The 220,030-nt window shown below is 43.4% G+C and overlaps 4 protein-coding genes across 6 annotated transcripts; 3 read left to right on the forward strand and 1 right to left on the reverse strand.

Annotated features, from left to right (window-relative positions):
• Positions 1 to 2,043: 2,043 nt before the first annotated feature.
• Positions 2,044 to 30,243, forward strand: LOC311521635 (regucalcin-like). 2 transcript variants are annotated; one of them, XM_084630026.1, is made up of 8 exons: positions 2,044 to 2,398; positions 9,465 to 9,515; positions 17,462 to 17,627; positions 19,432 to 19,614; positions 21,330 to 21,545; positions 23,211 to 23,342; positions 26,563 to 26,717; positions 28,033 to 30,243. In XM_084630026.1, the coding sequence occupies exons 1-8, from the start codon at positions 2,327 to 2,329 to the stop codon at positions 28,081 to 28,083; spliced, it is 1,026 nt and encodes a 341-aa protein (XP_084486152.1). In that variant the 5' UTR covers positions 2,044 to 2,326; the 3' UTR covers positions 28,084 to 30,243. The 2 variants fall into 2 exon arrangements, with proteins under 2 accessions (XP_084486152.1, XP_084486153.1); XM_084630027.1 differs by lacking the exon at positions 2,044 to 2,398 and adding an exon at positions 8,647 to 8,839.
• Positions 30,244 to 69,730: 39,487 nt separating this feature from the next.
• Positions 69,731 to 100,457, forward strand: PLCXD1 (phosphatidylinositol specific phospholipase C X domain containing 1). 2 transcript variants are annotated; one of them, XM_084630337.1, is made up of 9 exons: positions 69,731 to 70,941; positions 72,733 to 72,811; positions 74,609 to 74,745; positions 77,866 to 78,008; positions 83,700 to 83,836; positions 86,258 to 86,386; positions 87,385 to 87,540; positions 95,066 to 95,249; positions 99,496 to 100,457. In XM_084630337.1, exons 4-9 carry the CDS (start codon positions 77,897 to 77,899, stop codon positions 99,804 to 99,806), a joined length of 1,029 nt encoding a protein of 342 aa, XP_084486463.1. In that variant the 5' UTR covers positions 69,731 to 70,941; positions 72,733 to 72,811; positions 74,609 to 74,745; positions 77,866 to 77,896; the 3' UTR covers positions 99,807 to 100,457. The 2 variants fall into 2 exon arrangements, with proteins under 2 accessions (XP_084486463.1, XP_084486464.1); XM_084630338.1 differs by lacking the exon at positions 72,733 to 72,811.
• Positions 100,458 to 101,411: 954 nt separating this feature from the next.
• Positions 101,412 to 116,779, reverse strand: GTPBP6 (GTP binding protein 6 (putative)). The gene is made up of 10 exons (XM_084630321.1): positions 116,311 to 116,779; positions 113,154 to 113,291; positions 110,736 to 110,806; positions 109,147 to 109,277; positions 108,279 to 108,349; positions 107,048 to 107,206; positions 106,292 to 106,500; positions 104,660 to 104,808; positions 103,736 to 103,888; positions 101,412 to 103,148 (listed from the first exon to the last, which is right to left on the reverse strand). The coding sequence occupies exons 1-10, from the start codon at positions 116,681 to 116,683 to the stop codon at positions 103,025 to 103,027; spliced, it is 1,578 nt and encodes a 525-aa protein (XP_084486447.1). The 5' UTR covers positions 116,684 to 116,779; the 3' UTR covers positions 101,412 to 103,024.
• LOC311521755 (cohesin subunit SA-2-like) lies at positions 113,636 to 206,490 on the forward strand. Its single transcript, XM_084630308.1, has 33 exons — positions 113,636 to 116,315; positions 118,001 to 118,676; positions 132,190 to 132,274; positions 133,375 to 133,521; positions 135,730 to 135,826; positions 137,123 to 137,199; positions 140,924 to 140,995; positions 143,262 to 143,466; positions 145,468 to 145,619; positions 147,053 to 147,126; positions 147,789 to 147,912; positions 154,768 to 154,866; positions 156,270 to 156,349; positions 171,173 to 171,280; positions 175,867 to 175,978; positions 176,648 to 176,759; positions 178,197 to 178,300; positions 178,804 to 178,896; positions 178,981 to 179,070; positions 181,243 to 181,446; positions 182,925 to 183,001; positions 185,653 to 185,740; positions 187,907 to 187,987; positions 188,842 to 188,934; positions 190,280 to 190,445; positions 193,282 to 193,433; positions 194,140 to 194,241; positions 195,528 to 195,673; positions 195,770 to 195,898; positions 199,256 to 199,446; positions 202,079 to 202,253; positions 203,432 to 203,519; positions 204,622 to 206,490. The coding sequence occupies exons 2-33, from the start codon at positions 118,633 to 118,635 to the stop codon at positions 204,862 to 204,864; spliced, it is 3,810 nt and encodes a 1,269-aa protein (XP_084486434.1). The 5' UTR covers positions 113,636 to 116,315; positions 118,001 to 118,632; the 3' UTR covers positions 204,865 to 206,490.
• Positions 206,491 to 220,030: the final 13,540 nt, after the last annotated feature.

The raw sequence follows: 220,030 nt of genomic DNA on the forward strand, positions 1-220,030 counted from the left end.
TGCATATCTCACAGTTCTAGGGCTAGCTGCACATCTGTCCCGCTTTTGTATCATCTGAAGGGATGCGCTGAGGCAGGGCTCTTGCCCTTACCTGTCTTGGGGTGGAATCTCACAATTCTTCAACTCTTAGCATGGGACCTGAGTATGCTACTCCTTGTGTGTGTATATACACCAGCCACTTAGCAGCCTGCAGACCAGACTGGGTTTGAGCATCTGCACTTCTTTCCTTCAGAAACCTGTGACCGGTGATAAAGTGACGAACAGCCTTCTTAAAACAAAGCATTTTTATTTAGTAGTTTGGAGTAAAGCGTTAGAGGATTTCAAAGCAACAGCATGCATGTATATTTAGTCTCATCTAATGTTACACTTCAGTACAAGCTAAATTGGATGAAGAAAAGGAGTACTTGTGGCACCTTAGAGACTAATAAATTTCTTTGAGCATTTTCTACTGCATGCATCCGATGAAGTGAGCTGTAGCTCACGAAAGCTTATGCTCAAAGAAATTTGTTAGTCTCTAAGATGCCACAAGTCCTCCTTTTTCTTTTTGTGGATACAGACTAACATGGCTCCTACTCTGTAAACTGGATGAGCTTTCCTCTCAAATTACAGCAACAGACCTGAACCAACTCCTAGTGTCTGAGGTAGGATTGCCATCTCTGAGACGCAGAAGAACCAGCCCCAGGCCACTCGCCCCACCAACAAAAAGGGTGCTAGTGTCGACAACCGCTAATTGTGACTAAAATGTTTGAGAACCATTTTACACAAAAAAAGCCCTACAATATGTGTATGTTCGTTACCATTTTTCTTAGCTTAGCCTAAGACAGTGTCGCAGTCTGAATTATGGAGGTGTGCTGTAACGTGTCTCCTCCGAAGTAGGCAAGCGTTCCCTGGGACCAGGAAGGGCCCAGCTGCTTTCAGACACTCCAGCCAGTCCTGTCTCTCTTCCATCCCAGCCTGGTCTCCCCAGGAAGAGCACACCCCACTCACACACACTTGCCCATGCTGAAATAGGCCAGACCTCTAGAAAACCCTGGCATCGTGCACCCTGCTTTTACGTCCAATATAGGTATCCATGATAAATATGCCATGGTATTCTACAAGGACCTGCATAACCCTGGAATAGTATCCTTTCCTGTGAATGTGCATGCTTGAAATGGCTGGCATAGAATGGGTACGTGTGTGCCATTGATCACACCTGCATAGCTCAGGAGCCCCATCCATTCAAACCCCACAATTATTTCAGAAATGTGTCCAATTTTTAGAACCTTGGAAGACAGCACAGCATTAATTGCTTTGCAAACCTCCATGGCCACTGTGCTAATCATGGATTTGCCTACCATGAACTGATTACCAACAGGAGTTGCGAGCTTCCATAGTGCTATGCAACATGTTTCTGGAGTGGATATGAGCCCTTTCCTCAGATGTTCTGCTACTCAAGACCTAAGATAAATTCCTCCCACAGCTCCAGGTGGACCCTGGCTTTCCACACAAGTTCTGGACCCACTGTTTATCATCCCATGTTTCCAGCACAACATGGTTCCACCAGTGTGTGCTCGTGGTCCTTGGTTCAGAAGCAGTGGTCTGCATGGGAAAGATCTGCCACGGAAAAACATCATCAGCTAGGTCCATGCCTCCATCTCCCCATGGTCCCCTTCTGTTTGTTTGTAATCCCCTGCCTCTATCTTCTTTACTTACCACCTTCAAATACAGTGCTGCAGTGGGTGAGGCTACTGCGTATATTGACTAACCTGCAATTGCTTAACCAATGGTTAGCATGCAGTGATGACCTAGGTGTGTAGGCTCTGCCACCCAGTCAGCCCCTCGAGTGTGATATATCCATTCTGTTACATAGAACAGAACAGGCCTTGGCAGTCTTCATTATAAAAAAGTACTCCATTTTTGGCACAGCATACATGTGTTTCTTCAAGAAGTCCTGCTTTAAAGTGTGCAAATGTGAACAGTTATTTCACTCCCTAGTTCAGAGTTCTTTTAACATAAAATTAAAATTTACAGTTTTTCTAATAGCAATTGAATTATTAAAAGAGAAGGAATGTTCATCAAAATTTATTCTTTCCTTTCAGAAATAACAGTTGAGTTTATGATCCCTCATAACAAAGCATTTTGTTTTTGCTGATCCTAGCCAAAAGCAGAAGGAAGGGTGTCAGCATTCACATTATGTGACAGATGATTGGCCAAAGTTGTTCAGGAACTTGAACACTTTTGTGGCAGTAGATTGGTGCTGTGTTGTGAAAGATGCTTTACACAATTTGTTTGTGCAGGAGCTGGTGGTAATAGGCTGCCATTAAGCTATTTTTCTGTCTGATAAATGCTAAGATTCAGGGAGCAACCAGTTGCCGAAGGAGTTGGGTTTGACAGGGAACCCTTCAGCAAAATCTGGGTAATCTTGATAATTGTGTTTAGTTACAGCACAAAATTAAGGTTTTTTGTGTCCCATGCTTAATGTTCTTGGTTTGCTGCTGTTTTTATAACTGCTGTTTTTGCATAATTGCTCATTTTTGATGTGTTGGGAACAGAATAGTGTTTCTTTGCTGCCAGTCTGAACATAGGGCAAGCATTTTGCCCCATTGAAATACCTGACTGGAGGCTGCTAATTGATTATTTTAGTTTTTGGAATTAATTTTTGTATTTTGATTTTCAGATATATTTTTCCTTTTGCATTTTTGTGGTTTTTCATCTTTGCCTTCTGCTTTGTTGTTTTATGCTTTTGCTTGTCTATTTTGTCAAAGTTAATTGTTGGTGATGACATATGCATGTGAAAAGATTACATGCTTGTGTCTTCAATCTTCTTTCCCAAGTTCAAAAATTGAAATTTTCAATAGCAAGTCTTATAACGTGTGTGTGTTACACTTTGACTATTGATAATATTGATGAAGCTCATCCTTTGCCCATAAAATGGACAAGTAATTTCCTAGTGAGACAGGTTTTATATGATCCAAGTTCTTACATAGTACAGGATCTCTACCATTCTTAACAACTGTCCCCACCAAGTCTCCCTCCCTCCTCCCAAAACCCCATAAACAAACCAACCAACAAAAAATCTAGCATATAGCTTGGGTTTAGTTTACATTTTTTTCATCTAGCCTTCTGAATGTGGCCAGCATGTTACCTTATGTATACATAGGAGTCAGCACTCTGGTCCTAAAAGTATATTTGTATAGATCAGGGATCGGCAACCTTTGGCACGTGGCCCACCAGGGTAAGCCCCCTGGCGGGCCAGGCCGGTTTGTTTACCTGTCGCGTCCGCAGGTTTGTCCAGTCGTGGCTCCCACTGGTTGCGGTTCGTCGTTCCAGGCCAATGGGGGCTGCGGGAAGCAGCAGCCAGCACATCCCTCGGCCCACGCCACTTCCCACAGCCACCATTGGCCTGGAGCGGCAAACTGCGGCCAGTGGGAGCCGCGATCGGCCAAACCTGAGGACGCGGCAGGTAAACAAACCGGCCTGTCCCACCAGGGGGCTTACCCTGGTGGGCTGTGTGCCAAAGGTTGCCGATCCCTGGCATAGACTAAGAATGATATATTTGAAATCCTAATGCTCCAGGCTAGTTTAATCCAGGTTTTTGTCTCTTGTCTGTTGAATCCCTGTCACTTTTTTCAATTGAGTATGTTTTTTTTTTTTTAAAAATTGACTGTTAGCTCTTTAGAAGTCTTTATCCCAGCAGAGGGCACTGGAGTCAGTCAGATGAGGCTACTGGTTGGATAACGTGACACTTTTGTGCTTATTTGTTATCTCCATGTTCGCTATGCACACACGACTGGGGTTTATATTTCTTAAAATACAGTTTTAATACTGGATTAGAAGTACAGTAGGAAATGTTTCTATTGCTAACCATGGCTGTCAGCAGTAAGTCCTCCTGAAAGGATGTTGAAAATGGTTTAATTTTTCTGCATTATTTTCAACTCAGAACCTGTATGAAGGCATCTGGACTTACAGATGGAGAGATACAAATTATAGTACCCCAATATACATATCTTTAAGTCTCTCTAAAATAGCTTTTTGGTAACATGCAACAGTGGTTTTCAACCTTTTTCATTTATGAATCCCTAAAAAATTTGGAATGGAGGTGTACACCCCTTTGGAAATCATAGACATAATCCATGGACTATGGTTAAAACCACTGTTCTATGATAACAACCACCATTTGCGGATCCCTTAGATGTAGTCTGAGGACCCCAGGTTGAAAACCATTGATATAGCATATATGGACTAACCTGATGGTGTCAGATGGTATAACCATTTTTATCAGCATTTGTTTGGGATGACTTATGACCCATATGGCCATCCCAAACTCAGGTCAATAAAACCTTGATGTCATGCCACACCCAATTTGGTTGAACAATTAGGACCTGAAGTACAGAATTTGACCAGTACTATAAATCATTGTACCCATTGTAGGCCTGGCTTGACATAAGAAACTAGCCTCATTTCTTAGTGGACATGATTGAGAAGGTGAATGGAAGATTAAGTTGTAAATAGGGGCTTTGCAAGCAGTATGCTGGAGTCAGGATGTCTGTGCTAGTTAAGATAAGCAGCAACACCCAGATGTTAGGGACAATGGACAAGATAAACCTGGAATGTAAAGATCAGGTTCCATATGGACAGAGCATGCTGTACAAGGATTGGTTCCTGCAAAGTAACCAATCCGATCTGAAAGTGTGTAATGTATATAAAGAAAACTGTTTTCTGTGTAACTCTGGATGTGTGGTATGCCCTATATCCACCCCCTACACTTGAATCTGATCAAACCAGCATAGCTTTGCTGTATGCCAAATAAAGGAACCTGAGTGATGAAATCTGGAGTCAAATTGAGTACTTTGAATCGCAGAGAACTGGCTGAAGTGTTCTCCCTGGATAAGCCAAGTGGTAAAGGTCTCAGAGAGAATCCCAACACCCATCTTTGTGGTTTACCCTTATAATTGATGAGAGCTGGTGAAACTGTTCTTGATAGGCATTGTGAATTTAGTCCCTTTTTTGGTTTAGTGAATCATTTTCAAACTAATTTTGATTTTCTCTGGATGTAGTTGTTGTTTATAAGTATTTATTGAACTGTGTGGACAAATAACTTTCAGCCTATGGGGTTGATTGTAGACTGCGGTTGACTTATTTGCACTGTCTGGTTTGTAAGTTAAGTCATGTAATATTGTTTCTCTTCCTTCACTGCAAGTCTGAAATTTTTTAAATAGGAAAATGTCAAATATTAAATAGCACCAATCTGTAAATATTTCTGTCAAATAATCATTAATGATAAGAAAAAAAATGAAACTACAGCCATTCAGAAACATTTTCATGAGTATTTGATGGGTTGTGTGAGTGTGAATATCTGGATTAATCCCACCCTGTGTGAACGTGAACACACTATTAAGACTTTTATGTTTCTTGCTCTTTCTGTTAGCTGCAATCATGACAGCAAATTTCTGTCCAGAGGGGCTTTAAGCTTGCTAGAGTTTCACCCAAATGCGGCAAACTAGGGACTTTAAAAACCTCAGGAGTTCAGGATGTAATAACAACAGTGTGGTTCACGGTTGGGAATAGGGTTGTACTTGACTTTAATTTTGTGATGGGGCACGTGAAAAATTAAAGGCCAAAATTAGCTGTGGAGTAAGCAGGTAAAGCTCCAGTGAAGACAGTAGAACCTACTGACAGTAGGGCTGAATTTGGCCCTGAATCTTGGTATTGCAAGATCAGGTAGACAGCAAGCATGTCAGAACTGGGTTCTGAGACCAGACGGTCATTTCTAAGTACAGGAATTCTGAAAACCCGACAAACTACTAAATCTACAGCCTAATAAACTTTCACAGGAACACTCTTTTTATGGAGCATTTCACAATTAAATTCAAAGCAAGCCCTGTATCTTTGGCATCACACCAATGTACCTAACAATCCCCCCGAAGAAGTGCTCTGTGTAAGCTTGTCTTTCTCCACAGAGAAGTTGGTCCAATAAAAGATATTGCCTCACCCACCTTGTCTCTCTAATATCCTGGAATCAACATAGCTACTACAACACTGCATATAATAATCCCACATTTTGTTAAATGAGAGAAACTTTGTAGGGCCAGCCTTATTTAAACTGAGGCAACTTTGCCTATAGAATCATAGAAGATTAGGGTTGGAAGAGACCTCAGGAGGTCATCTAGTCCAACCCCCTGCTCAAAGCAGGACCAACCCCAACTATTCATCACAGCCAGGGCTTTGTCAAGCTGGGCCTTAAAAACCTCTAAGGATGGAGATTCCACCACCTCCCTAGGTAACCCATTCCAGTGCTTCACCACCCTCTTAGTGAAATAGTTTTTTCTAATAGCCAACCTAGACCTCCCCCACTGCAACTTGAGACCATTGCTCCTTGTTCTGTCATCTGCCACCACTGAGATCAGCTGAGCTCCATCCTCTTTGGAACCCCACTTCAGGTAGTTGAAGGCTGCTATCAAATCCCCCCTCATTCTTCTCTTCTGCAGACTAAATAAGCCCTGTTCCCTCAGTCTCTCCTCATAAGTCATGTGCCCCAGCCCCCTAATCATTTTTGTTGCCCTCCACTGGACACTCTCCAATGTATCCACATCCTTTCTGTAGTGGGGGACCCAAAACTGGACACAATACTCCAGGTGTGGTCTCACCTGAGCTGAAGAGAGGAGAATAATCGCTTCCCTCGATCTGCTGGCAATGCTCCTACTAATGCAGACCACACCTTCATGTTCCTCTATTCTCCCTTTCTGTAACTGTTTCTTCTCCATCTCTTGGTTAGTATCTTTTCAGTTTTCTGTTCCTTCCTTTGTCTCAACACTTCTGTTTAGTAACCTCTTTCCTCCCACCTGCTCCTGCCATCCGTCCTGTCTTACTCTATCACGCATGTAAGGTGGATTAGAAAATTAGCTGAAAAAGTAATTCAATTCTTGAGTGCAAGAGGGAGAGGATGCCAGATGGGGTTAGTGTTGCGCTATGCTTCATCACTGCATATCAGCAACACTTCTCTCTTTCTCTCACCTGTCCTACAAGACTTCTCTGGTTTGTGCTGGAGCTAGGAATGCAGAAATGCCAGCTGAATTGACCATGATGTCACATCAATAATTTTTGGGGAGGTGAGGTGTTAAACATCTCATCAGTGCTGTACTCCAGTTTGGGATTCTGCTATTTCTGATTTCAACAGCACATTGCCAAAAAGTCCTGGATATATAAATCAGTAAATTGAAGGTGGCAGAGAATTTTCTTTTCCAACACAGAAAAGAAAACCATGTACAATCAGGCATGGATAGAACTCGGGAAGTTGAATGGTGTGAGTGATTTAGAAAGTCTCTCTACTGGTTTCATGTGGCTAGTAGGAAAGTAGTCAAAGAAGCTAATAGACTGCAGAACATGAAAGCATCAGCAAGTATATTTCCCCATGCGACAATATGCAACATGCGACAATATGCAAATATTTAGCGTGTAAATGGAAACAAAATAAAATCCCACTTACTCCTTGGCAAACCTACCTCTTTGTGTTGTTCAAAGGCAGACATTCTGGACATGAGTATTTTACTAACATACCTTTTATAGCACAGTAACATTTTGGTGCAGAGTCTGCTGTTGATCCACATTTTGGGTGATACAAGTACCCTTACTTCTCTTGAGTCTCATTCACACCTCTCTTTGCTCTATAGACTGCAGGTCAGTCTAGAGCACTTCATGAGTACTCTTGAAAAGAAACAGAAAACTGTGCCAAATCATTTCTTCATCCCGTTGTACTTCTGCTATCAGATCACTTCTTCTGTGGCAGAACCTGCAGCGGGAGGGTCTAGCAGTGAAGGGAAGTTCAGTGAGTTAATAGTTGTAGTCTTATTAAAGTTATATTGTCTATTAGAAATAACCATGTATCATGGTTTCCATACCAGTGGATCTACTATTGTCATTTGTTTCTCTCAACAGTATCTTTGAGTGTAAATTTAGTAAATACATACACAAACTAAACACACATTTTACCACCCTATATTATCATATGGATACAGGGCAATTGAAATTACATGTATGCTGATTTTTAAAAATAAATAATCCAAAAATACATTCCAAGTGTGATGGGTTTAGCATACCCATTGACTTGACTGTGCACTGTTGCTCTTGGTAGTCAGTGTACAAAGGGTAAAATACTTATTGCTATTTTCAGCTAATGGAGCTACTCATTTTAGCTCAAGTAACGAGGATTTTTGTTTCTGAAACCAGAAGTCCTAGGTTCTATTCCTAATGCTGCCACCTTTTAGATGGTAACTGTTGGCACAGTTCAGGGCAACTGCACCTGTATTCCCCCTCTGTGGTCCGCCAAAGGCACCCACTCCAGGCTCCTGGCTCTTCAGCTGTCACATCTCTCTCCCTTCTTATTGGGGTTTTTCGAGCAGTCACCTCCCCCTGACGTTTCCTACCCTGCTGCCATTCATCCAGTTTAGTGGAATTTTTTCACTTTTGTTTTAATGCATTTGTTTGTTTATGTTGCTATATCCTGAACAGAGACTTACTTTCATTGATTTCAGGTAGGGTTGGGCAAGAATTCAACAACAGGAAAAGCCATATCAGGAGGAGCAGCTGCTCTGCCCTGAAGGTTTTTTCACTCGTGATCTAAATCTATAGTCACATGTGAGTGTATTTATTTCCAACCGACCTGAGAAAATCAAAGAATTCCTTTACCTGAGAAATAGTTTCTTTTGAAATAAGCAATAAAGTAATTACTGCCTTGGGATCCAAAATCTTCCTGATCCAAGTTTCATTCAAGAGGGATTCTTTGAAAGAGAAGGAAGTTACATGAAGATAATCCTTCAGTTGACATTTAGAGAACGTTGCCAAGTGGGATACTATAGAGGTCAGTATTGGAACTTATGCCTGTTTATTAACAGTATAAATTCCAACAATTTGTTGTTGACTCTGAAAGGGGGGAGAATGGCAAATACAAAGGAGGACAGAGTCAAACTGCAAAATGCTGTTTACATCCAAAAAGAGGAGATGCTAGTAGTAATAGATGTAAAGTTGGATACCTAAAGGGAGGAAGTGGGGCAGTTAAGAGGAAAGGAGTGAACTAGAGAGAGAATTTCTAAATATTTGTAATACCATATTGACAAACCCAATGTTGTTCTCTGGTGCATGTAATATGTAAATAAAATGTGTGTGTGTGTGTGTGTTTATAATAGTATATGAATCTCATGCAGAGAAGTAATATGCCTTAGTATATGAATTCAGTGTCTTAACTATCACATTCAGTTTAGGAAAACTAGAAGTAAAAGAACCCAACAACAATTGCATAAGGATTTGGAGGGTAAGATATCGGGAATGAAAAAATGATCTGTATGTGTGTGTAAACTTGGTGTTGGGGGCTGGGAAATACTATCAGGGAACAGGGAACCCACAGGTGGTGTTGCAGAGGGATATAATAATGATCTCTGAATACCATTAGGTTGACAATTTGAATAGAGAATGTTTCTATTTCACAGAACAATAGGACAAGAAGCAAATTAACTGAAGATAAAGACAGAAAAGTTGAGGTAAACTTTTACTCTGTGTGTGTGTTTGTGTGTGTGTGTTTGCCTAATTGTGGGTTCAGTCATGTTTTTATAGATACAGTCCTGTTTTGGTGGGGATGGGGGGTGCGAGGGCGCACTACCCTGGGAGAATTTGAGATTTAATGGGTAAAACATGCATCTCACTGCATGCTGGTTACCTTTGCTGGCTGGTGCATATGAGTGGCAAGCCTGGGCCCTGCACTGAGGTGTCTTGCACCTCAAGGGCACATGACAGAAGCACTTCATGTGCTTTGGGGAGCACAGGAATAGCAATTGTGCCTGGCTGTTGGGCAGCGTGAAGATGAGCTTTTCGCAGCCTCCGTTCCCCATGTTTTAATGTTCACAGAGCATTTACATCTAGCGCGATGTGACTTGTAATTTTTCATTGTGATGCTGTTTTCATAGCTGCCTCATAGCTGAGATGACTGACTGACTATATTGCATCCTGATTGCTCTGTGAGAAAACAGTCCATTCATTTTTGTTGTTATGGTTATTACTTCACTTCTTTGCATTGCTTCATTTCATGAAGCACTATGGTATTAAACTTTATGGCCACGCTAGTCTTGGCAACAGAAAAGTAGTGCTGGTTGGGAAATGTGTTTTTTCTCATGAAAATTTCTTGATGAACATGGATTTTTGGAGGCTTTTATTTAAAATATGGCAATTTTTCAGTTTTTGACCAACAAAAATGAACAATTCTTTTGGTTTTCAATTTTTTGATGAAAACGGAATTTTTTTCCCAAAAACCTTCCATTTAGTCAAAAAGGCATTTTTTTTAATAGCAAAAAACTTCGGTGAACATTTTTCAGTCAGCTTTCTGTAAGAAAGAAAGGCCGGTAGGCTCCATGCTGTGAAACTGAGCCTGGCACAAACACTTGTGAAACACACAAACACAAAAATTCTGCGGAACACGTGTTTGGGCCTGATGACAAAACAGTGTGCCATGGCACACAGGTTGGGAAACAGTGATTTAACTAATGTCATTAGGGAAGGTGGTTGTGTTTGTGAAGAGTTCAGTCACAGAGATCCCCTTGAGACTGTCACCTGATGTGCTGAAATTACCTCTGAGCCCGCTTTCCCTGCCAGCTTGGAACTTCCAGAACCCTGTCTTGTTGAGCCAGACATGCTAGCCTGCTACAACACAGACCCAGGGTCTGGTCCATGTCCCCAAGCTACAGACTTAACTGAAAACAGCTCAGCAAGTTACCTGCCTCCAGCACTCAGACACCCAGTTCCCAATGGGATCCAACCTCCAAAAAAATCTGTTTTACCCTGTATAAAGCTTATACAGGGTAAATTCATAAATTGTTCACTCTCTATATCACTGATAGAGAGAGATGCACAGTTGTTTGCTCCCCCAGGTATTAATCACTTACTGTGGGTTTATTAATAAACAACCGTGATATTATTAAGTATAAAAAGTAGGATTTAAATGGTTTCAAGTAATAACAGACAGAAAAAAGTAAGTCACCAAACAAAATAAAGCGAAAACACGCAAGTCTAATACATTAAGAAACTGATTACAGGTAATATCTCATCCACAGAGATGTTCCAATAAGCTTCTTTCACAAACTAGACTCCTTTCTATTGTGGGCCCAATCCTTTCCCCTGGTACAGTCTTTGTTAGATTCAGCAGACATCTCAGGTGGTAAGCAGGGGTTTTCTCATGACTAGCAGCCCCTTTGTCCTGCTCCACCCCCTTTTATAGCTTTGGCACAAGGCGGGAATCTTTTGACTATGCTTGTCCCCACCCCCGCCTCATCAATGGAAAAGTACAAGGATTAAGATGGATTGCAGTATTGTGTGAACTGGTCACATGTCACTGTAAGACCCCTAGTCTCCATTCTTCCTGGGTTGGCCCACATGTACACAGGAAGGTTTGTAGGTAAATAAACCACTTACAACCATTTGTCCTAGTCAATGGGAGCCTTCAACATTCTAAACCACTATTAATGGCCCACACTTTGCATAATTATAATAGGACCTCAGAGTTATAGTTCATATTTCTAGCTTCAGATACAAGAATGATACATGCATACAAATAGGAGGAATATATTTAGTAGGTTATAACTTTGTTATGATACCTTACAAGAGACCTTTTGCATAAAGCATATTCCAGTTACGTCGTGTTCACACTCATAAGCTTATTTCCACAAAACATATGGAGTGCAACATCACAGTGTTATGCTGACAGAAAAACTCCTGTTGGCATACGCTACATGAGGGGGTCTGCTAGTGTAGCTATGCTGGCTAAGTGTTTATAGAGTAGACATGGCTTTTTAACCACCATTTTTAAGAACCCAGTATTTTAAGCACAAAACTATCCTTCCTTGAGGTCTCACGTGACATTGTACTACAAAATCCCTTTTCCCCTCATTTTATCCCTCCAGTCATTTGTCTCTAAATTTAAAAGTCTGGGCTAGTCATTGGGGAAATTGAATGGTGAAATATCTGGATTTTCCTCCTCTGCTCCCAATGACAACTCAGAAAAATGCTGAGCAAGACTTTTCCACCTGTCAGGTTGTCCTGCTGCTGCTGGCAATATGAAACAGACCATTTTCAGGGCCTTGTTTCATGCCTCATCATTCATGTGACTGCTGACTGCACAGAAAATGTAAATCGCTAACTGCTAAGTATAGATAACATCAACAATTACACATTTTTAATCTCTGAAATTGCTGGGTCAGCATAGGAAAGAAGACAGCAAGTGTGAAAAATCGGGACAGGGGGTAGGGGGTAATAGGAACCTATATTTGAAAAAGACCCAAAAATCAGGACTGTCCCTATAAAATCTGGACATCTGGTCACCCTAGCCACAGCACAGGTAGCAGAGCTGGGGATCAGCTTGTCACTACTAGGAGACAAGGAAGCCCAGGAAGGTTTTGTCAGCTGAAGCAAAAAGTCAGGGTGTTTGTCACAGTGGGGTGGGAGCACTGAGTCTCCACCTTTTATTATGAAGGGAGAAGATCATAGTAGGCCAGTGGGTGCGGGGGGGTTGAAATACCTGCTAGAAGAGTGTAGTGTATAGGAACTGGGAAGTACCCTTTTAGTTTGCAAGACCTTTAGTGGCATTCACTGTCCTCTGTTTCAGAAGTCGCTGGAACCCTGCAGAACAGTTTCCCTGATACTTCCCACCCTATTTTCAGTTGCTTATAACTTTGCCAGACTTCAACCATTCAGGCTGAAATTTTCTATACTGAATGTTTGCTTCAGGCTGAACTTTGTTGGAAAATTTCAGCCAAAACAGTTCAGCCATTTCTTAGGATGAGTTGAGGGAAAAAGAAGTTGTTTTGTCCATATTAAAAATGGTGGTCTTTTTTAAACTAGCTTTAGCTGTTGGAGCAGTGGTGGGTTTTATGTCCAGGATGCTATACCTGTGAGAAAACACCCCAATGTGACCAAGTTTATAAGCTTTGGAAAAATCTTGGTGGGGGTGATGGAAACTGGGACTGGCTGGGCAAGGAGACTGGGAGGGAGTGGATACTGGGAATAGGAGTCACAAGTTAGAGGAGGCTGGGACTGGTTCAGCAGGGAGAATGGAACTGCAGCCCCAGAGGGAGGAAAATCTGGATTGGTCAGGCCAAGAGACTGGGACAAAGAGCCTGGGAAGGTTTGAGAGGGGAGACTGATATTGGATGAGCAGCCCAGGGTGAGAGACTAGGACTGGGAGCTAGTGTGGGAGGAGAGACATGGGATGAGGAGCCAGGAGGGGGGAACTGAAGTGGCTGGGCAAGGAGCCTGGTGACAAAGAGTTGGGAGCATGGATGGCAGGTTTAAGAGGCTACAGGAGGCTAAGCCTCCCCAAACAAGATGGGGTGCACCTCCCTTTGGCCCTGCTCCCGCTTATCCTCTTCCCCGTGGCCCTGTCTGCACGGTGCCTCTTCCCTCCCCTGCTCCACGTCTTCCACTGAGGACCCCCGCCAGCTGCTTGCCCCTCTGAGGAGTGAGTGGTGGCCGGGGGGAGGCCTTGGGAGAGGGAGTGGAGAGGTGCAAGTGGAGTGCGTGAGGGAGCCTCTGGGGTGGAGGCCAAGCAAGAGTGGGGCCTAGGGTGGAGCAGGGGTGAAGCATGGGTGGGGCCTCAGGGTGAGGAGGCTGAGTGGGGTGGGCCTTGGGGCGGAGCAGGGGGCAGGCCATGGTCTGGGAACTGGTGCTCCCCCCGCTCACTTCTGTGGAGCTTCCAGCGCTCACACCCAGCCCTCTCAAAGTCTGGAACACATGACTTATGAGGAGAGGCTGAGGGAACTGGGATTGTTTAGTCTACGGAAGAGAAGAATGAGGGGGGATTTGATAGCTGCTTTCAACTACCTGAGAGGTGGTTCCAAAGAGGATGGTTCTAGACTATTCTCAGTGGTAGAAGATGACAGGACAAGGAGTAATGGTCTCAAGTTGTAGTGGGGGAGGTTTAGGTTGGATATTAGGAAAAACTTTTTCACTAGGAGGGTGGTGAAACACTGGAATGCGTTACCTAGGGAGGTGGTAGAATCTCCTTCCTTAGAAGTTTTTAACGTCAGGCTTGACAAAGCCCTGGCTGGGATGATTTAATTGGGGATTGCTCCTGCTTTGAGCAGAGGGTTGGACTAGATGACCTCCTGGGGTCCCTTCCAACCCTGATATTCTATAATTCTATGATTCTATGAAATGCAGGAGTCACACACTGCCCATGGTTGAGGGTGAGAGAATGAGAGTGTGGGGGAAACTGGGACTTGGACAGCGAGCCCAGAGGGGAGACTAGGACTGGCTGGGAAAGGAGACCGGCAAAGGGATGAGAGAGAAAACTGAGGAGTGGAGTCTGGGACTAGGTAGGCAGGAGAATGAGACTGAGGCAAGGATCCTGGAATGGGGAAGAGACATGAGAGGGACTTGTTGGAGGGGACAGGGCAGAAGGGGTCAAATTTGGGTGGGAATAGACAAAAGAACCTATGCCCCTTAGACAGTACTCCCCTCCAGAGCGTGTAATGGAACCCAAGGTCCCTGAGGGCCCCCATTCCTCTGCTGTCTGCAAATATCTGTGAAAAACACTGGCAAAGTGTCCCATTCCCCTCTACTGCAGGTCAACATAGAGGATGACCACCTACAACTGCTTTCGCTTACCCAGTTAGCTGAAGTGGCAGAGGTCTGGGCAGTGGATCTAAAGGTTCAGACCCGGCTGATGAATGATGTGGGTGTTAGTATTAGAGCTGGTCAATTTTTTTTTTTTTTGATGAAACATTTTTTCATTGGGATTTGCTGATTAGTCACAATTGAAATGTTCTGTGGGACCATGTTGATTTTGATGAAATTACACTGGAAATTGAGCAGGCTTCTGACAGAAGAATCCTGCCTGGTTTCCTGTCCGCTCTCCCACCTGACACGGCAGCCTGCCTGGCAAACTGCTGGAGCACCCCGGCTTTCAAGTTCCCAGCTCCTCATCAGGCGGGCTGATGGGGAGCCAAGATCCTGGAAGCCCTGAGAGCCCTAGCTCCCAGGCTCATGGCTTCTTGGCAGCACAGGCCTCCAGGATCCGCAGCTCCAAGACAGTCTGCCAAGTGGACTCTCTCGGAATTGGGGCTCTTGTGGCTTACAAACTGCCCCAGAGCCCAGGCTCCCAGTAGAGCTGGGAGGAGAACCGTAATTCCATTTTCACAGAGAATGTCGAACTTGTTCTGAATTGGAACAAGACCAAGTTTCAAAATCCTCTGAAAATCATTCTCTGCCCATCTCTAGTCACTGTGATACCACACAATGGAGCTTCATTTTTTTCAGTTTGCTTTTTTAAAAGGCTAGGACATTACACACACAAAATATATTACAAGAACCTTATTCAGGTTGCAAAGTCAAGCATTGTGTGTCACTCTGAAGCCTGGAATGTCTGGTGTGTCAGTGTGAAGCGATAGAAACAGCTACAAGCATAGTTGAGAGTTCTTTTTGTTCAGACTATCACCAGGTTCAGTCATCACTGGATTCCACAGTCTGTTACTCTCCAATTTTAAAGTTTTCAGCCATTTTCAGCTTTACAAACTGTACCAACTTCTGTTGGTGAGAGTCAAGTTTTTGAGCTTTTACAGAGTTTGAAAGCTTGTCTCTCTCACCAACAGAAGTTGGTCCGGTGAAATGTGTTACTTCACCCACCTTGTCTCTCTAAAATCCTGGGACCAACATAGCTACAGCTACAAACCAAAAGCCTAGACCGCTGTGGGATGAGAGGTTACTCAGCCAATCACCATCTTTACGCTGTAGCTAATTTGCATGGAACAATTTAATTGGTTGTATGAGGGAGACTACAAAAATGGCGGATTACGTGGCCCCACTGCCATAGTTCTTCCAAACCACACAACCAGCACACACACTAACCCCAAACACACGCAGTCTCTCACTGCAGCACACACTCCTTATTCACCACCTGCACAAATAAACAGAAATCTCCCAGCACAACTCCCTCTAGACAAATCAACACAATCAGCATACAACATAATGCCAAACACACACAGTCCCTCACCTCAATACACTCCTCTCATTTGCCACCCACACAATCTTCCAGCACAACCAACCACCCCACACAAATCAACACAATCACTCAGACAGCAACACAACCAGTACACACAATAATCGCAAGCACACACAGCACCTCACCTCACTATAAACCCCTCATTTGCTACCCATGGAAATCCACACAACTCTCCCTGTCCAACACAAGTCCCCCACAATGACACAACCAGCATACACAATAACTCCAAACACACACAACCCCTCACTGTAGTGCACACCCCTCATTTGCCACCTGCACAAATCAAAACAAATCTCCCAGCACAACCTTCCTAGACCCAAATCAACACAACCACCCATACAACCAGTACACACAATAACCCCAAATATCACTCAGAAGCCTAAATATCTGTTGTGTCAGTGTGAAGCAAGGGAAACAGCTTTCAGCATGGTTGAGAGCTCTTTTTGTTCAGAATATTAGTCATCGCTGGGTTTCACAGTCTGCTACTGTCCCTCTTTTGAGTTCTTAGCCATTTTTGGCTTTTTTACCACATGATTTTACACATTACACCTGTGTGATAGCACAGGCTTTCAGCTACTGGTGGATAGATGGATACTACTATATATATGAGAGGGATCTTATGTTATTGAAATACTATTTTTACCTATTACCTGTTAAACACTGCTCCCCCAACTCCTACACTACAGTTACAGCCCTGGTATGAATTAATACTTGGCAACACTACAGAAATATTAAACCCATGTCCTAGAATTGCGGGGAAGGAGGGATTACTCCAAAGAAACATCAGAAAATACGTGTAGAAAAATGAATGAAAATGATAAAGTTTGTATGCAGTGTAGCTGTAGCTATGTTGGTCCCAGGATTTTAGAGAGACAAGGTGGGTGAAGTAACATATTTTACTGGACCAACTTCTGTTGGTGAGAGAGACAAGCTTTCAAACTCTGTAAAAGCTCAAAAACTTGTCTCTCTCACCAACAGAAGTTGGTCCAGTAAAATATGTTACTTCCCCACCTAGTCTAACTATAAAGTTTAATGATTTTTCATGTTTGGCTCCCTATTTTTTGTTTATTCCCTATTTTCCCTTTCCTTTCCAGAAGCCTGCTTAGCAAATATGAGGCTTGAAAATATCACTTTAGTTTTTATCAAGTTTTAGCACAAGGTAATTTGTCCAGTTATAAAACTGGGATCTTCACACAGTAAGGATATTCTAGTCCTAGATAGTGAGGTGCTAAGATAAGATAATAATGTGATCCATCTAAGTATTGGAGACTAGATGTATTGGATTCCCCAAATATTCACTAATCCTATGTGGCATCTATGGGACTATATAGTTCTCTAATTCCTGCTCTAAATATGATGTTTCTATAAAAATTCAACACAATAAGCCTTCTTTTGTTAAAATGAATTTTTCATGTGGTTTATCTTTTGCTCTCCTCCTCTCAGGCCATGTCTTCTATTAAGATTGAGTCTGTTGTGAAGGAGAAGAACAGGATGGGAGAGTGCCCAGTATGGGAAGAAAGAGAAAATGCACTTGTATATGTAGATATTAATTCACAGAAAGTTTGCCGCTGGAACTCAGTCACCAATGAAGTGCACAGTGTGTCTGTGGGTAAGACAGTGCCACGCTGAGTCTTAAAACTTGTTTGCTACTTTGTTTCTGTACCTTTTAGGTTGTTTTTTTCCCCCTGTGTTATAGTTGATCTATCTCTGCCGTTAGTTGTTTGTATGCAGTGGAGTAGTAGCCACGTCGGTCCCAGGTTAGTAGTTTGTCAGTTAGCAGTGCAAGCTGCCTAGTATGGGACACAGCTAAGAGCGCCAATCTCAGGTCAGGCTGCCATAAAACAGGGCAAGTACCCCAAACTAGTGGTATAATCTCTCATAAGATTTCACCAAGCCAGTAACAAATGTGTGCTTCCAAAATGCTATACTAGTTGTTATGTAGCCACAGACAGACCCCTTCAGGCCCTCTAGCCCCTCATGCACCACCCAGAGAAACCAGAGTTCTGTGATAAATGATTATTAAAATCAAGAATCACATCTATTAGATTCTTCTCATGCCAAGGAACCAGACACACACCCCAGGTCAAAATATACTTCAGCTCTTATCCCCAAACCAAGCTGATAGCCAATTCTTTAGTAACTAAAAACTAAAAGTTTATTAATATATATAAAAAGGAAGAGCATTATTAAGAGGTTACAGTGAATCATATCCATTGCAGTTAATTTCAGAGTTTGTAGATCAGGATAATAACAATGATGTTAAATCTGCCAGTTTGCAAAAGTCTCTCTGGTTCATCTCAAATATTGGGGTCCTCAGTCCGTTGTTCAAAGCTCTTTGTTAGAAATCATAATCCAGAGATGTGGAGCAGGAAAGTGGCAAGGGCATGATGTCACTCTCCCATTGATAGCTCCCCCTGCCTCCAACCCAGGTGTATGGAAAGTTGCTGTCTCAAACATGGAGTCAGGGATGACATGTTCTACGTGCCCTTGCTGAGTCATGAGGCATCCATTGTCTACATGCTCTCGGAGGCATCCTCAGGAGGGGCCCACTGGAAGAGCTGATTCTTTTTAATGGCTCATCAACCATGGCTGTCTGGTCTTGATGTAAATCGGGCCTGTGGGTGTTACCTAGGAACACAACATGTTCAAGATACAAACACACAGCAAAGATCCATAACTTCATACACAATGATAATACATATAAACAGAATAACATTGTTCAACAAATCACAACCTTTCCAATGATACCTTACAAGGCATACTTTGCATAAGATTTATCACAATTGTGCAGCAGTGAGTGGTGATATCTTAGTGTACATATGGTCATCTTTCTTCCTGTACAGAGCCACAAGTAGTTTATAGCATTTCATGCCATCCTTTTACTTTCCACTGAGACAAGTGAACTGCGCTCCTACAATCATTTAGTATGAGGTGGCCCAAGTCAACAAGACGGAGAATTATAGTTATCAAGGTGGAGGTTCGAAATGCCTGGATCACTGTGTGTAAGTCCAAAGTCAACAAGAAAGGGCACAGTTTTCCCAGCAGTGGTAGATTAAATGGATTTTTTTCTTGGCTCTGGGTGCTTGAGGAGTTTAGAAGTAGTGAGGAGCCTAGGAGAACACTGAGACTACAAGTTATGTTAATGATCAGAATGGAAGGTAATGTTATAGAGGTGGCAAGTTCTTCAAAGTGCCTCACTCCCCCTACTCGCATTATCTCAGTCTTTCCTGGATTCAGCTTCAACCAGTTTTTCTCCATCCCATTACTGATCTCAGCCATGTCCTTAGAGAGCTAAGAAATGGCACTGCACATCTAGTGAGAAGGTGATGTCAAGCAGGATATAGAGCCTATGATATAACATGATCTGACACTCACTGAATTTCTCCCGTTCCCCCCATGTCTCTTGTTTGCAGATGCTCGTGTTGGCTCAGTGGCCCTTCGGAAGTGTGGGGGTTATGTCATTGCCTTGGGAACCAGATTTGCCTTTTTAAACTGGGAAACGGAGTCAGTAACCACTATTGCTGAACTTGAACAGGATAAACCAAACAACAGGTTTAATGATGGGAAAGTGGATCCAAAGGGGAGATTTTTTGCTGGTATGTTTCTGATAGGATTTTCACTCTCAATGAAGTAGGACTATTTCTAATGTGTATTGTACTTTTATTCTCTGGGAACTTGATTCTTCAGCTCAGCTTCACTCAGCAATAGGTGAAGTGTGTGAGAATTGGTACTTCTATTACTGCAGAAGCATAGAAGCAGAAAGTGGTGTATGGATGCCTCTGATTGTGTGACAGGTCAGGAGGAGGGACTCACAGTCTAAAGTGGGGCTGACCTGGATGTAGCAGGGGCAGACAGGCAGCCTGGCCTGTCTGGTAAGTGGCCTATGTTTTTGTTTTCTGGACATGTTTTTTTAATTGTGCTTAGCCAGGCAAAAATACAAGCCCTTTACTAGACATGTAAAGGATTTATATTGGTTGTTGGGGTAAAATCTTGGGTCCTTTTGAAGTCAATGGGAGTTTTGCCATTGACTTCAATGGAGTCAGGATTTCACTCATTGGTTCCTGCACCTCCTCAGATTTACATTATAGATTCAAATTAAAGGCCTGATTCTACAAATACTTGCTACCAAACACAGCAATTACTACTGGGAGCAGATCCACAGAGTTGTGACAGTAATTTCTATGCTTGGCAGTGGTTCCAGAATCAGGTCCAAATGTGTTATGTCAATTATAGTCTGTCAATTTATTATTCAGTATTTACCAACAATAGTTACTCTAATTTCAGACTGGAGTTTACTGTATTAAGGGCTGATGTGGTCTTAACTTTATTCTTATTTCCTAGTCTTGCAGCAGCCTAAAGTTAGAAAAATGAAAGAGAAATATTATTTTTGTATATATGCTGTTCATATCTGTTTGTGATGAATGGACAATCCCAACTTAAAATTTGGCTCAAATATTGTAAAACAAGCTTTTATCAAATTTAAGACCAATAGAAGGATTTCCACAAATTAACAACAAAACTTAAATATTCCCCTGAGGCATTAAAAACTCAATTACTGCAGCAACTTGAAAGTGACTGTAAAAAACAAACAAACAAAAACAACCCACAGCAACAACACCACCAAAACCCTAAGCAAACAGTGAAACTGGCTTCACTTTCATTTTTCAAGTGGAGACATGCAAAAAGTAAACAAGTGAAAAAGCTTAAATGGTGACATGTAAATTAGATTTATAAAAATCTTTCACTTCTGTTATTCTAAGTCTTTATTAATAACCTAGGTAATAATACGTTTACAGTATATGCATTTTAAGTTCAGAGTCCCTTTAGGTAATAAAAGTATTTTGCAACCAGTGAGAAACATGAGTGTGTGCCATTTGCCCTCAAGTTTGCTTTAACTACCTGAGGATTGTGGGTAGAATTTCACCTCTTTGCCATATTATTGTGATCTTCTAAGGACTCTGTCTGAGCTTTAAATCCCATGAGATTAGTGGAAGCTTGTAAATTAGTAAATTGGGATCACTTCCCCAAGAAAGAACTGCTCCTGATCTGATCCTTCTTCCCTGAGTCTGAGAGTACTTCTTCTCTTTCTGTTCCTCATGTGATTTTTTTCCCCCTCCCCTTTCCTCCATCTAGCTGCTTTTTCCTAGGTCTTTACCTCATTCACAGGACCTGATTCTACAATCTCTCCATGCATGGAACATCCACTGAGTTCAGTGTGAGCTCCATATACGTCAAGGAGAACATGAGGAGGTCATTATTATAGTTACCAGGGTGCTGTACTTTCCAATCACTGATCCCATTATCCTTTTAGGTACCATGGCTGAGGAGACAGAACCTGGTGTGCGAGCGAGATGCCAAGGTGCCCTCTACACGCTCTTTTCTGACTATTCTGTAGTGAAGCAGTTAGACCAAGTGAACATTTCTAATGGATTGGATTGGTCACTGGATCACAGAACCTTCTTTCATATTGATAGCCTGGCGTATGCTGTCCATGCCTTTGACTATGATGTGCACACCGGAAAAATCGGTACAGATGCTTTTCTTAAATTAGTTTTTAAATCAATGTAGTTTGATTTCCTGGAGCAAGCGCCGGGTGTGTAATTGTCAGTGAAGTAGATGACAAATTATAAAATTTTCTGTTCACAAATTGTCAATAGACAAAGAAATTCACAATCTATGACACAAAATTATTTGGTGAACATTTCTTGGAGTCTAGCTTGTTCATGAACAGTTCATTGTGAGAATTCAGAATCTGTTTTGCTTGGACAGCTAGGTCAAGTTAAGAGCTGATGTTAAGAGTTGCCCAAAGGAAGCTGTTTACAGTTCACAATCACAACCAACTGTATCGATCCTACAAACTCCATAAACAATGCTACATATTCTTGAGTACCATCTACTGGCACACTTTCTATTAACTCTCATAAAAGATCATACCATATGTTTCTCTTCCCTATTACAGAAGCATATTTTTAAAATCAGGTTTCCGGAGGAATACTCACAAGTATAAATTTACAATTCTCCACAAATATTCTGTAACATTAATGTAAAAGCCATGGCTTGGGCAAATATTCCTTGCTTTCTACAGTCTTTGCATAAAGGAGACTGGAGTGCGAGTACAACTGACACAAATTCATTTAAAAACTTGAACATTCAGTGAAATTTTTTTTGGCCCATCTCATATAGCAGCAATTCAACTGGGACTATTAATGTCATGTCAGTTTTAATTCAAATGACTGAACTGGTTCTCTTTGTACACTAGTCTGTGAAGACTGTATGCATATATAAATGAAGTATTTAGAAGTGCAATACAACTGCCTAGGTAGATTTCCTCTGACTATTTCTATAAATTTCTGGTGAGAAGATTTTTTCATGACACCTATCTTTCCAAAATATGAAAGCACTGTGAGCCTGAATCTCCTTTCATCCTGGTTTTATACTGGCGAATCTCCATTATGGTTGCAAACTAGGGTCCTGATCTTACATTATAATCCAAACAGGTATACTGCTGCACTTGGGAAGAGACCCACTGTCTTCAGTGGGACTCCATGTGGACACAGCAGTCTGCACAGAATACCACACTGGCTTGTAGTTTAGGCATGTAATTATCTGTGTCTAATTTTGACAATCATGTCCTCAGTGTCCAAAGCCCAATTAAATAATGAGTTTATAGATGGTCAACAAGAAGCCAGTCTCTCCTTGTATTAAAGTGGCTTCTTAGTCTTTGTCCGGGAGAGATTATGTACTACCTACATTTAAATTAAGTAGTTCTGTGATTTGCACATGAAAAAACACACACAGGCAGAGATCAGTGGTGAGTACCTAAAGTAAAGTAATTGTGCTTGTGATAGTCATAAACTGGCCTAGGGCTCATATGTTGAGCAATATGGATAGAACAAATTCTTAAACAGCAAAGATCTGTACCCCTCGCTTGGTAAAAGCACAGGCATCTGAATTCAGTATAGCCTCAGACAACAATTCTAGTGGCTGTTTATTTTTATCAGTCTAACTGTGCCCCATCAGCCATCTCTAGGCACATGTACAAATCAAATGTTTGTTGTCTGCCTTCATCACAAAAATGAGCTGATTTGTTTGTAAGAGCATTTAGGAGACTGTGGAAGATGTTAAATGAATTTGTTAAATTAGTATATCGTACCTATTGCACTCAGTGCTGACTTCATAATTCCTTCTACAGCCTGCGGTAAAGTTTTGTACCAATTAGAAAAGGAGGAACAAATGCCTGATGGAATGTGTATTGACGCAGAAGGGAAACTTTGGGTGGCCTGTATTGATGGAGGGAGAGTGATCCGTATAGATCCTGAGACAGGTGAGCCCTCACAAAGGTGAACTGGAATTCTGTATTAAATAACCCAATTTCAGGATGGGAATCACCTGTGTCACATGCATTGCTTGAGGCAGGCTCCCTCTGTTCCATTGGGGTTGGCTTATTTTGTATTAAGTGTTCTGTCTGTGGCCTACTCTGATAACAGATCATTTCACCTGGGGAGTAGGCACAAGAAAATGGCAACAACCATAAACTCATAATGAACTGTCAACATCCATAAATCTAACTCATTATCCTCCTTCAAATCCCTCCTTAAAATTGTCCTTTGCCATGATGCGTACAAAAAAACTTGGCAACCGTTAGACTGCTGATGTGCTGAGTCCATAGCCTATCATGCTGACCAATAGTGTCTCATTGTTTCCTTGTACTCCCTGCTCTGTTTGTCTCCCTGTCTCTGTTCTGGTCACCTCATCTCAAAAAGATATATTCGAATTAGAAGACGTACAGATAAGGGCAAAAAAATGATTAGGGGTATGGAACAGCTTCCATAGGAGGAGACATTAAAAAGACTGGGACTGATCAGCTTGGAAAATAGATGCCCAAGGGGATATATGATAGAGGGCTATAAAATCATGACTGGTGTGGAGAAAGTGAATAAGGAAGTGTTATTTACCCCTTCACATAGAACAAGAACAGGAGTCACCCAATGAAATTAATAGGCATCAGGTTTAAAACAAGCAAAAAGAAGGACTTCTTCACAGAACGCACATCAACCTGTGGAACTCATTGCCAGGAGATGTTGTGAAGGCCAAAAGTATAACTGGGTTCAATAAGAATTAGATAAATTCATGGAGGTTAAGCCCATCAGTGACTATTAATCCAGATGGTCACGGTTGCAACCCCATGCCTAGGGGCCCCCTAAACTTGACTGTCAGAAGATGGGATGACAAGTCCTGTTCTGTTCATTCCCTCTGAAGCATCTGGGATTGGCCACTGTCAGAAGATAGGATAGTGGGCCAGATGGACAATTGATCTGAACCAGTATGGCCATTCTTAAGTTCTTATATTGATGTAAGCTTTTTGGAGGAGGGATCATCTTTTTGTTCAGTGTTTGTACAGCACAGAGTACAACAGGGTCCTGTTCCATGACTGGGGCTTCTAGATGCTATGATAATACAAATAAGGAATAGTAAGAATGAATAATAACAAGTAAAATGTGGAATCATTCAATGGTAGTCCTTCCAGCCCAAGTTCAGTCGTGTCATGGATACAATGCTGTATTTTGAGTTTGCAAACAATGAATGTTGGGTGTGATTGCAGAAGAAGATGGGGAACTGGATAAAGGCCATGATTTAGCAAAGCTCTCATGTATGTGCTTCAAGTTAAGCATGTACTTAAGTGCCTTGTTGAATTAGAACCAAAGCCACTGGAGTTTGTAAAATTTTTCTTTAAATGAGAAATTTTGGAAACGGAACCTTAATTATCTGTGAGTTGCACAAAGGTTTTGTGATGGCTTCCAAAGATCATGAGAAAATACTGAAATCATGGAACAGGTTGAAACGGTAAAAATGAAGCTTGGCTCCATGAAAGACAAGTTTAGAATTGAGAAGCTGAGGTTGGTGGGATATTCAGAAGAGTTTGGAATGCTTGGTGTTGCTGTACCCAAGGGGGTTGAAGAGATCATCTTCATGAACTGAAGTTTGGGATGAGTGCTTCCTGTCTGTCATGCACAATTACTGTTTGTTACTCTGGAACACTCCACCACACCCCTGTCTCCTCACAATCCAAATCTCTCCTAAAAACTCCCAGGAAGGGAATAAAAACAAACCTTAAATAAAAAAGTCGAAGTTACGCTTTTTCCAGGCCTGAACAATCCTGTCTTCCTTCTGCTTATTAGATTGGTAAACTGTTGAAGGTACTAGGGACCACAGCCATCTTGGAAATCACTGGACTTTAGGAATCTAATCTTTGTGGATCTGGGCCATTGTGCATTGTCAAGAGCTGAGAACGTTGCCAGCGCTTAATAAATAATAGTAGTTGCTATCACTGTTAATTGGATATTGAGGCTTTAACTATGAGTTAAACATCTTGGATCAAGCCCTCAGCGGGTGTAAATTGGCAGAGCTCCTTTGACTTCTGGGAGCTATATTGATTTACACCAGCAGAGAATTCTGAGGCCATATGTGTTTGATTCCTTGCCATTATAACTGTGTTTCTCTATGGGCATCTCTACACAGGGATAAAAACCCAACAGCTGGTCCAGGGCAGCTGACTTGCCTTTGTGGAGCTCGGGCTCTGGAGCTGAAAACCTGCTGTTTCGACATTTGGGCTTGGCTTGGAGCCCAGGCTCTGGGATCTTACAAGGGTGGAGGGTCCCATGGCTCAGGTTCCAGTCTACGCAGCAATTTTTAGCTCTGGAGCCCAAGTCAGCTGACCTGGGGCAGCCACAGCCACGCTGAGAGATTTTTATCCATGTAGACATACCCTTGGTCACTTGGTGATGTAATACAGAATTAAGGGAAACAGAAACTTTGGACCAAAGTCAGAAATGATGCAGATGGTTAGATTTCAGTAAACTGGCATAATCTATGTGTCAACAGGGCAGACTGGTGGGATTGTCGCAGGAAAGGCAACCAGCAGGAGACTGTAAGAAGGTGTGAGGAAAAAGCAAACTCACCTTCTTTATTTTCTGTTTGTTGCTTCTCCTGCTGCAAACCCTACCCTTCCAGCCCCTTGGCAAATAAGTTACACTCACTTACTTGCTCGTGCTGTTTTACTGGTGTGTAACATCCACCTCCCATTTATTCCCCCTCTGAATTTGACCCAAAGTGTCCAGTGTTGGGTACTCCATGGTACAGTCCATTATGTTTGCTTTGTAAACTTGCAATTGATTTAAGAGTTTCTTCAGTGCTGAAACACCTTAATGACCTGCTGTTTCAAGACTAGTGCTTCAATCAACACATGGCCTGCCATTTTCTGATCTCACTGCCACACACCCTAGTATTGCCTGCATTTGAAAAAAGAAATGGAGCAGCGTGGAGACAGAGGACAACAGCTTTGCTAAAAGTAAAATTAAGAGATGGTGCTGTTGAATCAATTCAGCACATTTCCCCATAGACTGTCCTTATGGAAACTGCTTCTTTCTGATGGGGAAACACTATATTCATATTGTAAAAGGCTCAGTCTGACAATCACAGTACTGGCTGTCCAGTTGGTTAACAGCAAATTACAGAAAGTTTAAAGTAAATATATTTTTCTCTAGGGAAAAGAATCCAAACTGTGAAGCTGCCTGCTTCAAGGATCACCTCCTGCTGCTTTGGTGGAAAAGATTATTCAGAAATGTACGTGACTTCCGCCTATGATGGGCTAGACAAGGCATCTTTAGCAAAGGAACCTCGAGCAGGGGAGATTTTCAAGGTGATTGAATTTTGTTTCTTTCAGTTAAAAGATTTAAACATTCTAGATTGGTTAGTGCTGGTTCAAATCTAGCACCTCTGCCCCCAGATTTAAACGCAGCTGTGATCCTCATGGTTCTGGACTTTTATGTCCTTTATAGTTGTTTGTTCAACTTTTTGGCCCTTATTTCTTTTTATATGTTGTATTGGTTTTGCAAACATCACTCTTTTTTTCTATTGTACTGTCATAAATTATGTTAGTTCTCTCATTTTGAATAATGCCAGGGTAGCTACATTTTTACAAGACAACTAAAACTTTTTTATTAAAACCCAATGACAGCAGGGCAAAAACATATTAAGAAATATTTCTTTAGTCCCTTACAAGTGGGTGACATGTTTCAGCTAATTAATTACATTTCTAGCTATAGCTAGTGAATTCAAAACTACTCTCTCTTTGTTGGTCATTTTGTTTCACCTTCAGGTGTATTGAAAAAATATTTGCTGGGAGAATAGAACACAATTCACAGATTGCAGTAAGAGTCAACACTTAGATCTTGCCAGTGCTTGCAGTGGCATGTAGATTACTTGTAGCTACGTGTCATGGTGAAAGGTAGGCTGCATCCAAATTCACTGAGGTGTGTAGCTACACGTGAAAGGCAGCAGGGAAAGCCTTCTTCTGCTAGGGACAGCCTAAGGGAAAATGGCACCCTGGGCAAACTTGTATTTTGGTGCCCCGGCCCCCACTACCTCCCAATCCATTCATCCATTGCCCTTGTCCTCCACTGCCTCCCCGGGCTCCCCATCCATCCCCTTTAGCCCCTGCTGCCTCCCTGCCCTACCACAACCTTCCTGTATGATTTGGAGCAAGTCACTTAGCCTCTCTGTGCCTCAGTTCTCCAACTGTAAAACTGAGAGAGTACTTTCCTATCCCACAGGGGTGTTGTGAGAATAAATACAATAAAAAGCACTCAGACCCTATGGTAATGGAGGCCATATAAACCCTAAGACAGATAGTTTGTAGAACAGGAGAATTACTGAGTTGTGTTCTATGATCTGGAATCAACCTTAGGGTTTTGTCTTGCTGCCAATCACTGTGATATCTGTCCACCTTTTGTATAAAATCTATTGGCAATTGTAAACTCCCCACTGAACTTACTGGAGTCACTTGGCTCTTCTCCTTTTTCAGATTATAGTGAGCTCTACTTGGGGGTAGAGTTTTTTTAGGGATGTGGGAAGGTTAATAAATTATAATGTGAGTGTTCTGACTGCATGAGATATGAATGCTTCCAAAGCAATCAATTAGAAATTGACTTTTTTTTCTTTTTCTTTTTAAACAGATAACGGGCTTGGGTGTGAAAGGAATCCCACAATATTCATATGTTGCTTAAATATTAACACTTTATAGCACACAAAATAAATGCATAGCCCATGTAGGAGCTGTTTTGAACAGGAACTGTTCATTGAATTGTAAAACTATCTATCTGAAGATTTTTCTATGCACCTTTTGGAACTTAGAACCAAATTTTTCTTCTCCATGTTTGGCTCTACAGCATGCTACCAGAGTGGAATTTTAGCAGACGCAGATAATGAGGTAACACTAGAAGTGAAAACAGATTTTCAGAATGCGTAGGCTTGTAACATTCCTTATGCTCTTGCATAAGCCTTCTTTATTATTTACTCCAGCATTCCTAGTTTTAAAAAAATTCTTATGGCCAGTTCTGCCCTGACCTACTTATGTAGTTCTGAAGACAGAATTTGATTTATGTTTTCATGTTACAATGATGTAACTGTGATGAGATATGCTCTGATTTACGTTAGTTTTTCAAATATGTTGACTTGAACCTGATGGTGGTTCTGCTTTTGGATTTCCCATAAGAGTGTTTTTGGCAGTCCTACTTCTCCATTTTGAGTTATTTATTTTGCCCCACTGAACCTTTTGACCTTTCACTGTCTTTATTTCTGTCTTGTCTTTTTAGTTGAGGCCAAATTGTGTGCAGTTGAAAATAAACTGTGATCATGTTACAAAGTGCATTTTGAAAAAGTTCTTTTGAAACAAAAATTATCCTGGGAACGCTGTATGAGTCAGCATACACACAGAGTCAGCATACACTCAGGCCTTGAGATACAGGCTTACCCTATTATATTGCTGACTGATGCTCTATATAATCTCTCTGGTAGAGAGAGAGAGGGAAGGAGGATGGATGGCCACAGACAGACACACACACACACTTCATTGCTTTTGTTATACCTTCTTTCCCTCCCTTCACTCCTGTGGCAGACATGGCACCTCTTTTCCTCCACTGCTTAGAGTCTGTTCCTTCTCCCTCATATTCCATTTTCTTTCTTTCTCGTGTGCCATATTCTCTTCCTCTCTCCTTCCCTCTCTCCATTCCACTAATGTCGCTCTTTTACAATCCCCATCTCTCTTTAAAAGGATCCTCATCGCATTGTATATCGAGTTCGAAGTTCTTGTCCTTGTCTACAAGGCTCTATATATCTCTGCCCAGGTCTCTCACTGCACTACCCCAGCCTCTTCCCTCTCCTAAAATTGACTGCTTTCTCCCTATTTCTCCCACACAAACATCACAGTGCCTTATTCCATGCCACCACCTATGCCTGGAATGCTCTCCCAGAATCTGACCTCATTAAAATCCCTCCTAAAATCTTGCCCCTGCCACAAGGCATAAGGAAAAAGGAGGAGAGAAGAATAATTGTTTGTAGGAAGTCTGCTTCAAGTACCTGAGTCATGGCATAATCTTATTTATTTAATGCTGTCCAACTGGCTCCTAGCCCACCCTTTGTTCTCACCTCACTTAATTGTAGGTTGTGAGATCCTTGAGACAAGAACCTTGTTTAATTAAATGTCACTGTGAGGAACCTATTATGTAACTGGGCACCATACAAAGAATAATAACATACCCTCAGTCTGTCCCTCAGACTGCTACTCATCATAGAAAGGAAGGTGGGAGACTTGGAAACTCAGCACTAGGAGTTTTGGGAGTGGGGGTGGGAACAGAGATGGGTCTCTTCCATATTGGAAATCCATAGCAATACATTCTGGGTCAGATTTTTTTCTCTTCTTCCCCTGGATGAGAGGGACTTCTGGATTCTTCACTCTATCCCCAGTGGTGACCGTCAAGAGCCAGGGATGATTGAGTGAGCAGTGGACTTCTCTTTCTATGCAGGCAAAGGCTCAGCCCTCAGCCTGCCTGCAGTGAGCAGGGCGTGCGTGCAGCAGCAGCATAAGGAAGCAGCATGCCTCTTCTTTCTAGCATGTGCTTCCATTGCTGGGATTGCGAAGGGACGGAATGGGGAACTAGTGCACTTTCAATCAGACATCTGAAGAAAATCAGTCAGCTCACCAGCCTGGCTGCCTGGTGTCCCGGCATGGGCTTGGGCGAATTATAAACACTTGATTGTGCTATTGTATCACTTTTCCATTCCCAAATGTAAATCAAAATGTCACGTATAATCATTCATTATACAGGGCACAGATATTGAAGTCATGTTTAAAGTCTGATGTAAAAATAAAGCGCTCTGTATAGCTATGAAGTTGACTGACTTCTTTTGTCATGAGTTATTTCAAGGACCAAAGCGCCATGGTACAATATCTATACTCCTTCATGAATACAAAGCCATTACTGGATGACACCATTTCTTGTTCTCAGCAGGCCTTACTTGTTGTGAAAGAATGTTGATTGTTCTTTCCAGGCACTGCAATGGTGTAGCATTAGCCGAGGGCTCCCAGGATTCCATAAATTGTGAATTGCACCCCAGGAGTGTCAGGCTGGCGAAATGCACCCAGGAAAATTCTGGCAGCTGGAATACTGTAACACAAATGATAGCAACCCAGGGGATTCTCTTGGCCCTTCCTGACATCAGATGGCTTTTTAAATGCTCCATCCAAGAGAAGACCCTATCCCTCTCTCCCCCACTTACACAACAGTCAACTCTTCTAGATGCAGGATCTAGTCATACTGCAATGGTATGACTAGATCCTGGAAATACAATGTCATTTAAAAAAAAAAAGACAAATTAAGTAAAGATCAGCTGTGCCTGCGAGTCATAATTTTTCATGGGTACTAATAATTTTGGACCAGATTGTGCCCATCGGACTCTGGCCCACAGTAGGGGGCAATGTAGAGCTATGTGATCTCAGGAGAAGCGCCAGGTGCCATTTGAAGAGGTATCTGGCACACAAGGAAAACTTGCCACTATACCACCCCTTAAGGGCAGCAGCAAGCGCTTGCCTCTATTACTAACTGGTGTGATCGCTGGTACAGGGGATGTTGGGACATAGACCATCATTCTGCCCAAGGATATAGCTGTTTGCACCCTCCCCAGTTTGTGTATCTATGCAAGGACCACTATATTTCAAAATACTTTATATAACTGCAGTTGAGAAATAACATCTTCAGCACCTTCATAATGTTTGGTCAGCAAGGTGATCGGTGTTCTGTCCAGCAATAATTCCAGTGTTAAGTAATCTGCTGGAATACTAATGAAGCTAAAGTGTTAAATGTCTTGTGGGATAGGGCATAGGCCAATAGGCAATAAAGTGCCTTGAAAATTATGCAAGGATTCTTGCTTACCTAATTTGAAAAGGAATGCTAGGGCAGGGCATTCAGAAGCAAATCAGTGTCCAACATCCTCCATTTAAAACAAAAATTGGTGTGATGTTTAGTAAAATGGTCATGATAGGATTGTCTTAGTTACGCAGAGTATTATGGCCTGGAGTCATGCTCCAACCCTCACTTCCTGTTTTGTAACATAGTGTCTCCTCGGCAACTCTGTTGTGATCCAGTTGAATCAAGCAGTGAGGGTGGGATCCACAAAGGTACTTAGGCTCCCCAGTGATCCAGAAAATCCTGCTGAACCTTGTAGGTGCCTAAACTCACTCAGCACCCATGTTCTCAGTGTAAAAGTTCCTTCAGCACCTATGTTTCTGCTCTGGGAATGCATAGTTCCACCTCACTCTAGGGCCAGTGTCCTGTTGCCTTTCTCCTGCCTAAGCCTCAGCGCAATTCATGAATTGGGGAAAGATAGGTGTTTGACCACCTAAGTTGCGTGTGGGACCCGATCTGCCAGGCATACCAGGTCCTATTCAAAATCTGGCCCATTTTGTAAATTTAATCACAGGACCATAGAAGATTTAGGGTTGGAGAAAGAGACCTCAGGAGGTCATCTAGTCCAACCCACTGCTCAAAGCAGGACCAATTCCCAATTAAATCATCCCAGCCAGGGCTTTGTCAAGCCTGGCCTTAAAAACCTCTAAGGATGGAGATTCCACCACCTCCCTAGGTAACCCATTCCAGTGCTTCACCACCCTCCTAGCGAAATAGTTTTTCCTAATATCCAACCTAGACCTCCCCCACTGCAACTTGAGACCATTGCTCCTTGTTCTGAAATCTGCCACCACTGAGAACAGCTGAGCTCCATCCTCTTTGGAACGCCCCTTCAGGTAGTTGAAGGCTGCTATCAAATCCCCCCTCATTCTTCTCTTCTGCAGACTAAATAACCCCAGTTCCCTCAGCCTCTCCTCATAAGTCATGTGCCCCAACCCCCAAATCATTTTCATTGCCCTCCACTGGACTCTCTCCTATTTGTCCACATCCTTTCTATAATGGGGAGGCCCAAAACTGGATGCAACACTCCAGATGTGGCCTCACTAGTGCCAAATAGAGGGGAATAATCACTTCCCTCAATCTGCTGGCAATGCTCCTACTAATGCAGCCCAATATGCCGTTAGTCTTCTTGGCAATGAGGGCACACTGTTGACTCATATCCAGTATCTCATCCACTGTAATCCCCAGGTCCTTTTCTGCAGAACTGCTGCTTAGCCAGTCGATCCCCAGCCTGTAGCAGTGCATGGGATTCTTCCGTCCTAAGTGCAGGATTCTGCACTTGTCCTTGTTGAACCTCATCAGATTTCTTTTGGCCCAATCCTCCAATTTGTCTAGGTGACTCTGGACCCTATCCCTACCCTCCAGCATATCTACCTCTCCCCTGAGCTTAGTGTCATCTGCAAACTTGCTGAGGGTACAATCCATCCCATCATCCAGATCATTAATGAAGATGTTGAACAAAATCAGCCCCAGGACTGACCCCTGGGGCACTCCGCTTGATACTGGCTGCCAACTAGACATTGAGCCGTTGATCACTACTCATTGAGCCTGATGATCTAGCCAGCTTTCTATCCACCTTATTTTCCATTCATCCAATCCGTACTTTTTTAACTTGCTTGCAAGAATACTGTGGGAGACTGTATCAATCCTTGTGGTTAGCGCACTCACCTAGGGTGTGTGAGACCCAGGTTCATTATCCCCTCTCTGCTTGACACACAGAGTTAAGTGCTTTCACCTCTGAGCTATGGGATATTCTGATGTGGGGCTCCCTCAGTCTGTCCTATTGAAGCCCTTCTTCTGTGGATAAACACTTAAATAGTCTTAGGCCAAAAAGAGAGAGTGTGTGTAGGAATGACTGTAGCCTGGTGATTATAGCACCCACCTGGGAAGTAGGATACCAAGGAGATAGCCCCCCTGCTCTAATAACTCTTTCATTAGTTATCCATAGTGGAACAGCTTCAACAGGACAGATTGAGGGAGCCCCACATCAGAATAACCTGTTGAGCAGTGGTTAGAGTACTCCATGGGAGACCCTTGTTCAAATCCTTTACCCCATCCCCCCATGGCAGAGGGGTGGAATTGAACTCAGGTCAGCACTCTGACCGCTAAGCTAAAAGTTATAAGATGGGCACCAGCAATCACTACCACTGGCCATCTTGAGTGAGTGGAGTCACTCATCCTGGAGTGAGACAGGAGCCTAATTCATTCCTATAAGAAACTACTTAGGTGCCTCCAGACTCTAGGAGAGGAGTTCACATCCATGGATAGCAAAGCAAGGATAGCAACCCGGCCATGACCTTGCAGCCTGGATTTAGATGTCTATGTCTGTGAGAGGGGTGAGGCTTAGGACACACCCCTTTTGTCAGCATCTCCCCTTGGCTAGTTTAGGCAGCTCCCTGCCTAATGTGCTGGCTTTTGTGGATCACAGTATCAAACTGCATCATATAGGAGCCATGGGACCTAACTTAGGCCTTGTGGATTGCAGTGTTGTTCCTGTGGTTTTTTTTTTTTTTTTTAGATGCCACAACACTCAACATTGTAACACCTAAGTCGTTTTGTGGATCGGGGCTTAAATTCCCAGCTTTCATCCTGTGAGTAAAGTGTAATTTTTGTTGAACTGAGTGGACTCTTGCAAAATGAAGTGAGTTAAGGCATTGTACATATGTAAGCAGTGTCAGGATGAGCTCCACCCTGACATCTGGTGGTGAGGTGTGGCAAGTTGTGGAAAAGAACTTCAGGGGCCGATCTCATTTGCATAGGCACACCCACCACGCCTAGAATGAGACCATAGCTGCCCAAATGGTCACTTTGGCTGCTGTGGGATCCCCAGTGTCTCTGTTATTGGGGCAGGAAGAATAAATTGTTATTACCCTGATTATGGGAACTGTGCTTGGAACTGTACGTGGCCTTTTGTTATGATGGAGGGATTCACCATCAACTAAGTAGCACTCGCTAGGCAAGGGTCATGGGTTCCAAAACTGTGTGAAGGGAGAGAGGCTGGGGACAAGTATTAATACTTGGTGGCATGGGCCCCCTGGTGAGGACTTTACATGCTAATTGCACTTCCTCCTCTCTCCACTGTGGAATATCAGAGCTAATTTTGATTTCATTAGAAGTCTAGTTATAGGCTGCTGAGCTCACTTTGGGCTGACAGTGCACCAGCACTGGGGCTCCCCTATTATAAGCTGAATTCACCTAAGAGCTGAAATCACTGAGTGTTGTGTTAAGTAGTGGGGGAGCCTGAAGATATATTGTGGAGCAGTTTGCGGGACGGCTGGTGAAGCAGTTCGATGCGGCGCCGTGTGTGGATGGCAGGAGCTGCTTGTGGGCCGTGGAGCTGAGTGAAGGAGTTCGTGGGGCAGCTGGCGGAGCGGAGCGCAGCTGAGCGAAGGAGTTCGTGGGGCGGCTGGCGGAGCGGAGCGCAGCTGAGCGAAGGAGTTCGTGGGGCGGCTGGCGGAGCGGAGCGCAGCTGAGCGAAGGAGTTCGTGGGGCGGCTGGCGGAGCGGAGCGCCGCTATGGAGCTATGGGGCGGTCAGCTTCAGATCACATAAGGTGCCTCTTACCCCTGTCCCATTTCCACCCAGGTTGGGAGGTAAAGCTCCGCAGATAAACTTTCGAAGTCTGGGGCTGCCCTGACCAGGGACAGAGACTTTTGGGGCATTGGACTTTTGGGACTTTGGGTGATTTGGGGTTGCTGGACTCAAGAACCAAAGGGAAAAGGGCATGCCCCCAATTTGCCTGGGGTGGGTTTTTTGCTCATGGGTTGTGTTATGAATCCTGTTGGTGGTGTTTCCCCAACATAATGCCACATTGTTTCTCTCTGTTATTAAAAGACTTTTGCTACACTCAGACTATGTGCTTGCGAGAGGGGAAGTATTGCCTCTTGGAGGCGCCCAGCGGGGGTGGTATATATTGGTCCCAGGTCACTGGGTGGGGGCTCGAGCCGGTTTGCATTGTGTTATTGGAATGGAACCCCTAGATATTGAACCCGGCCCTTGTTGCTGCCAACTCTGACGGGCAGAAGGGTTACACATAGTAATCAATAATCAGTGAAATACAACATTTCCTGAGCAAGAAAAGTAGATAAGGACTAATTTATTTAAGGGTTTCGTATGCACAGGAGAAATGAGTTGATCTGAAATTACCAAATTATCAAAGCAATGTATATTTATATGACTAAATGACAACATGGATGTTTTCCCAGGAAAAGGAACTTTGACCGCTTCTAGCTGTTACCTATATGAACAAGAAAGAATTGGCTGCTAGTTATTCTATGTACACTGCGATCAGCCCTGGTCTTTGAAGAGAAAGGTGTGTATCATTCTGTGATGTATCAGGAAAAGCAGGCAGATATGGATTCTTAGCTAGATATTAAGGTGGAAAGTCTTAGATGCTATTTCCACTAGGCTTTTCAATACTTAAATATGAGGTAATTGTGTCTGTCTAGATGAGGCACACGGTTGGAGATGTGGGGTGTCATTTTCCACTTGCACAATCTTGCTTGATTTGGTTCTTCACCATGGACTCATCTCATGTAGTGGGTGCATAGCTCTCCTGCTCTGAGTTTGGTCCTGGACCTGCAGGAACTGGTGGATACTCTCAGATGTCTAAATCACTCCCTTAATCTACAGAGTTGCCTTTCTTTGAGCTAAGGCAGGGATCGGCAACGTTTGGCCTGCGGCCCATGAGGGTAAGCCTCCTGGCGGGCCAGGCCAGTTTGTTTACCTGCTGCATCCGCAGGTTCGGCCGATCACAGCTCCCACTGGCCGTGGTTCACTGCTCCAGGCCACTGGGAGCTGCAGGAAGCAGCAGTCAGCAGATCCCTCGGTCCACACTGCTTCCCGCAGTCCCCATTGGCCTGGAGCGGCGAACTGTGGCCAGTGGGAACTGAGATTGGCTGAACCTGTGGATGCAGCAGGTAAACTGTAACGATGCTGGTTCTGGCAGGACCCAACTGAGAGTGCCAATTCAGGACAAATTGCTTCAAGCAGGGCAGTTACAGCCCAAGGCTGGGGTTTTTCCACCTCTAAGGCAAACCAAACCAGCCAAACAGAGCAGACTTTGGTCTCACCCCACTGGCTAACCACAGGTCACACAAGCAATTCCCTTAGATACTTCAGATTCCCAGTATCTCCACCAGTGCCACTCGTTATGGGGATGAATGGTTATGAAAACCAATACCCCAGTAAAGGAAAAAAGCTTCTCCCGATCCCAAAGGACCGAGCCCCAGACCCAGGTCAATATACAAATCAGATCTTACTCACAAATCACGCTGTTGTCAATCCTTTAGAATCTAAAATCTAAAGGTTTATTCATAAAAGGAAAAAGAAACATGAGTGCTAGAATTCATTAAATGGAATCAATTACATACAGTAATGGCAAAGTTCTTGGTTCAGGCTTGTAGCAGTGATGGAATAAACTGCAGGTTCAAATCAAGTCTCTGGAGTACATCCACAGCTGGGATGGGTCTTTCAGTCCTTGGTTCAAAGCTTCAGTGTAGCAAAGTTCCTCCAGAGGTATGAAGCAGGACTGAAGACAAGATGGAGATGAGGCATCAGCCTTTTATAGTCTTTTCCAGGTATAAAAACACCTCTTTGTTCTTAATATGGAAAGTTACAGCAAAATGGAGTTTGGAGTCACATGGGCAAGTCCCTGCATACTTTACTGAGTCACAAGGCATATCTGCCGTCTTGCAATGGGTCAATTATGTAGCTGATGGTCCTTAATGGGCCATCAAGCAGGCTAGGCAGAGCTGACACCAACTTGTCTGGGGTGTCACCCAGAAGCATAGCACAAGTTTGAAATACAGACAGTATAGAGCCAATACTTATATCTTTAAATACAAAAATTATAAATGCACCTTATTTGACCCCCTTTATACAAGATTTGGTGCCATTACAGGGACTTGGTTGCAACAATGTTCTATACTGTCCCAGTTCAAGTCAATAACGTCACACGGCGGTCATCATATCCCTTGGTCCGCGCTGCTTCCCGCAGCCCCCATTGGCCTGGAGCGGCAAACCGCAGCTAGTGGGAACTGAGATCGGCTGAACCTGCGGACACAGCAGGTAAACAAACCGGCCCAGCCCGCCAGACTGGATCAGACCTATGGTCCAGCTAGTCCAATAATAATTTTTATTTATATTACCATAGTACCCAAGAGCCCTAGTCAGAAGAAGGTAGTCAGACATTGACTGAATGAAGCATAAGGTGTAATATTGCTTCCAAAATTTGGTAGCATAATTATAACTCTGGATTTCTTTTTGATGTAAAAGAAGTTTTCTTTCTTTCAAAAAAAACTTTTCATTTTAGAGGGGAAAAAAACCAGTTTTATACATCAGATGAACTATAGAAAAGAAAACAATAATACTTACAGGTACATTATTTATAGATTCATAGATTTTTCGGGCCAGAAGGGACCATTAGATTATTTAGTCTTCTCTATTTAGTTTTATCACACAGGCCAGAGACTTTCACCCAGTTACCCTCCTATATTGAGCCCAATTGTTTGTTTGACTAAAGCATATCTTCCAGAAAGGCATCCAGTCTTGATCTGAAGACATCAGAAGATGGAGAATTCACCACTTCCCTGGGTAGTTTGTTCTAATAGTTAATCACCCTGCTAAAAATTTATTCCTTATTTCTGATTTGAATTTGTCTGGCTTTGACAGTTGGAATACTGTATTAAAAAATGATAGCAACACTGAGGGTTCTCTTGACTCTTCCTGACATCAGAAGGCTTTCTGTAAGCTCCATCCAAGAGAAGAATCTATCCTGTTCTTATGTCACTGGCAAACGAGTCATTCTAGCTGTATGACACCAAAACTCAGCATTAAAATCCACCTGGTTAACTTTTTTTATTGATCTTGATTTCTTTTCTTACCGATTAGTAGTTATCACTGCTATTACTGACATTCAAAATATGATTTGCATTATAGTAGCACATAGAAGCTTCACCCAACATCAGGGCCCCAGTGTGCAAGGCACTGTGCAAACACATAATAAGAGACAGTCTCTGCCCTAAAGAGCTAAGTAGGGAAGATAATGGGTGGGAGAAGGGAAGTATCATTATTCTAATTTTACCATAGAGAATGGAGGCGCATAGGGATTAAGCGACTTGCATAAAACCACACCGAAAATGTGTGGGAGACCTGGGAAGTGAATCCAGATCTGCTGAGTCCCATTCCAGTGTCTTAACCACAGGACCATCTTTCCTCTTAAAATGTCACTTTGTTATTTAAACTTTCTTCGACGATGCTACCTTCGGAACTGATACTTCTTCAAGATTTCAGCTAATATCTATCGGGTTTTGGTAGCACATGTGGATGGCATTTAAAGAGTTAGGGAAAAATTTAGAGGGTGACATAAATGAAGATGTAAATTACATGTCAATAAGTGGATATAGGTAGGAGTAACATATATATTAAGGATACACAAAGGGTGATGCTGCAGGAAAGGCAACTTGCAGGACCCTGTGAAAACCCTCCCTCCTCCTTAGATTGCTTTTCCTGCTTCACCACTCACCTTCCTGGCACAATGTGTAATTAGACCAGTTTACCTGTGCTTACACAACAGTGAGCTGGAGTAACTAACACTCCCATTTATGTCCCCACCTCTTAGTAAAGCTGTTTATTATTATTATTATTTATACACCATCACAGGGATATATACTATACAAATACAACTGACCGGTCCCTGCCCACAGGAGTGCACAATCCAAACCATGCTCAAACTTGTTTATTTGGGAAGCAGGTCATCACCAAAGAACCATTACCTTCTACAGCCTGTCACTAGAGGTCTGTCAACAGGATAGGCAGGTAAAAACCTTGATTTACTTTAACAAATCATTTATTCATAATTTCAAGGCTACAAGTGTGTTCTTGTTATTGATTTAAAGGGACACTTTTAGCTTAAATAACATTTCTAAAAAAGTCTTTACCTATATTACTAATAATAACTTAGATTATTAAAAATGATTGGGTGTTTTATATCTACTATGAGTTTTTTGTTCACTTTGACATTTATCTCCAGAAAATAAAAACAGAGAAGTCCCTTTCATTTGCTGGACTAATACACTTACAAAATGCTGCAAAATTTCAGTTGCAAAGACTGAAGGGATTTTTTTTAAAACAATCTTTCCATTACAATTGGAAACAAACCCGATCTTGTTAAATTAGACCTGACAGTCACCTTTATGATCTTAAATGTATGTTTATATTTATTTTCAAAAGATCTTTCAGTTCACCCTTTAAAGAGTATCATCCACAAGGTCAGCAAGAATGGATGGCTGTCACATCTTAAAACAATTTTCACTGCTTATGGCTGTGAGAAGCTGTGTCCAATAGTATGGATGGATAAGAGGAGCTAATATTTTTTGGTTTTTTTTTAAACTGTCTGAGTTTGATGCTTTTGAAAGTAGAAGATGGGTCACGGATGAGGGCTACCTAGAACCACAGTCTAGGCTGCTCTTGTCCTGTTGAAGCCAATGGACTGATTGTGGATAGATGCTGCATAATCAACTGATCCTCTCTGTGCAGCTCTATGAAAGCTATCCTGACCTGTGATCTCTCTGATATTCAAATGCCCGATTTCACTTGAAGAGAGCCTGAAATATATGCCAAATTTTGTGGTGAGCAAATGCTCTGTATCAGTGGTGGGCAACCTGCAGCCCATCAGAGTAATCTGCTGGCAGGTCGTGAGGCAGTGTTTACATTGACCGTCCGCAGGCATGGTCGCCCGCAGCTCCTAGTGGCTGCGGTTCGCCGTTCCTGGCCAATTATGGGAGCTGCGGGTAGCAGTGGCCAGCATGTTCCTGTGGCCCGTGCCACTTCCTGCAGCTACCATTGGCTGGGAATGGTGAACTGGAGCCACTGGGAGCTGCGGGGGGCCGTGCCTGCGGACGGTCAGTATAAACACTGTCTCGCAGCTCATGAGTGGATTACCCTGATGGGCCACAGTTGCCCACCACTGCTCTATATGGACAAGGATGAATAAGATCACCAAATTCCTTCTCCCTTGACACAAAAGCATATATGGTACCATTATTAGCTGCACTGTGGAGCTTTGAATCTGACCAGCAGCGTCTGCAGCAATTTTCATCCTTGTCATTATGCTGCTGTCCACCAAAGGGAGCTGATTTCCAATTTCACACCATCCAAATTTGCACTGGAGAGTCTCCATGTAGGCTGGGATCTGTCCAAAAGTGAATAGTATCATAAAAATGTCACATTAAGGTATTAGTATAGCATCAGAAAAAGGCAGATGAGGAGAAAAATGAAAAGCATTCAACTAATATTATCCACATTAATTTAATTAATCTTAGCTAGCTGGAATAGGAGACCCGCTTTGGCATCTGCTCACATGGAAACTGATCATGTGGGAGTTTTCTGTCTAGTAGCTACCTCCATTTTTTCACATCTGTCAGCCAAATCAGAAATCTAAATGCAAAATATAGCTCTTGGGAGCATTATATGGATGTAGGATACTCCCTAGAGAAATTTGGACCACTAAGTAACTAATGGATTACAATGAGACATGAATTGAACATTTTCATCTGTGACAGCTATAATCTTCATGTGTGTTATTTAAAGGGAAGCTGTATCCATTTCCCTCAGACTAACCTTCTGAATTTTTTTTAAGAAATGCAACAATAAGGAAGAGCTAAATGAGAAATAGATTTAATATTTAACTGGGCTCCATCGTTTCTGGTGAGGATGGTGTGTTAAGGACTAGATTGGAAACTGGTTAAAAATGACAAAACTCTCACTTTATGTGTGAGGCTTTCCTAGTTCTGCTTGCAGGCTAGAAGGCTCTGAGAGAAGCCACCTGGGTTATCTGAGTCAGTCAGCAGACAGGCAGCATGGGATGAGTCAGGTTGAAGCAAGGTGGGTGAATGGTATCGCTCTGATTTAGGGAGCAGCCTGTTTTGCTTTTCTCTGTCTCTCTGTTTTGGGGTTCTTGTGCATTATTCTGAATTCTAAGAAATAAAGTAGTGTTATGTTGCAACCTTCCAGCAATGGAACAGTCTGGGAAATCCCTCCTTCCCCCAACGGAACAGGAAAAACTCAGCAAGGAGGACCTTGTGGAACTTTCCTTCTTCCTGATTCTCTTCTGTGGATTTTCTGTGGGAGGAGTGGTCTGGAATTAATCATTAACAGGTGCCAAAGTATTGAGCCAACTACCCCCTGCATGATAGTATGGGCCTGTCAGGAATGTGGGCCTGCAGCTGGGCCTGGGATCAGCCAGTTAACTGCAGCAGAAACCCCCTAGTTGGCCAGGTTGTCTGAATGGTATTGCCAGGACTGCTGTTAAGCCCAGCAATAACACTTGCCCAGCTCTTTTTAATGCTTATGCCCGCAGCTGTGATCGCTCCTATGCCTGCTTTGTTCCCAGCCCTGTTCTTGCCCTGCTCCTGACCCTGACTCTGACCCTTGGCTTGGACTCCTGGTTCCTGATTCCAAAGCTCCAATCACTAGACCTGGCTGCCACTGTCCGACCATTAGACCTCACCATCCACCTCCCAGTCCATGACAGGGTCTCCGGGCTGCCAGGGATGCTCTCTTTTGGGTTTGTCATAGAACTAAGGGCCTCACCACTCATGGTCATTAAAAGAATCCAGGGATTTTTTTTTTCAAGAGCAACTGTGTTAATCCTGATGTTCCATTTTAAGAGCAACTTTGGTATGATATAATTACATTCTGCCTTTGGGACTGATGAGTAAACTCCAGTATTTGTCAAGTAAAATAAAGATTTCAGGCAATTCAAGTTTATGTGCGTTCGTAAACCATGGCAGACAACTGTACAAGGTTTGGGTGGGTATTTTTCTTTTTGGTAATTTATCTTCTATTTTGCAGTATTTGCTTCTATAATTAGTCCAACAAACAATTTAAGTTTTGTGCATCAGATGGTGAACTAAGTGAAGCTGTCGCAATATGCATAATGTTGTGCTGGAAGATGTTAATGGCTGCCATCAAATGTATCTTTGATCAATCTGCAATCACAGACTTCATTAAAGCTGATAGGTAGGGCCCTACCAATTTCATGGCTGAGAAAAATGCATCACGGGACTGTGAAATAAACTCTTCCCTGTGAAATCTAATCTCCCCCTGCTGCTAGGAGTGCCCCAGCCAGGGGGCTCCTAGCTCTGGCTGGGCTGGAGAGTGACAGGACTTTTCCATCCCCTGCACAGCTGCTGTTGGGGGGAGCTCAGACCCACCTCCACCTCTGGGAACCAATGTTCCTTCTAATATTTTACATCCATGTGCAGAATGAAATTTGTTATGTGCACCAATATGGAGGTGGAGTGTGAAATTGACCATAATGGACCATGAATTTGATAGGGCCCTATTGATAGGTATGCTAGCTACCCTTCATTCAGGGTAAATGGCAGAAGCAATTAAGCTCCAGTAGAGAGTAAGATATCAGAAACAATAGAAGCCACTGCCCAAGGTACTAGATTGCATGCATGGCCAATCAGCAGCTAAGTCATATGGGCTGAGGGGTTTCCCTGGGGACTGATTGCAAATGCTGGTGCTGAGGCTTTGTGTGTCAGAGACGAAAAAGCAGGACAAAGCTAGCAGAAAGCCAGAAAAACAGTTGTGAACATGGCCCTAGGTGGGAGCAGAGATAGAGCTCCTTGGGGCACAGAACTAGGTTAGAGAGGCAAGCTTAGAAATTGTGAGCAAGGAAACTGTCTGCGTTGTTTGTTCCTCCTGTGTTCGGGGAAACAGGACTTTGTGTACATTCTTTGTAAATAAACAGGCTCCAAAGAAATGCCAGCCTAATTATAATCAATTTCTCCTCTTAATGTAAACAACCTGGCAAGGGCCTGAATATTGACCAACCTTGCTCTGCTTCCTCTTTCTGTTTAAATAGGCCACTAGGGTGGAACAGGTAATTTCACCCAGGCTGTTCTGTTTGTGAGATCCAGGCTTGCGCTTAAAGGGGTAGTACACTCCTTCACATACCTCCCCATCTTGAGTGGACCTGTTTGGGCACTCACCGGATGTCCCAATGTCTTCATCCATTCGCCAGAAATCTGAGTTTTGATGGTCCTTACTTGGCTGGTGTTCGATGCTGAACCAAAAGCACCATAATGCTATGCACTACTGGGTGACACAGGCATTTGAGTCCTTCATTGTATGAAGCCACCATAGAGCCCCATGAGCAGTGACCAGGACAAATGGAATAGCAAACAGGTAATACTTTAGCACCCTTACAGCCCTGTGTATTTCAAGGATGTAGTACTGCATCTCTCTGTCCAGGAGCTTTTGAATCCTATAGAGCAGGGATCAGCAGCCTTTGGCATGCAGCCCATCAGGGAAAGCCGCTGGCAGGCCGGGACAGTTTCTTTACTTGCAGCATCCACAGGTTCGGCAGCTCGCAGCTCCCACTGGCTGTGGTTCACCGCTCCAGGCCAATGGGGGCTGTGGGAAGCCGCAGCCAGCACATCCCTCAGCCCACGTCTGTTCCCACAGCCCCCATTGGCCTGGAACAGCAAACTGCGGCCAGTGGAGCTGTGATTGGCCAAACCTGTGGATGCTGCGGGTAAACAAACTGTCCCGGCCCGCCAGTGGCTTTCCCTGACGGGCCGGGTGCCAAAGGTTGCTGATCCCTGCTCTATAGAGAATGGGGCATTCCTGCCCTTGGAACTCCTGAGAAAGGATGGCCGCCACAGTGAGTGTGAAGCATCAGTCTGTACAATAAACTCACACGTGAAATCCGGATTGTGCAAAATAAGCACTCTATGGAGAATTCACTTAATCTCCTGGAAGGCCTGGTGAGACTGGCAGGTGAACTGCCAAGGGACTGACTTCTTGGCAAGGTCTGCGTGACGCCAGTGAAACAAAATCTGGCACAAATCACCTGTAATAACCAGCTAGATTCAAAAAGGACCACACCTGTTTTTTGTTTCTTGGGGTGGGAGTACTGGTCAATGCCTCTACCTTATCAATGCGGGGGCTGTACCCACCCATTCCCCACTAGATACCCTCAATCCTTTGTTTCTTGCTTGCCTACCTGGCACTTTCTAGGGCTCACTGTGAGATTGCCCTCTCATAAGGACTGCTGGTCCATGACCAGATTCCAGTGGTGAGTAAACCAGTCTTGGCTGTAGACCATCACATGACCTTGTTGTACCAATAAAATAAAAACCAGCAGGATCTTATTAAAGGGAAAAAGGCAAAATACCACATTTATTGTGAATACAGAAAGAATCATAGTAAGCAGTTAGTTATAGCTATAACATTCCATTCAATCTCATATTTATTCTCACATTCATTCATACAAACACACACATACACACCCACACACACAGGTTCTGCAAGGTTGTTATCATAGTTACCAGCCTTAGAGTTGCTCATGCCAAGCCACTGGCCAGGTGGCCTGGACATGAGGAGGGAGCAGGGCCTTGTCAGATGCTCATCTGATGCTCCTGGAAGTTGGTTTGCAGAATCAGACCCCAAAGTTCTCACTTTTTAGAGTCTATTTTTATAGGAATTTCTTCCTATGCCAGTCTATGGGAATTGCTTCATCATGCTGTTGCTGAATCAATCAGCAGATAGCACATTCCTGACAGCTCCAAGATGTTATCTTGTTCTTTGGTTCTCCCATTCTTGAGGCTGTTGGGTGGATTCCAGTCTGCCCTCCGGGGGGGTCCTCTGGTTATTTCCACTTGACGCCTTCTTCAGCCGATGGACACTGGATTCTTAGGCTGGCACCTCCCTGATCATTCAGTTATTATCCACACCAAGCATCCATCCACATCCATCCTCTATCTCTATTTTAATCACAATTGTTAATACAACAAAAGGGCGGGGAGTCTCTGGGTGCTGTTTCTGTTGTTAGAGTATTGCTTTGAGTCTCTCTCTCTGTGAATTGCTTTGAGAACAGACTCTGTCTTAGAATGTACTAACGCAATTAGCAGCTTGCAAGTTTCACACATAGAGGGAGAGAAACAGTACCAAAAACCAAGAGACCTCTTAATTAGTAATACCCTGGAATTGAAACTCTGGGGAATCAAACTCATTTGTGATTTTTAATACAGAACTTCTTTAATATGATCCAACATAATCCCCCTTTTGACACTAAGATTTATAATCGTCAGTGTCACTTTCTATGTAGCCTATTCAAGAGAAAGTACTGTGAGGCAATTTGAGTTTGTGATTCCAATTCATGCCACATACATGATCCTAGTGATGTATCTTTACTACAAGGTTCTGGGGCAACAGGCAAGGTTAGGCACGCCCACTTTTGAGGAGTCCATTCGGTACAACCTCTAGTGTCCAATAGCTTCCCTCCCTCCCCAGCCCACTGGCTCAAGGTCCAGGGTAGCCAAAAGGATCCCATGTGTAATATGGGGAGTGGGTTAACCTTCAATACCTTTGCCTCCAGGGACTGTTGGTGTGCAATTTTGACAACAATTTCTCCCATTAACAAGTCTGGTTTACAATAGTGGAAACATATTGCATCCATTCATATTGATAGGTGTCAAACAATGATCTCTTTCTTTTTTAACAAATGCATCAAACCCTTAATATTTCCCAATATGACCCAGAACATTTTGTGTTCCAAAGTAGCTAGTGCAAGTATCTGCATTTCAGTGCATCCCATAGCTATGGCTGTGTAGTTTCCTATTTCTAATATATATATTTTTTTCTTATGGATAAGCCATGTGGTAGTATTAAGCCATTACTAAAGATTCCATTGGCCTTTTAGGTTACCCAGACCAATTTGGACCAAGTCTACATTGGCATGTACTTGTTTTTGTATCAGGCTGTCCTGTAGCTGGGACAGAAAGCTTAATTTATTTTTAAGTTCCTGCAGGTCTTCAGTATTTTTTTTTAAACACACAACAGTGCTAGCAACAACACAAAACACAAGACAAAACATAGAACACAGAACACAATTTCTATTGTGACAGTAGATTCATGGTATTGGGTTGCTTTTCAGCTGGCAGCTTTTCCTGATTTTCTGAAAGACAAAAAAACATGTTTCTACCCCTTTTGGGGTGGCAGATTATTGCTTAAAATATTTCTTTTACAAATACCCTTGCTGATTGCAGGCAAAACAGAGAAATTGCCCCCATATTTTCCTGTTTTTGTTCTATAGGCAGGCCAGGTTTCAAAGGCTTTTATCTTTTAAGGGTTATGGGGAAATTCTCCCACTGTTTAGTCATTAAATCCCTGAGTTTTCCTTCTTATACAGCAGACCAAGTTTATAATGTTTTTCCTGCTGTGTTAAGCTTTAAGTTTTATTTACAGGTAATAACTGAGAAGCATCATTACCATATGACCTTAAAGGATTTTTCCAAAAATCATACACACTATACGTTGTTACAGGGATACTTATTATCATTACATTTATTAAAATTATCTTGTTATCCCATGCCTTTTATTTAGACAATTTGTTTGCTGACCAGGTATGTCCTTTATCTGCAGCTCCTTTGTGCTGCTAGTTCTTTCCTTCCTTTATCATTTAGGTAATTTGCATTTTCACAGAAACTTCCTGCTTTTGGATTTAAAGCCATCAGCAGCTCAGAGACTCTATCTTAAAAGGGACACAATCAACTTTCACCAGAGTTTTGATTACTTTTAACTTCTGCTTCCAAAACACACAGCAATCTGAAAAAGAAAACCCAACCTATTGTGGCTCCCTTTGGAGCCCTAATAGCATTTTAATTAAGTAGCATGGTATGTTTGCATTTCTTTTGCCCCTTCTACAATATACCCTGCACATGTTCTGGGGCAAATGCACATTTCTTCCATAGTTTAACTTCTATAACATTATCCAGATCCATTTTTACATAAGGTGTCACTATTTCTTTTTTTGCTTACAGAGTTTTCATGTACCTTTATCAAAGTGACAGTCTGATTACTCAGAGCCATTTTAAGACTCAGTGTTTCTAACATTGCTTCTTTTTGTTTTGTGCACCTCACCCCTGCTGTTGCTTCAGAGAGGCACTGTCTTTTTTAATTTTTTTTTTTACTACAACTCTCATCTGCTATTTTGTTACAAAAAACAAACAAAAAACAAACAAAAAGAATCCAAAATTATTTTTTTTTATATTCTCCTGATTTTGACTGCCCTGCTGCAGCCACAACTTAAAAACATTTTAAATTTTGTAAAGCATTGAGTTACCTTTTAAGGGTTAAATGCCAAATCCCAAAGCCAAACAACACTAATTACCTGTGTCTAGCAAAAAGGTCTGTCAGTTTTGCAACTTTGAATTAAAGAGTCAAATGGATTTTTAGTGGCATTATTTAAAACAAAAACAAAACTAACTGGTCCTTAGAACTTTACATATTTACACACACACAGATACATACACATTTTCTTTTCCTTCAACATCCCTTCCACACTGCTCTGTTTTTTACATCTTACATTCCCTTTATACATTTGACGCAGTTAAGTTCCAATAGAACCCTCTTATGTTCTTTTAGCAAATTTGACTAAATTGTCCAGTCAAATGATTTTAATCAGATAGTTTATTTTTGCCTGGCTAATTTACAGACATTCCTTTGGAAAAGGGCCCATTTTTCTTTCAGAATGGCTGCAAAGAAACCAAGAATGCTCTAACACTTTTCCTTTTTAACATTTTCGGTTAAAAGTTGTTTGGGTGAAATACAAAGTTTAACTGCTTAATTCCCTCCAGCCTCTGCAGAGTTAACTTTTTCACTCTTTTTGTATTCCTGGAGTGCCTCTTTCACTATTTTCAGCTGGCTTTGGGTATTTGTAGCCAGCACCTTCCAATTGTCTGCTCCCTTTTCCATTTGTGCCTTTTCCTCTTTACATGAAGACAAGCGGAGGGAAGAATCCTTACATGCCTCCCACAACAACCAAATTGCTGCTGCATCTCTTTTGGCAGCACTAGAAGGTTTGTATATGAGGATATACTGAGCCAATCTATCCTCTAGGTCCGAAATAGTGCAGACATCAGCTAGGGCTTGTTTAGTCCAAAGACTGTGCCCAAATTTTTGAAGGATTTGTTTAAAAGGTGTAATTTCTTTAACAAAAGGTGAGGTTGGAGTTCCTTCTGACTCCATTCCTCCCTCTAGTACTGGCTTACCCTGTTTTCTTTTAAACATCTTAACATGGATATTTCAATCTCTTTGTCACTGCTGGTATTACTTAGCAAGTGACACAGCCTAGATTCTGAAATCATAGCTTAATCTATGCGTTTTTCCCTTGCTACCTTCCCGGAGGCCAGCAGGTCCCCTGCTACCTTCCCAGAGGCCAGCAGGTCCAGTTAACCTATTTCTCCCTGCTACCTTCTCGGAGGCCAGCAGGTCCAGTTAACCTGTTCTTCCCTGCTACCTTCCCGGAGGCCAGCAGGTCCAGTTTAATCTGTTTTCCCTGCTACCTTCTCGGAGGCCAGCAGGTCCCCTGCTACCTTCTCGGAGGCCAGCAGGTCTGGTTTAATCTGTTTTCCCTGCTACCTTCTCGGAGGCCAGCAGGTCCCCTGCTACCTTCTCAGAGGCCAGCAGGTCTGGTTTAATCTGTTTTTCCTGCTACCTTCTCGGAGGCCAGCAGGTCCGGTTAACCTGTTTTTCCCTGCTACCTTCCCGGAGGCCAGCAGGTCCAGTTTAATCTGTTTTCCCTGCTACCTTCTCGGAGGCCAGCAGGTCCCCTGCTACCTTCTCGGAGGCCAGCAGGTCTGGTTTAATCTGTTTTCCCTACTACCTTCTCGGAGGCCAGCAGGTCCCCTGCTACCTTCTCAGAGGCCAGCAGGTCTGGTTTAATCTGTTTTTCCTGCTACCTTCTCAGAGGCCAGCAGGTCTGGTTTAATCTGTTTTTCCTGCTACCTTCTCGGAGGCCAGCAGGTCCCCTGCTACCTTCTCGAAGGCCAGCAGGTCTGGTTAACCTAATAGAAATGCCTAGCTCACTAGAGCTGGCGGTGTGCACACCAATATTTACAATAACTGAGGTTTTTTACCAATATTCCCCCTTTCGCAATTCTCCACCAAAATGTTGTACCAATAAAATAAAAACCAGCAGGATCTTATTAAAGGGAAAAAGGCAAAATACCACATTTATTGTGAATACAGAAAGAATCATAGTAAGCAGTTAGTTATAGCTATAACATTCCATTCAATCTCATATTTATTCTCACATTCATTCATACAAACACACACATACACACCCACACACACAGGTTCTGCAAGGTTGTTATCATAGTTACCAGCCTTAGAGTTGCTCATGCCAAGCCACTGGCCAGGTGGCCTGGACATGAGGAGGGAGCAGGGCCTTGTCAGATGCTCATCTGATGCTCCTGGAAGTTGGTTTGCAGAATCAGACCCCAAAGTTCTCACTTTTTAGAGTCTATTTTTATAGGAATTTCTTCCTATGCCAGTCTATGGGAATTGCTTCATCATGCTGTTGCTGAATCAATCAGCAGATAGCACATTCCTGACAGCTCCAAGATGTTATCTTGTTCTTTGGTTCTCCCATTCTTGAGGCTGTTGGGTGGATTCCAGTCTGCCCTCCGGGGGGGTCCTCTGGTTATTTCCACTTGACGCCTTCTTCAGCCGATGGACACTGGATTCTTAGGCTGGCACCTCCCTGATCATTCAGTTATTATCCACACCAAGCATCCATCCACATCCATCCTCTATCTCTATTTTAATCACAATTGTTAATACAACAAAAGGGCGGGGAGTCTCTGGGTGCTGTTTCTGTTGTTAGAGTATTGCTTTGAGTCTCTCTCTCTGTGAATTGCTTTGAGAACAGACTCTGTCTTAGAATGTACTAACGCAATTAGCAGCTTGCAAGTTTCACACAGAGAGGGAGAGAAACAGCACCAAAAACCAAGAGACCTCTTAATTAGTAATACCCTGGAATTGAAACTCTGGGGAATCAAACTCATTTGTGATTTTTAATACAGAACTTCTTTAATATGATCCAACATCCTAGATATGCCGCGTATAGATATGGTGAGAGCATAATACCCAGTCCATCAATCTCCTGAAGGTGGCAGGACTCCATATAACCCAAAGTGCATCATTATGAAATGAAACAAGTCTATCAGGGTAGCAAAAGCTGTTTTTCCTGGGAGTCAGGAGAAGGAGGAATCTGCCATGGTCAGATCTAAAGGCAGTCTGGTAAATCATCCTCCTGGGGCATCGGGTAGGCATCAAAACGACTGATGACATTTACCTGCCTGAAGTCCACACAGAATCAGATGGCCTTCTTAGAATTTGGGAGTAGGACTACTGGACTAAACCAGGGTCTATAGGATTCCTCAATTGCCCCCATCCTTAACGTCTCTTCAAATTCCTGAGCCAGTACCTTCTTCATCCCTTCAGAAATCTGACAGGCTTTCTTCACCAGCTTGGCCCCGGCTCGAAATGGATCAGGTGTGCCACAAGGGAGGTTCACCCTGGTTGTGTGGAGAACACATCCTTGTATGCCCTCAGTAGGGGACCCATTTGACCTTGGAATGCCCTAGTAAGCTGCTCCCCCAGAGGTACATCCCCAGCACGCTTCTAGATCCTCCCTACCATCCTTAGGGTGAATGAAAAGACCCTGCTGTCCCCCTTTCCCCCACGGTTTTAGCAAATTAACATGGTAAATTTGTTTCCTTTTGTCTGGGCAATGCATCTCGTACTCCACAGGTCCAAACCACTGCAGCGCTTCCTATGAGCCCTGACACTTAGCTAGGAGTTTGGTCTCCAAGCTGGGACAGGAACACCTGACCCCCCCGGCTGAAACTCCCTGGGCCTAACTCCTTTATTGTACTGTTGGGTCAGGGACAGGTTACTTCTAGCAAAGCAGATTATGCACTCCAACTGCTCTCTCATCTGGAGGACACATGGCACCATGTCATTAGTGTGTGTAGGCTGGGCTTCCCAGGATTCCTTAAACAGATCAAGAATACCCTGGGGCTGTCCCCTGGAAAGGAGGTCAAAGGAGGAGAAGCAAGTGGAATCCTCTGACACCTCCCACACTGCAAACAGCAGTGTCAGTCAGTCAGGGCACTGTATTCCAAGGTGAGAGTTTGGTCTGGGATTGGGATGCCCCTGTGAGATACCCAAAGTACAATCCATACTAAAGAGTAGCGGTGTCACCCCTCTTCTCTAACCTGGGGTACCCTTTACAGTGCCCTGCTGCTGTAGGCTCCAGTCTGGACTGCTCATAAACAGTCTCCAGCATGTAAGTTACTCCCAGCTGTGTCTGTGTGTATGCTGCAGCTAGCCAGCCACACCGTGGCTCTTACTAGCCTCGGACGATGACCCCAACACACCCCCAGTCCTAGATTTCCCCCTAGAAAATATATGTCCTGTACTTCCCTCTTGTGGACAATACAAGCTGTGATAAAGTTCCTGCTCTACCTTGGTGGGTCTTGCGCTTCCACCGTTCCTAAGTGGGTTCCCCAGTCGGTGGTGTGAATAATCACATCATCCAGGTATGCCGCTGTATAACTGGTATGGGGCCATAGAAGCTTGTCCATAAGACGCTGGAAGGTGGCAGGTGTCCCACGCAGTCCAAAAGGAAGAACAGTATATTGAAACAGACCCTCTGGTGTAGAGAATGCCGTCTTTTCTTTCGCATCTTTGGCAAGGGGAATCTGCCAGTATCCCTTTGTTAAATCAAGGGTGGTCAAAAATCGGGCATTGCCCAGACGGTCAACTAACTCATCGATAAGGGGTATGCATTGAATTTGGATATCTCATTCAACCGGCGAAAGTCATTACAAAACCTAGTGGTGCCATTGGGTTTGGGCGCCAACACAATTGGGCTTGACCACTGACTGTGGGACTCTTCGATGACTCCCAGCTCCAACATCCTTTTTACCTCTGCCTTGATCTCCTCCCTTTTTGCTGCTGGGACACGATAGGGCCTTAAAGTTACCTTTGCCCCAGGGTCTGTGATAATGTGGTGATATGCTTCGGTGGTCTGGCCTGGTTTGGTTGAAAACACGTCCTGGTATCGGTTGATCATCTCAGTTACCTCCTTCTTCTGGTTTGGTGTCAGATCAGTGGATATCCTGATCTGCTCCTGCATATTATTTCCCTAGATCGGAATCTCTTGGGCCACTACACACACCTCTCGTTGGTGCCAAGGCTTTAAGAGGTTAATGTGATAAATTTGTTCTTGTTTCCACAAAAAGAAAAGGAGTACTTGTGGCACCTTAGAGACTAATCAATTTATTTGAGCATAAGCTTTCGTGAGCTACAGCTCACTTCATCGGATGCATACTGTGGAAACTGCAGAAGATCTTATTATATACACACAAAAAGCATGAAAAAATACCTCCTCCCACCCCACTCTCCTGCTGGTAATAGCTTATCTAAAGTGATCACTCTCCTTACAATGTGTATGATAATCAAGGTGGGCCATTTCCAGCACAAATCCAGGTTTTCTCACCCCCACCCCTTTTCCCACACAAACAGAGTGAGTTTGTGTGTGTGTGGGAAAAGGGGGGGGGGGTGAGAAAACCTGGACTTGTGCTGGAAATGGCCCACCTTGATTATCATACACATTGTAAGGAGAGTGATCACTTTAGATAAGCTATTATCAGCAGGAGAGTGGGGTGGGAGGAGGTATTTTTTCATGCTTTTTGTGTGTATATAATAAGATCTTCTACACTTTCCACAGTATGCATCCGATGAAGTGAGCTGTAGCTCATGAAAGCTTATGCTCAAATAAATTGGTTAGTCTCTAAGGTGCCACAAGTACTCCTTTTCTTTTTGCGAATACAGACTAGCACGGCTGTTACTCTGAAACCTGATTCTTGTTTCCGGTGTCCTGGCTGCCACACCTTGTAGGTTACTTCCCCCACGGGTTCAACCACCTCATAGGACCCCTGCCATTGGGCCAAAAGCTTGCTTTCTGCCATGGGTACCAACACCATCATCCAATCCCCTGATTGGAATGTCGGACTTTTGCCTGGGGATTGTAATGGGTTCGCTGGGCCTCCTGCGCCTTTTCCAAATGTTCCCGTACAATAGGGGTGATCTGGGCTATCCGTTCTCGCATCTGCAACACATGGTCAATTATATTTCTCCCCTCATTGGGTTCCTCTTCCCAGATTCTTTTTCAATATCTAGTATGCCACGGGGGTGGCGTCCATGTAATAATTCAAAGGGGGAAAACCAGTTGAGGCCTGAGGTACCTCCCGGATTGCAAACATAAGGTAGGGTAGTCGGGTGTCCCAATCCTTCCCATCTCGACTTACCACTTTCCTTATCATTGTCTTGAGCGTCCGGTTAAACCTTTCTACCAGCCCATCGGTCTGCGGATGATAGACTGAAGTTCTCAGGGTATGTATATGGAGCAGCGTACAGAGGTCCTTCATTAGCTTCGACATAAATGGGGTACCTTGGTCTGTTAATATTTCCCTTGGTAGCCCCACTCGGGCAAAGATCCCCACCAACTCTTTAGCTATCGTTTTAGAGGCCGTGTTCCGCGGGGGACGGCTTCTGGGTAGCGAGTAGCATAATCCTGAACAACAAGTATATATTGGTGGCCCCGGGCTGTCTTATCCAGGGGTCCCACTAGATCCATGGCTATTCGCTCGAAGAGGACCTCTATGATGAGAAGGGGAACTAAAGGTGCCCTCAAGTGGGGACGGAGACTGTGCAGCTGACACTCCGGGCAGGACGCACAGTACCTCCGCACTTCTTCATATACTCCGGGCCAGAAGAATTGTCGCAGGACCCGTGCCAGGGTCTTCTCTACCCACAAATGCCTCCCAAAAAGATGACTATGGGCCAGACTTAATACAGCATTCTGGTGTTTTTGAGGTACTAGGATCTGCTGTACTTTCTGCCCCTGGACTGGTGCAACCCGGTATAAGAGATTCTTCTTCATTATGAAGTAGGGTCCTGGTCCCTGGGTTTTCCCTTCCACGGGGACCCCATCTATTTCGGTCACCTCCTTCCTAATTTTGTCGTACCTTCGGTCTTCAGCCTGGTCCCACCCAAAATTTTCTCTCCCGGGGCTAATCTGCCTGAGATCTAGGGGGCCAGTCTCTGTTGCCTCTACTGGTTCAGAGGCATTAGGGTGTGGGTCAGACTTGGGTGCTTCTCCCTCCTGGGTGGCCTCCTTTTCAGCTGCTTGGGTCTGCCTACCTACGAGAGCGACCCTCTGGCTTTGGGCCAGTATTTGGGTTCCCAAGGCCTTAGCTGCCCTTCTTTCCCTTTTCATCTTTCTAAGCTGTCTGGGAGCGGAGAACAAATCTGGGGATATTTCAGAGAAGGTTGGGGGTTGACAGTCTACTGTGGATGCCTCACTACTCTCAGGGCTTCCCCCTTTCTCCAATTCCCCTACCAGGAGTAAGTCTTCAAACCCTGGGAGTCCCTCCCTATGAGCACTGGGTATGGGAGTTTAGGGACTACACCTGCTGCTACCGTAGTAGTGTTCCCCTGAATCTCGATTTTTACTGGGATGGTTGGGTAATAACCAACTGTCCCATGGACGCATGTTATCCCCATATGCTTAGCCCACAGCAGCTGACTACGCTTCATGAGCTTCCCCGAGACAAGCGTGATAGCACTCCCCGAATCAACCAGTGCTGTGGTGTCTACCCCATTTAGCTTCACTGGTCTAGTGTACATATGTGGGGTTAGTGAGACCCCCACAAGGTTGATTAAGGAGCATGGGTCTGCCCAGTTCCCCAGGTTACACTGCATAGGCTCCTCGGCATTGGGACAGTGTGCAGCTAGGTGTCCCCACTCCGCGCAGGCGTAACATCTGTGTGGAGCCCTAGGCATTCCCCGGTCTCTTGGTTTGGGTAGTCTAACATCGTGATCCTCTTCCCCCTCAGTGCTCTGACTCTTTGTGGCTTCTGGTGGTCTTTCAGCCCCTCTCTTTTTCCACCTGGGTTCTCCTGGTGGCCCAGTCACCCGAGCTCTAGGGCTTGGTGCTGATAGTTTAACCCGGGGTGCTTCTTCCTTAACTGGTCGAGTCAGCTCCCTCACCGTCCTTCGCCTTTCTACCAGCGCGACAACCTCGTTTTAGGTGGAGGGTTCGTTCTGGCTTACCCAGGTGCGAAGGTCTGGCGGTAGTCCTTTCATGTACCGATGACCAGAACTTCTAGTATCGACTCTGGGACTCAGTTCATAACCACTTTCGTGTGAGATAGATGAGGTCATATAATTGGGACCGTGAGGTTTTGTTTTCCTGGTACCTCCACTCATGATATCGCTGGGCCCGCACTGCGATCATTACGCCAGATCTGGCCAGGCTCTCTGCTTTCAGCTGGGGGTAGTCTGCCGCAGCCTCTTCAGGCAAATCATAGGAGGCCTTCTGGGTCTCCCCACACAGGAATGGAGCTAGGATGCCAGACCACTGTTCTGGGGGCCAAGCCCCCCACAGGGCTGTCCTCTCAAAGGCCAGGAGGTATGCCTCTACATCATCCTCCCACGTCATTTTCTGCAGCCAATTGCTGACCCGCATGATCTGCGTCCCAGCATTCATGGCCGCGGTTCAGCTCTGTAAGGGCCTTTACCTGATTTACCAGTTCCCGCAACATAGTCCAAACTTGAGCAGCCTGGTCCATCAGCAGGCGATTAGTCTCCTGTTGCAGCCGCACTGCCTCCTGTTGGGCGGCTGCCTGGACATGAGTAGCCTCCTGCTGGGCAGCCGTGGCTTGTATCAGTGCCTGCACTACCTCCTCCATTGTGGTGAAAAAAATAAAAATAGACGCTCTTCCCCCGTTTTTTTTCCTTCCAAACACCCTTCTTCTTCCACCGCGCTGTGGACACCAGATCCCACTGCCGGCACCAGTTGTGACAAAGTTCCTGTTCTACCTTGCGCTTATTGGCGGATTTGCTCACCTTGGCGCTTCATGGCAGACCTCAGCTTGGCCGTTTTTCTGAACCCACAGTCCAGGTCGACTCCTCCTGTGTCTGACCAGGAGTTGGGAGGATTTGGGGGGAACCCGGGCCCACCCTCTACTCCGGGTTCCAGCCCAGGGCCCTGTGGAATGCAGCTGTCTAGAGTGCCTCCTGGAACAACTGTGCGACAGCTACAACTCCCTGGGCTACTTCCCATGGCCTCCTCCCAACACCTTCTTTATCCTCACCATAGGACCTTCCTCCTGGTGTCTGATAATGCTTGTACACCTCAGTCCTCCAACAGTCCGCGTTCTCACTCTCAGCTCCTAGCGCCTCTTGCTCCTAGCTCCTCACACGCACACCACAAACTGAAGTGAGCTCCTTTTTTTAAAACCCAGGTGCCCTGATTAGCCTGCCTTAATTGATTCTAGCAGCTTCTTGATTGGCTGCAGGTGTTCTAATCAGCCTGTCTTAATTGTTTCCAGAAGGTTCCTGATTGTTCTGGAACCTTCCCTGTTACCGTACCCAGGGAAAAGGGACCTACTGAGCCTGGGGCTAATATATCCGCCTTCTATTACTCTCCTATAGACATCTGGCCCGACCCTGTCACAAAGCTTATACTAGTCTGTGTTTTTATTAATAGAAATGGTATGCACACATCTTGTTACCCCAAATGGAATTGACCAAACACTTCAATTTAAACACACTGGATTATATAAAACAGTAAAACAAGTTTATTAGCTACAAAGAGGGATTTTAAGAGAGTACAAGTAGTGAGGCATAAAACTCAGAAATGGTTACAAGAAAAATAAGGATAAAATGCAACTAGTGCCTAACTTAACAAACTATGTTAAATTCAAAGCAAAGTTTTTCTCACCACATACTCTCAACAGTCTTACTGGCCAAACTTCTTAGGCCAAGACCCCTTCTTCGGGTCAATGGCTGCTTCCTTTGTCCCTTCTCATGCATTGAATTGATGGACAAAGGGAGATAGAGAAGAGAGTGCTTTGGGACGTCTGTCCATTCTTTTTATTGTCCTGTCCCCCCTTTGAGAAGCATTTCCAGCTTGGAGCAAGACAAGAGGCAGTCTATGCGGAAAGGAACTCCATGCTATTTCTTTGCTAAGATGTAGATATTTTGCCCCTTTCCTGCCAAAGAATGGTCCATCAGCCTTGTTTACAACTGTCTGAGGGGTCAGCTTGCTCTTTGTCTCTGAGGAACTGGTTTGGCCACTCCCCAGACTTCTCTTAAAACATATTTTTAGTCATGTTCTCAGCTTATGTTTATAAGGTCACATATAACGCTGCTATGTACATTTTCCCATGATATTAATGGTCAGCAAATTATGAGGTTTTTAAATGACATTTCACAAGGCATACTTTGCACAAAGATTATTGGACTATTGGGTAGCATGTGGACACAGCGGTACATTTTGGCACAGCCCCTTTCAACTCCAGGGTGTCTGGGCTGCTGGGAGGTTCCCTTGCCAAAATCCAACCCCTGAGAAGGCCTTCCCTCAGACTCCATGGTGCTGTCACTGACACAGGCCCAAACAGACCAAGGGTCGTGGTTGAGTCTCCATCATTGACCATTTTAAAATAAAGACTGGCGGTTTTTCTAAGAGATCTGCTCCAGGAATTATTTAGGGAACGTTCTATGGCCTGTGTTATACAGGAGGTCAGACTGCATGGTCCCTTCTGGTCTTTGAATCTACTAAATCTTCCCAGGTCGCGAACCAGGAGGGCCGATTCCAGGTGGGAGCTGCAGATTGCCTATCCTGGCCAGTGATACTGGGGCAAGACTAGAAATATTTTCCAGTGCTCTTGGGAGGAGAATCCATTCCCTCAACCCTGAACCCTCAGAGGGGCAAAAAGGGAGCCCACTTGGAAGATGCCTGGAATCTATTCCCCACTGACCAGTCATATATTTTTGCGATTCCCAGCAAGTTCTGAAACTCATGAAGCCAGTGACTGAGGTCAGTGGTTCTCACATGAGTACAGGCTTCAGGATCTGGCTATAAGTGTGGTGGTATATTTACAGGGAGCTCTGAATTTTTAGGGGCAATTAAGTAGTTGAGCTGAGAAATACATTACTGTCCTACTCTGATTCCAAAGGACTAATTATACATAAAAACTTTATAAGCAAAATAATAAAACATGGGTGTGCCATCATCGTGTCTTCTGTTCATATCCAGGGAACTAGAAAAACTTGTCCTTCAACTTGTCAAGCTTGGCCTTATTGTAGCTCCTCACGTGTGCCAGTATAAAAGCATAGCACGTGTGCTGACGTGTTCATTTAAATCAGTATTATTATTGCCTATGTTTTGAATTGTCAGTTGCTTGTATATTATTTATGTTTAGTTTTGCCAATTAAAACTTTATAATAAATATTGCCAAGGCACTTTGCATTTTGAATAGATGCAGATGTATGAACAAATTATCTTTCCCCAGTATAACTCAAAAGTCAGGAAAAAAGTGATTGGGTTTTCCCAGAATAGAAAATGAAATCATTCTATCATGTGTATATTAATCATCATCTAGGATTCAATTTGTTTATAAACAATACACATTGTTATCAGAATGTGGTGAAATCTGTCTGGTAAGGAAATCTTCCAGCTACTACAGGAAAAGGATGGAATGCTCAGAAACTCCTTTGTATTGTACAGATCAGTCCAATTTAAAGGCAAGTGTCTGGGAAAGTTAATTTGCTGGAGAGAATAAATATGATAGAATCGGGTGGTGTCTGTTGAACCCATACAGATTTGTGTGTGGACTAGCGTGTAAACCCATTGTACAGGAACAGAACAGGGATATGGATATGAAGTTAAGAGAGAGCATGTGAGAAAAAGTGGAGGAGGAAATCTGTAAAATCTTGTGGTTCACTAGATTTAACATGCATATTTCTTATATGCATTGTTTAATTTTAATATATGTGCAAATTCTTAAGTCATTAGAGCTATGCTAAAAAGTTTTATTTAGTGTGCAAAATGCTGACAACGAGTAGTTTTTTGTAAGACCTCTTCCTAATAACACACACAACCAGAATTGGGCACATAGTGTTTGCGTTGAAAGAGCAGTGGTATCATTTTTATGACTGTTGCATACCCAGTAAATCAGCTCAAGATAGTACATGTAGGAGACAGAGCATGAGTCAGTCAGACTTCTGTAAAGGTTGATTTTTGTCCCTTAGCCCATCTCCCAGGCACTTGGGCTGAGTTCAAGCTGGGGTACAAGAGTCTGCTCCTAGCTATGACCCCAGTGATGCTGGAACAGTTTTTATAGTGGGGGTTCTGATGGCAGAAACCATGTATTTGGGTTGTTATTACAACTTCAAGCCAGTACCCCTTGTTCCAGCACCTCTGTATGACCCCCATGGTATATTGAACAACTGCCGCTTCTCTTAGTGGGCTTTTCCCCATAGTACTTGAATAACGGGAGAATTGTTGATGGCTTATTTAACAGATTTTGTTCAGTGCAGGAGACACTATGCCACATGTAGGCATCAGTACGGTCAAAATAAAAGCCAGCCTGAAACTTCAACCAAAACTTGAAATGAACCTGTTTTAGGGCTTAAAAATGCCAACTGTATTTTTTTAATCCCACAGCTGGAAGCAGTAATGCTGGAAATAGCATGAGAGTTCCTGTGTACTTGTTCGATTTTCTGCCCAGCTTTGCATACCCATAAAATTTCAATAAGTATTAGGGATGTGAAAAATCCATTATTTCTGGATTATTCTGGATACCAATTACAGTTCTTTCCTGTCACCCAATGAATACTAATTGGGAAAATCAATGACATCTATGTCAAGAACAGCACAAAGATTGACTGGTTCTAAGTAATAATGATTCCAACATACAATGTAACATATACAGCAGCCTATAAGTGGTTATATATTGTCAACTACTACTGGATGTCAGTGTAGCAAGTGATTGTAGTATTTTATTGGGGTAGTTTTACAACAGCCAGATTGCCAACTCCAAAGGTTCAAAAATCATGAGCCAAACCCCAAAAGTCATGACATTCTTTTAAAAAGATTATAGTGTGTGTTTGGTCTGTCATTTCATTTTTGAACTCCCTCTGTCCATCCCCAGTGTGTGTGTGTGAGACAGTTAGTGTTGCAATCGCTCCTAAAAGTAGTAAAAAGATTATGGCCTTGCTGCCAGAGTTCTTATCTCCACATCTGCCCATCCCCTAACCCCATCAATTCTGCCCCCCACCTCCTATCAATTCTTCCTTGCCCCCCAACTTCCTATTATTCTGCCCCGCCCCTGCCTCACCTTGGCTCCTCCTGGGGTTCTTCAGCCTCTCTCCCAGGCCCAGCAGGACAGCACAGAGGAATCCCCTCTTCACCTTCCAGGCTGAGGGGACAGCTCCAGGGGCTCTTCACCTCCTTCTGCCCCATCCCAGGCCATGTGCTGAAGAGAGGGAAGGGGAGGAGCAGAGGAACTGTCCCCATTGCTCACAGGAGGGGAGAGGGGAAGGTGGGAGCAGAGACACCCTGAGCTGGTGGGCTCTTTAGCTCCCTCTAGGGTTGCCAAGCCTTCAGGATTGTCCTGGGGTCTCCAGAAATTAAAGATGAATCTTTAATGAAAGGTTATGTCATAGGATGAAACCTCCAGGAATATGTCCAACCAGAAATGGCAACCCTAGCTTCCTCCTCCACCGACCCTTCTGTGAGAGAGAATGATGACCCCGCATGTTCACAGACAGAATGGGGTCTGTACTGCAGCAGGGTGCCAGGACGGTAGGAGAAGGCTAAGGAGAAAAGCAGCAAGGAATAGGAGTGCAGACCGTGGCTGCTGATTAGAGGGTCCCCGAGCTGGAACTCAGAGTACAGGGTGGGCCCTGGTTCCACTACCAGACTGGGGATGTGGCACAGGCCAGGCAGAGGACAGTGGACTGCCTGGGGCAATTTGTCCTGGAAAGATTCTGATACCCCAGCAGGGGAAACCATATAGTGACCTGGCCAGAGGGCTAAGTCACAAAGAGGAGACTGCAGTTCCTGGAGTGAGAGGGGGGCTGTAGGGTGAGAGGATGATGGGAAAGACATGGCTGGGGGTGAGGAGGCAAAGCATCTGGCAGAACTAATCCCAGGATGGCCAGAAGAGGGTGCCACTAGCAGCGAGGGGACCCCGTGACACACAGCTACTTCATATCTTGGCCACGAGGGCCTAGAGAAGCTCCCATTTTCCACCAATTGCACTGTAGCATGGAATCAAATATTGCTCACAGCATTGCCATAGTGGCTCGCTGCTTCTGGTGAGCCACAACAAAGAATTAAAGCAGTAAAAACTCTCTCACTATGTTAAGCTCTCCATGTAACAAGCTGTACAGAAGACATTTGCAGTGCACCACAAGTAGGTTGGTCCTACTAGTCCTAGGAACAATGTTGCATATTCCTGAGTGCCATCAATGGCACCTTAACTATTTTCAGAGCTCTCTTTTATGGAGCACTCCTTTGGCAACAGATGTCTCATCTCCCAGTGGATCTCTCTGGGATGACTGGCCCTTTGAGCACTAGCTTCTGGCCAGCCTCCTCCTTGTGATCTTCACAGGAGAACTTGGAGATTACCCTTTCACCAGACCTCTATCTCAGGAGGAGGAGAGGATCTTCTTGTCACAGTTCAAGGTACCCACTCTAGACTTCCAGTTCCCCAGCTGTTTCCTCTCTTGGAGGGAGACCCTCATCTTTCCTCCTTCTGCCAGAGAAATTTCCAGGCTGAACGGTTCCCTGTCTTTACTGTGTTATTCCTAGAAAAAGAGTCTGCCTAGCCACGCCTGCTTCACTTCTCTCCTCGCCTCAGAGACAGTACATAGTGTAATTGCCACAGGTATACATTACCACACAAGCTCTTTCTAAGGAAGCACATTTCATTCTTAAGGTAAAAGCATTACAGAGAAAACATATTAAAAACAATACAAGAACCTACATGCATGCTAATAAGCTTACCAGTGATCACTCCAACTGCAGCATGTGCTTTGGCAGGAACAGTCTTTCAGCTTTCACCCGGGGGTTTTCCTTTGGTTTCTAATTCATCACTTTTCTCAGAACAAAAATCCAGTCTTATGAGCTACACTGCTTCCAACCCTTCCCTAAGGTTTGGGGCCTCTGTGGACCAGAGGTCCCGTCTGTTTGCTGGATCAGGAAGAAAGCCCTGAGCCCACTTAAATTCAAGCTATGTAACTAAAAGTCCTTCCTTTGTCTGTTGTCCCTGAGGGCAGGGTGGGGGTTGGAATCTCAGGAGGAGTAACAACCTGAGTGAATATGCCTAAACACCTCCTGCTGTTTTTAGTTCCTGGAGGCCCCCCTTAAAATTAGATACAATCCCTGGCCCATAAGGATACATACATCATTCATTTACTACAATGGACTCCAAAGATATTGAACTTAATTCAATCGGGTTCATCCAGGATATTGCTGGAAATTGTCATAATTGTCACATTTCTCTCCCAGGCTGGCTGTCTCTGGGGTAAGCTGTCCTTTTAAGAATAAAGCCTGCAGGAACAGGTGCTCTGCTTTGGATGCTTTGATTGCAAAGCTGATGCTGCCATTTTAATGCATGGTGCTGGTTTTCCTTTGCTTCTCCTGAGACAGCCAGTGTGATTACTAGGCACATTCCCACACAGCTCTGAAGCCCTGGACCAGCTTGGAGTGAGTACCACCTCCATACTACAAGTCACATTTCCTTGGCAAAGGCTTTATGGAAACCACTGGACTCAGAGGATCATGTGATGGATTTTTTGTGTTCCAAGCTCCTCATCCAGCTACAGGATTGAAATGGTGAAGTGGCAGGGATGTGGCTCTGGGAGACAATAGTCCCTTATCCCATTTTGTGCTTTGCTCCCTGCACACACTCTAAAGCCACAGGAGTCAGAGGCCACTCAGGGAGCACTTGTATGTGTTCCCTTTATATGCCTCTGAGTTTTTACTCCCTCTCTTGAAGGGCTGATATTGCCCTTTAAAGAATGGGTGCCTCTACTGACCCTTTCTTGGTGTAGGTCCTTCCTGCTATCTTGCTAACTCTCGATCTCACGGGGAACTCCAGTGGAGCTCTTTGAGTTGAACACGCCCCTCTGTGATACTTTTTCAACCTCCTCATGACTTTGAGTGGATCTTGGGGGATACTTTCTTTCCTCTGATTAGCCCTTTATCCTGAGAGATGGAAAGGATGTTCTCTCATGCTGGGTTTCTCTGAGGGATAACCTACTATCCTAGACTCAGCACATCCTGGATTCAGGACAGGACATGGGATGAAAATGGCTTTACTGGTGCTGATGGATGATGATCTGCTGTGAATGGATAGAGGGCAGATATTCATTCTCATCCTCCTGGACCTCTGCAGCATTCAATGTTGTTGAGTATGAGATACTGCTGTCCCACCTGGGAGAGTGGCAGAGGTCCAGGGGACTATGCCAGAATGGTTTAAGTCCTTCCTGGAAGGACACATTCAATGACTAGTGATAGGAAACTGTACCACCCACCCCTAAAGCCCTCATTTGTGGAGTTCCACAAGGATCAATTCTCTCTCCAGTCCTATTTAACTTCTACAAGCAGGCGAACTGGTCAGATGATTTACAGGGAGCAATATTCAGATGATACACAGATTTACCTGACCATCACCACATATGTCCACACCGCTACCACCAACATGACCCAGTGCTTGCATGAGATCAGCTCTTGGATGAAGAACAGCTGGGTGAAAGTGAGCCCAATGAAGACAGAGATACATCTGGTGGGTAGAGGAAAGTACTTTGAAGAGCTTGCAGCTGTTGCTTGAAGATACACCCTCACAATTGGTCAATTCACTCCAGAGTTTAGGAATGTTCCTGGGTTCCTCACTGATGCTAAGCTCTCACATAGTAACATGCAGAAGTAATGCTTTCTACCCTTTCCGTTTGGCTAGGAAACTCCGTCCCAAACAATGACCTTACCTTGATTATTCACACCTTTTGGCTGGACTACGGCAATGCAATATACCTGGGCATGAAGCCACCGGTCTTTAGGAAACTCCAGCTAGTACAGAATGCAGTAGTGCTTCTCCACAGCAACACAGACTACTGCAAGAACTTCAGTCCTGTCCTTCATTCTCTACACTGGCTTCCCTGAGAATATTGAGTCAAGGCAGTTTTTATCTTCAAGACACTCAAAGGCCTGGGTCCAAGGTATTTAAACAATCGCCTAAAGCTCCAGATAGAGACCATGGTCAACAGCACCGCTCCTCAGGCGGAATGGCGCTTTCTACCATAAGAATGAAGCGTGTCTGTGCATGAGGCAGAGCTTTCTCAGAGGCTGTAGAAAGAACTCCCACAGGAAGTAAGGACTATTACAGACCTCCCCACCTTCTCCTCAAGTGTGAGGCACACTTTTTCAACCTTGCCTTCCCTATCGAACCCAGAACCGTGTGTTCATTAAAGAAGAAAACAAACCTACAACCCAAACCCTACCAAACCACAACACTATGCTGCACATACAATTCTTCCCCTGGGATTAGAGAGAGAGAACAGCCCACTTGTGACAGTTGTTAGTCATGTTGCTTAATGCACTACTTGAAGGTGTTTAGATACTAAAGTGAGGAGGGCAGTATAAAAACCAGTATAGGCTAGAACAGAGCTGCTGTGTAAGAAGGGAGAGTCCCACTTCACTCTGACTGCAGAGCTCCTCAGCAAGCTACAAAGCTCTGGAAAACAAAAGGTCAAGTTGATGCTACTCCCTTAGGCCTAGTGATTACTTTATCTTAGGAGTGAGTGACCTGCCCTCCTCCTCCCCCTCTTTGGTTCTCTCCTCTAAGGGCTTGTCTACACTTGAAACACTACAGTGGCACAGCTGCAGCACTTCAGTGTAGACTGTAACAAGAAGGGTTCTCCCGTCAGTGTAGTTAAGCCACCTACCTGGGAGACAGTAGCTAGGTCAACAGAGGACTTATTCTATCAACCTAGTGCTATGTACACTGGGGATTAGGATGGTTTAACAATGTCACTCAGGGGTGTGGATTTTTCATATCCCTGAGCGACGTTGCTGGGTCGACTTAACTTTTGAGTGTAGACCTGGCCCAAGTCCATCAGCTCTAGTACAGTGCCTCAGTGCACAGAATACTTTAATTACCAGAACTAGGCCAAGTCAAATGTTAACTATCAAAGTCAATTTATTTGCTTATATGATGTAGCAACAGTAACTGCCGTCAACGGATATTGACCCCTGCCAATGGATGTTGACCCCTGCCATCTCCAGCTCTCTTTTACCAAGTCTGGCTACTTGAAAGAACATTGTCCCAATAATGACACAGAGAAGTAACCCTATGTCAAGGTTCCTTCCCCACTCTGAACTCTAGGGTACAGATGTGGGGACCTGCATGAAAACCCCCTAAGCTTATTTTTACCAGCTTAGGTTAAAACTTTCCCAAGGTACAAACTATTTTACCTTTTGCCCTTGGACTTTATTGCTGCCACCACCAAGCGTCTAACAAATATATAACAGGGAAAGAGCCCGCTTGGAAACGTCTTTCTCCCCAAAATCCCAAACCCTACACCCCCTTTCCTGGGGAAGGCTTGATAAAAATCCTCACCAATTTGCATAGGTGAACACAGACCCAAACCCTTGGATTTTAAGAACAAATGAAAAAGCAATCCGGTTCTTAAAAGAAGAATTTTAATTGAAGAAAAAAAGTAAAAGAATCACCTCTTTAAAATCAGGATGGTTAATACCTTACAGGGTAATCAGATTCAAAACATAGAAAATCCCTCTAGGCAAAACCTTAAGATACAAAAAGACACAAAAACAGGAATATCCATTCCCTTCAGCGCAACTTATTTTATCAGCCATTTAAAGAAAACAGAATCTAACACATCTCTAGCTAGATTACTTACTAAGTTCTAAGACTCCATTCCTGTTCTGTCCCCGGCAAAAGCCTCACCCAGACACTTTGAAAGTGTCTTGAAAGTGACTTTGAAAGTGTCTTGTCTCCTCATTGGTCATTTTGGTCAGGTGCCAGCGAGGTTATCCTAGCTTCTTAACCCTTTACAGGTGAAAGGATTTTTCCTCTGGCCAGGAGGGATTTTAAAGGTGTTTACCCTTCCCTTTATATTTATGACAGCGTGTTTGCGTAATTGTCTCCCCTGCAGTTGCTGGAGGGCTCTGGTCATCGATCTGTTTTCTAATACTGGAATGGGTAGGGCACCAGCTGTACCGACCGCTCAGAGGCAAGCGTGAAAGGACCTTCAACTGCTGGGCACAATGAGCTCTAGCACCGATGGGTCCCAAAAACCAGTCCAAGAACTACCTCCAAATACCCTCTCCCTTTGGCCCCCAAATACCCTTCCCCTTTGGCCCCTCTCCCTAAGAGCCAGAGGCAGCTGCCGGGGGGTGAGGTGGGGAGTCCTGAAGGTGCTTACCTGGGGCAGCTCCCAGGAAGCATCCGGCAGCTCCCTCTGGCTCCTAGGGGTGGGAGAGCGTAGCTGCGGGGGAGCAGGAGGAGCGACCGCTCCCCCACTGATCACATCAAAAGTGGCACCTTAGGCGCTGACTCCCTGGGTGCTCCAGGGCTGAGAAGCAGACCGTGGCTTCACACTCAGGCCGAGGGTGGTGGAGGTGAGCTGGGGCGGGGGCGGTTCCCCTGCACACACCCCCGGGTTACCTCCGCCTCCCTGGGCCTGAGTGGGAAGCTGCTGCTTGCTTCTCAGCCTGGCCCGGCTTCCTGCGCGAACAGCTGATTTGCGAGTAGCCCGGGGGTGGGGGGGGGCGGAGAAGCAGAGCGGGGCAGCACGTTCAGAAGAGGCAGAGGCAGAGCGGAGGTGAGGTGAGCTGGGGCCGGGGCTGGGGTGGGGAGCTGCCGGTGGGTGCTCTGCATCCACCAAATTTTCCCCTTGGGTGCTCCAGGGCTGGACACCCGTGGAGTCGGCACCTAAGGCGCCACTTTTGGCCTGTTAAATTTAGAAGCCCTTTTAGAACCGGTTGTCCCTCGCGGAACAACCGGTTCTAACAGGGCTTCTAAATTTAACAACCGGTTCTAATGAACCGGTGCAAACCAGCTCCAGCTCACCACTGCTCTCACCCATCTTTCTGCATTTTCTGTTTCTACTTTCCTTTCCCAAAATAAGCAAACAGAAAATAACAAACTGGTAACCTTCACTTTGACTGTTTTCAGCCACCACATTTAAAGTCTCACTTAAAATCTCTACACCACAATATGAAGTGCAAATCTCACTCAGATCAACAAGCTGTGCATTTCACTCTGCTCGCTGTGCCACAGTGATGGGGTGTGATGTTATTAATATGAACTGTGACCATACAGATGATTGTTGCAACCAAGGTCATATAGTGGCACCAAATCTTGTACAAAGGAGATCAGGTAAGGTGCCTATGAAAAGGTTATGATTTGCTGGTTATAATTATGCTGTTTGTATGTGTGTATCATTTTTGTATTTGAAGTTACGAATATTGGCTATGTACTTGTATCTTGGCATGTAGCCATTAATGCCATAAGGTGGTGTGCCTCAGTTTCCCCGTCTACACAGCAGACCAGGTGTCTTATGGTTTCTCTGTTATGACAAGCTTCAAGCCTGTTTACAGGTATTAGCTGAGAAGCAGCATTACCATAGGGCTTCTTAACACAGAATATGCTCTTATTTGCCACTCCTAGCATGTCCAAAGTGTGGGCGAAGAGCTGTTCGGCGGCGGGGGAGGGGAGGAACGTGGCATGCTCGGGGGAAGAGGCGGGGGAGGGAGGAGCTTGGCTGCCAGTGGAGCCTGCCCTGCTGCAGCAGGAGCTGGCAGAACCAAGCTTCTGCCCCCGCAGGAGAGAGCAATGGGCGGGGGGCAGAGAAGAGCAGGCCGGGCCAGGGCCCCTTTAAAGTGTGGGCCTAGCGCCATGGTGTCACTGGTACTGACTCCAGCTAGTTCCCCGCAGCTCCCCAGCCTTGCATCCCAGAACTATACAGAAGCCTGACCAGTGTAAGTTCACCACTCCCTCAGTGTGGGGTGGACACACACTAGCCTTTGTAAACTGAGCTGAGATTTTCCAAGCACTTCAACCGAACCAGAGTGTTTTAGGTAAAATATAAAACAGGTTTATTAACTATAGAAAGAGAGATTTTAAGTGATTATAAGTCGCAAGCACAGAGATCAAAGTTGGTTACTAAAGGAATAAAAATAAATTCACAGTCTATGTTCTACAAATGAAGCAGGATTTGAATCAAGCAGTGTCTCACCCTGACAGACAGAACAAACAGGTTACAGATCTCCAATATATGGGCTGGAACTTGCCTTCCAGGCTTGGCCCACCCTTCCCCAGTTCAAAGTGTTTGTCCTCCAGACATTTCTTCCAGGTGCTGTGTTGGGGGGAAGAGAGGCCAAATAATGATATCACTTCCCCTCTTTTATATTTTCTTCCAGCTTGTTGAAAAGATCTTTTGCTGTGATGTGGGGAACAGGCAGTCCCCACTGGTCAAGCAGTCTCTATTGTATATGTGCTCTCTCTGAGAAGTTTCTGGGATGGCTGTTGTTTTGAGAGTGGATTCCCTTTAATGGACCATCAGCACCTCTGGCTGGTCCTTTGTTGCAGTGAGAAGATTGGCTATGGGCGTCTCCCAACCTCAAAACATATTTAAGTAACACACACATAGCAAAACTTCATCACTTTACATACAATGATACCACATACAATCTAACAGGATATTAATGTTCAACAGATCAAGACTTCTAAAATTATACCTCACAAGGCAAACTTTGTATAAAACATGACATAATTATATGACAGTAGTGAATATGGGGATTCCAGGGTGCTACTCTGAGATACAGTGTGTTACATATACCTAACACAAGCATTGCAAACCCCAGAAATTCACAGTCAAAGACTGTTTGGATGTCTTAACTATTGCATTTCCATATCTTATAGCAGTGGTTCTCAAATTGTGGTTAGGACCCCAAAGTGGGTCACAACCCTTTTTTAATGGGGTTGCCAGGGCTGGCGTTAGACTTGCTGGGGCCCGGGGATGAAGTCAAAAGTCCGAGTCCCACTGCCCAGGACTGTAGCCAAAGCCTGACCGCTTCAGCCTGGGGCACTGGGGCTCAGGTTACAGTCTCCACTTGCCCAGGGATGAAGCCCTCAAGCTTTGGGTTTGCCCCACCCCCGGGGGGCGGGGCTTGGGCTTCAGCTTTGGTCCCCCTTCCTGGGGTTGAGTAGTAATTTTTGTTGTCAGAAGGGAGTCACAATGCAATGAAGTTTGAGCAACCCTGCCTTATAGCATGGAAACAGGACCATCAATCCTCCTAAACATTTCTTTTTAAAAACTACCCATTACACCACATCTATTAAAGAGTTGCTTCTTTGCCACTTTTCGCTTAGCTAGACAGTGTCTGAGACAAGATCATTCAGGACAAAAAAAGGTCTCACACAGCAGCATAATTTATTAAGGGACCCTTTTTAATTACTTTTAACTCAGACAGATTTACCTGTAAAATTTCAGAAAATCCATTCATAATTCAAAGAGTAAGTGGTGCAATGGGGAGGAAAATAAAGTGTTTTCTTCACGCACAATAAAATGGTTGAATCCTTGCTCTAAGTGCAAAACTCAAATCAGCTTTAACTATGGAGCCGTGATGGATGATAACTAACAAAATAGAAACGTTTCACTCAGATATACAGACATAAAGCATCTTTCTGTGTCCATCAACTCACTCTTTGATCCCCTTATAGCTCCTTGTCTTGATTCTGTCAGCTCTGTAACTTCCTGTTATTGAATGCTTCAAAAACTCACCAACTCCTCCTGAGTTCCTTTTTGTCCAATATTTCTACCTCCACTATTAATTGCTTTAACTCAGACATTTTTTGCAACCAAAGCCAGAAATCTTGAAGACATCCCGGACTTCTTTCCTCCCACAGCTTCTTCATCTGTAAATCTGCTTATCATGACCTCTGCAGTACTACCAGAATTCATCCTTACCTTGACCCTTGCTCTGTTGAAATACTTTGTCATTGCTTAATCGCTTGCTGATTAGTTTCCTGTTATTCCTTCTTTTATAGTTGTTTTAAATCCTTAGGGCCCGTTTGTGATCTCACTCATAGCAATTTAAATAGGAGTATCTCCATTGACATCACCAGTGTTACTCCAGAGAGGAGAATTCATGCCCTCTACTTTTAAATTTGAAACTGTCCAGACTGCTGTAGCCAGATTTGCTCTAGCATGCAGGAACCTAGCTGTCCATTTCTAATGCACTTATCCCAGTAGTGTCTGAGAGCCATATAACTCTCTTCTTACTCTTCTCTCTTCCATCAACTTGCCTTCCTATGAAGTCTCTGAATCAAATTTAACTTTGTCATCCTGATTTTTAAAACTCTCCACAGACTCTACTTCATCCTATATCTCTGACTTCATATCCCTGTGCTCACCTATACAGTCACTTTCTCCTTTGCCGTCTGTCTCCTCTTCCCCTAGAGATTTCTCAGTTTCAAATCTTACTTTAAAAAAAGTCCTGTTTGCTTTTGTGCTTGATGTACCCTGCACTACCCTCCCCATTGTTGGGTTCACCTGCTTTCCATCATAGTGTGACAGGGCATTTAAACCCCCCACTAGTGACAAATTAGTTAAAGGGTTACTGTGGGCAAGGCTGGCCCCGCTTCTCCACCCCTGTCAATCATGTCAGGGGTGGAATAAGAGTTTAAAAGCCAGTTGTTCCAAACAGTTGTTGGGCAGTTCTGGGAGAAAGCATACAGCAGCTCCTGAGAGGGGCTCCTGGAAAGCTTCAGAGAAACTGCCCTCGAGAAGCTCACCCACTGATCTCCCCTGTGCCTACAAGCAAAAAACAGACTCCGATATACTGGACAGGCAGCACAGGTTCAGCAAGCCTCAGGTGAGCAGTCGGTACCACTATCCTCTACCCCTTCCGGGAGCAGGGAATCTTGGATTGTACTGAAAGGACTTAGAGAGTGGGAGCCAGGAGCCCCATCCCCTTCAAATGCAGTCAGACTGTTTGCCTCAGTTTTGCATCACAGAGACTCCTGTTTATGCAGATTGAGGGGTGGGGGCCATGGGTTTTGCAGCACTCAGATAGCAGAAGGTACTCGTCAGTAACCCAAGAACTGTGACACACAGTAACTTGTATCCTTACTGCTTTTAAACATTTTTCTAATTTCCACTTTCTGCCACTGATAGCAGGGGTGAAAGTAACATTAAGCACTTACCAATATGGGTCCCAGCTCTGGGACCCCGGAAGGGGCGGGGCCTCAGGCGGAAGAGGCGGGGTGGGGGGCTTCAGCCTCTCCCAGCCAGCCCATTCACGCTGCCTGGCCTGCACTGCCTGGGGTTCCGGCTGCTGCCACAATAGCAGCAGCGGTGGCCGGGAGCCCCGGGGCCTTTTAAATCGCTGGCCCTGGGGCAGCTGCCCCTTTTGCTCCCACCCCCGCCCATCAATGGCAGCCCGCAGGGAGGCAATGACCTTAAAATGCTGCTGCGGCAGTGCTTTAACATCGGCTGTGTACGGGCCGGTACCGGCAGCCACTTCTTACTGGTACGCCGTACCAGCCCGTACTGGCCTACTTTCACCCCTGGCTGCTAGTCTCCTTACCGAGCTTCAGAAAAGTACTATGTCTCCGGAGCATTTTGTAACGCTCTGTATAAAGGAAGCTATATAAAAATAAATTGCATTGTATTATAACAGTGAAGTAGAAGCACTTTTAGAAATGTGCTTCTAAATTACAATAACAGAAGCTCTAAATAACTCCTTAAGATCACCTCCTTGATCTGGGGACTAGACATTAAATGTATTTTTTGAATAGGGGAGCTTAATCGTAGAATCATAATGTATTCACTCCATGGCATGCAGCTGATATCGCAGTGTCTCTAGGAATGATGAGAAACAAATTTGTAACTAGCATGGTGGTTGCTAAACTCGACTGTTGAATCAAACTAGTTGTCAGTACATGTCATTCACCCACTATCTGTATATAGGTTGTCTATTTATATAGTAAGCTCTTAAAGCATGGGACCTTCACTTCCTATGTCTGTACAATAACTGGATAAATGATGATAACCTACATCCTAAATGTAGAAATTGTAGAAGTTGGAGATGGGAAAAGAAATATCAGGTCATCAAGTTCTTCTCCTTGAAATGGAGGATGGAAATGCTGTTAGATGATAAAGGTGATCATAATTAATAAAAAAAATAATATAGATTAGCTCTTGTACAGTCCTTTTCATCCTTACATCTTAAAATGCTGCAAAAAGTTTGTTAAATATTATTACTTTGTGTGCTGCTAGACTTCCTTTCGTCATTCCTTGCATGTACATTAATCATGAGGCAATACAGTGTCTCATTCTTACATGGTTTTTCACAACAAGAGGGAGCAGCCTCACTGAAGTGAAGCCTCAAAAAATTGGGTAGAAACTCATAAATGTTCCTCTCCACGGAAATCTTTAGTAAAAGGTGAAAGATTTATATGATCTGAAGAGAAACCAGAGTATGCATGTTAGGCAGCTCCACTAACCTGAGGAACTTTTGTTCTTCCTCCTCTCATGAAGCTGGGTGTCACTTGATCTGAGAGTGTGCTGCAGATTCTGACCAATCCCATGGCAGTTAGCGTGCTGTGTTTGTTTGCATATGTTTCCTGATGTAGTGTAGGAGATTCAGTTCAGTCTTTCACAGGGGAAGACTAGCTGCTAGGAAAGCGGAAATCTTTTTGAAGAAATGAACAGCTGAAATGAAAACCAATGATTTCATAAGAGTAAGTAAAACTAAAATAATCCCTTCCCCCTTGAGAACAAAAGTATAGTGTAACTAAATCAAAGACCTGGAATTATTTGAATATATACACCTCTACCCTGATATAACACGAATTTGGATATAACATGGTAAAGCTGTGCTCTGTGGGGCAGGGCTGCGTGCTCTGGCAAAGCAGCGCATCAGCGTGTCTGGCTCTGACACGCTGCTCTGAGCGGCAGGTTAAGGGTGCCGGGCCGGGGCCGAGAGGTTGGATAAGGGGCAGAGGGTCTCGGGGGGCGGTCAGGGGACAGGGAGCAGGAGGGTTGGGTAGGGGGTACAGTCCTGGGGGTGATTGGGATGGGGGGGGTCTCTGGAGGGGACGGTCAGGGGACGAAGAGCAGGGGGGCTTAGATAGGGGATTGGGGTCTTGAGAGGGATGGTTATGTTATACCAATAAGATAAAAACCAGCAAGATCTTATTAAAGGGGAAAAGGCAAAATGCCACATTTATTGTGAATACGGAAAGAATCATAGTAAGCAGTTAGTTATAGCTATAACATTCCATTCAATTTCATATTTATTCACACATTCATTCATACAAACACACACACAGGTTCTGCAAGGTTGTTATCATAGTTACCAGCCTTAGAGTTGCTCATGCCAAGCCACTGGCCAGGTGGTCTGGACATGAGGAGGGAGCAGGGCCTTGTCAGATGCACATCTGATGCTCCTGGAAGTTGGTTTGCAGAATCAGACCCCAAAGTTCTCACTTTCTAGAGTCCATTTTTATAGGAATTTCTTCCTATGCCAGTCTATGGGAATTGCTTCATCATGCTGTTGCTGAATCAATCAGCAGATAGCACATTCCTGACAGCTCCGTGCTGCCAGATGTTATCTTGTTCTTTGGTTCTCCCATCCTTGAGGCTCTTGGGTGGATTCCAGTCTGCCCCCCCGGGGGTCCTCTGGTTATTTCCACTTGACGCCTTCTTCAGCCGATGGACACTGGATTCTTAGGCTGGCACCTCCCTGATCATTAAGTTATTATCCACACCAAGCATCCATCCACATACATCCTCTATCTCTATTTTAATCACAATTGTTAACAAAGCGAGATGAATACAACAAAAGGGCGGGGAGTCTCTGGGTGCTGTTTCTGTTGGTACAGAGTATTGCTTTGAGTCTCTCTGTGTGAATAGCTGTTGTTACAAAGAATTGCTTTGAGAACAGACTCTGTCTTAGAATGTACTAACACAATTAGCAGCTTGCAAGTTTCACACAGAGAGGGAGAGAAACAGTACCAAAAACCAAGAGACTTCTTAATTAGTAATACCCTGGAATTTAAACTATGGGGAATCAAACTCTTTTGTGATTTTAATACAGAACTTCTTTAATATGGTCCAACAGTTAGGGGTGGGGGGTCTCTGGAGGGGGCAGTCAGGGGACAAGGAGCGGGGGGGTTGGATGGGTCAGGGGTTCTGAGGGGTCAGTCAGGGGGCAGGAAGTGACTATTAATAAGGGAAATGCTTGAGGCCAAAGCAAGTTCAATATAGGTTTCACCTATAACGCAGTAAGATTTTTTGGCTCCCGAGGACAGCGTTATATCGGGGTAGAGGTGTACTTCTTTTAAAAGCAATCTGGGAGTTGGATTCTGTATTATTTAGACTGTTTCTAGATATGGATGCTTTTGCTTGCGTGTTCCAGAGACAATTTAATCTTAAGTGGCAGTTCACTTAGTTTATGTAAACATATTTTCCCCAATCACTGCTGTATTAGTTTGTTCCTAAGAGGACTGGTGAATTCACTTTCATTGTTTCATCAGGAATTCCACAGGTTGAAGCATGCAATATATACTTCCAACATAAATTTCTCCACACCAGTGAAATGCCACACCCTCTTTTTTGGCCTACTGAATTTAGAAGGCAATGAGCTAAAATTATGATACTCTATTATATTTTGGTAAGTTTACATTATTTATTATGTTTTTGGAAATGTATCACGCATATTACAGATATTTAATACAGATATTAAAATATTAATGAAACTGTCTATTATGTCTATGCAATTGTATACTACCTAGTCACTGGGTTTAATATTTATTATGGTAACATCCACAAAGTGCTTGGTACTGTCCACACCTAGCCTGTCTACTGTCAGACTAGAAATAAGACTTTTTTATCAGTGAGGATAACTAACCATTGGAACAGCTTATCTAGCAGTGTGATGGATTCTCCATTGCTTTCCAGTCTTTAAGCAAGACTGGATCTCTTTCTAAAAGACATGCTCTAGCTCAAACAGAGCATATGGGATCAATGCAGAAATTATTGGGTTAGATTCTATGGTCTGTGTTATATAGGAGGGCAGACTAGATTATAATGTCCCTTCTGGCCTTAAAATCTACAGGAAGACATAATGTTTGCCTCAAAATTCCTACAATGGAGGAGGGCCCTGGTTCTGCCTTGTGTTGCTCATGGACTGACAAGCTCCTGCACCTGTGCAGAGCTCCCCTGACTTCAGTGGGACTCTGTACTGCTAGACCAGGGATCGGCAACCTTTAGCCGACGGCCCACCAGGGTAAGCCCCCTGGCTAGCCGAGCTGGCTTGTTTACCTGCCGCATCTGCAGGTTCAGCCAATCGCAGCTCCCACTAGCCGCAGTTCGCCGCTGTAGGCCAATGGGGGCTGCGGGAAGTGGCAGTCAGCACATCCTTCAGCCCATGCTGCTTCCCGCAGCCCCCATGGGGCTTACCCTGGTGAGCCACGTGCCAAAGGTTGCCGATCCCTGTGTTAGACCCTTATGCAGGAATGCAGAATTGGGGTATAAGAAGACAAGCAACAGAGGAAGGGGGGAAGCGAGAAAACATATACTCAATATTTGTAGTTATTTTTAGGATCAGAATTTCATTCCATTATTTATAGCAGCTGAATCTCAGTTTCCATCACAAGCCTGACTTTCACAGGCTTGAGAGAGAACTGCATCAAGTCCTCGCTGGCAGTAAGGAGAGTCATTGCCACACAAGGGGTAGCTCCTTAGCTGATGTAAATTGTCATAGTTCTGTTAACTTCCATGGAACTCTGACAATTTCCAGCAGCTAAGGAGCTGCCCCTCGGAGTTTTAGCCCTGTGTCAGGGAGGAACACGGAGTGGTGATGTTACAGCATCCTCCTAAAGATCTTAAATGTAAATTGCACAGGCATATTTCGTTAGTTTACCTAGCTAATGAGGTTCATTTGGAGGCTGGCCTCAAGTTCAGAGGCTGTGCTCCAACTCTGTGGCGTGGCTTGTGTGTGGAAAAAACTTAGCTCAAGAAACCCCCTATGAAAAGTGGTGTGGAATCCAAAACAAAGATTTTCAAAAATGGGTGCCTAAAGTTAGGCCCTGTTAGGATATAGATATTCAGGCCTGTCTGCAAAGGCCTGTACTTTAAGAATTTAGGTGTATTCTTATCACTTGGCTAGTTCTAGAGGTATAAAAGAAAGAATCAAAATCACTATCTGCTGGTGTAAGGGGCTTCTCTTACTGTGACAGTCTGAGGCCCTGTTCTTAGTCTAAGGCCTTTGGCTAAGCAGCAGAGGCAGCCATAAGCTAGGAAGCCAACAGTCACATCCTCACATTCCAAACTAGTCACATTGAAATAAGGTGCTATTGGGCTGTTAGGCACTATCAGGACAGGGTTGTATTCCTATCACCTCCAGAGAAAGGGAAAGAAAATGTAAAAGGAAACTTAGTTTGATAGCATCCTGTCTGGCAAGAACTCACTTATCAATAGCTGGGATGTGAAATCCTCACTTCTGTATTGTCTTGTCATTATAGTTCCCACTTTGCTATTGTTTGTCTGTATAATCTCTGTCTGGTTCTGTGATTGTTCCTGTCTGCTGTATAATTAATTTTGCTGAGTGTAAACTAATTAAGGTGGTGGGATATAATTGGTTACATAATCATGTTACAATATGTTAGGATTGGTTAGTTAAATTTCAGGAAAATGATTGGTTAAGGTATAGCTAAGCAGAACTCAAGTTTTACTATATAATCTGTAGTCAATGCAGAAGTGAGTCGGTGGGTGGGTGGGTGGGGGAGATAGGAACAGGGAATGGGGGTAAGAAAATTGGAATCACATTTTGCTAAAGAGGGAAATGGGAACAGGGAATGGAAGTAAGGAAGTTGGAATCATGTTTGGCAAAGGGCAGGAATGGGAACAGGGACACAGGCGTAAGGCTCTGTGGTGTTAGAGCTGGGAAGGAGGATACTAAGGAAGGAAACTGGAATCATGCTTGCTGGAAGTTCACCCCAATAAACATCGAATTGTTTGCACCTTTGGACTTCAGGTATTGTTACTCTCTGTTCATGTGAGAAGGACCAGGGAAGTAAGTGGGTGAAGGAATAAGCCCCCTAACAGGCCCCATAATCATTATATAGGTACCTAAATAAGTGGCCTGATATTCAACAGTGCTGCACACGTAGGAGCTTCCACTGGCTGTATAGAAAGGGAAAGAGAGACTATCCAGTTTCTTGCAAATGTTTAGCATTTAAAAATATTATTTTAAGCTTACATAGCACCTCTGTTCAATATACAGTACACACAGCACCACTGAAATGCAGGTATGCTGGGAAAGAGGGGACCAACCGACTGATGTACAGAACAATAGTGAAGGGGAAAGAAATGTGACTAGGGATAGTGCAGTGGGATCTTTAATTTGCATATCGAGCCTGTGCCCTTGCCTGAAAGGCCACACACAATAAGTTGCATAGTGCCTAGATTATTTACCTCAGAAGGAAAGACTGAGGTGACCCTGCTGGGTTATGAACATGTGGTTCCAAGGAAGATAACGATACCAAACTTAAACTTTAGAGACCATTAAGCCACCTCCTCTAGCTTAGTAGTAAATTGGCTCCTTTTCCAGAGTATAGGGGTCTCAGCCAAAGCTTACTGAAGTTAATGGGAGCCTTTCCACTGACTTCAGTGTGTTTGACATCAGGCCCTAGGACCACAGGTCATCAGGCAGACCAAATGTAAGTTATACAATAGGAGCACAAATCACTCAAACTATTTATAATGTACAAAATACTTCAACTCTTTTCAGAACATCCTGTGAGAACCCACTGTTTCAAATAATGAAAGCGACTTCGGAAAGGTCCATTCATCTGTGTCATGAAAATGGTGATTGGATGTCACATCTGCCAGAAAATCTCTGGGATGTTCCTCTCCATAACTTATCCCTTCCAGGTAAATATTAACCTTCTTCTCTAGATACTGATCTTGTTGTCAAAACATTTAAGCATTAGATGCTTGGAGTACCAACAGTGTGGTCAGCGCTTGTGCAATAGAAGAAAATACCATTTCTTTTCCAAGGAGCTAATAGTCTAAATAGATTGAGTGGGAGTAACTGAAGATGCTATCTGTTGGATCAGATGTAAACCAAGATCCTGATCACTTATGATTATTAATGATTGCATGACTCTTTTTACAAGAGTTACAAGGGTAGTCCTGCTGTGCTAGTGAATTACAGTGGGAGTGATTACTCTCAGGGACAGATTTATTAGTCTGATTACATAAGAACAGTTATACTGGGACAGACGAAATGTTCAACTAGCCCAGTATTGTGTCTTCTGACAGTGGCCAATGGCAGATGCTTCAAAAGGAATGAAAAGAACAGGTAATTATCAAGTGATCCATCCCCGGTTGTCCAGTCCTAACCTCTGGCAGTCAGAGGCGTAGGGACACCCAGAGAATGGGATTGCATCCCTGACAGTCTTGACTAATAGCCATTGATGGACCTATCCTCCATGAATTTATCTAATTCTTTTTTGAACCTAGTTATACTTTTCACAACATCCCCTGGCAATGAGTTCCACAGGTTGACTGTATGTTGTATGAAGAAGTACTTCCTTTAGTTTGTTTTACACCTGCTGCCCATTCATTTAATTGGGTGACCCCTGGTTCTTGTATTATGTGAAGGAGTAAATAACACTTTCTTATTCACTTTCTTCATACCATTCACAATTTTATAGATCTCTATCATATCCCCTCTTAATTGCCTCTTTTCCCAGCTGAATAGTCCCAGTTTTTTAAATCGCTCCTCATATGGAAGCTGTTCCAGACCCCTAATCATTTTTGTTGCCCTTCTCTGTATCTTTTCCAAGTCTAATCTCTTTTTTGAGATGGGGCGACCAGAACTGCACACAGTACTCAAGGTGTGGGTGTATGATGGATTTATACAGTAGCATTATGATATTTTATGTCTTATTAGCTATCCCTTTTCTAATGGTTCCTAACATTCTGTTCGCTTTTTTTACTGCTGCTGCACATTGAGCAGATTTTTCAGAGAACTATCCACAGTGACTCCAAGATCTTTTTTGAGTGGGAACAATTAATTTAGAACCCATCATTTTGTATGTATAGTTGGGATTACGTTTCCCAGAATACATTACTTTGCATTTATCAACACTGAATTTCATCTGCCATTTTATTGCCTAGTCACCCAGTTTTATGAGATCCCTTTGATCTTTGCAGTCTGCTTTCGACTTAACTATCTTGAGTAGTTTGTATCATCTCCAACTTGCCACCTCATCCCTTTTTCCAGATAATTTATTAATTTGTTGAGCAGCACTTGTGTAACTACAGATCCCTGGGGGACACTGCTATTTACCTCTCTCCATTCTGAGAACTCACCATTTATTCCTACCCTTTGTTTTCTGTCTTTTAACCAGTTATTGATCCATGAGAGGACTTTCTCTTTTATCCTATGACTGCTTACTTTACGTAAGAGTCTTTGGTAAGAGACCTTGTCAAAGGCTTTCTGATGATCAATTTACTGGTTTGGTGGATAGGGGGAATGCAGTGGACATAATATATCTGGACTTCAGCAAGACTTTTGACACAGTCCAACATGACATTCTGATAAGTAGGATGGAGAAATGTGGGCTCAGAGAAACTACCATTAAGTGGATACATAATTGATCAATAACTGCAAACAATGAGTAACTATTAATGGAATGACATCAGATTGGAAGGAGGTCTTGAGTGGAGTTCTACAGGATCGGGGATTGCAAACACTTTGGAGGATAGAGCTAAAATTCAGAGGGATCTTGATAAATTGGAGAACTGGGCTATAGACAACAAAATGAAATTTAACAAAGACAAATGTAAGGTGCTACATTTAGGAAAGAAAAACCAAAAGCACAAATACAGAATGGGGGATAACTGGCTTGGCAGCAGCACTGCTGAGAATGATCTGTGTAGTTGTGGTGGATCACAACCTCAACATGAATCAACAGTGCGATGCTGTTGCAAAACATGCAAATGCAATTTTAGGTTGCTTTAACAGAGGCACAGCATGCAAATCATGAGAGGTGTTAGTACCGCTCTATTCAGCACAAGTTAGGCCTCAGCTGGAGTACTGTGTCCAATTTTGGTCACCAATGTATAGAAAGGATGTAGAGACACTGGAAAGGATCCAAAGATGAGTGACGAAGATGATCAAAGGGATGGAATGCAAGCCATATGAGCAAAGGCTGAAGGAACTGGGTATGTTTAGTTTGGAATAGAGGAGATTAATGGGGGACATGATAACAGTCTTCAAATACTTGAAAGGCAGGCAAGGGGTTCAAACTACAGCATAGCAGATTCAGATTAAATGTCAGGAAAAACTTCCTAACTGTAAGAACAGTAGGACAATGGAACAGACTGCCTAGGGAGGTTGTGGAAGCTCCTTCACAGGAGGTTTTCAAAAGGAGGCTGGATAGCCATTTGTCTTGGACACAACAAATCCTGCATCTTGGCAGGGGGTTAGACTAGATGACCGTTGCAGACCCTTCTAACCCTATGGTTCTATGATTTTATGATTCTAAGTCCACATACCCTATATTCACTGGATCATTCTTGTCCACATGTTTATTGACCCCCTCAAAGAATTCTAGTAGATTGGTGAAGCATGATTTCCCTTTACTAAAACCATGTTGACTCTTCCCCAATATATTGTGTTCATCTACGTGTCTGATAATTCTTTTCTTTATTATAGTTTCAACCAATTTGTCTTGTACTGAAGTTAGGCTTACTGGCCTGTAATTGCCAGGATTGCCTCTGTAGACGTTTTAAAAAATTGGTGTCACATTAGCTATCCTCCAGCCATCTGAAGCCGATTTAAGTGATAGGTTATACACCACAGTTAGTAGTTCTGCAATTTCATATTTGAGTTCCTTCAGAACTCTTGGGTGAATACTACCTGGTCCTGGTGACTTATTACTCTTTAATTTATCAGTTTGTTCCAGTAATGATAAGCAGCTATTATATAACACTGTGACAGGTTTCAATCGGTCCACCGAGCCCCTAGGGGGCGATGGAGAGCTATGGTCCCACAGGCAGGCCTTAGTCACACCATCCGCGCCCGCTGACCAAACACACCCACCCCACGGTGCAGTTCTGCCCCTGGGCTACTTCCTACCCGGTCTCTCAAGCGGGCCTCTCCGGTCCCTCCAGCTCGTCCGGGTTTTCCGCTGCTGGCAGCTCCAGCTCCCCCTCTGTGTCGGACTCACGCCGGCCCGGGCTACAGCCGGGCCCCTCCAGGTCCTCAGCGGCTGGCAGTCCTGGTCGCCACAGGCCTTCCTCCCGGTCAGGTTCCTCCTGGCCCAGGGCCTCCCCTGGGTCGGCGGCAGGGTCTGGAGGGAGCAGCCAGCAGCTTGTGTCTGTCTCCCTCTCTCGAGCTCTCTTCACTGGGCAAAGGGCTCCGCCCTTTGTACTTCCTGTCCCACCCCTCCCCTTCTGGGGATTGGCGTAAATTTGGTCTGGCCCTGCCCACTCAGGCTGAGAGGATGGCTCTTTATCCTCTGGTTCAGAGGGAAGCCACCCTGGCTCCCTACAAACACTTTTCAGTAGATTTCAAAGGAGGTCAGTATAATCCCCATTTTACAGATGGGGAAACTGAGGCAGATGAGGTGACTTGCCCAAGCTCACCCAGCTGGCCAGTGGCAGAGCTGGGAATAGAATTCAGCTTTCCTGAGTCCTAGTCCAGTGCTCTATCCATTAGGCCACACTGCTTCCCTTATTAGGATGTATTTTATATGACTATATTGGTTTAGCCCACAGGCGATAGTTTGAAAAAATATGCAGGAAGGCAAAGAATGACTCAAGACAAGCTGCCTCTCAGCAAACACTGGAGGGCTGTTACGGAAGAATGCCAGAGCTATTAGCTTTGAAGATTTTGCCTCCTCTCCAGCTAATCTACAAAACTGGCTTGAGGCAAGACTGGAAAAGGCCTGCGAACACAGGAGCTCAAAAAAATTGTGGCAGGTTTAAAAAGAATGTTCTCTGTCTTTTGAGAAGAGGGACGTTGTTTGGGAGAACCAGACTGAGCTACACGATACCCTGATGGGGGTGTCTGAGCCACACAATACCCTGCCAAGGTTACCCTTAGGGATAGAAAGCCATTAGGTAACATAGCCATGCAGTAGTCTGTTTGTTTTCAAATCCTTTTTCTTTAAATTTTTTGTTCCTACTGTTAAAATAAACAATACGTTGGTTTTAAGAAAGCTGTCTGATCACTGCATGGCACTGGTCACAGATGCTCAAAATTCATCTGAGCAGGTGACATACCCACTCAGACTTTCTGGGAAAGCAACTCTGATATACAGGGTCCTATATCCCAGAGCTCAGTAAGACTGGAAGAATTGTGGAATTCCACCCCAAGAGAGGTAAACGCATAAGGCCAGACTCCTGAGGGGCTACTCTCACAGAGACCATTAAGGGAACACAGGTTCAGTTAGCCTTGTAACCTTGACACATTCTCCCGTATTGCCAATCCCCAGCATTTAAAAATCATAAATCAGGCCCCCAAATCACGAGATTTAAAAAATAATAAATTTGGGATATTTTTATTAGCCTTTTGGTTTTTGAGCTTTAAGGGTCACATTTTTCATGTTTTTCTCCATGACCGTGATGGCTAAAAACATTTTTTTTTTGTAAACAAAAGTTGAAATTCTCAAATAATCACAGAACTCCTGGAGCTGAGCCTCTAAGAAAAACATCAAATATCATGAGACTTATGATGAGAGTTGGCAACACAGTCCTTCTGCATTTCATTTGGATATAGTATGCTTCACTGCTGTCATTAACTGCACTCAGCAACACTGCAGAACAGTTTAAGAGTTGCAACTTTTTACCAGAGAGGTGGTTAGGTGAAGAGATTTCAGTATATTTTGTATTGATGCTGGTTGGCCAGTGATAGAGTGAGAATGTTAAGGGGTGACTTGATTACAGTCTGTAAGTATCTACATGGGGAATAAATATTTAATAATGGGCTCTTCAGTCAAGCAGAAAAAGGTATAACACAATCCACTGGAAATAAGGCATACATTTTTAACTATGAGAGTAATTCACCACTGGAACAATTTACCCAAGGTGGTATTAGATTCTACATCACTGACAATTTTTAAATCAGGATGGGATGTTTTTCTAAAAGATCTGCTGTAGGAATTATTTTAGGGAAATTCTATGGCCTGTGTTAGAAAGGGGATTAGACTAGATAATCATAATGGTCCCTTCTGGCCTTGAAATCTATGAACTTGTACTGGCAAAATATGACTACGTCCACACTAGGAGTTGCACTGATTTAACTATTTTGGTAATAGGGTTGCCTTGACTAGCTACATCAAGACAAAAATGGCAGTGCCTTTTCTCCATTAGGATTTTACATTAAGATAGTGATCTCAAATTAACTATCTTGTGTAAAAACACATCTGTTTTGTAGTGAATACATATGCCTTTTGCCAATACACACTTATGTTTTGGGGGTAGATTGGGAGTTGGAAGGTTAGGTGTGCATATGTAATATTATTTTCTATTGTGTAATACAAAGGAAAATGGTATTTGAGGTATTAACAAACAATTGAAACAAACTTAACCTTTGTTTTTATTCTACAGGGAGCCATGACACTATGACTTACTGTTTAGATAAAAACTCTGATATAAGTGTCAATGAATCAAAGCTGTTGCAGTTGATAGATAAATTTATGCCCTGCATCATACATCCTATTATTATGAAGTGGTCTATAACACAGGTAACCAATTATCTAATGTTCTCAAACTTGAATTAATTGTCTTGTTTGAAGTTTGTTACATAGTGTTGAATGTTTGTACTTTTTTCAATCCAATTAAGGAATACATTGGTGCCTAGATATGTGAATAACATTTTGGGGCAAATTCTAAATACCATAGGTAGAGATGTAAGATAAAAACATTCTGTAAATACCAAATTTCTGTTTATGGGGAAGATATTTTTGGTGGGAGAGCCTGATATTTTAGGGATAGAGGATTCATAAATAAAGATAATAGTTAAAGGGACACTGTTAACTAAACCCCCCCACATACTGCTTTCTAATCTGAATTAGTTAAGAACATAAGAATGACCATACTGTGTCAGAACAATGGCCCATCTAGCCCAGTATCCTGTATTCCAACAGTGGCCAATGCCAGGTGCTTCAGAGGGAGTGAACAGAACAGGCAGTCACCAAGTGATCCATCCCTGTAATCCAATCCTAGCTTCTGGCAATCAGAGCATACGGTTGCATCCCTGACCATCTTGCCTAATAGCCATTGGTAGACCTATCCTCCAGGAACGTATCTAGTTCTTTTTAGAACCACATTATAGTTTGGCCTTCACAACATCCCCTAGCACTGAGGTCCACAGGTTCTGACAGTCTTGACTAATAGCCACTGATGGATATCCTCCATGAATGTATCTAATTCTTTTTTTGAACCCAGTTATACTTTTTACAACATCCCCTGGCAGTGAGTTCCACAGGTTGACTGTATGAAAAAGTACTTCCTTTTGTTTGTTTTAAACCTGCTGCCTATTAATTTCATCAGGTAACTCCTGGTTCTTGTGTTATGTGAAGGAGTAAATAAAACTTCCTTATTTACTTTCTCCACACCAGTAATAATTTTATAGACTTATATCATATCCCCTCATAGTTGTCTCTTTTCCAAGCTGAATAGTCCCAGTCTTTTCAATCTCTCCTCATATGGAAGCTGTTCTACACTCCTAATCATTTATTTGCCCTTCTCAGTACCTTTTCTAATTTTAATATATCTTTTTTGAGATGGGGCAACCAGAATTGCATGCAGTATTCAAGGTGTGGGCGTACAAGGGATTTATATATTGGCATTATATTTTCTGTCTTATTAGCTATCCCTTTTCTAATGGTTCCTAATATTCCGTTAGCTTTTTGACTGAGGCTGCACATTGAGCAGATATTTTCAGAGAACTATCCACAATGACTCCAAGATCTCTTTCTTGAGAGGGAACAGCTAATTTAGGCCCCATCATTTTGTATAATTGGGATAATGTTTTCCAATGTGCATTGCTTTGCATTGATCAACACGGAATTTCAGCTACCATTTTATTGCCCAGTCACCAAGTTTTGTGAGATCTCTTTGTAACTCTTTGCAGTCCGCTCTGGACTTAACTATCTTGAATAATTTTGTACCATCTTCAAAATTTTGCCACCTTCCTGTTTACCTGTTTTTCAAGATCATTTATGAATATGTTGAATAGCATTGGTCCTAGCACAGACCCCTGGGGGACACCACTATTTACATCTCTCTGTTCTGAAAAATGACCCATGTATTCCTACCCTTTGTTTTCTGCCTTTTTACCATTTACTGATCCATGAGAAGACCTTCCCTCTTATCCCATGACTACTTAGTTAGATAGGTACAACTTTTATTATAGGTAAGGCCTCTATCTAGATCAAAATATATGTGTTTTTTTAGAACTTTCACCCCAGAAAGCCACATTCACCAGCTGTCTTAGCAGAGTGATTAGGACAGGGCTATGGGAAAGAGAACATAAGGCCTCCGTTTGTAGGAATTCAGAAACTGATTCAGCCTTCTTAAAGACTTTAATATTATAAATAAATACATAAAATAAAAATCCAGTATCCATGGGATTATTATTTCTGTTGAGGGAACATGATCAGGGAGCTCCCTAAAGAAAATCTCTGTGAAGTCTTTGATCTGAGGAAAATGAATGCAGACATTTTAAGTTGCTGATCCTGCAACCTTTTCTCAAACAAGGAGTCCAGATGACTTCAATAGGAGTATTATTGAACTCAGAACTCAGTATTAACCAGAACTGCTCATGTGTAGGGATTGAAGAATTGGCTCCTAAGCCTTTATTATGTAGACAATTTAAAGTCCTTTTTAAAAGATCTTAAACTAATCTGTGTTTAGTGTCCACTTCATAAGGAAATAAAAACCCTTAATGTCAGATATTTCTGTAACTTCAGAGCAAACAGTCAGCACCACACACAAAACTTTCAGCATCATTTTAAAGGTGAAAGACGTAATAGATTTTGTAATCCTAAAAATATGATAAATAAGATCGGACAATTTTATAAGCTTCTTTAGATTTCCTAAAATAAAGGAACACATGTCCCTTGCAAAAATTTACGATTCTTTTGTTGTTTTTAACCATTCAGGTACTAAATGTGTCAGAACAACTGGATGCCGGGATTCGATATTTGGATTTTAGGATTGCTCACAAGCCTAATGACCCTTCTGTGAATTTGTACTTTGTGCACATGGTATACACAACGGCTGTAGTAGAGGTACTGTTCTTAAATCTGGAACATTCAGAAAGGGGTGCTGCTAATTTTTTTTTAAAGAACCAACAACTACTTCTGAGTAAGAACTGCTTTGGGTGGGGAACACTGACCCTAAGATTTTCTGAACAGGTTATTCTTTCTTCAGTAACATGGGAACTTCAAAATAAGAAATTAAATATACTGCCGGGTTGATTGTTGGAGCTGAAATTCCTGTGAGTTGGAATTATCTTCCACCGTTCTCTGCAAACAAATAATTGCCATTTTCCAGGCTGTGTTTTGTGATAGTCCCAGTATCTCATCTTGAGCCAGCCCATCATTCTGTGATGTGGGCACAAAGTGACCGCTTTGAGAAATAAGTGACGGAAAAATAAGATGGGATTTAAAGTGTAATATAGGTAAAATATTTTTCAAGAAAAATGTAGTTAATGAAAAGATAATGACTCAGTCTTTTGGTCTTAAAATGTCACATGTTGATTGGTGTATTCCTTTATTGGCACGCATAGGGCCTGGCCATGCTGTTAGTTGCATGTGACTTCAACGAGATGTAAGTGTCAGCAACTAATGGGAGGTCTGTCTTGTTATAGCAAGACTATGGGATTTAGGGGACCTGGGTTCTATCCCTGATTTTACCACTGACTCACTCTTTGACCTTGAACTAGTCCAGAAAAATGGGGATTCTACTTTCCACCTTTGAGATCCTCGGATGAAAGACACTGAAGATGCAAAGTCTCTATATACCTTATATACATTGGTGTATAAGGTGGAGAACCCCACAGGTGGCATAAATCAGCATAGCTCCACTGAAGAAAAATCCAAAGGATGGCTTTCCAGCCACTATGAAACTTCCTGCAGAATGTCCCATATTGTCATTCATGATAAAGCTATGCTGATTTGTACCAGCTGAGGGTCTGGCCTATCATAAAACATTAGTTTATGATTTATTTAATTCTCCCTTACCATCAGACAGGCTTTTCTAAGTTGATTTGACTTAACTTTTGTAGGATATTCTGTGGGAAATTTTGAAGTGGTTGCAGGCCCATCCTCAGGAGGTCGTTATCCTTGCCTGCAGGAATTTTGTTGGATTGACCAAGGAACTTCATCATCATCTTATCTCCTGCATAAAAAAGATCTTTCATTCTAAACTGTGTCCAAAAGAGGTAAGTGCAGAAATAATTTCTTTTAGAATGATACAGTAGTTGTTTGATTTGTTCCGAGTCCTTATATACTCTACGTTATCATTATGTCCTTTAAAACTATGGAAACACGCACCTGTCCTATTATAAACAACTTAAGTGGAGGTCAGTTATTAGAGAGTTATCACATAAGTGATGTCATAACGTGGAGTGGCCCTCTAAGGGAACTGACTCAGCTCCACCTGTGCTGTGTCATCCAATCCCAAGTAATGGGTTTGGACTTGGGCTTGTGATTGGGTCAGGTGACCAGGCATCACATGATGGTATCCCAGGAGCAGGGCTTCCTATAAGAATGAGCCTGCTCTGTCAGAGAGAGGAAGACCAGGGGAATACTCTAGAGAAGCCCAGAGTTTGAGTGGTCTTAACAGAGCTTCCCTGCCCAGAAAGGGCAAGCGGAGAGAGGGCTGTGGCTTTCAACCCTGACACAAGGGTAACTGAAGAGAGAGACTGTGGGGAGGCTCCTGACCCATGGCCAGAGAGGACTGAGGAGGGCCTTTCCATATCATCCAGATGGAAAGACCTGGCTGGAGCTAACTGGCGTGAGAGTAGAAGCCTTAAGCAGAAGAGGCTTGAGGATACACTGGGCAGCAGGACCTGGGTTTGGGAGAAAGTACTGTGGAGTCCAGCAAGGCACTGAAGAAACTACAGAGTTGGGGAAAGACTTATTTTGATTTAATTTGACATTTAAATGTGCTGTCTTAATAAACCAGAACCCAAGAAGGGGTGTTTATTTGACTTGCATGAGAGCTGGGGGGACAGTTACTGGAAAGCCCCAGAAGGGGAAACTTTGGCAAGAATTATCTGAAGGTTTAGGGTGTTAGCCTAGGGGCTTGGGAGACCTGGGTTCAATTTTCTGCTGAGCTACAGATTTCTGGTGTGACCTTAGGCAAACCACTTAGGGCCAGAGCCACAAAAGTACTTAGGCACGTAACCCCCAGATTTAGGAGCTTAAGTCCCAGATTTAGGATCCACTGGGATCTACAAAACTCCCACTCAGGTCCAATCTAACCCTGTAGGTGCCTTAACTCAAGTCTCACTCCACACTGACATTTCCTCTGCAAAAATTCCCTTGGCACCTATGTTTCTGCCTGTGGGCATGCGGCTGCAGTGCACATGCCAGGTGTCCAGATGCTTGTCTCCTGCCTAAGCCCCAAGATGATCCACAATCCAGGGCCCCATCTGGTAAGCATGCTCAGACCAGGGGTGCCATTTGAGGGTGGCAGAGAGGAGCGGGACTGGGAGCCTTCCCCCCCTCCCCCCGAGTTTCGTACAGGAGATGTGGGAGTTCCTAGGTGGAACTCTTAACTACAGCACAGCGTCAGTGTGAAATGTAAGTTCTGCAAAGGAGAGGTGCCCCTGAGGCAGGGAGTCAGTATTTTGTTTACAAACAGAGGCAGGGTGATTAAGATAAGAGAGGGCTGGTGATTAAATTAAGGTTTCAGAGTAACAGCCTGTTAGTCTGTATTCGCAAAAAGAAAAGGAGGACTTGTGGCACCTTAGAGACTAACCAATTTATTTGAGCATGAGCTTTCGTGAGCTACAGCTCACTTCACTGGATGCCCACAGTATGAGGCGCAAGAATACCAAGATGAGAGCAGCCCTGACAGTTGAGAATTCAGTGGCAATAGCCCTGTTGAAGCTTGCAACGCCAGACAGCTACTGGTCAGTCGGGAATCAATTTGGAGTGGGCAAATCTACTGTGGGGGCTGCTGTGATGCAAGTAGCCAAAGCAATCAAAGATCTGCTATTATCAAGGGTAGTGACCCTGGTAAAAGTAGGACACATGCAGAAGCCCTGCCCCCTCAATGGCCCCACTCCTGTCCCTCCTCTTCCCCTGAGCCCCCGCCCCCCCGCTCCTCCTCTTCCCCCCAAGACCCTGCTCCCTGGCTACGCCAGAAGCCATAGCCGGGCCATGGTAAGAGCCACTCAGGGAGCCTGGGCTGCTGTGAGGAGCCCCGGACCCTCCAGTTGCGCTGGGCTATGACATCCATCCCAACCTCCAGGGATTGTTTGCTGGAGTCTCAGAGAACTGGCCACCTTGGTTTTGTTCCCATCTATCAGAGTCCTCTTTTTTTGCAGCACGTAGCAGAGAGAGGCTGGTCTGCTGGATAGGGAGCTAGCCCTGAGGGACCTGGGATCTACTCCCCCGCCCCCCATGGACTTCCTGTCTAACCTCAGGCCAGAGCCTTATGGACAGAATTTCAAAACCTTTTAGGGACCCAAAGATGCAGCTTGGCATCTAGTGGGGTTTACAAAGCACCTAACCTTCTAGGCACTTCTGAAAATCTTACTAGGTGACTAAATACCTTTGAAAATCTGGCCTTTGGTCTGTGTGCGCCTCATGGCCCCATCTGTACAATGGGGATAACAGCACTGCTCTACCTCACTGAGGGGCTGTGAGGAGAAATAGTTTAGTACCTTGTGAGACAGATACTACAGTGACAGGACCACATAAGTACCACAGGTAGAGTGGGAACTTCTCTATATCACTGCTAGCCCTTCCCTTGGTTTTGGCCCCTTCTTTTCACCTGCGCCCCTCCCCCCCAAATCTCCCCCTTTTTCTGAATGTAACCTTGGCTAAGAGGGCTTGGCTGTATTTTTTCTGAGTCCCTTATGTTCTCTCTAAAACAACTCCCCCCACCACCACCTGGATTCCTGTTTTACAAGCTAGACTTCCAGATACTTAATTTAATCAAAAAGAAAAGGAGTACTGAGGCACAAGAGTTCTCAGGGCAGGGGAAAGCAAGTCACAAAGTTCCATGAAAGTGCCCTTACGCATGGGAAAATTTCTCAGCCACTAAGAATCGTCCCAGATCTGCAACACTATGCAGTGCCACCAGTCTGTGCTTGTTTCCCGACCCCAGAATCGGTGTTCCACCGCATGAACCTGCCCCATTAGCACCATGATGCCCACATTGCCAGGGCCCATGCTTTGAGAGAAGTTTGTGTCCATGTCCTCATCACTCTCGTCACCGCGCTGAGGTTGCCTACTTGCCCGGTTTCGCTTTGCCAGGTTCTGGTGCTGCATATACTGCTGGATAATGCGTGTGGTGTTTAATGTGCTCCTAATTGCCAAAGTGATCTGAGCGGGCTCCATGCTTGCCGTGATATGGCATCTGCACAGAAAAAAAGCGCAGAACGATTGTCTGCCATTGCTCTGATGGAGGGAGGGGCGACTGACGACATGGCTTACAGGGTTGGCTTACAGGGAATTAAGATCAACAAAGGCGGTGGCTTTGCGAGAAACAGAATGGCCCCCTCAAGGATAGAACTCAAAACCTCAAGGATAGAACTCAAAACTGGGTTTAGCGGGCCATTGATTTCACAGAGGGAGGGAGGAGCAAATGAGTACAAAACAAATCTGGTCTATTTCTTGTTTTGATCCACTTCATCTATCTTTATACATCTTGCTGGCAGCAGACTGTGGAGTACGACCGCTAGCGATCGTCATCTCCTCAGCAGAAGACACTGCAGTATGACTGCTGGCCATCATCTTCTGCTGGCTGCAGATTAAAAGACAGTGCACTGCCGGTAGGACTGAATCGCCATGAAACGAAACTTAAAAGGGAAATGACTTGGCTGAATCACTCCCATGTTTGCCCAGGCACCCTTGACCTCATTGAGGTCAGTTAAAAGAGCACCCTGGACAATGCTGACCACGGCTACCAGTCATACTGCACTGTCTGCTGCCAAAAGGCAATAAACTGTTGGTGTGTAGCAATGCAGTACCGTGTCTGCCAGCACCCAGGAGACATACGGTGACGGTTAGCTGAGCGGGCTCCATGCTTGCCGTGGTATGGCGTCTGCACAGGTAACTCAAGAAAAAAGGCGCAAAACAATTGTCTGCCCTTGCTTTCACGGAGAGAGGGAAGGAAGGGGGGCCTGACGATATGTACCCAGAACCACCCGCGGCAATGTTTTAGCCCCATCAGGCACTGGGATTTCTACCCAGAATTCAAATGGGCGGTGGAGACTGTGGGAACTGTGGGATAGCTACGCACAGTGCAACACCCCGGAAGTCAATGGTTGCCTCGGTACTGTGGACACATTCCACCGACTACATGCACTTAGAGCATTTGTGTGGGGACACACACAATTGACTGTATAAAAACGTTTTCTACAAAACCGACTTCTATAAATTCAACCTAATTTTGTAGTGTAGACATACCCTTAGAAACACTCTACCTTAATTTCCCCAATACTAATTTCTCCCTACTGTTACTCGCACCTTCTTGTCAAGTGTCTGTAATGGGCCACTCTCATTACCACTTCAAAAGTTATTTTTCCTCCCTTGGTATCCTGCTGTTAATTGATTTATCTCATTAGACTGACCTCACACTTGGTAAAGCAACCCCCATCCTTTGATGTATTTATACCTGCTCCTGTATTTTCACTCCATGCATCTGATGAAGTGGGTTCTAACCAACGAAAGCTTATGCCCAAATAAATTTGTTTGTCTCTAAGGTGCCACAAGGACTCCTCATTATTTTTATAAAGAGTGTATCATTCTCTGTTACTTTCTGTAGGTTAGATAAATTTCTGGAGGACTCTTTTTTGGTTTTCTCCTAGTTCAGTTCAATTTTTTGCAACATAGGCTGCATCTATACCAGCAAACTTTATAGCTGTAATTCTCCACCAGTGCTACCACTAGCAGAACTGCATTTTGCTATGGCTAGAAGTTTGCAAATGTGGACAAGGCCATATAGTATATAAATACAGATTTTAAAATATACACTTTTCACTTTTCCTCTCCCCTCCCTTCATGCCTAAAATGGCCCCATGTAAAATCTCTTGTACTGCAGTCCAGTAAAGGCTACCTAAGATGTTTGGTAATTAGGTGAACTTTGTAATTTTACCTGTGAATTATACTGGCACCTGATAGATTGATTCACACCTGGTTCCACTGATGTCATTCAGAACAATTCACTCCCCTAGCGTGCCTAGTCAGAGTGATGATGTTGAATGGACTTTTAAGGTAGTACTGGGAATGTCCGTGGAGGTGGGTTTTTTGTAGTGTACTGTTAGTGCTAGTGCTCTCCTGACAACTCTGTGGCCCCAAAGCTCTCTGATGGAATTGATACATAAAGCGATCACTCTCCTTACAGTGGGTATGATAAACATCCATTTTTTCATGGTCTGTGTGTATATAAACCTCCTCACTGTATTTTCCACTTTATGCATCCGATGAAGTGAGCTGTAGCTCACGAAAGCTTATGCTCAAATAGATTGGTTAGTCTCTAAGGTGCCACAAGTCCTCCTTTTCTTTTAGCAGCAATGCAGGCTTCCTCACACTGCTCCACCAATGTATGTCAGCTATGTTCCAGAGGGACGGTTAGGGGATGAGACAGTAGTCTGGTCTGTCTTTTTGATCCTGGACCTCTCTGCTGCAAGTGCCAACAAGGCACTAATTAGTGCTAGTGTTTTTTGTGATGTGGGCTTCTCCACTAGGGAATGGACTGGGACCACCTACTGACTTCACACAACAGCCAGCAGATGGTAATGACTTTCTCTATTGAACTTAGGCTGGATTCGACCTGCCAACCTAGAGGTGAGAGAGGCTTGCCATCCTACTACCATTCCTTTGAACCCTCCAGCCCTCCCGAAAGGGCTTGATTTAATAATCAGAAATTGTTTAATGATTAAATTCTAAGAGTTAAAATTTTCAGGGTTTTTTTTTTAAACCAGCTACAAGGTACAAGAGCTTTGAGCAGTTAAACAATTAACATTTCAAAGAGGCACATGAACAGTGAGATTTCTCTGGAGCCATGAGGGCTACAGGATAATGATGACCCTGTTTACTATTTGAATTAAGTCTTTGAAGTTACTGTACCTAGTGGTAACCATTCAAGATTACCATTTCAAAGAGGTTTGTTCAGTAGAGTTAAAATAGAACAATTCTGGGGAAAATTAGATAATCCTGAATATTCAAGGTCTCAACTGAATAACTGAAGACCTGAGTGACATTGTTTTATTGTTTCCTCGAAGCACTCTTTGACATAAAGGTCTGGATTAACAGAACCAATATTAGAGGGGCTAATGGAATAGATTACTTGTGTTCAGAATGGTCAGCCAGAGTGGGATGAATTAAACTGCCCTCACCACAAAAGGAATTTTTGATACAAAAGAATAAAGGGACTAAGATCATGGTGAGGCTATCATACTGTGCTGTAGCTGTCAGTGCTAGATTCTTGCTTCTACCACTTATGCTGCTGAACCTGATATGTTGCCAGCCCTTAGTTCTGGTAAAATGGTATAAAACTCCTTTTAGTTCTATTGGAGGGGAAGATTTCAAAAATCTGGACTATGGTGCCAGAATTGGGATGAGTGACCAAGGTAATTATAGCAGGTGTGGCATTTGATCTCCACCTGGCTTTAAAATTACACATTTCTTTAGTCCCCCCATCCCCCCTCCACCCTCCCAAAAAACAAAACCAAAAAACCCTACAACAGATTCTCTCCCCCTTCCCATTTCAGTGACGGAGCAACAGGGGAGGTATTCCCTTTCTTTGTGGAGAGCTGGAGAGAGAAGTATGGAGATGGGAAGGTGTTTTCCTTGCTCTGCCCACCTGCCCTACCACACTGAAGTTGCTTCAGGGAAGAGCAGGAATGGATTAAGTTGCAAACAGTGGCAGATCACGGAGAGAGTAGAAGAATGACACTCTCTAAGCATTCAGGGCTCTTAGCATAGCAGTCTGACGTGCATGTGCAGTAGATCCATGAAACAGACACAGGCTAAATAGCCTTTGGGAATAAGAAATGAGGTAAACATTACTTAAAGAACATGGATGGTTCACATCTAGTCTATCAAGGAATCAGAGAGAGGGGCCAATACATTGAAACTATCTCTAAGTAAATGTGGCTTTCAGGTTTCAAATTACATCCCTTATTGCCTGAAGCATCTCACAAATCATCTTGTTCTTAAGGATAGGTGAACTGGTTCTGATTCATAGGCACTGGAGATTGGGATGATGGGGACTGAGAGAGAAGGGAAGAAGAGAGTCAGTGACGGGGGTTGTCCCTTGACAGGTCCAGGGGGACAGTCTGGTGAAGGGGTGCTTCCTTTAGGGCTCTGGGAGGGAGATGTTTTTGTTGCTTGCCAACCCTTCTCCCCACTCTTGCAGTACTTCTAGCACCCTTGTCTAGAGCTGGTGTGTGTTTGTGGAAGGCATTAGGGGAACTGTAGGTGGTTTCCTGTTAGACAGGAAGAAGGAGAACTTGTAATGTGTGCCCTAACTAGAACTGCCCTAAAGACAGAGACGTCTCAAGTTATTATTACCATCACAGAGCTCTCTCAGCCCGAAGCACCTTCTAATTCACCTGGTGCCTGCCCTTTATGTTGGCAGGTGTAGCAGCATTGTCAGAACTGAGCCTGCATCTGTTTCATTTTAGAGCAAGTTCATGCCTTAGCATTTGAACTTTTAAAGAGTTGCCCAGGAGTTAGTCCTCCAGCTCCTGTTAACTTTAACAGCAGGACTGTCATTCCTTTCAGGTGGTTCCAACGTTACGGAACATGTGGACATGTGGTTACCAGGTTATCATCTCCTATGAGGATGTGACTGAAGTAATGAAGCACCATGAACTATGGCCTGCAATTCCATATTGGTGGGGAAACAAGACTACAACTCAGGATCTTATCCAGTATCTGGAACAAATGAAACAGAATGGGCGCCCAGGTAACTACCACATCTCACTTACAGGAACTAGGAACACACCCAGGAACAAGAAATGAGTAGAAACCCCAAACTACTTATTGCCAACCTATACATTTGGGCCTGATCCACAAAGGTACTTAAGTGCCTAAATTCCAGTTTTAGGCTCCATGGTGACCCACAAAACTCCTGCTGAACCTTGTAGGTGCCTTAATTTCAGCCTCTGGTCATGCGCCCTGCTGCCTCTCTCTCTAGGCATCTGGATGCTTATCTTGCATATGAGGCCCAATCTGGCAGGCATGTTCTGAGGTTGCCTACCAGAGCAGGTCCCACTTAAAATCTTGCTGGTGGTGGGGCTTTATAACTTTTAGCCCAGTGGTCAGAACACTCACCTGGGATGTGGGAGATCCAGCTTTAATTTCCCCATTTCTGCCAGAGAGGGAGAAAGGGGACCCCTGTTCAAATCCTGTGTCTCAGCAGGGAGCTCTAACGACTGGGATATTCTGAAGAAGGGTGCCCTCAATCTCTCCTGTTGAAGCTGTTCCACTGTGGGTAAAGTGAGAGTGACGGGAGCAGAGGGATTACACACGTGGGTACCCTAACCACCAGGTCACAGAGTCATTCTCACTCTTGCATTCGCTCTCTCTGGCCCAATGACTGTTCTAAACAGGGGATTTAGAGGGGGGTTCTGAACAGTCATTGGGCTAGACCAGAGAGAGTGAAAATGACTCTAGCCAGGTGCTTAGGATACTCATCTGGGAGACCCAGGATCAAGCTCCCCTGTTCTAATCACTCTTTTGTTATTCAGGAGCCCCACATCAGAATATCCCATAGCTCAGTGATTAGAGCCCTCTCCTGAGGTTTGGGATCTCCCTGTTCAAATTCTTTCACCCCTCAGGGGGAAGGGGAATTGAATCTGGGACTCCCACATCTCAAGTGAGTACCCTAACCACTAGGTTAGAAGTTAAAAGGTGCCCCCTTCTTCTTTGTGGAGAGAGGCAGATTCCTAACTCAGTCTCATCAGAAGCAACATAGACACCTAACCCCCCTGATTCCATGAGAGGGATTCCCATTCGTGGAAGGCTAGCAGAGATAGACACTGAAATCCAGGCTGCAGGGAGGGACTGATATCTGTCAGAGCGAGGGGGCTTAGGATACACCCCTTTCATCAGCATCTCCTTTAGCTAGCTTAGATGGCTCCCTGCGTAGTGTGCTGGCTTTTTGGATCACATTGTAAGGTGCCTATCTCTCCCCATGCATTGTATTGGGACGCTAGGTGCATAACTCAGGCTTTGTGGATCCCATTGCTATTTTCTAGGTGCCTAAAAGTTAGGTGTTGCTGGGCACAGCATCACAGTGCCTAAATCCCTTTATAGATCTGGGCCTTAATGTCCTACTTGTTACACTGTATGCAGTAGCTGTTACCTTGCTTTAAATGCCCATGATACTGAATGGGTGTGATACTCCATGGCTGGTTAGATCAGTGAAGTTCATCTTCCCTTATAATGATGTCTCCAAAAATGGATCAGCTCTCTGCTTCTTTTACATATCAGCTATTTGCTTAAAGTTGTGACATGAACCTTAATTCTGGGAAGGAAACTAAGGGTATGTCTATACTACCCACCAGATTGGCGGGCAGTGATCGATCCAGCAGGGGTCGATTTATCGCGTCTAGTCTAGATGTGATAAATGGACTCCTAAACACTCTCCTGTCGACTCCTGTACTCCAGCGCCGCGAGAGGTGCAGGCAGAGTCGACGGGGGAGCTGCAGCAGTTGACTCACCACAGTGAAGACACCGTGGTGTGTAGGTCTAAGTATGTCGACTTCAGCTATGTTATTCACATAGCTGAAGTTGCATAACTTAAGATCGATTCCCCCAGCTAGCGTAGACCAGGCCTAAGGCAGGGAAAAAACAGAAACATGGGTGACTTGTATTAAAAGACAGGAGGGGTTTTCACTGACTTTTGAAACCCATTATAAAGTAAACTATCTTTTCTCAGACACAGCTCACATTTAAAACTAGCCCTGAGAAGTTGGTTTCACTTTGTAATTGTCCATGGCTACCCACATGTAAACATGATGGCCATCAGCTAAACACATCCCTGTTTCAGAGTAGCAGCCGTGTTAGTCTGTATCCGCAAAAAGAAAAGGAGGACTTGTGGCACCTTAGAGACTAACACATTTATTTGAGCATAAGCTTTCGTGAGCTACAGCTCACTTCATCGGATGCATCATCCAAAATGCACATCCCTGTGACATTGAAACTCCTCATCACTTTACGCTGCAAACCCACAAGCCTCCACCAGCACCACTGACAGTAAAAAGTGAAACCTGTAAGCACTTGAGCAGTTCTAACATTTTTCAAGAAGCAGGCAGTGATGCACTCGTGTGTGCAAGCCAGTGCATTACCACTAACAAAAAGAAAGAGGCCTTTCATGTTTGTAAGTGTAGCAGTGAGTAAATTAAGTGAATATATATTGAAGCTTAAACACTTTCTTTGATGTTAGTGAGAGTAGCATAAATGAGTGATTAACATACAGTGATGGAAGAATTGTGACAGCTTGACTTTATGCTTTGGCGTGTCACAGGAGTGCTGCAACCTCAACAGAGCTGTGTTTTATCTATCCAATTGATCTCTACACATTAAGATGTATCTAAAGATTGTGGGGGGGGGAGGGTAAAAGGGAGAGAGAGCTATTGTATACCTGCCCCTCTTTCCCCTTCCCTACTGCCTTCCACATTCTTTCTTTTCTCATTTTTTGCATTGCACATAATTAATGGGGTTTAAAAGCCTCAACCCCCCCTTCTGCATCAGTCTGCTTCTCCTCCCTGTTAGTGATGTACTACTTTCATGGAAATTACCTCCAAATGGATACCTTTCCTTTAGAGTTGGGTATTATGCCATATATTATGGGGACACTTAACCATTAAAGAACAGGTTTCAGAGTAACAGCCGTGTTAGTCTGTATTCGCAAAAAGAAAAGGAGTACTTGTGGCACCTTAGAGACTAACCAATTTATTTGAGCATGAGCTTTCGTGAGCTACAGCTCACTTCATCGGATGCATACCGTGGAAACTGCAGCAGACTTTATATATACACAGAGAATATGAAACAATACCTCCTCCCACCCCACTGTCCTGCTGGTAATAGCTTATCTAAAGTGATCATCAGGTTGGGCCATTTCCAGCACAAATCCAGGTTTTCTCACCCTCCACCCCCCCACACAAATTCACTCTCCGGTGGGGGGGATGTGAGAAAACCTGGATTTGTGCAGGAAATGGCCCAACTTGATTATCATGCACATTGTGTAAAGAGTTGTCACTTTGGATGGGCTATCACCAGCAGGAGAGTGAATTTGTGTGTGGGGGTGGAGGGTGAGAAAACCTGGATTTGTGCTGGAAATGGCCCAACCTGATGATCACTTTAGATAAGCTATTACCAGCAGGACAGTGGGGTGGGAGGAGGTATTGTTTCATATTCTCTGTGTATATATAAAGTCTGCTGCAGTTTCCACGGTATGCATCCGATGAAGTGAGCTGTAGCTCACGAAAGCTCATGCTCAAATAAATTGGTTAGCATTAAAGAACAGTTACCACTTGTTATATGCCTCAACTTGTACACCCTCTGTACTGATACAGCTGTAAAAGGAGGCATGTCAGCCCTTCATTTTCTTCCTCGAATAGAGATGCAGGGATAGGGAGTGATGACTGGGGGGAACAATGGGACATATTATGCAACTGATATTTACAGGGGACTCCTCAATGAAGCCATTGCTTGTTAGCCTATAGAAGTTGAGGCAACTCTTATGGGGAAACCTATGACTGGATCTTGCCACAGATATTGTGCAGTACTGTTCATAAAAAGAAATTGCCAAATCAAGGCACAGTATGGCCCTATATTGATATAGGGAACTCCAGTTACTGTTAAGTGACCTAAGTTTCACCTTTATGAAAATTTTCCTTGATTGATGGAGACTAGCAAGCAGGGAACATTTTCTCACAGGATGAGTAAATTAAGTGACAAATTATTGAAGCATGTGAGCCTGAGTTAGGTTAACTGGTTTTAATTGCTCCATATCTGTATAGCGTAGCTTGCAACTCTAAGAGAAGGTGAGCTGTTGAGACAACTCCAGTTACTGGAAAGGTATCTAATTTTCTGGAGGAAGCTCCTCTGCTAATTATTCCAGAGAAAACACTAGATGTAGGGCTGAGTCAATGCTCAGTAATAACAGATACCAATTTAATGTTTCTTTCTTTTGTTCGTTTCAGACAGTTTCTTTGTTGCAGGGATTAACCTTACTGAAGACTTAGAGTACATTCTGGCACATCCATTTGGATCCTTGAAGAAAATGACCCTTTCTAGCTTTTCACACTTGAAACTCTGGATAAAGCAACAGTATCCAGGACCAAAGAGCAACTGTATCAACATCATTGCTGGAGACTTCATAGAAAATGATGATTTTGTGAATGATGTGATAGAACTTAACAAAAAAATCATCCCTCTATTACATTTCCATGGTAATGAGACTGAATTAAGGGATGTTTCATACTTTCAGCTTCATAACCTTGGTATTGAGTAGCTTTTAATCAGCTCTCACCCAGAGGGCCGTTTTCCTGGTTCAGATACAGCGTATGTGTATATAAATTACGTTTCTTCCTCCCAGGGATATTTTGAAGATTCATTAGTTGATGCTTTCTCACCAAAGTCAGATTTTAAAATACACAATGCTTATGGCAAGCAAAACTTCCTATAACTAGGGGAGGGAGAAGAGCAAGAAGGCCTCTCCTTAAGTTCTCTAGAACCCTTGCCATGTAGGTGTAATTTAGCTGGGAAGAGCATAAATATTGCAGTAACAAAACTTTTAGAAAATAAGTTTGTTTACTGTTGATTTTTTCCTTTAAATATATTCTTAATGCAAATAATTTAGTTATTTCAATGAAAAATTTTTAGGTATGGATTTAAATGTTTGTATGTGTGTGTGTGTGTTTGCAACCTGAACATCTTGGTTTGTGCACCAGACAGTGCAACTGACTAGTTTGTTTTCATGGGCCAAGGTGAGTGAAATGTTAAAAGTACACAACATAATTAGCAAACAGAAAATTAGATTTTTAGAATATATTGTTTTGATAATCTAAGGCATTATTACTATGCCTATAAGTAAATTTATCAAAACTGACAAAAAGAAAAGCAATACTTGTAGCACCTTAGAGACTAACAAATTTATTTGAGCATAAGCTTTCGTGAGCTACAGCTCACTTCATCGGATGTAGCTCACAAAAGCTTATGCTCAAATAAATCTGTTAGTCTCTAAGGTGCCACAAGTACTCCTTTTCTTTTTGAGAATACAGACTAACACGGCTGCTACTCCAAACGTGACAGTGTTCTTAAAGAATCTTGGCATTATTTTGGAAAATGTCAAGTTGGTCATCAGGTGGGCATTTTGGCATCTTGGAGGGAAATGGCAATACTGTACCCAAGAGGGTGCTGAATTGATCCTTTAGTGTCTGTCTTACAACCTGGTAAGTTTATTATCACAATGTTCATCAGCAGTCTCTATGCTAATACACTACTGTTTACTACATATTCCTCAGGCCTGATATTGCCCCCATTTTATAGTCATGCCAATTCTGACTTCAAGATAGCACAACTGGGCCCTCTGAGCAGATTTTTGCCCATTTAGCTTGAAATGTCTTCAATGAAGGGGCTGTTATGTAGCCCCCAGTAAAATACAAGCAAGATTTTTAAAAATGTTTTTCACACTTTAATTTAACTATAATACACTATGGACTAAAGTCTACTTTAATTTACACTGATATAAATCTAGAGTATCTTCAGTAGAGTTCCAAGTTGGTAGGACCTGAAGTGACCACCTGGGACATCAAGTCAAGTCCCCTACTACTGTAGGCAACCCTTTCATAAACATATCACACTCCATTTTAAAACTAGTTGTTTCCCCCACTAGCCCAGCAGAAGACTGTTCCAGAACCTCACTCCTTTGAGGGTTAGAAATCTTCCAACTTCCAACCTAAATTATGCTTTAAATTAATATTTATATTTCCCCCCCTCTTACTTAACAAAATAGCAACTAAAGCAGATATTGGGTATCTGGACTTGTACATTGCAAATCATGGGTTTTATGCCATGCACTGATAGTTTATCCAAAAATGAAAACAGAAAAATAGTATTAACAAGGTGCATTTTTATTGATCATGAAAGTGAGGACCAAGTATCATTGGCAAGAGCCAGGAACAGAGGAGGCAGGTGTTGTATAAGCTTCAGTGTGTAGCTCCGTCAGTATACCTCATTCTTTAGATGCAAAACACACGTTTTATGCCAGTGGTGGGTTCTTAAGATGAACAAACATCCACTAGGGACAAGACTGATCTCAAATGTTATCTGACCCCAAATCATATTTGAGTTCCAGAAATAAATGGCAAGGAAATTGCTTCCCTGTGAAACTTCACACTGATTTATGGGTGGTGTATCAACAGAAACCCAAACATTGTTTAGAAACAATTCTGCCAGTCTGTCATGGTATTTTTTATCCATGTCCTTTCCCTGTTTACTGTTAGTATATAGCAGTGATGTATTTTGTTGGATTTATAAAAGTGTATATAAAATGTGTCATTTACATAAAATGCAGTATTACATGTATTTAGATATGTTTTTCTGCACAGTATTGTTATCTTTCCTAGTAAAACTTTTATTCACTTCTATGATACACAGATTTGCCTCACAGTTCTCTCTAGTGTTGCTACATTTTCTGTTTCCTATTCATTCAGTCTTTTTTCCTCTCCTTTTTTGTAAATATTCTATTCTTCTAAGTTTAAATTTGAGATATAATTTCCTTGTCTGCAGTACTGGAATCCTGTGGTTGGCTCATAATAGGCCTACAACATATTGGGCCATCAGTTCTGAAGCAGAAATCCCTATTGATTTTTACAGTCAGAGGAGTTCTAGCAATAGCTCTGGCCCATGCTACGACCTCATTCTTAAGCAGGAAAGATGTAACTTCACCCTTAACATTTTCTAGAATATTTAAAACAATATTCAAGGCTAGGTAGCAGTTCCTTATTTTGTTTGGAGATTTGTGTTGTAGAAAAGTTTGTTTCTTCTATTTCCCTGCTTAAAACTCTACATAGACATGCACTTTTTACCCTCATATAATTAACTAAATCCTTTGCACTAACCTTTTAGTAAGCAAACTGCTTAATGAACACAACAATCTCTCTACCTTCTATTATTTATAAGATGCTTATGCAATTGTGTGGTGGCCAGCAATCTCTCTTTTCCCTCTATAGTTTATAATTTCCAGTCATGAAATAAAAGTAGCCAGGACCAGCACTAAAACAATATTTATTCTTAAACTTGTTACATAAAAACTAGCATACATGATTTAATAAACTTGGCAATGTGCCGAAACTGAATTTGGTTACCACACAGTGGTTCAGAAAATCTCCAGGGCCAGAGTTTAGAGCAGCTGTTGTGTGCAGTTCCAATACACACCGATGAACGTTTCATAGTCTGAAATTAGTGCTTTCCTTGGTATGTGTTTGTCAATGGAAAGAGGCTGGAGGTCTGTAGTATTTCCATGAAGAGGCATTTAGGAAGCACTGACACTATTTTACATAGCTCCAACTTCAGCTCACTGTCAGACTTCCAAAAAACTTATGCAGTAGAGATTGTGTCAATCCTGCCCATATATGAACACAGAGATTATTACTTTCATTTCAAAAAGCCTTACTGCCAGCTGATTAGTTCTTTTTCCAAAGACTATTGCACAGAATAAATAACTTGTTATTGTGGGAAAAGTTTTTTGTATTTGCCCAAAGCAGAATTACTTATGATCACCTTCACATTGGCTGTGCCATCTTCAGGCATAACATCCACTTCCTGAACTGTTGCTTCTTTATACAGCCAACTGAAAAGAAACACTCATCAGCACCTTACAGGCATTCAATAATGCACAAAACAAGGCCTGTATTTTACATCAAGTACAGGATATTTATATACATTTTAAATGCAAGTAATTCCAAACTTTGAAACAAATAAGCCCAACAAAGGGAAAAATCCTTATTTTTGCTCCCACAATAAGCTACTCCTGTTCTGAAAAGAGGTATAATACTTTACAAAATGTCTAAGATTTGTGGTCTTTTATTGGATTCAAGGGCGGCTCTAGCTCCAAGAGGTTTTTTGTTTGAAAAAAATATTTTGTATGCATATATGTAGTAAATTACACAATGTAGAAGAATCACTTCTCATAAGTCCTCCTACAAAAGAACACTTAAAAAAAGCAGCATCTAGACTTCTTTGGGAGACTATATCATTTCATCGGAGATTCGTCAGACAAAACTTCAAAAGTTGTCTCCCCATTCTTATCACAGTTTGAAACCAAAATTAATACAATTTGTCAACTTCTCAGAAAATAAAGTTTCACTATATATATCTATATACACACACACACCCCGCCTTTCAAAAAGTCTGACTGTAGAAGTCGCAATTGTTTACCTTAGTTGAGGTCCAGCTAAGTTGACTTTAATTGTCAGAATATTTTTCCCAGTTGTTTTCAAAACTGTTCTCTCAATCTCCCCTTTCAGTTCTTCTAATCCATATCCAAGAAGAGCAGAAACAGCTATAGCATTTGTTTCAGGGGACTGATACCTGGAAGACAACAACTGTCAGGTAGAGATGTGCTGGCAGAGCAGGTGACTTAACTGAGATGCAGGAATTTAACAGCAGATGAGGGGTTGTACCTCTAAAAAGGCTGGATGTGTTCCAAACAGACTATTTGGCTGTACATTAGATTCTGGTGTCTGACTACACAGACATCTTATCTGCAGATGATAATGAGCTCCGATCTTATTTTACTTCTAAAGACAAGGATCTCCAGATCCTTATATAAGGAAAGGACTGAGGAACCAGTATCCTAGTAGTGTATACAAAAAGTGGCTGGAAGCTCCCTGCAGGACTGGAAAACTAGATTACCAGCAGGAGAGTGGGGTGGGGGGAGAGAAAATCTGGATTTGTGCTGGAAATTACACACAGTGTAAGGAGAGTGATCACTTTAGATAAGCTATTACCAGCAGGAGAGTGGGGTGGGGGGAGAAAACCTTTTGAAGTGATAAACACCCATTTTTTCATGGTCTGTGTGTATAAAAACATCCTCACTGCATTTTCCACTTTTATGCATCTGATGAAGTGAGCTGTAGCTCACGAAAGCTTATGCTCAAATAAATTGGTTAGTCTCTAAGGTGCCACAAGTACTCCTTTTCTTTTTGCGAATACAGACTAACACGGCTGCTACTCTGAAACCTTTGCAAGTATGCGTGCGCAATGATACAAGTAAATACAGTACTTGTAAATGCTACAATACAACTAGGAAACATGAGTTAAAGTGCAACAACAGTTTTAGAACTGTACTTTTCCTCTTACCGTTCTATCAAATCCACTTTGTTATGAACTTCTACAACTGAATCCAGTAAATGGCTTGGAAGATTAAGATTCTTCAGAACAGACAAAACACTTGCTTTCTGGAGGACAGTTTCTGGATGACTAATGTCCCTCACATGAACTATTAAATCCTAGAAAATATAAGTACACAATATGATTACTGGTGATAATGGCTGTTTTAAAATAATATTTGGCATTTCTGTTTCATGAGGGACATTCCTTTGTAGTGAAGAGTACATCGACAGATTAACAAATTAAGCTGTATTTCTGGAACAGATTTCAAATCACAACCAAATGTTTACTCCAAAGTGGAAGGCTAGATGTGTAGCAGGTCTGTAGCTTGGTCCTTAGCTCCATAAAGGGGTGCAACTGCCTCATATGGCCTCAAAACAAACCCTCCCAACCAAGTTAGTTATGATTTTCTTAGGTTTCGGGGAGAAATTGGCTCATCTTTCCAAGCCAAGGTTGAGCAAAGACAAGGACTTGAAAAAGAACAGCAGAAAGAGCAGTAATAGCCCTGAAGAAATCCAACCCCACACACTGCTTGTGTAATTTTGGGGAGGTACAGAAAGAACAACTCAGACACTTCAAAAAGCTTATAAAATGGGCAGTGATTTTTATCCTAGCCAACAGAAAGTGGGATATTAGGTAATACATGCTTTTTTGTAATGCTATAAAACACTCTGGAACTTTATTCTTCCCCATAGCCTTTAGTACACCTGTGTCAGTGATGGAGAACCTCTGGTACGCAGTAAATCTGTTGGCACAAACTGTATACACAGTATTAGGCCTTGGTGCACCCATGACCAGAGATTTGGGCAAGAAGCATATTGCAAGTGACACACTACAGACATGCAAAATATAGCAACCTTTTATTTTTAGCACCTGACTCAAAATGGTTCAGCATCTCGGGCCTACATATTATTCTAAAAATTTCTAAAAACTGACGTCCAAAAGTAACATCTTGCATAAACTGCAATAACTAGGCAGAAAAGGACAAATAAAGACAGTTGGAGTCTTAGCTTTCAAAATGTCATTTTTATGAGTTTTACATGTTAACTTGATTTTTACATGTCTGTGGGTATGTATATGAACTGTATGGCTCTAATGCTGTTTGAAATTCATTTTAATAGAGAAATCTTAGAAAAGTACATTTAAATTAATTTCATGATTATTCATACCTCAGGCTATAATTTCATCACCTACTGGGCTGTTATTTATGGTACTGAAATAAATTTAATTTTAAACAAATTTCTAAAAAAAGTTTCTCCCTACACCTTTCTTTCAAAAAAGGTATTCTCAAAGACACGTAAACATCTATCTAGGTTTTTATACAATTATATTGGAACAGACATGGATACTTTGTATACATTTTATTTGTGAAATCTTGTCACACTTAAAAATACACAAAACATAAAAGTGGAATACTGGCTTAAAACAAGATATTGTGCAATAGTGACGAAAGTATCCACCACCAACCAAATGTTGCAATAAAGCTAGTCAGATGTGCCACTTTAAACAGCAAGCCAGTTAACTCCCACCCCTCTGCAAAGGTGAAGACTGTCCCAAAGACAATAGTCCAGACATTGATATGTTTTAGAATCAATTACTTACTGAGTAAGCCACATCATCTAATGTGGCTGAAAAGGACTCAATGAGATCATGAGGCAATTCAGAGAGAAACCCTATAGTGTCAACATAAATAACTGCCAGGTGTGAGGGCAGATAGCCAGCATGAGCTGTAATATCAAGAGTGGCAAACAGTCGATCTTGAGGCTGCAGTCCTTCATCTCCAGTCAATGCCTTGATCAAAGTGGTTTTCCCTAACAGAAATCAGAGCTGAATAAAACACAATTTAAACAGACTGCTTCAAGTAAAATTAACATACATGTCTCAAATGATTGAGTAATGGGATACAGGAACTTTTACCCCTACATCACCAGTTTAAATCCAGCTCATGATGGTACTGATTGAAAATAATTACTATCAGCTGGCTGTCTACAGAAAGTTATAAAGTTAGAATGGCGTCTTAACCTAGTACCCATTTTGACCAGTGATAAGGATACACATTAAGAGGCATAATCTCCCCTTGTACAGTATGCAGAATGCCTACTGACAATAGGAATTGAGCAATTATCAAGGGCAAACCATGGCTCTAGAAGTGCAGCAGATCTCACTAACAAACAGCAAGCTTTGTTTGCCTTTCTACCAAAATTCTCATTGACATGTATTCATTAGACAATCAGGGAACTAATTAAAATTTTGTAACACAAGCCCGTGCATGCTGAAATGAGATTTTAGCTAGTGCTTCTAATTAAATATTAGAAATGTAAGCTCTTCTGTGTTATAATTTCAGGAGTTTTTTCTTACCACAATTAGTGTAGCCCATTACTGAGATAACTGGAAACTCACGCCTTCTACGCTGAGTTCTGAGTACAGACCTCTTTCTTCTCAGCTTTTCCAGGGCATTCCTAATTTTAAATTCTTTTTCTTTCAAGAGACGATACTGCATTTCCATGAAAGTCTCACCTAAAGAATATAAACTAATAAGTGGCTGAACAACCAATAAGAGAGATGGAAATCAAGCTGTGTTATGAAACTACTTAAAATGGTGATAGAGAACTGACAATATAAATTCAAAGCAGTCTTAAGAATACATTAATTCAATTGCTTAACTAACACAGAACCAAGACAAAGTTACAATTGACTTTTAAAGGTGTCATACCACAGCAACCATATAGCCTGCTCATTGCCCTTTCTGGCAACTAACACATCTTCAGGCATTTTAAAAATAAAACTAATGTGGTCTGTGTATATGTATATGGTCATGTATGTCATCAGGATCGTCCACTGAGCCCACTGGGTGGTGTCAGACTCCTATTTTATAGCTTCTCTCTACCTGAGCTCTGATTGGCTCAATTCTCAAATCGTGAGTATTTATGACTCCACCCACCTGGGCAACTTACTCTCCAGCTCATGGAAAAATACAGTAATTTATGTGTCCAAAATATTTAAGGTTGTTTTGTTAAATAAAAATACATTTTACAGGCTGTTTTGTATGTTTAATTAAATTCCTGTTACCAATCTAATGCAGCTTGACACAAGTCATGAGCAAACAGTTAAATTATCTAGTAAATAAGCGTTATATAATTTCACCATTTTTAAAATACTAAAAATATATAATAAGAATCTGAAAATATTAAGCTATATAATTGCTTAAATAAACTTGTACAGTTATAGTCAGTGTACCCTACTAGATAGCAAACAGATATACCAAATCTAGTGTAAAGGCTCTATTTAGTTGTAAATCAACATGTTTGTATCAGCCAATGAGAACACAGCTTTCTTTAGAAAATAACTGAAGTACAAATGGACAAGCTGACTAAAACCAATAACTGAAGTACAAATGGACAAGCTGACTAAAATCAATAACTTAAATCAAGACTTTCCACTTGTTAATTTATATAATTAAATTGATTTAAATAGCCTTTTCTTAAATCAATCCACCCTGGTCACAACTACCATGACTTCCAAAAAGCAATTAAACCTGGTCGTAGATTATAGAGGATAATCCTACAGTTCACAAATATTTACACTTTACCTGAACCCATGATGTATCTTGATCCACCTCTTTGCTGATCTAACTGAGACATCTCATTTTTCAGATTTGTTCTGGCAATCGAAGAAGAGTAACATTTTTACCAAAGTAAATATAATGACTTTAATTAAAGGATCTTAAAATTACTTCACAAACATGGCTAAGTAGTAATAACCTAATATTACAGCTGGGAAAACTGGGACACAGAGAAGTTAAGCGACTAGCCCAAGGCCATATTAGGAATGGAATCCAAATTTCCTGGCTCCTCAACAGACAACACCGTTATCAAATAATAACTGCACAAAAAATGACTGAGCCAAAATTTCAGGGAGCCAATCATACTGTCAGATGCACATACATAACTCCCACTGACTTCAGTCAGGTATCGGAATGGCAATTATACAAAATATACCAAGTACTTAACTTGCCAGTATTTGATGTGGGATACACACATAAATCAACCAGACTCTAATCTGGTATTCTCAACTCCTCTGCTGAGAGCTAAAATTCTAACCCTATATACTATAAATTTGCCATATATTTTCTAAGAAGTTGCTGCTGCTGTTCCTGGCAGGTTACTGGGATTGGGATGAACTAGCAATTCACAAGAGAAATTTATTTGGTAAGGATATCTTGTGAACATCTTTTTTTTGGGGGGTGGCTAGTCAATGGTGAAAAGCTTAAAGCAATGCTATATTCTGATCTGTTCTGGACAGTTAATGGCATAAAATGCTATAAAGCATATTATACAAAAAAGAACCATTGACTCCTCCACCCCCAAGAATAGTACCACCATTTTAGTCATTGTGAAGAATATGCCTTTATGTTATATTGAAATACTAACATCTGCTATTTGCACAATTGGAAGTACCTGAGAAGTGGGATTTCAGCCAATGCAATCTGAAGTTTTGCCTCCTTAGTCCGAGCATTGCAACGAAAAATATGAAGGACAACTGTATATCTGTCAAAAACCGTCACTCCCCAAGCATCTTCCAGTTCTTTCTTTAAAAACATAAGATAAGATAACCTGAAGGTTTTTTATGATGATGTATATAAGTCAATATGCATGCAGCAGGGTGAAGAAATTAAACTGTAGAGTGACGAGGTGGGTGAGGTATATCTTTTATTGGACCAACTTCTGTTGGTGAGAGAGAGAAGCTTGCGAGCTTACACAGAGCTCCTTTTCTGCTGGAAGCTGGTTCAACCCTGATTCAGTAAGGTGCTTAAGTATGAGTAGTCCCATTGAAGTTCATTGGACTGCTCATTCACTTAAAGTTACACACATTCTTAAGTACCTTGCTGAATCATGGCCACTATCATGTTAAATTATGTCCAAGATATAAGTTTGATAAAACAAGCTTTTACAAAACCTAGTATCAATAGAAAGATTTCCACAAATGAGAGAAGGATGAAAAACTGGTACACTTTTGAGAAAAATGTGTCTTATTTTTGTCAAAAAATGTGGAACTTAAAATCTTTTCACAAACTCTATCCATAATCATCTAAAAACTTTAAATAAAACCAACTAGTAAAGAATAACACAGATGATAATAATTGCAGAGATTGCAACCAAAACAGTGCAGGATGCTGCTTATGCATGAGAACTAGAAAGTGACACTGTCTATTTTCAGTGCTTTTCTAAAATTGCCTATCACTACAATGTCTAAGTGACAAGTACCAGTGGTTTCTATTTCCCTAAATGAAATATAAAAAATAAAAGCAGAGCATAAATAGTGAAGAGCATATTTATTTTTAATTTTTTCCAGTTTTAATCATCTAAGGAATCATTAGTAATGAAGTTAAGGTTTTTTAAAATGTATAAATTATAACCAGTGTCACTTTAAAACATACTTAAAAAGTGTAAAAAAAAAAGTACATGAAAATTAATATATGCGTAGCTTGCATTTTTAACTAATTTCCTGTTAAATATTAATGCCTAGCATTTTAATATAGAGAATGTTTCATCCAAAAATCCTGAAGTGCTTTACCAAGGCTAAGTTTCCCCCCATTTTACAGATGGAGATATTGAGGAACAAAAATGAAGCGACTTGTCCAAGATACCAATGAGCCAGCAGCAGGGCTGGGAGTAGAACCCAGATTAAAAGACCACCAGGATGTCAGTGTGCCGAATTCAGCCATGAAGAGGTATAATGCCCAATAAAGTCAATGGAACTAGCTTTGCTTACATCAGGCATAATTTGGCCAAATTGGCTTAAAAAAATGTCATGTGCAGCTTTTGAGTCAAAAGTTGGCCTTAACTTTTCAGAGCATCAGTACATTCCAAACACAGCCTTTGGATGTAGAAGCGTGGTGGACAACCTATGGCCTGCATGTGGCCCAACAGGGTAATCCACTGGTGGGTCGCCTGCAGCTCTCAGTGGCTGGATTACCCTGATGGGATTGCCCACCACTAATGTAGAACATAAAAAAAATACACTTAAATATTGTTTTTTAAATTACCTTTGTCAGTGGAGAGAGCCTTTCTATATTCAAGAAGACAGCCGTTATGTGTGGTAATCCTTTAATCTTTTCTAAATAAAGAGGATTGCATTGTGTAATTTTGTAATGGTTAATGCCAATCTAGAGCAAAAAGGCTATTTTAATTATGTGTTAAAAAGTGAATGCAGTGTTCATGAAATAATAGACTGACAGCACACGAAAGTACACTCTTTGTTTACAGAACAGGCACAGCAGTACATGCTTTCACATTGTGTGACTATGTGTTCCAAGTGTATTCTAAAAGGACTACCAAAAAGGATGAGAGGATAAAGTTCTGCTTCCAGGCCCATTCAGTCTATGGATTATGGGCTGCTGAGACTGCCAACAAACATGCTAGGATGCTTCTTGCTGACACATGAAGACTACGAAGAGTACTAGGGCCCAGATCCACAAAAGGATTTAGGTGCCTAAGTGTAAAATGTATGTGGATATGAAATCCTCAGAATCACTGTTCAGCTGTCATCTAGGGGCCCAAACTCCCTCGCTGCCTACATTTTTGCTGTGGAAGTCCCCTATGTGCCTAAATTTCTGCCTCTAGGCATGCACATTGCTGCCTTAGGCAGTGCCTGGACACCTTTACACACTTAAGCCCCAGTGCACTCCTCCAACCAGATGAAGATAGGTATTCCCCCTCCTACCTTGTTCATACAAAATGGCTGGGGCAGGCTCTCCCTGATGCTTTAGCCAGTGGACTAAAGGGTACTCACACAGGATATGGGAGACCCTGGTTCAAGTCCTCTCTCTTCCTGAACAGATGTCTCCCACCTAACCACTGGGCTACGGGATAGTCTAACGTTGGTCTCTCTCAATCTCTCCTAATGAGCAAGTCAATTTTGTAGAACTACTTAAATATGCATTGGTCCAGAGAGCATAAGAATGAATCTATAGTCCAGTGGTTAGGGCATTCACGAGAGGTGTGAAACCCATGTTCACAGCCCTTAACTTCATCAGGTGGGGGTGGGAACTGAACTGGGGACTCCCACATCCCAGGTAAGTGCTCTACTCACTGTGCTAAAGGTTATAAGGGAGATCCACTTGCACCAGCAATTTTGTGTGGCGTTAGGCATGTACAGCCACCATTCTTGCAAGGAACAGCTTAGGTGACTGACTCCAAGAGAGGGTTCATGGCTGTGGATCCCAAGCAGAGATACGTGTCTCCATAGGTGCCAATTCCATCGGTGCTCCAGCCCTGGAGCACCCATGGAAAAAAATAGCATGTGCTTAGAACCCATCGTACAGGAGGCGCTGGGAGGGAGGGGGAGGAGTGGGGACAGGATGTTCTCAGGGCCAGGAAGAGGTGGGGGTGGGACCTTGGGGGAAGGAGTAGAGTGGGGGCGGGGTCTGTGGTGGGGGCTTAGAGGAAGGGATGGAGTGGTGGAGTGGTGGCAGGCTTGGGCAGAGGTCAAGCACTCCCCCAGACAGAGAGGAAGTCAGCACTTATGTGTGTCTCCTCCTCCAGCCTAGATTGAGGTGCCTAACTCCCTGAGGGGCAGGGTTTAGGATGCATTCCTCTTGTTGGCATCTGCTATGGGCTAGTTTAAGCAGCTGCCCACCTAGACTTTTGTGGATCCCATGCATGGTGCTTCTCTCTCCCCATGCATTGCACAGAAAGCCGAGGGTTTGTGGATTCTGTTGAGCAGCTGGGCCCCTAAAAGTTAGGCATTCCAATGCCTCAATCCCTTTGTGGATCTGGGCCTAAGAATATGAACTCACTTCACATAGTCTATTGAATAGTCATCAGGTTTTGATCACTACCGACCTGGGTCAAAGGCAGCTGTCACCTTTACTTAAGTCAGTCACTTAATTTTATTCAGAATCACCCTGTATATTGCATACCTTTACCTAAGGTATTTAGAATCATACTATATATCACACATTTAGGGCTTGTCTTCACTGCAGTGTTAGCTCAAGTTAAAACTTGAGTTTTGACCCATACCCAACTTCCATCCACACACAAAAATCTCTAGCTCAACTTAAGTGCTTTATGCTTGAGCTAGCCCGACTGGCAGGTGGTGGGTTGGAAATTGAGTGCTACTGATGCTCAAGCTAGCAATGCTGTGGGGATTCAACAGCTGGAGTTATATCTCACCCAATCATTCTGTAGTGCAAATGTAGACTAGGTCGAGCAGAGTAACTCAAGTGTATTAACTCATGTTAACTGTTGCAGTGAAAACAAGTCCTTACAGCAAGTATTGGTTATTTCCATCTTGCATGTTTTTAATTAACATCTCTGAAGTTTGTTTGTAAACCTGGCCATGAAGTAGACAAAACCTTAACTCTCCCCTGTGTCTGCAATAATCATTAATTAGCTTAAGAAGGATAAAAATCTTTCACTTAGTATGATATACTGTATTAAGAAATCTTTTGTTTTCTTCTTACCTGTCAGAATCTGAAAATTTCCTTTGCCAAAAATAAACTTCTTGTCAGGAGTTTTTGTAGACATAATTATTTTATCTAAAACCGTCCAATTATGAAGGGTGTTTATTAGAGCAATAGCTTCAGCGATCTGTAATTCAGCTTTAGCATTGGAAAAAGAAAAAAGATTATAGTATACAGTCCTAACTCTGCACACATATTTCCAACATTTGCAATAAGAACATAAACAGTGAGGCCTGGTCTACACCTAAAAAAGTTTTGCCGGCATAGTTCTGTTGGTTAGGAATGTGAAAAAATTATAGCCCTCACCAACATAGATAGGACAGCAAAAGCCCTGGGTTAGATGTAGTTACATCAGCAAAAAAGTCATTTTTGTTTGAGGAACTGGTATTAACTATATTGGCAAAAAATCTGCACAAATTAACAAGGAAATTACATAGTTATTTGCATCAACATTGTACTTCAGTCCTAAAAGGGTTACTATCAAAATTTTTGTTTAAGCCTACTTACAGAAAGATGATGGGAAAACTGTGACAGCAAAACAATGTGTTAATAACTCCTTACTGTTTTGTAGAAATATTTAAAGAACTTCTAGAATTGTGCACATTGTGCCTGACATCATCAGTGATGCTGGTTCATAGACAGAATAGCAATAGGCAGCGATACTGACTCCTGCTTTACTAGAAACACAGCAGAGCAGGGCCCCAGTCTTGCATTCTGAGTCACTTGGGTAGTCTCTTGAACTTGTACAGAGCCTCACTGAGTTTAAAGGGACCCCATGCAGGTATAAAGGTTACCCAGGCAAATCAAATTGCAGAACTGGACCTAGGAAAATTGTTGGAGAAAGAAAATTTATCATCCATTCACTCTAAATGGAAAACAGTGTATTTGATATTTTAAATTCTATTTGCTGAAAAAGTTTCTTCCTACTTAAAAAAAAGTCTTCTCTTTTGCCAAGATTTGCCAGATTGGTTAAGTGAGTTTTTCCTTGAGATAGCTGGGAATAAATTTGAAACATTCACCTAGTGAGCAGGTTCTCCACTTGGGGGTCATAAATAGATTTCAATCGGTTCACAACCACCCTCTTTGCCTTTCTGGCTAGACAGGAGGAAAGTGCAAAACTTTTTTTTGTTTATAACATGAGAAAATAGTACAGAAATGGTTGAGAACCACTGACCCAGTTTGTTTCATGTGTTGTAGTACATCTAGTAGTTTTGAAAACAGCACTTCCTAAAACAGTTTTCAACACAGGCTGTGGCCAGCAACACTGACAAACTAGAATGAAATTTAGATAAACTTCCTATGAATGAGATAAATTAAAATTAGGCTGAAGAACAGTCTCCCAAAGAAAGTGGTGGAAGTCTCATAATTTGTGCCTTAAAGTTATACTGGACAAAACAGTTGCCTCATCAAATTGGCTGCACTGGGTGAGGCACAAGTCTACTAAAGTGGCAGTGAAGGGATGATATCTGAAAATCACAAACAGCTGTTACGGACCATATTAGAAAGATTCCCATTAATAAGATTGGTAAAGAAGAGGACAAGGAATCAAATGCAAATGTAAAATACCCTAAACTATGATCTCCAGTGCTTTCCGTTACAGATTTCTGCAGGACAGGAGCATTTGGAGTGGTGTCACCCAAGGCAAAACTCCTTACCATCCCAGAGAGACTGACATGTCTATAACTAGCTGCAGTGGTGGAGAAATGAAACCAGAGACAACTCAGTATTCCTTACTAAGGCCCCCATCCTGGAAACATGCATTTGCTTAACTTTAAGCACATTAACAGTCCCATGAGACTTCACTGAGGGGCTTATCTTCATTGCCTTGTTAGCTTGAGGTATAATTTGAATGTTGCCCCTAACTTGACTCCCATGCACACACAAAAATCTGTAGCATGAGTTAAATGGTGCTTTAGACTTTAACTAACTGGCCTGTCAGAGTGTTTGTCTTGAAGCTCAAGCGATGCCCATGCTTGAGCAGATTGCAGCATAGCCTAGCATGAGTTGGAGTGGTTATCTCGGTCAACTTGAGTGTAGATAACTAGAGCTAACACTGAAGTGAAGACAAGCCCTGAAAAAAGTTGATCATGTCCATAAGTGTTTGTAGAATCAAGACCTAAGTTTGCAACAAAACAGTGTCAATGTGGCATTCATTATTTAAAGGGGGAACATATGCTGATCTAGAACTGTTGGCCAATTAGACTTTGTATCTTGATAATGTGAAAAAAATACATAGCAAACTTCTTAAAGAGATAAAATTGTTCTCTGGTTGTTTGCCAACCATTCCTGCTTGCCTCTTATATTTAGAATGTAAGGCTAGAAGGGACCTTGAGAGGTCATCAAGTCTAGCCCCTTACCTCGAGGCAAGCCTAAGTAAACCTAGATCATTTCTGACAAGTGTTTGTCCAACCTGTTCTTAAAAACCTCCAGTGATGGAGATTCCACAGTCTCACTTGGGATGCCCATGCCAGAGCTTAACTACCCCTATAGTTAGATTTTCCTAATATCTAACCTAAATCTCCCATGCTGCAGATTTAGGCCATTACTGCTTGTCCAACCGCCAGTAGAGACAAAGAACAATTGCTCATTGTTCTCTTTGTAACGACACTTAACATACTTGAAGATTTATTTAATTCATAAAGATCCTGAAGAAGCTTTAAGAGCGAAAAGGGCAACAACTGACAGGATAGGAGGGGGACAGACGCATTTTCGATTACACAGAGGCTAAGTCAGTAAGTCTACCGTGCTACAATCGGACAGGTGTCAGTGTCTGAGTAGTTAGCTTGGGAAAGGCTCCCCTCTGTCTCCCCTGCAAAAAGAGACGTGCTTTGTATTTCAGGATAGCTACCTCGACGTCAAATCCTCACAAAGGCCAGGCACAGGCAGTTTTCACCTGGAGGAAACGACGCAAGGTACATCCCAGGTAGGGGGAGCAAGGTCCCATGTCAGCCAGAGGCTACGTCAAGGTAAAAAAAAAAAAAAAAAAAAAAAACCTGCCTGTGTCTTCCCTCCACTCGGATTTCACCCTGAGGCAGACAAGCCACTGCCCCGCCCGGAACACGCCGCTGCAGGGAAAAGACAGACCCAGAGGATTCGGGGGCCGAGGCTGGTGCCCTGAGCACCGGGGCCCGTGGGAGGAGAGCCCCCCGCACCTCACCTGTGGTGAGTTGGGGCTTTTTCGCTCCCCACTTGACGGCCGGGTGCACCACGAGCAGCCGCTGGGCCCCGGGAGGCGGCCCTGGGGCCAGCAGCTCCTCCAGCTCCTCTTCCTCACCATCCTCCTCCTCCTCCTCCTCCTCCTCACCATCCTCCTCCTCGCTGTGCGCCGCCCCCCGCCCGCGCCCCCCGCTCCGGGGCGGCTTCCCCTGGCCCGGGGGCCCCAGCGCGGCGCGGAGGCAGCGGCAGCCCCCAGTGCGGAGGAGCCGGGCGGGCGGCCGGGGCAGCAGCGGGCAGAGCCTCCCGGCCGCTGCGGCGCGGAGCCCCCGGGCGCACAGGGCGGCGGCCCCGCGCAGCAGGAGCCCGGGCCCCATCGCCCGCCCCGGTACCGCGAGAGGGGGGTGGGGTGGGGGGGTCAGAGCCCGGCGCCGTTAGAGCCTGCGCGAGGAGTACGTGCTCGTGCTCGCGCTCCGCGTCCCAACGAGGCTCCCCAGGAAACCGCCGCCAGACCCGCCCCCTCCCTGCTGCCTTCGGGCGGGGTCCGTTTCCTGCGGGGGCGGGGCTTTGGCTGCCGGAGGACAGGCCCGCGGGAAGAGGAATTTATTAATTGTAGTGAGTGACTGGCTCGGCTGCGTCACGCGGTACGCGGCAGCTCTCTGGTAGGCCGATTGGGGGGGGGGGGCGCACGCGCTCTCGGGGATCAATGGCTCGGGGCCTCTCCACTGGTCGCCGCCGGGATTGAGGCGGGCGCCGCGCGGGCTCGCGCAGTGTCTGGGTAGCGCGCGCGGGTGTCACGGGCTTGTGTCGCAGAGCGTCAGGGGGTGAGTCCTGTCCTTAATGCTCCCCGGGGGTCGTGCCCATGTATTGCCTCGTCCCCCCGGGCTGTGCTGCGCGGCGCCTCCCTCTTGTATGGCAGTCCACTGCGCTACACGGCACTGCACCCCCCAACCCCCCGCATGGGATTTCCCGGCTCTGCATCCCCCTGTGCTGCAGTGTCCTGCACCCCCCTCCCCCTGCATGGGATTTCCCTGCGCTGCATCCCCTCTTGCATTACACCGGTGCTGCAGTGTGCTGCATTGAACCCCTTCTGCTCTGCAAACTCCCGCTGCTTCCCCTCATATTGTACCTTCCTGCGCTACCGTGCACCCCTTCTACACTGCAACCCTTTGCCGTAGCCGTCTTGCATTGCGAACCACCTGTGGTACAGGAAGCACTTTCCCCACTGCAGACTACTACTGCACCCTGTCATGCGTTTTGACCCCGGTTTTGTTATGCTGCATTGCACCCCTTTCACTGCACTGAGGTCCACCTTTACGGTCATTTGTATTCCTTTCTTTGTATTATATCATTGCATCCCCCAAATGACTAATTGCTCATGTTATCTGCAATGCCCTAGGATCGCTTCTCATTCGGGGGGGGAGTGGTACCTCCATATTTCCTGTGTTCTCTGTAATGGTGCAGTGATAAATATGAACCCACAGTATGTCCTCTAGTTACTTTTAAAACCCCACTTGCTCTGTGGGACTGTTCGTAGGCGCTAGATGCTTCTATCTCCACCTTACTCTCACAATCCATTATTCTTTTATTTTGAAGTCACTACCTTTAAAATGGCTTTCTTTTTTGGCTTTCTTTTTTAACTTTATTATAGAAGATTTGCCTTTCTAACCTCTAGCCATTCTTTTTCTTGACAGGTTTCTCTTACGAGAACCAAGGAAGTGGAGTTTAGTTTCTGCTGCTCTTATTTAGGGTTACCATATGTCCTGTTTTCCCCAGACAAAGTCTGTTTTTTGAGCCTGCTTTCCCTGTCCCAGCAGGGTTTTCAAATAACAGCAAATGTTCCGGTTTTTGCAGAGTAGAGAAGCTGCAGTTCAGAAAGAGCCCCCGTTGATCAGCTTCCCAATTGGTCCCAGCCCTGTATCCACTGCTGATTGGGCCATTCCCCTGCATCTGCAGTTGAGTGATCCTTTCCCCTGCAAGTCACAGCTGCTGAATCCTGCCTACCCATGCCCCCTTGCCCCCACTCAGCCCTGGGAGGTGCTGACTGACTACTGTTGCTGTGTCCTGGGCTTGTGCCAGCTGCCCTGCCACTGTGACAGGGAGTGACACTGCCCCCCCACCACACACCTCCCGTGAGTACCGCTGCTGCAGGTACGCCCCCTTCAGCTTCCCTTCCTTCCCATTGCCCCTGCCCCCTGCACTGTCTGCTTTTTGGGAACTTGAAATATGGTAACCCTACTCTTATTCCTATTCCTGGCGAAGTTTCCTGAAAGTGGTGTGGATCATGTTAACTTGCTTTGTACTCTGCTGAAATGATGTAACGGCAATGATAGCCAAGCCCAACACAGTCAGTAACCTCCCCAGCCAAAAGTAAGTCCTGACAATGAGGAGTTTCTAATTTACATTGGTATTTTGGTGAATTGCCCTTGTCTAATGACTCCTGCAGTCAGTGGGTGGATCCATGATGCATGGCTTTGGGGGATTCTCGCTACTGATTATGTGCTGTACTAACTCCTACTTTTGTTGCCTTATTGATTACATCCTCCCTTCCTTAAGCAGATCAAATTAGACTTTTAATTTTTCAAGTTCTTCTGTGACTTTTGGCCCTCATTGACTTAAAGAGGAGTCTTCCTGCCCTGAAAAATTTGCAGAATCTTGACCTAAATGATTTGTTCCCTTTATTGTTCCCTCATAAGGCAGGCTAAGAAAGAATTTGAGAAGCAACTCGCTAAAGATGCGCACACTAACAGTAAGAATTTTTTAAAGTACATCAGAAGCAGGAAGCCTGTTAAACAGGCAGTGGAGCCACTATAAGACCAAGATGTTAAGGGAGTACTCAAGAAAGACAAGGTCATTGCAGAGAAGCTAAATAAATTCTGTGCCACAGTGTTTGCTGCAGAGGAGGTGGGAGAAATACCCACATCAAAGTTTTTGGCTTTTGTAAAGGGAAGTCAAGCATCACCAATCTGTTTGAATTCTTTGAGGGGTTAAAAAATGTGGACCTGGGTGATCTGGTGGATATAGTGTACTTGGATTTCCAGAAGGCCTTTGGCAGGGTCCTTTACCAAAGGCTCTTAAGGAAGCTAAGTAGCCATGGGGTAACAGGAGAGGTCCTTGTACGGATCAATAACTGATTAAAAGATAAGAAACAAAGGATAAGAATAAATGGTTAGTTTTCAGAATGGAGAAGGGGAAATAAGGATCTGCACTGGGACCTGTGCTGTTCAACATATTCCTTTTCCAGGTCATTAATGGAGTGAACAGTGAAATGGCAAAGTCTGTAGATAATACAAAGTTACTCAAGATAGTTAAGTTTGAAGAGCTAGGTTATGTCTACCCTACATAGTTAAGTCAACTTAAGTTACGTCGACAATCATCTACTGCTGTAATTAAACTATTTTTGCACATCCACACAATGCTCCTTGTGATGGTGGAGTGTGTCCACAGTTGGTGCTCTTGAGTTGACAGAGAGAGCAATGCACCATGAGTACCTATCCCACTGTACAACTCGTCACCATTTGCCCCTGGGTGCTCTGGCAAGGGATCACAGTGCCTTATGGGGGCGGGCTTACTGTCCCATGATGCAGTTTTCTCTGTCCCATCATTCCATGGGCTTCTGACTACGTTTTGCGCTGCTTTTCAACCACCAATGTAAACTGCATGCCCGCCATCTGTCTCACACTGCTTTCCAGTCTTGTGATGAGCATTAAGAACACAACACAGCTGATCCTGTGGTATTTCATGAACTGTGAATAAGATAATGACACCGTGGTGTCTGCCCTGCTGTGTGCCATGGAAAGAAACAATTCAAGATTGCTGTTTGCATTCATGGAGCCGCTGCACATGGTGAACCATCGGTACTGGGCTTGGGAACTGGGCTCAGCCAACAAATGGTGGGATTGCATCGTGATGCAGGTATAGGGTGACAAGCAGTGGCTGCAGAACTTTCAGATGCACAAAGCTGCCTTCTTGGAACTGTGTGCGGAGCTTGCCCCTGTCCTTTGGCACATGAATACTAAAATTAGAGCTGCCCACAGGGTGGAGAAGTGAGTGGTGATCGCTGTGTGGAAGCTGGTAACTCCAGTCTGCTACTGATCAGTCGCAAATCAGTTTGGAGTTGGAAAGTCCACTATGGGGGTTGCAGTCATGCAAGTGTGCAGGGTCATTAATTGTCTCCTGTTACGAAGGACTGTGATTCTGGGAATTGTGTGGGAAATAGTGGATGGCTTTGCATCAATGGCATTCTCCAACTGGGGTGGGGTGATAGATGGCACTCATATCCCCATTTTGGCCCCAGACCACCTTGTGAAGGAGTACATTAACAGAAAGGCCTACTTTTCTACGGTATTGCAAGCGCTGGTGGACCACCTAGGTCATTTCACTGACATCAATGTGGGGGATCAGGGAAGGTGCATGTCACATGCATCTTCAGGAATGCTGGCCTATATAGAAAGCCGAAAGCAGGAACTTTCTTTCCAGACCAGAAGATTCCAACTGGGGATGTGGAAATGCCAATTGTGATCCTGGGAGACCCAGCCTACCCCTTGTTCCCATGGCTCATGAAGCCTTACACTGGAAACCTTGACTGCAGCAAGGAGCACTTCAACAACATGCTCAGCAGGTGCAGAATGGCCGTTGAATGTGCCTTTGGCAGATTAAAGGGTTACTGGCGCTGGCTTTTTGGCAGTTTAGACCTCAGTGAGGAAAATATTCCATGGTCATTGCTGCCTGCTATGCTCTGCATAACATTTGTGAAGCTAAAGGGGAAAAGTTTCTGCAGGGGTGGAGCGTTGAGGTAGATCGGCTGGCAGCTGCTTTTGAGCAGCCAAGTACCAGGGCTGTTAGAGGGGTTCAATGCGGGGGCTGTTCAAATCAGGGAGACTTTGCAGGAGCATTTTGAGAAGGAGCCCCACTATTCTGTGTTTTTCTTTAATGCACTGAGCCAGGCATTGCTTTCTTTCACTGTAGTGTGAGCCTTTTAATGATTGCCTTGTGTGCATTAATTATACTCTGCTAATACACTGATTGCCATTGTGTATTAATTTCAGCAGCAACCACCATGTGTTATAGGCAAATAAATATTCATTTTCTTTTTATACGTACATTTTTATTCATCAGCTATACAAATGTTTCTATTTTCTACAAGGGATGTGATCCCGAAGAGCGCTTTTTGAAATGAAGCTCTCACAGCTGGGTATATGTCCAGTTGTCATTGTGAAACATGTCCCAAGGGGTGGAATGCATGGGGTACTGTGATGACCTAGGAACGTGTGAGGAATGTGTGTGTGGAGTTTGGGAAGGGAATGGAAGGAAGTTCTATATGGGCTGTTCTATATGGGCTGCAGGGGGAGGCGAGCACATGTGTTCTGCCTGCACTGCTGGTGGGACCTCAGCATGTCTGTTTGGTCCTCCAGCAGGTCTATCATCCGCTCCTGCCCATTTCCTCTCCTGGCTATCCATTTTCAGTTTTTCAGTCTCTCTCCATGCTCTCTACTCGCTATAAGTAGCTTCAGATGATTGCAACATCTCCCTGAATGTTTTCCTTACTCCTCCTAGTTTGTCTCATCAGAGAGAGCTGCTCAGCCGGTGTGCAGGAGGAGATCCTCAAGGGAACATCTGCAGAAGCTAAAGAAATGATAGACAGAGGCACTGTTGTGAGTGCACTCACAGCCTTGATTCATACAAGCTAGATACATCACTTTCCCTTAGCAAGTACAGAGCACGGCAAGAGCCCTAATGATGAGTTCGGCCTGGGGTGGCGGGAAAGGGGCAAGATGGGAGAAAGGGTGGGGTTCACAGGGGTATCAATACAAGAGCCTAGGGCCACTATTATGAATACTGGCACTGCTTTATACAGTCAGGGTTGATAGCAGCTGAGACCTCACTCTTGTGGGTAACCAAGGATGCAGCTCCTGCATGCATGCAACTGCAGACCGGGTTTGTATGCTGCTTGCTTATGTGCTGCTTTGATGCCTGCACAGGTAATTGATGATTGGTGCAGCAAGTTTCCTACTGTGGGGGAAGAAACAAGGAACCTTCAGTCGAGGATTGCAAAGTACCTCCAGGAAAGTTTCCTAGAGATTTCTATGGAGGATTCCCGGGAGTGCCAGTGTGCATCAACAAACTTTTCCACAGTGCACAGGGGAATGAAAAGCAGATGCAAACAGTGCTTGTGTTGGTTATTTCTATCCCCCTACTACCCTGGGAAAAAAACAAAACAAAGGGCTACCTCATGTCTCCCTGCAGTATCAAAGCACAATGGATGCTTACCGGAGCTTCCCTCTTTCGTGTCATGCACACCAGAGCTGGAGTGCTGAGACTGGCTAGACCCCTCCAAAGTTAAAAAAGAGGTCTTGGCTCACCACCCCAATAGACATCCCATTTGCCTGTCCCATCTCCTCCTCCAACTCCACTTCATCCTTTGGGTTCAATCTGCTGGCTGCTGTCTCCAGCCCCCCTAAGTATGCATGGGGCTCTTGGCGGTGAAGGTGGGGTTGCCACCGAGGATGGTGTGCAGCTCTTTGTAAGGAAACGGCATGTCTATGGCAACGAACCAGACCGACAATTGGCCTCCCTTGCCTTCTGGTACGCCTGCCTCAGCGCCTTGATCTTAGCACGGCACTGGTGAATGTCCCTTTCATGCCCCTTCTCCGTGCCACAAGCAATCTGCCCATAGGTATCAAAGTTCCTACAACTGGAGCAGAGCTGAAACTGCAAAGCCGCCTCTCCTCACAGACTCAGCAGATCCAATAACTCTGGTGTGCTCCAGGAGGGAGAGCCAGCATGGTCATCTGGAAAGATGCTATGTGAGCTGTTTGGACCGAACAAACAAGAAGAGGAATTAAAAACATTCCTGGGCCTTTAAAGAGAGAGGGGCGCATGCATATATACTTGGCTGCAGGGCAGCGGAGTTCAAATTGGTGACCAGAATGGCCATGATAGGCATTGTGGGACACACCCTGAAGGCCAGGTATGATGACATAACACAGTGTTGACACTGACATTGCGTCGCTCTAACTTTGTTGCAAAAAGCTCTATGCCTCACATCCTGGTGATTTTATTATGTTGGCATTGCAGTACAGTTAAATCATCAGGAGGAGCATTGCAGTGTAAACTCCTCCACTGTTTTGTTGACAAAAGCCGACTTTTGTCGACCAAACTGTGTTTTCACAGAGCTGGGTGACTGGGTAACAAAATGGCAGATGAAATCTAATGTTAGTAAGTGCAAAGTAATGCATGTTGGAAAAAGCAATCACAACTATACGTATAAAAGGAGAGGTTCTAAATTAGCTGTTACCATTAATGAAAGAGATTTTGGAGTTATTATGCATAGTTCTCTGAAAACTTCAGCTCCGTGCATAGCAGTGGTCAAAAAGGCTATCAGAATGTTGGGAACTATTAAAAAAAGCACAGAAAAAAGTCAATATCATAATGACACTATATAAAACGATGGTGCATCCACACCTTGAATACTGCGTCCAGTTCAGGTTGCCCCATCTCAAAAATGATATAGTGAAATTGGAGAAGTTTCAGAGAAGGATAACTAAGATGATCAAGAATATGGAACAGCTTCCATATGAGGAGAGACTAAAAAGATTAGGGCTGTTCAGCTTGGAAAAGAGACAATCCAGGGTGGCTATAATCGACCTCTATGAAATCATGAATGGTGTGGAAAAAGTGAACAGAGAAGTGTTGTTTACCCTTTCCCACAATACAAAAACAAAGGGTCACCCAATGAAATTAATAGGCAGGGGGTTTAATACAAAGAAGAGGAAATACTTTTCCACGCAGTGCACAGCTAACCTATGGAATTCTTTGCCATAGAATGTTAAGATGGCCAAAAGTATAACTGGGTTCAAAAAAGAACTAGATAAGTTCATGGAGGATGGATCCATCAATGGCTTCATGCTCAGGGTGGCCAAAAGCTGGGAGGGGAAGACGGGAGGATCTTTCCAAAATTGCCATGTTCTAGATACTCTACCTGAAGCTCTGGCACTGGCCACTGTTGGAGACAGGATATTGGGATACATAGGCACCAACTTCTGCTGGCGCTGGTGGGTGCTTGACCTCTCTCTACCCCCAGTCCCGCCCCCATTCCAACCCTTTCGCCAAAGTCCCTGCCCCAACTCTGCCCCTCCCTGCCCCTGTTCCAACCTCTTCCCCAAATCTCCGCCTCTTCCCCACCTCCTCCCCTGAGCACACTGCGTTCCTGCTCCTTCCCCCTCCCTCCCGGAGCTTGTTACGCCATGAAACAGCTGTTTTGTGGTGGCAAGTGCTGGGAGGAGAAGCGGGGAGGAGGCGGAGGCAGAGGTGAGGTGGGGAGGGGAACTTGGCTGCCAGTGGGTGCAGAGCACCCACCAATTTTTCCCAGTGGGTGCTCCAGCCCTGGAGCACCCATGAAGTCAGTGCCTATGTTGGGATAGATTAACCACTGGTTTGACCCAGTATGGCATTTCTTATGTTCTTTTGTATTATAAGCAACGCTATCACTGTGTAAGAGAAAATGCAGACTAGATTTATAGCAATATTTACAACCATTTCAAACCTTAGTCAAGGAATATATAGGTAATGGATAAATGAAACAAGATTAAAACAGGCAAAATTTAAATTCAGAAGAAAAACTTTTGTGCAGTTCTTACTTACATGTTTTTTGCATCTTCACTAAGCTGAACCTAAATTTTAATCAGTTACTTGCTGATCTCATCACCTCCAAAACAGGTCTTCTCCAGGGTGCTCTCATCTCATTTGGGTTCTACAGGAGTTTGGAGATACACTCATCTCCACCTCTCCTTGTTAAGAATTTGCTTCGAGGTCTTGTTGCCTTCCAGTGCTCTTTCCAGGAAATTCCTGGCTGAAGTAGAAACCTAGGTAGAAATGAATGATAGATGTTGTGGGCACTTTAAAAAGGTATGGCACATGTTATACTTTCATAGTATGTCATACCACAGTCTGCCCACAGTTAAACCTATGCAGCCTCATTGAAATCAACGGGGGTGCACATGTGTATCTGAGAGGAGATAATCCATTTAGAAGTAATGAGCAAAAGACACAAAAACTAACAGCAAAATGTACCTATCTGATTGGGACCAGGACCAGATTGGAGAATCAAAAATTCAGATAATCAGGAGAATGGGCAAAGAGCTTTCAAGCCATTATTTTAAGATGCTTTTAAACCAGCTGGATCCCTCCCAGAAAAAGCATTAAAACATACCCCCCTTTTAATCTGTTTAACAGAATATACAAACCGTTAGTTCTTACAAACAATGTTCTGTTAATTTATTAACAGGAAAACAGACATGAGTTTTTAACAAGTTGTATTGATCATTTTTACACTCTTTAGTCATTAACCCAGAACATTATCGGGACCGTGTACAAAGTCTGTGTAATGTTACACAAGGCACCAACTCCGTTTAGCATGTTTACTTGTAATATGACAAACAGTACAATTTAAAAAAAATGCAAAAATTATCATTACAAAGCATTAAAACATAGCTACCTGCTTTATTTACTGCCTGCAAATGAACAGTTACTGCTAGTGAAGAGTACCAGTTTTTAAAAATGCAGAAATGATAAACTCAAGCCTTAAAACATAGCCACCTTCTTCATTCTGTGATCACAAAGTCACTTCATTAACCACAGTTCAGTGGGGTTGGTACCGGGCTGTTGCGTCAAGTACGGAAGGAAGAGGTTTACTCCTGTTGCAGCATTGCAGTGAGAAATGTTTTCTGTCAATTCTTCCTTGGCAGAATCTTCAGCTTCATAATCACTGTCTGCATGTAGTGTACAGTCTGCATGATTTTGGCATCCTCCAGTAACTGATAGCCAGGGTCATTAGCATCAATCATTTTCGAGCCAATCTGCAACATCATCTTTGTCAACTTCTATGCATCCAGGAAGTCTGTGGAGGAGGTCAACAAATGCATTGGTCTCTTCTTCAGCTGGTAATGTTGCTGTTGCAGCTGCAAGTTCACTGTCCTAAGTGTTAGCGATAACATCAGACACTAGATTTTTCCATGATTTTTGTAAGCTTGACCTGGGGATGTCGTCCCAAGCTTCTGGAACCCCATATATAGCATTCTTGATACTGATTTTTTTCCAGTGCTGCAACATGTTGCCTTCATTCTCAGATGCTTCATCAGACATCAGTGGTCAATTAAGAAGATGCCATTTATAGTGCCATATTAGACTCTTCAGCACGCCTTGCTCCATAGGCTGCACAAGAGATGTTCCGTTTGGAAGGAGAAAAAAACAGAAGATCGGGTCATCTTGGGAGGTAAGCCCTCTGTTGTCAGGGTGAGCGGGTGTGTTGGCCAGCAGTAAGATAGCTTTTGGTGGGATATTTTCTTCATTCAGATGAACCCACATGCTTGGTACACAGGTTTTTAAAAAACAATCACGAAACAAAGCACTGTCCATCCATGCTTTTCCCTGTGATTTGTAGATGACGGGCAAAGCATCTGTGAGTGCATTTTTAAGCAGACAAGGATTCTTTGCTTTATCAATGACAGTTAATGGGAGCATGTATTTGCCACTGGCATTAGCACAGGGGCCAGGATTGCTAAACATTCTTTGCTTTGTTTGTAGCCAGGCACAGATCTTTACATTCTGGTATTAAGTGTTTTTGATGGCAATATCTTTCAATACAAGCCAGTCTCGTCACAGTTATAAACTTGTTCCGGTGACAAGTTGTGCTTGGCTAAGACACCTTGCAATTTTTTTTTATAGTCAGAAATAACTCCCAAATCAGCAGACAGCTTTTCCCCGGTGACTGTTAGTTGTCAGATGTTGTGACGCTTTTTAAACTGACTGATTCATCCCTGACTAGCAGAGAAACCTGCGTCCCTTCCTAAAGCTTGATTAAGCTCTGAGCCTTCTCACATAGTAAAGGATCACTAATAGGTATGCCTTCTTCTCTCACCTTTGTAACCACCAGTAAAGGGCTTCACCTCGATCAGTGTCCTTCGAGTTCTTCATGGTCTTCCAGGATGCAGAGTTCTTTATGCTGTACTTAAGAATTTGCTTGGCATTGTGTTTGATGTTTGATTCTGTGCTTTCGCCAGTGCTATACTCTTGGGCTATTTTTGTCAGCGACTCTCCTTTTTAATTTGATTAATCATCTCTATTTTAGCCTCCAATGACAGTAATACGTGTGTTTGCTTAGTAGTTGCAGTCCTTTTACAAGGCTAAAAAGTAGTGGTGTCATGGAGGTGACGTCACTTTCCCATTTTCCTGTGTGTGTGCTAGATGTTCAGTTAATACGGAGAGCTGGATACTGGGGGCTCGGTTAAACGGGCTTCCGTTGTACATTAGAAGAAGGAAGCCTGCCAAACAATTAGTGGGGCCGCTGGATGATCGAGGTGCTAAAGGAGCACTCAGGGAAGACCAGGCCATTGTGGAGAAGCTAAATGAATTCTTTGCATCGGTCTTTGTTGCAGAGGATGACAGATTCCCACAACTGAGCCATTCATTTTAGGGGACAAATCTGAGGTATCAGATTGAGGTGTTGATAGAGGAAGTTTTGGAACAAATTCCTAAATTAAACAGTAATTAGTCACCAGGACCAGATGGTATTCACCCAAGAGTTCTGAAGGAACTCAGATATGAAATTGCTTATCTGCTAACTGTGGTGGGTAACCTATCATGTAAATCAGTTTCTGTACCAATTGATTGGAGGATAATTAATGTGATGCCATTTTTAAAAAAAGGCTCCAGAGGTGATCCTGACAATTACAGGGGTCATCCAATGAAATTACTAGGCAGCAGGTTTAAAACAAACAAAAGGAAGTACTTCTTCACACAACACACAGTCAACCTGTAGAACTCATTGCTAGGGGTGGTTGTGCAGGCCAAAACTATAATTGTATTAAAAAAAGAATTAGATAAGTTTATGGAGGACAGGTCCATCAATGGCTGTTAGCTGAGATGGTCAGAGATGTGATGCCATGCTCTCAGTGTCCCTAAGTCTCTGACTGCATGATGCTGGGGTTGGGAAATATCGCTCAATAATTACTCTGTTCTGTTCTTTCCCTTGGAAGCATCTGGCGCCAGCCACTTTTTTTTTTTTTTTTGAGGAACGAAGAGACACCCATTTATTGTAACAAGGGGGCAGGACAGCTGCTGGTTGGAAGGCAGGATACTGGGCTAGATGGACCATTGGTCTGACCCATTGTGGCCATTCTTATGTTCTATGTGTCATTCTTCCTTGGTACCTCCAGGTATAATAGTTCTCAAGTTGCTCTATACAGCTGTGGTGAGACAAGATAGAGGGACTTAATTCTGTTTATAAAATATGTTCAAAGAAAGTTAAAGATGTGCACATAAAATTAATGTAGGTAAATTTCATTTACTTCAGTAATGTCTGCTCTGCTAAATGGCTCCATATGGTATAGTTTCCATCACTTTGGCTCACATACTGAGGACAGTTAAGCATATACATAACTCTATCTGTGAGCAGTCTTGCAGAAAAGTTATGTATGTGCTTAAGAGTTTGTAGGATCTTGGCCTTAGCCTTAATTTGTAGTTTGGAAACTCTGTACCAAAATAAACAAAAACATTTGAAGAGAGAGAAACTTTGCAGTCCATCACAGAGAAAAACTATATAAAGATTAAAAAAGATCATTTTTTTTTTAAGGGATGCAAAATAAGAGAGCCAGAACAATTCAAGAAACTAAAAAGTAGGTTATGTGCTGCTCCCAACACAGATAAAGCTAGATAAGCACATCAGTCAGGAAGAACCATAGCTTCATAAAACAGTCCAAATGTTGGTTTAAAAAAACTTAAACTATGGTGGTTATTGATTGATATAGCTTTCTATCTTTATTGTGTGGGTGTACAAATCCCACATTGGACCAGGCAGAAAGAGGCTGTTGTGGCCTACAGATATGTTGCTCTTTGCTGTGCCCTTGAAGACCATAACACTTGCCATAAATGTCAAGTTTTGAGTGGGGCATCCTATGGCTGAAGGGAATAAGTAGGATGGGTTCAAGATATAAAAAGGGGAAAAAAAACAAAAAATCAGCTTTGAGAGATAGTTTAGGGAAGCTCTCTACTAGGCTTGAAAGGAACCGGATATCAGTCTGCCTGGAAGAGAGAGAAAGAGCAGTGAGGGAAAGGGGAAGCTTTTAGGCTACAGACTGCTTATCCACTTGGAGAGCAGCCAGAGTGGCCAGGTCTTTCTGAGGAAAAGGGAGAACCTGCAGACCAGCAGTATCTGAGATTGTGTCCCTTATTAATGTGTGCAAACTGTTTGTTTGAATATCTGGTGAATGGGAGAGACTTTCCAGGCCTCCTTGAAGGATAAAGAAAGGCAGGAAGCAGATTAGAGGAGCTTTGAACATAGGCTATCATCTTTCTGGAACTAACACCAATCTGTACCTGGTGTGGGATGGTGAACACTTACTGATTCTATGGGTTGCTGTTTAAATGAGAGGCTGTTTTCCTACCTCATACTGAGGTGTATTCTTTCTGACTTCTGCTGTGGTCAGTTGGTACTTTCCTAATATGGCTCCTGTGTAAGACTCTCCTTGTGTGTTTTTTGGGTATGTTTTTAAAATTTATCATTTGTATAATGTTTAGAGATCTGTAAGGTGCCTATTGCACATACAAGATCCTTGCCCTAAAGAATTTCTAATCTAAATAGAAACCCTACAGATAATAGAAAGGAGGAGACAAGGAAAAGTATGCAACATGTAATTTACTCTTGTAAAATTATTTTTTAAAAACCAGAGCAATATGCCCAAAGATATGTTACTGACTTTTTCTAGGTTGGTGGGGTTATGTTACAGCATGGTGCTTTCCGTGGCATCACAGTGCAGTGGGAATAGAGGCAACCCAATATTTCAAGTGACCTAAAAAGTTGGAGCTTCAGTATTTTTTGCATGGCGGCTCCTCATGGCCTAGTTAGTGGAAGGCCTATGGCCTTGTGACATAAATGCCATTGGCCAAATTCATCCCTTGTGTAACACTATTGAATTCAGAGATGATTTTCCCATATGAGCCTTATTTGTAGATCACCTCTCAGGCTTCCGTGAGGTGCCTGGGAAAGATCTGCATGATATAAAATTCTAGTTGAACTGAATATGAAACAGTTCTTAGAAGCAGTAATCTGCATGCTCAGACAAGACCTGGGCTGAGTTGTCCTACAATGAGATCTTTACTTTTCCCATAATTTAAGAACTGTATTACTTCTGGATTTGATTATAGCAGCTGTGAAATATGCGGACCATGGAATGGTACAAATATATTGCTGTACATTATATGGGAAGAATTGGGGGGAAATAGTTAAAAATTATATTGAGCATTATAACAAGTATTTTAATTGTGACAATGGGTTGGGCAAGTAGTGAAGTGATTGGCTACGCTCTGTGTTGGTGTTCTAGTAAAACAGCACAAGTAAGAACGTGTTAGCCTAGCTATGTAATGTTACACCCAGTTTCAACACCGAGGGAGAGAGAAATTAATTATGTAGAAGAACAAAACAAAGTACACTATCTTGAATCTTTTTAATTAGTTAGTGGGCTACACAAAAGATTAATGTCTGGGAAGATCCATCTGGGATCAGGAAAAGAGTATGTGATGGAAGACCAATCTAAATATATATTTAGGTTTTTAACATCTCCAGTTTTGAACTAGAATGGTTTAAACAGCATTTGACTGAGCCACTTGCTGTCTGCGGTTCAAAAATAATAAATCAAAGAGAAACATTTGATAATTCTTGCATGTAGCAGTCTGACTTGGCTACTACCTATAATCCATCTCTCTCTACAGTACAACTTTTTCTAAATTAGTAAAATTTTACCTAAGATCTTACTCAGCCTGGATTATTGTTTTAGCACTCAATCCTTCAAACACATATGTACATTTTTAATTTTACTATGGTGAGAAGTCAAATAGAAACCAATGTAAGTACTCACTTAAGCCCGTGCATAAATTTTTGTAAGACACGGGTGTTATGCAGAATGTTACTTTACAAAAAAGTAAATTTAAGTGTTTCAACAAAACCTGCCATTTATTATCACCAATAAAATACACTGGAGCCTTGAGTCTTCAGCTGTCTCTATGCAGTTGCAGGGGTCTGCTCTGCAGACTGCAGAGTTAGTTGAAGAGCAGGGTGCAGATTTGTTCCATGTAGGGGTTCTAAGGAAACTAACAAGTCAGTAAGCTTCACTGTTGTATTTTATTGCACTTAATACAGGAGTAACTGGATGAATGTCTGTGGCCCATGTTATACAAGAAGTTAGACTAGATGATTTAATGGTCCCATCTGGCCTTAAAAATCCATGAATCTTTAAAATTTCAGATACTTTTGATGGGACTGTTGTCACATATCATTGATAGTGACTGTGTCACTGATGTGATAATCTCCATGAATGTTGTTCCCCATTAAGTGGTCACTTTTCTGAGTTTACCTTTTTGTTGTGTAGATAGTTATGAAAAATAATTGGATTCCCTATTCTTTATGATTAAAAGTTAATTTCAAGTTAGGCATGATTGTAGAATGAAAAGTGGTTACTGTACCTATTACCTTTTCTCCCAACTTTCCTTGTCTGCTGGTAGGCAATGAGTTCATTTAAGACAGCTTAGAAATGGCCTTTGCTAAAGCATATTGTTCACTGTGGAAAATGCTGGGAAAAGATGTAAATTCATTGCAGATTAATCAAACGGCTTCAAAACCCAGCATGCAGATTATGCAGAGGTATAATAGGCCATGCGTACACTTCATTTTCCTCCTAAATGTTGACACCTTAATATTTAACTTCCTGTGCTCTGAAAGCCACTTGGCCTGTTGTGGAGACATTGCAAATCTGTTATTTGGGTGCAGATCAGTTTGTTCACAGGAGAAGTCCTATATACCCTTCGATATTTTCTGTTTATTATGCTCCAGAGAAAATGCTATCCATGATGAGACTGTGCCTGGGTCCACTGTACAGAGTGGCAGCTGTCTGAGGAATGGCAACGTGCAAACCCCAGTAAGTTCATGCTTTCATTATACAAATTAGTACCCTTTTACACGGAATAAGATAAAAGTGGGTGGGATATTGCATGGCATTGACAATGGGGATAAAGAGCCTCTCCCCTCTCGTTCCCTGGCTAGTTTGATCCAAAATTCTGTTGGCATCAGGAGTCACAATCAAGTCACTTTGGGATTAGGTTTCAGAGTAACAGCCATGTTAGTCTGTATTCGCAAAAAGAAAAGGAGGACTTGTGGCACCTTAGAGACTAACCAATTTATTTGAGCATAAGCTTTCGTGAGCTACAGCTCACTTCATCGGATGCATACTGTGGAAAGTACAGAAGATCTTTTTATACACACAAACCATGAAAAAATGGGTGTTTACCACTACGAAAGGTTTTCTCTCCCCCCACCCCACTCTCCTGCTGGTAATAGCTTATCTAAAGTGATCACTCTCCTTACTTTAGCTGTAGCTCCTTACTTTACTGTAGCTCACGAAAGCTTATGCTCAAATAAATTGGTTAGTCTCTAAGGTGCCACAAGTACTCCTTTTCTTTTTGGGATTAGGGTTTGCCAACTCTGGTTGGACATATTCCTGGTGGTTTCATCAGATGACATCATCTTTAATTAAAGATGAATCTTTAATTCCTGAAGAGTCCAGGACAATCCTGGAGGCTTGGCAACCCTCTTTGGGATATAAGCTTCCTTAAATACACAGTATGTGCAGCTGATAGTAATGCCAATGCAGTGCTTATCCTGCAAGCAAATAGACTTGTTTGTTTGTTTACCAAATCCCCATTCAGAAATGACTATCATTGTTGCTACACTTGGCAGCTGCTCACCGGTTACACTCTCCTAGTTAAGGATGTTCTTGCAAAAGGAAGCTTCACCTGGGATATCCTCTTCTTTATCCCTTCCCCATACTTGATAGTTCCTTGCCACTGGCAGTCAGACAGCTTTTACAGATATCTTCTATCAAATCCTGGGGAATGTTGTAATGGAAGTAACCGGCACATATTGCTAGAGGACAGAGCGCTCTCCATCCAGGGAGCCTGCATTTGTCTGGCTGGCCATTAGTTGTCTTATGGTTACACATCTTCTCTTGAATGATTTTAGAGAGGAAAAAGGAAGGTCCAAGAACAGTGTGCACACATACGAAGAAATTCTTCCAGGAGCAGAAGGCCAAGCCAGCCGCAGAATGGAGAAGTGGTTAAAGCAGTTACGTTGTTTGAAGTGGTCAGCATGGGCAAGAGGGCAATGCAGGTACTGTACCTTCAGTTCCTGGAATGAATTGACATTCTACCTGCTGGGAGGGGAAATGAGCACATAATGATTTCTGTTAGTTACATCTCAAGAATTTCTGGTTTAATTCTGAAATCTGTTGAGTCTTCGTGTAGTCGTTGTTATACCGTCAACTTGCAAAATAACACTTTGTCTGCAATTTTTTTTGACTCCTATACTTACAAGTAACACGGTTACTGTAACTGTGGAAGAAGTGAGTGAGACAACTTGGGCATGGATTTCCAAACAAAAGGTGCCTAAAGTGAGGCTCCAAAATATTTAAGCACCTAAAAAGGCGTCTGATTTTTCAAAACCTAGTGGTTCCCATGGCTTCAGTGGAAGTTATTAGGAGCTTAGGACTCTTGAAAACCAAGCTACTTAAGTGCCTGAATGTGGCTCTAAGAGACTAACTTTAGGCATCCCTTTTAGGAAATCCTGGCTATTATCTCCCCTGCCCTCCTAGTTTGACAGCATTTTGTAAGTAGTCAGTATACCCTGTTTCCCTGTACAGTCAGTAAGTTTATTCTGTGCTGAAGAAATCCTTATGAAATCAAAGAAGTGCTTCCCCCACCCCCCCCACTTAAAAATATTTTTAATTAATATATATTCTGGACTGTAGGCCCCAGTCTTTCAAGGTGCTTTGTGCGGATGATCCCCTGTTCCCATGAAGAGCCTCATTAACTTCAGTGGGGTTTCTTCAGGCACACAGATTAATCATCCTGCAGAATCAGGGCCTGGGGTTCACCACTCTTTAAATTTAGAGTTAGAGCTGGGCAAATAAATTATATTCCGTTCACTGGCCCTTAGAAAAAATTGGAAAAAATTTTTGGTTTGGGTTTAACTAAATCTGAAAATTGTGAATTTTTTTGGTAAATCATAAAAAATAATCAATTTTGCATTGAAAGACATGTTTGCAGCTTTTTCCTAAAGGTCTAGATTCACAAAATGAGGTGGGAAGGTGGTGGTGCTGCTTTCCTTATAACTTTTAGCCCAATGTTTATGTCACCTACCTACGATGTAGGAGACCAGGGTTCAGTTTCCCCCTCTGTCTGATTTGGAGAATGGATTTGAACCTGGATTTCCCACCTCTCCGGTCAGGGCCCTACCCACAGAGCTGTAGGCTATTCTGGTGTGTAGAAGGGGGTCTCAGTCTCTTCTTTTGAAGCTGTTTCACTGAATGCAGTCGCTGGAATAGGGTTTGGACTTGAATCTTCCACATCCTAAGTGAGAGTCCTAACCACCAGGCTAAAGCATCATTCTCACTCTCCCTAGTCCAGTGACTGTTCATTGTCATTCATACCAGTGAGAGTAATTTAACCATTGGAACAATTTAGCATGGATGTTGGTGGATTCTCCATCACTGGCAATTTTAAAATTAAGATTGGATTTTTTTTTAAGGTAAGCTCTAGTTCAAAAGGAATTATATTGGGGAAGTTCTATGGCCTATGTTACACAGCAGGTCAGACTAGATGGTCACAATGGTCCCTTCTGGCTTGGAATATATGAATAATGAATGAAATTAAATGAAAGTAAAACTTTTTTTCCTCATCTCCTTCAGTTATAGGCATCTTAGGTGCTGCTGTAACAACAGCAGGTGACATACTTTAGATAGAAGTCTTTTTTTTTTTTTTTTTAAAGCTGATGGTTTTCTTTAATACTAGTGTTTTTATAGTATACCCTGTCTCTAATGGTTGATACAATGTATGTAAACTTCTCAAATACATTTTTGTAACCATTTTTTGTATGATATGAGTCTGGTAAAATATTTATGATACTGATTAGTGATAGTGCCCGACTGCCTTTTTTATTTTCTTTTGTTTGTGAAACTCTAAGAAAGCATTTTGATATAAACATTGGGTTTTTTTTGTTTTGAGAGCAGATGTTTTATTTTGTTCTAGCATAGCCTGAGTTTGTTCTAGCCCTGCTTATAGGGGAGTGTGCAGTTCTGGGAATAGTGTTCTAACAGTTTACTTTGCTTCATAAGGAGTTGTGTGCACACATACTGTTGTGGCCATAACCAAATGGTGGACAACTTATTCTGGATATCTGTTTTTTATAACTATTGGTGACAGAATAGTGTAAGACATACTATATTAAGAATTTCACAGGCTGGAGCATATCACACCTTGTTTAGCCTTTGATCACTGTTTTTTTTTTCTTTTTTTTTTTTTTTCCTGTAATCTGTTTTAGTCTGTGGTAGATGACTGGGTTGAAGCTTATATCCAAGATCGAGATGTGGCACTTCTAGATCTGATCAACTTCTTCATTCAGTGCTCAGGCTGTCAAGGTAATTCAGTATCATATAGGCATATCCATTTGCTGGACAGTTTCTTCTGGACAGAAACTACCTTTATAATAAGTCACTTATACAGAAGTGGATTGTTTGTTTTAATGGGCTCTAGACATACCAAGATTAATGATGGAGGATGTCAATGGCCAAATTCTTCAGCCTTTGGGCACACAACTCCCCTTAACTTTACTGAGAGTTCTATGCATATGATGGCTTCAAGATTCAACCTTCTTGTGTAACAAACACTCTGAAACATGCCCACACGTCTTTACAGAATCACTGACTTTTGAGAAGAATATTTTTCATGACTGTTCAAATTTGAAATCCTAATTTTTTGTTGATTTCAGAATGCTAGTTTGCACTGACCTAGTATTTTCATCTGAGGCTCTGAAGGTACTTTACAAGTACTAGCAAATTGAGTCTCACATTTCAATTGTTTGAGGAACAGTGTATCTCTCTTCCTTCTATCTACTTGCTACAGAGTGACTAGAAAAGGAGTACTTGTGGCATCTTAGAGACTAACAAAATTATTTGAGCATAAGCTTTCGTGAGCTACAGCTCACTTCATCCGATGCATTCAGAGTGACTGTGAGTCTAAGTAATAATTAATTATTTCCAAAGCAGGCATAGAGACACCAACTGCTATCTCATCTGAAATCTAGCACCTTCTGCAGTACAGTGTCTCCTTATACCATATGGAGGTGTTAGTTTGGCCGTGATTCTGAGGGAGTGGTGCCATCCATTGAAGCACCAATGTTACTTTCTGCGGCACCCGCTTGTTCCTTAGTGATTTCCCTTTCAAGTACTGAATTGTGTACTCCATGCTTAGTTTCTGGTGATACAGCTACAGAATAAATGATTACTTAGTCTGTTTCCCAAATCCTCTGGATGTACAGATTGGAATCTTGTAGACTTTATCTGCTTTAGCAAACAGAACAAAGCCTGTTCTGTTAAATGGCTTATTAAGCACCTCTATCATAAAATATTGCCAATGCAGGAATTTAAGGTATACAAGTAGATAAACAAATTGGTGTCAGTTTGATACCAAACTCAACACTCCTTCTCTGAAGCTGAATGTTGGTGCACTGTTATCAGCTGCTAATAACCTATTTATTTGTCAACTTGCACTAATGCAAAAACAAGTAGAACAGTTTGGGTTACTTTTTTTGGCACCCATGGATTTAGGTCAAAGCCACTACTATAGTATGGACTTTATTATTTTTGAAATTTTAATATATGGTATGGCAAAATATTTCCATTTAATTCTCAAATATTTCAATTTCATCTATCTAGGAATGGTGACAGCTGAGATGTTCCAAAGTTTGTGCAACAGTGATGTAATACAAAAAATGACGGAGACATTTGATGAGGTAATTGCAACATGAAACTGTGACTTCATATGGCTCATTTGAATAAGCAATTGCTATCAATATGAAAATTGGATAGTACTGTTCGTTGACTAGTATCTCTCTCTCGCTCATTGAAGCCTGCATTCCCTCTTTTTTCCCCTGTAGGAAAGGTTTTATGCACATCTGGAATGAGAAGCAGTCAAGGTGCCTGAAACAGAGAGTATTGCTGTCTTCAATATTTTCATAATACTTTCCTGCATCCTTGCTAAGTCTTGCATCTAGCTCTTTTTCAATAAAATAAATAAATTGGGGGCATAGTATTTTTCCTCTTAAGATGTTCTAATAATGATAAATACAGTCTGTAATGGCTGCAGGTAACATCATGCTTTGGGACCTTATTGATAGGTGCCTTTAAAAATACATAGTGTGGATGGATGGGGAGCTGCTGATGAAACTAGTTGTCCGTTGGAACTTAAACTTTTTTCCCTTCCCATTTTGTTGATCGTATGAATTTCCATTGCTGTCCTTTTGATGTGAGAGCAATAATAATGTGCATTACTAATGTCAGATCACGGTCCAGACAGGATATTTTATTCCGTGAAGTTTATTAGAAAAACTGTGTCTTTAAAGTGCCACCTCCACCCCTCAGTCTTGCCTGGCTAATAAGGCCAGCCTCCACTGTCTTTTGCCAATTATCTCACAATCCTCTGAGTGCCTTTTTCCATGCTTGCCCTCTAAGTTAGTTTGCCACCCTCATCTTATTTGTATCCCTCCTTAAGCCGCTGCTCTGAGATACCAGTAAATTGAAAAGTCTGACTTTATCCGTCTTGGATTTGAGACCTTTTACTGTCCTGGAGTGAATACTGTGCTTTACTTTATAGTGGCCCTGATTGGCTATGCCTACAAGAGGAACACTTTACCAGTAGAGGAATACCAGTGTTTTATACTGTCAGAACACTCCTAGTTTGGTGCAGCTATGCTACCACTTCGCACCAGTATAGTAATCCCCAGCCCCCCACGGGTGAAACAAGCTATACTAGTAAAAGCACAGCTTTGCATTATAGCAACATCTACGACAGAGGCTTCTGCTGGCACAGCTGTATTGGGGATCACGCTGCTTCGTGCCCCTGACCAACATAGCTATGCCATGTGAAGTCTGTAGTGTACCCGCAGGGTTGTCCTTAGGATTTATGGGGCCCCACACAGTATTATTAAACTGGTGCCTCTATGCCTGATGGCAGCCCGGGCTCGCAGCGCGAGGGGGAGGCGGGGGAAATAAGGCATAGCAAGACGCCCGGCCCACCTCATGGTGGCGGAAAGTCACAGTTCCCTGAAAAGACCCCTGTACTCTCTCCCTCACGCAGAATGAATATGCAGAGAAGGTACCTAATTAAAAGCACTAAATTTGGGAATAAAAAACGTCAGTCAGGTTTTATGATATGCCCTGAAGTTTGTCAGACATTTATTTGCAAAAACTTTGTAGTAAGGGCGAGTCAGCTGTTCTGCTGAATACAACATTAAATGTTATGGAATACATGATGCAGCTCTTCTCTGTTTTACATTTTCTTAATCAGTATTTCTAAGCTGATTTTACATGTACTCATAAGTCTTCAGAAAGTAGTCATTCCAGATTACTACATATTTAACTCACTGAAACAAAGACATTATTTTAAATTAATCATGTCACAGAGGTTTAGTGTGTTCATAACAATGTTCATTGCTTTTAGAAAATGGGAACACTAATTTACTTCGTGTAATCTCTGTAACAATAAACATGTTTATGAAATGTCACCAACTTTAAAAAATATGTTTCCAAAGATTTTAGGCATAACAAAAGGGGCTGAAGGGAGAAAGGGATGGACAGAAAGGATAGGAAGACTTTGGAAGCAAGTTTCTCTTACTACAGAAATTAAAATTAAAATGTGTATTTTAGCTACAGGTGGTCTTTTGAAGGATTTATTTAAAAAAAAAATATGTCTGAAGATCCAAGCATTTAAGACAAAAGATGGTTGTGCATCTAAAAATCTATGCAAGGATTTTTTAGAGATGTGATTTTATAAGCTTCACTAACGAGATATTTTTAAAGCAAATTTTAAAGTAAGGTCCTGTAAAGTAACATGTTCTGAGTAAATATTACAGTAATGCACAACTGTTTTTTTTTTAGTAAATTCAGGGCATTGCTACACTGGAAACTTCAAAGTGCTGTTGTGGGAGTGAGGTCCTGGTAATCCACCTCCATGAGGTGGGGCAGCTGAGAGCCTGTCCACACTAGCGCTTTAAAGTGCTCAGACTTGCTGTGCTCAGGGGAGTGATTTTTCACACCCCTGAGCCAGCAAGTTAGAGTGCTATAAAATGTAAGTGTAGACAAGCCCTCAGAAACTGGCAGTGTATACCTGGGGTTTGGCAAATGCCTGTTAAATGCCTTCATTACCATTTGCATGGCTCTGTAACAGTTTCAATGTTGTGCTAATAGGTTTGGCAGGCTGGAAGTCTTTTTCAATTTTAAGTTACTAGATCCCCTCAGAGTAAGAGTCACCAGGCTGCAGCAGCCAGCTGTGGGAACCTGCAGGAAGAGTCAGAACAGGGATAGGAGAGCCAGGAAGGTGGACACTAAGACCCAGTGATGCCCCATATTTTCAGGTGCCCTATGCAGCTGTGTCTTCTGTGTATGCCTAAGGCCTTGTGTACCCTGGCGTAACACATATGTTCATCTTTACTACCTTGAGTAGTCCCGTTGAAATGGAGAAAAGATTTCAACGTGGTAACACTTCTGAGGAGGAGGACAAGATTAAACAGTTTGTCAAATCACTGAAATGATGGGACTATTAATGGTAGTAAAGGTAAGCATGTGAGCAAGTGTTTGCAGGATTAGGGCCAAAATGCTCACTTTCTCTTGCCAGCAAAGTGCTCAGGGGGCTGCCAGCGACTTCAAAATACAATGTGATTGAAAACATTAAAACAAGTTTAAATCGTTTCAGATCCACCATGGATGTGCTTTTCAGCGCAATTTGAAATGCACAATAATTAATGAGGGTTTTGTCTTGTCTAAAGGATGCTGGAATCCAGAGTGTGGTGAATTTTCAAAATATCATTTAGCTGTTTTTTTAAGATGATAATCCCCAAAGAATGCCTAAATTCATGTGAAAATGGGATTGACTGATAAAGCTGTTAGGTTTTTGAAATACGGCTTGCCCTCACTTGCAAATGTGAGCATATTTGCCTACCCTTGAACTGGGATGTTTCCTGGGGGTCAGCTGTTTCACAATAGCAAATAACTGAATGTTGCAGATTGATACATATTTAAATTTCTAAGGGAGAAGCAGATGCTGTCTCTCAGAATAAACAGTAAAGATTATAGTTTGCACACTTCAGTACCTGATGTTTAAATGAAACTTGGCACTGACTACTTGTTAGTACAAGAGTACCAGTTTTTAAATAAAAACTGCATTTGTCTTTTACTGAAGTACACATGGGTTTTAGCTAAAAACAAGCCAAATAAAAGGGGATTGTGTGCATGTGTGTGAGATGTATACAGTCTCAAGTTTAAATGACATAGAATCATAGAATATCAGGGTTGGAAGGGACCTCAGGAGGTCATCTAGTCCAACTCCCTGCTCAAAGCAGGACCAATCCCCAAGATCTTAAAACATGATTCACAATTGGTACTTTTGTATATGTAAAATCTTTCAGAATCACTTCTGCAGTTTCATCAAAAGCTTTTATAATTTTGTCTCTTGCATTCTAGGAAACAGGATTGCAATACAAGAAATTTATGGCCTATCCCTGGATTCTGACTGTTACTTGGCCAGTGGACATGGTAAATAGCTGCATTTCTTGAATATCCTTGAAGTAAAGATTTCAAATGCTGCATATATGTGAAAATTGTACTTGCTTAATGGTGCAGTCCAGCAGTACAGTGGTGAAAATCAAGTGCAGAGTTGTTGTCTGCGTGACTGCAGAATTGCTTTAAATAAACAAATGTTCTTGATGTATGATGGACCCCATTCAGCAAGAACCTGAGCACACAATGGCTTTACAGGAATTGAAAGTGCTCAGCACCTTGCAGGATTGAGCCCTATGTGAGATGCAATAGGCATGGTGTTCAAACAGCTGTCGATCTAGAACAGTATCCAACTGTGCTTTCTTCCATCACCCCGCTAGCCTACTTGGCTTTACTTATGTGTGTGTTCTCCCCATGCACACCCTTAAAAAAATTCTTTTTTTAGATAGTATTTTGGAAGGGCCACTGTCAAGTGAAATTTGGCTCAAAGTTTAGGTTTCATTAAAATGATCTTTTACAAAATTGAAGACTAATAGAAATTTCTGCAACTTTAAAAAGAAAATGGCAATAGAATGTATAAAAACAAAAACTATTTCTCTTTGGTGTTTGATATCAGAAATAGCTTGCAGCATTGTGCTGTTTATGTTGTTGTAATGTGCCCATCGCCATAGTGATGTGTATACAGATAGTAGCAATTCTATCCCAAAGGACCAGGCCCTCCATCACCTATGCCTCTTTCTTCGAATTAGTTTTCTTGTTATGTCTCCAGGAAAGATGCTGTGGTTGTTCAGTAAAGGCTTGCATGCACTGTATGCAGAGAGTCTTACATTGTTTTCTAACCGTGGCATGATTTATGTTTCTCTGCTCTACAATGGTAGAGTTCCATAGTAGATTGCCACGCCCCTGAGAGTTTTACTCTCAATTAGCCATAGTGTCCCTCTTAACTGGAGCTATCTACTGGATTGTGGGAAGAAGTGAGTGTGACACCCTGTAGCCCATGTGATGCTCTGTACCCCACATTCACCACTTTTATATGGTTATGATATATTGTGTACAAAGTATGCCCTAAGAGGTATAATTTGAAAACTTATAATCTGCTGAATATTCTTATCCTGTTGAAATGTGTGTAAAATTATGAGATTTTGCTGTATGATTGTTACTGAAATATGTTGTTCTGGGTAATGCCCAGAAACCATTTTCTCAGAGACAAAGATGCACTGGCACGGCAGCAAGCTGTTAAAAATCCATGACCTACTTAACTGGCCATTCACCAGCTGGGGAGAAGGCATAAACAAGACACTTACATTTCATCCCAGTGATGGTACAGATCTCATATACACAGTCTATACCCCGATGGGGGGGAGGGGCAAATCCTCAAGGAGAAGAGGATAAAAAAATAAGAGGCAGTGACCACCACGTCACCTCTTCCCCTCCATCTCTACTGGTGGTAGCTAGATCACTTGAAAGACAAAAGTAGTATAATTGAACTGTGGGAGTGGTTCTGGCCCCGAGGTTTTTTAGCCATTATAGACTGCTGTATGCTTTTGGTGAGAAAAATTCCTTTTTTTGCTTTTAAACCTATTAGCCTTGGTAAAGTTTAGGAATTTTCTTGTTTGTTTATCTGTTTATTTGTTTTGTAACCAATTCTGACTTCTAGGTCTTATCACTTGTAATCGCTTAAAATCTCTCTTTCTCTAGCTAATACAATTGTTTTATTGTTTTAGCTAAACCAGTGTGTTTTGGTTGAAGTGTTTTGAAATGTCTACTTAGGTCAACAAGGTTGGTGCATAATCATTACCCAGTGTTGGAATGATGAAATATCTGAGAGCTTGTACTGCCCAGAAGGCTACTGAGCAGTACAAGACACACGTTTTGGGGGAGCAAGACTGGGACTGGGCTTTCATGTATTCATTTGGGAGTGATTTTACATGTGAGTGGCTTTGTGTGAGCAGAGCCTGGAGGGGTTGCTGTTCACCAGCAAAGCAGTGTAAAGGGCATCCCAGGCTGGAGAGCTAAATGGACACAGAAGTCCAGCAGTTCAGATTGTACCCTGGGGAATGTCACAGTGAGTTCTAAGACGGTCAGTCTGCAGCCCATTGATGGCTTTAAAGGTTAGCATCAGGACTTTCTAGAACATGAGTACCTCCATGTGGCACTGATGAGAATCTCACTTGACACCAAACTGAAATTGCATATTTCTTCACTGTTTCAGGTGGGAGAAATGTGGGTAGTAAACAAGCAGCACAAATGAAAAGTAAATGAGACTTTCAGTTTTTATAATTATTTTTTCCTTCTAATATAGGACAATGGAGACTATCCACTCATCAAACCGGGACCCTACTGGAAGAAGTTCAAGGCCAATTTCTGTGAGTTCACTGCGGTGCTAATCCAGCAGTGTCAGTACAGCATCCTCTATGATAGTTACCTGATGGACACAGTCATCTCACTGCTTACAGGGCTAGCAGACTCCAGGGTCAGAGCATTCAGGCACACCAGCACTTTAGCAGGTAAATACAGTTCACGTTGCTTTTGCAGTTTTCATCAGAGATTGTAGGTTTTTGGTGACTCGTGTGTTTACAAAACTGATCAAACGTAAAAAGGACTGTAAGCTTTCCAAGGCAGGAATGGTCTTCTTTTGTACATTAACAGTGCCTAGCACGTTATGGATGCTACCGTAGTATTAATAACCTCCTTCTGCATATATATGTTGTTAGAGGGCTTTCCCTTCACCCTCTCCCTTGGTTCTTGTCAGCAGACAGAAAGCAGAAGACCAGAAGTCCGAAGTGTAGGCAAAGTGATGTTTATTGGGGTTAGTTCCAAGCAAGCATGTCCATAGCTCTACATGCCGGCAGAGTCTGTTTTCCAGTGTTCTGTTCCCAGCTCTGACACCGCAGAGTATTTACCCCACGTTCCCCTTCCCAGCTCTGACACTGCAGAACCTTGCCTGTGTCCCAGTCCCTATTCCCACCTCCTCCTCCTTAGCAGGCCAAAACATACCTGCAATGCATGCCCACAGTCCCACCCCTTACAATTTGGTCTTTTAGTGTTATATACCTCACCCCCCAAAACCCTTTTGCCCCTCCCAACTGGTTGCTTAACCTTGCCTTAAAATAGGGGTTTAAACAATCTTAAAGTGTGTTCTCGAGTAACACTTTAACTGCTCTTATCTGTTCCCATTGTACTAACAAACCCATCTGACTAGGCAAAAGCAACATACACAATCTATGTCCTTTGTTTACACATATTAGTATAAAATATAAAAGTATTAAAGGTCAAACCCAAAATTCTATCCAAGGGATAGCTCAGTGGTTTGAGCGTTGGGCTGCTAAACTCAGGGTTGTGAGTTCAATCCTTGATGGGGCCATTTAGGGATCTGGGGCAAAAATTGGGGATTGGTCCTGCTTTGAGCAGGGGGTTGGACTAGATGACCTCCTGAGGTCCCTTCCAACCCTGATATTCTATGAAACAAGCCTATATACTAGCATGTGTGAATGTAATTTGGAAGCATTGGACATGGTAGGTATCCTGCTGGCTTTAAGAAAAGTACAGGTATTTAAAATACGTTCAAGAGTATCTCGGCACCCCAAAATTCTTGTTTGAAGAGGAAGCTTGGAATGTAGATTATCTGTAAAGTAGATCAGTTGCATTTTAATATTTAGCAAAATCTTTTGTAACAGCTGAGATAATTAACTTTGTAACAGCTGAGATAATTAACTTCAGAATTCTGCTATGTAGTGGAAGTTATGCATAACATAGTTTTCTGTCACTAATTTTCCTTCCATCCCCACTGAGTGAATATAATTAATATAAAAGGGAGGATTTTAAAACTTATGAGGCCTGTCCTAAGAAACTTATCATTCAAGAGGTTTTTTTATGATACCCCTACTAAAATGAATACCTTTGTAGCTTGCTTATCTTGCACAGCATGACAATATCTAGGTGAGTTTATACTTTTAAAAAAGCCAACAATTGGTCACAGCACAGCCCCTTCCCTCCCGCCCCCCCCCTTTTTATTTTTTTTTTGCCTTTGCCATCCGTGCCCACTGACAAATGGGAATCTAGCTGTTGGTCTGAATCAACAAAAGTAGACACACTTTATACGGTTTCATAAAGACCATCAGACTCTGGCTCGTGTGGTCCTGAGCTCTTGCACTGATGTTACTACGTTTCTTCACATCTGAGGAAGGCACTTATCCTATAGCTCTAGATTGTTGTCCAAAATTAAGGAGGAAATCTGCAACATGCAACATCACCTGGACCAAAAGAAGTATTTCACCAGGAGTAGAATAAAACACCTCTGACAACCCTTTTGTTTCCAAGCCAAGTAGTAAATTTAAATGAAATATTACCCCAACATCTGTCTTTTTGCTGCTCCTACCTTGGATTGTGATCTTACAATTTAAGCAGGGTTGAGGTTGACCAGTACACTTGTTTTAACATGTTGAATATACTTTGTAATTTGTACCGCTGAGCTAAGGCTTACTTATTTGGTTTCTCTTCTTTTTCAGCGTTGAAGCTTCTGACAGCGCTTGTAAGAGTAAATCTAAATCTTGATGTCAGCAAATGTAACGCTCAAAGGCTGTATCAAGTGGAGAAGAACAGGATTTCTGTCAAGAGGACCAATCACAGACTGGACCAATTAGAGAGAAAAAGGAAAGAGGTGGGTCAGGTTTGTTATTTGGGATGGGTGAAGATGTAGTAATAGAGGTGGCTCTTTTCTGGCTGCTGACTTACACATGTTTTTCTCACACTTTTGAAATACAGGGAGGTGATATTTGCTAAGCATCATCAATGATAGATTGCAAAGCAGTTCTCACTTACCAGGTTCAGTGCTATACTGACAAGCACTCCAGACATGTCGCACACAACTGATCTGCATTTTACTACTTGCTCTAGCCATTATGCAGCAGTAGAGTGCATAGTATTCTTTAAAGTCTCTGTTTTGATGATAGCCTCTCAAAATTGGGGATGTGACTAGCTGGTGAATTGGCATCTCTTCTGTGTGCATCTGGTAATTTTTTCATGTCTATTCATACACATGCATGCACACACAAAACTGGGCTCCCACAAACCATGAGCCAAATTCTTTGGTCTTTGCTCAGATTATACTCTGGAATTAGACCAACGATATTGGAATTTATCACTGTATGAAAAAAGGATTCTTAAAATGCCATGTGACCACAATTTAAACTATGGCTCATTTCTCTCCTACTGTCCGGACTCCATTATTCCTTTCCTGACACCCAGACAGCCTCTTGTGACTCTCCTACTGTCCATGCAGCATCCTGCACCATGGAAAATTATCTTTTAGGTGCTGGCATAGTTTGTTGCTGCACAAATGTGAGAGAGAGTCCCTGCCCCGCTAAGCTCGCAACCAAGTACCTCCGATGTAATCTTTGAACTCCGTCATGGGTACAATTGTTGTATTTGTAAGAAGAGGCAGCTTCTGTGTTGAAAGGTGGCTAGGTAGGGCAGGAGAGACAGACTAGGGCAAGTGTTAGCTTCCTAATCCCAGTCTCTTGGGCAAATCAGAGGGAAGAGGTGTGGGGTGGGAAATTACTTGTCACCTTCATGGTACCTTCATTAAAGAGAAATGATAGATTATGACTAAATGATTTATTGTCTCTGAAGACCTCTACCGAGTTTTCAGGGCTTCGTCAAGGTGCCCATTGGACTACCTCATCCAAAGGTATTCTGGGTTTTTTCCAGCTTCTGACTTCTACCATATGTCCAAGTGAATTACAAAGACAACTTAGACCTACACATGCAAACTAATTGTGTAATGGCATGTATCATTCCTTCTGTGTATTCCTAGAACAAGGTTCTTTTCCTCAACCAATATATTATATGAAGTGTCTTAGTACTTGGATTCATAATTGAAATCCAATGACATTTTATTTTGATGTAGTTGTGCCAAATCAAATCCCTAATGTAGACAGGCTCATATTTTTGTACTGATGAATTGTGCAAACAGTAGGGTTTGCACCCAGTGTAACAACGTGAATGTGGTTACCTTGATATGAATTTCCTGTAATATAAAGGGGATTTGTCATATTCCCTACTTGGAATTTTCAATGTTTTTGGTATTTTCAGTATGAACAGAAACCGCTGGAAATAGAGAATATGATGAATGCTATTTTCAAAGGGACATTCTTACAGAGATATCGGTAAGAATATTTATCATTTATATGCTTTTGAAATAGCACCCACAGGCCTTAATCAAGACTGGACTCCATTGTGCTGCATATTGTACTAACACATAGGAGCCCACTGTCCCTTCCCTGATGAGTTGACAATCTAACTTCCCTCACTGAAAAAAAGAATAGGAAGGAATAAAAATAAGTCTGTACAGCATACATGCATCCCATAAGAAAATCTCATGCAAAGTGTCCCGGTTAAATCAAGATGAATATCCAAGGGACAGTAAAATTTTCTCTGAAAAAGCACATAATACTGAATTATTTGAAAGAACCCATTTAGGCTTAGAAAGTAACCCCTTCATTATGTACACTCATTCTCCACTGCTTTGTTTGCTTCTTCCTTCTGGCTACAGACTAATAAGTTTATGGTTGAAAGACCTTCCAAACCCTCAAAATAATTGCAACTTGTGTAGCTAACAGGGTTTTTTTTCAAACACTAACAGATCCTTTGTAGGGGATTTGTAGATTAAAGACATGTTTAAAAGTTACTGAATGGACACTTAAGATGCTACTTGGGATTGCATGTATATCTGCAACTCTTGATCTCCTGCTCGGAAAAGCAAATAATTAACCTGGTATCTTTTGGGTATTTATAAATGTGTTTATAACACAGTTTTGTAATTTTACAGTGATGTGATTCCTGAGATCCGGGCTATCTGCATTGAAGAAATTGGCAGCTGGATGAAAATGTATCCTGATACGTTCTTAAATGATAGTTACTTGAAATATATTGGATGGATGCTGTATGATAAGGTGAGGATTTTCACCTCCTCCTCCCTTTATCTCCCACAGAAGGAAAGTTAATTCAAGATTTTAAAAAAAATTGTTCTAAAAGTTAAAACAACTTAGAGTTATATATTCTTACATGGTCAAAAAGTCTCCCCTCCTCCAATACTGTGTTTTGTTTTAAAACTCACCTTACACCACTAAGTAATAGAAAGCACTTACTTTTATCCATTCTATGCACAAAGCTGTGTGAAAGTGTGCGGCACTGATCCATGGTGTGTGTATGTATAGCTTTGCTGGGTGTATATGTATGTGACCTTGAGCAATGTTTCACTTTATTGGGTAAGTTGACTTTGAAACCTATCCTTGCTAAGTGGTGACATGGAATACATCCTCTGTATGTACAATTTTAGAGGTAGGGTAAACTTCTGTTTTAAGATTGACAGTTGTTACTTTGTTAAATTATATTATTTCATAGAGAGAGACAATAATACTCTTTATTTCTGAACTGGAAAACAAGTGGAGCTATAAGAACATTTGGAAAATATTATTTAAAATCTCAACTATTTTGTTACAGTTCAGTTTCTTTTAATTACCTCTTATATTCCTAAAATCTTCCAAATAATGTTTTGCTTTCCCCTCACCCCCAAGGCTTTTGTCCTCATCTGTTTAGCAGTTTTCCTGTTTTAGAGCAGAGATGAACTTAGTATGTCTATCTTTTTAGAAGTTAACCTGTAAACATATTTTTCTCAAATTTACCAGTGTGTGCTTAATAGCCTGGCAGAGACAGTATTTGCTGTGAATGGTTAATTACTGAGTATGGTACTTTACTTTTGTAGGGCATCTTTTAAAATAAATAAAATGAGTTTATATAGCTCCTGTATAAATGCCAAAATGTCTGTTCTTTTGCATCAAGATTATATATGATGACACATAGTTCTTTGAATAGAATATTAGTTAACTGCAAAGCCAGCAGAGGGTGCACAAATCACGTTGTTTGTGTTTCATGCTATAACTATATAAGCAGTGGTTAAACTTCTTTAAAAGGAAACTAACTTACCAATAACAGGCCCCTCTCCCACAAAGACTTTTAGGGCACATTTAAATAGCAGGATTCTTTTGGCAGCATGTACTGTACATACTCACGTAACCCCTCTTCCATGGGTATACACAGCAGAGTGAGTAAATGGTGAGACATGGATTAAGTCAGTAGAATAAAGACATGCCTGAAGGGTGTGGGTATGAAGCCGAGTACATTCCCTACACGTTTTCTACTAGCCCAAGCTTTGCCTTCCATTTACACTGCTTTTTTAGCAGAGTAGTATCCTGCTACTGCAGCCTTTCTCCTCCTCAGCAAAAGACTCTGGTAGTGGGGAAAGGTTATGTCAGCTCCCTGCTGCTGAAGCCCTGCTCCACAGAGAGGCTGGGGTCAGTGAGGAAAAGGCTCAACCGTTCCTCATTGCCTCCCCCCGCCAAGGCCTTTCCTCACCAGAGGGAAAGGCTCTGGCAGTGGGGAGCAGCTGAAGCCTTTCCCTGCTGCCTCCCCTCTGCTGGAGCCTTTCTTTGACATGTGTAGCAACACACTGCCGTGAGGACACTTTTCCCTGTGGTGGGTAGCTAGATGTGCGCTACAGGGCACTGAAGGTGGTATGTAGTGTAGATGTAGCCATAGAGTCTAGAGAAGTTTCTCAGATCAATCATAGCAACTTTTTAAGGTATGGCCGGTTGAGAGATCTTTCAAATTACAAACACAGAATTTCCATTTTTCCCTTAGAATATGTGACATTGCTGTCAGTGCAGTACAATATGAAAATTCTAAAAATTTGGTGTCTTTGGCTAGAGCACAGAACCCCATCTGCTGTCTTTTACTGGAGACTGGAAACAGCTGCTTTTTTAAAAAAAGAAAAAATGTTTGTTAACTGGAAGCAATCACTGTAGCAAAAACTAAGTGAGATAAAATGAGAAGGCCTCTGGATTTCATCTCCATCCAGTTGACTGATTACAATACCAATCTTGCATTGCGGTACTGGCTTTAAAAAACATACTGCAAGCTATTCCTTCCCATTTTTGTGGGGGAAGGTGTACCCAGATCATTGTCATTTGGGAATATAGTTCCAGAGACATTTGCCAAATAATTTTAGGGCCCAAATCTGAGTAACCACAAAATTGTTTTCAACTACAGGAAAATGTAGCCCAGATAACCTGTGGCATTCTAAGTATAGACTAAACTCAGTCAGTCACTGGGAAGCTTTAAAAAAAGGTTTAAACACTTATTTGGTCTTCAAAGACTTATTTGCATGTTATGACTTATTTTACCCTTCTGATGCCATTTTGACATGACGTATATTTATAATGCAGACTTAATGCTGGCATAGAAGATATTTCCCACACCCAACTGGATGCCCCAAATCCATTTCTCTTAGTGGTACTGAGTTCAAAATAAAAAAAATGAAAAGTCTGTCTGTGTCCCAGTAAGAATTGTGAAACAATGTCCTGAAGGTGTAATTTTCTGCTGGAACAACTTCAGTAGTTAATTATTTCTAGAAGACAGGAATAAATGTTGCTTTTTAATACTAAATACAAATAATGCAAAATCTGGCAACACCATTCAGTAACAATAACTATACAGTTAACCCCCTTCCTAAAGAACTGTCGTCCCATTTCTCAAACTTGGTCCCCTAATTGTGCATTTTGACGCTCAAAGTGGCATTTTGATGCCTACAGTGAGTGTTTGGCTCCTATGTATTGATCTGAGCAATTAGATGTGGAAGAAAAGAAAGGGGCAGGGAAAAAAATTCCTCTGGGAGGTGAGAGGGATGGAGGCTGAAAAATGGAGATGAGCAGAGGTGGGGTAGGTGAAAGGAGTAGAAAGGATGACTTATTTTCTAAGGAAAATAAAAGGTGTACTACATACACACACGCTTGGGACATCCACATGTGTCAGCCTCGCTTTTGAGTTGTGTAGGGAGTTGTGTGATGCTTTTACTTCTAGAATGTAGCATTTTCATTAGAAAAAAAAATTACAAAAATCTAATCCCTCTTGGAACAAAATGTGCTTACGTTACAGAAGAAAAGATTCAAGAACAAAACCAGTCTTGTGAGCCTTGCAAAACTAATTTGAGATCCTCTACTGTAAGGTGCTAGAGAAGTGCTACGTAGGTAGATCCCCTTGTACTGAGGAGGAAGTTGAAGCACAGGGATGCAATGATTCTCTTGCTGCTTTGCATGGGAAATATGGCAGAAGTGGGAAAAGAGCTCAGATCTCCTCCTGACATCAAGTCCTGGGAGCTAACCACGAGATCATCCTTCTCCTGTCTAATTACAAATTAGTTTGAGAAGTTGTCCATGACAGGACATCTGTGTGGTTTGACATTCCTTCTATGGAAACTTCTATGTCATGACATCCCCCCAGATGTCATGACAGTTCACATGTACATCCTGCAACAGTGTCTCTGTAAAACTGGCATCTTATTCAACAGATCTACTCCCTGGATGTATTCTCAGTCCTAGTCTCTGACTTCTCTGAACAAAAAAAGCGTTCACTATGTTTTAGTTTGGCAGTGCTGTGGGGAGAGTGAGCTGGGTTCTTTTCACAGATCAGCAGTATTTTAAACTAAGTTCCTGTTGCAGAATCAGAGAGACAAGAATGGTGATTCTGGTGAGGGAAAAGAAAAGAAGGCTTTATCTGTAGCAAAAAGCTGCTGAGATCATTTGGGAAAAATTTTAAATAATGGAAAAAGCAGTGCAGGAGGAGTAAACACTCACTCTAAGGAACAGGAAAATGGGGCAGGAAATGTGGCTAAAAACAAAGGAAAGAAATGTAAAAAAGATGACGAAAATAATGGTAGTGGAGGTAAATCATAGAATCATAGAATATCAGGGTTGGAAGGGACCTCAGGAGGTCATCTAGTCCAACCCCCTGCTCAAAGCAGGACCTATCCCCAATTAAATCATCCCAGCCAGGGCTTTGTCAAGCCTGACCTTAAAAACTTCTAAGGAAGGAGATTCTACCACCTCCCTAGGTAGTGCATTCCAGTGTTTCACCACCCTCCTAGTGAAGAAGTTTTTCCTAATATCCAACCTAAACCTCCCCCACTGCAACTTGAGACCATTATTCCTTGTCCTGTCCTCTTCTACCACTGAGAATAGTCTAAAACCATCTTCTCTGGAACCACCTCTCAGGTAGTTGAAAGCAGCTATCAAATCCCCTCTCATTCTTCTCTTCTGCAGACTAAACAATCCCAGTTCCCTCAGCCTCTCCTCATAAGTCATGTGGTCCAGACCCCTAATCATTTTTGTTGCACTTCGCTGGACTCTCTCCAATTTCTCCACATCCTTCTTGTAGTGCGGGACCCAAAACTGGACACAGTACTCCAGATGAGGCCTCACCAATGTCGAATAGAGGGGAACGATCATGTCCCTCGATCTGCTCGCTGTGCCCCTACTTATACATCCCAAAATGCCATTGGCCTTCTTGGCAACAAGGGCACACTGCTGACTCATATCCGGCTTCTCGTCCACTGTCACCCCAGGTCCTTTTCCGCAGAACTGCTGCCTAGCCATTCGGTCCCTAGTCTGTAGCTGTGCATTGGGTTCTTCCGTCCTAAGTGCAGGACCTTGCACTTATCCTTATTGAACCTCATCAGATTTCTTTTGGCCCAATCCTCCAATTTGTCTAGGTCCCTCTGTATCCTATCCCTGCCCTCCAGCGTATCAACCACTCCTCCCAGTTTAGTATCATCCGCAGATTTGCTGAGGGTGCAATCCACACCATCCTCCAGATCATTTATGAAGATATTGAACAAAACCGGCCCCAGGACCGACCCCTCGGGCACTCCAGTTGATACGGGCTGCCAACTAGACACGGAGCCATTGATCACTACCTGTTGAGCCCGACAATCTAGCCGACTTTCTACCCACCTTATAGTGCATTCATCCAGCCCGTACTTCTTTAATGGATTGTTCATTCTTAGTCCCTAGATGTAGTTTCCTTAACACATAAAATACATGTAGGGTTAAACTGAGAGATTTGAGGTGGGAAGGGAGATTAGGAAAGGCAGGTGATACGGTTTTAGGAATTAACTTGTCCTATCTACAGACCTATGTTCTAATATTGTCTGACTGACAAATGCAAATGACAATGATTTTTCTCTGCTCCAGTCAATATCTGACCATCTGACACAACCAGCACAACTTAAATTTAGCACAGATGTAGTCTTTATTCAGGATTACAGCCCAGGAATGGAACAGTGTGGGGTGGGACTGGGATTGAGGTACAGTGGTTTTGCTGAGTGTGTTTATAAATTTGTACAGCTCTTGACTGTGGTATGCCAGGTAGTAGTCAGTGGTAAGTAGCAAGTTTGGGCGCTAATCCTGCAAGAAGCTTCATCAGGTGCAGCAGTCCACCTGTGGAAATAGGGCCTTAAATTTTAAAGAGGTGAGCAAAACTCAAGAAATGTGCCTGATGTATGTGAAGGTAGAGAAGGATAAATTAGACGACTTGAAAATCAGTGCCCATATTCTTTGGTGATCTTTCATTTTCTATTTCTAACTAAAAAGCGTCTTACACAGACTCATTAGTCAACGCCTGCTGCTGCATGGCATCGTTTGCGTTCCGTCTTAAGCAGGAGAATGGGAAGTTTGCAGTAACGGATAGCGTCCTTGTAGGAGATCTGCACTGCTTGGGTTTCTTTTATTTTCCTGCCATGTTAGAGGGAGAAATGAAAAAAAATAAATCTAGTATGAAGGAGATAATAGTGAATACAAGGCTGTAATTTGTTGCAGGGGCTCTGCAGAAACCCTTTGCCATGAGAGTTCAGCAGAGCTCAGTGAGTTCTGCTTTAGAGCCCTAGAATGACTGTCTTTTAATATTCTTAAAGGTTTTGACCTTTTAAAGTTGCAGGATTACACTTGAGGCATTTCAAAGTCTAGGAAAAGGACATTCTTTTTATAGAACCATTTTGAACAGTAGTATTGGCTTACAGAGAAACAAATGAGGTAAATCTTTATAAAACTCATAAATATTTTTGGTATAAACCAACTATATTTGTTAGCCAAACACAGAAGGGAACCTGAGGACTTGTCTACACTGGAAAATTGTATCATGCTAGAACATATTTTAACCAACATGAGCTCAGACATGTCTTAGCACTCAGGGTAGGTAAGGACTGTTGTATTTATCAACATGTCAGCAGGTTGTGGATAACCCTAGGAGGGAATAGAGGGGATTCTAGGATTAGTCACAGTCAGTCGATGTGATGTGTTAAACAGGACAGCTCTTGGCTACTCTGAGTGTTTTTATCTGAAGTAATTTATCAGTGTAGACTTGGCATGAGGGAGTCTAGATGGTGTAACATAAAACCTTCACTGGGTGCCCCAGCGTCAACGCGAACTCCGTCATACTGACTTAAACTAGTTTATTATTGTATAACATACATACATTTTATCTCTGAGTTTGGCCCACTTAGTCTTGGGACTGTAAGAGACTCTAAGTTGGTTTAACTCATATCTGAGGAAAGTGTTGCAAGAAAAACAAATAGCAGAAAGATATAAGTAGACCACCCGCAACTTTCACCTTCTGACACCCTGGGCATGGAATTATATGATCGTGGACTCCTTGCACTCCCATTGGTAATTAGTTATAATTTCTATGGGAGTGTAACATGAGCTTAGAGATCACCTCTCAGTTTGGCCCATTGTATGCTATTAGGCATATGTGACATAACTATAGATCTGTCTGGTAATGGAGATTGAGGCAGTTTTTGCTTTGTCCATCGTAGGCGTTTATAGGGCTCCCACTCCCATAGGATGACCACCAAATCATCAGTAAATAACATCAGTGCCAAAGATTTGTCACTTATCAGATTCTTCTTTGTCTAACAGCAACCTGAAGTGCGGTTGAAGTGTCTGCTGGGACTGCAAGGAATTTATAACAGAAAAGAGCTGGTATCCAAAATGGATCTCTTTACTAGCAGATTCAAGGTAAATGGAAATACCATTTTCTATTTTTAAAATCCGGTTTGGCTAGCTACACAGGATCTGATATTTTGAGCAGAGTTGGCTGTCAGTCCCTTAGACGGGCTAGGATTGTTGGGTGGGGGAGTTTGTGGGATGTTGCTCTTCATTCATGAGAACATTCTGGTTTTGCTTTGGCCAATGAACAAAGTGGGGTTGGCAGGCTCTGCGGACAGCCATGTCCAGCCTCTTGGCGAGGATTCTTTTGGCAAGGAGTATTTGGCATCCCAAAGTCCCCTGTGTTCCTTTATCCCCCTCAAAACTGAGTTTGTATGTTAGATGTTGGATTGGGTGATTCTGCATAGATTGCTATTGGAATGTATGATTCTGTGCTTATCCAGCATGACTCTGTGATCCTTGCAGAAAGATTTCCCATCCCCAGTCTGAACAAGTCAAATGCTAGGCAGTAAATGGATAGCTTTTGAGCATCTGTTGGGTGAGCTGAGCAGAGGCCATTGTGTCCCTAGTACACTGCACTGATCAAGTTGCCACGTACAGGCTAGTTCAGGCAGTCAGCACTCTACTTTTTAATGTTACCTTTGGTTGTGATTTCATCAGCTGTCACTAGCTAGCCTTGTCAGTACTTGGATAAGAAAACCCAAGGTGCTGCAGGAAGTGGTATCATGACTCCATAGGTGGCACTCTTCCTTCGGAGGACTGAACCAGTGCCCCAGCTAGTGCATACTCTTCTGCTAGGCCTGCAGGTACAGTCTTTTGGATGTCATGTAAAACCAAGGACTTGGCTCTTCGTAGTCACTGAAAATCCCATGGCACTTTCTGAAAGAGGAGGCTCATAATTCTCATGTTTTAGCCAAGTTTCAATCTGAGTAAATAAACTCTGCCTATCTAAATTCAATCCATATTTTAAACAGTTTTACAGCAGCCCTCTGTACTTCTGCCCTAATCTGTGGAGTATTGCTGTGCGTTGTTAAACAGCCACGTGATCCAAAATGTACTTACCTTTTTAGCAGGGTTATGGCTTCCAGAATTTTTTCACATTTGAGTAGAGAAATGATTTATGTAACATTGTAGCTTAGAATTTATCCTGATTTAGCATATTGTTACTAATTGTTCTTCATTTACAAACAAGTGGCCAATCATTCTTAATTTGTGAGCTGCAGTCAGTTTCTTGTGGAGACACTCTTGCATCTACACAAATTTCTTATTGGTCAATTAACTCAAATAAAAACGTAACATAATGATGGAACAGCTTGGTGGTAAGCAAATTGTCTTATGTCTCTTAGGAAATAGTCATTGCAATACTAATAAGCCTGTTTGTTACTAGTGGAGATGATCTAACTGTAGCAAAATAAATATTTGTCCAGAACAAAAAATGTTACATCTTTTTATTGTCGTTTTACATCCATTAGGATCGAATTGTGTCCATGGCTCTGGACAAGGACCATGAAGTAGCAGTTCAAGCCATGAAACTCTTGATGCTTATGTCACAGTAAATAATTTTTTTAATGTTCTATATTGTTTTAATGGCAACGAGACCCAGATGTAACTAGTTGAGGAATCATCTTATTACTGATGATGTGCTCAGAAACAATTGCCCCCTGCAGGACATGGGTTAAACAGGATAACTGCAAGCTAAAAGTCAGTTGTGAAGTGCGTGACTAAAGTTAGAATGGTACTTAAGAAATATGGTTATCCATTATAACACATTCTGGAGAATCATGTTTATTTTATAAATTTTAAATTGTGGGACTAGTGAGATTTCTTTGTCCCTTTTTGTTTTGCACTTTTTAAAAATTTGTATAAAGACTCTGCATCCCATTGCAGATACTGGTCAGATTTTAAGATCCTGCAGAAGCCAAAGCCTCTGGTGATTCAAAGTATAAGCTGACTCCTGCATCTGGCCAGGGGGAGATGGCTTCCATCCATCTACAACATTGCACAGTTGACCAGATGCACTGTGGGCTTTGCTTTTCCTCTGAAGCACAAGGTATTGGTCCCTGCTGGAGGAAGGATGTAGAACTTGATGGACCAATAAACTGACCTGGATATGGTAAATCTTACTCTTATTGAACCAGCGACATGGAACCCTGAGTGCTGACTGACTGACTGAATTGTGACTTGCTGAGGTCAGTCTTCAGAATGAGCAGTGCATGCAGAAGTTCGATAGGGATTGTCTGCACTGGGAAACTTACTGAAATAGCTATTCCAAAATAATTATTTTGGTGTAAGGCCCTGTGTGTTATTGTCTTTCTGGAGTAGCTATTTCAGTACATTTCCAAGTGTAAATGTGTCCTTATAAATCTGCTTTTCCTGTTTTTTCTCGTCTGCTCCCCCATTTGTTGTGTTTCTGATCACAGCAGTGTAAGTCTCACTGTAAAAGGAGTGCACTTTTTTCCCCTATAAAGTGAGCAGGGCTTTTTTGTATCTATTTCATTTAAGGTCAAAAGGGATTTTATTTGTTCATACTTAAAACCACTTCTGTATAGGCATATAAGTCCAATGATTAGGCAAATTTATATTAAACTGTACACCAGGCCCACTGTAAGTATTTCCCCCCCACCCCCACTTGTCATTCTTGTGAAAGTAATTGTTTGAATCTGTGAAAGCAACAAAAGATGCAGGATGGTTTCTACCTATCTACAGACACTGGTACCTGCAAGCAGTTTTAGGGTGTGCTGCATTTGGAGCTATGGGTTTGATCTGCAGCTCGTGCAGACATACTTGTGCCAGCTCTGATTGAGCTAGCGTATTAAAAATAGTCGTGTGGCTGTGGTGGCACAGGCAGTGGGGAGCCCGGGGCATGGCTAGCCACTCGAGTACGTACGCTTGGGGTCCAGGCTGGTTTGTACTTGGGGCAGCTAGCCTCTGCTGCCCCTCGCCACTGCCCGTGCTTTCCTGCCTATGCTATTTTTAGCACGCTAACTCAATGAGAGCTAGCATGCGTGTGTCTGTGTGAGCTCGGAATCACACCCCTAGCTTCAGGGATAGACATAGCCACGATTACATGAGGCCAGACAGGTGAAATCTGCACAACTTGGATAGTAACTTTAATTTAGGAACCTTTGTTTGCATTACAGTACCAGAATATCCTTTTGCACTGAAGTGCTGCTTTATAATCACAGGAAGTGATTATTATCTCCCTTGACACTCCGCCCATTTAGGTGGCATTACTCCAGGCTTACACCAGCCTATATATGGGAACAGAATTGGACCCATTGTATATGTTCATTGTTGACATAACTTGCTTTTTTACAGGAAGTATCATTGTTTAAATGACACTAATAGTAGGTAGGTTACCACTGCTAATATAAACACAAGGACCACTTTGTATGACATTTGCTTCTCCATATTGCATAGATATTGCATTGTGCTTTGTTATAGCATCTATGTGCATAACATGTCCCTGTGCTAGGAAGAGTAGTGCACCATTGTTAAAATACAATGACTCTTTAAACCAGTTAAGGTTGCTCTTGTTCTATATCTGAACCAACAAGTGCTATATTGGCACTGCAGCTGTTTAGCTTCTCTGGCTTTATTGTTGGGTTCATGTTCTCATTAAACTCATGAATGCTAACTATAGTCAAAAAGTTTATTGGTTGTCTGTGTTTTTAGGAAAGCCTTGTCTAAAGAAAGTTTAAAATTAGATTTCCAGCACTGCGCAGTTCCTCCTAAGAAGTTTTCCAAACAACACTTGTCCGTTATAAAACATATTTCCTCGTAAATAAAATGAGTGCATGTTTTTGTTGATTAAGCCATGGCAGAGGTCCAGCAACCACATACTTGTTGTCTTTGTTTCTTCTCCATCTGTTGCAGAGCCAACAGCGCTCCTAGTCACTCTGAGCCCTGCTGATTTGGTTTAATTATTGGGAAGATGAAGATGGGAGTTGGGGATTGAAATGAATTATCCACAAAGCCAACCGAGAATCTTATCTCTTTTGCTTATAAAATTAGCACGGGACAGTCTAAACATTTTGGGTGAAGAATTGCGCTAAACTCTCTCTGATAAAGTTGCTTTAAGAGACTATATAAAGATGCCTTTCCAGCAGGGGAGACGTTTCAGAAGTGATTACTGTCATTCCAGGAGCAGAGAAGCACTCGCCTGTGTGTCTACACTGCAAGTGAAGGTGTGATTGTAGCAAAGGTTGGCGTACCACTGTTAGCCTGGGTAACAGTAGCAGTGTAGATGTGGTGGCATGGGCTCAGCAAGGGCTAACAACCTGAGCCATACCTCTGCTGTGGACCCTGGGTACATACTTGGACACTAGCTTCTGCTGAAGCCCATGTCACCACATGTACACTATTCTTGTTATCCACGCTAGCTAGATTTAAGGTGGCATGAGTATGCCTACTCATGCTATAGTCACACCTTCACTTGCAGTATAGACATAGACCCATGGTGTCTACCTAAGATAGCATGGGAAGCATATCTTGGCTCATAGACAGTATCTGGTCTTAAGCACTGCAGCTTTATACATGCAGAAACGCAATAGGTGGGGTTGGGAATTGTGAAATTCCTCAAAATGAGTAATAACAAAAGAGTGACTGTAAATATTAGATTTGTTCAACCGATCTGCTTCCTGTACGTGTTCAGTCACAGTTGCTTGCTTACTTGGCAAAAAAAAATGTTCACCTCCTTTAGTCAGGCAGTTCCAATTTTTCTGTGGGAGCTGGATTCTGCTCTAGTTTCGTCATCAGCAGAATTGTCAACTAAGTTCTAACTGGACATACTTCTGGTGAGGCCTAAAAAGTCTTTTCAGATACTAGTCTGAATTTTCAGTGCTGCCTGTAACCCCTTTCTGCATAACCTTTAAACTACATAAATTTAGTATAGAATTATTGAGTAAGTTAACATCAATCCTCACAATGCCCTTTTTAGAGTGTAATTTTAACTGGTCACACACTAGTCTATGAGATGAGGTTTTTTACTACTTTTTTTCTCTACGCTTATGCAGAACCCTCAAGCTGTACACTTACCTGGCCTGTGTAAATGCACGTTCTTATTATCTTCCTCCCTATTCCTTCAGATGTATATATCCATTTTTGCGTATTGTCTTAATTAAATGGTAAGCTCTCTGAGTGAGGGACTTCCTTTGCTGAGTGATACAGCACTTAGCATGGTGGGAGCTTGATTGGACCTCTAGGTCCTATCATAATATAAATGGTGCTACAAAATGTCATGGAATTGCCAGCATTAACGAGGACAGAGCAGTGATACCAAGTGCCTTACATTAGAAATAAGAAGGAAATAAAATATGAGGAAAAATGTGAGCCACAAAGAATTGGTAGAAGGAAGAAGTGAGAAAACAGCAATTCTGAAAGATATTTGGGAACCCTAGTGGACGGCAAATAGACATGAGGTTGCTATGCAAGATGTCAGTAAAAAGGGCTTTGGGGCACTCTGTTTCGAGGTATAGCGACAAAGGAACAGAATGCCATGCTCCCTCATTATAGTGCTTCAGTGAGAGTGAATTAATGTGCTCACTTCTGGCCTCTTCACTGCCAGAAAGAGTAGAGAAAGTTCAGAAAAGAAGAACAAAAATGACTGTTGAGGAAATGACTGATGAGGAAAGGTTAGAAGGGGTGTACACAAGTCTACAAGTAGCTGGAGAATGTAAATAACAAGGGGGAAAAATTATTTTGGCTCATACAAATCTGGTTATAATTAGAAATGATGAGACTAAGGCTATGTCTACAGTACAGAGTTAAGTCGACTTAAGATACGTTAAAAGAAAAGGAGGACTTGTAGCACCTTAGAGACTAACCAATTTATTTGAGCATAAGCTTTTGTGAGCTACAGCTCACTTCATCAGCTGCATTCCTTTGCCTTCAGTCCTTTTGGTACAATGTCCATCTGTTTGCATTGGAAAGGAAGATGATGTCTGTCTGTATCTGTATGAGTTTTCTCATGAAGTTGATAGATTTCCACTCCATACGGCTAAATGCAGTGCCTTGCATAATGACAGGTTTCAGAGTAGCAGCCGTGTTAGTCTGTATTCGCAAAAAGAAAAGGAGGACTTGTGGCACCTTAGAGACTAACCAGTTTATTTGAGCATAAGCTTTCGTGAGCTACAGACTATCACGGCTGCTACTCTGAAACCTGTCATTAAGTTACTTTGACATCCAACCACAGCTGTAATTAAACTGCAGTTCCATGTCCCCACTATGCTCCTGGTGTTGGCGGAGCGCATCCACAGTAGCTGCTCTTGCATCGACACAGAGAGCAGTGCACTGTGGGTAGCTATTCCACTGTGCAACTGGCCGCAGGCTGATTTGGGAAGGGTTTGCAGTCCCCATGGGGCAGGCACAGCATCTCATGATGCAGGTTTCTCAATCTCAGCATTCCATGGGCATCCTACTAGGTTTCCAGCTGCTTTTCAACTGTCCTGGTAACCTGCGAGCCAGCCATCTGTGTCAGAAAGCATAGAGCCTTTACTGCTCTTTAGTATTGTGCTGTGCATTATGAACACAAAGCTATAAGAGGAGCTCAAGGTGGGGAGGAGAAGGCTATTCACCACCACCCTGACCTCAGCCTCCTCCTTGTAGAGTGGCAGGTCTGCAACTCTGCACCAGAGGCTAATATTTGCCTCCCTTGCCTCCTGCTATGCCTGCTGCAGCTCTTTGATTTTTACATGGCACTGCTGTGTGTGTCTATCACAGCCCTTCACCTCCATGCCCTGAGCAAGTTCCTGCTGCTGGAGCGGAGCTGTGACTGCAAAGCCTCCTCTCCCCACAGACCCAAGAGATCCAACAACTCTGGTGTACTCCAGGCAGGAGTGGGTTTGCTGCATGGAGCCGGCATGTTCAGCTAGGCAGTTGCTATGTGAGCTCTCCACGCCGAGAAAACTGGAAGAGACTGTGTACCTGGCTGCAGGGCAGTGGAGTTCAAAAGAGTGGCCAGGGTAGGCATTGTGGGACACCTCTTAGAGGCCACTTAGGGCAACGTAAGCAATGCAGTGTCACTGCATCACTCTAAGTATGTCGCCCTAAGCTCTGCGCCTCTCATTGAAGTGGTTTTATTATGTCAAAGTAGCAGGCGAGTTAAACTGGTGGGAGGAGCATTGCAGTGTGTACAACTTCATAGTTAGGTCAACATAAGCTGCCTTGTGTCGACAAAACTGTGTAATGTAGACTCACCGCCCCATCAGCTGTTTGGTGGGTGCACTGTGCTCCCCATCAGCTGATGAGTGGGGGCGGTAAACAGCTGTGGCTGGTGGGTGATGAGCACCTGCTGTTTTTTCCCTGAGGGCTCCAGCCCCGGAACATGCATAGAGTCAGCACCCATGACACCATTAACGTAGAGATATGAGAATGCTTTGAGATTTTTTGAAGGAAGAACCAAGCCTGTCCCAAACAATGTAAAAGCGAAAAACCCCTCTCCTCCTTCATGATGGTGATGCAATAAGCTAATCACTCCTTCTGTTATCCCTTATCTCCTGCAACCATCTTCCTGCCATCATGCACCTCTGCTAACCTCTGGCTTCAAAATGCCTGCCAGCCCTAGTCTCTTCCCCTTCTTGAGACCACTTAAAAAGAGAAAAGAGCTTTCTCTCCTCTCCAGTGTGTGCTCTGGAACTAAAACAAACCCATCCTTTTAGTGCTGAAGCCCTTGCCCTTTGGCACCTCTCTAATATTTGACACCTTCCCTTGTCCTGACAGATCATAGATCTTGGATGAAATCCTGGTCCTGTTTGAAGTCAATGGCAAAACTCCCACTGACTTCAGTGCGGCCAGGATTTCACCTCTTGTTTTGTGTATGCAGATGACACTTTACTGTCATGCCTGTATTGACACCAAGAGGGGAAACATGAAGAAAACAAAAACACCCTCCCAATATCCTCAAAAATCAGTTTAATAGAATCTGGGACCACAAACCCTTAAATGCCTTAATCATGCTTATTGGATGGTGATGCCAAGGGGGAGCATTAAGGTTGTTCATATAACTCTGCATTTCCATTCTTGTTTGGATTTCTTAAGTGCGATGTTTTCTCTGAATTTTCTTAGCATGTAATGTTTGGGTGTGGGATAATTACAACATCCTTGTAAGGTGGGTTTTTTTTTGTTTGGTTGGGTTTTTTTACCCTTATGTTACGGATATTTTAATTCTGCTTAGATGTAGTGGTTTTTTTGTCTTGGAATATAAGTAAATTGCACACAACTGAGATGGTACAGGCAGCCCCTGTTCATTCTTCCCTCTCATGTTGAGAAGGCAGTGGGTCTTCTGCTTCCAAGGTCATCTCATGAAATGTAAAACAAAAGAGAAGACGTGAGATTTCCCAGCTAATGTTTGGCATCCAGAACAAATAGTCTCTTTGCTCTCTCCTTGCTGTATGTACCCCGTCTTCCTTCTTCCTTGCCTGTTCACACTGAAGCGAGATATATCATGGCATTGGTATGTGGAAAGCTGTGCTTATTTTTAGGCATCTAAATACTGGCAGGCACTTCTGGCTTAACCTTTATCTGTCACTTGGCATTTGAAGGGCTGTAAATTTGCCCCAGTAGTATTGCACTACATAAAGTGTTCTTTGAATGTGTGATTATTGGCTTATGTGTACAAAAGAAGGCACCCCTTTTATTGAGGAAATACTTCTAAAATTGCCATTGTAGTAGGTATAGCTAGGTATTGCCCTCTGTGTAGGTAAGTAGTCTCTGAAGTGGTCAGGTATCTTTCAAGTGGAAACCTTGACATCTTACAGTAAGCAACTGCTGAGCACTGTGTGAAAGACGAGAGAACAGATGCACATTCAGATCTTCTGTCTGCTTAATTAATGGATTTTTTAAAAAAGAATGTTATGCCCGTCTGGCAGCTCATATCGGGTAGAGGTGGCTCATTTTTTCCTGCTGCACTCCTGTGCCACCAGAGAGCGTTCTGTACAAGGAGCTGAGGTCACACCTTACCTTACACTTCCCTAATGAAGGGAAAACTGAGTACAGGGTAAAATACCTGGGGTGAAATTCTGGTCCCTTTGAAGAAAGTGACAGAACTGGATTTCACCCCATTTTTAGCCTTTCCCTCCCATGGCTAGATATAGTTTGTATGAAATCTTGTAACTTGTCCCCAGAGAGGCTTTTTATAACTATAGACATGTAGCCAAGCACTTCACCTATCAAAGGGGTTTAGAAAAAGAAAGACTTGTTGCAGTGAATGTAATACCTGTCCCTCTCTGTCACCTTGCAATATAGTGAAGAGAGAGAAATAATGTAAAGAATAAGAAATAGCCCCCTATCTCAAACATTGCACGTCTCTGGCCAAAGGTGTCCCAGACTACAACACCTTCACGTAGAACTGCCATTTCAGTTTGATCCCAGCTTTTAAAAAGAGGGTGAGAGAGAGTTGCAAATAGGTAGAGAATTTGCATTGGACAGCTTCCTAGAAAAGAAGTCCTTGTGGCACCTTAGAGACTAACACCTGATCTACGCTACGAGTTTGTCTGATTTAGCAGCGTTAAATCGAATTTTCCCTGCACCCGTCCACACAACAAAGCCATTTTTTTCGACATAAAGGTCTCTTAAAACCAAATTCTGTACTCCTCCCCAAGGAGGGGATTAGCGCTGAAATCGACATCGCCGTTTCGAATTAGGGTTAGTGTGGACTCAATTCTAAGGTACTGGCCTCCGGGAGCTATCCCACAGTGCACCATTGTGACCACTCTGGACAGCACTCTGAACTCGGATGCACTGGCCAGGTGTACAGGAAAAGTCCCGGGAACTTTTGAATCTCATTTCCTGTTTAGCCAGGCGAGCTCATCAGCACAGGTGACCATGCAGAGCTCATCAGCACGGGTGACCATGCAGTCCCAGAATCGAAAAAGAGCTCCAGCATGGACTGAATGGGAGGTACTGGATTTGATCGCTGTATGGGGAGAGGAATCTGTGCTATCAGAACTATGTTCCGAAAGACAAAATGCCAAAACATTTCAAAAAATCTCCGAGGCCATGAGGGACAGAGGCTACAGCAGGGATGCAGTACAGTGCCGTGTGAAACTTAAGGAGCTCAGACAAGCTTACCAGAAAACCAAAGAATCAAACGGATGCTCCGGGACAGAGCCCCAGACATATGCCGCTTCTCAGACATGCTGAGCTGCATGCAATTCTAGGGTGGGCTGCCACCACTACCCCACCCCTGACTGTGGACTCCGATGATGGGGTACTCTCTGCCATACCTGAGGATTTTGTGGACGGGGAAGATGAGGAGGAGGAGGAGGACGAGCTTGAGGAGAGCACACAGCACACCGTTTTCCCTGACAGCCAGGATCTTTTTCTCACCCTGACTGAAATACCCTCCCAACCCACCAAGCTGGAGAAGGGACCTCTGGTGAGTGTACCTTTTAAAATATAATACATGTTATAAAAGCAAGCGTTTTTTAATGATTAAGTAGCTCTGAGGACTTGGAATGCATTTGTGGCCGGTACAGCTACTGGAAAAGTCTGTTAATGTGTCTGGGGATGGAGTGGAAATCCTCCAGGGACATCTCCATGAAGCTCTCCTGGAGGTATTCTAAAAGCCTTTGCAGAAGGTTTCTGGGGAGAGCAACCTTATTCCAACCTCCATGGTAGGACACTTTACCACGCCATGCTAGTAGCAAGTAATCTGGTATCATTGCATGACAAATCCTGGCAGTGTATGGTCCACGGTGTTTGCTGGCATTCAAGCAACATCCGTTCTTCTCTCTGAGTTATCCTCAGGAGAGTGATATCATTCACGGTAACCTGGTTGAAATAGGGGGAATTTAATTAAGGGGACATTCAAAAGTGGCCGTTCCTACTGGGCTGTTTGCCTGTGGCTAAAAAGAAATCCTCCCCGCAGTTAGCCACACGGGGGGTGGGGTGGGGGGGCATTGGTGCTGAGCTATTCGCATTTGGCTAGCAGGGATCTTCCCTGATACCAGCCACAATGTGGGATGAGGGATAAAGCAATCATCCCAGAGAATTGGATGGGGGGTAGAGTTACTTTGGTTTCTGCTGCTGCATGTTAACAGGAAAACCGCAGCACTAAATGGCCAATTCAATGTGCTTTGCTTGGTATGGGAGAGGAGGGCGCTGCTGTTATGAAGGTTGCAGAAGCTGAAAGACTATGGCTTACCATGGCTGCCTGCAAGCCGAATTCTGTTGCCCAGCACTGTGTGTGTGATCTCTAACACCAAAGCTGCAGGCACTCAATATAAGATGCAAAATGCGACCTTGTACCAAAATCACATGTGCTATGTAATGTGAATAGTGTTGTTCACCATGAAAGAGTATAGCCATTGTTCTGTAAAATGTATCTTTTAAAATACTTCACTCCCTTTTTTTCCTCCAGCAGCTGCAAATGTTTCAAGCCTCCCTCCTCCATCCCAAAGGCTATCTCAGATAAGGCAGCGAAAAAAACGCACGCACGATGAAATGTTCTCTGAGCTCATGCAGTCGTCTGGCACTGACAGAGCTCAGCAGAATGTGTGGAGGGACACAATAGCAGAGTACAGGAAAGTGGCTGATGAACGTGAGGAAGGATGGCAGCAGGAAGATCAGAGAAGGCATGATGCAACGCTGGGGCTACTGCGGGATCAAACGGACATGCTCTGGTGTCTGGTGGAGGTTCATGAACGACAGCAGGATCACAGACTGTCACTGCAGCCCCTGTTTAACTGCCCTCCCTCCTCCCCAAGTTCCATAGCCTCCTCACCTAGACGCCCAAGAACGCCGGGGTGGCGGGGAAGGCTCCGGGCACCCAACAACTCCACACCAGTGAACAGCCCAAGCAACAGAAGGCTGTCATTCAACAGGTTTTGAAGTGGCCTTTTCCTTCCCTCCTACCCTCCTCGCACACCCCACCCAGGCTACCTTTTGAGTTATCTCCCTATTTTTATAATCAATTAATAAAGAATACATGTTTTTTAAACGATAGTGACTTTATTTCCTTTGCACGTAAGCTGTGATCGAAGGGGGGAGGGCAGGTGGCTTACAGGGAATTTAGAGGCAACCAAGATGATTAGATGATTTAGTCGGGGATTGGTCCTGCTTTGAGCAGGGGGTTGGACTAGATGACCTCCTGAGGTCCCTTCCAACCCTGATATTCTGTGATTCAAGGGGGCGGCTTTTCATCAAGGAGAAACAAACAGAAGTGTCACACAGTACCCAGGCCAGTCATGAAACTGGTTTTCAAAGCTTCTCTGATGCGCAGTGCCACCCTGGTGTCTGGCTGCACGTATTCAGTGACCAGGCAATTTACCTCAACCTCCCACCCCGCCATAAACGTCTCCCCCTTACTCTCACCGAGATTGTGGAGCACACAGCAAGCAGCAATAACAATGGGAATATTGGTTTCGCTGAGGTCTGAGCAAGTCAGTAAACTGTGCCAGCGACCCTTTAAACGTCCAAATGTGCACTCTAACAACATTCTGCACTTGCTCAGCCTACAGTTGAACAACTCCTTACTACTGTCCAGGGTGCATGTGTATGATTTCATGAGCCAGGGCATTAAGGGGTAGGCTTGGTCCCCAGGGAAAACTATAGGCATTTCAACATCCCCAACAGTTATTTTCTGGTCTGGGAAGTAAATCCCTTCCTGCAGCTGTTTAAACAGACCAGAGTTCCTGAAGACGCGAGCATCATGAACCTTTCTCGGCCATCCCACATTGATGTTGGTGAAACATCCCTTGTAATCCACCAGTGCTTGCAGCACCATTGAAAAGTACCCCTTGCGGTTTATGTACTGGCTGCCCTGGTGGTCCGGTCCCAAGATAGGGCTTTGTGTTCTGACTATAACCCCAACACAGTTAGGGAATCCCATTGCAGCAAAGCCATCTAGTGTGACCTGCACATTTCCCAGAGTCACTATGTTTGATAGCAGCAGCTCAATGACTGCGTTGGCTACTTGCATCACAGCAACCCCCATGGTAGATTTGCCCACTCTAAATTGATTCCTGACTGACCGGTAGCTGTCTGGCGTCGCAAGCTTCAACAGGGCTGTTGCCACTCACTTGTGAACTGTGAGGGCTGATCTCATATTGGTATTCTGGCACTTCAGGGCAGGGGGAAAACAAGTCACAAAGTTCCATGAAAGTGTCCTTACGCATGCGAAAGTTTTGGAGCCACTGGGAATCATCCCAAACCTGCAACACTATGCGGTCCCACCACTCTGTGCTTGTTTCCCGCGCCCAGAATTGGCGTTCCACGGCATGAGCCTGCCCTAGTAACACCATGATCTCCAAATTGCCGGGGACCGCGGTTTTAGAGAAATCTGTGTTCATGTCCTCATCACCACACTGCCATTGCCTCCTCGCCTGGTTTTTCAGGTGCTGGTTCTGCATATACTGCTGAATAATGTGCGAGGTGTTTACAATGGTCATAACTGCTGCGGTGAGGTGAACGGATTCCATGCTTGCTGTGCTATGGCATCTGCTCAGGCAATCCAGGTGAAAGGACGCAAAATGATTTTCTGCTGTTGCTTTCACGGAGGGAGGGAGGTTTGACTGATGACATTTACCCATAACCACCTGCGACAAATTTTTGGCTCCATCAGGGATTGGGAGCTCGGCCCAGAATTCCAATGGTCAGCGGGAACTGTGGGATAGCTATCCACAATGCACCGCTCGGCATGTCGACGCTTGCCACAGTACTGTGGACGCACACCACCGAATTAATGTGCTTAGTATGGACGCATGCACACTACTTTATACAATCTGTTCCCAAAAATCGACTTCTGTAAAATCGGAGTATTTTCATAGTGTAGACATGGCCTAACAGATAGTCTCTAAGGTGCCACAAGTACTCCTTGTTGTTTTTGCTGATACAGACTAACATGGCTACCACTCTGAAACCTAGAAAAGAAGTGTTTATAGAGGACTTATGCTGTATTGATATTACAGTGAATTAAAATTATATTAAACTGTTGGCTTATTTCACTCAGTTCTCCATACTTTTACTGATACAAAGCTGGTTGGGCAACCCTTACTTCTGTAAGTGCTATTTGGTATGGTCAGTTGACACCACTCAACATGATTATGGGATGCAAAAGTAAATAGAAGGTGAATACCACTCAAGTACATCAGCCCTTGTAATTAAAATTTTAATCCAGGCTTCACAGGATACATAGCTGGATGCTCATATACTGTACAGAACTCCACACAGGAGCTGCTTGAATCATATTTGTATGTAGTAATTTTAAATGTTTCAAATCAAAATCACTGAGTAACTTATCCGTAAATATATTTTTTCACTATTTCACCAGTCCTAAAGATGGTTGAATAATAATGTAATAGAGAACTGGAACCATAAACTCACTGAACATTAAATCCCACCAAATGAGGGTAGATCCATCCCAATCATCGTATCCACTCATTATACTCCACATGTGAACATAGCCATTATATGGACAACATACCCCCATATCTCAATGTCTGTACTTTGACCGGTTAAACTTTTACCCCCAATCGGGGAGATTGCAGATTATGTATTCTTTACGCCACCCGTTCCTAAACCGAATTTTGCACCCTTTGATAATCTGTACCTTATTCCCTGATAACCAGAAACTTCTATGCCTAAACTCTGTACCGTTTTCTTTTTTACTTCAACATTATCTTAATAACATTTATTTGCCATCCCCTCTGTGTCACCCTCCCCTCCCCCACACGTGGCATGGCATTTATTTAGTGTATAATTACTATTAGACCAGTTCCAGTCAATATTTACTTGGCATATCATCATCATTTTCACTATAAAGACCTGTTTACTGTGCCAGTGATCATTATAAGCAAGTTTACTGAGTGCAACCTAGCAGGAGAGAGAACTTTCATTAAAAATAGCAGGGAACTTTTCAGCAAAAATAAGCAAATAATGCACAGGGAAATAAACCATAATGATCAACTTATGACTTTTGAGACCTTGTTGGCTCACAGAAGTGAAAAGCCAACAGACAGCATGCCCTCTGTTCAAGTACCCTGGGGCTTCCAACGCACTACTCTCCTACTGTTTTAAACCACAGCCAATGTTTGTAGATTAGTTTAAGAGCTGCTCTGTCTTTTATGTGTTATAATCTCCCACAAACCTTCACCCAGTGTTAGTTCAAGTAGTTGTCAGTGAGATGCCTCTGCTTAATATTTAACTTCTGGGGACTAGGATTTGAGGGTGCTAGAGGCTTTGTATTTTTAAATTTGGGACTTGTCAAAATGCTAAGAGGCAAGACAGTGCTGGTGACAAAAGAGCTGGTAGCCATTATAGAAGAGGAGCAATGTGCGACTAGGATGTCAGTTCTGGCAGCTGCAAAATTGAGAGCCTTGTTTTTAGAAGTTGTAGTAGGCCACATATATAGAGAGCTGTGCATTAAAAGATGTAACCTCTTGGGGCTGATGGCAGTACTATTTAATAAATAAATAAAATAAAAACCCCTACAAGTATAATCTCTACCCCATCATAGTTAGCTCACCTTTCCCCTCCCATACTATCCAAGAAGTAGAAGGGTCTCATTGCTCTTTGTTCTGTTGACAGTGTTATCCAATGGCATGCAAGCAGGAGTAGGAACCTGGAATTTCTAAATTATCATCTCAGCTTTGATCTTGACTCCATCTATAGCCTTGTACAAGTCACTCAACCTTCTCTGCTTCAGTTTTCTTCTCTGTAAAATGGAGATAATACTTTCTGACCTCACAGGGTGTGTGTTGGAGGATTGATTAATATTTACGTGGTGCTCTGAAGGTGTAAAGGGCTATGTAAATGAGAAATGTATACTTATTGCAAAAACTGTGACTTTTAGGTTTTTCAATAAATAGTTCTGGTCTTTGGCATGCCTGTCAGCTTCCTATTGAGCATGCTTCTGCTGTGATTTTTAAAATTGGTTTCTATATAGGCTCATTGGAATTGAATATCGGTTTTAACCTCTTGATTAAATAGCTTTAAACAATTTTATTTAGAAAAATACAGGATATTTGATCTGTATTATAATTTTCTGTGGCAAACAGTCCAAGATTAAAAATACTGTGTTATGACTTTCCTTTTTTGTAACTAATTTTGGGTTTTATTTTTTTTTTGCCTTGAGAACCAAGCAGCCTTAACCATGCTTTTTTATGTGAATGTTTATGCCTGTACAAAGAGCCTAATTCTTCATTCCTTGTATGTTATGTAGACACTTCCATCTCTACAAGGCGAGTACAAAAATGCTACTGCTCTGGTTAGGTAGCATATCAAGATTCAATTTGCAGAGGTGCAACTGACTATATGAACTGCAAGGCAGTAGAGAATCAGGTCCCAAGATTAGGTATAGAATCAGGTCCAAGATTAGGATACATATAATTCTTTCTAGTTAAATATGCATAATAACTTGTATTATATCTTTGCATAGAAACTGTGAGGATGCGTTATCATCTGAAGACTGTGAAACCTTATTCCAGTTTGTTTATACCACGCACAGACCTCTAGCAGTAGCAGCCGGGGAATTCCTTTATAAAAGGTATCTCTGCCTGGCTACTTTTTGCATATTCTCATTGTTTCAGAGTGAAAATGGGTTTGTTTAAGAGGGACATTAAACCTCTATCTTTCAATTGGTGGGTTGTCTCTGGCGGATATCAGATGTCCTTTCTTCTGCTGAATAAGTGGAGGGCTGCTATCTGGGGCTAACTGTTTGTTTCACTTCCCAGCCCCAGTATGTTATACAAGCATGAGAAAGGTACAAGACTATAATAAAGTATAAAACAACTGACTAGTCCACTGGTATTGTATCATGCCAAGGACCATGCCGCCTTCCTTTCTACTTTTTCCCTGTTGCTTTGCTTCCTATGAGCCAGCTGATCACCTGGCATCTGTTGGATTTTTTTGTAGCTGTTTATGATTAATTGCAAAGGTGGCCTCTTCTCCCCTTGAAAGTTGCCTTATACATTGTAAAGTCTTTTGAATAATGAGAGAGCCCACAGATTAAAAAAATTCTCCCAATTTTCAATCAAGTTAATGAAATATACAATCTAACTTCCCAGGAGTAACTTTTGTAAATGGGCCTTTATGACAATGGATGTGGGAAATGAATGGAACTGCCATGCTACAAAGGGAATTAATAAATATTCTGTTTCTACAGCTTGATGAAATTCTGTATTTTGTTTAGCAAAAATTGGTGAAAATACTTTTGGCAAGGCTTTGGAGAGGCAATGTTAAAAAATGACTATGATTATTCATACTTCTTTGTCCCCTTCATCCGTTGCTGTCCATACCCACCCAGCAAAATTATATAAGGCCTAGGATTTGTGGATCCAGGCCCAAAATAAAGAAAAAAGAAAAATCCCTTCTCTGATGTATCCCTCGTCATACCTCCTAGCCCTATACTGCTTTGTTTTGTAGGTTCCCAACTCTCTGGGCTAATGTTGTCATAAATCAGTGATTTATCTCCAGAAAAATGCCACTCTTAGCTATTGGTGGTGCTGTCTTGATAAACTTGGGGCCTGTAGCATCAGCATCTCATTAATATTTCACTGGAATCCAAGCAAATAACTGACTGGGTCAGTGTGAAATGAGCTGCTGATCTTTATACTGTTATCAGTGCACAAGGATCTACATCACATAAACCACCACCACACATGGCACTAGTTGACAACTTTGTTGGCAGGTTTGGCAGAAAAAGAACAGGCTTAAATCTACACTGAGGTTAACCTGCCCTCATGCTACTAGTGGCCTCTCCACTTCAGGTTTGAGGAACATAGGAAGGGAGTGTAGTAAACATTTCAGTGCTGCATCCCATGTTTTACCTGTGTCTGTGGATAGACTTCCTTGACCACATCTTCTTGGCACTAGCCAAGATGGCTGTCCATCAGTCCAGGAGGAGGAATCTCAATGGGAGAGACATCATAGAATACTCAAGGAGCTGACTGAGGAGATATCTGAGCCATTAATGATTATCTTTGAAAAGTCATGGAAAGCTGGGAGAAATTCCAGAGGACTGGAAAAGGGCAAATGTACTGCCAATCTGTAAAAAAGGAAATAAGGACAACCTGGGGAATTACAGACCAGTCAACTTAACTTCAGTACCCAGAAAGATAATGGAGCAAATAATTAAGCAATCAGTTTGCAGATACCTAGAAGATAATAAGGTGATAAGTAACAGTCAGCATGGATTTGTCAAGAACAAATCAAACAAACCTAATAGCTTTCTTTGACAGGGGTTACTTGAAACTGTGAGGGAAGCAGCAGATGGTATATCTTGATATTAGTAAGGCTTTTGATACTGTCTTGCATGACTTCCTGATAAACTCAGGAAATACAACCTAGATAGCTACTATAACGTGGGTCAATGACTGGTTAGAAAACTGTTTCCAGAGAGTAGTTATCAGTGATTCACAGTCAAGCTGGAAGGGCATATACAGTGGGGTCCCATAGGGATCAGTTCTGGGTCCAGTTCTATTCAATATCCTCATCAATGATTTAGATCAGTGGTTCTCAACCAGGAGTACATGTACCCCTTGGGGTATTCAAAGGTCTTCCAGGGGGTACATCAACTCATCTAGATATAAAAAGCACTAGCGAAGTCAGTACAAACTAAAATTTCATACAGACAATGACTTGTTTATACTGACCTATATACTATATACTGAAATGTAAGTACAATATTTATATTTCAACTGATTTATTTTATAATTATATGGTAAAAATAAGAAAGTAAGAAATTTTTCAGTAATAGTGATGTGACACTTTCGTATTTTTATGTCTGATTTTGTAAGCAAGTAATTTTTAAATGAGGTGAAACTTGGGGGGCAGGCAAGACAAATCAGACTCCTGAAAGGGGTACAGCAGTCTGGAAAGGTTGAGAGCCACTGATTTAAATAGTGACATAGAGGGTACATTTATAAAGTTTGTGGACAATACCAAGTTGGGAGGGGTTGCAAGTGCTTTGGAGGATAGGATTAAAATTTAAAATGATCTGGGCAAACTGGAGAAATGGTCTGAAGTAAACAGGATGAAATTCAATAAGGACAAATACAAAGTACTCCACTTAGGAAGGTACAATCGGTTGCATACATACAAAATGGGAAATGACTGCCAAGGATGGAGTACTGCGGAAAGGAATCTGGAGATCATAGTGGATCACAAGCTAAACATGAATCACAGTGTAGCACTGTTGCAAAAAAAGCAAACATCATTCTGGGATGCATTAGCAGGAGTGTTATAAGCAAGACACAGGAACAGCTGGGCAAGGCAACTGAACCCCATGCAGTCCTCCGTGTTTACCCCACTCTCCTGTGGTTACCTCCATCTCCCTCCCCTGGCACCAAGTGTACAGAAAATGGGGAAAGTAGGGAAAGGAGAATTGGGGGGCCAGGTGACATGCAGCAGTAGGGGTTTTTGTCATGGTTGCGCTTCTTGCTACACTCTGTTTTTGTTTTTGTTTTTGTTTTGGAAAAGTTCTTTTGTAACTGGTGATTGGGTGTTGTAATAGCAGCTGGCCTGCCTGGCACTGGGTGATTGTTGTACTGTTTTTAACATGTTTACAAATAAAGCTTTTTATATCATCAAGAAAGTTTATTGTGGTCACTGCATCTCTTCATACAATCAGTTTTTGAAATAATAAAACTAAACACATGATCAGGAACAGTTAGGAAATAGTAAGCAAATGCTATTCCTCTATACAGTTAGGTACAGCAATCCATACTTCAGTCATTTCCTTATGTGAATCCATGCTGTGAATCATCCCCCCATTTCATAAATCATGTTATTCATAAGTACATTGCAGGGCAATCAAGCCCTCACTCCTCCCCAACTGCTGAATACTCTCCCACACCCCAAATCAGTGAGCCCCATCCCCACCCACCTCCCCCCAACCACATTCATAGAGGTACTGATTGCCTCAGAAACCTCTACCACCACTTTACCCATGGTCGACTTTCCAACACCAATCTGGCTGGCAATGGACCTGAGCAGTCTGGGATACCCCGCTTACAGATGGGTATAGCAGCCCACTTCTAGGTCTGCATGGGTGCCCTCAGATGAGTGTCTTTATGCTGGAAGGTCAGGGCAAGCTGCTCACAAAGCTCCAGGAATGTGCCTTTCTTCATATGAAACTTGTGGACCCACTGCTGGTCATCCCAGGTCTGCATGATGATGTGATCCCCCAGTCTGTTCTTGTGGCCTTGCACCAGAAGTGCTGGTCTACACAGGGGGCCTCAGCGGCTATTCTGAGTGTACTGAGCAGCATCAGCCACTGTGAGTCTTCCATGTCTGGATACTCCTCCTCTTCTGCTGTCTTCTGCTCCATCTTAAGCTCTGTGAGGTTCCTTTGATGGGTTAAAAAATGCCACCGAAATGTCCACCAGCGCCTCGGGGAAGCTGTGCCTGTTTTCTGACACAGGAGTGAAAGCGCAAGCAAAAGAACCCATTGAAAAAGGGTCTCCTGCGTGTTGCTTTGCTGGCTGTGCTAGGGAATCTGTGATATGATTGGTTTGACTTGGGTCTGCATGCTGCAGTGTGGATGCCAGAGCCCCGGGTTTGAGCAAGGGCTAGAAAATTTGTAACGTAGGGTTAAGAACCAGTGTGGATGCTCAAGCCCTGAGTTTTCTAACACAGGTCAGTTGACTCGAGTCCCACTAACCCTGGCCTTACATTACAGTGTAGACATACCCTAAGAGCCTGGTTTGGTTTTCGAAGACTAGATGTACCATATTATGAAGTGTTGCTGGGCAGTAAGATTTTTATAGGAAGGATATTTCTCTTTTATGATTTTCTCTAAATTACAGTGGTCACCTTTACAGGATAAATAAATGCCTAACACTTGGTGTACTCATTGCCACGGAATCTATATATGTTGCCCAGACAACTGGCAAGGCCCCAGTATCAGCTGCTGCAGGTAGTCCCTGCTTTCACAGAGCGAACTTGTAGCTAAAAATAATCTAGTGTCTCCCCTTCCAGCTGACAGTAGAATTTGATGTTTGCTGAATGGATGAATAGATTTTAAAAGAAAGAAGTAAAGCTGTTTGAAATCCTGACAGAATCTGTGCTGCTTTGCTGAGTAATCTAAAGGTGCACAGCAGAATTGGACTGACTTCTTTTTTCCATTGGCAGGCTGCTTAGTTATCAGGGAACTGAAGAGGAAGTCCCACCTAAAAGAAGAGGGAAGTTTCGGGCTAATACCTGCTACATGAGAAAATTAATAACTTTTTTCTTGGAGAGTGAGGTAAGGAAAATGTAGATTGTGATAGACAGATGAGGGAGGAGCCCTTCCAAACCAGGGCAGCTGGCTGAGAATTGGTACTGAGGTGCTGCTGGAAGTTGGAGGGAGAAGTGGGGTGAGTGGGGAGGAGACTTCCTTTTGAAAGGTCTTTTTGGTTGCATGCTCAGAACTGTTGATCTTGGAACTCGATACTTTCTCAACTCTAGGATGAGCTTCAGTAAAGTAAAACTGTACATGTGCGTTCGGTTGTACTACGCCTCTTATTCTACAGTTGTATCAATGCAGAGAGGTAGTGTGGGACTGGCTTTCTGAAAAAACTAGGACTGCTCAGCCAGGGATAGCAACTAAAATGTAACTCATTTCAAGCTCCTGAATGGGAGTGGGCATTTTAGGTGTTACCAACAGCAGTCAAATAGTGATATTCAGGACAGCTTTGGGGAGACTAGTCTTTTTAGGAAATCTTTTTTCTGTCCTTTAAGTAACTCTTTTTCTCTTATGCTGTTCCCCATGTATCAAACTGAAGAATTATTATTTAGTTTGGATCTAGTAAAAAAATACACACATTGAAAAAAATACGATTTTACAATGAGAGAAAGGGGGGGAATATGTAATAAGCTGTATTCACATTTCAGTAAACATTTGATCCTCTAGGCTTATGTTTTTAATCTCTAGCTACATAAACACGTCACGTACCTTGTAGACAGCCTGTGGGATTGGACAGGCAGTTTGCTGAAGGACTGGGAGTGTATGACCACTCTCTTATTGGAAGCTGCTGAAGAAGAAGGTAGGTGAGCTAAAACCTTAGTGTTGCCCAAATTGATCTTGTTTTATTTACTAGAAGAAACTTCCTTCACCTTGAACTATAGCGGGGTCACTTCAAGAGCCTCTTGGCTGCATAGAGCCACAAAACAGTTTTGACTCTGTGTCCTGCCATGGCTCGGTGCCCTCAAATATTGATGCAGTATTCCTACGAAAACCTTGTGAAACACTATCCAACACTTATGCCCTGAATATTTATGCCTCTCAGTGACTCCTCCCTCCTATCTTCTTTCTCCCTCCTTCCTTGCTGCCTGCTGGGGGGCAGAGCGTGAAGAATGTTTCTTCTCTCTCTCGGCTACTTAGAGGCTGAAGAAGGGATTCCAAGGGTCGCAGTGTGTTTGTTCCGTACTATTTCCGCCTCAGTAGTCAGGTGTGAACCTTGTGAAGGTTCAGGCAGCTTTGGGAGCACTGTGGTGAATGGCTCTCTACTTGTTGGAAGAGAGAATCTCCAGTCTGATCCCTGGATTGCAGAAGAGGCACATATAGGGCCCTGTGAAGCTATATGTGGTTCTAGAGTCACATTGAGCTAAAAGTTCATGAGAAGATGAGTCTCAGGTCTGGTGGAAGAGAATGAAATTTCATTGGAGTTAGGTCTGAATTTGGCCTGTTCTTTTCTGGGGAAAGTCATTTCTGCGACACTGAACCTGTTGCTTTATTTGGCAAATGCAGTGGGATCCACTTATAATAAACATAGTAAAATGTATTTTATTCTAAAGTAAATTAAAAATTCCAAATAGTTTCTGTGAATCACAATGTATGTATTGTAGCTGTGGTTGTAGTGAATCACACAGAATAACTTCACTATAAGGTGAGAAGAAAAAAGACTTCGCTACATGAAGGTTCCTTTGTATTCAGAAATCTTAATTTACCTTTTACATTTCAAGGGGCATATTTGTTTTCATGGCTGAGTTAAGGAACCTAAATGCACCTATCTCATTGAAACAGAGTAGTGTGGAGCTGATGTTCACCACTGTAAAGGAAGAGGCTGAGTTGAATTTAATGCCATTTTCAGAAATCAGATATTTTAGAGGGTTTAGTTTTATGTAGAAAACGCCTTGAACACTGTTTATTGTGGCAGAATAAACTAGATCAGTTCTTTGCTGTGGGATCAAAGCATATAGGTCTAGATTTTTAAAGATATTTTTAGGTACCTAACTCCCAAAGGTGCCATAGAAGAAATAGAGCCATCCAACTTTTTTGCTTTTTTCACTGTGTGTAACAGAGAATAATTAAGTTCACAGTCAGGTTGGACTTAGCAAATTTTCAGCAGTTTTTTAGCAGTATCTCTCTCTCTCCCCCTCTCAAAGTTGTTTTGAGAAATGAGTAGACTTTCCTCATTAGCCATTCCTGCATCTTCACTTTTCTTTTGTGAGACACTGAAGAAACGATGATTTTCTTACAGCACTGAGTGATGCCCAGGAAAGTGCCCTCATTGAAATAATCTTAGCGACCGTTCGAGAAGCTGCTGAAGGTCACCCTCCTGTGGGCAGAGGAGCAGCCAAGAAGGTCAGTGGGTTTTATTCTAATATATTTATTATGTTGCAATCAAATTTGTCCTCCCTACGTGCTCTGCCAAAAGCCCTTTCCTAGCCACAGGTACATCAGCAGAAAGAGAGCAGCATTGTTTTTACAAGACAAGCGCAATGCCTTCTGACCATCAGACAAAACATCTTATCGGTGGATATTGAATGAGATGAGCTTTAGAGGAAGCTCAGCACCGTGGAAGCATGTTAGTGACACACACTGACCATTTTATCTATCAGTAGATGTCGTTATAAAGCACCCTGCATCCAAACAGCACTCTAGTTGTTCAACACTCGCTCAAGAATTTTATTAAAAAAAAGGGGGGGGGGGAGAAATCCCATGGGGGGGAAAAATCTTTGCCTCAGCCAGGTGGTTTATGTTAGTTAAAGGTATATTAATACGCAAAGTTAACCTTGGGATAGGTGTAAAATTCCAATCAACTCCAAGAGTATTTTATAATTGAAGCAGAATGCTTTTGTCTGTAGATCCTGTCAGCGAAAGAGAAGAAAATACAATTGGAAGATTGTACCAAAATTACTGAGCACTTTATTGTGGTGCTTCCTCAGCTCTTGGCAAAGGTAACTAGCAGCTGTTCCATGAGCGCATGTTAAATATTTCATTAAAATTCCTGCAGCACACTCATATCCTGTTTTCCTCTGCAGTATTCAGCAGATGCTGAAAAAGTGGCGAACCTCCTGCAAATTCCCCAGTATTATGATTTAGATGTTTACAGTACTGGACGTCTGGAGAAGGTGAATAGGAATTGGGGCAGTTGGGTGTGCGTGAAATATAACAAATTTATGAGACAATTTACAGGGAGTAGTGAGACCTTGTTACAGCCAGGAGACTGTTGGGACATGAAGAAATACTTACACCCTGTTGAAACCCTTCATATTTGAACTGAGGCCACCAGGGAAATGCTTTAACATTTGTCTGTATGGATTTAGCAAGGTTGGCCTAAGGCCCTGGTAGATAATGATTTATGGCTTCGTGCAGGAGGCCCAGCTTTGGGAATGAACTAATTCTTCTTGCTTCTTGACCTCTTGTTGGGTGGAAAGGAGGGGGAGTTACAGCATGTATCCAAGTTGGCATCTCCCAGCAGCTTACTGCAGAACGAGGTTGCATTCTCATTGGAGACTGTCTCCCTTATCAGCTGCTGAGGGAGGGTAGTAACTGTAAAGAGAAGAATGGGGATAGTATATCTGTATGTGGAAGAGGGGAATTCAGGAATGGAAGGATGAAATCCTTGAAATAGCAAAGCCCATACGTAAGTGGAGTGGATTGCTCAAATTAACCCCCTGTAAATATCCATAACAAGGCAAGGGAAAAATCACATCCATGTACTTCCACCACAAAAAATTAGCTGAGGGGGGGGCCATAAAGCAGTAGCAGTATGGCAGAAATGTTTGTATAACAAACAATACTGTCAGTGACCCACTCATGGGAATAAGCCTACCACAGAATGATGGGAGCTCTGAAACATGCTTCATCTTTGTTACTGCAGCAGGCAGCCTTGTGTCCAGAGGGCCCTTTCTTTGTCCTTTTCCCCCTCAGTCTCTTCTACTATTATTATTTAGAGTCATGTGTATTGCTAGACTTGGGGCTGAAATAAATAATGAAGGTTTTAAGAAGATGTTAAGCTATACAAGTATACGTACAAAATGATGGGGTCTAAACTAGCCGTTACCACTCAAGAAAGAGATCTTGGAGTCATTGTGGATAGTTCTTTGAAAACATCTGCTCAGTGTGGAGCCAAAGTCAACAAAGCTAATGGAATGTTAGGGGAATGAAAGGGATAGAAAATAAGACAGAAAATACCATAATTACACTATATAGATCCAGGACACACTCATATCTTTAATACTGTATGCAGTTCTGGTCACCCCATCTCAAAAGAGACGTATTAGAATTGGAAAAAGTATAGAGAAAAGCAACAAAAATGATTAGGGGTATAGAACAGCTTCCATATGAGGAGAGATAAACAAGACTGGGACTGTCTAGCTTAGAAAAGATATGACGTGGGGGAGGTGGGATATAATAATGGTCTATGAAATCTTGACTGGTGTGGAGAAAATGAATATGGAGTGTTGTTTACACCTTCACATAACACAAGCATCGGGAGTTACTTTCATGAAACTACTAGGCCGCAGGTTTAAAACAAACATAAGGATTGCTTCTTCGTACAATACAGTCACCCCGTGGAACTTGTGGCCAGGGGATGTTGTGAAGGCCAAATGTATAATTAGGTTAAAAAAAAAAAGCCTTAGATAAGGTCAGGAAGGAATAGTCAATTGTTCGCTGTTAGCCAAGATGGTCGGGGACGCAACCCCATGCTCTGGGTGTCCCTAAACCTCTGATGGCCAGAAGCTGGACTGGATGACGGGATGGATTGCTGAATAATTGCTCTGTTCTTTTCATTCCCTCTGAAGCATCTGGCACTGGCCCCTGTTGGAAGACAGGACATTGGGCTAGATGGACCATTGGTCTGACTAAGGGCTTGTTGGACCCTTGCATTTTACAGTGCTCTAACTTGCTGGCTCAGGGGTGTGAAAAATCACCCCCTGAGCGCAGCAAATCTGAGTGCTTTAAAGCGCTAGTGTAGACAGGCTCCTAGCACTTGGAGTTAATCCCCTCGTGGAGGTGGATTACCAGAAGAGCTGGGAGACCTCTCTCCCAGCACTCTCGTGCCACCACACTCACACTTCAAAGCGCTGCCGTGGGAGTGCAGCCATGCCCTCAGTATAACCATTCTTATGTGACAGGTCTGTTATGAGAACTACAGCAACAAACAAAATCTTGTCCTGTAATGCCTGCCTGTCCTCCCCAAACGGGCATTTATTTTGTTTTCAGTTGTGTAAAGTAAAAAGGAATAAACATAAATAGGCATAACTTTGACTTGACTGTATCATCATGATAACTTGCAGCACTTGGATGCTTTGCTGAGAGTGGTGAAAGATATTGTAGCTGAACACTCTGACATGGATGTCCTCGAGGCTTGCTCCAGGACGTATTATGTCTTCTGCAATGAAGAACTGGCCATCCACAGGAGGGCGGATCTTGCCAGAACTCAGCTGATAGACGAGTTGGTGGACAAACTTAATGAGCTGCTGGCTGACTCTTGGCACGAGGTGCGTGTGACTGGAAGTAGAAATACATGAAACATTTCAGGATCAAAATGAAATAAATACAAGGGAGAGATGTTAAGACTGGCAATATACTGGTTTTTCTTTGCTTGGGGAGAGCAAAGCTTACAGAGGTAGTCTGAATACTCTGAAAGGGCTGTCTGTTTACATTTTAAAGGAGTGAAAATTGTATTCAGGCAGGAAGAAGGGGAAGAGAAGGGATGGTGTAGTTTATGGCACTAGGGAATGGGATTTCTGGGCATGCACTATCATGTGGATTCTTATGGCCAGAGCACCAATGGATATTCTAGCACTGAGCTGCAGAGGGTTAATGTTGCTATTTGAAAATGCCCGTCTAAGCACAAATGATCTGTTAGATATAGAGTATTTTAGAGGATGTATAATTCTACATTTGTACATATTGGCAGTAATCAAAAAGCTCTTTATAACTTTGCTGCTGTTTGAAGAGTTTTTTTTTAAAGATAATTCTGTAGGTACTATTAGGTCACATTAAAGTAGCTTTTGTGACTTGAAAGTCGCTTTTGCTTTTTGGAAGGAGGACTGCTGAATCTCTCTCCAAGTTTTTCAGTAGTTCTCAAAAGCAGAAACAGCCGGTGGAGATATGAATAGCTTGCTGGCTGATTTCAACAACAGGAGCCTGTAGCTGATGAACTGTGCCATCGCTAACAGGTGTCATGCCATAGTATGGGAGTTCAGACAAGTGGATTTTTATTGGGTGCTGGGATACTGTAAATGTGTCAGGCCAAAAAAATCACATTGGATTTATTTTGGTAGTTTAAATAGACATCTATTCCAATGCGTGAGTATTTTTTTAATTAGAAATAAGCTTATAAGAGGTCAACTGGGATTCTTGAACACTTGTGTAGTGTGGACCACAGCTAAATAAAGAGGTTGTCTCATGGAACCCTTCTCTTGTAATTCTTGATTGGAAGGAGTACCTCCTTTACCATTTGCCATTCTCTTGTATCCTTGTGGAAACTACAGCAATTGCTTATATGGGAAAGTAATATTAGGAAAGTATTTAATGTATTTTTAGCTGTCTTTGTGACTTGGCAGCTGAAAACAAGGAGAGCCAGCACCATGTGAGCAGCTAGCTCTCTGCAGACCACTAGCAGGTGCTTGATGGGTCAACAGTGACCACACACCACAATGTGAGAACGTCTGCAGTAGACTGCTTTGTAGTTTTAATTACCAAGACACTAGTGGCAGCTGTGGGGTGTTCAGTTATGAGGATGTTATAATGCGAGAGTAGCAGCATGGCATTTCCCAGACATATAACTTTGTCCCAGCCCGTGTACATTATTCTTTATCTTAGAGAGGGGTCTAGGGAACATAGTCGAAGGGCAAATGATTCCTGAAACTGAGACGAAGTCTAATTCAAGCCCGTGGTTAGTAGAGGAGCTAGCAGCTGGCCCACAACACCTCTGTTCATTCTGTTCTCTTTCCTAACTCATGTGATTTAGGGAGAAGGTCTTTGCACAGATGAAGAAGGAATTTGCCGAATATATACCACTTTGAGAAGAATAACAGCTTTTCATAAGTGAGATGTTTGTTTACATGATTACTGCCTTCCTCTCCTATACTGTTAGCACACTGTAACCTCACCGAGCTGCTATAAAAGCAGGAATTGCTGTTGGTTGGCTGGCTAATCAAGCTTACATAAAAGAATCAAAATAGTCACGAAGTGTGATGTTTGTGCATAGAATGGTCAGGTGGAATTCCTTTTATCACAAGTACTTTTTCCTGTCAGTTTCTAGACTCTCCTAAATGTTGGCAGGCTCTCTGAGCAGAGAATTCTTTTTGAATTTACTAGCAAGGCTTGAGTGGCAGTGATTAAGTCAATCAGAGGTCTGGAAGTGGGCTGCTTATGGGATTGGGATGTCACTGTCTGCCTGTAGGCCCTTTCCTTTGGGCTTTTTCTGTATCCTCCCTCTTAGCTGGATACCATTTGAGCCACCTTAGTGTCGAGACTGGCATTCAGCGTGGAGGGTAAGAGCACTATGTTTGATAGCAGGCACAATATGTTAACTCTAATTTGTCTGGTCTCCAACTCTAAAAGAGCAAGTCTCTGAAGCCCTGCTCTCATGTAGTGCAGAGGGTGCTCTTGCTTGCTCACTAGTGGCCCAGTTCTGCAACCCTTACTCACCTTGAGTAGGGTCTTACCAATGACTTTATTGAGACTCCTCACCAAGTGAGTGTGGCAGAATTGGGCCATGGGTTAGGAGTAGCTTTCCCTTCATCTTGCATTGCTGAGATTCCCTGTTGCTCCAAATACTGTTTCAGGCATGAAGCCTGAGCTCTCTTTTGGGAAGTACAGTAGAACCTCAGATTTACGAACACCTTGGGAATGGAGGTTGTTCATAACTCTGAAATGTTCGTAACTCTGAACAAAACGTTATGGTGGTTCTTTCACAAGTTTACAACTGAACATTGATTTAATACAGCTTTGAAACTTTACTATGCAGAAGAAGAATGCTGCTTTCCCTTTATTTTTTTAGTAGTTTATGTTTAACACAGAACTGTACTGTATTTGCGTTTTGGTTTTTGTCTCTGCTGCTGCCCGATTGTGTACTTCCAGTTCAAAATGAGGTGTGTGGTTGACTGGTCAGTTCGTAACTCTGAGCTTCTACTGGATGAGTGTTTGGAGAGAGCATTCCTGGTTTGTGTAGGAAAAGTGTAGAAATTCAGTTTCCTTCTGCATATTCCCATTCCTTTGGCTCACACAAGTTGCATTTTTTGTAGCAGGAACAAGACTCAGTGATAACTACTGAAACAATAGGCTAAAGGCTATAATTAATATTAGGCCATACTAAACTGTATTTCCCTTTTCCTATCTATACTGGAAGATTTCAGGCATCTCTTCCTGGCAGGTTTCATTGTAGAGGAAACAAATCATGACCAGCTTTAACATTTGTCGTCAAACTGTAGGAAGATCCTTGTGCTTTACCTTCCAACATAGAGTCGGTATAGATGGAGGTAGTTTATTTCCAATTAATCCTGTGGATCATAGAGCACAAACGGATCCAGCACATGCAAAACTGGTTTAAATTTTGTGTGCAGTGTCTGTCAATTAGTTTTCACTGAAAGTCCTTGTTATCCATTAGGTGCTGGCAAAAAGAGGATACATTTTACTTTTTATACTTGTGGTGAGATTTTTCTTACTTCCCTTAATAAATTTAGGTATCACTGTGAAGGTAATCAGCTCTCTTCACCAAATAAAAGCATAATCTCTTTGGTAGCGGTGATTATTTAGGAACAGGTTGCATGTAGGGAGAAATGGGATTGTTAAAAACAGTAGCTTTTATCTCAGGGGCGGGCAAACTTTTTGGCCCAAGGGCCACATCGGGTTTCCGAAATTGCATGGAGGACCAATTCCTGCCCAGACAGCCAGGCGAGGCCTGGCCCCTACCCAACCCCCCCTGCTTCTCGCCCCCTGACAGCCCCCCTGGGACCCCTGCCCCGTCCACCCTTCCCTGTCCCCTGACCGCCCCCAGACCCTCTGCCCCTGACTTCCCCCTGCCGCCCCATCCAACCCCTCCTCTCATTCCTGACTGCCCCCTGGGACTCCTGCCCCATCCAACCACTCCTTCTCTGTGACCACCCCCGGAATCCCTGCCCCTGACTGCCCCCTGCCACCCCATCCAACCCCCCCTCCTTCCTGACTGCCCCCATTCAACCCCCCTGTTCCCTGCCCTCTAACTGTCCCAACCCCTATCCACAGCCCCGCCCCCCGACCACGACCCCAAACTCCCCTACCCCCTATCCAACCCCTGCTCCGCTCCCTGCCCCCTTACCAGGCTGCCTGAAGCACCAGTGGCTGGCAGTGCTACAGCTGCGCCGCCCAGAGCACCAGGACAGGCAGCTGTGCCGCCCAGCTGGAGCCAGCCACGCCACCGCGCAGCACAGAGCACCGGGTCGGGCTGTGGCTCTGCAGCTGTGCTGCTCGGCAAGAACTCGCAGCCCCGCTGCCCAGAGCATTGCACCGGAGGCGCGGCGAGCTGAAGCTGTGCGGGAGGGAGAACAGCAGTGAAGGGGCCGGGGGCTAGCCTCCTGGGCCAGGAGCTCAGGGGCCGGGCAGGACGGTTCTGCAAGCCAGATATGGTCCGCGGGCCATAGTTTGCCCACCTCTGTTTTATCTCTTCTCTTTATGATTATTTTAGTGTGGTATTTCATTTCCTTTTTGACTGGCAGTGCTCACAATCTCACCAAATGGAATCTCTATGGGAAGACTTCAAAGCTGCTGGTTTTTGAGATGGAGTATGGGAGTTTACCTGTTCAGGTAAATTGATGGTACTGAGCACTAATAAAGCATTTAGCCTATCAAAGTACTTTACAAACATTAACTGAACTTCACACTAGAGCCCTGCATGGGACTATTTTTTAATCCTGTTCCTGTCCCACCCCACAATACCCACTTTTGCCGACTCCCACATTTTTATCCTGCTCCCTCCATCAAAAGCCTTAGATCCCACAAATCCTGCAAGAGAGAGAGACTCCTCCATGCTACTAAAATAAACCCCCAACAGCAACACAAAAGAAAATGGTCGGTTAATATATTGTGTATATATAAACAGAATTCAGACACAATTTTTACCACTAAAAGTATAAAACAAATCTTGCTTAAACCATGTAAAAACAATACTTTAACTCCTGTTATAATAGACACCAAATCTCTTTCTATCCCTCGCTTAAATTTAAGTATTGAAACCTTTCCTTAAAAAAAAAAAAAGAAAGAAAAGCTTGCTTTACATTGCTGAAATTCCATATATAACAAACTGACAAGAGATTTAGTGCTTTCCCACAAATTACTGCAGTCTGTTTTTTTCCCCACCCAATCCTGCCCACAACAAAATACATTTTACCCGCTCCTGCTTTTATGGCAGCAGGTCCTGTGGGACCCACGGGATCCCAGTCCCGCTTCAGGGCTCTACCTTACACAGTATCCTGTGAGGGAGATGGATGTTATTACTCCCATTCCACAGCTTGGGAAACTGAGACACAGAGAGCCATCTTCATCTCTGGTATAACCCTGTTGAAGACCGTGGAATTAGGACATGGATTAATTTAATGCAAAGATTGTCCAATGCTGTGCTGGGGGTGTTATTGTCCGAGTCTGGATTAGTTGTTTGCTTAGAATCAGAGACAGCTTCTCTTTCTCAATTGTGCAATGTCGCTCTAAACAAAGTACAGATAATTCAGGGATTTGCTTGTCACTCGCAGATTAAATTTCGTCAGAATTGAAAATATTTCAGACCCATTACTTGCAAAATGAACTATAGTGAAGCCAATTTGCTTATTAACTATTGTTAAGGTTGCGAGTTTGTCAGGGAGGTCATGGATTCCGTGACTTTCCAGGATCTCTGTGACTTCTGCAGCGGCTGGTGCGGCTGGCCCAGGGGCCGCCTGAGCAGCTGGGGCAGCCCCTTGGCCAGCCACACCGGCCGCTGCTGGGGCAGTCTTGGCCTACCGTGCCCTCCACCCCAGCAGCAGCAGGAGTTTGGGTGTGAGAGGGGGCTCAGGGCTGGGGATTGGGGCATGGGAGAGGGTGAGGGCTCTGGGCGGTGCTTACCTCGGGGGGCTCCCCAGAAGCAGCAACGTCCCTCCTTGGCGGAAGCATGGCCAGGGGGCTCTGCGTGCTGCCGCTGCCTGCAGGCACCGCCCCTGAAGCTACCATTGGCTGCAGTTCCCAGTCAATGGGAGCTGCGGAGCCAGTGCTCAGGGCGGAGGCAGCGTGCAGAGCTGCCTGGCCATGTCTCCGCCTAGGAGCAGAGGGAGGGGGATGTTTCTGCTTCCGGGGAGGCGCGGAGCCAAGGAGGGAGTCTGCCAGCCCTGCCAACCTGTCCCCCGTCCCAGCACCAGTGGGGGTCCTGAGCTGCGCCCCCCAGTACCCGCGGGGGTCTTGGGCTACCCCCCCCAGCACTCGTGGGGGATCCTGGGCCACCCCCTGGGCTCCCACCCTCCCCCCAAGATTTAGTCAGGGTATATAATACAAGTCATGGACAGGTCACAGACCATGAATTTTTGTCTACTGCCCGTGACCTCTCCATTACTTTTACTAAAAATACCCGTGACTAAAATGTAGCCTTAACTATTGTCTAAACTACAAACCTCAAGTTTTCTGTTCAGCTTTAACGCTAATTCTGATAGTCTCCACTGGCCATGATTACCTAGTGCAAGTTTAGCAAAGCACTTAAGCATGTGCTTAGTCTGCATTGAAGTCCATGAGCCTTAATGCTTTACTGAATCAGGAACTTAATCCAGAGACAAAGGTTCTGAGGAAGTCATGCTTAGTTGCATGTAAACCTACTGAATCTGCTTTTGGGATCTAAATGTCTCATGCTGCAGAAATACTTGTACAAGCAGCATACAGAATATGAGATGTTGATTCTTTGCTTTCACTACAAAGCCTTTCACATTATTAAAAGATATGTACTTTTATTTGCAGATGATCCTACCAGCTCTACAGTGCACATACTTTGCTCTCTTATGGCAGCTAGCTTCAGCTGTGGAGAGGTCATCTTCCAAGGTTGGCCAGTGCAAATAATTCTGAAACCAAGTGGTGCACTTGAAAGGTTCACATTCACTTGCTGTCCTTTGATGGCTGGAAGAGACACGCTTTCCCAAAATGATGCTGTGAACATTTTGTTGGAGAAACCAAATTAGGATTAGGCATTTCTCTCTCCTGTGTTTTAATATTGGAAAAGTGGAGACATTTTAAAATCTCTGTAAGGGCATAATTAAATTAAACAAGTGCTTATCTGTGTTCAGTGCAAAGTTTTGTGCTTCTGAATCCTGGCATATGGTGGAAACAAGGATTGTTTCCTGAACAAAAAACAGTGAAAATACAATATTCAAAGAAAACCCTTGGAATTCAGTCTTTACATACCGCATATTTGTTTCTGTTTAGTGCACTATGGTATGCATGAAGAATGCCCAGGGAAAGTGTTAGGCAATCTCACCATCAGTTTTCTGTTACAATTATTATTTGTGAATTGATACTACGCAGCATCAAAAACATACTAAGCACTTCAATGGGGTATTTTAGTTTTAAATTACAAAAATGAGAACTCGCCTACGTTTTGATCCATGAGCAAATAAAAACAACGGTGTAGTTTCTCTAGAGATTTCTGGCTGCACTGAGTATTGCTGCTTTCTTCCATCTGTTCTCTTCCTCTTTTGTATCCCTGTATACAGAAGATACTGACATGGAACTGGCATCTTTTGTTTTTTGATGTTTCAGAAGTGATAGAAGGGTGCTGACCATTTAGGGACTGATTCAATAGATATACATGGTTTGGTGCTCCACTCCTGTCCTTGGCTACCTAGGTGTCAATGCCCATCATTTCTCTAATCTTTGTTTTTTCTTCCATAATTTTTTAGGAGACTCTTTTGGCATTGAACAGAGAGTTGAGATTTTTCTGCCAGATTTGTGCATGCTACCTCAGCCATAAAGATAAAGATTTAAGTGAAAAGGTCAGTGGCTCCGTAGGGGCTAGTTTGTTTAATGGTGTGTTTTGCTCACTCCTCCTTTAGCTCCTTTTCCTCATTTATTTTGCTTTTTAAAAGTCTTATTTTAAAATAAGTGGAGTCCTTGTTAACCAGAGCACTGAACTACCACAGCATCCTGCACACGCACAGGAATACATCTGCATGGAGCCAGGTGCAGGATGGGGGCTAAGTCTGAGTTGCATTGTTAATTAAAACTGAACTGAAAATGTAAATAGGAAGATTTTTTTCCTCCTCAACAATAACTTGTCCTAAATGCTGCCACTAGTAAAATCCTTGGGCTGCATGTAGCCAGATCTTCATTAACAAAATATATTGTAAGGATTTTCAAAATAGTCTTAAATTTTACATGTAAAATAATGATAAGACTACTAAAATGCACAATGTAATATAACTTTCCTCCTCCCCCTACAACTTTCCCAGCGTCTGGGCTACAATGTAGGTCTCTGGCACTGAGGAGGAAAGAAACAGATGAAGTCTAGAGGTTTGAGCACAGGACTGGATGCTATGAACTCCGGAGTTCTAATTGCAGTTCTGCCATTGACTCCCTCAGTCTTTCCATCTCTAAAGCAGAGATAACAAAATTTACCTTGAAGCGGTGTTGTTGGGATGGATTAATATTTGTCAGGTGATTTGAAGACTAAATGTATTAACATAATTATATAAACTGGAGTCACAGCGTGGTGTGTGCTGTGGTGTCACCCTGGATTGGGAGTTGGCAATCCGTGACTCAAGGAAACTTAAATGGGTGGTGGCAGAGAAGACAAAAGGTTGCTCTTTACGTTGCTGATGTGCTGTGAATGCTCCTTCTAACTTGGGTAGTTGCCAGGGCACTTTCAGCACATATTACTGAAGTAAATTGAATTTTCATATTTGCATTTGCACTTCTCCTTTTAACAATCACTGTTGGTGTGAGTGTATTTACTGCTCTCGTTTGTTTATAAATGCCTGAAAAAATGGGTTTAATGGCTGAGAACGTAACTACAGAAATGGAAAATCAGGGACAAAGTGCTCAGTAGTTCAGCTTCCCAGACTTCTAAGAAGAGTGACATTGGCATATGACAGAATGCAGCTTCTTTATACAAGGTAGAAAATCTTTAGGAGATCAGGGTGGGGATTAAACATGCAGCTCTTACAAGGGCATCTCCAGAAGGGCTAAGCTATGGTACTCCATCCCTGTGGGACCAGGCTCAAAGACAGAGCTTTGGTCTTGTAGGAGTAATAGTTGATAATGGAGATGAAAAAATATCATTGTCCTGGTGGCTTTCCCCCAAATTCCTAAATCCTTGTTTGGCATGTGTGTATGTTACAGGCCTTCATGATACTCTGTGATTTACTGATGATTTTGAGTCACCAATCTTCAGGTGACGATGAAGCTGTAGGAGTCCTTCAGTATCTTCCCAGCACATCCCTTCAGTCAAAGATGCTCTTGTTTATCCAGGATCATGTTTTCACGGAGGAGAAAGAAGAAATCAAAGGTCAGCCACTATCCTCAGCAAGGAAGTAAACTAACATTTTCTGATGTCATTCATCTGCAGCATTTGACATTGCCAGGCTGAGGGGCTGCTAATTTTTTTGATTTCTTTACAAATAGAGCTGTAGCATATGAATACAAACAAAATGGATCACTCAGTGTACACAGATTTATGTCTGCTGTGGCTTTTCCAGAGGAAGTATTGCTAATTGATTTTTATATGGAAGGGGCTGAGGTACATAGTACAATGATGGGTAGCACTATCAAACCTTGAGGTAGATTTCAATGGGTTAGAATTATTCTGTTAACCATGCTCCTGGAGGGATTTTAGTTGAGGAACTGTGGATCAGTTGATGTATAACAGTTCCAAGCCATTAAACTAAGGGATAATATATATTATTCGAGTGAGTTTGATTTTGCAGAACGTATTATGGTATTTGCTGTTCTTCTGTCATTTTCAAACAGATTTAGAATAGTAATGCAATAATTAGGTTTTGTTGTGAATGATTTTGAAAAGATGCTGCTAATTCTTTGTGGTACCAAGGATGCGGCTATACGACCTTGATAAATTGGAGAATTGGTCTGAAATCAACAAGAGGAAATTCACTTAGGAAGGAAAAATCAAATGCACAACTACAAAATGGGTTATAACTGGCTAGGTTGTAGTACTGCTGAAAGGATCTGGTGGTTATAGTGGATCAGGAATTGGGGCCTGCAACAGAGCCAGTCTCTGGGCACCCTAATGAATGCAGCGGGCCTGTCGTAGGCTGCCTTATTGGCTACACCACTTGATCAGTTGGACGGGTCAGCAGACCAGCTCTTAATCAACAGTTCAGTGGCTGCTTCGACCATTTGCCCACAGCTGCAATAGCTCCTGCTTCCATCTTGATTTCAGTCCTGCTCCTGCCTTGTTCCCAGCCTTATTTCAGCCCTGCTTTTGTCTGGAACCCTTGGACCTAGCTTTGCCTCCCTCCAGGTAACCCGGTTCTAACCCCTCTGATCCGATTACATCTGACCTCTGACCCTAGGCACCGACAACTGTTCTAACCATTAGGCAAGACTCCTGGTCGGACCACTAGGCATGCGCATCCACGCCCTGGTAACTGATGATAGTGGATCACAAAAAGAATAAGAGTTGTGAAAAAGGCTAATATCATTCCAAGGTGTATTAACAGTCATGTTGTATGTAGGACATAGGAGGTAAGCATCCCACTCTACTTGGCACTGGTGAGGCCTCAGCTGCGTCCAGCTTTGGGCACCACACTTTAAGAAATGTGGACAAACTGGAGAAAGTCCAGAGGAGAGCAACAAAAATGATGAAAGGTTTAGACAGCCTGACCTCTGAGGAAAAGTTGAAAATACAGGGTATGTTTAGTCTTGAGAAAAGAAGACTGAGGGGGAACCTGATAACCGTCTTCAGATATGTTAAGGGCTGTTAAAAAGAGGACTGTGATCAATTGTTCTCCATGAAGGTAGGATAAGAAGTAATTGGCTTAATCTGCAGCAAGGTAGATTTAGGTTAGATAATAGGAAAATCTTCCTAACTATAAGGGTAGTTAAGGTCTGGAATTGGCTTCTAAGGGAGGTCGTGGAACCCCCTCATTGGAGTTTTTTAGGAACAAGTTGGACAAACACCTCTCAGGGATGGTCTAGGTTTACTTGTCTGCCTTAGTGCAGAGGGCTGGACTAGCTGACCTTTTGAGGTCCCTTCCAGCCCTACATTTCTATGATACTTACCCAGCAACTTGCTCTGAGGAATTGAACATGAGAAGAAACATATTTTCAATTCCTCAGTCCTCCCAACAAAGGGTCCCAACTTCCCCCTCCAAACTCACTGTCTTACTCTCTCCCCTACAATAAACTCAGCAAACTCCTGCATCCAGGAGTGATTCCTTGTCTTTTCTCTCCCATGAGCCTATCTGCCTGTGTTATCTGTCAGCTGCCCCTTGTCAGTTCTGACCCTGACAGTCATTTACTCCTGGTCAGCCTACCTGCCTCTCATTGGTTCCTAGGCCAGAGGCTGGGTTTGAAAGCCAGAAACAGGTCATGTGGGATTCCTAGGCCAGAGATCAGGGAAGCTTTCTGGCAGCGAGGAGGCAGAATTCACTCCAGGCAGGAGTCTAACTCTCCCAGGCTTTCCTTCCGCAGGTAACTCTCTCCAAGCACCTCCAGCAACAGGGCTGGCAAAAGCCGTAAAAGCAATTGGTTCCCAAATGTATTATTATTTGTACTGAAGTAATCCTGGGGCCCACAGTTGTGGACCAGGACCCCATTGTGCTAGGCACTATACATACACAGAACAAAATGACCTGTCCCAGAGAGTTTACATGCTAAGTAAATGTCAGATGTCAGTGTTGATAACTACTTGGAAACTTGCAACTGAATTCTTCTCTCACAGGCTGTGTGTACTGGTTTGTTTCTGTGGAGTTACTCATGAATTGAGTGCTGGGTGCTGGCATTGATTTCTTTTAAAGAAAAGATGTTGATATGGTTCGCTGGTCTTTTTCTGTCAGATGTGTTTGGTTTTTGTTCTGTGTTCCGTGTTTTGGTCCTGTCCTACAGCTATAGCCAGGATCTTACAAGGAGATTCTGACTGGTAGAAATGTGAAATCCCTACAAAGATTAGAATAGAAAGGATATACAAATAAGTAGCTTGCACTGTCATCAGCTGTGAGCTTTGTAATGGAAATAAACCTATATCCTTTGGTAAGGATAGTGTCTGTTATTTAGAGAGTTGACTGAACAGCTGAGTTTGTGTAATTTGGGTTGAAGTTGGCCTTAAAAATAAAATACATTAAGTAAAATGTTAGAACAAAGCCTTAGCATGTTTATTTCCCTAGACTTGACAGAAGAGGAGGAGAGGGAAAAGGAGGGCTACAAATTGAATGATTTACACAGGAGGCGGAGTCTTCTTGCAGTCTATTGCAAGCTAATTGTGTTTACCGTGGTGGAGATGTCTGCGGCTGCTGAGATCTATAAGCACTATATGAAGGTAACACTTAGCTTTGAAAATGCATTTACGCCATGAAAGTGACTCTAGTACTTGTGGAAGGTGCTGGATTAGCGACCTTGGAGGCCAGAGTCATCTGTTTATGCACAAAATGGTTGCAGAAATGAACAGTAGCAGTGCAGGCTTCTCCCCACTGCTCTGCTAATGTACCTTAGAGTAGAATGAATGATTACTAAGAGACAGGGTAATTTAGTTCCCCGTTCATTAACTCTTTGGCTTCTGTAGAAGACTGCCAGAGAGGTGCCATTTGTGGTGGTGGCACTTGGTCACTAGGATCACTCTAAACTTGAGTGAAATGAGTGGTTTCAATAGCCATCTGCTGGCGATGACACTTGGTATCCACGTGGCCAGGGCTGGGTGTGAATCAGTAGTCTAGGTGTGAAAATCTCCATATTCTGTTTCCAACTCATTGATTCAGTCCTCCTGTCAGAATAATACTTAACTATTTTTCATCCATAGATCTCACAGTACTTTACAAGGGAGCATAAATAAAATTATCCTTGTGAAAACATGTAAAAAAAGTTCCTTTTAGCAAGATATCTAGGACCTGGAATATTTTATGAATTGTTCAGTTTTTCTTAGCAGTCTCTGTTTTTCCTGTGTTTCATGAGTGTACCCCAGGTATTGTGTATTCATAAAGCTGTAGTAAGGTAGTGATGTTTCTGTTATGTATTTTTTGCACTAATAGACCTACAATGATTTTGGAGATATAATTAAGGAAACCCTGAGCAGGACGAGGCACAACAACAAAATCCTGAGTGCCAAGACGTTGATTCTCTGCCTGCAGCAGGTAAGAGTAATGCAGAAGGAAAGGGACTCTGATGAAAGCCATCCCCACACTATAATTTTCTAGGTACCTTGTCATAGTTATTCAAACTAATTTAAATAGATAGTGAAAAAGTCACTTTCTTGAATTCATGTAAGTGCTTTTCTTTGTCAAAGCACCTTATGAGCCCTTTGGCCTAAGAGTAAAAACCTAATTTTTTTTGCCAAATACCTGATCTTTTAGGATTGTTATTATTCATGGAACGTCTTGTGTTGCAAGATACAGACTCAGGGCCTCTGGGTACATAGTGGTGAGCAGCCTCAACTCCCACTGAAATTGGGGGTGGTTGGCATTTCTCCAGAGGTGTTCAGTGCCTTCTGGGATCAGGCCCCCATCGTTTCCATGCTTGACTAGAGAATTTAAATTAGATTTTTATTGAAAAAATTGGACACACCTGATGATGGCCCCTGCTCCTCTAGTTACACCAACTCTGCCATAGCAGTATTGAGCCTAATAATCTGTTTTAGAAACTGCTCTAGCCTGGTTTCCTCATGGACATCTGTTCTCCCAGCATCCATGTCATACTCCTAAGTTGCAGAACAGACTCCTCCTAGATTGACTGATATATGAGCTCTGCTGACTTCACACACTTCGCCAGGAGCTTAGATCCATGACCCAACCCCTGAAATACGAGATAAAGTGAGGGTGAGCCGCATTTGGCCACATATATTCTGCCCACATAGTCAGAAAGTCTGTTACATATCACATAGACAACTGGCCCAGGTTGGTCTTTCATTGACCTTCAAAATTTTCAGGTCGCAGGGAACAAACTACCTACATGTTCTATTAGAAAAAAACTTGGCAATAAGGTCTGTGTCTCTCGGTTGGCTCAGTCATGCCCTCAACTACGTGGGCAAGCGTTGCTGCTTCTCTTTCAAAACTAGCCGTTGTGTAACCATGCTCTGATTTTCTCTAACCCTCAGGGTGAGATTAAGCCCTCTGACTAGATCCACTGATCTCAGTGGGAGTTGAAGGCACTTATCATTTTGCAGGATTAGAGGCCTATGCAAGTAAGGCATCCTACCTGCTAAACAGAGTGGCACCCTTTGCAGATATTTTCCCAGGCAGTGCTCAAACCTCTCAGGTTTGTTCCAAGTGAGTGTGATTCTTCAGCAAATGAATTTGTTTTGCGCTTGTTCGTTTCCTTTGCAATGCTTCGCTCTACATGAGGTAAGTATTGTATGGCTGGTGTGTTCTCCTTGTGCTTTTGTTGCCTGGAAGTTTACATGTTGGTGTTTGTGGTTTTGCAGTTGTTTCAGAAACATACAGAAACCCATGGTAGTACCCACAGCATGGATTCGTCTTTCACAAACATTAAAGAACTTGCTCGTCGCTTTTCACTGACATTTGGCTGGGATCAGGTGAAATCCAGAGAATCAGTAGCCATGATACACAAGTATGTGCCACATAACCATATATTGTCCATGGCATTGTTTGTGTTTATTTTCTCTGTTAAGTTACCTTGTCCCTCTTATTTTTTCCCCTCTAATAGAGAAGGGATTGAATTTGCCTTTCAAGGAGCTGCTGGAGTGGAAGGGAAATGCCTGCCTCCAAATTTAAGCTTTCTGTTAATCATCAGTGAATTCTCCAATAAGCTACTAAAGCCTGACAAAAAATTAGTGTAAGTTACCTTTATTGCTTACTGCCAGACAAGTGATCTTAGGTGATGCATGTCATATGCAGCACTTACACACTCGTGCATAGATCGTTTTTGTACAGTGTGTCTTTGTATAATGGATGGCTTGATATTGTTGAAAGAATTATTCAAGTACTTCTCTGTCTGGCCAACTTTGGAAATCTGTTTGGTTTCCCATCAGAAGTGTGGATGATTGGACACTTTTTCAGTTTTGATTTCTTCTCCATTTCAGTCTGTGCTAGCAGTTTTTTGGGGTTGTGCATCTACATACCCAATCAGTTTTTAGCCATAATTACAACCAAATAAAAAAAAAAGGTGTTTTTAAAAAAAAAAGGCCATGGGGGAAAATGGTGTTAACATGATATATGAGGGAGGGAGGTATATTGGCTGGCAGGAGCAAATAGAACCCTTTTTTTAAGGGTGGTCTCAAGTGTTAACCGGTTTAAGTTCTGTCCTGGAGCAAAGCAGAAGAGGTGGAGATAGAGCTTATACAGTGACAACGGAATGGAAGGAGCCAAAACCACAATCCATATGACTGGGGCAGACTAGCTTCTCTGAGGATTCTGTTACAAAATATGTCGCATGAAGCTCTTCACTGCAGGAACTATGTCTTTGTAGACCCTGACAGAATGGGATTCTGGTTCTGATTGGCACCTCTGGGTGCTATTGTAATGTAAATATTAAAAAATAATAATATAACACTGGGCCATTTATTCTTATGGCTCTGGATATTTTGTATCCTAGTACAGAGGAACATGATAGTGTCTGTTAGGCTTGGTATACGCTATCAACTTATGTTTGTATAACTACATCGTTCAGGGGTGTGGAAAATCCAATCAGAACACCCCTGAGCAACATAGTTGTACTGATCTAACTCCGGTGTGAACAGCGCTGTGTTGACAAGAGGGCATCCTTCTTTTTGGGGAGGTGGAGTACCTATACGGATGGGAGAAACTCTCCCGTCAACATAGGTAGCCTCTTCACTAAATGCTACAGCAGCGCTGCTGCAGCGTTTTAAGTGTAGACAAACCCATAGACCCTGCTTCCTCAGTGTTTGCTCTTCTCTGTCTCTGGTACTGCAGGAGCTCCTTCCTCCTTTCTGTCCCTTGGTTCCTTCCATTCCATTCCTTCTCTTTTCTTCCTTAGTCAGTGTCAATAGGTAAAGTTTCATGACAGAGAAGAAACCAGGCAGCAAGTAGGAAAAAAAGCATGCTGCCTGCATCCTGCCATGCCCCGTGTAACTTGCTCACTACTGGATTGTTAAGCTTACTGGTTATAGCATTAGCATGGGTTCAATTGGAACTGATCTTTCATGGAGAGCTTCAAATGACTTGTATGCCAAGGATTAAGAGTGGTAAAATGTTTAACCTCATGCTACTCTTAATCCGTGACAAACCAAATGTATTCAGGATTCAGTTATACACAGACTGCATATTGAGAAATGAATAAGATATAAAAATGCAACGTGCAGGGGGAAAATGTGCAGTGTGCAGATTCCCTTTTTTGTATTGTGACCTCTGATTGTTTGATTTTGATCAGTCTATAATTATAGTAATTACCCTTTCTAATTTTGCATTTTTGCCAGCCAGGATCTCTTGTGTGTACCACTAGATTGTACCTTCCACAAACGTTTGTTTAACTCCATCATCACAATGTGGACTTGGTTTAAGCAATCGTTCTCTTCCATATGGTGATCTTTTCCCCCCAGGTGGATTTCTGTTAATTCACCCTTGCAAAACTCTATTTACCAATTTGTCTTAGGAGAGTAACTTTTTTTTTTAAATGATAAAGGAAAATATTTCATCAGCAGGATGGGCAGGATGGTAAATTTTCATGATGATTTTCCGAGGCTGTGTCTAATTTTTTTTCCAGTGGGTATATTCCAAGAAAGCAGGAATATCCCTACTGGTTTGCTCATCTTTTGACCACTCTTGTGAGGAACCAAGCAAGAAACACACCTAGAGTTTATCTTCAGCTGTCTTTGACTTGCCCACCTATGTTGGAAATAAATGAAAAACAATAAAGTTCTCAAGGAGGGGGAAATTGCAATTTTATCTACAACTCTACATTCAAGCTATGTTTGTAAAGTAACAGTTTCTTTTCTGGGAGGCTCAAAATGCCTTGCAAGGTCTGGAGATTATATTTCCTTTTAGAAATATTTAGGTTTAGTTGCACCATAAATTACAGGATGGAATGTTTTAAGTCAACATGAACTTTTGAAAATAAACATCTGGTTATTTTCATTTTTATTATTAATCAGGCACAGGACTGGTGAACAGACCTGCATAACGTTTGTGAATGCACCTATAACACATGATAAAGAGAATAAGGACGTTTGTTAGAAAGGAGTATAGCCAACATGTTCTAAGTATATGGAGTTTAGTGGTAAAATATTTTACTTGTCAGTTTGTGTTTGCCACAAAGTATACATAGAAACAATTTATTAAATAAAAAAACAGTGCTAAGGGCTTCAAAATAGGAGTGTTTCCACTGACATCAGTGGGAGTTGGATTAGACCCTAAAATTTTAGTTACAGTACACTCTTGTTTGAAACTAACATATTGCATAATCAGTGTGTTGAGTCTCCATGATGCATGACTCTAATCATCTGAGTCATCCTCCCAGGACTGTCTTTTTCTTGTTTTGATGAAAGCTCTGATATTTTCCAGGCTGCCTTCCGAATCAGAGTAGTAATAACAATATAAAATTATAATTAAAATAATTATTGATATAATTAATTATATTAAAATGTATAAAATGTTCACGGTGTGCATGTTCTAACGTGGGATCTGGTTTAACAGTGCTGGCTGGATTGGAAGTGATGAGCTGTAGCTGGAAAGCATTGAGCCCGCCAGCCCCCACCCCTGCTTTCTAATTCCGGAGTTCGTTTTGTCTTGCTGTTAAATCAAAGGGAATGCCTCTCAGTTGGGTTTCCCTCTGCTCTGCAGTTGAGGAGGCAGGACTAGACCTTTCAGTTGCTGGGGAGGGGTTATCTTACAAGAAAACAACCCAGTAAATTGCTTCCTGGCAGCAGCAACAAACAGTTACTTTCCCTGTGCTAGAGTGTAGGAAATTGTACTAAAAGATGGATGTGGCTCTGTAATTATTGGGACTCAAGAGTTGTTTGTAATGTTCTGAGCAATCTTTCAGCTTCGGAAGCACTCACACTGATTTGTTTTCTCGGAAGGGGGAGCCAGGCCCTCCCTCTTTCTGTTGCTTGATGGATCTGGTTCTGCCTCCCCAATTGCAGAGGAGAGGGAAAAAACCCGAATGTAGGAAGGGTTAGCCTAGATAGCTACAGAAGAAATTTTGATTTTTCTTATACTTCTCATTTTTCCCCAGGTATGGTTACCTGCAGAGGTATATAACAGAGCCAGCATCTTGCAGAGGAGATGAATGGCACCCCTTGGTTTGGTACAGGAACTCTTTGCTGGCAAATGAAGATGAGGAGAATTCTGTTATCAGCAGTTTAAGAGAATTGTCACCCACAAGCAGATCTAAGACATCTTCTTTTAAAAGAAAATTGTCTAATGGTATGAAAGTTCCACCATCTTGTTAAATCTGATTGGTTGTGTCCTCAGTAAAAATGGATAACATATCACATTAAAATACTGCAGTGTGTGGGCTGTTGTAGACTTGCCATTCTAAACCCTATATTTTTCCCTTCAGATTTGTTGTTTTCATCATTCACTAGAGAGAGGCTTGGTCCAGTGGTCTGAGTATGGGAGCCAGAAACTCTCGAGTTCTGTTTTAGTCCCTGCTGTCATTCATGCCTTCGGTAGCCTTGAGCCAGTCACTTAACATCCCTGCCTCAGTTTCTCCATGTCTAAGTGAGGATAATATTACTTGACTCCACACAGTGGTATTGTGAGGATTAGATAAATTTTATGAAGCCCTATGATAATGAAAACAGTTATTTATAGAAGTGCTAAATATAGATTCTTACTGTTGCTATTTTTGGGATGTATTCTGTTAGAAGAACAAAGGGAATCCTCTCCAGAAGATCTTTTAATTCCTCCCTTTCTGGCTTACAGCCATCCTCAGGGCTATGCTTTGCACATCATCCTTCATCTGAGGAGTTGATGGGACTCCCTTCAGAGTCCAGTATCTATGGCAGGGGTGGGCAAACTTTTTGGCCCAAGGGCCACATCTGGGTAGGGAAATTGCATGCAGAGCCATGAATGCAGGGTTGGGACGGGGTTGGGGTGTGGCAGGGGGCTCAGGGCAGGGGGTTGAAGTGCGGTAGGGATTTGGGATGTGGCAGGGGGCTCCGGGAAGGGGCTTGGGGTGTAGGAAGGGTGTGGGGTGTGACAGGGGGTCGGGGTGTGGGCTCTGGCCAGGTGCTGCTTATCTGGAGTGGCTCTGGGTGGCAACAGCATGGAGTGGAGCCAGGGCAGGTTGCCTGCCTGCCCTGGCCCCACGCTGCTCCAGGAAGCGGCCGGCACCAGGTCCCTGTGGCCCCGGGGAGGGAGGCGTGGGGGAGGAGGGGAAAGAGACAGAGGGCTCCACGCGCTGCCCTCCCCTGTGGGTACCTTCCCCAAAGCCCCAAAGCATTGGCTGTGGTTCCCTGTTCACAGCCAATGGGAGCTGCGGGGAGAGGTGTCTGCAGGCAAGGGCAGCGCACGGAGCTCTCTGCCCCACTCCCCACCCCAGAGGCCGCAGGGACGTGGTGATGGCTGCTTCCGGGAGCGGCACGGGGCCCGCAGTGCCACTGGGGTGGCAATCCCGTAGGCCGGATCCAAGGCCCTGATTGGCCAGATCTGGCCCGCGGGCTGTAGTTTGCCCACCCCTGATCTCTGGGGACATGGCGGGGTTGCAGCAGCATGTCACAAAGGTGGTCTGCCTTTCCAGAGAGGCTATGTGCACAGTTATTATGTTAGATCATATTAAAGAAGTTCTGTATTAAAATCACAAATGAGTTTGATTTCCCATAGTTTAAATTCCAGGGTATTACTAATTAAGAGGTCTCTTGGTTTTTGGTACTGTTTCTCTCCCTCTATGTGTGAAACTTGCAAGCTGCTAATTGTGTTAGTACATTCTAAGACAGAGTCTGTTCTCAAAGCAATTCTTTGTAACAACAACTACTCACACAGAGAGAGACTCAAAGCAATACTCTGTAACAATAGAAACAGCACCCAGAGACTCCCCACCCTTTTGTTGTATTCATCTAGCTTTGTTAACAATTGTGATTAAAATAGAGATAGAGGATGTATGTGGATGGATGCTTGGTGTGGATAATAACTGAATGATCAGGGAGGTGCCAGCCTAAGAATCCAGTGTCCATCGGCTGAAGAAGGCGTCAAGTGGAAATAACCAGAGGACCCCCGGAGGGCAGACTGGAATCCACCCAACAGCCTCAAGAATGGGAGAACCAAAGAACAAGATAACATCTGGCAGCACGGAGCCATCAGGAATGTACTATCTGCTGATTGATTCAGCAACAGCATGATGAAGCAATTCCCATAGACTGGCATAGGAAGAAACTCCTATAAAAATGGACTCTGAAAGTGAGAACTTTGGGGTCTGATTCTGCAAACCAACTTCCAGGAGCATCAGATGTGCATCTGACAAGGCCCTGCTCCCTCTTCATGTCCAGGCCACCTGGCCAGTGGCTTGGCATGAGCACCTCTAAGGCTGGTAACTATGATAACAACCTTGCAGAACCTGTGTGTGTGTGTATGAATGAATGTGTGAATAAATATGAGATTGAATGGAATGTTATAGCTATATCTAACTACTTACTATGATTCTTTCTATATTCACAATAAATGTAGTATTTTGCCTTTTCCCCTTTAATAAGATCCTGCTGGTTTTTATTTTATTGGTATAACATGTGCAGCACTGACAGTGCCCTCTGGTCTGGAGAGGAAGAGTCAGGGCCCAGAAACCTAAGCTGGAGGTCTCACATACGCTGTGCAAAATCAGCCACTGCCCAAGCCGTCATTTTGGGGTTTTTTGTATAGATTTTAGCTGGGTCATTCAACACAGTGGAATTTTAAAATGAATGCTTTGCTCAGAGTGTCTCTATGAATTTAGCTTCCACAATGACTGCACCCATTGTAACAAACGCTGCTTTTTCCTCTCTCTTGGGCTGTTTGAAGTATTCCTCTCTCAATGTCTCAGAGAGCGAGAATGAAGAATAGTGCTATTGATTGTCTGTTACAGGGTCCCTGCCTGAAACCAGCCACACTGAGACAACAAACAAGACTCCAGACTTCCTGTGCACTCCAGAACTCACTGCTGCAGCAGGGAAAAGCAGAAAGAGGTTGAAGTCTCAAGATACAAGTCTCCAAGAATGTCTGCCATTCTTTTGTCCAGTGGGACTGAGCAGAAGACGTCGGTGAGGGAAAAATGGTTCACAAGCCCCTAAAAGAGCTGGGATTTTTCAAATACGCAGACTGCAAAACTGTGTGCAATTAGTGCAGTGTCTTACAGTTCACACCTTGGGGCACTCCTTGTGTTCTCAGTGCTGCTATGGAGCAGTTGCCTGGGGCCATACCCTCCTCCTGATTCTATCTTCCAACTTCTGTGTTCTCCTCTTGGACGTACAGGGAGTGAACAACCCTCTCCCCTAGCTGCCCAGACTCCCGTTGCTCCCTAGTCCTATAGGCAGCTGGGGAAGGAGGAGAAGGCTTCCTGCCTGACTTCTGTAGTTCCCAGTCCCATTGAAAAAGTTGCAGAGGGAAGAATGGGGCTTTCCAGCCCCGTCACCTCAGATTTGAATCACTCCCTAGCCCTTTGTGGAGCGCGAAAGGGGCTTCCCAGGTACCAGTTACTACCCAGCCCTGGGTTTGGGAATGAAGAAGGGTGTTTCTCCACCCCACCTGTCCCCAGCTCCTCTTTACTCCTAAGAGAGAAATTGGAAAAGGAGACATCGTCTTGGCCTCAGCAGCTGTGCTGCTGTGTTTCTGGTGAATTCCTTCCTGCAGGGCCTGAGGCCAACTGTGTGGGAGCTCCACACAGAACATGACATAATGGAGGAAGTGCCCAACACTATCCACAGAACAGGGCCTCTGGCTAGACTCCATGTGCCATCCAGTGCACCAAGAAAACACACAGACAAACAAAGCAATATTTTCTCTGTAATATCTCAGGTACAGAAATCTGAGATGTCACTTGTCAAGGTTAAAAGGGAAAACACAAACTCCAGCCAGAAATGCAGTTTTCAGGGTGACAGCGCCCACTCTCCTTAAATGGATTTACTGGACAGACTCATAGGTGGGTGGTGGGTTTTTTTTGGTTTTTGTTTTTTTTTACACTTTTTGGTTGTTTGGTGCCAAGTTGCACGAATCAAAATTCGTTTTATCAGAATATAATGAAGCTCTTCCCCACTTTGGGCCAAAGACTTTGGGCTTCTTTATGCAAGAATCCTAAAAGCAACTCGTATCATGTGCATGCAGTCTTTAAAATCTGCCCTCCCTTTTAGCGCCGCAAGCAAAACACATTCTAAATAGAACCTCCGTCAAAGGGAAGTGTGTTTCCAGGCCAGGAACTAAACTGCTCGGCTTTTCGTTCCAGCGAAGATGTGATCAAGGCAGAAGACTTCTCAGCAGATGGTGGAGCAGAAGATGTAGGCGAAGATGTGGATGTTGTTGGCGCAGACCAGGTAATGGTAGTTTAGTTTTGGCTTATCCAGATTTGTACAGTTGTACTTGGGCTGCTGTGTGGAGGGGGAGAAAAGTGATAGTACATAACCCAAGAAGCCAGTTTGTCAAGCTCATGTCTTTGCTCCACCCGTGTACCCTACTCCCCTTTATAGCTGCTAGAAGCGGGAGGAAGAAAGACTTTTCATTTTCCCCCCACGCGTAGCTTGACATGGGTTCTTTCTCTTGCTTGTCTATGGAGCCTCTCCTAGTAGCATCTAGGCCCTGTTACATACATTAACAGCTGTCAAAGATCTTTCAAGAGAAGGTACCCATTCCCCTCCTACATACTTGGAAGGCACTTGTTTATGAGCAGATGGCTCTTCCTGGTCTACAGCAGGGACACATTTTACCCTTTAGGGCAGCAGAGTAATGTCCAGCCAAGTCCCCTAAATATAAACATTGCCTTTCAGAAAATCCCATTTAATCCTATTTCTTTATCAAGCTGAATTGAGGCTATCAAGTTTCCCATGCTGCAGCTGCTAACTTCACTAACCCCTTGAAGCAGGTGAGCAAACTACCTTCCTTGCCTTTCTTTAAGGCGGTGGTCCCCAAACGTCTGAGGGTTGTGCCCCCCTTTACCCCTGTCTGCGCCTCTCCCCCCACCCCACCCCCCCCGCCCACCAGGGCTGAGAGTTAGGCCGCAGCTCTGTGTGAGGGGATGTGGAAGGGGTAAGGAGGCCGGGAGCCAGGACTATGGCTGGAGGCAGGGCCGGAGCAGAGCTGGGGGTGGGGCAGGACTGGGTGTCGCTCCCTCCCCTCCTCCTGTGGGGGCTGGCCCGGGCCTGCCGGGCCCCCCGAACATTCCTCTGCACCTCCATAGGGAGGTGTGGCCCACAGTTTGGCGACTTCTGCTTTAAGGGTTAGTGAGGACAGCAGGTGTAGAAGGTGTGCATTTCCTTTAGGTTGTTCTCATTATAACCCTCTTCGCCTCCTTTTAGACGTTTTATTGGACAGCATTTTTGAAGGTGGTGCAAGCAGAATTGATTTGTAAATGGCTTTTTTCCCTTGTGGGTCTTTCCAGCCTTCCCAAATATGTTCATTATGGGACTTTCTGACTTTCAGGTATGTGATGGGTTGTATCAATCCTGCACACGGCCAAGCGGTGCTGACCAGTCACTGGAGACCTCACCTCCTTGCCTCTGTTATACAGGCTCCAGGTGGAGGGGACAGATAAAAGGAGGCAGCGCAGGTCAGTTGGGGCTGGCGGAAGAGGAGGAAGAATGTGTGCTGCAGGCTGCTGCAGAGGAACTGTTGACTCACCCGGCTGTTGGGACCATGGACCCGCCCTATGCTGCGGACGACTAGCCGGCCACAGAGACTGACAGGGACGCCGAGCCGCTGCCAGCTGAGGACATGCCTGAGGGGGACTTTATGGTAGGAAGTGACCCAGGGAATGTGTTAGGAGCCATGGCTTGAATCCTTAATAGGGAGTTTACCGGCTTCATAGGGCCCTGGGTTGGAACTCGGTGGAGTAGAGTGGGCCTGGGTTCCCTTACCCCTGCACTTGCCACTAAGAGTGGCTACAAAGGACTACTGATTTGGACTGATTGTTCACCCTGCCCTGCCCAGAGGGTCAGAGCCTCCGACTGTCCTTAACAGTTGAGTCCTGTTACGCGGGCCAGACCATCGTCAGTCGCTGCCCAGGAAGATGTGGGAAGTCATCTGGGAAGAGCTCAAGTCGATGCTGGCTGTTGGAGGCCATGACAGAATCTTGCAATGAGTGGAGGAGCCCCATTGTTCTCGTTCCAAAACCTGATGGATCCATGAGGTTCTGCATAGACTTCCAGAAAGTCAGTACAATCTCACAATTCAACACCTACTCTCTGCCCTGGGTGGATGAACTGCTCGAGTGACTAGGGAATGCCAAGTTTATATCTATACTGGATCTAACAAAGGGGTATTGGCAAATTTCCCTGACCCCGACCTCCCAGGAGAAGACAGCCTTTGCCACGCCATTCGGCCTTTTCCCATTTACAACCATGTCATACACGGGGCTGTGTCGACCTTCTAATGGCTTATGGATTAGCTGTTGCAGCCACATGATCAATACACAGCAGCTTATATTGACAACATAGTAGGTATACAGTGCCAACTGGGAAGATAATCTAAGACACCTCACCACAGTACTGCAAGCACTTGGGGTAGCTGGGCTAACTGAAAAACCATCTAAATGCCACTAGGACAGAAGGAGGTGATATACCTGGGATACACAGTGAGGCATGGGTGGTTGCACCCACTCGTGGATAAGGTCCAGGCCATGAGAGACTGCCCAACCCCCTCGACCAAAAGGCAGGTGAGGCAGTTTCTTGAACTGGCCAGTTTCTATAGACGCTTTGTGCCCCAGTTTGACACCCTAACAGCGCCCCTTAGGGATCTGACAAAGAACTCCCAGCTAAGAGGGCATAATGGTCCAGGGACTGTGAACACGCTTTCCAGACTCTGAAGGACTGATTGAGTCAAGAACCAGCCCTATTCCACCCAGACTTTTCGAACTGGTTTATACTCCAGACCGACACCTTAGAGGTGGGCCTCGGAACGGTGCTATCCCAGGAGCAGGATGGGGAAGAACACCCACTATTCTACCAAAGAAGGAAATTATTTCCCTGTGAAACGAGATATTCAACAATAGAAGAAGAGGCACTGGCAGTGAAATGGGCTGTTGAAGTCTTACATTATCTGCTGGGGAACCCATTCCAACGCATGACAGATCATGCATCCTTTCGATGGACCCACTCCTTGAAGGACACTAATGCCAGGATTAGAATTAGAAATGGTACCTCTGTCTCCAGCCCTACAAGTTCGAGGGACTTTACCGCCTGGGGAGAGCCCATGCAAATGCTGATCTCTTTTCCCAAGTGGGCAGAGAGGAAGATGAGGGAGGACAGCCATCAGGTCCTGACTTGAGGGGGAGGATGTATGACAGGGTGTAGCAGGGTGTATGGGGGGGGGAAATCAGGGTGTATTGAGGGGGGGAGGGATAGCTCAGTGGTTTGAGCTTTGGCCTGCTAAACCCAGGGTTGTGAGTTCAATCCTTGAGGGGGCCATTTAGGGATCCGGGGCAAAAATTGGGGATTGTTCCTGCTTTGAGCAGGGGGTTGGACTAGATGACCTCCTGAGGTCCTTTCCAACCCTGATATTCTATGATTCTGTGATACTGTGAACCCCGCACTGGGCCAACAGGTGCTGACCAATCACTGTGGGACCAGGAGACCACCCTTCCTCGCTCCTGTTGTGCATGGTCCAGGTGGAGTGGACAGGTTTAAGGAGGCAGCCCAGCTCAGTTGGGCTGGAGGAGGAGGAGGAGGAGAAAGGATGTTTGCTGCAGGCTCCTGCAGAGGAACTGTTGACTCACCCGGCTATTGGGACCGTGGACCCAGACTATGCTGCGGACGACCAGCCGACCACAGAGATGCCAAGCTGCTGCCAGCTGAGGAAATGCCTGAGAGGGGCTTTATGGTAGGAAGTGACCCAGGGAATGTGTTAGGAGCCAAGGCTTGAAGTCTTAATAGGGAGTTTACTGGCTTCAGAGGGTGCTGGTCAGAACCTGGTAGAGTAGGAAGGGCCCAGGTTCCCCTATCCCCACCCCCCGCAGTTGCCACTAGGCATTGCTACCGGGGATTCCTGATTTAGACTGTTCACTCTGCCCTGCCCACAGGGTCAGAGTCCCAACTGTTATTGTTTGCCCTGGCCGGGAGCCCCAGGGGCTACAGACTGAGTGTTTGCTTTGCCCATCCCAGGGACTACGGACTGTTTGTTTTCTCTGCCCCACCAGAGGTCCTGAGCCCCTGGGTCGTGATTGTTGACTCAAAAGGAATCCCAACAACTGTGTGATGGGGTATATCAACCCTGCACTGGGTAAACGAGGATGGCCCTGGTTGACCCACCAAGCCCCCATGACAAGGTACTTCTACTCTGGAGTTCAACAGATTATTTGCTTTGGTATTTGAGTGGTTTTTTATCTTCTTCACAGTTTTTGATGTTTCTTCTCCAGTGAGAATAGTGGCAGGAATGTCCCTGAATCTGTGCTATTGGGATCATAAGTTTTATGTATAGATAGTGGGTGTGGCCCCCCAAAATCCTGCAACTTTGTTTCATTTTCATTCAGTCATTTGACAGATGCTGCATCTGCCCTCATAGTTCACACACTAGCCTCAAGCCTTTCACATTAGAGCAGTGCCTCCCTTCTTCTGTAGAAGATCAAGTATGGTGCTCTCCTGAGTCAGTCAGGGCAGAGTGGTGAAGTGAAATATCACTCCAAGTGAGCTCAGACCTTTGGTTCTGACAGCAGGCTTGCGTCCTATACAATGTTTTCTTAGAACGTTTTTGTTTACCTGGAGTTGAGGAGGAGCAGATGGGAGAAATGAGATTAAAAACACGTTGCCATTTTCTGTGCAAGCTGGACATCTGGTTAGCTGAAAAACTTGTTTTTCATCTTTGAGTGATGGTCCCTACATGTATTCCAAATGGGGGGGGTGCGCATGTGTGCGAGGTGTCTGAGCTGGAAGGTTTTCTTAGCAGTGAGGGTATGACAGGTTGTGTAGGTCGACAGCTCTCCACCTCCCGCTTATCACTGCATGGCCTGAGTCGGAACCTGTATAGAAGGGGAGCGGGGGCTACCAGTGCTGGAACTGTGGCCATGACCCCTGTGCCTCCTCTTCCCCCTGAAGCCATCCCCTGGCCAGGCTGGAAGCCGGAGCCTGCTGTGATGGTGGGACCATATTCTCAACCCTCCTCCTCCCCCCTAAGCTGGTCTGAGCCGCTTGCCCAAGCCCCTCCCCCCCCCCACTTAGTGGAGCTGGCCTGAGCCACTCACCCAAGCCACACCCCCTCCCCACACAGAGCCAGTCCGAGCCCTCCTTTGCTGCAGAGGGCTGACCCGCTCACCCCCCGAGCCCCTTTTAGGAAAAACTGGGCATTTGTCCCATTTGCTTTTGCCAACTAATGATCACCGCACCTCCATGGTCACCAGATAGAGACTCATCATCTTCTGGGTTGGAGATTGGATCATGCTCCTCTCTTCCAAGGAGTCGCTCCCACCACTCTTCCAGACACTCCTACCCTGCCATGGACCTAGGCAGAGGGGTGCTATTGGATGCTTGGCCTAAAGGTCACTGGGGACCTATGCTGGACATCATGGGGGACATCTTTCAATGGTGGGGGACTCCGCTTATAGACCAATTTGCCACCTGCAACATCAGTTCTGCTTCCTGTAAGGTCACAGTGTGGGGTCCCTTAACGATGTGTTCCCGTTTCCATGGTCAAGACAGCTGTACTACACATCTCCTCCTCGCCCTCTGATTCCCAAATTTCTGATGAAGATCAGTGGAGACCAAGTGCAGGTCATTCTCATAGCCCTGGCATGGCCCAGGCCGCATTGGTTCACCACCCTCTTAGGCATGTCCTTAGAGGCATAGCTATGGCTTCCACAGCATCTGGACGTGATCTCTTGGGACCATGGTCAGCTGCTGCACCCAAATCTCAGCTTTCTTCATCTGATGGCCTGGAAGCTCCATGGCTGAATCCTGCTCGAAGCAGGTCTGCAAGGTCCTACTGGGAAGTAAGAAGCCCTCCGCCAGGGCCACCCACCTTCAAAAATGGAAGCGATTCTCCATCTGGTTTCTCAAAGATTTGGAGGTCCCTTGTCCATGCCCCCTGGGACCTGAACCTTGTCCTGTCAAAGCTTACAGTACTGCTTTGAACTGCTAGCAACGTGCTCATTTTTACACCTTTCCTGGAAAGTGGCCTTCCTGTTGGCTATCACTTCGGCCAGAAGAGTTTCAGAGATCTGGGCCCTCACATCGGAGTCCCCATAGATGTTCTTTTTTCAAGGACAGAGTCTAGTTGTGACCACACCCATCATTTCTTCCAATAGTCATCTCACAATTCCATTGCAGTCAAGCAATCTTTCTGCCGGTTTTCTACCCTAAGCCACATGCAAAGAGAGAGGAACAGTGCCTCCACTTATTGGATGTTTGGCCAGCCCTGACTTTCTTCATACAAACCATTCTGCAGATCTACTCAGCTGTTCATCGCCATAGCAGAAAGAATTAAAAGGTTTCCTCATCTCTGCACAGAATCTCATTGTGGATTATTTCTTGTTTAAGGACATGTTATGAATTTGTGAACATCTTGCCCCCAGCTAATCTAATGGCTCATTCCACAAGGTCTCAAACTTCCCCCATTACTTTCCTACCACAAGTCCTGATTCACGATATCTGCAAGGCAGCACTCTGGTCGTCAGTTCACACATTCACAGTGTACTGTGCCATCATACAGCAGACTAAAGACAATGCCAGCTTTGGCCATGTAGTCTTGCAGTCAGCCTGTCCTTGAACTCAGAACCCACCTCCCATACAACTGCTTGTGTATATTGGAATGGACATGTGTGTGCACTCGAAGAAAAAATGGTTACTAACCTTTCCGTAACTGTTGTTCTTCGAGATAGTTGCACATGTTCATTCCAAAACCAATGCTCCGTCCCCTCCTTTTGGAGGCGGTCGACAAGAAGAAACTGAAGGGGGGGAGGGTTTGGCAGGGCCCTTTATATTAGCACTAGGAATATGTGGCACCATAGTGCACTAGAGCTGACCCAACGGATACCACTTGGGGAAAAAATTCCGGCAGTTATGTTCAGGTTGTGCACACACCTACATTGGAATGGACATGTGCAACACATAATGAAGAACAACAGTTACAGAAAGATTAGTAATAGTTTTTTTCCCCACTTGAAGCCACGTGCAAACAGGGAAGAACAGTGTCTTCACTTATGGACATTAGACAAGCCCTAGCGTCTACATAGAAAGCACCAGACCATTCTGTAAATTGACCCAACTGTTCATAGCAGTAGCTGACAGGATGAAGGGTCTCCCTATCTCTGCTCAGAGAATTTTGTCCTGGATCACATCATGCATTCGCACATGTTATGATCAGATGGGTGTTCCGCCACCAGTTAACCTAAATGCTCATTCCAAGAGGTTGCAAACATCATCAGTGGCATTCCTAGCACAGATCCCTATTCAGGACACTTGCAAAGCAGCAACTTGGTCTTTAGTGCACACATTCTCGTCTCACTACGCCATCACTCAACACAGTCCAGGGCCGATGCCAAATTTGGTCAAGCTGTTTTGCAGTCAACGTGTTCATGAGTTCCAGCCCCACCACCTATGTAACTTCTTGGGAGTCACCTACAGTGGAATGCACATGTGCAATCACTCTAAGAAGAAACAGTTACTAACCATCTGTAACTGTTGTTGTTTGAGATGTGTTGCACATCTCCATTCCATGACCTGCCCTCCTACTCCTTATATCAGAGTTGGCCAGAAAGAAGGAAATAAGGGTAGTGGGGTGAGCTGGGTGCTTTATACTGGCGCTGTGAGTGCATGGCAGGAGAGTGCATTTGAGCTGCCCCCATGGGTGCCGCTAAGGGAAAAATTTCCAGCGACTGTGCTCGGGGCCTGCGTACATCTACAGTGGAATAGACAAGTGCAACACATCTTGAAGGATAACAGTTACAGAAGGTTAGTGACCATTTTTTTAAACTGTCAAGACCCATAAACCTTCTCCAGTGCTTCCCATGGCGCTCCACGTTGTCTTTGGGGGCCATCTTGCCCTATTTGCCCACAATTTGGGCAAGATCACCATGGACTGTTGGATACTGAAGATCATGCCAATGGATATGCCATAGAATTTTTCTCTCTTTCCCACATCAGCCCTCCTCCTGGGCAGCCCCAGGGGACCCTTCCCAGCAATGCATTCTCCAGCAAGAAGCAGACGTCCTTCTCGTGAAGGGAGCCATAGAGCAAATACCACCTCCCTATCTGGGAAGAAGCTTCTGTTCTCCATACTTCCTCATCCCAAAGGGCAGACACACTGCCCCATTCTCGACCTTCGACTACTGAACATCTTTATCAGGAAATCCAAATTCTACATGGTGATGCTGGCATTGATTATCCCCTCTTCTCCTCAGGGGGCCTTGTTCATGGCTCGACATGAAGGATGCCTACTTCCATATCGACACTCATCTGGTCCACTGGAAATTTCTCTGTTTCTGTGTAGGACACCACCACTACGAATTCCGGGTCATTCCTTTCTGCATAGCGGCGGCTCGCCGGGTCTTCGCAAAGGTTCTCACTGTTGTCGTGGCACAGATACACTGCCTCTGCTACTTGTGTACCCCTATCAGGGTGACTGGCTCCTTGTTGTGCTATTGCAACAAGAACTCATCACTGCCATCCTAGCCCTTGGCGCTCTCCTGATGTTTTTAGGTATTTGCATCAACAAGGAGAAGTCAATGCTCATATCTACGCAGATGATTAACTTTATTCGGGTGCAGCTTGACTCCATCCTGGCATGAGCGTTCCTTCTGGCAGACCACTTTGCAATGCTGACAGCCATAATTACAGACCTACGCCACAATCCATGTATCATAGTTCATCGTTGTCTCTCCCTCCTTTGGATCTATGGCAGCCTGTACCTCCGTGACACCATGTGCACATCTGCACTTTTGTGTTGCTTCCAAATGTGGCTCCTCTTTATCTACAGTCCCAGCTGGGACTGCTTGGAGGCCAGACTCATTGTCCCCCACTGCTGGCCTCCCTCGCCTGGTAGACCAACCCTTCCAAGATCATGGTCGGTACCCCCTTCACCCCTCCTACCCCAGAGGCCACCATCACCACAGATGCCTCCCTTGCGGGTTGGGGGCACACCTGGACCATCACACAGCCCAGCATGTCTGGATGCCTCAAGAGGTCAGGATGCATATAAACATGCTAGAACTGAGGGCAGTCCATTTGGTGTTTCAGGCATTTCTTCCTCTCCTCCGCTCCTGTCACATTCAATTCCTCTCTGACAACATTGCAGCAGTTGTGTACATCAAAAAGCAAGGCTGCACCAAGTCTCCCTCCCTCTGCTCCGAGTCCATCCACCTGTGGAACTGGTGCATCAGACCAGTGGATTGGGGGTACACCTGGAACCTGTGGAACTGGTGCATCAAACGCCACGTAACATTTCAACACTATCTCCCGTTCAATCAAAATTCCCTGGCCGACATGCTCAGCAGGACTCTCTACCTCAGTAGTGACTGGGAGCTGCATGATGGCACATTCTAACATCTCTTCCACCGATGGGCATCCCCTACTGGGATCTCTTCACCACTCACGAGAACTGCAAGCAGCCCCTTTATTATTCCAGGGAAGCCTTAGGGAAAGACTTGCAGCATGACGCTCTTTTCCTCCCCCAGTCAGATGACTGCTGCTACGCCTTCCCCCCCTCCTGCAAGTACTATACAAGGTCTAGCAGGACTGAGCTACCATAATACCCATATCCTCGTTCTGGCCCCATCAGTTTTTGTTTGCGGACCTCTCCACCCACAGACCACTCTGCCTTTGTACGCTCCCAGATCTATTCACACAAAATCGGGACAATCTGCTATCCCAGTCTGGGCCCTTTTCATTTCACAGTCTGGTATTTGGATGGGGGTGCTCCACCACTGGTGTGGCAAATACTTACTCAGAGCAGGAGAGGATCCACCAGGGTATGCTACCGAGCTAAATGGAAACACTTCACCTCATGGGTCACCTACCTCACCATCCACTGAGTGCAATATCCATATCTCTTATCCTTTACTACCGTCTCAATCTCAAAACATCAGGCCTTGCCCTCAGCACTATACAGGTCCACCTGGCAGTGCTCAGTGTCTTTCTTCTCCCAGTAGATGGCGCTTCTGTGTTTACACACCCAAGCACAGTTGGTTGCATGAAGGGTCTCCTCAATACTTTCCAGCCAGTATTCAAGCCCACACTCCCGTGAGACCTTAATCTTGTTCTTTCCGCCCTCACAAAGCCTCCCTTTGAACTGCTGGCCACGTGCTCCATCTCTCCATGAAGGTGATGTTCTTGGTTACCATCATCTCAGCTCGACAGATCAGTGAACTGGTGGCCATGATGGTTGACCCACCCTTACACAGTGTTCCACAAGGATAAAGTTTCCTTTTGCCTACATCCTAAATTTCTCCAAACGTACTTTTGGAGTTCCACCTCAGTCAGTCCATCCACCTAACTGTTTTCTGTCCCAAACCATGCATCTCCCATGCAGACAGAGTCCGCATTCCCTCAATGTCTGCTGTGCACTAACATTCTATCCGTGCAGGACTCACTCCTGCGCATTGCTGAAACTGTTTGTGGCCATTGCCGATCACTCCAAGGGCCAAGGCTTCTCTTTGCAACGAATCTCCAAATGGGTCTCCAGGTGCATCCGCAAATACTACACACAATCCAATGTGCAGCCTCCAGACAGAGTCACTCTCTACAAGCAGCCACATCGGCCCGCCTCATGGAGGTTTCCTGGCAAGCCACCTGTTGCGCAGTCACGCCCACCACGCCATTGCCCAAGCAGTGGCTGCGGACGCAGCAATAGGCCATGCCCTACTACAGACGGCACTTCCTACCTCATTCTCGCACTCAGCTCCACACCGATCACTGCTTGCTACACACCCACTTTTGGAAAACATGTAGGGCCCATCACTCAAAGAAGAAGTGGTTACTTATCTGTAACTGAAGGTTCTTTGAGAAATGTGGTCCCTATTAGTATTCCAATACCTGCTCTCCATCGCTTCTACTGCAGACTGGACTACTCAGTGGTAAGAGGGACACAGAGAGGTGTTGACCCACGTTACCTATTATACCCTGGGCTCTGAGTACCGCGGGATGCACCACACGTGTGGTTCAATGAACACTGCTAAGGAAACTTTCTGGCTCAGGCATGCGGCACACGTGCGCACCCCCCACATTTGGAATACAAATAGAGACCACACATCTCGAAGTACCTCCTCTTCCTGGTACTGGCCTCCAAGTCAACTGGACAAAGATCTTTGGATACTTAATAGCTAAATAGCAAATGACACCCCAGCCAAATCTCCAGCTTTAGCCGTGCAACTGGAAGCAGTTATTACCACTGTGGTAAATCGCTCCAGTGTTACTTCTGACCTGACTGCTGTGAGGCTTCTGGTAATACGGGAGATAGGAACTCTGACTGAACTTCACTGATTTCCTGTTTCTCCTTATTAGTTTGGGAATCTTTATAAGACATCCGGCTTGTTTAAATATAGTCACTAAATGCAGAGCCTGTAAGACAATAATTTTCATCAAAATTTTGGGTGGGGCAGCATTCTGCTAGGCACTAACTCAGAGTTGTGAGACAACTAGTTCAGTTCCAAAACCCTTTATCTGCAAGTGGCAGAATGCGCAATTACTATAGAGGGAACGCAACATGCCTACTCCTAGGGATTGTATCCTGCCTTCCTGTTCCAGAAGAACAAGGTAACTAATCATGGGGGCTGGAGGGGCATGCGTGAGATGGGGAGAGAGAGAGGGAAGAGATGCCAGGAGAACATTCATATGTGCAATGGAATTTGCTTTTTCCTCAGATTTGTACTAGAAAAACAACAATTGAAGAATATAGTGTAAATGTAGACTATAAACTTTTAAAGAGTAATGTTTTTTCCACTGAATATTGAAAATTGTTTTGGTCACTGATGCTATCAGATTTTTCATCTGTTCATTGGAAAGGTGAACTGATCCCTAAAAGGCAGCTTGGGAGATCCAGTTGCTCCTGAACCTTCATCATCTTTCCCGTGCTTTCTAAATTGCGCTGTGTTTTTCTGACCAGCTTTCAGATTTTTTTTTTCCGTGTTTGATTGCTAACTGTAAAAATAAACAATGTCAAAACCAAACTTGGTTCCTGTTTCTTTTTTGAAGTTACAATACTCTAAATGCAGCATGTTTGCAGTGGAGAATTAAGTAAACAGGGCCAAAAGCCCCCGCTCTCCCCTACTCAACTGCCAAAACCCACTGGCTTGCATCTCCTATTTCTCCCTCCCTCAGAACACTTATGTAATCAACACAAGCACCTTAAAATGGAAAATTTAAGGTCAGTAAGATAGAAATTTAAAACTCTGCCCAATGCTGAATGCACCTGAATCTGCCACTGGATTTCCAGGGTGCTGCCATGTTCAGCTGGAGCATCTTAGAGCACATAAAGGCTTAGCCCTACATAGAGCCAAATAGCTTAGTTCAAGTATAGGGTGAGTTATACATTTAACTTCTGTCACACACTCTTCTTCCACACCTTACTGCTAGGGCAACAGGCCTTCATTTTTCTCTGATAGTTCACATGTAGCTGCAGAACCCTTCAGGGTCCAAATCCCCATTGTTAGAGGAGATGTGGGCTACGATTTGCTATGATAAGGCTCCTCCAGCCAAACCTATGAAGCAGTGAAACAGCTGCTCAGGCTGTGTAAGTTTAGGAGATAGCAGTTGCTATTCCAAGGTATGTATGAGGAGAAATACAGCCATGGAGATGAGCTAAGATCTGGGTGGTGGTTTTGCCTGTCCCCTTTGGGCACTGTTTCTAGAGCATATATTTAAGTTTACATAGCAGGTCAGGCTGCAGAACAGTCCATTAGCCATTTCTGCAACAAATCTGGAAAATGAGACATTAGCAACCCCAGCATCCTACTTTACCTATAAGTGACAGATGTAACCAAAAAGAAAAATAAAAGATTTTTTTTCCGGCCATGTGTTAACAAGTTGAGTTTTTGTAATTGATGCTTTAGCAAAGGTGAGACTACGCTATACACATAATTACATCTGGTAGGCATTTTGGTTTAGTCACCTCACTGATTGCATAGTCCATGCTGGACTTGCTTTCACAAACATGAAAATGGCAGCCCAAGACACAGATTTACTTTCCTAAGGAAAACACAAATGTGAGTACTATGAAGCAAGTATTTACATAACATCCTTTTGTGCTGGGGCAGTCTTCCATTCTGAGCTGGTGGATCAGGTTCAGTTACAGTTAGAAACATGAGCTCACCACAAATTATCTAGCTGATGAGGTAGATAATCCACTGTAGCTAGAAATAGCATCCTGGCTAGGCCCACCCCGTACAAGACATGTCCAGACACATTAAATTGGTGAACTAAAAAGCATCTTTACTGAAAAGATTTGCATTGTGTGGACTCAGTATTTTCTTATCCTTTCTGTTCATTGTAGCCCTGCAAAGTTTCGACAGCTATAGGACAGTATGCTGACTTCTGTTCTGGTTCATATATCATTAGAACTAAGTTCCAACAGTAAAACCAAATTCTACCTTCAGTTACATCTGTATAGACTCATTGAAGGGAATGGGGATTGATTGTACAAATATAATTAAAAGCAGGATTTGGTCTGTAGGAGGAGAGGTTACTTACCTGTCCAGTAGTTGGAGTTCAAAATATGTTGTCCATATGGATGTTCCACTGTGGCTGTGCCTTCTTGGAGATTTTTAGTTAGTAGCACCCACAGGTCCATGCCTGTGCCCTGCACATCCTCGTATGCCAGACAGTATATTGGAAGTGGGGACCCGCCCTCATCCATTTCCTTCTCAACCACACAGTCCAGATAGAGGAGGACTCAGAAGCAGAGGGGAAAGGAAGGCGGGTATTGGAGCACCCACCGGGACAAAACACCTGTACAGAACCTGGAATTCTTCAAGATAAGTAACTGCTCCTTCAAGTTATTGTCCTTATGGGTGCACTATGTTAGGTGAGTCCCAAGCAGTGCCCCAGTCATGGAAGTGGATGCTGAAACATTCACCAGAATTTGGAGAACATCTGCATGAGGGGCTGTATCCACTTCTGAAGCATGTAGGATGGCATAATACTAGGAAAAGGTGTGCAGATGACTAGGTGATAGCATTGCAAATGTCTGCAATTGGTATGTTCTTAAGTAGGGCTAGAAAGGTGGATTATACCCCTGTTGGGATGGGCTATCAGAAGTTTTGTAACACGTTAAGATGAATCCTGATAGAAAATCTATGTGGAAATCAAATCTCCCTTCATTCTTCCTGCAAAGGAAACAAAGACTCTAGGGGAGGATCTCAAGGGTTTAGTCCTGTCAAGATAGAAGGCACATCCACAGTATGGAGACTGGCTTATTTCCATCACATATGGGTTTGGGATAAAGACCTGGTAATTCAAAGTTTTTGTTAGATGACACTTTAGATAGGAGTGATGGGTGATCTTCCCCACACTGGCAGAAAAGGGGTTAATGGAGCCTTGTAGATGCTGTGTGGGAAGCAGCCAATAGGAGAGGGGTTGTGAGGAAGAGCCAATCGAGGCCCAGCAGGCCCACATAAAAAGAACCACAAGGCAGAGCAGGGTCTGTTGCTGCTGGGAGTCCAGGGAGTAAGGACTGCAGTAAAAACATAAGAATGGCCATACTGGGTCAGACCAAAAGTCCATCTAGCCCAGGTGGCCAGTGCCAGGTGCCCCAGAGGGAATGAATAGAACAGGTAATCATCAAGTGATCCATCCCGTCGCCCATTCCCAGCTTCTGGCAAACAGAGGCTCGGGACCCTGAAGTGCTGAGAGAACAGTAAGTGCTCTGGACAGAGCAGTGGCTGTTTCCTGGGACTGAGCAGCTGAGTGCCCTGAGATAAGGGTGAAGAAGGTCCTGGGGCCATGGGGAAGTGGCCCAGGGAAATAGAGTAGCATTGACCGAGGTTACAGAGGAGCAGCAGGAGGCAGCTATTTACAGCGTCCCTCGGTTGGGGCCTGGAGTAGTGGGCAGTCCTGGGTCCGTCCCCCCCGACCCCCACTTGCCACTGCGGAAGTGGCTGGACTGTTGGACAGATTCCCCCAGAAGGGGAAAACAGAGATGGCAACCTACCTGGAGGGCTGAGTCGAGAAGCGGATGCTGCAGTTTTGGAAGCTGAGAGAAGAGCCATAGGCGGGAGCAGAGACAAAGTTCCAGTGTGCAGACTGTGGATGTGGGCGTTGGCCCCAAGCTAATCCCCAGGATAATCACAAGGAGGCACCAGTCTATTGATGAGGGCTGTACCCTGTGACAGTAGGAAGGAAGGATGGAGATGTAGAATCACTTTGTCATGGTAGAATAATGTGTATGGTGGATCAGGCATAAGTGCTCCCAATTCCTGGCTGAAGTGATGGCTACAAGAAATGGGGTTTTGAATGCTAAGTGTTGCAGAGAACAACCACCAATAGATTCAAAGAGAGATTTCCTCAAGCCATTGAGAAGTAAATTAAGCTCACATGGTGGAGTGGGCTCCCATACAGGAGGAAAAAGATTGGATGAGCCCTTGGTTAATCTTGCAGTGGTTTGATACAGAAATACTGAGAACTCTTCAACTGGTAGGTGAAAGGCTGTAATGGCAGCAAGGTGGACTTTAAGTTTAATGACAAATGCAGTTTTTAAGCTCAACAGCCAGTCGAGAACATAAGAAAGGTGAGACTCAGAAGGAGATTATGATTTCTGGAAATTATTCCTCTTCTGCAGGTAAGTTTTTCTTGTGGTAGCTTTTCAACACCGCATGATAGAACAGTCCCTGTTTTACACCCAAGAGCCATGGCTTGAAGGATGGTGAGAAGAGATGGGTGGGCTAAGGTGCCTGATTCTTGTGTCAGCAGGTCTACCACCAAAGGACGGCAAAGGTGTTGATTCAGAGACTGGCAAATCAGACTTTAAGATCATCATGATCATTTAGTCTTATCTCCTGCATATTGCAGAAATGAGATATGGGAACCATACCTGCCTTAGCCATGTTGGTGCTAGGAGGATAATTACTGCTTTCTCCTGTTCCAGTTTGTTAGGGACCCTGAAGAGTAACAGGGTTGGAAGATAAATATTAGTAGAGCTCAAGGCCAGGATGGGGGAAGCTCTCTCTTAATGAGTTATGTCTGAGACTTTCCCTCAAACAAAACATCGGCATTTCATGTTGGATAGCATTGTAAAGAGGTGTATCTTTTGGGGAGCTCCAGGTGAAACAGCTCCTGAAAGCTTAGCTCCCGTTCATGATCCTCACTGAAACATCTGCTCAGGTGTTCTGGAGAGCTGGTATGTACATTGCTGAGAAGTTGATTTGGAGGGTTATGCCGCAATTCCCAAGTTTTATTACCTCTGCACATAAAGATTGGGATCTTGCTTCTCCTTGCTGTCCATCAGGCCCCTTATTGAGTGGTCCTTGATCTTGGGTAGGAAATGAAGGCATGTGTACAAACTTCCCTGACCTCAAGGAGATTGCTGTGAAGGGACAGCTACTGGCAAGTCCACTTCCCTTGTGCTCCTAAGTCATAAGCACATAAGAATGGCCATATTGTGTGTGACCAGTGGTCCATCTAGCCCAATATCCTGTCTTCCAACAGTGGCCAATACTAGATGCTTCAAAGAGAATGAACAGAACAGGGCAATTATCAAGTGATCCATTCCTTATCATCCAGTCCCAGCATCTGGCAGTCAAAGCCTAGGGACACCCAGAGCATGGGGTCATATCTCTGACCATCTTGGGTAATAGCCATTGATGGACCTAGCATCAATGAATTTACATAATTCTTTTTTGAACCCAGCTATACTTTTGGCCTTCATAACATCCCCTGGCAAAAAGTTCCCCAGTTTGGGCCTTGTGTGAAGAAGTTTG

This window comes from Lepidochelys olivacea (assembly GCF_965140295.1).
Source record: "Lepidochelys olivacea isolate rLepOli2 genome assembly, chromosome: 1".
Lineage (NCBI taxonomy): Eukaryota > Metazoa > Chordata > Testudines > Cheloniidae > Lepidochelys > Lepidochelys olivacea.

What these genes read in the sequence shown, in the direction of transcription:
- PLCXD1 (XM_084630337.1), top strand. Translation starts at nt 77,897, where the DNA reads ATGAAAGCGACTTCGGAAAGGTCCATTCATCTGTGTCATGAAAATGGT. An exon ending in CCATAACTTATCCCTTCCAG is followed by an intron (nt 78,009 to 83,699) that starts GTAAATATTAAC and finishes TTTATTCTACAG; the next exon opens with GGAGCCATGACACTATGACT. An exon ending in CTAAACTGTGTCCAAAAGAG is followed by an intron (nt 87,541 to 95,065) that starts GTAAGTGCAGAA and finishes CATTCCTTTCAG; the next exon opens with GTGGTTCCAACGTTACGGAA.
- LOC311521755 (XM_084630308.1), top strand. Translation starts at nt 118,633, where the DNA reads ATGATAGCCAAGCCCAACACAGTCAGTAACCTCCCCAGCCAAAA. An exon ending in TTACTTGGCCAGTGGACATG is followed by an intron (nt 140,996 to 143,261) that starts GTAAATAGCTGC and finishes CTTCTAATATAG; the next exon opens with GACAATGGAGACTATCCACT. An exon ending in AGAATAACAGCTTTTCATAA is followed by an intron (nt 183,002 to 185,652) that starts GTGAGATGTTTG and finishes TTTGACTGGCAG; the next exon opens with TGCTCACAATCTCACCAAAT.
- GTPBP6 (XM_084630321.1), bottom strand. Translation starts at nt 116,683, where the DNA reads ATGGGGCCCGGGCTCCTGCTGCGCGGGGCCGCCGCCCTGTGCGCCCGG. An exon ending in AAAGCCCCAACTCACCACAG is followed by an intron (nt 113,292 to 116,310) that starts GTGAGGTGCGGG and finishes CCAATGCTAAAG; the next exon opens with CTGAATTACAGATCGCTGAA. An exon ending in AAGATACATCATGGGTTCAG is followed by an intron (nt 107,207 to 108,278) that starts GTAAAGTGTAAA and finishes TATATTCTTTAG; the next exon opens with GTGAGACTTTCATGGAAATG.
- LOC311521635 (XM_084630026.1), top strand. Translation starts at nt 2,327, where the DNA reads ATGCTAAGATTCAGGGAGCAACCAGTTGCCGAAGGAGTTGGGTTTGAC. An exon ending in AGTGCACAGTGTGTCTGTGG is followed by an intron (nt 17,628 to 19,431) that starts GTAAGACAGTGC and finishes TCTTGTTTGCAG; the next exon opens with ATGCTCGTGTTGGCTCAGTG. An exon ending in TGTGCACACCGGAAAAATCG is followed by an intron (nt 21,546 to 23,210) that starts GTACAGATGCTT and finishes TTCCTTCTACAG; the next exon opens with CCTGCGGTAAAGTTTTGTAC.